Source organism: Esox lucius, chromosome 8 (genome assembly GCF_011004845.1).
Source record: "Esox lucius isolate fEsoLuc1 chromosome 8, fEsoLuc1.pri, whole genome shotgun sequence".
Lineage (NCBI taxonomy): Eukaryota > Metazoa > Chordata > Actinopteri > Esociformes > Esocidae > Esox > Esox lucius.
In genome coordinates, this window is record NC_047576.1 from 8,071,717 (window position 1) to 8,334,165 (window position 262,449).

General features: G+C 43.1%; 21 protein-coding genes and 1 non-coding gene across 40 annotated transcripts in view; 12 read left to right on the forward strand and 10 right to left on the reverse strand.

Moving 5' to 3' along the window:
- The window catches only part of diras1a (DIRAS family, GTP-binding RAS-like 1a), a 13,257-nt gene extending 9,949 nt beyond the window's left edge, over positions 1–3,308 (reverse strand). Inside the window, exon 1 of one of the 4 annotated variants that reach the window (XM_029121415.2) lies at positions 3,236–3,308. The gene's annotated coding sequence lies outside the window, so the exon portion shown is untranslated. Of the gene's footprint in view, positions 1–1,453; positions 1,639–2,282; positions 2,699–3,235 lie in introns of those variants that run through there. The other 3 variants (XM_029121413.2, XM_010871334.5, XM_029121416.2) reach the window with 3 other exon arrangements.
- Positions 3,309–4,593: 1,285 nt separating this feature from the next.
- Positions 4,594–30,408, forward strand: apc2 (APC regulator of WNT signaling pathway 2). Of its 3 annotated transcripts, none has more exons than XM_020049384.2 (15): positions 4,594–4,679; positions 13,690–13,851; positions 15,639–15,729; positions 15,889–16,198; positions 17,572–17,680; positions 17,859–17,972; positions 18,184–18,270; positions 20,457–20,543; positions 20,786–21,173; positions 21,289–21,387; positions 21,527–21,666; positions 21,818–21,895; positions 22,054–22,170; positions 22,304–22,518; positions 22,641–30,408. In XM_020049384.2, the coding sequence occupies exons 2-15, from the start codon at positions 13,711–13,713 to the stop codon at positions 28,228–28,230; spliced, it is 7,566 nt and encodes a 2,521-aa protein (XP_019904943.2). In that variant the 5' UTR covers positions 4,594–4,679; positions 13,690–13,710; the 3' UTR covers positions 28,231–30,408. The 3 variants fall into 3 exon arrangements, with proteins under 3 accessions (XP_019904943.2, XP_019904944.2, XP_034149726.1); XM_020049385.2 differs by having other exon boundaries at positions 17,871–17,972; XM_034293835.1 differs by lacking the exon at positions 4,594–4,679 and having other exon boundaries at positions 13,649–13,851.
- Positions 30,409–31,878: 1,470 nt separating this feature from the next.
- Positions 31,879–33,017, reverse strand: c8h19orf25 (chromosome 8 C19orf25 homolog). The gene is made up of 2 exons (XM_010871337.4): positions 32,519–33,017; positions 31,879–32,302 (listed from the first exon to the last, which is right to left on the reverse strand). The coding sequence occupies exons 1-2, from the start codon at positions 32,661–32,663 to the stop codon at positions 32,118–32,120; spliced, it is 330 nt and encodes a 109-aa protein (XP_010869639.2). The 5' UTR covers positions 32,664–33,017; the 3' UTR covers positions 31,879–32,117.
- A 2,389-nt stretch (positions 33,018–35,406) lies between these two features.
- Positions 35,407–40,690, reverse strand: reep6 (receptor accessory protein 6). Its single transcript, XM_010871338.3, has 7 exons — positions 40,387–40,690; positions 39,312–39,405; positions 39,006–39,144; positions 38,387–38,555; positions 37,624–37,706; positions 36,646–36,689; positions 35,407–36,030 (listed from the first exon to the last, which is right to left on the reverse strand). Exons 1-6 carry the CDS (start codon positions 40,517–40,519, stop codon positions 36,648–36,650), a joined length of 660 nt encoding a protein of 219 aa, XP_010869640.1. The 5' UTR covers positions 40,520–40,690; the 3' UTR covers positions 35,407–36,030; positions 36,646–36,647.
- A 1,003-nt stretch (positions 40,691–41,693) lies between these two features.
- zgc:113223 (tetraspanin) lies at positions 41,694–46,771 on the forward strand. Its single transcript, XM_010871340.4, has 8 exons — positions 41,694–42,003; positions 42,336–42,393; positions 44,119–44,243; positions 44,373–44,447; positions 44,606–44,701; positions 44,973–45,101; positions 45,430–45,591; positions 46,100–46,771. Exons 1-8 carry the CDS (start codon positions 41,935–41,937, stop codon positions 46,247–46,249), a joined length of 864 nt encoding a protein of 287 aa, XP_010869642.1. The 5' UTR covers positions 41,694–41,934; the 3' UTR covers positions 46,250–46,771.
- Positions 46,689–57,119, reverse strand: nwd1 (NACHT and WD repeat domain containing 1). Its single transcript, XM_034293840.1, has 18 exons — positions 57,036–57,119; positions 56,778–56,894; positions 56,095–56,443; positions 54,542–55,880; positions 53,621–53,824; positions 52,810–52,969; positions 52,400–52,517; positions 52,069–52,233; positions 51,650–51,847; positions 51,243–51,365; positions 50,718–51,040; positions 49,924–50,041; positions 49,319–49,467; positions 48,650–48,929; positions 48,052–48,428; positions 47,759–47,935; positions 47,516–47,618; positions 46,689–47,295 (listed from the first exon to the last, which is right to left on the reverse strand). The coding sequence occupies exons 1-18, from the start codon at positions 57,117–57,119 to the stop codon at positions 46,988–46,990; spliced, it is 4,692 nt and encodes a 1,563-aa protein (XP_034149731.1). The 3' UTR covers positions 46,689–46,987.
- Positions 57,120–61,465: 4,346 nt separating this feature from the next.
- thop1 (thimet oligopeptidase 1) lies at positions 61,466–72,315 on the reverse strand. Its single transcript, XM_010871341.3, has 14 exons — positions 72,217–72,315; positions 71,083–71,289; positions 69,080–69,228; positions 68,661–68,768; positions 68,086–68,188; positions 67,737–67,894; positions 67,244–67,379; positions 65,380–65,522; positions 64,238–64,461; positions 63,942–64,143; positions 63,340–63,526; positions 62,334–62,462; positions 62,038–62,174; positions 61,466–61,854 (listed from the first exon to the last, which is right to left on the reverse strand). The coding sequence occupies exons 1-14, from the start codon at positions 72,227–72,229 to the stop codon at positions 61,693–61,695; spliced, it is 2,058 nt and encodes a 685-aa protein (XP_010869643.1). The 5' UTR covers positions 72,230–72,315; the 3' UTR covers positions 61,466–61,692.
- A 20-nt stretch (positions 72,316–72,335) lies between these two features.
- Positions 72,336–76,939, forward strand: sgta (small glutamine-rich tetratricopeptide repeat (TPR)-containing, alpha). Its single transcript, XM_010871342.3, has 12 exons — positions 72,336–72,417; positions 73,112–73,263; positions 73,658–73,761; positions 73,844–73,934; positions 74,065–74,164; positions 74,313–74,417; positions 74,519–74,654; positions 74,753–74,815; positions 75,583–75,620; positions 75,736–75,897; positions 76,177–76,299; positions 76,445–76,939. Exons 2-11 carry the CDS (start codon positions 73,164–73,166, stop codon positions 76,286–76,288), a joined length of 1,011 nt encoding a protein of 336 aa, XP_010869644.1. The 5' UTR covers positions 72,336–72,417; positions 73,112–73,163; the 3' UTR covers positions 76,289–76,299; positions 76,445–76,939.
- A 1,110-nt stretch (positions 76,940–78,049) lies between these two features.
- LOC105011367 (zinc transporter ZIP3) lies at positions 78,050–83,812 on the forward strand. 4 transcript variants are annotated; one of them, XM_010871344.3, is made up of 3 exons: positions 78,050–78,127; positions 79,196–79,489; positions 79,864–83,812. In XM_010871344.3, the coding sequence occupies exons 2-3, from the start codon at positions 79,280–79,282 to the stop codon at positions 80,605–80,607; spliced, it is 954 nt and encodes a 317-aa protein (XP_010869646.1). In that variant the 5' UTR covers positions 78,050–78,127; positions 79,196–79,279; the 3' UTR covers positions 80,608–83,812. The 4 variants fall into 4 exon arrangements, with proteins under 4 accessions (XP_010869646.1, XP_010869645.1, XP_019904285.1 ...); XM_010871343.3 differs by lacking the exon at positions 78,050–78,127 and adding an exon at positions 78,706–78,815; XM_020048726.2 differs by lacking the exon at positions 78,050–78,127 and adding an exon at positions 78,751–78,774.
- Positions 83,813–85,094: 1,282 nt separating this feature from the next.
- slc1a8a (solute carrier family 1 member 8a) lies at positions 85,095–94,245 on the forward strand. Its single transcript, XM_010871345.3, has 11 exons — positions 85,095–85,417; positions 86,768–86,847; positions 87,306–87,521; positions 89,139–89,181; positions 89,300–89,507; positions 89,625–89,724; positions 90,751–90,984; positions 91,567–91,761; positions 92,277–92,411; positions 92,758–92,860; positions 93,511–94,245. Exons 1-11 carry the CDS (start codon positions 85,160–85,162, stop codon positions 93,673–93,675), a joined length of 1,737 nt encoding a protein of 578 aa, XP_010869647.2. The 5' UTR covers positions 85,095–85,159; the 3' UTR covers positions 93,676–94,245.
- A 7,591-nt stretch (positions 94,246–101,836) lies between these two features.
- LOC105011369 (hippocampus abundant transcript 1 protein) lies at positions 101,837–111,733 on the forward strand. Its single transcript, XM_010871346.3, has 12 exons — positions 101,837–102,105; positions 102,834–102,929; positions 103,056–103,118; positions 103,212–103,339; positions 103,495–103,609; positions 103,863–104,081; positions 107,512–107,625; positions 108,896–108,967; positions 109,106–109,218; positions 109,295–109,392; positions 109,659–109,825; positions 110,243–111,733. The coding sequence occupies exons 1-12, from the start codon at positions 102,025–102,027 to the stop codon at positions 110,447–110,449; spliced, it is 1,473 nt and encodes a 490-aa protein (XP_010869648.1). The 5' UTR covers positions 101,837–102,024; the 3' UTR covers positions 110,450–111,733.
- Positions 111,734–113,868: 2,135 nt separating this feature from the next.
- sass6 (SAS-6 centriolar assembly protein) lies at positions 113,869–120,768 on the reverse strand. The gene is made up of 17 exons (XM_010871348.4): positions 120,568–120,768; positions 120,146–120,206; positions 119,790–119,869; positions 119,602–119,706; positions 119,336–119,510; positions 118,892–118,969; positions 118,663–118,782; positions 118,324–118,515; positions 117,933–118,127; positions 117,730–117,819; positions 117,062–117,241; positions 116,806–116,887; positions 116,560–116,693; positions 115,798–115,932; positions 115,392–115,495; positions 115,067–115,161; positions 113,869–114,490 (listed from the first exon to the last, which is right to left on the reverse strand). The coding sequence occupies exons 1-17, from the start codon at positions 120,630–120,632 to the stop codon at positions 114,423–114,425; spliced, it is 1,959 nt and encodes a 652-aa protein (XP_010869650.1). The 5' UTR covers positions 120,633–120,768; the 3' UTR covers positions 113,869–114,422.
- Positions 120,769–120,805: 37 nt separating this feature from the next.
- Positions 120,806–124,862, forward strand: trmt13 (tRNA methyltransferase 13 homolog). Its single transcript, XM_010871351.3, has 11 exons — positions 120,806–121,201; positions 121,608–121,657; positions 121,748–121,814; positions 121,937–121,999; positions 122,265–122,334; positions 122,422–122,528; positions 122,622–122,789; positions 122,907–122,979; positions 123,382–123,456; positions 123,616–124,039; positions 124,152–124,862. Exons 1-11 carry the CDS (start codon positions 121,064–121,066, stop codon positions 124,324–124,326), a joined length of 1,410 nt encoding a protein of 469 aa, XP_010869653.1. The 5' UTR covers positions 120,806–121,063; the 3' UTR covers positions 124,327–124,862.
- On the reverse strand, positions 124,726–128,698 carry lrrc39 (leucine rich repeat containing 39). 2 transcript variants are annotated; one of them, XM_010871350.4, is made up of 9 exons: positions 128,444–128,698; positions 128,003–128,197; positions 127,747–127,852; positions 127,503–127,659; positions 127,261–127,397; positions 126,796–126,941; positions 126,522–126,674; positions 125,166–125,344; positions 124,726–124,817 (listed from the first exon to the last, which is right to left on the reverse strand). In XM_010871350.4, the coding sequence occupies exons 2-9, from the start codon at positions 128,122–128,124 to the stop codon at positions 124,744–124,746; spliced, it is 1,074 nt and encodes a 357-aa protein (XP_010869652.2). In that variant the 5' UTR covers positions 128,125–128,197; positions 128,444–128,698; the 3' UTR covers positions 124,726–124,743. The 2 variants fall into 2 exon arrangements, with proteins under 2 accessions (XP_010869652.2, XP_010869651.2); XM_010871349.4 differs by having other exon boundaries at positions 128,486–128,697.
- Positions 128,699–129,372: 674 nt separating this feature from the next.
- On the reverse strand, positions 129,373–136,436 carry dbt (dihydrolipoamide branched chain transacylase E2). Of its 2 annotated transcripts, none has more exons than XM_010871352.3 (11): positions 136,321–136,436; positions 135,633–135,774; positions 135,397–135,472; positions 134,050–134,231; positions 133,017–133,144; positions 132,578–132,827; positions 132,272–132,438; positions 131,694–131,771; positions 131,028–131,219; positions 130,727–130,798; positions 129,373–130,444 (listed from the first exon to the last, which is right to left on the reverse strand). In XM_010871352.3, the coding sequence occupies exons 1-11, from the start codon at positions 136,363–136,365 to the stop codon at positions 130,277–130,279; spliced, it is 1,500 nt and encodes a 499-aa protein (XP_010869654.2). In that variant the 5' UTR covers positions 136,366–136,436; the 3' UTR covers positions 129,373–130,276. The 2 variants fall into 2 exon arrangements, with proteins under 2 accessions (XP_010869654.2, XP_010869655.2); XM_010871353.4 differs by lacking the exon at positions 136,321–136,436 and adding an exon at positions 136,002–136,274.
- On the reverse strand, positions 130,539–130,677 carry LOC114839685. The gene has a single exon (XR_003782073.1). It is a non-coding gene; the product is annotated as a small nucleolar RNA SNORD94 (small nucleolar RNA).
- A 1,810-nt stretch (positions 136,437–138,246) lies between the features above and the next one.
- Positions 138,247–143,245, forward strand: rtca (RNA 3'-terminal phosphate cyclase). The gene is made up of 11 exons (XM_010871354.4): positions 138,247–138,716; positions 138,834–138,934; positions 139,455–139,598; positions 139,826–139,949; positions 140,145–140,203; positions 140,383–140,524; positions 140,757–140,878; positions 141,100–141,158; positions 142,302–142,396; positions 142,550–142,654; positions 142,807–143,245. The coding sequence occupies exons 1-11, from the start codon at positions 138,675–138,677 to the stop codon at positions 142,903–142,905; spliced, it is 1,092 nt and encodes a 363-aa protein (XP_010869656.1). The 5' UTR covers positions 138,247–138,674; the 3' UTR covers positions 142,906–143,245.
- Positions 143,246–148,737: 5,492 nt separating this feature from the next.
- cdc14ab (cell division cycle 14Ab) lies at positions 148,738–184,784 on the forward strand. 8 transcript variants are annotated; one of them, XM_034293709.1, is made up of 18 exons: positions 148,738–149,077; positions 149,260–149,342; positions 149,828–149,918; positions 150,510–150,574; positions 152,087–152,131; positions 155,205–155,297; positions 159,651–159,730; positions 164,231–164,297; positions 168,475–168,537; positions 169,108–169,195; positions 170,429–170,659; positions 171,176–171,314; positions 173,261–173,432; positions 173,522–173,625; positions 176,194–176,241; positions 176,882–177,019; positions 177,938–178,328; positions 182,299–184,784. In XM_034293709.1, the coding sequence occupies exons 3-18, from the start codon at positions 149,897–149,899 to the stop codon at positions 182,326–182,328; spliced, it is 1,776 nt and encodes a 591-aa protein (XP_034149600.1). In that variant the 5' UTR covers positions 148,738–149,077; positions 149,260–149,342; positions 149,828–149,896; the 3' UTR covers positions 182,329–184,784. The 8 variants fall into 8 exon arrangements, with proteins under 8 accessions (XP_034149600.1, XP_034149601.1, XP_034149599.1 ...); XM_034293710.1 differs by having other exon boundaries at positions 149,304–149,342; XM_034293708.1 differs by having other exon boundaries at positions 148,739–149,077; positions 150,499–150,574.
- Positions 184,785–185,103: 319 nt separating this feature from the next.
- On the forward strand, positions 185,104–187,068 carry gpr88 (G protein-coupled receptor 88). The gene is given in 2 exon segments (XM_010871358.4): positions 185,104–187,036; positions 187,038–187,068. Coding segments are annotated over 2 exon segments (678 nt in total). The 5' UTR covers positions 185,104–186,389.
- Positions 187,069–191,070: 4,002 nt separating this feature from the next.
- Positions 191,071–199,799, forward strand: vcam1b (vascular cell adhesion molecule 1b). The gene is made up of 10 exons (XM_020049405.2): positions 191,071–191,241; positions 191,573–191,848; positions 191,987–192,277; positions 192,470–192,730; positions 192,928–193,194; positions 195,370–195,633; positions 196,514–196,825; positions 197,133–197,408; positions 198,522–198,782; positions 199,158–199,799. The coding sequence occupies exons 1-10, from the start codon at positions 191,205–191,207 to the stop codon at positions 199,313–199,315; spliced, it is 2,403 nt and encodes an 800-aa protein (XP_019904964.2). The 5' UTR covers positions 191,071–191,204; the 3' UTR covers positions 199,316–199,799.
- A 10,334-nt stretch (positions 199,800–210,133) lies between these two features.
- Positions 210,134–228,124, forward strand: slc30a7 (solute carrier family 30 member 7). Its single transcript, XM_010871361.4, has 11 exons — positions 210,134–210,410; positions 210,930–211,031; positions 211,808–211,921; positions 212,477–212,564; positions 212,746–212,878; positions 213,786–213,974; positions 216,398–216,445; positions 217,929–218,064; positions 226,413–226,503; positions 226,656–226,805; positions 227,120–228,124. Exons 1-11 carry the CDS (start codon positions 210,331–210,333, stop codon positions 227,165–227,167), a joined length of 1,179 nt encoding a protein of 392 aa, XP_010869663.1. The 5' UTR covers positions 210,134–210,330; the 3' UTR covers positions 227,168–228,124.
- A 168-nt stretch (positions 228,125–228,292) lies between these two features.
- On the reverse strand, positions 228,293–242,106 carry dph5 (diphthamide biosynthesis 5). Of its 2 annotated transcripts, XM_034293707.1 has the most exons (8): positions 241,680–242,106; positions 240,831–240,955; positions 234,626–234,734; positions 233,067–233,187; positions 231,609–231,648; positions 230,322–230,425; positions 230,224–230,240; positions 228,293–229,837 (listed from the first exon to the last, which is right to left on the reverse strand). In XM_034293707.1, the coding sequence occupies exons 1-8, from the start codon at positions 241,812–241,814 to the stop codon at positions 229,619–229,621; spliced, it is 870 nt and encodes a 289-aa protein (XP_034149598.1). In that variant the 5' UTR covers positions 241,815–242,106; the 3' UTR covers positions 228,293–229,618. The 2 variants fall into 2 exon arrangements, with proteins under 2 accessions (XP_034149598.1, XP_010869662.2); XM_010871360.4 differs by lacking the exon at positions 228,293–229,837 and having other exon boundaries at positions 229,860–230,240.
- Positions 242,107–262,449: the final 20,343 nt, after the last annotated feature.

Here is a 262,449-nt window from a genome sequence, read left to right on the forward strand (position 1 = left end):
CCTTACAACTCAGAGGTGATGGCCTTGAGAAAAGAGAATGGAGAAGATATGCGTGTGTGTCTGTGTGTATTTGTGTGGAATTAGCATTATGTGTGAGGGGTTTAGTTTACAGTTAGGTTTAGGTTTTTGCAGTAACAGTTAATGAATGTTAGGTTGTGGTTAGGCTTAGCTTTAGGGTTGGTGTCCCGTGTTCTTATAACAATAGAAATAAAAAAAAAATTCGAATCCAAGTTAATTTAGCTTACAACCAGCGATCAGCTGGCTTTGGATTTGTAACAGATCAGCGCAGCTTCTCTTGTTTATGGTCATATTCTGAAAAATGGACAACAGGTGTAATTCTCCTTTATACCCTTCAAAGTAACCAATAAAACCCTCCACTCATTAGCATACCCACTATTTATCCGCTGAAATAGTTGACGCGTCACAATCCCCATGAAACCTAGCGGCAAAATGTGATATTGGTTCTTTTCGTGTTTTACTATTAATTTGTCCCATAAGGAATAGGATATTATAATCGCGTCAGATGAGATCTGTTCTTCGTTTAGCTTTACCCCGGCTCAGCCTGAAACCCATCTGTACAAAGCATAACTTTGTCCAGATATAAATATATATGATAAAAGTGCATGTTTAGATCTGAAATAACAAATAACACGTCAACCGAATGCTAACAGAATAAAAATAGTAAAATTGGAAAATAACCCATTGTTTAAAACTTGATATAGGTTTATAGGTTATTGCCAATCTGAATAAGTTAACATGTTGATGTGGTTATGTGTATGACTGTATTTCAGATAATGCACATGTTTTGGCCTGGCAGAGCACTTTCATGATCATTGAAGTGGAGTTGATTTGCTATTGACTGGTGGTGGTAAAATGGTTGATGATTCCCTAGACGCTAGTGATCAGTCGGTGATGATTGCCCTATTAATATCGAAAAAGGTGCTAATGCGAGTCCGGATCTTTGTCGTTGACTTTTGACCTGGTCTCATTACTATAATGTATTTCATACATCTCACATGCAGCCATTCGACATATGATTTACAAGGAAATTATTTTCAAAATAATCACTTTCCCTTTCTCGCAATAATACACATTTATTTTCAGTGTATAACATCCATGTGTGCTATACAAGTTAGGCCGTATGCTTAAGTTGTACTATTATTACTATATATCAATGTGACATATAATGCTATAACCAATGACGGTTTATTGTTTGTAGTCCATTAATTTAGTACAAAATAGTCTACCTGTTACCATAAAGTAGGCTATTATCAGCCATTCATTCCACCACCTCCTACCATTTTACTGAACAAAGAAGTATATTAGATCCTTCAGAAGGTTACCGGATGAAAATGTTTCCTAAAGAAACCTCGACGAGGTAGCTTATAAAAACTGCAATTACAAGTCCTTTCAATTGCTTGAAAGCAAATAGCGAACAGATGAAAAATCCTACCTGGATTACTTTCTTTGAGTAAGAAGAATATATTGTAGGATTACTGAGAAGAAACAGTTCGCTTTTCTAGCATCATGAGTTCTGTCCCAATGCAACACAGGTGTCCAAAGCAGAAATATGTTAAACCTACATTCCTCAAACGGCAATCCTTTCGTCAGTGTTAAATACTCAAGGCTCAGGTAATCTAAAACTTATTGAAAATATCTGCATAGCACAATAGCCCACAAACATGAACGCGTCATGTACGTCACAAATTCTTATACAACAAAGACGTGGGTATGCTACAAAGCAGCTTACGTCAAGGCAGCATGTTCAGGTACCCCCTTTTATGCCATGCCCACGCAAAAAACGAAGTGCCAGTCTCCCACGGCTCTCTTTTTAAAAGACTGACAAAATTGCAACCGCGCGTATTGGATAAGCACACAGGAATTTGACTTTGGGCCCACTGATTCCATGACACTAAATCAAAGCATCCATTATTTTCAGACAAAATGTTTTGTGGCAACATCCTCACTTGGATGAATGAACCATAGGCTCATAGCCCTCCCTTTCCACGCACGCTTTTGAGGCTACACAAACACAGTCATTCATAAAGAGGGCATGTTAACCCACACGTGTTTTGAAAATCCAATCTATTATCAAACTGCAGAAGCTGATGGCTTCACGTATTGCTGAAACGTGTAGCCTAAGGCAAATAAACACTTCCGTCAGACACTGAGCAATCGGGAAAATGTTGTATGAGTGAGTAAGCTAGCTAGATGAGTGAGGGAATGGAGAGTAAGAGAATTAAATGGATGAACAAACATAAGTTGAAATTAATCTAACTTACCTCAGGCTTACTTTCCCAGATCCTTTGTGATAATTCGGATTTACTAATGCCGGCATGTAACACATATAAGTAAATACATTGATGCAATATTCCGTTATAGTAATAGCATTTAACAGTATGCGTGATGCGCTGTTGAATCCAAGTCCTTCTCTATTGACTGCACCCCCTCTCTCCATTCACTCACTCACTCTCTCTCTCTCTCTCTCTCTCTCTCCCTCACACACACTCTGTCTATATATCTTTCTGTTTTTCTTATTTAAACCCCCCGATGCCAAAGATAGGAGGTGTTTTCCTTTCAGTTTTCTCTCTCATCTCATACTGACGCAAGCGAATGGGCAGTACCAGCGGTCTTACGCTCTTGACACTCCTTTTAATTTACTGAAGATGTGTGTGCTCCGTCAAGTATCTAAAATACCCTTCTCTTTCGACTCCATCTTTGTTTTATTCAATTTTTTCAACACCTAATATGTCGGACTCAATCATTTTGGTTCTTTTCGTGCATATATTTCGTTCACAATTATAATTATTAAATTCTATCCGTGTATTTTAAAGAGCAACTGGTATGTTACCAAATAAATCTTACATCAATACGTGACGGTTTTATTATATTTTAAGTTATTTCAGTAAGATAATCAGACACTTGAATGTAATTTATGTAACACGGTATCTATAGGCTAAGGCGTTTGCATCAGCTAGTGGACGCCCTTTTCTGCATTGGCTTGCATCCATAGTGCTGAAGGGACAGCACCCCGCATGCTTGCCGACCAGTATGTCCAACCTGTATGTCATAGCCTTTCGAGTCTATTGTATGTCTACGCTGTACTGTATGTCATGTACTAACTAAAGCTAGGCTACGTTATTTTCTTAATTATATTGTTTGTTTGTTTTTTTGCCACAAAATTCAGCCACGAAGTGTAAAAATAATGGCTTAGAAATATATATATATATTTTACCTTTTTTTGACGCAATAGGCTACTTTCTTAACTTTGTGTTGAAGATGCTACACCCACTACAAGCCAGTCGTATTGTGAAGTGCAACATGGACTAGGCCTACACCCAAATTTGCTACGTTGGTGTCAGAAGGGGAATTGCGCCACTGTCCGGCCATCAGAAAAGTTTCCGAATAAGATTTCCAAACCATCGCTTTTTTGTGCAACTGAAATGATAAATTAGCCTTTGTCTTCATCTAGTGGTAAGATATGAAACTACACGACATTGAGGCAAAACCTCCAAATAAACGAGTAGCCATACAGACAGTGTATAAAACTGGTAATACAATAGAACAAACAATCTAGAATTGTCAAATTATCTAGAATTTAATTGAAAGGCTCGCAAAGTCCCGAGGTTAAATAATCTGCTAATCAGTGGGGCATGTGCACTTATTAAAAACATGTTGGATTAGGTGGATACGTAAGAACGCATGTGAAGAGCAAAGAAAAAGTCAGAAACTGCATACACTCACTATTTTAAATCGTTGTGGATAAGTAAGTCAGCTAAATTACTTAAATGTAAAGTATGCAGGTAAAATGTAAACACTGCATGTAGGCTATAAACATTACATTTCTCAAGTTCAAGTTAAGACAGGGTTTGTTGACAGATATTCTGAAATTCTGTACTTCAGTTTGTCATCTTATGTGCACATCCTTAAAAAGATGTAGGTGCTGTGTTAATGAGAATGAAAAAAACATGACTGCATATATAAAAATATGTAGATGCTGTGTTAATGAGAATGAAAAAAACATGACTGCATATATAAAAATATGTAGATGCTGTGTTAATGAGAACAAAAAAAACAACAGGACGGCAGATATAAAAACATGTAGATGCTGTGTTAATGAGAATGAAAAAAACATGACTGCATATATACAAATATGTAGATGCTGTGTTAATGAGAACGAAAAAACAACAGGACGGCAGATATAAAAACATGTAGGTGCTGTGTTTATGAGAATTACAAAACAACAGGAAGGTTTGTTTTCCAAAGTACCACCTTTGTTACCATCGATACACAAGGATCTTGGTCAGGTCAAATAGGTAAAATCCAATTAGCCTCCGTTCACTGCATTTTCACTTAAGACTTCCCTTATTACCAAAATGACCATTTAATAAAACAGTGTCTAGCTAAGAGGTTATTTTTATGTATCAAATGTTTTCAACAGTCCAGGATAAAACAGATGGATTTTTTGAGAGAGAGACAGAGAAAGAGACAGACAGAGAGAGAGAGCGAGAGAGAGAGGAGGAGAGAGAGAGCGAGAGAGAGCGAGAGAGAGAGAGAGAGAGAGAGAGACTGGAATGTGACACTAGACTCTGGCATCACAGTAAGCATCACCATCCCTCCCACGGAGTCTGCTCTCTCATTCCACGCCCTATTGAAATCAACACGGCTCGGGAAATGAGGTAAGAATCAAACACAATTGTAATGCTTATAATAAAATTACATTACCATAATGAATGAATCCTCAACCGTAGAGGTAATATGTATCACTGTTATTTAGCGTTTTCTTTCAATGCTGCATGAAAATGGAGGTTAAGTTGGTGGCGTCGCGAGCCTCAACAAGGGAGAGTGGTCCTGATGCGAACAGAATATTAAGTAGCAGGATGCGTGGAAGTGGATCGTTCTATCTATGCACGAATCTTTGTGACTAAAATGTATGTTACATTTGATCTTCATTGCAAAAATAATGGCACAAAGGTTATAGCTGTCCAGTTGATGCGAATAGGCTAAGGCGGGTGTTGTTTGGACAAGGTCGATTGCAATAGCTGGCCTTATCCAGGTAACGTTATGTCTCGGTTTATGCGAAACTGTAATTGGGCAGATTAGACCTAAATACTTAACGTGTATATTTGGCATTTTTGCGTCGACCTGTGTGTTTTCGTAGGCCAGAATGGATAGTACGTACGCGGTGGCCTATTTGAAGGGTAAATCATTAACGTCTTCAATGGAAGAAAAACTGGAGACCATCGCTGTTGTGTGATGGCCCCAGTCATATGTAGTTGTTTATTCACATTTCTTTGTCAAGGTATCGTTTTTATAACGGTGTTTGTTTGGTAATGTGAGGCTGTTTGAATATTTGCAGCATAAGATATGCATGGGTACATTTTCATTAGGCCTAAACGACACAATTCGCAGCGATATTTGATTTATTGACAATGGAAAGCGAATTATGGGCTAGACATTCGATCAAAAATACGCTGCACCCTACCGTACGAAAATGCATTGTCATTGTGTTTTATAGTAAACTATGCATTAACAAATGTATCGAATTCACATTACGGTTTTGTTGACCGCTATTCTGCTAGACGTATGCTAATAACACATTCTTATTCAGTTAGGGTTAACTGTCTCGCTCTTGGACAGAACCTATCCTGCTCAGGGAGAGACCTTTCATCTACTCTCACAATGCTTTTGACCAAAACGGTACCCTGCCTTCTGGGAGGAGGTTACTTTTTACATTTGTTTGAATCAATCACCCATTCTGATTGTGACATTTCTGGGTAAAATTACATTGCAGTCAAACAAACATGTTATTGCCACATGAAATATGGAGTAAACACAGTACCAAAAAATAGCAAGATTAAGCAAAATTTTTCTCATGTATTCAATAAATTAATCTTTCACTCTCTCACACACACAGCAATGGTATCAGGGCAGGTTCCACTACGATGAGTGATCACCCACTGAGCCTGTGATTATCCTGTGAGTGGCTCCTGGCATACAACTAAAGGGTGTGGCTGTCCCCTGTTAACATTTGGGTTTGTCTCATAGCAGGCCTTCAAACCAACATCCAGAAATTCAATATTGTTTCCTCGTAGTTTTTGTCACTTGACTAGCAGCTGTGTTGTGTGGGTTATGTTGTTCTGAGCTGTCTTGGCACAAACTGTCCCGGGAGGTGAATGACAACACGGGGCACTGCCAGGTTAAACAGACCAGTGATTCATTGCCCCTTCGGGCCCAGAAGCATGTGCCCAAAAAGTCCAGCAACATGTCAGGCACTTATGTAATATTACATAATGTGATGATTTGTTTAGGGCTGAGATGGACCCCTAACTGACCTGGACGATTTTGTGGAAGAAAACAGCCGAACACTTGTGTGTTTAATATCAGTATTTATTCTGTATGTGCATGTCTGTGGACCACGGCGATCCTGAATCAGACGTTAAACGGGGTCAAGGGGGAACATTTTTGTATTTCAATAAAAACTAATATTAAATTGGGTTGTGTCCCTTAACTTGACATCATTCTATAGTCTCACAGAAAGAGAAGTTTCACTGGCAGGTCCGAAAGCATTTTGCATCATGTTTCAAAGAGAGATTAGAATATACTGGATATAACACACTTTATGATGTCTGAAATGACATGGTAAACCGCACCCAGAGAAGCAATATTGCAATTGTCAAAATAACTTTGTTATTTAGGGTAGCATTTGCCAGTCTTCAGTAGCAGAGGAGACTCACTTCTCACGGATGTGTGTTTCTCAATGCACCCAAGGGAATATCCAAATTCAGCAAAGTTGTCGTATTACGAATGTGTATCACCCAATCAAAGTGTTCCTATTTCTATTTTCCAACAGTTTCAGCTGGCAGTTACGGAATCTCAGAAGAAATGCTTCACTTTGGTTCTAACGTCAGTGCAACTGAAATTTAGGATGTAACCATACATTGTAGGCATGCATTGAAATCGTTTGCAGTTGAATACGCAACAAAACATAGCCTATTGCAGCTGACATTTTCAGGTACAATTATAAGTGACTTTCCTCGTTGTTTCTGCTCCAGTTAGGGGCCTTATTTCATTTTCATTATCATTGGATGCCTTCACACTGAATGAATGCTGAAATGCTGATTTTGCTACTGCCTCAGATACAATCTCGGAATGAATGGCTTTCAGCTGCCGGCTAAAGAAACTGACAAAATTAGCCAAAGGCAACAAAGGCTTGCCTTCTTCATCAGTTAAATGCACAACACTAAAAATGATGCTGGAATGCCAGCCTCCGCTCTTGACTAATCATTACTCTGTTAGTTGCTATGGGAGACCCACACACCGTAGTACTGCTGAATATCAGGTCTGACATCGGCACACGTGTGGAACCTGTACAGAGCTATTCCTGGCCTTTTGTCTTCTTGATCCAAGACAGTGTAAACCAAGGGCCCAGGCAGGTCAGAGAGCATGTGGTGTTATTCAGTGGTCTGTTCCACATGCGTATCACTGTCTACATCCGTAAAACATCCGTGTAACTGATGAAAACTAAAACGCAGCGTTCACTCCTGGAAGACATTTCCCTAGGGGTGACAGATCGTTTCGTGCACAGGTCAACTGAGAACTTTGGCAGAGTAGAAGAATGTTACTGAGAGGCTTTTTGGCAAGTGGATGCCAGTCAGTGCCGATGATTACACCGTATTGATTCTTCTCTTAATGAGCGTGTACAGAAGCGTTAGTTCCAGCCGTGACAAGCTGATGGAAAGGCAGTCCAGGCCGTAGGCTGGTAGGTTCAATCAGTTCTGGGCCTAGTAACGACCTGTGCCGTTCCCATTAACTGTAACGTGAGCAATGTGCTTAATATGTAGGTCTGCTAACTATACTGTATACGATGATGATGCTGTGTTATAGCGAGATACTGGATGAGCTGCCCAAAGACAATCCTTCTGTACTTCTGTTGGCAGGATTTCGTTTTTTGGATGTGGATGCTGCCTCTGCCAGGCTTCCCTTAGTGTGTTGTTATGACAGTGTCGTACCTTTTCTATTGACCCCGGAAGGTCTAATTGTCAGTATGGACTGGACTTACACTGGGCTCAATCCCTGGAAGTGGGTTTTGCCACTAATGGAAAATGAGGGTGTGTGGACATATTTCTCATGTGGTGCTAAAGTTCCCGTAAACTGTCTCGTACGTGCAGTTTTGTAAGACTTTTGTGTTTTACTATACATCCTACGGACATTATTTAATTTCATTTTAACGTAGAAAAAACATTCTGTTATATTGTAGACATTCATCAACGCCACGCCACGTCACCTGAGCACGTCACAGCATTGTACAATCCTCATCGACAGCTTCAGTGGGGTATGATCGATTCCACACAATAGGTAAGACAGGCCAAGATCAGCGTAGGGGAGGAGCGAGGATCTCAGGGCGGCCATCTTCTTCACTGGCAGGCACCGTTGCCGTGGTTACCAGACAGTCTTTGAGTGAGCGGGTTGGTGGAGGAAGAAACGCAGCGCGGGTGGGCGGGAAAGAGCACAGGCAGTATTCTACGCGTGTTCTTTGTTCTGGCTTCACACTCTGTCGCCATTCATGGCCTACTTTCACCACGGCAGAAGGAGAAGTGAACAGTCCGTAAACAAAGTAGTGATGACACATCCAAAATGGGGGGGGGCGATAATGCAATTCTGCTGCCTGTTCAAGATGTGAAATACGCCGTACATTGTGTAGTTTTGGTACATCGGTAGACTATTCTTCGTAAATATTTTCCACACAGCAACCCAGCTCAGTGGAGTCCGGTCCCTGACCCGTTGATTTCGCCCCATTAAGGGAATCTGGTTGCCCAAGGAGTCACCTGAGCAGTTTCAAAGGTTTCTCTGGTGCTGATAATTGTCAACCGCAGGGAATTTGTAATTGTTTGTTTTTATGATTGTTAACCATTATTAAACACATAATATTGTTGCTACAGAGTTGGTTATGGTAGATATGCTTTTTACGCAGTTAGACCAGAACTCTACTATTAGTCGATAATTGCTAACAAATTACCATAATTAGTACAAATGAGACACAGAGATGATGAATAGTTTACTTGATTCCTACAAAATCATGACGGACCTCTGACTGCTTAACCCAACAAGACAATGCCCAGAAACCAAGACGTCTGCATGTTTCTTGTCAATCCAGATTCCTCCAAAGCCCACGCAGCCTTTGAGTCATCGTTCGTCAGAAGACAGAGCTCTTGATTAGCCTCTTTGTTTCGCCTCAGTTGGTCGCTGGCTTCACAGGCGCCAGTTGCATCCGGTCCGTGTTGCTCAGACGTTTAGCTTGTGTTGTGTTTCGCATGACCGGAGAGAGAGAGCCTGCAGTTCAGTTCTCTGGCGTGGTCGCAGTACAACATGGCCTTATAGGCATGGGTTACAAACGAGGCTTTGTATTGACTAAACATGGTTATTATTGGAGCGTATGCGTGCACACTGACCACAACACCTTTATTAACGAGGCGTGGTACTCAGATAAGTACTGAACACAGCATGAGAAGGTGGAGCATGAGAACACTGGCAACCAATTCAATGAGAAATACACTTTATTTCTCTCAATAAATAATAATCATTTCAATCATAGATGCTTTTTCTGCGGCTTCACAGAGTACAAACTATCAGTAAATACTGTCCAAGGTTAATGCAATAGGCTAGACAGTCATTAAACACTCATATTACAAAAACCCCTAGGTAGGTCGGCAAACCTAGTAGATGCGTAGGAGAGCTTTTCTTCAAAGGACTATAACAAACATGAGCTCTCTTACAATCATTGAGTCCATTTGGAAAGACAACAATTTTGCACCCATTCTCCAATGGCACACCAACCCTCAAAGAGCAAAGAGAGATCCCTGAGCACAGACATTCAAGATAATAAAGGGCTAGCCCCGCCCTTGTTTACAGTTAGATCCACCTGATGGTTAAACAGAGCTGCAGTGTCCACCCGTCACATTACGTAATCCTAAAATCAATTTTGTCCCCTCCCTCCCCACTCCTCCACAGAGAGGTGGGTTGAACTCTGCAGCTTACGTAGTCTTTAGCTGGCGCTGGCTTCTCCAGGACTGGAGGTGGTGTACATTTTGGTCTTTCCATACGTAGGCATTTCTGAAATGGTATTTAATGAATGGAAAATTCACAGACCATTTGTGAAGTATCATATCATGTTATTGTCATCTGTTTGACTGGTATTCAGTAGCTTTACACTGTAGTTGTTCATGTTAACGCGGCACTCAGCAGGCGCGTCTATAGGACGGGGAGATGTTTTGCAGTATTACATCAATCAGCCCCTGCCACCCCCTCTTTTTGGTTTGGTTTGCCTTCGTTCATCTCCTCCCTTTTATCATATTTTCCAGAGCGTGAAAAGGCAATTGGCTGTTGCCATAGAAACTGTCTCTAACTGTAGCACACCGTTGGTAGGCTCGCCAACACTCGGCTCTGTCTGAATTATGTTCCTCTGGGGTGGGGGGGGGATTACCGCAAAGATTACCCAGCATGCACTGCGGCACCACCAGCAGCAAATAGGCCCGCAAGAAAGAGACACTTCGGGGGGATGAAATGAGAGGAAAATAAAAAAAAGAAAAATAGGAAAGAGAAATAGCCATCACCTGACATCAATGTGTCGATGCAATTAATGCTCTGCCACAGGAGCAATTAAGATGGAAGCTAGTGTGATAACAATAGACCCAGAGCCAGCTTATGAATATATTCCTTTGATAGAAGAAACCTTATAGGCAAAATCTACCAGCTGTATTGAATTCCCTTAGGACCTCTATCTAACACGCCCCCTCAATCTCCTCATTCCGTATCCAGCATCAGTGGCTGCCCTTCAATAACAGCCAGCCACACTGCCTTCAATGCTGTCCAGCAGAATAATGAGTTTGGAATAATGAGTGTGTTTCATGTCCTCCAATTTAAAATGATGAAGAGAGTGGTGTGTTCAAGGCATGGGCATTGATGTGTCCCCATATGTCCACAACCATTATATAGACACGCTGAGGTGGCTTTGTGCAGCCTGGATGCGTATCATCATGCATATCCCAATTTCCATAAAATAGCTCCTTGCTCGTCAGTACATGTGGAAACAGATAACAGAGCGTGAAGGAATGTCACTCACTGATGGAAACATATTGAAAAATACCACCACTCTCGTTGCTCCAGCCCATTTGATTTTCACATTGATTTGCAAGCCTGTGTTTGTGTTATAGATTTTTCCAAGCTGGTGGATGTCCTTGCATGACAAACTATGGCCTGAAGTTCACTTTGAAAATAACAAGCATCTGTAATTGTGCAGTTTGCTTATTGGCAGAGAAGGTATGCATTTTGGCGTAAAGGGAGAGTTCACCCAAATTACAAAATTGCCCATTGCTGTCCTAACCCCTAATCAGCCTATGGACAAAGTTTGACAGGAATCCACGCTTTGGATTAGATTCTCTGGCACTGTTTTGTGTCACAAAATCCCATCCAAGTCTGCATATCATGTGTTTAATCTAAAAAAATGTATTAATATTCTAATTAGTAACTGGTTGATAATAACTAACCAACATCTCAGGAGTTCCTGAAATATGGCCAGTATACCACAGAACACCACACCTGAGGGCTATATCCAGGCGATCGGCATTGTGCTATTCCCAATAAATGTCCTCAGCCTGGGTGTATTATCCAGTATAGAACATTACAACACGTACAATCCAATACCACACCAGTCTTAAATCCTCCATTGTGTTCCACTGTGAGCTTGTGAAGGGGTGACGGACAAACCGGCTGTAATGAAATGCAGCACCGTTCCAGCAGAGAGTTTGCTGCACTGACATTGCCTTCGTGCCCCCCCAGAGCACTGTGGTCTATAGCCTGACCTTTGTGACGCACCAGAGCCTCAGATGCCCTCCCTGGTAATAAAGATGCGTCCTGTGTTGTGCTGGCGTGTGCAGAATTGCCCCTGATGTCTGCAGAGCACCTCCCCCACGGCCCAGCGTTACCACTGCTGGTAGGGAGCGTCATCGCTAGGCCCAACAAAGAACTGGCCCAGATCCTTCAACAGCTCAGATTGGAACGGTGCAGAAATTGAAGTCCGTTCAGATAAGTGTAAAATGAAACGTCACCGTTGAAATTCAATGAATAAGAACATTCTAGCTATGGGTCTTAGCTTGCATTCATGAGAGTAATTCTTGAACAATTTATACATTTATTTATTTTTGTGGTTACCCCTAATTATTCTGTGAAAAATAACAATTATTGCCCCTCCAAAAATGGAGAGGACAGTTGCTCTTGACCTCTGAGAAAAGTAAAACCTGCTAAGATATTTACATTTTCACACCACTTGCAATGCAAACTCTGTCACTACCGTCATAGAATAGTTTTCAAAATCACTGGGTCACAAAATCACTGCATTTTATGCACACTGTCGTACTTCATTTGGTTTTCATTGATGTCAAGGTGACTAGGAGGTACATTTTGTTGGCTTCTATATTATTGCATTAAAGGTACCGATACTGCGATTGGAGTCAGATTTTATTTATTGCATTTAATTTATTTATCATACAGTTTTAATACTTTTCATAAACATTGCAGAGGAGCAACGGCTCTCAGGACACCAGACATTCCTCAAAATGGCTGCATTCCTTCCCTACACTAGCATTCTTCTGATAGTCTGAGGTGGTAAAAATGGGTTCAAAATGTGTGAATTTGACGCAGAGGTCATTAATCTACAGTAGTTTCAAATGATAAGCTATTATAAGTTGATATATTCTCATAAATTAATGTAACCAGCAGTACCTTATATCTTAATGTCCAGTATCTGTACAAATTAAGGATTTTAAAACTGAAACTATAAGATGCTTAAAGAATCCGCAAAGCATTTCTGGTACTTGTGGAAATTCAGGAGGATTGAAAAGGGAAGTGAAGAAAGCTGCTTAGATAACATAGTACTATCTAATAGATTGGTAGTGACCCTCACTGTCTGTTTGTCCCCTGTGTGTGTATTCAAACACATTGCCCTTATTGAACGAGAGTGAATTCAGGCTTGGTCAAGCACAAACACTGATGAAAACTGAGCTAAACATGATTTGACAGATGATTGGGTTCTCTGTGTACCATCTGCTACAAAAAGAGAAACTGCCAGCAGGGACAATGAGTAATCATTTATGTCTTTTACCAGACTTTTTTTTTATCCCGTTTGACTTATTAAATGCATTTAGGGCAAGAGTCTTGCTCAAAGATAAAACAACATATTTCTGCCACCAGCTCAGGGATTCGATCTAGCAACCTTTTGGTTTCTGGTTAGATACTCTTACCACATGGCTATCTGGCACACATAGAAATGGTGGAGCCCTGAGCAACACCCTTGATGAACTTTTCATATTGCAATGAAGCAGATGCTCTTATCCGTAGCCACTAAAAATAGTGAATGCATGTTTTTTGTAAAGTTTTTATTTCTGGACACCCTGTGTGAGTCAAACCCACGATCCTGGCATTGCAAGCATCATGCTCGTATCAAGTGAACCACAGAGAACCATTCGAACCTTTGAAAGGTGTTTGTACTCAGGGTGGTCTGGACTACAGTAATCTTTCACACAGTGAAATAGCCTTAAGATAAGCAATATCACTATAATCTGCCAGAATACCCTTGAAACTAACATCCAACCCAAACTAACTTATATCGCCACTTGCTGTTCTTGCTTGCAGGGACCACAACACCGCCTGAAGATGGCAAACTCCACAGCTTCCTATGACCAGCTGGTCTACCAGGTGGAAGCTCTCCGCCAGGAGAACACCCATCTGCGGAGAGAACTGGAGGACAACTCCAACCACCTGTCCAAACTGGAGAATGAGACCTCCGATATGAAGGTGAGAGGGCAAAGAGGCATCCCCAGAGCTCATGGAGAAATAAGAAAAGGAGATTAGTTTCAGTTTTATGATGTTTGAAAGGTTGATGTTTTAACTTTTGCATTGACTTTTAAGTTTGTTATTTCTTTCCATTCCAACAAAATAATTGAATGACAAAATGAATGATAAATAAGAATTTCTCCATGCCTACATCAAGACATCCCTACATTTTGTTAACCTGTGGCTGATTGCTTGACTTCTAGTTACATATCGTAAAATGCTTCAATGAGAAGTCCAGGCAATTCTACTTCAAATTAAAATGTTCTCAATTCTGGAGGATGCTGTACACGTCATGTATGCTAGTGACCCAGTTTCTCTCCTGAGTGACTGAACATGCTAATGCAGAGTGGCTAGCATGCCTGGCCTGGATGGACGTAGGGTCCATCCAGTAAAGCCCTTGTTACATTAATGATGGCAGTGAGGAGTGAGAAGAGCTGCTGAGGGGAAAGGAAACCATTAGACATTTCAGCTCGCTTAGACATTTTCTCATTAACGATTCAGGCCGCTTGAAATCCCTTTTTGACTGAAAGATATTTCTTCTTTGAAACAGAGTCTTTTTTTCCTCTGTGGCTAAGCCTCTCCCTGGTTTGCAGGAAGGAATCTTGCTCAAGTTTCTGTCAACGCAGTCCAGCTGCACTGAGGGTTTGCTGTTAGATATCCTTCTGTTTATCACCGAAACATCCTAATAGGATATACAGTATGTGAGGATTAATAGGATCTACATCAGCTAAAGATGCAGCGTTATTCTGACTCTCAGTGTGTGCCATTTAATCTCTTGTAGAGTCCTTGCGTTTCCTCTGAAATAAATCAGCTTGATTCTGTATAATCATGCAGCTCTTGTCACCTTTACGTAAATCAAACAGTTACACGGAAAATAATGTCGTTCTTAAAAATGCAGAGGAGAGAGCTGATGAAAGGCAATATTTTATTCACAGGAGCTCATGATATGGTTTATATTGGTAACTGTATATTTTAATTCCCAATGACATAACACTGTGATATTGTAGGTCACTGTCTTGTGCCACGGTTGAATTGAAATGTGCCAGAATCGCTGTTTGTGGAGATTTCGTTTAACTGGCAGAATTTTGAGCCATCTTCAGAGGGGTGAAAGGAGCCTTTGAAATGTGCAAATTGCACAGTGAAATACCATGGAAATTTTGTGTACCTGATTCTAAAAGACATGAGCAGAAAGGTCAAAACACAATCTGGTTAGTAGAAAAAGATGTATGATGGGCTGCCATCTTAAGCTGTAATCATAGGTGCCAACCTTGAATGCATGCTGGCCCACCCTATCGCCTCAGATGCTGTGCACATGCCCAGATGCTGAGCACAGCTGGATAATCCCTGGCTAAAGCCTTTATATTCCTGAGGTCAGCTTGAGCTATCAGCAGAAAGGAGAGCCCACGCAGCCAGACACTGTTGACAAACGGACGGTCCGTCCAAAATACAAAGAAAAAAATAATTTTGATGGAAAAACATCGATTCAAGGAAATGGCTTGGATTTTACTTTGATTTGCTGTAATTTCTGCTGTGCTGTTTTACCTTTACATCTCAGAAATGGACAGAAAGGGGTGGACATAAATAGGATATATTTTTGTTGCTTTGCATTTTTAATCTCTAGGAGATCATCGTTATCCCAACAGCTTGACTCATTAGTAGGTTTACTAGTTGCCCACGACAACAATTTAAAGTGATCTGGTTTCAGGTTGGACACATACCGTGAATTAGAAATATATTTTTCTATCTAGGGAGTTCTGAGGGGCCTTCAGAACAAACTGGAGCTTGAAGCGGGTACTTTGGCCTCCTCCGGGAGGACTGATGTGCTGGACCAGCTCAAAGGTACGTAATGTAACACAGTGCATTATTTTTCAACCATCTCAATTTTTTCCTGTCTGTATAATAATGTACACAGCAAACAAGTGAATTCTGAATTTCACCGGTTCACAAAAAAAAAAATATATATATATGTCCAGAAATATTAATGACTCAACCTTTCAGAGTTGCACATGGACCTGACCAACTACTATGAGCTGAAGTACCAACCGCACAACCTGCGAGGTCTCCCAGACAGTCTGACCAACCTGGCGGCGCCATCCACTGACATGGATGAACGCCTGGCCAGCCTGCCTCCCTCCTCCAGAGCCAGGAGCCCACTGAGACCTTCGTCCCGCCAGAGCTCCTCTCTGTCTGGTGAGGGCGCAGCCGTGCACCCCGGACACACATACCCCATGGACGGTATCCTGGCCAAAGCCATGCTCGGGGATGGACGCATTATGGCCCAGCATCTGGAGGAGCTCTACAAAGAGAGGTTAGCATTTTGCCGTGATTCATTCCGATGTATGTATTGTTAGAAGTGCCTCCTTACTTTAAAGATGTCTTTAAGGCCTTTAAAATATTACTTTAAATATGTTGGTTTGGGGGGATGGCAGTCAGGTTGTCAGGTTGCCAGGTTGGGGAGGGCATAGTCAGGTTGGGAGGGGCATTGTCAAGTTGGGTATGGCATAGTCAGGTTTGGGATGGCATAGTCAGTTTGGGGATGGCATAGTCAGGTTGGGTTTGGCATTAGTCAGTTTGTCTGGTTGGCATTGTCTGGTTGGGGGTGGCATAGTCATGTTGGGAGTGGCATAGAAGGCAATGATTTCTTTGCTCTAGTGACTGCCTCACTGGAGATAAGAAACCAGAAAAGGAAACAGTCAAGCATATTTCAGCAATTAAAAGTGATAAATATTATTGCACCCGCTGGACTCAAATCCAGGTCTCCTACAGGAGAGGCAATCTCCTTAACCACTACACCACAGTGCTATACAGTTGCAGAGTATCGGTATAGCATCTCAACCATTTTAACAGCTTATTTGCCAGTAATAGGCTTACTAGTATCTACTAACTTACTACTTGGAATAGTCATAAGAATTGAGCGATTTTTTGCGAGACTGTAGATAAACTATACACTGCCAAAGCTATTTCATTTCATGGCACAAAAACATTCGGTTTTCTTTCATTCACGAATGACATTGATACAACAACGATCAATATAGGTGACGATAACTGACTTTTTTGTCAAGTGAAAAGATGGAAGAATCGTGGAAACCCTAGCCTATATTACCCCCAAAAGGTAATACACAGATGCGTACTTCGAAAATCCACCAGAAATAAACGCAATTTAACTGTAAACCGTTTTAGTTTAGTCTTACTATAACGCAGCTACTGAAGGTTGTTGCCAGCAAAGTATTTGTCTATCCTGACTCAAAAAGCATGTACGGATGCGTACTTCTAAAATCCACCAGAAATAGTCGCAATATAACCGTAAACAGTTTTATTTTAGGCTTCCTAAAACGTAGCTACTGAAGGTTCTAGCCAGCTAAGTGTTTATCTATCCGGAACAAATCCTAATGCACAATTTGCTTTGACGAGATTCGAGTACAGGACCCATTGTTTGCAGGTCCGTGTCTCTAACCAGTATGTTATTTATCAAGGGGTAGCCAGCCATCCAGCAAGAGACAATCGCTCTTCTTGGCCTTCTCTGCTTACATGGTCTGGCAAAAATGGTGGAAAAAAAAATATTTATATATATATATCATTCACAATAAGTTGTTAGTGCCATCAAAAAGAAAGTGAGGTGCTATGAATCCCCGGTGGCGTGGTTTATGTGTTGTTAAGGCAGTGTGTGTCTTTGTCTTCCAGAACGATGCTGCTGAGTGAGATAGATAAGGAGGAGCGGGAGCGTCATTGGTACTACAGTCAGCTCCAGGGCCTCTCTCAGCGACTGAACCAGCTGCCGCGCATCGACACAGTGAGGAATACAACTCTTTAGAAAGGCTTTACATAGTGTAGATTTCAGTTCTTATCACTGCTTTCTTGTGCGCTGAATGTAAAAAAAAAAGAAAAAAAGAAACGAATTAAAAGCTAGCAAACCTTTCCTTCAAACGTAATCTTGCGTTGTGTGGAAACTTATCCCGTCCTTATTACAGTTCTCCATACAGATGGATCTCATTCGCCAGCAGCTGGAGTTTGAGGCGCAGCAGTTACGTTCCGTCATGGAGGAGCGCTTTGGAACCAGCGATGAAATGGTCCAGAGGACGCAGGCAAGAGAAAAGGCCAATTCGGTCTTGGGAACTTCAATGCTGACAGAACCATTCGCCAGCTAATTGCATGAATTACTTACTATCCAAAATAAGACCGGGATGATAAAGATCCCCCACCCACAAACAATGTTTGGACAATGTTTCTCTCTCCAAAGTATTGCGGTGGCGTACATAAACTCACTCACTGACCATCTGTCTCTAACTCTTCCAGATTCGTGTGGCTCGACTGGAACAGCTGGAGAAAGAGTTGCAGGAAGCCCAGGAGTCCAGAGGGGCCCCGGAAAAGAGCCTGTGTGAGGTGAGATTCGGGTTGAACTACTTGAGACTCGGGTTAAACTTTCATTAACTGTGCCAGCTGAGAAATTATTTTGTGGACGTACAAGAATACCACAGAAATTGAGATATAGGAGGATGTTCTTTTTTCCAAAAATCTCTTTGTATTACAAACACGAAAGATGACCAGGATCATTTTCTTTCTTGTGTGATTTATTTCAAATTGTCCATCACTTCAGAAACTGGGTGAATGTATATGATATTTTTAAGTTTTCCTCATCCTGTGGTTGATTAAAAAGATCTCGATTTCCTCTCCTGCTTCTTCTAAGCACTGCTCTGAATGTTTTATATGGGCTTTGTAAACTAGAGGTTTGCGATCACTAAGGCGGATGTACAACTAACAGGTGCAGTGGCAGAACGTAGCCTGAAACACTGGAACAGGCAGAAAATAAATGATAGAAGATCTGATGTTTGATGTGCCGAGCGGCATCTCATACTGATGGTTGGAAGACTACACAGGCACATCGCCATGGCGGATCTACAATAAAAAGTCTATGCCTACAAGCTGCTCCATCTCTTTTAATATTGATGAGAAACACAGAAGAGAGCATTTTGTTTTTGTTGGAAACCAACGCACAGTGACTATGAATATAACTGGGGGAATTTGCTGGTTAAACCAGGTTTAGAAATGAAACTAAAATATTCTTCATATATTAATTAATAATTTTACTTGAGGAGGTTCCACTTAGGATTAATTAATTATTAACTTGTTTGAATAAATAATCGTAGACAATTCAGTTGAGGCCGTTTGATAGTTCATCAGCTTGAACCCAGGCATACCTTTGACCTAGAAAAGCAGGGGTCCTGTAAAACAATGAATTTTACCCTTTTTCACTGACAGTTGGATTGGCCCTTAGTGGTATTCTGTTTAGTTCAGAATATTTAAATAGCATGTACTGTACAAGCCAATTATGTTAATGAATGTGGTCTTTGATGAGTGGTATGTATCTAATTAGGACGATGCAGTGTGACTGTACACAGGCAACCGTGTCATATAGTAGGATCTACAGTATAGCGTGTGAAACTGTGTTCACCTTGTAACACATTGTAAATCCACTTTTATATTAACCTTGAGGAGGCTGAGCTAAGCTGCAGCACCCAGACACTACCCCCCCCATTCCCCTCACCTTGTGCTGCTCTCTGGCTGCAGTCTCCAGTGCTGCCATGTTGCTATGCAGAACGTGGGTTTTGCCCCTCTTTAGCTGAGCTCCCATTGGTCGCTCCTACGATAGAGGGTGGCGTTGCTTGGGCACGGCAAGCTTGGCACTGCAGAATCCTGCTTTTTGGTCGCCCAAAACAACGCTGATCGGGTCCCAGACTCGTCTGGCTGTCTGCTGCGGTTCTGTAGGAGAATAGCAATGAGCTCTCTAGCACCAGGATGCAGGGAGAATTTGAAGTAAAACGAAGATACAATAGACACATTGTTCTGTTTATTTTCTGGGCTGTTGTCATCCATGTTGCAAGCCTTTGCCAGTGTTTGAACTGCGCATTTCATTTCAGTGTGGTAAAAACCACAGCAGATTTAATTAATCCACAAAACAGACACATTTTGCATGTTTGTCTTCTCATCGGCAAGATAACACTTCATTGCTTACAACACAGAGCTATTCAGACAAGCATATGACACCCTTTGTCTAAAAGTGAATTTTTGGTACACACACTTACACAACCACACAAACACACACGCGCACACACGCACAGTTACCATGGTGATGGGCTGGTGGGATGAAAGAGTTGATAAATGACTCTCTGAGGATTTGCAAAAGCGAATGTTGGTTTGTCAAATGCAAATTGAGGGTCTGTAAGCCAGATGAGCCGAGAGATATCTGTCTGCAGTGCCAAGATGAAGATACAGAGAGAGAACCTAAATGTATTAATGGCAGTTATGGTCTATAAATAATCTATTAATAATTTTGTTCATTTAAAATAATTATAAATTTTTAATGATCAAGGTTTTTGTAATATAAATGTAGATTATTTTCCTTTTGATATATTGAGTAATTACAGAAATATATTTGCACAGACTATAATTTTTTTTTAAATCAAAAGTTAATAAACAAACTGGGAAATTAAGTACTTATTTTATCTTGTTCAGACAAAGTGGTTTAAAATAACCGCACCACAACTACACCAATTTATTTTAATTTTCAGATCTCTAGCAGTGAAAAGCCACCCATTTCTGAAACTGAGAATGCGTCTTCTGCATCTGCTCTTGATGCACAAGGAGATGGGAGCAAAGTAAGGCCACCTTCATCACACCTTTCATAATGATGAATGCCTATGCTATGCAGATGTACAATGCACTCTGTATTTTGATGGTTTAAATATACATGTAATGATATACAAAATATCCTACTAATTTCTATAAAAGATTGAGGCATATCAGCTCAACGTCCTTTAAAAAAAGGTCAATAAATGAATGAATAAAATAAAGGTAAATTGATTAATAAAACTGTGTCTGTGTTTCGGATCTGTGTTAGGTGGAAATGGTGTTCTGGCTGCTCTCCATGCTGGCCAACCGGGACAGGGAGGAGATGTCCCGCACTCTGCTGGCCATGTCCAGCTCCCAGGACAGCTGCTTTGCCATGCGCAAGTCTGGCTGTGTGCCTCTCCTGGTGCAGATCCTGCACGACGGCCCAGGCGGTGGCGCGGACTCGACCGGGAGTGCTGCGTGCAGCCGGGAGGCCCGGTCCAGAGCAAGCGCAGCGCTGCACAACATAGTGTACTCCCAACCCGACGAGGGCCAGGCCCGGCGGGAGATGAGGGTGCTTCATGTGCTGGAGCAGATCCGCTCGCACTGTGACAGCGGCTGGGATTGGATCGAGAGCCACGTGGCGACGCCCTCCCCCAGAGGTGCCACAACCACAGGTTAGTGCGGGAAGGGGGCGGGGACATTTCAGGAGATTAATGTCGTCTTTATAGTAGACTGTGGATTATGCCGTGAACGTGAGAGTAATTCCAGGCATCTCTGTGTCGTGCGCAGAAATACCAGAGCCTTTGGAACCCCAGATCTGCCAGGCCATGTGTGCTGTCATGAAGCTCTCCTTTGAGGAAGAGTATCGTCGGGCCATGAATGAATTAGGTTTGTGAACAACACATCAACGGGGAATGTACCGTACTTCCGACCCAGACAACAAGGCCCAGCCATACAGACAAATATTCTATATGCCTGAATTTGTCGCTGGGTTTGTGATTTGCATGGCCGGTGTTTTTGGGTTCAGGGGGCTTGCAGGTAGTTGCAGAACTGATGCACTTGGACCATGAGCTGTACGGAATGCAGAACGATCCCATCAATATGGCACTGCGACGCTACGCGGGAATGGCGCTGACAAACCTCACTTTCGGAGATGTCGTCAACAAGGTAAGGCAGGAAGCCTCTGAAAGGTGGGGCCGGATTACCCAAAGTGCCCCAGCTCCAGGTGGGCCCAAGCTGAGAGCAATACATGTCTATGTGATTTTTTTAGGAATATTTTTCACCAGGATAACTTATGTCTGATCCATATTTTACATAGGCTACTCTCTGCACCAAGAAAAGCTGTCTGCAGGCGATCGTTGCCCAACTTGCATCTGATAGTGAGGAGCTACATCAGGTACAATGTTGACTACTTCTGTGTAAATACTTCCACAATAATTCATTCTGTCGCCATATCAGGCCCACAAGACATGACAGACAAGACATTTGGTTTTATTGTATCAAATTAACGTTTTCAGCGTCACGTGTCTGATGTGTTCTATTATTTTCTCACAGGTGGTGTCCAGTATTCTGAGAAATCTGTCATGGCGGGCAGACATCAACAGTAAGAGGGTCCTTAGAGATGTAGGGAGTGTAACGGGATTGATAACCTGTGCTCTTCAAGCCACAAAGGTAAGACCACACCTAGACAATTTGAACAAACCACGCTGGCAAATGTAACAAAAGCACAATTTAAAGGTAATAGATTTACAATCTCAGCAAAATATTAATATCTAATGCAATGTTAATGCTAAACCCATTTCAGGAATCCACATTAAAGAGCCTCCTCAGCGCTCTGTGGAACCTGTCAGCACACAGTCCTGAGAACAAGGTAGCTATTTGCTCAGTAGATGGGGCTCTTGGCTTCTTAGTCAGCACCCTCACCTACAGATGTCAGACCAACTCACTGGCAATCATCGAAAGCGGAGGTGGCATCCTGCGCAATGTGTCCAGTCTTGTGGCCACACGGGACGATTACAGGTATTTCCACAGATGTGATTATTTATCAGTGCAACTTTTTACTGTAATTTTCATCAAAATCCAAATTAGGTAATTTAAACTTGTTTGTATACTTAACATATGTTCCCCATATTTCAATACAGGCAAATCCTCAGGGACCACAATTGCCTCCAAACACTTTTACAGCACCTGCGCTCTCACAGCCTGACCATTGTGAGCAATGCTTGTGGGACCCTTTGGAACCTGTCTGCTCGTAGTACCAAGGACCAGGAACTCCTCTGGGACCTGGGAGCTGTCAGCATGCTGCGCAACCTCATCCACTCCAAGCACAAAATGATCGCCATGGGAAGTGCCGCAGCTCTACGGAACCTGCTTACGAACCGTCCCCTCAAGTATAAGGATGCGGCGGTCATATCTCCTGGTTCTTGCATGCCCTCGCTCTACATGAGAAAGCAGAAGGCGCTGGAGGCCGAGCTAGACGCAAAGCATCTGGCAGAGACATTTGATTCAATTGAGAAACAAAGCAGCCCCAAGCATCCTAGCATCAACAAGCCGCTAAGGCATATTGAGAGTCTGGCAAAGGATTATGCATCTGACTCTGGTTGCTTTGATGACGATGAAGCACCTAATGTCACCAGTAGTCTGGACACAGGGAGTTTTTCCATGCTCTCCATGTTCCTGACTAATTCCAACTTTCTTCAAAATCAGGTGCGAAAGAAGGACAGTGAACCAGAAAGAGATGTGGAACCCCAACAGACAGAAAACAAGAGGCAAGCATTTCCCGAAGATGAGGTATCTGTTGCAGCAGAAAAGTTGGCAAAAAAGATCACCAACACTGTGGCCAAAATTGATAAGTTAGTGGAGGACATTACCATGCATACATCTTCGGAGGACAGCTTCAGCCTCAGCTCGGAGGACCACTTTGCGGACTGGCCCTATGGAGCTGATGAACTTCATGAAGCCAGGGCCAAGTCGTGTTCCCCCTGTCGCCTCTCAGATACAAGCAGTTTTGCACACAGAGAACGTCTTAGCAGAGCTCATGCTCTCTTACGCCTCAAAACCACCCATGCAAGTTTGTCCACTGACAGTCTAAACAGTGGCAGCACCAGTGACGGCTATTGTGGCAGCAAGGACCAGATTAGGCCCTCAGCAAGATCAGCAACAGTTCAAAGAAGGCCTAACAAGCTTGATCTGAAAGGGGCTCATCAAGAATATCTTAACATCAAAGCTCATGTACTCAATGAAACGAATCAGATTGATGTCCCAGAAAGAGATTCAGTAGACAATAAAGTAGAGAAAATACCTGAGCTAAATAGCACAGAAACAGAAAAGAGCCAAGAGATGCCCTTGCAAACACCAGTTAGTGCATCAACAAAGGTGTCTTCTGACGTCAGTATGACTTCCATAAAGCTGTCCCCTTCTTACCAACACATCCCTTTAATTCAAAGTGTCGCCAAGTTCGGTGTTGCAAAGACTGCCATCAATGTGCAGGCAGCTCAAGCTATGAGGAGACAAGCATGGGTCCCAACTGTGATGACTGGGGGAAGTTTAACCAAGTTCTCTCCAATGAGCTCTGCTAGAAGTCCAAACATTGGACCAATGGAGACACTGCAGAAGTATTCAGTGGAGAACACGCCAATCTGTTTCTCACGATGCAGTTCCCTGTCTTCTCTCTCCTCTGGTGATGAAGCTCTAGATGGGCAGAGTCAAAGTGAAAATGAGTTAGAGAGTGACTCATCACTTGAGATCCTTGAAGTGGAAGATGGGAATCTGGTAAAAAGGGAGGAGGAGAATGAGACCCTGGAGGATCTTAGTGATAGCCAACTACTGGTCACTGATTCAAAAACGTGTCCAAGCATTGGTTCTGATCCTATGGAAATTCCATGCCCCACCAAATGTGAAAAGGTGTTTCTCAGGGGTGTATCACCAGGCATACTTGAAGACAGATCACCTTCCAGTTCATCCGAGAACTACATCCACGAGACCCCACTTGTGATGAGTCGCTGTAGCTCTGTCAGCTCACTGGGTAGCTTTGAGTCACACTCAATTGCCAGCTCGATACTTAGTGATCCCTGCAGTGAAATGGTCAGTGGGACAATAAGTCCAAGTGATCTTCCTGACAGTCCAGGGCAAACCATGCCCCCCAGTCGTAGCAAGACTCCATGCTTTACTGAATCAAATGGGCCAGAAACCCAAAATGCCGGCATGACAGGGCAGTGGGAAAGCAGCTTGCGCAAGTTCATGGAAATTGCCGACTTTAAAGAAAGATTCAACCTGCCTCCAGATTTGGACATGATTTATTTTACAGTGGAAAAGCCAACAGAGAACTTTTCATGCGCCTCTAGCTTGAGTGCTCTACCACTTCACGAGCACTACATTCAGAAGGACGTGGAACTGAAATTGACCCCCTTACTCCAGCAAAAGGACAACAATCCAACATTCCCAAGGCCACATGGAGATAGAGATGACAATCAGCATCCTTCCTTTATAGACCAAGGGGAAAGATATAGTGAGGGCAATTCAGATGATGATATAGAAATTCTCAAAGAGTGCATCAATTCAGCCATGCCTTCCAAGTTCAGGAAAGTAAGGCCCTCCCTCATCTCCACTTTACCCACCCATGTGCTAAACTCCCAAAGTCGAAAAGCTATACCCGTTTATATGATGGTTCCTAACAGTAGCAATCAGAGGTGCACAGGGAGAAGGATTGTAATGCAACAAAAAGACTTACACCATGATGACTCATCATACACTGATTCTGCTGAGGGCACCCCTGTCAACTTTTCCAGCACAACGTCGTTAAGTGATGAAACACTTCAATACCCAGTGAGGGACAAGGGGGAAAAAGATTGGAGAGTTATGAATACAAACAAACAGGAATTTCTGGATAATGAGGCGAAGAGAATTGAAGACCTTCGGGTTTTCTCCCACACCCACAAGCCCACAAAAATAACCAGTCAACCTGGCATACCGACCAATCAAATGAGCCGGTCTATCAAACACGTCATTCCCACTCAAAGAGTACTGATGCAGAGCAAAGAGGTGGCTGATAGAGTGGCTAATCAGAGAAACCGTGATCAGTCTCCCAATCAACAGCAATCAAGGCAAAAGCAGGGACAGGTCCTGACAAGGAAACTTGATCTTCCTGTAATAAAGCAAAACACAGAAGGGAACCAAAACCAGAGAGCACTCCAAGGGAATACGGCTTTTCAGTCTGTGCGCAATGCAACGGCTACTGAGGAAGCCATTTACTGCTTCTACGACGACAAGACAGACAAAGAGGAAGAAGATATGAAAAGGACTGGGAGAAAACAGGTGAGAGAATCCAGCAGGAACACTCTGTCCCGTAGCATGACCAATATTGGTCGAATTGACAATTCCCAGACAAGACCCAAAGGCTTTAATAGGATCAAGCAGAAACTAATTATGGATGAAACACCCCCATGTTACTCACTCAGTTCATCTCTTAGCTCTTTGAGTGACGCAGAATTTGAGGAACACCAATCGAAAGCCCAGCAAGTATGGGTAAAAAACAAACACAACAAGATATCTAACCAGGTCCAACAAACCAGACCAATGCACATTCACAATCAGTATGAGGAGCAAAGCTCTCCAAGCTCAGTGAGTATGGATTCAGAGGATGATCTTCTGCAGAAATGCATAACATCTGCAATGCCAAAGCAGAGGAAGAAGCTCTCTGCAAGAAGGAAAGCAGAGAAAAAGCAGAAACAAAGAAACAACATGCAGAAAAGTGGATGGAACAATGAACTAGACTTTGATAGTGATGACATGGCATCTGATAAAGACTCAGACCTCAACAGTGTTGAATGGAGAGCAATACAAGAGGGAGCCAATTCTGTTGTTACAAGGTTACAAGCATCAAAGTCTCAAGAACCATCTTCTGAAGAGACAGAATCTGTACTCTCATTTATGTCTGGATCTAGCTTCACTCCTAAAGAAAAGAAGATATTTAAAGATAAAAAAGCAAACAAACCCCTGGACTTTAACCAACGTAAGCCAGTTCCAAATCTGCCAGTGGTCTTTAGAGGTAGAACAGTGACATACACGCCTAAGAAAGAGACTAATCTTTCACAAATCCCTCCTCCAAAGAAGACTACACCTAAAACAGATGCTCCAAAGAATCCAGACTTTGCCCAACAGAGGTCAAGGAGTCTCCACCGTTTGGGACAACACCATGACTCCACACAGTGGTGTTTGCCTAAAAGAAGCTCAACCCCACCGCCGAGGATACCAAAGAGTTCATCCTCTGGATCATCTCAAAGTTCTACTCCATCGAGACAGTCCCAGAAGAAAATAACTTCCCCCTCACAAACAACTAATAAACATGTTCCAAAAAAAGATACCACTCCAGCAAGTCCACCTGAAAGGAAGGGACGTTCCACTGTTCCTTCAAATCAGGGCCCTAAATCCCCAGCACATAAAACACAGAAGTCACCTGTCAGAATTCCCTTCATGCAGAATGCAGCAAGACAGTCTAGAACTTTATCACCATTGGTTACCAACCAACCCACAAGTGTCAGCCGACAAAACAGTCAGTTAACAGGAAAAACAATCCCTCCAGCCAATCGTTTTGACTTGGTACGCATGACTTCAGTCCATTCTAGCAGCAGTGAGTCTGACCGCAATGGTTTCCTGAGACAACTGACCTTCATCAAGGAATCAAAGTCTATGATGAGACGTGATGGTTCATCCTCACGTTCAGTTCCTACCTCACAGCACGCATCGCCCAGAAGAGCAATTCCAGGTGCTCCTGCAGTCTTCCTCTGCTCATCTCGATGCCAAGAGCTGAAGGCAGTTGCTCAGGGACCAAGAAGGTTGCAAGGAAAGGGGCCGGGGCCAGGGCCAAGGCAAGAGCCAAAACAGGGGCAGGACCAGGGCCTTCAAAAGCAAACTGTGGCGCTGTCCAGAGGTTGTTCTAGTGACCGAGATCTCTCAGTGAAACGCCCAGCCAGGAGAACCAGCTCAGAAAGTCCTTGCAGGGTGCCTCAGAGGAATGTGTCTGCAACCAAGCAGCAGGAGAGAGATACCATCAAACGGCATTCCTCATCACCCAGCATAAACATACTGAGCAGAGTAACTAGCCGCTCCTCTCTACGTTCCTCGTCCTCTGACTCAAGCGGCCGAGCCAAGAGTGAAGATGATACAAAGAAGAAGCAGCAGAAAACAGGATCACGCCCCAATGACAGAGTCACCTGGAGGAGAATTCGGGATGAGGACGTTCCTCAAATATCGAAGAACACTCTGCCATCTACAGCACTGCCTCTGTTGCCTGTTCCTGAAGGGAAAAAACCCAAACCACCAGCACTGCCAGGGAAACTGCCGACCATATTACTTAAGTCAAGAAAGACAAGCGATGCCATAGTCCAAACTGAGGATTTCTCGTCCAACAAGACCAACTCAAGCACCTCTCCAACTATTGAGACTGCTCCAGTAATCTCAGAAGAGGCAGCAAGACTAGTCCTCCTTAGAAAGATCAGCATTGCCTCTGGCCAAGATGGAGACTCAGATGGATCCCTAAAGAGCTACAGCACAGCCTCTAACTCTTCAGAGACTCATACAGGTGGCGTTGGCCATTTCCGTCAGAGCTCGCCTAGCAAGGCTGTTAGGGTCACCCCATTTAACTACATACCCAGCCCAATGGCCTGCTGTCTGCAAGACGCACAGAGCCAAGCAACAATAAATGAAAAGTCATGTGAAAAGTTGGAGGTGTAGTACCTTCTACATAGTACCATATGTACTTCTGCACAGTACATGGTAGAAAAGAAGAATCCTGTGTTCCTGATTGAAACTAACTCTCAGGTGGATTAGTTGTGTTTATCAATCTTTTTTACCTCGGGTATTGAACCTTCTTTTTCCTCACAGCTTCACAAACGTGTCTTTAACAAAGAACACTTGTCATTTCAAATAATCTGATCCCACATACCATTCATGCAAGTTGGATGTATGTATTAAGGCAGGACTTGAATGGGTAGAATAACACTATCCATTATAAAGGAGTTATGGGGAGTAGCCTAATCTCATACAAAATGGCGGTGCACTTTTTTGTACTTTTTGTATTTGTATATAAACCATTGCCTGTTAGATGAGTAGTGTAGACATGACAACATACAAAAAACAACATTTCCTGTGGATTTTAGGATATTCAGCACCATCATCAAAACAAGGGAAGGACAATAAATGAAAAATGATATGCAAAAATATAGAATGAAAACTCTGGAAGATTTGTGTATTTTTGAAAAAGGTACTACTGTGGCTCAAAACTAATTGAAAAGACTGCGGAAATCCATCAAAATATGGACATCATCTTATGTATAGTATTTCTTATGTACTCACATCTTGCTGCTTTGCTATCGCCACACTATTCACTATAACACTGTTAGCCTTCACTTTTAAACCACTGCAGGAATTATCATTGCCAATATCTAACGTTAAACAATCAGTACTGCTGGAACTCTGTGTTGTATTCTTAAAAGCAGCATTGTAAATACATACAGAGATACAGCAGAACTTTATAAGCTTCCCAGTGAGCCCAAAAACAACTATTTGTTGCTCCTTACAGCATGCTAAATACACCTATATTACACCTGTTAATATTGTGGATGTTGGACATAAATCACCTTTTCCTCATACATAATTACTTACAAAACCCAAAAACAAGAGTCTGACATGGGAACAAACATGTATTTATAGTCCATCTGCAATGTGGATCACGTGTCAATGAGAAGATGACATGCTCATCATTGATGCTCAACATACAGTAGAAGAACGGGCTAAATGACTGTATTTCAACTTATTAGCTGTAAATGCCTTTGTCAATTGAATGCTATTACATTATATTGGTGTTTGCCTCTAGAATCAGGTATACTTAAAAGTAATCAAAGAGCAGGAAACAGAAGTTGATGGCTGATGGTCGTTAATAGAGAAACAACTGATGGTCTACAGAAGTGTCCTCGTACAGAAACTACTCTTTAATGACATTCACAGAAATGTGTTTATATTTGCTTAAGCGTCTTGCTGTCCGTAGTAGGTCAAAGAACTCAAGCATTAAGACCTTAGAAATTAAAATGAATATTCTCTGTAGTTGTAACATCACCTGTTCATGTTCTCTGAGAGATGTAACCACAGAAACGGCAATTCAATGGAGACAAGTGCTTGGCAGAAATTAAACTAATCTGGTGAGATTTTCATGTAATTTAAGGGCTGTTTATTCTGTTTAAATGTGCAACGTTAAATGTAATATTTCCAAAGCATGTTTGAGTGATGCAAGCCCTTTTGTCACACAATGGCAATTTCTAATGTATAAACAGCCCTTAAAGATTGGTAGTGAGTATGCAGTACATAGGAAAGTGTTGTCAGAGACAGTATTGTTAAAAGTTTGGAAAGATCCGTACAGCTAAAATGTTGTACACTGTATGTACCGAATCTGAGAAAAAGGTCCAAGATTCTTCACCATGAATGTCATAGACCTTGTTTACACCTGGCAATATTTAAACTTATATTAATTACTTGTAAGCACAAAATTATTTGTTAACTGGTTGTGACCTCATTAAAAAGTATAATAAAGTTACCTGCTTAGGTGGAATAGAAAGTTGATTTGCAATAGACATGACTTGGAACTGTACTGCTCTAAAAGTTAGGGTTTTTCCTGTGAAGGCTGGTGTAATTATTGTATCAACCACTATTACAAACAGAATATATGAAGGACCATAGGTTGAATGCACGGAGGACATAATAGTGGGTGATATAACACATCAGATATTAGGGTCAAGAAATGTCATGCCAGGTGTGAACGAGCCAAAGGCAAATGGTACCATGTGATATAGGCCAAGGAATGAAAGTCATCATAATAAATGTTCTCATCAAATAAAATGTGGCTGTGTTTCAAATTCATTAGACTTTTTCTTGAATATATCAAAACAGTAATGTTTTGAGCACAATTAGTCAAGGCAAAAACACTTGATTACTAGGCCCCCAAAGCAAACCATGTTTCTAATTAACCTCATTAAGAATCTTAAATAACTCTATGGGCTGTATAAAACAAACAACACAAGCAATGAGCTATCATTGTACCAACACATGAAATACATGGAACTTGGAGATTTACGGGAATTAACCTAAATGTCACATTTATCAAATTAATGTATTTCCTCAAAATGTAATTGGTTATTGGCACCACCGTTTTCAGTAGTTTGTTCACCCTTACTTTGGCAACTTGCAAGATAATGACAATGATTCTTGTCCTCCCTTTTTCAATAAGAGAATGGAGAACTCATTGGGAGTATCCAGATCCTTGACTGCTAACGGAATCCCCTCTTCAATTCAAACCATGTTTTCAATGGCATCAATGCGAGTCTGTTGATTTAATTTGTCTATTGGAATATCAGTAGCAGTTTAGCTTCAGTGTTATTCTGTTCTTTCTAAGGGCTAACCAGGGATATTTGCAAAGAAAAAAATTATTTGTCGTAACATTAACATCTGACCTACTTTTCAATGGTGATTGAGGTGAAGGAAATGGCCTGAAGTTATACACTTTAAGGTGTAGCAACCTTTCATTTCATATTCATTGTTTACATTGTAGTGTAAAGAACTTGAATTCACGCCCTTCAAGTTAAAATAGTCACATGAACTGGGCTTAATATTCCTATAGCCAGGGGTTAATTTGGAATTTGGGAAGTGGTGGGAGCACGACTTTCTACTTTCCAGTATTATATAAAAAATGTATCTGCGGGCACAGGAGCTCAGCTGCCCCTAGGTGTCATTTTGTTCATATGTGCAGTAGCTCAGCTGCTGCTGGCTCCCGCCCAATTTTAACCCTGCGTATGACCAATGATCCATGAAGCCTAACTTCATTCAGACAAATTGAATCATACATATAATATCAATGTGAGATTTAAAGACAATTGGTCATGGGAACCCCATGTCACTGCCTCATAGTTAGCGGAGTAATTGCGAGACCAGGGTTTGAATCCTGCTCGCCGATTAACCCAGGGTTCCTGCGGAGGGTGATGCAATTAGCAAGCAACGTCTGGGTTTGTGGGGGTTACAAATGTAATATGGTTGCTTCCTTGTGGGGCTTGGTTGCCTGAAAGCTCAATTGAAGTTGAAAGGACTGAAAGCCTGAAAACGCTAAAGGATTCTGGTCTGGTCTTCCTGGTTGAGCGTTCAGCATTAGAATCAGATTGCCATCTGAAGTGTTTCAGAAGACACATATCAACATCAACTGCGAGTTGCTTCGACGGCCTTTATCACAAATTGGAAATCACATAATTGGGAAGAAAATAATTGGGTAGTATTATATCAAAGTTACATTTAATTACATAACATTTTACTAATATTTATTATAGGAAATCCAGACATTCAGACAATACAAATAACTTATTTATTTGACAATGTGATAAGTCAGACCAATTCATGAAGATTATAATTTTTTTAGCCAGCAACCATTTGGAACAACATTGAACTGACACAAAGGACAACCAGTTATATCCCATTTCCATTTCCGAGGCTGTGCTACTCCAGGAAGTCAAGTTTGTTCCTGCTGAATTGGTTTAACGGGTTGTTCCCCAGCCCAGAGGTGTGATAACACTATTGGAGTGAGGTCAGAGGGCTCTCCCTTTGACCTCAGCCACCCTGATCTCCAACTGTTTTCCAGCCTCCCGCAGTTCCTCCCTCCGCTGAACAAGTTCACCTTTAATCTCCTGAAGCCTCTCGTTCGTTTCCAAGTACCTGCGGCTTTGAAGGTACTTTGTCTCAACTTCATTGTCGGGTGATCCCCTGTTGGCATCTGTAAAGGGCGAGGGGGGCGCATGTAGTTACGTTTTCTAAAGCATAACCCGCGAAATCAAGTTGACCATTTCTTGAAGGCTTAATATGACATGCTCTGTTTATATGAAATAAAGTGAATGGATACGTCTGAAAGGCAGGGTACCAATGTCAATTAATATATTGAATGACGAAAAGGCTACGTGCCGTGTGACTGGTGTAAAGGTGCATAGTGTACCTTGGTTGCCATCCAACACACTGAATACTGGATCATTCGGAAAGGCTCGGTTTATGTCCTCAAGGATCTGCTCCACAGTGGGCGGATCTGGTCGATTTGGAAGGACCACTCGTTTCTTATTTTTAGCACCCATACTGATGTTCATTCCGTAGAATCAATATGAAAACTGTCTAATCTGGTTTAATAATGGTGAAAACAATTGAGAGCTGTAGGTCAAAAATGAATACATATATAGCGAACGTTACGAAATAGTATCGATTAGTAATTACTATAACGTTGTTATCCTACTGGTGCGGCGTTTCCTTGACGGTCCACTTCTCTGATGATAGCTAAGCTTAAGCCTTTCTACAGTACATCTTCAAGTTCTATTGTAAACCCCGCTAGCCTCCGATACAACGTAACTTCAGACAAAACTAGTATTTATTGCTAGCTAGCTTCGGTGGCAAAAGCAAAACATATGATTGTGCGCGTGCGTAGACATAAGCTTGACACGTCATTCGTGCGAGACCTTAGAGAAGGTTAGAAATCTGATGATAAAGGCCGTTTTATTAAATAATTGCGATTGAAATAATCCGCCATAGAGTGAAATAGTCATAAAACCTGGCGGCAAAGTATACGTTTTTGTAAATAAGAATGTGTTTTTGATTCACTTGCCTGGAAAAATAAAAGTAAACTTTTATTTATTTTCAGCTGCAACGTACCGGTAACTTTTTTGGTGCAGTGGAGAGTATGAACTCCACTTTCTTTACTCGCCACTTGTTTGTGAATCCTGCAAATCCGCATGTTAACAATTAAAGTTAATTCACATTACAAGGTGTGTATCCATAACATACGTTTTCACGTATCTTCTATTTGGTGCTAGCATAAGAATGTTGCCACCCATTGCGTTTCCATCAAAACATATTCTGATAGCAGAGTAAACTGGGTCATCGGAAGCAATCAGCCCATTCATTGTAGAGTAATTACTACAGCATAACCATGTTGGAATAAACGTTATATTTGTAAGTTTATAGTTGTACGGTTGCACAAAAGATACCCATTTCCAAATATATGCTCCAAGGCTGTCTCCATAACGTGAGCAAGATTGGAATTCATCTTCTAACCTTCTCTATGTGCGTCACAAATCTTTGCTATGTTTCTTGTTCCCTCTTATTTGATTGGGGTTGATGGTGATGCCTACCACCAGAAGGCACTCTTTCCTGTAATCCAGGACCCACACCCAAATGTTGATCTGTGCCAAACAATGTGATTATCATTATGGCAAGTAAAATGGACAGTAACATCAATAAGAAAAGACAACACTTTATTTAAATGAAACTCTGGTATTTGTGCTTTAGAGTGTATATATATACATTGGGGAGAACAAGTATTTCATACACTGCCGATTTTGCAGGTTTTCCCACTTACAAATCATGTAGAAGTCTGTAATTTTTATCATAGGTACTCTTCAACTGTGAGTGACGGAATCTAAAACAAAAATCCAGAAAATCACATGGTATGATTAAGAAATTAATTTGCATTTTATTGCATGACATAAGTATTTGATACATCAGAAAAGCAGAACTTTATTTGGTACAGAAGCCTTTGTTTGCAATTACAGAGATCATATACGTTTCCTGTAGTTCTTGACCAGGTTTGCACACACTGCAGCAGGGATTTTGGCCCACTCCTCCATACAGACCTTCTCCAGATCCTTCAGGTTTCGGGGCTGTCGCTGGGCAATACGGACTTTCAGCTCCCTCCAAAGAATTTCTATTGGGTTCAGGTCTGGAGACTGGCTAGGCCACTCCAGGACCTTGAGATGCTCCTCACGGAGCCACTCCTTAGTTGCCCTGGCTGTGTGTTTCGGGTCGCTGTCATGCTAGAAGACCCAGCCACGACCCATCTTCAATGCTCTTACTGAGGGAAGGAGGTTGTTGTCCAAGATCTCGCAATACATGGCCCCATCCATCCTCCCCTCAATATGGTGCAGTCGTCCTGTCCCCTTTGCAGAAAAGCATCCCAAAAGAATGATGTTTCCAACTCCATGCTTCACAGTTGGGATGGTGTGCTTGGGGTTGTACTCATCCTTCTTCTTCCTCCAAACACGGCGTGTAGAGTTTAGACCAAAAAGCTCTATTTTTGTCTCATCAGACCACATGACCTTCTCCCATTCCTCGTCTGGATCATCCAGATGGTCATTGGCAAACTTCAGACGGGCCTGGACATACGCTGGCTTGAGCGGGGGGACCTTGCATGCAGTGCAGGATTTTAATCCATGACGGCATAGTGTGTTACTAATGGTTTTCTTTGAGACTGTGGTCCCAGCTCTCTCCAGGTCATTGACCAGGTCCTGCCTCATGATCATTGATGCCCCACAAGGTGAGATCTTGCATGGGGCCCCAGACTGAGCCCATCCCAGCCTTGTGCTGGTCTAAAATGTTATCCCTGATGTCCTTACACAGCTCTCTGGTCGTGACCATTGTGGAGAGATTGGAGTCTGTTTGATTGAGTGTGTGGACAGGTGTCTTTTATACAGGTAACGAGTTCAAACAGGTGCAGTTAATACAGGTAATGAGTGGAGAACAGGAGGGCTCCTTAAAGAAAAACTAACAGGTCTGTGAGAGCTGGTTGGTAGTTGATCAAATACTTATGTCATGCAATAAAATGCAAATTAATTATTTAAAAATCATACAATGTGATTTTTCTTGAGTTTTGGAGATTCAGTCTCTCACAGTTGAAGTGTACCTATGATAAAAATTACAGACCTCTACATGCTTTGTAAGTAGGAAAACCTGCAAAATCGGCAGTGTATCAAATACTTGTTCTCCCCACTAATATATATATATATATATATAGTGGGGAGAACAATATAGTGGGGAGAAGAATATATATATATATATATATAATATGTGTTGTATATAATAATGGTACAATGTAATGTTTAATAAATAAATTATTGCATACTTTATCATTTACAATAGTCACACTATCAAAATTGTAGAAAATAAAATATGAGAAAAACATTTTAAATAAAAGAATAGACGACAGTGGATATATATTAAATTCGGCAAAATCAATTCTGTGAAAACAAAAACTCAGTCTAATGACTAGAACAGTTTGGACTGTTGTTGAAGCACTGAGCTCATTACCTAACATACATCATGTAGGCCTACAAAATATTTAGTTATAAACCAAAGACTTAATTAATCAAATCCAGATATCCCAAAGCGGTTACAGGAATGTCTAAATGTTTTCCCCTGCATACCACAACTACGCAGCTGTGAAGTGATTTTCAGTAGTGACGGTTTGGTTTAATAGCAGCATGCTATATGTTGGTAAAAAAAATTATTGTCCCCGTTATCTGTCAGCATAATAGTATCCCATCTCTGACAGACCTCTGTGACAGCTTTCCCATTAGGACAGCTTAGACGTCTCCAAAAGAAAATTCCGGTAAATCTGGCATGGCTTGGTTTGCCGTCGTCCATACAATCTGCTAGACTTGCCACAGATGGATGACTCTACCTGTGGGTCTATAAAAACAGTGATAAGACACTTGATCACAGTTCACTTGTACTTGTCTAAATTCCTTGATTCACAGTTTGTAAGACATGTTCTGTGTAAATCCCCAACGTCGACATGTTCAAATGAAATGAGTAATATTGTTAAATAAGGAATAAATATAGGGGCAGTATACACAGCAGAACGTTTGAATAGAAAGTTTATTTCTATGGAATTGACTTGCAGATGGTATGCATGGGAAATGGTCTCATATCACCAAAACACCACTGGACGAAGTAGGATTCTGATTATTTGTAAATATGCTTAGTCCATAATTCTGACAAGACAACTTTGGAAGTCTGAGAACAACTTCTGGATTCAACTATCCCTTTAAGAGGTTAGAGCATTTGGTTAATGCAATTAGTAATCTATGCCTCTAGATCACACAACCTTCCAGATGATCAGGTGATTACAGTGAGCGAGCCTGTATATACGCTATGTATCACTCTACATTTAAGTCATACAGTGGACTCTCTCATCCAGGGAGACTTACTGTAGTGAATATATTTTTATAATTTTTCCGTACTAGTCCAAACACACCATTCTATACTAACTGAACTACAAGGGCTGATTAGAGTATCACTTACCATTAGTCTGCTTTGGGTTCTGTGTAGATCAACTCATTCAACATCTTAAAAACATGGAATGGGAACAGATAGAAGACAGTGAATTATTTATTTAAACCGGTATGTTAGACTTCATTGACATATCGGTTAATTGGAGGATGGTCGCCTACTTCTTTGGACAGTTCATGTAAAGGCTTCACAGTGGTTTTAACATTATACCCTAAGGAGGGAATCCAGGCAACCATCAGCCAATTAATCCTGATTGATCAATACCTGACCACCATCTGTTGCTGTGCGAAAAACATATTTGCAAGCTTCATTTGTGTTTAGGCTGTGCCTGCTACTGAATTTCCTCCATAAAGCCCCTCACAATACTGATTAAACAATAAACCCACATTCCTGGCTTTCAGGGAAAATAACTAAGTGAAAAATAACATTGGTATTCATGGCAGCATTGACAGAACCCATTATCATCAAATTTCAGTAGCGAAGTACTGGGAAGCTACCAGCCTATGTACAACTCCACCGAGAATTGTCTCTGGAACAATCTCAACAACGAAATTAACATTTACTAGCTGGGGGACCTCAGTGGGAGGCTTGACATGACAAATCTTTCATAAAATATCTGTACTCTATTGATGACATTCTTAATTTGAAAACATGCCCTTTAATTGGGGTGAGTTTCAGTCACCCAGTATTGTCATTTTACTTTAAAATATTCTTTTTTATTATTTCTGTTAAATAATAATCAAATTAGGTTTCAGTTAAAAACATGAATAAAGAGTCACCTGTTTATGATAACTAAAAGGGGTCTAGCCAAAACATAGACTAACTATTATTGTTTTGTGTGAAGGAAGACTCTCAGAGCTACTTGAACCAGCAAGCACAAAAATAGAGGGACTATGTTAGATGAAGGTGTGTCAGTGAGTATTTAAGGAACAAACAAAGAAATAAAGCAATAAAGAGTTATTGCAAATATAAAGAACTTGTTTTACATACAGGTGCGTCTGAAGTGCTGGGTAAGCGTTTGGTATCTGATTGTTGTATACTAGTTGTCTTGTTCTTCACCAGTGTTTGAAGGACTGAAGTCAAACAGAACAGAAAATGTAAACAAAGAGATGTGAATGGGTAAAAATAAATGGACAATAATGAACATTACATTGAAAGCGGTTGGAAAGTATACAACCATACACACATACATGCACTCACACACATCAGTATAAATTGTTTTTTACTGGAAATGTAATGGATTGCACTGTGGCTAGTAGCTACCTCTATATCAGCTCAGTTCCTACCGTCCTTTCGTCTATGACCTCAGCTGACCACTTTAATCCTTGCTAGACCATTTGTCAGCTAATGGAATCCACCCCTGCTGTGACATCATAGCCTAGAGCAAATAATCTTACTGAATCTATCCTCAGTGCTTTCTCAATATGGGTGCCGTGTTACACGGAAATGTCTAATAGGATTGGTACTGTAAAAAGACCCTAGCTATGTGGTTAACTCTGCTGTATTATTTTGCTTTGGCATGATTTTGAATATAGATAACCGATAGAACATGTTTCCACTAGCACGGTCACATTCTCCAAACGTTCAAGCCAGGAGTTTCCAGCTAACAAAACAAAACAGTTTGAAAACCATGTTTGGAGGAAATGGAAACACCCTACGGTTGTCCAAAATACTATCCCTTTAAGATGTACATTAACTTCATTGGGGCTAGGAGCTAGCTGTTTCTGAACTGGACCGGCGGGAGTCTCTGTACCTTCTCTTGTGACTGTCTCGGCCGCATTCATGGCCTTTCCGCTGAGGTCACTGACCATGCTATCCACGGTGGCTTCGTGCTTGAGGAAGATTGGCCGCACCACCCTGTTGTACAGGACCTGAGAGCCGTTCCATGCGACAGGGGCCATGCACCACAACAGGAACAGGCACTGGGAAACAGGGAGAGCAGAAACCGGAACATCATTGACATGTTAAAGGACAGCACATGAGAGAAACACAAAGGCGAAGAATATTAGCAAGCATAAATGGTATCATCAAGCATTAATACAACATCAAGCATAAATGCAAGAATATTATCAAGCATAAATACGTGCGTTTGATCACAGGTATTTCAACGCATACCCAGAATTTATTGAAGGTCCCTTATGAGCTTGTAATGGCTTGTAAAAAGTTGTGTGACACCTGTGGAAGACAGTCTTATATACCACAGCTTTCAGCCAGTCAACATTCATGATTAACCCCCCCCCCCCCGCTAAATAATCTTTTATATTCAGCAACCTATAGGTGTCTTGAAATGAAGTGTCATTTTAAGGTCAGAAGGTAGAAGGTATGATCAACACACAGTATAGTCTGTGTGATACACGTGACCCCCGCCTTACCTTGAAAGCGTAGTAGAACGGAAACCAGTAGAGAAAGATGTCAGAGAAGAATTCCCCCAAACTGAAAATTCCGTAGACCACCCAGTAGGTCAGCCATTTTGTGTCGTCATCTTTGTTCGCACTCTCGATAGCTTTGATTCTACATGGAAGAGTGGAAACTTACATTGTATCTTGCCTCAAGTAGGCCAACACATGTGCAGTCTGAAGAAAAGTTATATCTGACCGTTATCATTCTATATAGTTGCATTAGTGTACATTCTAAGTACTCCTTCTCAAAGACTTAAGGTGGTTCGCTACTGTACTTACGAATAATATGCGGGGTACACAAATCCAATGAGGTTACAGAGGAGGGCGGCGCCATAACCATATACCAAATATAGTCCAGTCAGGGACACCGCACCTGTCAGTTACACAACAGAACAGGATATGGTTTAATGAGAGGTTAGACAGCATAGACGCTGCTCATTCTTGAGAATGTCATAGCCGTTTAAAGCTACAGAGAAAAACAACATCAGATGAATGACAACTTGAGAATACCTCCATCTACAGAGGGCTGTGGTCATCTGTGTTAACACATACCTACCGTCCCCGCCTATATAGTGGGGTCAAAGGGTATAGATATCCTGGCTTTATTTATTCCCTGTCAATTTGAGCAACTACAGACAACACCCTTTCACAAATACTGACAGCTACTCTTTGTAACATTAACCAGGATAGCGACATGTCTGGATTCCGAGTTAATAAAATCCTTAATCCCAGGTACAAGGGCAGATGGGTCTATAGGTGCTTTCCAGGGTTGATACTAACATGTGACATGGATCAGAATCAGAGCCACCCAATGGCATGAATGCAGTCGTGGCCAATGCATTGTCAATATCCTCTGGAGGCCTGTTTATAGTTGATTCTAACATGCTTACTGGTCCTGTCCATTTACATGAAACATATCACCGTGCTTCTATTAACATGCTAAATCCATTTAAACATCTGGGCACATTTAAAATGTTAAGGACAAATATATGAGCACCAGGTCTAAACAAAGTTGATAACCCATTCAACATAAGGAATATATCGTGGTGTCGGCACTTTGGTTGGATTTGAGGCTGCGACGTCTCCAAAAGAAAAATCTAAGAGAAATATTATCAAGTCGGTCTAAGTATTTCAAGTTACACTACAGGGTTTTAGTTTCCCCCGATGAGAGTGCGTCTTAAGAAACACATATATCAATACAATATGTGCGTACAGTAGCCCTAACCTGTTGATAGGCCTACAGTTGCGGCTGTATTCATTTGTACAACAAGGATTATCCACTGAAGTGTCAGGTGCATTCTGAAGACATCCTTCCACTGCATAACAGCTGAGGGCTACACAAAGAATTACATACCTATAGCAATAATTTTTTTCTTGATACCCGTTTTCTCCTCCAGCTTCCCAAGGAAATCTGTAATAACGTTTTTCTCGTTTAGAAATTTGTCTGCGCGATCTCTAAGTTTGTTAACTACTTCTAAGATTCCCATTGTGACGGGGTTCGAGGTCACTGCCGCTAAATGAACCTATAAATAACAAAATAAACGATGTTTTCTGTGGAAATCTAAGTCCCATGCAGGTTCAAATCCACTGACTTCACATGTTTCTAAGTGTTCAATCCTTCAATCCGCTTTGTATGACAGTCTCCGTGCGTCACTTAGGTGGAGGGAATGGTCAAGTATCATGACTGGCTAGTGGTAAACCAATAGGAATCGAGGTTATAATGTACACTGCCAAATTCCAACAGGTGTATTGTATCCGCTACACTGTATTCGTTTCAACAGATAAAACACCCTCTAATTATATGGGTGTGTGCCTATCTATTTCTAATGAGAGTAACTTGTTTTATGGCTCATTCTTTCTATATGGTGCCATTTCTGTCCCCAGGAAAACATCAACCTTAAATGGAGAAAATGTTAATTACAGAAGTTCTTATTTATGAGTGCAGATGTCTTTAACTTTAAAAACACAAAGGTATTGATGTTGTATGGCAATTACATGCATTTTGATCACATTTTTTTTAGTCCTGTTAAGTTCCACTCTGTTAGGAATATGTACCAAAAGGACGTTACCTGTCCCTGAAATGTTGTTAGAAAATATATTAAAGAAATAACATGTCAGTATGTATTCCTATTTACGTAATATATTTACGTTTTATATGTGTTTGGAACATTTCTATTTTAAATTATGATTGCTGTTATTGGTTTCGACCCTGTTATAATATATTCCAGCCGGTTGGTATTTGTAATCATAATTTAACAATAACATCAAATGTTAAGCATATTTTTGTTTTAACTTGAAGAGACTGAATGGTTCAACTGAACTCAGAAATGTTGACTAAAATCTGTTATTATGAACACTCATTAGGACAAATTGTGTTGAAATAAAATGCTGGTTCTGAATTAAGCAGCAGGCCTCTACTATTTCCTCAAAGGTCCTAGAGATGAGAAAATGATAAAGAGTTTAGTTTTCTACATAGATTGCAATTTGGCAGTGATAACTGTTTTTCAATTTGACACATTTAGTTACTTCTGCTATGAAAATATGATATCAAATGTAGAAGTTGCATTTGTATTATTCTATTCCTACTCTTAAGAGTGAGTTCAGACCCTGAGTTCCTAAAAAAATTCAATACAAATTTGGCATTGGGCCCGAAATGATGACGTTTCTTTTTTTGCCAGAGCTGCCACTGCTATTAAGAATAACTAGGAAAAATCTGGGAGATATCTGTTACCTGTCAGCTGTAAAAGAATGCCTGTAGTACAACGAGGACAAGCTAAGACTTGTCTTAAAAGTAAAAGCGTGATAGAGGAAACGGGAAGACCCAACTCTTATCCCTAGTGTTTGGCAACTTCAAAACAACCGCACCCGACGTTTCTACTATTCTGAAAATACAGAAAGGAGAATGGTGAAAGGAATTAAGAGATACAGAGCTATTAAATACACTTTATTTGCCTGCTGTTACATTTTTTGGGTAAGTCATTATGATGCCTTATAGTCTGATTTTTATGATGATTAATTTGCTCTGCTATTCATAAAGATACCATTTATTATAATTTAATGTGTATGTCCTAGGTGTGTGACAGTAACACACACAAAATACAAGTCAAAAGGCTGTTCTGTTTACCTTGAAGATCATTGATAGGTTAATCCCTTGAAGTGAATGACAACCTGAATACGCAAAGTATTCAGAATGAAAGGCTGTTGACATCAGTGACATGGAGGTAGTGGGGTTATAAAAAAGTCCAAATCCCTGTTTGTAAATTAAACAGTATATGAAAAGTATTTTAACATTCCTTTTTCCAGGTAGCAAGTGCTGTTCTTATTGCGGTAGGAGTGTATGCCAAGGTTGCGAAAGAGAAAGGTTAGAGATGAGTCTGTGCAACAAAAACACAAGTATATCTTACGTGATGTTTTATATATATACATACTATAAAATAAACAACACAAGCAATGAATTATAATTGTCCAACATATGAAATACAGCTTCGGATAAATTAAGAGACCACTGCACCTTTTTCTTTCCTTTTCAAAAGAGTGGAAAAGGAAGGTTTTGAGTGAGGAACAGAAGCATTCAATTTGCAGTGTTCTCTTAATTTTAACCCTTCTGTTCCTCACTCAAAACCTTCCTTTTCAACTTTTTTTGGAAAGGAAAGGAAAGGGTGCAGTGGTCTCTTAATGTTTTCCGGAGCTGCAGTGGTCTCTTAATGTAATTTTCATCATATGTACACTTCAACTATGACAGACAAAATGAGGAAATGTATTGGTAAATTCCTCTGTAAAATACGTATTTGGTCACCTACAAACAAGCAAGATTTCTGGCTCTCATAGTCCTGTAAATTCTTCTTTAAGAGGCTCCTCTGTCCTCCACTCGTTACCTGTATTAATGGCGCCTGTTTGAACTTGTTATCAGTATAAAAAACACCTGTCCACAACCTCAAACAGTCACACTCCAAACTCCACTATGGCCAAGACCAAAGAGCTGTCAAAGGACACCAGAAACAAAATTGTAGACCTGCACCAGGCTGGGAAGACTGAATCTGCAATAGGTAAGCAGCTTGGTATGAAGAAATCAACTGTGGGAGCAATTATAAGAAAATGGAAGAGCTGGGACCAAAGTAACAAAGGCTACCATCAGAAACACACTAAGCCACCAGGGACTCAAATCCTGCAGTGCCAGACGTGTACCCCTGCTTAAGCCAGTACATGTCCAGGCCCGTCTGAGGGCATTTGGATGGTCCAGAAGAGGATTGGGAGAATGTCATAAGGTCAGATGAAACCGAAATAGAACTTTTTGGTAAAAACTCAACTTGTCGTGTTTGGAAGAGAAAGAATGCTGAGTTGCATCCAAAGAACACCATACCTACTGTGAAGCATGGGGGTGGAAACATCATGCTTTGGGGCTGTTTTTCTGCAAAGGGACCAGGACGACTGATTCGTGTAAAGGAAAGAATGAATGGGGCCATGTATCGTGAGATTTTGAGTGAAAACCTCCTTACATCAGCAAGGGCATTGAAGATGAAACGTGGCTGGGTCTTTCAGCATGACAGTGATCCCAAACACACGGCCTGGGCAACAAAGGAGTGGCTTCATAAGAAGCATTTCAAGGTCCTGGAGTGGCCTAGCCAGTCACCAGATCTCAACCCCATAGAAAATCTTTGGAGTGAGTTGAAAGTCTGTGTTGCCCAGTGACAGCCCCAAAACATCACTGCTCTAGAGGAGATCTGCATGGAGGAATGGGCCAAAATACCAGCAACAGTGTGTGAAAACCTTGTGAAGACTTACAGAAAACGTTTGACCTCTGTCATTGCCAACAAAGGGTATATAACAAAGTATTGAGATGAACTTTTGTTATTGACCAAATCCACCATCATTTACCAATAAATTCATGAAATCCTACAATGTGATTTTCTGGATTTTTTTTTTCTTCTCATTTTGTCTCTCATAGTTGAAGTGTACCTATGATGAAAATTACAGGCCTCTCTCAACTTTTGAAGTGGGAGAACTTGCACAATTGGTGGCTGACTAAATACTTTTTTGCCCCACTGTATATATGTCACTGATGAGACAAATGTGTGTGTGGTTAAAGATGTTGTGGACACCTTGACAATGGACCCAGCTCTCTTGCTGATCATTGTGGGGTCCCTGATGTTAATCATCACCTTCTTCGGATGCTGTGGGGCCCTGCGCAATGGAATATGCCTTCTGAAGATAGTAAGTGTCCTCTTGCTTCAGACCCTGGTTTACAGTATCATTTTGATGACCTAGCCGGATGTACTAGAAAGCCATGACACCATCTAAACACTGTTAATCAGTTATTAATGAAAACATGTCTGTTGTTAGTTTTTAGGGATATTGGTGGCAATCCTGATCCTACAGACTGTAATGGCAGTGCTTGGATACCTGTTCACTGACAAGGTGCTGTTCAGACACTGAAAACCATTGTTGCACTGAGAATTGCATCTGTTAATGAGTTAAGCAGGATGCAGTTCTTAGCATGCCACCATTTACAATATCAATTTCACCATAATCGGTAATTGTCAAAGACTTTTGATTAATGGTGTTTTTTCCTTCAGATTATGGAGAGAACAAAGACGTTCATGGAAAAAGCTATTGTGCGCTATCGGGAAGATTTGGACTTGGAAAATGTTATTGACTTTGTTCAGAAAAAGGTGAATTGAACTGATTATCATAGAGTCAAAGTGGCTCCACTGTTTCAGTTCGGCCATAGAAATCGAATTACCAGAATTAGGGGGTTGGTCACATTCCACATGCACAGAGTATTTGTGTAATGTTATCTGGATAAATTAAAATGCTAACTGAGAGAATGTTATTACTATACTGAAACAACATTATCATTATCTATTTAGGTACAACCATGCATGCTCTTGTTTTAGCAAATGGTTGCATATGAACAGCAATGTCTGTTGGTTGTAATTGCAGTTGCAGTGCTGCGGTGTTCATACCTACAAAGACTGGTCCAGCAATGTCTACTTCCACTGCTCTGAGGAGAACCCCAGTCTGGAAGCCTGTGGAGTGCCTTTCTCCTGCTGCCTACGACTGCGCAATGAGGTCAGACAAATGAATTCACTCAAAGAAAACACAGTAACCTTAAGTAATGTTGGTTACTTTTTACTTTGTTCTTAGCTAAGCTTCAGTTGAGCACTACGAAGTATACATAACTTATTGGAACCACTTTTGCTATGGTTATGAAATGGAAAGAAACAGACCACAATATTATGAACTGCATACTGACAGAACTACTGACCCCAGCTGAAGTATTCCCTTTGTTAGCAAAATCTGGGCAAGGGCTACCTATCCCAGAGTAAAGCAAACAGGTTTCATTCAGGTGTATTCATTGTAATCAACCAATGCGGTTTCTATCTGCTGTGTTCCCCAGACGGTATTCAACACCATGTGTGGCTATGTGGCCCAAAGTATGAATCTGAGTTCGGCAGAAAGGATTGTGTACACCGCTGGCTGCCTGGATAAGGTGGTGTGGTGGGGGAAACAGAACCTGTTCCTGGTTGGGGGGATTACCGCGGGCCTGCTCTGCCTTGAGGTGAGACACAGCTCAGAAGGTTTACTTTGTTTGGGCAGAACCTGTTTACTGGGCCTTGCCACATGTTCAAAACACAGTCAATTGCAGGGAGGCACAGATCAGACAAGCATAAATTCATTGGTAATTTAGTGCAGTTCCAGTCTTAAGTGATTTGTTTTGACTTGCTCACATCTTCATGCCCTAGTCAAGGCACTTCTGTGAATCACCACTAGGGCAAGTGAGGTGGCATTTACTGTGAATTGTCAGTCTGGAGGAGCCATCCACAACAAAACAGGATTACTGTTCCAATAATGTAATCACATTTCAAGATATACTTCATCCGCCCGGGTAAGAACAAGCAGAAAGACAAAAAGCTAGGTCAGAAAAGTCAGAAAACGGAGAGCATGGCGAAAGGTGGCTTTCTCAACCAGAAGGACAGTGCTTTGAAAAGGACTTCCATATGAATGTATGAATGTTTGTGGTCCCATACCCACTTCTCCTCATGCACCATGTTTGTGTTTTCTTGCAGCTGTGCATGATCACTTTGGCATCTTGCCAGGTGTCTCGCATAAAGGCGGTTCAACAGAGGAAAAAACAAGATAGTGGAAAAGGCCGTTCTAGAGAAAGACTAGACAGCAATGTTTGGGTCCCTGCTTCCTGGGACATGAAAGATGAATGAATCGGTGGGCGTTTTACTGTACATGACAACAACTACGAAAAGAAGAAATCCGTACACACTGTGAATCAATGTATTTTAATGTCAGAATGTTATTCAAGAGTCTCCTATATTGTCCACTGCACTTTGTACCTGTTAATGAGGCGTTCATTATTATAGTCAAAGGTTTTTCATTTCAAGCCAGAATGCAAAAGCATGATATATTAAACAAAGAAAATGTCTCAGATTATCACTAAGTAATAACAATAAGCTTATAACAAGAAGCTTATAACTCGACATATACTCCTGATTGCGTAATGTTCACTCGTGTGTTACCCGTATAATCAGACAAACAGTCATGTGGTTGCAGTGGTTGCAGCGTTCAAACCACCTGGTTCATAATCTACAATATGAGAACCTTTACAGCAGCATGTCCTCAGTTGTTCTGTGTATTAATGCTTTTACATACAGCAACTGCATAATGGTGTGATTGTATCTGTCATTATTGCATGTCTCTTTCATAACATGTGCTATTACAAATCTCTACATCTCAAAGAATCTGTTGTAAGTAATGTCCATAGCTGATTATAAGCAAGCTTAATGAGGTGACACAGACCTAATTCCTATTTTCATATCACTTAGTGTGGGAGACTGAAAACAATTGACTGTAAACAGAAAAAAGCAAACCTTCGTTTCGAGACATACGCATTGGGACAGCTCTTAACAATTGCACATTTTCTCAGTTAGAGTGCGCCAGTTGCCTCACAGCAATTGGCATGTGTGAGAGGGTTTGGTCTTAAGCATCAGTGCCATGAAGTTAAACTGAGTAGGATTGTACTCTGGGATCTCTGTGATGGCTGCGTGGGCGCTGTTCACACTCTTCTCCCGGGACGTAACCCTGTACTGGCCCTTGACGTTTCGGAGTGGGTTGTATTCCGGGCTGACTTGGACCGGGCTGCGGAATGCTTCCTTGATGATGTGACCCTGCTGAGAGATGGCCACGAAGCCATTCCTGTGGCTCAACATTTTGGTCACAGGAGAATAGACATACTGAACAAACAATAGACTCCCTGGAACAAAAAAAATAATGGAAGACAGAATGTGTACAAAATCAGCTTTCGTATTGGAAGGCTATTATATTTAGTGGTATTCTGTTACATGCATATAACATATTCTTGATACGATATATGGTTTGAAAATCCTAGAAAACCGAATTGTTTTTAATAATAGTAAACAAATAACGCAATGGCTCTCTAAAAACTAAAATAAACTTTAGGTAAGAGTACGTACCGCTGGCAACATCCCAAACCTTGACGGTTCTATCCTGGGATCCAGTGAAGACGTACCGGTCGCTCTCAGAGAAAGCTGCACAGAGAACCCCTTCAAAGAAGCCCTACATAGCACAAGGCCCAGAGAACGGGTTTTCAATCTGAGGTGCGTGTGAAAAGCCACAGCTGTGGTGCAAATAGCGCACCCTGTTGGGTGCACTGACAACGTAAAGAACCACGGTTCTGGTGACCTTTAGCCTCTGACCTTGTACTCCATAGTGTGATCCAGGACCAGGGGGTTCAGCCCCCACAGCCTCTGCACGGCGTCCTCCGATCCCACCAGGGCGTGCGTCGCCCAGTTGCTGAGTGTCACACAGGTGATTCTGCTGTGGTGTCCCTCCAGGCTGGCGGATGAGGAAGCCTTGAAGTCGTAGAGCATTACCTTATATATTAAAAAGGAGACAGGGGACACCGATACATTAGCATCGGCACCTTGACAAGGTAAAAAAAGAAAACAGGAACAGCATTGTGGGTAATGCCATCCATCGTACTACAGACCTCCCCGCAGTTCGTCCCATACAGCACCCTGTAGTCTGGGAGCACGGCCATGGAGGAGACGGGGGAGTGGAGCAGGGAGAGGGGGAATCTCTTAAAGGGCCCCTCCACACTGGGGAAACTATCCCGGGTTGTGACCTCAAACAGACACACCGAGTCCTCATAGGCCACTGCCAAGCGTCTCTCCTGGCAACCAATGGCCACGCAGCGCACCATGGGCAGGGTCTCAGGGGGCGGGATGCACAGGGTCTCCTGGGGGAAGGCCAGGGGGTAGATGAGGACCGTTCCCGTCTTCAGGCCACAGAAGAGGAGTCTCTTGTGCTGAGCCAGCTCCAGGCAGCACACCTCAGCTGAGACAGCCATGGTGTCAGTGGAAGAACCTGGGGAACAGATCTGCATTACTGTCACTATGTGAATACAGAGGACACACCAAGTGACTCATATTTGTTCCTTATACAAAGTTATTGATAATACATGTAATATATTTAACCTGGTTATCTGTCAACTGGTGGTTTAATAACTTTTCTCCACGATAAAATCACATTGTGGCCTGTGCATCCCACTTGGTTCAGTAAGTATACAATAGGATGTTTGTTTTGACCTTTTTGACAGTTCCATGCGATCACTTCTTTCCGGCCTCCATTCCTCACGAAGTAGACCATGTCGCCATCTTTGGTGAGGGCAACCTGGGAGTATCCGGTTGGGATGCAGCCCCCGGGGCTCCGCTGGGGGTCGTTGGGCGAGGGCAGCTTCCACAACTTCAGGTAGTAGGCTGAGGAGGAGGCTGAGATCACGGTGCCCTCACACAGAGCCAGGGTGGTGACAGGGGCACCCATGCCAAGGAACGTGTCAAGGAGGTTCCCTGTGGTTATAGACCAGACCTGTGGTAAAAGAACAGTTGAATGTTAGCCCAGTCCCGGATCAGCTTGTGTCGTCTTGCAAATTGTCAGGGGCCGGGACCAGGCTGGATCAATGTGGATGGCTAACACATTTCACTTCTGTCTTAATAATTTAATACTGCAAATATTCTAGGCAGATTCGGTGAACATGGATCAATGATGTCCACTTAAATGGGTATAAGGCATAATATAGAAATGTAGGACGCTGTCTGATCTCGCTGATGAAATCACGTCACATTTGGTTGAACCGTCCAGGGAAACAAAATGCGCTGTTTGAGAGTTGAACTTAACATAGATTCCAGAAGAAAAGTTTTAAATGGATGCATTATCGTGTTCACACCAATTTCTTTGACCGGTTTCTCAGCACTGACCCGTATGGTGTGGTGTTCAGTGCCCGACACCACCACCCTGCTGTCGCGGGACACACAGGCACACAACACTGTGTCGTCATGGTGCAGATCCAGGAAGCTCTGGACAGAGTTCATCTCTGTGTGGAACAACAACAGCAGCCTCCCACCCCCTGTAAACACATTAATACTGTATAAGTAATTGGACAGATAGGAAGTCATGCCGTCCAGGTGGCTGGAGCCCGACCACGTTGCTGAAACAAACATTTTCAATGTGACGTGGGCCTACATTTGCAATGTTGGTACCATTATTTCGATGCCATTTTCTGGTACAAATGCTAAAATGCTAATATATGCTAACTCAACCCAAAGCATGGACTGCTGTCCTACCTTGTCCATAGACTGACAACAGGGTACGCAAACCAATGTCACTTTGCAATTTGGGTGAACTGTCCATTTAGCTAAAGATTCAATGGAAAAAGCAGTTCACTAGTATACATTCCATCTCAAAAATCAGACGACAAATAAATTACTGAAGTGGGAAACTAGACACGTCTGATGTAGAGAAATGTGAAATTATTGTATTTTTCGCCCATATTGGATTGGGGGGGAAAGTCTAATGTGGCTACCTGCCAAAAATATCCTTTCATCATCTGAAGCAGAGAGGAAGGTTGCACACACTGGAAGCTCTGTGGTCGAGTGCTGCAGGGTCTGATGTGACTGTCTGCCCTGTGTGGTGCTGCACACCTACAAAAGACAGGTGATTCAATACCACACCTGGAGAAACCAACTGAGCCATTTCATCAGATATACAGATCTACCTACGACATATCTACAGTAGAAAAGCAACAGTGACTGAACTCCATTATCCAGAACAACTAAAGCAAGCACAAGCAAGTTCAACAACATGTTTCAATAATCTGTACCTGATAAAGGAAGCCTCCACTGGATGCTATAAGTAGTTGACCATGTTTTTGCAGTAATAAGGTAGCTGTGTGGGTCAAACTACACGACCAGTTTTCCAAACGTGTCTGCATTGTCTCGGCCTCTGATGAGGCGTGAGAAAATGTAACAAGTCCTCCGTCTGAGAGGGAGATGATCATTCCATTCAATACCCCAAGAACAACCGAGACATTGACATCTTCGACTTGGAAGAGTAGCTCTGCTATATTAAGATGCCATACCTTCACCTGCAGGTTAATGAGAAAAAATACTTTGGTTAAAGGCCTAGCCGCAGGCTGCAGGAGTGCCGGGGGTGCTGTTAACCCCCCCCCCCCCCCCCCCCCCCCAATGGAACCTCAGCACCCCCTGACCAAATTATATACAGTTTGTTTCAGAGGGTACACATCACTGATTTATGAATCAAAAAACACATAAATCAACTGCAAATGACATATTACGTTCTGAGGGCAGATTATAATGATGTGGAGGATCCCTGGAGTAACGTATCAAAAGAGTTGGAAACAGAATAAATGAAAAGGAGTGTTTGTGGGGAAATGCCCTGGATCTGACAGTCAAACGGTTCATATCCCTGGCATACTTGGCCTCCAGAGTGGGTATAGACGAGTGCCGTCCCCTCAGACACGTGCATGTGTGCGGTGGAAGGCGGGGGGTTAACGGGGACCACTTCCTGCCTACAGTACAGCTGTCTGCCACTCAACAGGCTCCACCTCCTCAGGGTCCCATCAGCAGCCAATGAGAGACAGTGAGTGCCACTGTCAGTCACTTTCACTGACAAGACCTTAGCTGCCGAACCATCAAGTAGACACACACACACACACACATACAAACACACACAGACAGACACACATACATACAAAGAATTAACAAAGAAGCATTATTTGGATATTCTTGACAGTGATTCCGTCTAGGAGATCATTACAGTCAAATACCTGAGAAAGCAAACATACACATTAACATATTCCCACACACACACACACACACACACCTGTGTGTCCTACTAGGGTTTGGATGACCTCTAGATCGTTGAGGTCCCAGGCGATGACCTTCCCATCCTCCGAGCCTGCTATCAGGATTCTTCTCTCTGGACAAACATCTAGCGCTGTGACGCCTTTCGAACAGATACACAAAAATGTGTTCTTGAAGGGGAATAACAAACAATATCTAAAATGTCTAATAAAAATGTCCAATATATCCTCCCTCTCCCATTCATGGGCTTAATGCACAAGGCAATGAGCCACCAATGGAGGAGTTAGAAACTTTCAATCCTGTGACTACCATTTGTCTCAAAATGTATATCGTATGTACCACAGCTGATTGGGGTTTCCCAAATCTTGTGTTTTCGCTCTAAAGGAACATTTATATTTCACAGTTTTTCAGAAAGTTCTATTTCACCTTTTTGGAAACCTGCAAGCGTCGTCTTTTGCGCCCCCCCTGGAGATGGGAGGAAGGTGCACATGGGGACGAGAACTGGGTCGGGACAGCCCGAGAGCCAGTTATGACACTGGGAGCAGAGTCTTCCTATCAGTGAAGGGTACATCTGAGCAAACGAATGGAGCCTAGCTAAGACCTCTGTGTAGAAGAGAGACGGGTCTTTGGAGAGGAAGCAGAATTAGAATCCAGTTAGATGGTTAAGAGACCATCACTCACTCCATCATTCCTAAATACAATCTCATATGAGGTTAGACATTTACAATGAAGGGAGCATTTTTTCACTAGATGTTTTCTTTTGTATGACTCAAAAATACTTGTGAAATTGTGATAAACTAAAAGCCATCTGGAACCAAACAGGACTGGAGGAAATATATGCTGACCCATTTGTCCATCTAGGAAGTCCAGAGTGGGCTTGAGGAGAACAAACGTGTCTCGGATCAGTTGGGTTTCAGGACAGTCCTTCAGGCCAGTGCAGAGGGTCAGGTCCTCAATGACACTAGCCACTCCACAGTTCAAAATCTTGCAATACAGCCAATCAGTACTTCCTGTGGGAAAAACAGAGACAGCTTAAAGGTAGACATCATCATACGACATCATCATATACAGTAAGGCAACCGCCTGAAATCAATATGAGTTAAAGAACAGAGTTCAAATCTTCCATGCCTGTCTGTCAGGTTTACTACCATAGAGGCTTGTGATCTTTGGACTTACCAATGACCTCCTGGCACAGCTCTTCCCAGAGACCTGCGTGGAGGAGGTGATAGGGAAGCTCCTGGAGCTTCTTGAGGTTAGCGACTCCCTTAGTGAACCACAGCGGCTGAGGAGGTACCTTTGTCAACATGCCAGGGGAGAGTGGAGATCGGGTTTACGCTAATGATTCCACACGGAACAACACAGAACATTTTCACCATGGAAAACTTTGTGCTAGAATCAAAACTCCTTCATTAAGTGGGTTAGCATCCTGTTGTGCATTTGTATTGCTTGGATTTAGCTCCTGTTCTTAATCATTAACATGTTTTCTGTGGGTTTTCATTTGTGTTTCAGTGGTTGCAATGGCACCATGAGGTTGCGTTGGCAGAGAGCTCTAGAAATAAATGAGACAAATCCCATTATTCTTTTACCTTGCGGTCAGCGTCCAATGGGGTCATCAGCTTAGGTAGAAGCAGAGGTTTGAATCGGCCTTGGCTCCAGCTACCCAGGTAGTACTCAGCCAGGACCCTGTGTCTCTCAGCCCACTGCTCTGACCTCAGGTACCGCTCTCGCACTGTTTCAGTCAACAGCCTGTTATCACATTCAATAGGCAACATAACAGAGACAGGGATGTGCAAGAAAACACTCCTGAAATTAAAAAAAACTGAAAGAAGTCTCCCTGTTTGAAAATACTTCTGAAAATATTTCTGATGACTTTGTTCTCTGGGAGGCCTACACATGGAACCAGGAATTCCCGACATGGATGTGCCAAAGGGTGCAACTGGCCAACACCATTTTAGTTTGAGGGTTTAGTAATCAAACATGGTTCCCTCGCCTTTTCACACTCTAGCGACTCGTTGTGGCACTTTGGGGGAGTCTGTGAGCTCATTGGAGGTAAAACGCCAGAGTGTATTCATTTCTACGTGTGACGATTCCGGGGACCAGTTCCCAGGCCCGGCGCCAGGACGAAGTGACTGAGGGGGCAGAAAATAATGGCAAGGGGCACATTTTTAACTTAAACTGGGGGGGGCAGAAAAATCAACTGAGGGGGCTAAGCCCTCTCTTGCCCCCTCGTGGCGCCGGTCCTGCTAGTTCCTAATATGGGTTTAGGAAACCAGCAACTCAATATTGGTTACCCTAAAGTAAGATTCTCACTAAATGTTTTCTCTTCCTGTTAAACTGCCCATGAGATTGCCAGTCCTTAAACTAGTTGGAAATGGGATAGGTTAAAGGGGCCTTTACCTGTGGTGAAATTCAAGCACTCTGATGCCATTGGCCTGTCCCTCTATAAGAAGTTCTCCAAAGTCGTGCCGGAGGCGGGCCCACAGTAGGGGTGGGAGGCGTACTAGGGAGAGGTTGAGGGGGGGGCTGTACTGATAGACTTCAGACAGCACATTATCATCCAGGGATAAGACATCACACAGCTCTGCCTCTGATAGGCTTCCCCTGGGGAAAAGAAAAAGGCTTTATTTTATTTTTTAAAGTGAACTGATAATATAAATATCAGGATGAGTAAAAATTTACATGAATCGGAATTCCCAAACCCAAATTAATGATCCAGCGATGAGAAGTAGCGATATTGGAGTTTGTGATATGTATTGAATATCTTAACCAAATGTTTTCTTAACCTTGTTTAATGTTAAGTTCAGGCTTGCAGTGGTCTGTAGACAGTCACATCCCAAATCAACCCCATTAGGTTTCAGCTGTTTTCCTCACAAAATTAGCAGTGTCAGTAGTCCCCTTCTCTGAACCTCTTTCAAGTTGCTGTACTTTCTGGGCATGACTATGGCTGGATGTATCTGTCTGGGCCAGGAGGGGCAATTAATCACTGGTCTGTTTAACCTGGCAGTGGCCCATGTAGTGTTGCTCACCTCCCCGGGACAGTTTGTGCCAAGACAGCTCAGAACATCATGACGCACCCAACACTGCTGCTAGTTAACCAACTGAAGAAAACTATGAGGAAACAATAATGGATTTCTGATATGAGACAAACCCAGATGCTAACAGGGGACAGCCACACCCTTTAGTTGTATGACAGGAGCCACTCACAGGATAATCACCGGCACAGGCCCCAGTGGCTGATCAGATCCCTGGCCACTCATTATAGCGAAACCTGCACTGTTACCATTGCTGTGTGGGCGTTTGCACCTGTGAACACTTTACCTGGCTGAAACAATGTATCCCAAGGCAGCGCCAACCAGTTGCTTCCCATGCCTCTCCTCCAGGACCTGAAGCAGTTGTGACAAAACCTCCTGCGCATTGCTGCTCAGAGCCAGGTCTGTCACAGGGGTATATGACGTCCAGCGTCTTGCCATGTCTAGCATGAGCTTCAGGTGCAGAGGATTCCCACTTAATTGGAAGCTACGCAGCACTGCCTCAGTTTGCTCCGGAGTCAGGCTTCGCTGCACTGCCTTCATGTAGGCATCCATGATCTCTTGACCCTGGTCACATGATAGGGGTTCTACCTCAAAGAAATTTCCTGGCAACTCGACAGTTCTTTGAAGATTAGCCAAAACGGGAGAGCCTGTGTCCCTGGTGGACACTACCAAATTGACATTGGGCGGTATGTCTTTGGGTAGCCAATGGATTTCCTGTCGATGTGTGGCACTGGACAATTGGTCGAGGGCATCCAGAATGATAAGAAGTGTGTCTCCACTGTCAGACACCTTTGCGAGAAGGCCGTGGAAGAACCTCACCAGGTCCTGATGCGTGTGTGCCGTTAACGGGGTGGGTGGTGGCAAATGGAATGCAGCGCAGATCTGAAGACAGATGCTCCGGAGGACGTGGTCTACGTCAGAGCTCTCAGTCGACGTCCCCAGAAGCCTGAGGACCACCATGCCTCTGGGGTTCAGGAGGCCACGCATCTCCTGTGCCAGCTTAATGAGTAGCGCAGTCTTACCCATACCTGGGGGCCCAAGCACCACCAGGGGCGAGTGGCAGGCATTGGTGTTTTCCCACAAAGCCAGGCAGATTTTTCCCAGGAGGCTCTCCCTACCACGGAAAACGTCCAAACTCCTCCCAGCGCTTGGAGCCGTGTTGTCGCTCAGCTCCTCGAGCTGCCAGACCCTTTCCCTCTCCCGCTTTCTCGCCTCTTTTCCTCCAACCACCCTCCTTCTCAGGGCACCATCTGCCACTGAGGAACCAGCACCAACCCTTCTGGAAATGCAGGCCTTGATTTGGGCGATGAGCTGTTCACAGAAGCCCAGCAGGTACTGGGAGTGTTCCTTGTGGCCGGGCTCCATTGCTGCTTTGCTAAGCTCTACACAGTGCAAGTTGAGAATGCCCGGTGAATCAGCACATAGTCGGGATTTGAGGCCCGAAAGGAGGTCCTGGGCCTCATTATCCAGTAGGCCTTCAGCCGTTAGATCCATATACTGGGCCATGCGCTTTGGGCCGAACTTCTTTTGTATCTGATGCATCTCTCGCACGAAGACGATGGCAGTCGGCTCACTCTTGTCCTGGTCCGGCATTCGCAGACTCTCTTCTATCTCGTGCTCCGTCACTATGTGGAACAACAGAACATGGGTTGATCAGCTCTACAAAATGAGGATTTTCAACAGCAACCTAACGTTAATCAACGCATTGGAACCATGTCACTGTGAATTAATCGCAACTAGAACGCCACTGTAAATACACCCCAATGCCGAACACAACTACAGATTGTCAGCTAACGTCTGATCAAACACGACTGGTCCAAGACATTGCTGAACGCAGACCAGATTTGAAGAACTGGTGTTTTTGTTCAGGTGTGATGTCCCCGTCTTCCTCCGCCCGAACAGCTGCCGTGCGCAGGAGATCCAGTAGTCTAGCCTCGGTGCGGAGCCATGGAACGACACAGCAGTCCTCTGACGGCTCACCCTCAGACCGGAGGTCATTGTACTGGGGCAACAGAGTTGTGATTGGCTGGAGTAGGTAGACTGACGGGACAGCATTGCAGTCTTTCCTGAACCACTGGTGGAGCAGACCCACCTGCTCCTGTGGCAGCTTGGACAGCATCACCTCAAACTGTTTTCCTGGGAGGACGCGGGGGATGGGCCGATGGCCGTAACGGTTCCCCAGCAGAGCCTTGAGGACCAGGAGACAAATTTCATTAAAATCAATTGAAACGTTATTGAGAACCGCAAATGACAATACATTTGTGTAATATTCTTCACCAGGGGTCATGGAAAGCTACATTGTGATTACATTGGGGGGGGGCATTAAAAGATGTGTAGGCTTTTGATTTCGCAGACTTCACCAAAATCTGGTTTTAAATATTAAACTTATCCCGGATAGTCAGTCTGGACCATTGTTAATAAAACAGCTGTGTTAATGTTAGTCTGGAACCAAAACCTATACACTCTGTCTAGATCCAGAATTGGACCCCTGTAATAGAGAAACAACATTGAACAATGCTCACAATGAAACTTGGTCCAATGGACACTCTCTTGCATGCCTTTATTTCCTGAAGACACAGTTCTGTGGTCATGTGGTCCACGGCAACTGAATCCCAGAGACCCCATCTCAGATCCACAACCTTAAGGGCCAAGAAATTTCATGAACAAACATGAAATGATACGATACTTCTCCTAATAATAATCTCTGAATTCAGTAGAAATGAAAGTATTAAAATGAATGCATTTCATCTGAGGGTGGTCTGTAATGTGTTGCTACTCACTTCAAACACTAAGCCCAGACTCCGGCAAAAATCTTGAAGTTCAGGATAGGCTTTGTCAAATAAGATATTCCTCTCACTGGTCATATCTGCCAATATCACATCAAGTTAGAAAATACACATGACTTGAAGTCATCTTGTTATAACTGAAGTCACATTTCTTCACTGTAAGAATATAAATTAGGGAGATGATTGTTTCAAATCAGATAAAGGCAACCGCTCTATTATACAGACATGACATCTGCTAAATACAAATGCAATAATTAAAATACTGATCCCATAGAATTATGAAAACACTGACTCCATGTTATCTTGAAAACAACTACCTGTAAATGTGGAGCTGATGAAGACCCGGACTACATTGGAACTGAGCTCCAGTTCATCAGTTGACTGGTCTCTTAACACCTCCATACTGAGTGTTCTTCTTGACGATGTAATGGTCCTCCTAAGCTATCAACGTGGAAGGCCAATGCCTCTCTCTGTCTCTCGTCTGACAATGACCAAGAAGGATTACTCACATTCCCATAAGCAATCAGAGACACTGTGAGCCGAGTTCGCTACTGGAACGTGTTAAAGGTATCTTGTTAAAGTTATTAACTGAATACTTGAGAATCCAAGCTTCAGCATCCAATTCCAACGCCTCTTGCTCCTTGCTCTTCACGCTGCATTGTGAAATGAGGTGGACATATACACCAGAAACCTATTCGTCACATCGTCCTTGGGAGATGAAAATTCTCCAGGGAAGCCTTTCGCCGTGTTCGAATACTTTCAAATTGCAACCTTGATTCCACTCTTGCCTGAGATCATTATGAATCTAACATTAGTGAGCTAGGGTATTATAGCTTCCCTCACCCAGTCGGGTTAGACCAATAATTGCATTGAGGAGAGGAAGTATGCTTTTTCAAATGGTGTTGGAACTGGGCCTTTGTTTACAAACTGTGTGTTCCTGAGACTGGATATCCCTTAAGGCAAGAAATGTTGAAGAGGGAGTTGGTTGTTCCCTTACAGCTGAGCCTCACATTTAATGACATGGGGGAGAAGGCTCAAAACTAATAGTGTTTTAATATACAGTCAACAGGCTATAGATTTCACCAAGCGTGTTAAGTTGATGTCACTAATTAAATCAATTATCAGAGATGTCTAAAATGATAAATAGTTGAGAATGTTTTGCAAAATTAGGAAGTTAGTACTATACATGTAACAAAACTCTGACGGAGCTTGTCCGAAATATGTAATGACTTAAATATAAATGAGGGATGTGAGACATTGCAATAAACGTACGTAACTCGTACAGTGACTAGGGCCTTGCAGCTCATCATCCTCTCCATTCCCCACATTCGTTCCTCCAGAACTGTACCACACCGCCAAGCTGTTTTGATAGTGACTCCATCTTACCGGCCTAAACTAGGGACAAGAATCTCCAGGGAGTTAATTTGATCATCAGGGTATTTAACCACAGGTTAAGAGCTCACAAATCAAGAAATGGCCTCCAGCTATGACTGGCAACAACACCTACTGTGTGTTCCTGCTAGTACATGTTCAAAACCACGCAACAACAACACCTTAGTCTCCTCCAAACTGTTGATGAAGATGAGCAGAAAAGGCGGTGAATAAAATGAACAGCAACGGTAATGAGCAATTTCTATATTGTAATTTTGCGACTTGAATGTTGCATTTCAACAATTATTGAAGGGAATGAATCAAATTGACACATTACATTTTTGATATGTAATAGGTCAGAATAATCGTTACTGATTTTCTGTACTTTCTACCATTTCAAGAATAACAGGCCCTTTCCGATACGTTGTGATTGCAAAACACGTTAGGAGGGATCTTAGACCACTCGTCCTTACAGAAACGTTCCAGGTCCTTGAGATCCTTTGGTCTGTTCACACAGACACTTCAAGTCAAACCATACCCCAGTACTTGGTAGGTTTGGTCTGTGCTTACAGACACCTTCCAGTCAAACCATACCCCAGTACTTGGTAGGTTTGGTCTGTGCTTACAGTCACCCTCTTCCAGTCAAACCATACCCCAGTACTTGGTAGGTTTGGTCTGTGCTTACAGTCACCCTCTTCCAGTCAAACCATACCCCAGTACTTGGTAGGTTTGGTCTGTGCTTACAGTCACCCTCTTCCAGTCAAACCATACCCCAGTACTTGGTAGGTTTGGTCTGTGCTTACAGACACCCTCTTCCAGTCAAACCATATCCAAGTACTTAGAGTTGACCTTAACACAAGTCTCAGGACCAGTAGCAGGACAGTCCCTTAATATCAGGGACACTTTCACAAACAGGGCTGATGTGTGCTGCACAAGAGCTGTATCTTTAATTTAATCTGAACATAGCACCCAATTCCAATCCAAATGTGGGCTGCTATTTAGCAAATTCCAGATGTTTACACTTGTTGATCTCTCACAGAAAAACAATTTTAATGGATACCAATTTCAATTAATAAGGAAATCCTTCCAAAGGGGCCATTGCATAGTGTGTGACTGTTGAGTTGGTGACCCCCCTGGACACAACCAAGGTCTCAAACCCTACAATTGTGTCCCTTGGATTCCTCTTTGCCTCCCTAACATTTTGCGCAACAAGTGTGTGTGGGTATTGATAAACTTGCATCCTCTACCAGGGAGGTTTACTACTCTAATTATTGTCCCAACAGTGACATCTACTTACGTCTTTAACATTTTCTGGGAAAAAAAGCTGCACGTTAGGGTATGTACTCACAAGACACCGTTTTGCCTCATTATATATTCCATATTTGTATGGCCCCCAAACCCATCAAAGTGGCACATAGAGGCTCTAAAGTATACTGCTCAAGAAAATGTAGGGAACATGTAATAACACCAAGTGAATAAAACTTCAGAGATATCAATCTGTCCAGTTAGGAAGCATAAACGATTCTGAATCAATGTCACCTGTTTTGGTGCAAATAAAAGTGACAACAGGTGCACTGGTGAGGCAACAGCAAGACAACCCCCAAATAGGAAATGGTTTTGCAGGTGGTGGCCACAGACAATTGCACGAGGAGAGCTGGACATGGCCGTAGAAGGGCATCAACCCAGCAGCAGGACCAGTATCTTCTCCATTGTGCTAAGAGAAACAGGAGGAGCACTGCCAAAGCCCTACAAAATGACCTCTAGTGGGCTACTGGTGTGCATGTTTCTGATCAAACAGACCCATAAGGGTGTCATGAGGGCCCAACATCCTCTAGTGGGACCTCTCCTCACAGCCCAGCACCGTGCAGATTGACTGGCAACACCAGGAGAACACCAGGATTGGCAGGTCCGCCATTGGCGCCCCTTCACTTCACAGATGAGAGCAGGTTCACGCTGAGCATGTGACAGGCGTGAAAGAGTCTGGAGACATTGTGGTGAACGTTATGCTGCCTGTAACATCATCCAGCATGACCGGTTTGGCAGTGGGTCAGTGATGGTCTGGGGAGGCATATCCTTGGAGGGTCGCACAGACCTCCAAGTGCTAGCCAATGATCCCGACTGCTGTTAGGGTATCGTTAAAGTGGGCCCTGGGTTCCCCCTGGTGCAGGACAATGCCCGACCTCATGTGGCCCAAGTGTGTGGGGAGTTCCTGGATGAAGGTGTTGATGCCATTGACTGGCCCTCTTGATCCACAGACCTGAATCTAATTGAGAACCTCTGGGACGTTATGTATCGGTGCATCTGACGCTGTCAATTAGCGCCACAGACTGTCCAGGAGCTCACTGATGCCCTGATCCAGGTCTGGGAGATCCCCCAGGACACCATCCGCCGTCTCATCAGGAGAATGCCCAGACCTTGTAGGGAATGCATGCAGGCACACTACTGAGTCACATTATGAGCTGCCGTGATGAAAGTTAAAACAGCCTGTGATTTCAATTGTTTACTTTGATTTTTGGTGTGAGTTTGAATCCAGCCCTCAATCGGTTGGTGATGTTGGTTTCCATTGACCGTTATGTCATTTTGTTCTCAACGAATTACACAATGTACAGTAAAGATTTTCTTTAATATATTTTGTTCTTCGAGACCCGATGTGTGATTTAAGTGTTCCCTTGACTGTTTTGAGTAGTGTCTATACTCAAGACACTTCTCTGAGGTGGCTCGACAATGAACAATCAATTGATGGATGCAGCCTTTTTTTCCCCACTCTTAGCATGACCCCTGCAATGGATGACTACAATATAAATTAAGAGACCACTGCTCCTTTTTCTTTCCTTTCCAAAAATGTTGAAAAGGAAAGTTTTGAGTGAGGAACAGAAGCATTCAATTAGCAGTGGTCTCTTAATTCAATTAGCAGGTCAAAGTCTATGGTTAAAGCAGGCTCAGCCAACACCACACTCATTTTATCACAATTTAGCCAACACAGTTGCTCACACTGTGTGATGGCAAATACAAAATCATTTTCATCAATAGAAAACTGAACAAATGCCAACAAATGTGGGTAAAATTCTTTGTTAATGTGTTTTGCTCAATCGTATCAGAATGCACTTGCATAATTAAAATCTCCAAACTAAAAACTAAACAGCGGGAAACAACTTGAAATGCTTGTCTTTATCAATTCATGTTCTCATGAATTTCTTTCTACAAAAAAATGTCAGTCCTTTTGTGCCCGTATCCTAGGTATATGACTGGTTGAGGGGCGTCCACGTTGCCTTGGCTGTAATCAACAGGCACATGGGGTGCCCTGCTCCAGCTCCACCGTTAGTCCTTTGCTCAGGAGGAAAGCTTCTTGCTTTGGCTCCCTCCCTAGGAAGTTCTTGAGCATCACTTCAGCATCTTCAGAGCCTCCTGGCATTAGGATACACTTTCTGTAGTCAAGCCCCACCTAAGAGAGAGGGAAGAAGACACCTTCATCAAGCCTGACTGCTCCAGGACCCATAGGAAGTATCTGCTCACTAGCATAACCAATGACGCCTGACATCAAACAGGCTTGACGTGATGGTCCAGTGGAAGAACAGCAGTGTGAATAGCTGGTAACACTAGAAAAAAACTGCTTAGCTGTGCCAACCTTGGGGTTCATGATGCCCTCCTGCTTGAAGCGGGCATAAAACATGTCCATGGAGAAGACTTCACTCCACAGATAACCGTAGTACTGGGCATCGTAACCACCTGCTAAGTGGCCAAACGTGGCAGGCATGTTGGTTCCTATTGGCACAAAGGCAAACAGAGGGGATTGTTTAAAAAAAAAAACGACTATAGCAGTTAAGACAACTAAAACAGATCTGGGACCAGGCTATCAAACCACGGCCGTGTCGGTGGCCTGGGACCAGGCTATCAAACTACGGCCATGACACGGCCTCTGACCTGGGGATGCAGGCACGCCCAGGATCTCCTGGCACAGCCGGGCGTACTCCTCAGCCGGGTCCAGGCCGTTCTTGGTGTGGAGGGCCTGGTCCACCTTTGCCAGGACAATCTGACGCAGGTTAAACAAACCTGCAGGAAGGAGGGTTAACACATTACCACCGCGGAGTCCACACACATTACCACCGCGGAGTCCACACACAGTACCACCGCGGAGTCCACACACAGTACCACCGCGGAGTCCACACACAGTACCACCGCGGAGTCCACACACTGTACCACCGCGGAGTCCACACACTGTACCACCGCGGAGTCCACACACTGTACCACCGCGGAGTCCACACACTGTACCACCGCAGAGTCCACACACTGTACCACCGCAGAGTCCACACACTGTACCACCGCAGAGTCCACACACTGTACCACCGCGGAGTCCACACACTGTACCACCGCGGAGTCCACACACTGTACCACCGCGGAGTCCACACACTGTACCACCGCGGAGTCCACACACTGTACCACCGCGGAGTCCACACACTGTACCACCGCGGAGTCCACACACTGTACCACCACGGAGTCCACACACTGTACCACCGGGGAGTCCACACACAGTACCACCGCGGGGTGTCCACACACAGTACCACCGCGGGGTCCACAAACAGTACCACCACGGAGTCCACACACAGTACCACCGCGGAGTCCACACACAGTACCACCGCGGAGTCCACACACAGTACCACCGCGGAGTCCACACACAGTACCACCGCGGAGTCCACACACAGTACCACCGCGGAGTCCACACACAGTACCACCGCGGAGTCCACACACAGTACCACCGCGGAGTCCACACACAGTACCACCGCGGAGTCCACACACAGTACCACCGCGGAGTCCACACAAACAGTGCCTGTAAAGTTACCATCCCCAGGTAACGTGTAGCACTGGTGTAGAAGGTGCTACAAAGGGAAGATGTGTTTAGGAGTCATGCTATTGTTTGTTGGGGACCCACCAGTGTTGGCCAGGCGGGACTTCATGAGTTTCTCCAGCAGGACGTCTGGGATGGGGGCACCAGTCTTGTAATGTTTGGACATGCGCTGCAGGGGTTCTTTCTCCCACACCCAGTTCTCCAGCATCTGGGAGGGTGCCTCCACAAAGTCCCGCTCCACGTGAGTCCCACTGAACATGGCAAAGTTGGCCTGGACACAGCAGAGACAGTGAGCATTCATAAAGTAACCCTAATGTTCATATCGGGTTAAATAAAATACTATGTATTATATATATATATATAATAGGGCTGGGTATTGGCACTGATATTCTGATTACATTTCTGATTTGATTTTGTTTTAGTTTGGATAGCGTTATTTACAACACCAATATTACAATACCCCCCTTTCAATAAAGTAACTAGCATGAAGTTTGTGCCTGTCTTTACAGTTGATTTACTTGGAAACAAACAGCCAAAAGGCCTATCAATAGTCACAAATGAATTAACCATCACACTTAAAATGCTATTATTCAGTCAAACAATCGTTTAATTTCCCAGCAATGTTGTGCTGCATTCTGGCAATAAGACCAGACCAGACGCACGCACGCACGCACGCACGCACGCACCTGAGCGCAGAGCTGGTGCATGACGTGGCCGAACTCATGGAAGTAGGTCTCCACCTCGTCGTGCTGCAGCAGGGAGGGGGCGTCGGCCGTGGGCTTGCTGAAGTTGGCCACCATGGCCGCCACCGCCATCTGCCGGGTCCCATCGGACAACAGACAGCCGGGCTGCAGGCCAAAGCAGGCGGCGTGACCGTACTTCCCCTCTCTGTGGGGGAGGGGGGGGGTTCATGATTGTGAAACCGACACTGCGGTCTCCCTGGAGGAGCCGTTGTCGACTAAATCTCTGGACAACAACTCACCTCGGGAAGAGATCCAGGTAGAACTGGCCCACCACCGTGCCAGAGGTACGGTCCTTAACGCAGTACAGGGTGACGTCCTCGTGCCACACAGGGGCGCCCTCCACCAGGTCAAACGTGAGGTTGAGCAACTCCTGGTAGATGTCCAGAAGGCCGTGAGTCACGACTTCCATGGGGAAGTACTCCTTCAGTTGGTTCTGGTCAACCGCATACTGGGTCTCCTCCACCTAGAACGGCCAGAGCAAAGCTCAACATCTGGAAACATCCCCTCAGTGGACCGCACAGCACATTTGGTCAACTCTGCCTCCACTGGACAATAAACTTGTTTTATTTTGCATTAATTAACGTATTAATTATGTAATTTACATATGTATGTTAAAAGTAATATTGTACGTTTTGCACTCAATCTAGATGTATGAGGGCTGACAGCATTGGTTGGCTGGAGCAGTTAAGGGTGATACTGAAGGCATTTTTTATACATTATTCGATAAGCTGCCACTCAAAAATAGAATTACTGCAGAATTACTGCCATCCTTGAAATGAGCAAAACGCTGTGAATTTTTTTTATTAACCTGACTCAATTCGAGAAATCTAAAAAAAAATATCTATTATAAATAAATTTAGAAGAATATTCATCATGAAAGCATGTCACAATTATTGGTAACCCAGCACCATGTGTTAGTACTCTGCATACCCTTCCCCTTACCAACAGCAGTGAGGAATACTCTGATACGGCTTGATGGGGTGGAGGACATTGATCAAGCCAGAATCTCTACAGATTCTTCAGGGTCCTTGGTCGACTTCACTGCACGTTTTCAATGGGGTTTAGGTAAAGAGATGGCCATTGAAAATTCTTCATTCTGTGGTCACTGAGAAATGTGTCTGTGGATCTGGAAGAATGTTTTGGCGCTGCTGGAAGACCCAACGACAACCCACTGTTTCCCTCCAGGCAGGGGTAGACAACATTTCTAGTGTTCTAACGAAGTCCACATGCCATGTAGCCTAACAAGATTACCAGGGCTTTTGGAAGGAAAACAGCCCCACGACCTCTCAGACCTATGAATTTATTTTAAAGTGGTGGTAGGTTGTTTTGTGCATGACTATCCCTCTTTGTTGGCCATTTGTCTTTGTGCACTGTGACCTACCTGGGTCATGAAGTAGCGTGTGTCCCAGGCGTGTAGCTCCCCAGTGAAGGGCAGACCTCTCTTCTGGCACTCCTTCTCCTTCAGCTGGAGGATGACTTTCCGCTCTTCCTCTCCAAGGGGCTTCAGTTTATGGGACAGATCCTCTGAAGAAAAGAAACACTACCTTATTCGTCGAATGTCGGAACGGAAATTAGTTTTGGCTTTATCCCAACCCAACAGACAGACATACAGTAGGTATAGAAAAGAATCACCCCCTTTAAAATAATCAATTTTATTTTGCTTTGCAGCCTGAAATGAAGACAGACACAGTTTTTGTTTCATTCAGCTGTATTTACTCAGTGCAACTTATAACATTCAAGTGAAAGATAACACCAACATGTCAGAAAAATTATTTAAAAAAACACCTTTTGCTTTAATTACAGCCTTTAGTCTGATGGGATATGTCTCTAATAACTTTGCAAATCTAGATGTTGCAATATTTGACCACTCTTCTTTGCAGAACTGCTCAAGTTCAGTTAAATTTGATGGTGACCATTTGTGGACTGCTGTCTTCAAGTCATTCCACAGATTTTCAATGGGGTTTAAGTCCGGGCTCTGACTAGGCCATGCAAGGACATTCACCTTTTTCTCCTTCAACCACTGTTTGGTCAGTTTTGCCGTGTGCTTTGGGTCATTGCCATGTTGGAAGGTAAATCTTCTTCCCATTGACAACTTTCTGCCAGAGAACAGCAGATTTTCCTCAAGAATTTGACAGTATTTTGCCCAAATCCATTTTCCCTCCTATCCTGACAAGTGCTCCAGTCCCTGCTTCACAGAAACAACCCCATAACATGATATTACCACCTCCATGCTTTACTGTAGGAATGGTGTTATTTGGATGGTGAGCTGTATTGGATTTTTGCCAGACATATAATTTGGCGTTGAGGCCAAATAATTCAATTTTAGTCTCATCTGACCATAACACCTTTTTCCACATGGCCTTAGAATCTTCAAGGTGCGTTTGGCAAAGATCAGTCGTGACTGCATGTGGCCTTTCTTGAGGAGTGGCTTTTTTCTTGTAACCCTTCCATAAAAGCCACATTTGTAGAGAATTTGTGATATTGTTGTCACATGCACACAATGACCACTCTTTGTCATGAATTCCTGCAACTGCTTCAGAGTTGCTGTAGGCCTCTTGGTAGCCTCTCTGACCAGTTTCCTCCTGGCTCATTCATCCAGTTTGGAGCAACGTCCTGACCCAGGGAGGGTCTGGGTTGTACCAAATACCTTCCACTTCTTAATAATAGACTTCACTGTGCTTCTAGGCACTGATAAAGCCTTTGAATTTTAGATGATTGTTTTCTTCAGTTGCACTACCAAGGACTGAAATGCTTCAGGAAAAGCTTGTTTCATGCTGAGCTAATCAAAATGACCACAGCCAAGTCAATTGGCTTTGTGTGCTATTGACAAGGTGATTAACTACACCTGGTTGGGTTTGCAAGTCATTTTTAGGAGGGGGGTGATTATTTTTCCAACTCAGTGATTCTGTTTTTTTAGTTGTATTTTTCGGACAAGTCGGTATTATATCTTTCACTTGGATGTTATAAGTTGTAAATACAGCTGAATAAAACTAAAATAGTTTTTGTCCATTTTCATTTCAGGCTGCAAAGCAACAACATTTTAAAGGGGGGTGATTCTCTTCTATACCCACTGTATAAGTTGACCCAGTGATGGTAATTAGTCAGGGAGTGTGTAGGAGAATGTATTGTTCTTGTAATGTAAACAAACTTGTGAGGTAGCAGATGTGGTCAGAAATGCTGAAGAAGATTTGCGCAACACCCTTGACAAACACAGTGAATGCTCTTAAAAACACACTAACACCCACCTAGGAAGCCAGCAACCTTCTTGCCAGACTTGGCCATGTTCATCTCCAGGACAAAGTCAGCGTGGGTCACAAAGCCCAGAAGGGAGCTCTTCTGGGCCCTCAGCTGCACCAGCTCCTTCAGAATGGCTGAGTTCTCCTACACCAGAGGAAAAACGTCAGAGAACATGGATGCTTAAAACCATTCCATGGGACTTTAAGTGACTTTCCAGGTCACTTAAGTGGAACCGGAATGCACCAGCATCCATCCTGTGTTCTTAAACATAGAATTTAAACAACATAGGCGATAATTAACAAAACAAACATTTTGGGTCAACAATTCTTCATGACTTGAGTTTATCAGGGGCACACAGAATTGTAGTTGAGTAAATTCTCTGGCAAACATTTAAAAAAATATATATATAATAAATAAATAACTTAATTTATAGACCGTGGGTGACCCAATTCTTTCCCGATACCAGATAGTATTTCACACCAAGAACAGACAATGGCTCACCTCTTTGCAGCGCGAGTTGAAGGCCTCCTCCAGCTTCTTGCGGGTCTCAGGAATGAAGCACTTCTTCATGGTGGGGAAGTAGTGAGGGTACTTGAGAGTGATCTTCAATTTGTCTCCATCCTTCTCCAAAGAGCTCAGGAAGTCCTCAGGAAGACCGCCTGAAGTGCATAATCACATTCACACAGTCACACTTTTTGGCCATATATTTTCAGCATACCTTTGTTAACAGTTGCTATTAGGTATGGCTGAAAATGACAATAATGCAATTAGGTAACAGTTTGTTGCTATAAACGTAAACAAAAATTAACTCTCAGACCAGACACATTTGGCCCAGTGAAGGCCAACTCACCCAGCTCCTCTCTGGTGAAGGACAAACTGGTGGTGTCCTCGTTCAGGTGCTTGTTGAAGTCAATGCACAAGTTGCTCAGCTTCTTTTTGATCCTCATGATTTCCTGTTTGAATTACAGAAGTAAAGGTCAGTGGTTGGAGCCCAACAGGGCAGATCAAATCCGGCTAGAGAAAGAGAAATGTGTATCCACAACAGCTTATAGATTATAAAGATTCTCTGCAGAAAGGCTGAAAATGTTTCAATATGACACATGAATTGGTTAGGGATGTCTCATATCACTTATTTGTATTCCCTGCACCTTACGAATCAGCTGGTTCTTGTCTCAGGGACATTTGTGGTTGGCCACTGTGTGGCAGAACGCGGGATGGCTATATGGTGCAACTGGTAAGGCAACTTAATGTAGAACAACACAGCCTTTAATCACATCAGAGTTTATCCAGTCAATGTAGTGGCAGGTTGTAAAATGTGACAACAACTTGACCAAAACCGATCCCCTTGAATGCACCCCCCTGAAATATAGAGCATTCTGTACATCCAACAAGGTCATTTCCTCTGGAGAAAAAAAAGTATCTTACATCCTGTGTCTCTTTGGGCAGGTGGAGGCCATTCCTTCTGCCCAGCTTGATCAGCCTCTCCATGTACCGACGGGACTCACGAGTGAGTGTGTCATGGTCCACCTTCTCCTGCAGGAGGAGAGCAGAACTCAGAAGGCTCTGTCACCCAGCCTTCACATAGCTATTAAAAACACAACAGCCTCACAAAGATCCACTAAGTACATATAAATCGCCCTAAAGATCTTTTTTTATTTATTTTTTTAAACAAAGTGGCCTAACCTGTCCTGTGTTAGTACTAAAGATGAAGTGGACATACAAAAGCATATCTACTGATTGCATTTTTGGATCAATACATAAAATATAAGGTACGTAACCAACAGAGAGTGAAGACTGATGTGAAATCCCTCTTTATTGATCTTAACCATGGACCCCTTCCTCACCTCCAGTGCCACAATCCTCTGGTAGACATCCTCCCTCATGCTCATCTCTACATCAAACTCCGACAGCTTCTTGTCGGCATCGGTGCTGGCCGTGCGCACATCCTTGGAGGATGACACATGCTGCGGGAAGTCCAGCATGTTGCGCTCAACTGGAACAACACGTCAAAAATGCAACAATCAGTAGGTACTAAAAGGGTCCCAATGTGTCCTGTTTTTATCCAGTGGTTTGGGTTATTTTCACAAATCCATAGTAGACACCAATTTTTTTTTTAAAAGTGATGCCTAGATATAAAGCTTTGATTGTCCTGGTCAGTCCTGATGTTCCCTATTGCTTGTTTGTGTCAATTCCTACAACCTTGAAGATTCCAATCACCCTGAGTGGGAAATGTCATGGATAAGGGATAGGTCAAGAGCCACGGCTGGCTCAGTAACAACAACATACAGGTGGACTCTAACAACTGTAAAAATACAAAGTGGTATTGCTGAGGGCGTATCGTTTGAAATTGAAGAATCTGGATGTCATGTTGGAAATGTAACGTGACAGCTAACTTCACCCTCCTCAGGATATGCTGCTGAAAATGACAAATTAACTAAGGATCACCAGAATCTACATTTTTCTTTTTTACCCCAGGACACACGTACAAAAATGATAAGACATCAGTTTCGTAATTTTCTTTTGGATCCATCCACATTTCATGCACCACAATCACGTGGCCGCCACATAACATATAAACCACGCAGACAAGGTCAAGAGGTTTAGTAGTTCACCCAAACATTAGAATGCGGAAGACGTGTGATCTAAGCAACTTCAACCGTAGTATGATGGTTGGTGCCAGACGAGATGCGTTACTAATCTCAGAAACAGCCGACCAACTAGGATGTTCACGTATCTCGTTTACAGAGAATGGAGCAACAGCCTGAAAACATCCAATGTGTGGCAGTTGTGTGGGCAAAAACACCTTGATAATGAGAGGCCAGACTACTTCAAGCTGACAGAAAGGCCTGGTTGCTCCCAGACTCTGGAACCCTCTCCCTCAAACCATCCATGACTCCGAGACTACTCCCATCTACAGACTATACCCATTTAGAAGGGCATCTCTGAACGCACGACAGCAAACATTGAAGTGTGTGGGTTCCACTCTACTGTGGGCAGGTGATCACCAAAACAGGACAATTGGAAGTTGAAAAATGTTGGGGGCAAAATGGGGTCCCACTCATAACTTGATAGGTATGCCCCTAAGTGACCACTGACTGTATAAAACCAGCCGAAACTGACTGTCATGTTAGACAATTTTCTGACCAAACCAGACGCTAGAGAATGTATGTTTTGATGAAACGGTTAACAAACGTCTACAAAAACAAGAGGAAGGAAAGCCACGATTAAAAGCTCTTTTGTACTATTTGGATTAGATATTGTGCAGATATCCCACTCTATGAAAGGATACAACAGCCTGATTTCTGGTGTAACATGCAATGTCCAGAGCGGGTGCCCTGGTTTCAAAACAATCGCAAAACACCATTGTAGTGTGCATGGGCTGGTTTGTTAGGCTTTATCTAAAAAGTGCTGATTTGTCCAACCAGTGCATACCTCTTTCCTGCCAACTCAGACTTTTACCCCCCATCACTTACAATGGCAGTGGAGTAGCCTAGATGCTAGGTGCTGTCGGTATGGACTGACCAAATAACATATCCTTGGTTTCGTGAAACCTACTCATTAGCCCCTGAAAGGGGACATGATCTTTATCCTTTTTACATGACGATCATCCTGTTTCCTATTACACTTCACAAATGCACCATCCAATATGTTAATACCTAATGTGAATATCTAAAAAGTATACAGGAAACCTGTTGGGAGGCACCTGTCAAATCGCGTACACTCATTATCCCCTCCAAAATTCTATTTCCTTGGTAACTGTCAACTCTTGAAATACAGTATGACCATGAACAAGACAACAGATGAATAACCGCTGGCAGTTTGGAGTATGACACACACATGCACACACCTGTGTACTCCACCTCCACATCAGCGAGTGCTTTCAGGGTGTTTTCATAGGAAACCGTGTCCAGGTCCAGGGCCCCAACACAGTCATACACCTTTTTGGTCTTGACAATAAGCTCATCTGAGAGCTGATGTATTTGCTCCGGGGTCAGGTCCCAGCGCAGGCGGTTTACAGCGCACACTCGAGTACCACTGCCAAACGTCACATCTCCTGTGGTATGAAGAAAAGGACAGTTGTGAGTTGGACGGTTCACCTTGGAAAATGCCTACATCTGAACTGTGAGAAAATGGTTTTTCACTACGCTGGGGATGTTTATTGACACCCAGTTATAAACTAGGCTTAGTTTGACCGTCAGCACTGTCCATTTGATAAGAAGATACTGTGAAAGGTGGACTATCAGATAAAGATAACACTCCGGTGACAGTTACTACACCACATCAACTGGAAATTGTACCTGCAACCAATTAGCAGGAGTATTGCTTAGAGTTCTGCAATCATCTGTGGAAACAGTGGATGTGCATACTAGTTCAGTAACTGACATGCCATTGGTAATATTTACAGCTTTGTTATGGCGTGGATATCGTTCATGCTATTGAAAACGAATCTTCCATAGTTGGCCAACTACCCAGCCATGTTGTAACAAGGGGCTTGTGGTGGTAGACAGTCATTGAGCTTCCTACTAATCACCACTGTTCACTGGCAATCAATTTTGACCTAACTACCTTTAGTTAACTAGCTACATCACAGTGTATCGCTTCGTTTGAATGAATGGCCGGGGTGGTTGAACACAGGATGGATGAGATGTAACCCGGCTTCGTTAGTTATTTATTACAGCTAGTTGGCAATCCTGTTATTGGGCGACTAAGCTGTTCGATCATATAATCATTTGATTGCTTCACACAAAATATTATGGGAACGGCACGCAAGAAAAATAAGGTCACCACACTTTAGCATGTTAGCTAGTACTAGCTAAAGCGTAGTTAATAGCTAACGTCCGCACTCCTCGCGTTAGCTAGCAATTCAAGTGCAGACGAATGAATATGCAAAACTTTGAGAGTGTTTTTCTTCATTTGCGAAGAAGTGTTATAAAATAAAGTAACATTATTTTAGGAGTTGAGGGAATTCTTAAAGACTCACCGGTCGGTGCCATATTTCAGAAAACTGAGTAGCAACGGTCACAGTGAGCTTTGCAGTCCGTGTGGATTGCAGATACAGCGACTGTAACGTAGGGGCATGCGTGCGTCAACTTACGAAGTTATTACGTATAACACATGCGACTAAAGTCTACACCTTTACAAACATTACCAGCAAGCTACTGCCAGGAAGCATAGGCAACTGGTAAGGACGTTTATTTCTGTATTAAATATGCTGTTCTGTATGTGACGAAAGGGATTCAGATATGTGTCAGTGTTAACGAAAGTCAGATAAATATGGATACTGAGAAAACCTTTTGTTATTGGCGTCATGTCAGTTAAGCTAAGATAGCTATGTTGGCTAGCTGTTCTTTAGCATGTAGCTAGCTGTTTAGCGCCAAGCTGTACACCTACATAGTTATACTAGGCTATGTACGTTTAATCCGCGTCATTCCAAGTACAACCAGTTACCTAGCTTACTTGTTGATTTAGCAATACGCAGAGCTGTCAAATTGTTCGTTACTGAGCTGCATTAGCCGTATTACTAGCACAGAGTTTGAGAAATGTTTTGGTGTTAGCATTACCTAATAGCAGCTGACCAAGCAACTTGCTAGAACATTCTCTAGCTAACTAGCAACGTCACTTCACAAGTTCCCAAACATGCTAACAAGATTTTAGTCTTAAAAGTAAGAAGTTATACAATTTAACCAAATGACCTACTAACCTGTTTATAGGTTTTTATAAATGTTTTAACTTTCTAAGTCGAGTTAGTGTTTTAGGTCGCTTTTGGAAACCCTACTCCGTCCATGTATAATGTAATGCACTGCTGTCATGAAAATATCTACTGTTTCCTTGTCCGTCGCCTATCTTTTGAAATATCTCCTCTATGAATTTTGAAGGGTCCCTCACATCAAAACAGATTCACCTAAGAGGTTTGGACCTCAATTCAAAATGACAGACACAAAGCGTCTTGCCTTCTCCATCATTCAGTTTCTTCATGATCAGCTGCGCTCTGGAAGTCTATCATCAGATGCTCAGGAAAGTTTAGAAGGTAAGTTGGGTAAGGGATGCCAATATTGAGTTTGAGGAGATCTATCAAGTCAATATTTTCAGTGTTTCTGGGCTGACAGCCATTGGTAGGTAGATGTTATAAGCATAGAACCTTTATTTTGCATTACCTTTTTAATTCTTTAGTTGGCTAAAATGTTTAAAATGTCCCTGTCTGGTTGGTGTGAAATGTAATACATTCAGCTTCTTTAAAATGAATACTTGCTTTGTTCTGAAGTAATAAAATAAGCGTACACTCTTATTGCTATCTTGTATATTTCGAATATGTCATCAGTGGTCTATACAGGTGAGGGGTATCAGGATGTGCAGTACTTCAAGTGGACACCAACTAGTCAGGTCCTTCGTCCAGTCAGTTTAAGTGCCATTTTTCCACACAGTTGCAGTCCAATGCCTGGAGACAGCATTCGAAGTATCTACCGATGACCACACCCTGGCTGTCTCTGAAACGTTACCAGCCATTTTTGCCTCTGCAACACTGAAGGTAAAATCAGGAGATATTATCTCATTTGAAGGTGATCGTATAGTCAGATTTTTGTTTTAAATGTTTTAACTCTGTGTTGCAGTATCCAGGCACTCCTCAGGTGAAAATAAACACACCCACAGATTCCCCCACTGAGGAGGAAATAGCTGAGGCAGAAAGACTCAAAACTGATGGTAGGATTTCCTTGTAATAGTTTAATATTTGTTTATTAATGATTTAATTTTTGTTTCTATTGAGAGGTAAGGATAAGAGCTTTTGTATAACTCCCTTCAGGCAAAAGTTTTTTTTCCTTCTTTATTGCAGGCAATGATCAAATGAAGGTTGAGAACTTTGGTGCTGCTGTGGAATTCTACTCAAAAGCTATTGCTATAAACCCCCAGAATGCAGTTTACTACTGCAACAGGTATGAATAAAAAAGTAACTGCATGTGTCCAAATGGCCTTGTTGTGGATTTCAAAGCATGTATAGCTGGTTTCACCAGGGAAACAACAATGTTCAACGTTCCTTTTTATGTGAAGTAATGCTAACTGTACTATTTGTTTTTTTGCTAGGGCTGCTGCGTACAGTAAACTAGGCAACTATGCTGGAGCAGTGCAGGACTGTGAACTTGCAATTGGGATTGACCCAAATTACAGCAAAGCATATGGAAGAATGGGGTAGGTTAGGCAGTAGTGATTAGTGCCATTGAGGACCTGGTGCAGTATGTTACTCACTGATAGTTTTAACTTAAATTGACTTCAATGTCCCATGGTTCCAGGTTGGCTCTAGCCAGTTTAAACAAACATACAGAAGCTGTAAGTTATTACAAGAAAGCTCTTGAGTTGGACCCAGAGAATGACACCTACAAGTCCAACCTGAAAATAGCAGAGCAGAAAATGGAGACTCCAAGCCCTGTAAGTTGTTAACAACACAGCTACTGTGGAAAAAGCATATCGGTTGTATCGCTGTAATTCACATTGTTGAACTTGTTTTATTTGGTAATTTATTTCAGACAGGGGGTTTGGGAGGAGTTGATCTGGCTGGCTTGCTCAGTAACCCTGGTTTTATGAACATGGTGAGTTCACTCAACTTTTTTTGTATTCTTATGGAGAACCCCCCCCCTGGCCCAATGGTATTGGGCCAGTGAACTAAAGGTTGCTGATTTTTCTTCCCCAAGCTGACCAGATGAAGAATGTTTCCTCCAAGCAAAACAGTTGACCCTATTTACTCCCAGGTCATATCTGTAAATAATGTGTTAATTCTTACCTAGTAAAATAAAGGCTAAACAAATAATAGCTTAAGAGTGCGGCCTACAGAGACAGGCAGGCTTGTGTAGCTATATTTTGAAAAAATATTTATTAAATATAGATTGTTCCAATCTACACACATTACCACATAATTACCCAGCAAAAGCAATTTTTTTTTTAGAAATGTACTGAAAATGAAGTTTATTCATTTCAAAGCAAAAAAAACTCTAATAGTGTTAACTTCCCAAGATATTGGCCTTATTTTAAAATTGCATTTAGTAACATCCCCAGGGGCATGTTACTAAATGATTCCATAGCTGTTATTTCATAGTTTGGATGTCTTCACTTATTCTGCAATTTGGAAAATTGTAAACAAAGAAATACCCTTGAAATAGTTGGTGTGTCCAAACTTTTGACTTTTTATTTATTGCATTTAAAAAATAAAAAATAAGTCAACATATTAAAATGTGGAGAATATAAAGGTGTCTAAATGCCTTCTGAAGGCACATGTCATTAATGCAGCAAATGTAAAACACTTTTACCAAAGAGTAAAAAAATCTAATTGCCATTAATTGGCACGACTGCTTTGTCCTAGGCATCTGGTTTGATGAACAACCCCCAAGTACAGCAACTGTAAGTAAACAATTGTCTACTATTTAATGTATTCATTTGTTAATGTAACAAGGAGTTTAGAGTAAGTGCACGCAGAAAATATTCTGTTTTTGTTGTTGTCATCTGTGTTGTACAGGATGTCAGGCATGATGTCAGGGGCTTATGGGCCAATGGGGGCTCCAGCAGCACCTGGGGGAGGAGCCGGGGCAGTGCCAGGGTTAGGGTTAGGAGCCGGACCAGCGGCAGGAGTTGGAGTAGGAGGAGCCGGTCCAGGTGACATCTCTGGTCTCATTCAAGCGTAAGTCTGCCACCAACTCATCTCAGTCACTGCCAAATAGCTTGTGCATTGTATTTTTGTTTATTATATTTTACCAATGACATCAGTCATAACAACATGCATTTGGCATGTATAAATGTTCATGAATGTGTGTGTGTGTGTGTGTGTGTGTGTGTGTGTGTGTGTGTGTGTGTGTGTGTGTGTGTGTGTGTGTGTGTGTGTGTGTGTGTGTGTGTGTGTGTGTGTGTGTGTGTGTGTGTGTGACTGGTGATATTCCATTGCTTTGCTATGTCCATTCAGGGGCCAACAGTTTGCCCAGCAGATGCAACAGCAAAATCCAGAGCTTATTGAGCAGCTAAGGAGTCAAATTCGCAGTCGGACGCCTAGTGCTAGCAACGAAGAGCAACCTTGACCCTTGGACGGGTAAGATGAGTATAAAAGGAGACCATTAGTGGTGGGTCTGTGTATCATAGAGTTGCACTGAGGTGTTTTTTGCAGTGTGTTCTTGGTCCCTCTTTGTGAACTGCACATGTAGCTAATCCAGAAATGGTCCCCTTTCCTTTGACAGAGGAAGATTTGCGGGTGGAGAAGTGAAGATGGGCTGTCCTTTTTTATAATTTGTATTATTCTCGCAGATCCAAGGCAGAAGGCTTTACATCACAAGTAATTATTGCATGTCTGTCCCCCTACCCCTCCCCTGTCTTCATAATGAAGTTCGATAAGCCTGTCAACCAGTCAGATGTGTCTGGAATGGGTGGAAAGGTGTCACCTCAAACTGCAATGTCACGCAAGTGTAGCACTTGGTTTAACTGTTTAACGTTACTAATCCTTGCCAGTGACTTGTCTGAACTGAGTCCCTACTCCCGGTGTACAAAATGCGTTTTTTGTCACTTTAGTGTTGTCATTTCCAGTACACAACAACATGTTGGGATTGTGACGCAACATTTCAGCGGCCACATCAGTTTCAGAAGCATATATTTGTACAGAGGAATGCTGGTAGGCAGGGATGGTATATCGTGTACTGTCAACATTATGGGAATTAAATGGAGCGTTTCAAATGGGACGTGTGGTTGTTGTTTGTTGTAATCCTGGGGTGTGTTCTAAACTGGGGTTTTTGGTCAGACAAAATCATTTTCCTGAGCTGATAAACTAACCAGGTAAAACTGGAGCTTATGGTATGCCATGATAAGTCCCTTTAAAAAAGGTTTGGCATAGATGTGAGATTTTTTTTTTTTTAAAGGAAACTGGTGGCATAAGGCAGGATGGAAACCTTCATAAACAGCAGGAAACTTGAACTTGAAATTCATATGATTGATATTTTAAAGATGAAAATGAAACCTGGTATCTGGGAATAGTCATCTTCAAGATCCGCAAATATTTACTGCAACCAGTCAGCCTACAATATCGTTATCCAACTAGCTTGGTTTTACATAAACACTGCATGATTCTGCCAGGGATTTTTCAACACTGAAAACAGGAGTTCACAGGCTCCAGGTGCACATACTGCTGCGGCACAGGTTCAAATCCAGCCCACTGCTCGTATAGCAAACTCACTTTACATTACCTTAATGTCTATCAATAAAACAAAAACGCTTGATAATCTATAACATAAGTCAGCGCCAAAATAAATACATGGTATTTACTTGCAAGCAGGATGGGAGGCCAACGTGACATGTTTTACAGCACTTCTGATTTGGCAAAACGTTTTACATCATTATCAGAGCTGTTGTTTTAGACAAATTCAGATAATTCCCCCATTCTGCCCCTTGCTTCCCGTTTGTTCACTCCAGGTGATATTTCAGCAGATTTCTTTAGTTGCACATTACACACCTGTTTTGCAATATCAGTGTCAAACTGTTGTTTTTCTAACATAGGTTGCAATTTTGTTCACAATCTCGGATTAAATCACACCGATAACATAGCCTAATGTTTTTTGCTTGATGAAACATAATTTCAACCCAGGCAACATAGCGAGTTGATGAATAGAAAATAATGCTTCATTGTAGTTACTAACTCCCAGAACTAAGCGTTTGATGTCAGCAGGTTGATGTAATCAGTTCTATTAAACAGCTGTTTTTGGTCAATCAGGGGTGTGAATGCTATATACCGTAGTTCCAGGCAAACAATGGGTCGCCGTTGCAGTATTGTCTTAAGAAATACATTTTGTTTGACTTGAATGGTCTTTAGTTTTGTAAGCAAATTATTCCTGTTAAATCTGCTATTCCACGAAGGATGCCTTTTTAAAACACTTGTAAGCTTAAAAACCAGGCCATTGACTTCGAATCATTAGGGATGTAGAGATATTCGACATAGCTTCCTGTACCGCTTCTTTTAAACTGGCAACTTTAGGCTGCAAGTAATGGAACATGAAAGCTACAGTGCATTGATGATGCAATGTGCAAAATGGTTAAGGATCTAGAGCTTTATTTATAGTCTCTAGAACGTTATTTATAGTATCTGTAGCCTAGATTAAATACAACCCGTGAACCTCGCTAAACTGGAAAACTACGCAAAAGCATCGTAATACTGTACACAGCTGTGTAGCTATGAAATATATATTTTGTAACGAACATTATCCACTCCTGTAATCTTTTTTTCTGTTGTGTCCGGTGGGAAAATATCTAATATAGAGACATATTCCATTAAAAATATAACGAACAGAATTAGCTTGTGCCAGATAAATGTTATGCTGTTGTTATTGGTCCACTACTTGGGGGAGGGGGTATTCCTTCAGCCAATCATGTTCTCGTTATGAAACGTATCTCCCACAGACGCAAACGAAACCGGGAGGTATCTAGATTCATTCTCTCCAGTGATTGAATGCCTTCATCCAGCGCATGTCTCTTCACCAATCAGAAACGTTTTCGTTGTGTGAACAGGAAGTATCGGGGAGAGTAGGTAAAAAATAACAAAAAAATCGAGAGGAAGGTGCACAAGAGGTATTTGATGTCTTGTTCCAAAGAGCGATATAAATTGTATTTATTATTATTGTTTCGTTTTCAGCTTTTGGGTGTCGTCGTTATGATAACTAGCTCATAGCGTTCTTTATTTACAGTTCAAGATATTTGCTAATGTCAGTAGTGAATGTTTACACTTGCGTGCTTGTTTAATAGCTGCAGTACAGCAGCAAATTTGTTAGTCAAACTAGCTAACAAGGTCGTGTTTGGTTAGTTAAATGATAGCTAGCAATTAGCTAGCTGTTCGAGTTAACTGATCGTGGTGACAGGAAAAGCTATCAGAGTATACCTAGCTAGGTAGTGTGTTTGACCGTTGAATTTTTTTAATTTGTTGTCGATGCTAAAATTGCCCCTGTAACCAGGATGACGAGAACACTGATCTGACAAACGGCGGAGAAGAGAACATGTGACGCTTTCATTACTGAGCTATACCCTATCCGGACATCATGGAGCTTGCACTGGCTAAGGTCCTTTGCCTTCTGGGGGTGTTTGCCCTTATGTTGGCTGGGATTCTTGTCCCAGTGCGCCTCATGATGCAGGTGGACTATGAAAAGGCGCAAATGTACAGGAAGCCTCTTGCACTCTGCAATTCTTTTGGAGGTGGTGTATTTCTTGCCACTTGTTTTAATGCCCTTCTGCCAGCAGTACGAAACAAGGTAAGTAGCCGTAAAGCAGTTCTATTTTGCAGTGAAAAATCTATGGGTGTATTAATTGATGAATGTAGTAATGAGTAGCATCAGAATTCACGCCAGCAGGGGAATAAACTATTTTCATTTCGGAGCTTAATCGCTAGCGGGCTTATTTAACTTGATTTGAAATGACATATTTTCGAAAATCTTACAAATATGGCAGAAAATAATACAGTAGAATTCCATATCTGCTGGTGTGGTAGGGCCAAGAAATGTTTGGAGCAGAGAAGACCATCCAATTTACTCAGACTATCCAGGAACGCTCAAACTTCTTTGTTAAAATAGAAAATAAACCAAATGCTTATATGCTGATATTAATATACTGTGTGCCTTTTCCTTAGGTGGATGAGGTCCTTAAGCTAGTCCAAATCAACACAGACTACCCGCTGGCAGAGACCATAATGATGCTGGGCTTCTTCCTCACCGTCTTTGTGGAGCAGACCGTGCTCACTTTCAAGAAGGAGAAGCCTTCTTTTATCGACCTGGAGACCTTCAATGCAGGGGGCTCTGAGGCTGGGAGCGACTCTGAATATGACACTCCGTTCATCTCCCCTACCGGAGGCTCCCCGGTAGTCCGCCAGAACCACCATGGGCACCACCACGGGCACCTCAGCCCAGCCGAGCTGGCCAGAGCTGGGCCTCTCCGGCTGGCCAGCCTGGTCCTGGCGCTCTCCGCCCATTCTGTGTTTGAGGGCCTGGCCCTCGGTCTCCAGGAGGATGGGGCCAGGCTGGGAAGCCTTTTCCTTGGGGTGGGCGTCCATGAGACCCTGGCCGCCGTAGCTCTGGGGGTGAGTGTGGCCAAAGCGGCCATGCCCATGAGGGATGCCGCCAAGCTGGGCGTGACTGTCAGCCTCATGGTCCCTATCGGCATCGGACTAGGCATGGGCATTAATACTGCCCAGAACCTGGCCGGCGGTGTCACCTCCGCTGTGCTCCAAGGCCTGGCTGCCGGGACCTTCCTCTTCGTCACCTTCTTTGAGATCCTGTCGCGGGAGCTGGAGGACAAACACGACAGACTGCTGAAGGTTTTCTTTCTCGTACTGGGCTACGGGGTGCTGGCAGGACTGATGTTCATCAAATGGTGACGAGCAGGTTGGGCTGTTTTCAGTGCACTGAGATGAAGTTTGTGTGAGTGTACTGCCGTCGGCATTGTGCATTCACCAGCATTACCAAAGTCAACTCACTGGGTTTGTTTGTTTGTTAATGTGTACAGTGCTGCGGTAAAGTCAGCTACATGTTGTTCAACTCGTTATGTAATGTTACACTCCGCTGGTATGATCGTTTCATTGAAATTGCCATCTCCACACTGTGTCCGACGTGTCACCACAAATCTCAATCATGATAATGTTCTTGCGTGCGGCAGGATGTTGGGGGGGGTTGTTGTTTCTATCAGTCGGTTGGCTCTCTTCTGAACCAATGATTGGTTTTGTAAGGTGGGGCTTTTCAGCTGGAAGGAAATTTCAGATGGATGATTATGTGACCGGAGTGGCTCTTTGTTTTAATGTGGCAGTAACTTGGTAAAGTCAAATCCAGGTAATGTTTCCAGTAGGTAGTTTTAGCCATGAGATGGTGTTGCTACACAATATTTTCTTTGCAAAAACGTAGTTTCGGTGATGTAGGCTAATATTTCCTTTAGGCATGAAGAAAACTCTAATTTAAAAATATATACATATTTTGTTTTTTGAAGGACAAATGTTAATGTATTAACGCTGGTTAATATTATACATTTTAAATTTGATAACTTTTTTATGTTACTTTTTAATGTAATAAAACCAGTTATTGTAATAACTTTCAGTTAAAACTAACCAGATTCATCTGACCAGCCAGCTAATCTTTGAAAATCAGATGTACTACATTAAGGCTGTGCTGAAACAACATACATCCCAGTAGTTCTCTAGGAACACGTTTGGTTAAAACATACAGGATGACAGCTCACAGGGTTTAGAGACAGGCAACGTTTTTCTGAACAGTTTTACAAACGTTGAGGTAATGACCAACACCTATTTTCAAGTTTTACTTTTCTCAACATTAAGGTACATAATACCACATTAATAATTGCAACATGAATTCAATTGCACATTATTCTCAGCATACTCATACATGAAGGCATTCACAAGCGCACACAGAAATGTACACCAATGCACAGTTCAAAAAACACCAAAGTAACTGGATGTTCATTTATCGAGGTTTGCCATTCAATCACAAAATACAGACAGTCAGCTGCCGCTATCCAATCCCTAACACAACAAACACAAAACAATACATGTTCCCATTATACATCATGCCCTGTTGGGCTATATACATGTGTGTTTTGGCCCCAACATAAAGGATATACATAATGCATTCATTAAACCGTTATGGATGTTGGTGTGTCATTCATATGCCTTTGTCGTATGTACTCTTAACAAAATCCCTGATTTTACTTAACGTACGCGTAAAAAAAGCAATTACATTAATTTAAAAAGGGGTTTTTCTTTTGAGTTTTTTTTTTAGAAATGTAATTCCACTGACATCACTTAAGTTTTATTACTTATGTGTTCAGTTAATTTGGTGTGAGAGGGTATGTACATTTCAATATTTGTGTATTTGGTCTTGATGTGCATGAGTTGTGTAATTGACATTGAGTTATGGTATGTGCATTGAGTTAAAGTTGAGGTAGATAATGACAGATTTTTCTGTTATTAAAGTATTGGTTTGAGTTATTACATTATTATATGGTTGAAAAGTTACTCAACTTTTAATTAGTCATTACATTAACCAGATGTATTACATGCAATAAGTAAGTTATTATTCTGGAAAGTTGCTACATCATTTAGTGTTATAACATTATCTTTTCTTATCAGACTATATTTCATGTTCTGTTAAAATATGAAATCGCAACTTTTTGTACTCTGACATCTCAGATTTACATTTACATTCTTTAAAATTTTTTACTATTTTTAAAGCAACTTTTCAGCAACATCGGGTATGAGTTAATAGCTGGCTTTATTAAGTCATTCACACCTTAACTGTCAGTTAATCAAGCTTGATATTTCTTTTTATTTGCATTCCCACTGTAAAATGTTTACTTAAGCTATATGTAACCGTTTTTGCCATAAGGATTAATCCATGCTCCTCCCATGTATATTGACTTTGCACTTTTGTTTACGTTGCTAGACAGAGGATCAAAACTGATGTAGAGAAATGGAAACAAGAAATACTAATGTCATTCATAGTAAATATGCTGTTGTCTTATTGTCCTTATGGCGCACTACTTATAACCTGAAGGAAATTATTAACAGAAAAGGGTTTGGAGTTCTGCAGTGACGTTTGTGGTAGAACGATATAATGATGATTCATATTTGACATGCATATTTCTTCCTGTCTTGGTCCTACCTGCTGTTTCCATTGGTCGTACAATGTTACATGGTTATTGTGTGGAGGGGTTATTTAATATTTTATATGTAACCTGGGTAGCATTTTGTATGGTCTTAATAGCTAGTTGCTTTGACATTATACCCATGGTTATCTTATAATGGTTTCTCGTTTATTTTGGTTTTATGTCAATAGGGTGTCTCTTTTTAAATTAATTTATATTATTTATATTTAGTTATCCAAAATGATAAGAATCTTTGGTGTCTTGTGCATTTTGTCGTGTCACTTAATGGATCTCTGTGACTGAAACATTCACGCTTAGAGCTTTTGTTGTTCTCATTAACACGCCTATATCAGTCATTGCTCTGCATTAGGTTTTCCATTTGAGTGTTTTTACCCCTGTTCTCAAAATAAAAGGTTATTGGAATTTCCTTTAGGGGTTTTTCACATTGAAATTGTTGAGGAACCCATGAATGTTCTTCCAAAGAATACTTTCGAATGGTTCTTCAAATAACTCCTTTTTACTGGTTTCTCAAACCATTTTAAGAACCTTTCGTGGGTAGGGTTTTGAGTGAATAGGTTCTTTAAATGGTTAAGGAACAAGTTTAAATAGTAATTTTCAATACCCTTTAATGTTTTGCCTTGAACTCAAGGATTCTCCCACATTTTCAAACTAAAACCAAACTGAAAACCTTTTCTTTTTAGTTAACTGGTTTTACAGGCACTGAAGCCTTATCCTGGATTTAAGTCGGGTTCAATAGCCCAGTGTGTTTTGTTTCTTTAAAAAGTGCATTTATCAAGTTCTACCCATATTGTCTTCCCTAAAACCTGAATAAGATTCAGTAATGACCTGTATTTAAACTGTTTGTAGGTCATGAACCATGATTTAATAAACTATTTATATTAGGTGAAATGGCAGTTTTTCAATTAAAACCATTTGCAGTGATGTGTCAATTTTATTGCTTTTAAAAAACAAACCGGTAAACCATGTTTTGGCCATCTGCTTTGGTAAGTGGCTTGTTGGAAGAGCAGCTTTTGGCTTACATATTCTGGTATTAATTAATTCACTGGTGCTGTTTATGTTGGTCATTTAGCAGTCAATACTTTTATCCATAGTGATTTACAGTGTGTGCATTCATTTTAAGAAGGCTAGATGCGACACCACAACACCTTGCAGTACAAAATACATTTTACTCAATGAAGTGGCTATCAGCCTTGACCGTCTCAACTGCCCCAGGAGCGGTGGAGAATATCCCCATAACATCAAAGATTTTGCACTCTATCTCACAGCTGGTGCAGGGTTTTTCCACTCTCACGGCTCCACACCCACCTGTGTTTGGCATGGCTTCCAACAAATGTAAACAACTGGGACTTGCTAATCAGCATGGGCACTTGGCACCGGTGCTTTGTCCTTGAGGCTCCCGTTATCTGCCAAGTTTTGTGCCCATAAAAAAACAACGTGGGCCATTTCCATTGTGCTACAAATTGACCAACTCGTGAGACTTGTTATCAATCCCAAATGGCCATTCTCCCCTGTGGTTAAGGGTTTAGCAAGTTGAATTACGGTGGTACTGAACCAAATCCACCAAATACTTTCAGGGAGACATTAGACGGTCTTTAACAAAAGACCTTGTCACACAGATCTAGGCGTAAATGGGGCACAACCTTCCCACAGGTGACAGGCTTTTCACCAGTTACCCTGACGCATGTTCTATTACTTAACTGTTGGCTGACCTTTGTGTCTACATGTCAACTCATGCTCTGTGACCCATTCTGTTTGCTCATTAGTCACTGGCACTTTCTACTCGCCTTCTGTTGCAGTCTGTTTAACTTGACAACAATATGTGTTAAGAGACGTGCCTTGATAAAAATGTATCTTCTGATCATTTAGGTGTTCAATTAGGATCTCTTTCGTGCACATTTGTGACTATATAATACAATCTCATTGACATTGTGAGTTTAGTTTCAGTGGGATCCGTTAAATCCCAGTGAATGCCTTCGATTTGATGGCACATAGTAAGGGCTTTATAAATGTGATGACTACACCTCAACAATGAAATGAAAAGTACATATCCACGAAAGCCCGACATCTACCAACAAATACTTGTTAGATTCTATTACACACTTGTAAGCCTCTTAGTCCCACTAATTCTCCCTGACCGTGGGTTGTGGCTAGCTGGTGTTTACTCTGCACAGGCCATGATGGCTTAATCCTCATGTAGGCTAAACAGTTTGTAAGAACCTCCAGAAGAGGTTGACTGTACCCAAGAAAAGCTTGGAGCTATGGAGGAGCTTCTACTGCCCACAGAAGGCGGGGAGGGACTCTCGAATAATAATTCATTTTCTGAAAGAGGAGGCTCTGGAGAGAAAACAATGTACGAATTTGTCAACAATTTTCGCCATGGGACTTTAGTTGCTGATTTCAGACTGTGGCTGAGGGAGTACGTGAAGCGTAACGGCTTGCTGACACTATCTGTCTTTGCCGTGGTGACGGGCTGTTTCCTGGGGTTCATATTAAGAGGGAGCCATCTTTCTACCCAGGTACGTATCCCTTTATCGCACTCCGAGGCATCTGTAAGTGCTGTTTGATTATATGATGTGCCATCCAGCCAGGTCCACATTTCTCTTGGTTTTTCCACCTCTACCTACGTTTGTGATGGCGTTCTACTTAAAGGCCTACATATTTGTGTTGCCTTGACGCACTGAAACTTTGCGTTATGCGGGAAACCATAGGAGCACATCAACAGGCAGACCCAATGGACCATCCAAGCCTTTAGGATCCAGCACCATCAGCAAACGATGAGACTGGAACCTGTGACGTGGACTCGTTGTCATAGGAACAGCTCGCCAGTACACTGCAACATATAAGGGCAGCCCCATTCGCTTGCATTCACCGACTGTCTTGATTAAAAGCTGTTGTTGGGGAATGGAGTTTATGACCTTTACTTGGCAATGTTTCTGTTAGGTAAAACACTGACGTACATGGAGTCCCGCTGCATTTCAAGGAGCAAGAAATGACTTTAGATGGGGAAGCTATTTCTGGCTTCAAAAAGGGAGCAGCAGCAACAGTGGGTGCCTAGATAAGGACAGGCTGTCTATGGTGCTCATAACGTTTGAAATTGTGTGTATGCCCACTTAATTACACTATTTTATAAATAATAAATAAATAAGATGGTTTGGGTTAATCCAAGCCCAGTACTGCCAGTTGAGGATGGGATCAGTCGATCTCAGGCTTTGACCTGACTTGCCCAAGCAAACATGGACTGAACTGTGTTGATAATCACAGGTGATGCGTGACCCAAGGCTGACGTGTTTAGGCAAGAGATTTAATCGGAGGGAAATGCCATGCGTGCTGCTACCAAGAAATATCCAAGGCACTTGTATTTATTTATAGCTCAGAGATCTATCAATCCTATCCACACATTTAAAACCATGGATTAAAATATTCTCAATGTAAAATATGAAGCAGTGTTGTGATATCTTCCAATGCGATAGTCAATGGTCATATGAACTTGATCAAATGGTTGACTATAACTTCTTCACTTGTAAGGGGATTTGGAAGAAGAAGGACCTTTAGATCATCCCCAGTGCTCTCCTGTACTTTTTAAGTCTGACAAATAATTTGGTAATAAAGAATCAAGCAAATCGACTTCTGAGAACAGCTCAAGTGTGCTCAAAGAACATCCCCCGAAACACATTTAGAGGTTATCCTTTCGGGAAGACACGTGGACAAGAAGAGTGCTTGTGTTGTGGAATATGTTTGGATGTGCTCTTTGGTTATTGTTTTCATCAACCACTGTCCTCTTCTAAGTCACCACCAAAGGGTTTCATGGCCACCTATGAGATACAATCTCTTGAAACTGAACATTTCTCTTCTGTTTTCCACTCCAGGCTAAGATCTATTTCTCCTTCCCCGGAGAGCTTCTCATGAGAATGCTCAAAATGCTTATTCTTCCCCTAATCACGTCCAGGTAAACATTCTTAATGTCAGTCTCTGTCCAGGAATATGGTTTCCTGCTCCGTCAGTGTTAAAGGAATATAAATATTACATATTCACATAAAACTAACAATATTCTTCCTCAAAAGAAACACTTAAAATGCTTTTGAGGCAATTGTGTAACTAGACAAAGCTGAATGAATTGGAGAGTGCTCACTGTAGTACAACTTTTAATGTTATCACAACCAATACCTAGTTCCCATGGACAGTTCAGCTGTATTTATTTGGTTAGTAAGTATTTATTAAGTATTTACTGGTAAAGAAAGATATATATTATGCAGTATATTCACTTAAAAAAAAGACTTTAGCTCAACGTTCAAGATTTTTGCCCGGTACTGTATGTATGCGTATACACACACACACACACACACACACATACACACGCAATTTATGTATTTACATTTGATCCTCTGTAATCTTCCCTCATTGCAGTTTAATGTCAGGCCTGTCGTCCATGGAGTCCAAAGCCTGCTGTCGTATGGGTGTTCTGACTGTGACCTACTACCTGTGGACCACATTCATTGCAGTGGTGGTGGGCATCCTGCTGGTGATTGTCATCAAGCCTGGAGTGGGAACCGAAATGGACAGCAACAGGTTAGGAGGGGGCCCCGTCATGACATCAGCTGATGCCCTGCTGGATCTCATCAGGTGAGTGACCAATGAAAATTAAGCCTCATAACCGAATAAGCATCACAACCAATATGTACAATCAACACCACCAAGGGACAAGCAATATATACGGTCTAGGCCTAAAGCACTATAGACAAGCAACATCACCACGGTATGTTCAGTTTAGAGGTAAACAATTTAAAGTAATGACCGCCTAGGAGCCATCAACAAACTGATTAAAGTCAGCAATTCATCAGAAAGTACTTTCAGGAGTAAGGGACATTTTTTAAAAACATTTATTATATCACAAGTAATATCCCTTTAAACGACATACTTCCTGGTAAATTGAAGTACATTTATGAAAACATCTAACTGGATATCCACTATTTACACAATATTAACAAATAAGGGAGTCAGTATAGTTACAACCAACACCTAAAGCCTTATCAAAACTAACATTCTTAAGGAAAGTAGCATCCATAGTTTCAAGACAGCACATATACAGTACTAATAACAATCCATTAGTAGACTCACACATCAAAATGTTGTTTCTATTATCAGCCTGAATTTCAGAGGGTTTAGTATTCTCTTTAATTACAGAAGAGGGAGTGGCATGTTGGCTTTGCTAAAGTTTGAAGGCTGTGTCTGAAAGCAAACTTTAGTATTCAAAATCATTCAAATTAGGAACATCACAAGGCAGTCCAAAGAACTACCAATAATATAATTTTAAATTAAAATGAATCCAAAGGAATGATATGATGAAGACGCGTCTTGCTTCTGCTAATATATTGACCTAAACTCTGTCAACAAGTATTCAACTAGATTTGGGATACAGGTGTAATAAGCCTGCTACTACCCACTATTGTTGACTGTGAGGCGTAGTCCTGCACAGTAAAACTGCTTGTTTGAGAAGGCAGGGACACACACACACTTACACACACACACACACACACTGTCATGCACACAGACACCCTCCCAATCCAGTTAAATCACAAGGGTGATTAAGGTATTTTTAGTAATCCGTGAGGGATGATTTACAGATTAGTCGTCATGAACGGTTGGGATACAATGATCTTGGTGGGGGATCGGTTTGCCCGCACACACAAGGAGTGCTTCTGGCTCGGACGTGTCTGGAAGTTCCTCCCCCCCTCAAAAGGCCATCACAGGAAGGGCGTGCTCTCTCTCAAACCAATTACTAACCTACCCTCTAATGCAGCTGAGATAAATGAGAAAGCGATGAGAGCAAAAGTGCAACAGATTACATGGTCACCGATTAACTAGGACACAGGCACATGTTCTTTCTAACTTTGCAAATATATTCAATTACGAGTAATTGTTTGGCCCAATGCAAATTCTTCAAATCTGGGAAGTTCAGGAGCATGGCAAGGAAGTACTTTATCTACTACCGTAGAGTAGGATGATCTTGTAGACACTATGGTTCTGCATTCAGTTTGAAGGAAGTTACCAATTAGCATGTTAAGTGTTTCCTTCATTGTATGAACAATTTCATCAGACTGGGGATTTATTTCAATTTTCTGTAGTTTATTTTACCAGGTATGTTGATTGGTAAATTGAATTCACATTTCATTTACAGCAATTCACATTACAATAATATTATTGATGGAACCATTTATGAATAACAGTATAATTTCACAGGAATATGGTTCCATCCAATCTCATCGAAGCAACATTTCAACAGGTGAGTGTCATTGTTTCTACCGTATGTCAGACACAGGAGATGACGGCAGTGATTCATTAATCCTTTCTGCTCCTGAATGCTGAGGTTCATATTCACTTCAATTTTCTTTTGATTCCAGTACAAAACAGACCTGATCCCTATCCTCAAAGTCTCCAGGGTCACAGTTCAGCCCAACTTTGTGTACATCGTGCCTGACGAAAGTGACCCCAGCGGCCGTACTGTGTTCCTGGAGCTGACTCCACCCCCTGAGGTCCACTACAAGACCAGCCCTGGAAGCAGCCATCAGATGAACGTGTTGGGCATCGTCATCTTCTCGGCCACCATGGGTAAGGCCTGTACCACCTTCTATTCTGTCTGTCGAGTATCAGTGCTATGTCTCTACGTGTTCACAGAGGAGAAATAGTGAGAAACATTAACTAAACCCATTTCCCATGGTTCCTCAGGGCTGTTGCTTGGGAAAATGGGCCAGAGAGGAGCACCTCTCGTTAGCGTGTGTCAGTGCATCAACGAGTGTGTAATGAAGATCATCAACGCAGCAGTTTGGTAAGTGACACCAGTGTCTGTAGCCACAGTGTCTCTGTCTATGACATCATTAGTTCAAATGAAAATGGTTCCACTAAGTCGGTTATAGCAGGATACTGGCAGGGACAGCTTTGTGTGTGTGATTCTAACCTGGGTCACATATACTGAATATGTCGCTACAAACTGCCGCTTTTGGAAGCATCTGCTGGATTGCCAAAAGAACAAAAAAGAAATGTTCTATTTTGTTCACTGGCAACTAGTCTTTTGGATTTCTCCTGCGAGTAGCATTACCATATGTGTATTCTTATGTGTTGAGTTGATTGTGTTGTGTGTTGTGTTGATTGTACTGTATGTTGTAAGTTGTAATGTTATATTGATTGTATGTTGTAATGTTGTGTTGATTGTATTGAATTTTGTAATGTTGCTTTGATTGTATTATTCATTGTTATTTTATGTTGATTGTATATTGTGTGTTATGATGTTGTGTTGATTGCTGCTGCCTAATTGGCCTGGCCTAGCTGGAAAAGAAACTCTGTCTCAACTGGCAATCTGCTTCCAAGATGTTCGTTTAGCATGACTGAGGACTCGGCCACTGAACAGGCATGTGGTGAGAACGAGGCCGTGGTTTTGTGGTCTGACCGTTGTTGAGATGTCAGGAGACCATCTTGCTTCACTCTGCCCAGCAGAGAATTGCACATGCTGAGGATTAGTCCAGCAGGAGGAGCTCACCCAGTGCTCAGGGTCAACTATGACTTATCCCAGAGTCAGGTTAACGTCATGCTGTATAGCATGATGCCACTTACTGAAAAGGTTGCTATAGGAATGACCTCCGAGCTTTGAAAGGCTCTGGCGTGGTTTTAGAGGTAGCAAGACAAGAAGTGCCCACAATGTAGGGCTATTTCCCCCCTTTTTTTATTGTGCAGTACTTGTTTAAAATTTTTACTTCTAAATAACAAAAATTTATTGTGTTCTACTGTGTGGAAACTGCTCATTTGAAAAACAGGTTTTAGCTAGACAGTTTTACATTTCTACCTTTTTTCCCGCCAGGTATTTTCCATTTGGGATCATATTTCTTGTTGCCGGAAAGATTTTGGACATGCAGGACCCGTCCACCCTGGGGAAGAAACTGGGCTGGTACACGATCACGGTCCTGGCTGGCCTGTTCGTACACGGCCTCATCCTCCTCCCCTTGTTTTTCCTCATCCTCACTCGCAAAAACCCCTTCACATACATCAGAGGACTGCTCCAAGCCTTGGTTATAGCCCTGGCCACCTCCTCAAGGTAAGGTCTTGATCTTCTCTTGGATCAGTTATCCTTCTCACTTTCCAGGAGGGCTGCAGTATGTTTCAATTCCTTTCTTAATTCAGTCGGTTCCGCTAGAAGTGAATTGCACTTTAACTCAGAATGATTTGGATGTTGTTCCATAACACCAGATGATTCAGTTGTCTTAGTGTCTTAGTATTGTGCTGGGACAAGACTTTTCAAACACTGTGGCCCTCCAGGACCAGATGAGAAGAACACAGGGGATTGAGCTAAATGCACGAAATGGTTTCTTAAACATTGCCATGGCGAGTGCGATTTCTCCGGCGTGAAACGCTCCCTTTAAAACTGTAAGGGCTGTCAAGTCAATTCAAGTCAATCTACAACATGTTCCACTATGGCATATTGCGAGGCAAACAGTCAAAGACAGAAATGTGCTATGAAATATTTAAAAAGAGACAGTTGATCAGTGTTGTAAATGTTGAACAGTAAGCAATGCGTGTCAGTAGAAGATTGCCAAAGGGTGGTGAGCGGACAGAATAATGTCCAGATGAGTGTTCGTATCAGTAGAAGGGCCTCACTCAACCGTCTTTCCCCCTGAAGTTCTGCCACTCTGCCCATCACTATGAAGTGCTTGCTGGAGAACTGCCATGTGGACCGGCAGATAGCTCGTTTTGTGCTGCCTGTGGGGGCCACCATCAACATGGACGGAACGGCTCTTTACGAGGCCGTGGCGGCCATCTTCATTGCCCAGGTCAACGATTATGAGCTGGACTTTGGCCAGCTGGTCACCATTAGGTATGTGTGCTGTTTCAGGTGATGACGCTACCACTGCGTCTCTCCGCGTGGTGAAACGTTTGGCAAGTTAATCTTTGTATTAGTTAACCACATCACATGTAATAGTAATCTTGCACCCGACAGCACAGTCCAGGATGTGGTACATAACTGTTGGTAGATGTATGTGATATCAGGGCAGGGATATTTAACCAATGAGTCCAACTCAAAAGTGGTAAACTTTTGAGGTGTGACGACCGTAGTCATGACGACCGTACTCCTGGGTTTTGAGATGATAAACAGAGGACAAAAAAGTTGGATTCTTCTTGATTTTTCTTTTGTTTCACATAACTACAAAATTAATAAGCTTTTTTTTAACAATGAGACTGGATGACTGTTATAGAAAAAACACAACAATCAATAAGGCTGTGTAGCTTGGTGATACAAGTCTTGCTCATATCAGCAGTTCTATTGCAGGACTATATTGTAATGCATATTTTTAGCTGAGTAATTGACTGTGATGTGGTTGTGTTTGACAGCATCACAGCGACTGCTGCCAGCATAGGAGCCGCTGGGATCCCCCAGGCTGGCCTTGTCACCATGGTGATTGTGCTGACATCAGTGGGCCTGCCGCCAGATGACATCACTCTCATTGTGGCCATCGACTGGGTGCTGTAAGTTTACTATCTCAAGAATTAGCCATAAACTACACAGTACCAGTCAAATGTTTGGACACACCTACCCACATGTACTGCCGCGACATGAGTTCCTATCCGACCCAGTGCTCTTTCAGCACAAACTCTCCTGTATCTACCTTAACTTTCCTGTCCAATATAGCATAGAAATACCTTAAAAGATGTGTGGGTAAATTTTTTATGATGTTAAATTGTTATAATTTTAAAAATTCAATGCCATATACCATCTGATAATACTGGTGGCAATATTTTGTCGCATTCAGAGACATGGTTTGTGGTTGCAGGAGACTGACCTCTGGAGCCTTTGTATTCCTTGTCCTTACAGGGACCGCTTCCGGACCATGGTCAACGTGCTTGGAGACGCCTTGGCGGCAGGAATCATTGGCCACTTATGTCGGAAAGACTTCCCTCGCAGTGGTATTGGAAAGGTAGGCATCGGTTACTCCACAGCTGACGTGGTGCCGTCACTGGACTATATACAGACAGGAGACAAATTAAAAGAAAAACCTGAATAAAATGAGTGGAGGAACATATCGAATGCAGATGCTTCCTTTCAGATGTACGGCGTGGTACAATTAAGCAATTAACCTCCTACCATGCTCTGTGGCATGTTTAAAAATGCTGAGCAGACCTCGATTTTTGGATCAAGATGGCAAAAGGAATGTATCTAAGTGTTAGACAGCATTGTCCACCACAATCATCAAAACACCAAATGAGAGAATATCTTTTGGAAGAATCGTGCTTCATCCCTCCAGTGGAGTTCCAGAGAATCCATGCCAAACGCACACTGAAGCCGTTCTGGCAGCTCGTGGCCCAACAACTCACTGAAACACTTCATGTTGTTTTTCATTTAATTTGTCACCAGTCTGTATATTCAGTTGAATTGTGACTTATAAGAAAACCTGTACAAAATTATTTCAGACTTTGATTTATTCAATGTGCCTGCTAGCAAGTGATCCAAATTTGACTAATTGAATGAATTCTTATTGAAATTAATACTGACCTCTGGACATCTGCACAGCCGTTGTCACTTACCACAGAGGTGTGTGTGTGTTTCTGCGCGCGTTTTCCTCCACAGTCTCAGCCTTCCTATGGAACACAGAACAAGCACAACTCCCACGACGCACAGAACGGAGTACCTATGACTCAGCTACCACTGCACAAGCAGGACTGCTGCTATGAGGTGATGGAGGACGCGGCCAACGAGAGGCCCACCATCTATTACAACATCTGTCAAGTTTGAGTCATGAAGACACTTGCCTCAAATGCTGCAGGGATTTTTTTGGAGCACTTTTAACCCCTTGTGCCATGGAAGTATACTGAACTAATGTATTCCTGATGTCACCTCTAGTCTTTTTGTGACCGAATGTTGCGTGACTGAACATTTTGTTCTGCTTTGATGGTGACATACTGCAAAGGACTAATCAGTGTTTTCCACTTTTTTTTTTAATAATTTTTTGTGATGAGTTGGGAATTGCCTACTACAGTCTTGTATATGTGGTATTGACTTTTTATACCAGCTTGTCCAGCATCAAGTGGATTCACTGGAGAATATTGTTTTCTACTGAACTGTTTTTCACCATCATGGTCCATGAGGCTGTCACCTCTTATAACTGCATGCAGGCATGCATTTTGAACAACTTTATCGTAAGTTGTAGGCTATGTGCATTATTCATATATTTGTCTTTTTTTCTACAACCAAAGAAAGTACTGTTGGGTCATATTGGACTTTAATCTAATGTTCCATCTAAGATTTTGTGGCAGTTTCAACTATCTCTGAATAAAGGGAAAATACTATATAATTGAAAACACATCCTTTGATTATCTTCTTTGTATGTGACCCAGTGTTTTTAATGCGTTGACTTTCAAAAATACAATTGTAGTGTTGCCTTAATTCAAAACTGCAACTTCTTAATTAATTTAACGTCTTTGTGGAAACCAACCATGTGATTTGTTAACGCACAGGTCAACTACCAAAACATTCTTTCCGTAGTCCTAGCCAGCAACATTCACTTCAAGAATTACTTTATTAAAATTCATTGTAATACGTGTATGTATGTAAAACAAACAGTGGTTTACTTTTTGATTTCAAGTGATTTCTGTTGTATTTTTACATAAAAAGGCAACGTCAACATGGACACGAGTTCCTTACAGTGATTAATCCAGTTAGCTAGTAAGGACATGAGAAAGCCACGAGACCAGAGCCATCAGGCAACATACAGGTGCCTCTGGTGTTAGTGAGAGATTAAGTTACGGCGAAGGCTTGGACAACTAACAAGTATTACGAAGGAAGGTCTTTTCACTTCAAGGGCTGAACGCTTACGGCGCAACTGACAACAGAAATGCCATATTTTGGTTAAATTGAAAATAGCAGATCTGGTTGTTGTTGATGGCATGCTTTTGGCTGTCAGATCTTGTTTGGTTGTTAAATTAATTCATTAAGCGCCAGAGATGGCTACACCTTTCTGAGCTCAAAGCCTTAGAGGAAACTCAACTTAAATGTCAAAATTAATCTCAAAGCTTTTTTGAGTTGCTAGAAATCAGCTAGATTTGAGTGGCATCAGACATGACTCTGCTGCACCTGGGAATCTATTTTGTTTTGTGACATGAAGTGCTGTTCAATAGATCAGAATAAGAAATACTTTTATTGCTGTCACAAACAGGGTGGTGTAGTGCAGTGTTGCATGGACAAGGAACCAGGTGCAGGCAGGGGTAGTCGGTGTTGACACTTTAATTTATAAGAAATAAACAAAACACCGAGCACAAAACACACAAAGCAAAGGGCTGACTAAAGCAGCAAAAACGACAATAAGAAATGACACAACTACTTACAAATACCGGCAACACACACGACATCCAAACACGACAAGAACAATGAGCCACAATGTGGGGAGCAGAGGGGAAACATATATACACATACAAACGAGCTAGATTGGGACCTGGTGTGGAAGATTGGAAACATGTGACAGTCCGGGATGTGTTCGTGAGATATGGGAACTTGTGAAAACATGGCACGGTGGCGCTGCTGCTCACCGCACCATGACAGTACCCCCCCCCAAAGGCCCGGCCACCGGACGGGCCAAGACAAACCCCAGCCCAAGGGAGGGGGGGCGGGGCAGCGCAGTACCCCCATCGGCACAAACCCGCCGAGGGGGCGGAACAGCCGCGACTAACCAGGGTGGCGGAGCCGTCGGGACAGGCCGGGGAGGCAGAACCGGCCGAAGATCAGGAGCCGGCGGAGGGTCAGGGGCCGGGAGAGCCGACGGAGGGTCGGTAGCCGGCGGAGGGTCAGAGGCCGGGAGAGCCGACGGAGGGTCGGTAGCCGGCGGAGGGTCAGAGGCCGGGAGAGCCGACGGAGGGTCGGTAGCCGGCGGAGGGTCAGAGGCCGGGAGAGCCGACGGAGGGTCGGTAGCCGGCGGAGGGTCAGCGGCCGGGAGAGCCGCCGGAGGGTCGGTAGCCGGCGGAGGGTCAGAGGCCGGGAGAGCCGACGGAGGGTCGGTAGCCGGCGGAGGGTCAGAGGCCGGGAGAGCCGACGGAGGGTCGGTAGCCGGCAGAGCCGAAGGAGGGTCGGTAGCCGGAAGAGCCGACGGAGGGTCGGTAGCCGGAAGAGCCGACGGAGGGTCGGTAGCCGGAAGAGCCGACGGAGGGTCGGTAGCCGGAAGAGCCGACGGAGGGTCGGTAGCCGGAAGAGCCGACGGAGGGTCGGTAGCCGGAAGAGCCGACGGAGGGTCGGTAGCCGGAAGAGCCGACGGAGGGTCGGTAGCCGGAAGAGCCGACGGAGGGTCGGTAGCCGGAAGAGCCGACGGAGGGTCGGTAGCCGGAAGAGCCGACGGAGGGTCGGTAGCCGGAAGAGCCGACGGAGGGTCGGTAGCCGGAAGAGCCGACGGAGGGTCGGTAGCCGGAAGAGCCGACGGAGGGTCGGTAGCCGGAAGAGCCGAAGGAGGCGCCGGGGCGGCCGGGACAGGAGAGGGCGGTGGCAGCCTAACCCCGGCAAGCTCAGGCGGTGCAGGCCACTCCTCCTCGGCCTCAGGCGGTGCAGGCCACTCCTCCTCGGCCTCAGGCGGTGCAGGCCACTCCTCCTCGGCCTCAGGCGGTGCAGGCCACTCCTCCTCGGCCTCAGGCGGTGCAGGCCACTCCTCCTCGGCCTCAGGCGGTGCAGGCCACTCCTCCTCGGCCTCAGGCGGTGCAGGCCACTCCTCCTCGGCCTCAGGCGGTGCAGGCTGCTGCCACTGGCAGGATGGAGGCGCTGGCTGCTGCCACTGGCAGGATGGAGGCGCTGGCTGCTGCTCCAATGCAGCAGGGGGCGCTGACTGCCGCTGCTGGCAGGTAGGAGGCGCTGGCTGCTGCTCCAATGCAGCAGGGGGCGCTGACTGCCGCTGCTGGCAGGTAGGAGGCGCTGGCTGCTGCTCCAATGCAGCAGGGGGCAATCGGCGCCGTGGCGCAGGGACAGGGGCGGCGGAAGGCCGCGGAGCAGGAAGCGGTGTGCGCCTAATTGCCAGCCTACAGCCTGGCCAGCCTGCACGGGGTCGAGGAGGCCCCGGACATAGAGGGGGCGCCGTCGGGGCTTCCCTCGGGCACCCACTCAGCCCCCCCCTAAAATTTTCCTGGGGGGACCTCGGGCTGAGCGTTGGGCGCCTTGCCCTCTTCTGTGCTTTCCCAGACGAAGGGAAGATGTCCCTCCGCAGACGGAATGGGTACCGGGCCAGCAGCTCCTTCGTGCTGGTGATGGCCCGTTGTCTGCACGCCTCCGCGAGTACACGCTCGACACGCTCCACCGTAAAGGGAGCTTCCCGCTCCATGTCTCGGTAGAGGAACGTGCCGAGCATGCATGAGAGGAGGCGGCGATTCCATAGGTGGTCCTCCTCCGTCATAGCCTGCGGGTTCCAGATTAGGTGGCTCATTCTGTCACAAACAGGGTGGTGTAGTGCAGTGTTGCATGGACAAGGAACCAGGTGCAGGCAGGGGTAGTCGGTGTTGACACTTTAATTTATAAGAAATAAACAAAACACCGAGCACAAAACACACAAAGCAAAGGGCTGACTAAAGCAGCAAAAACGACAATAAGAAATGACACAACTACTTACAAATACCGGCAACACACACGACATCCAAACACGACAAGAACAATGAGCCACAATGTGGGGAGCAGAGGGGAAACATATATACACATACAAACGAGCTAGATTGGGACCTGGTGTGGAAGATTGGAAACATGTGACAGTCCGGGATGTGTTCGTGAGATATGGGAACTTGTGAAAACATGGCACGGTGGCGCTGCTGCTCACCGCACCATGACAATTGCCAAATAAGTTTCAAAATAAACTAGGAATTTGTTCTGGTCCGTTGGTGCAGCAATGTGGTACAAAAGATATAAAAACAAATAATAATAGTTGACTGAGCACAGAAACAGTAGCCTGAGACTAAATACATGACAAGAGAATATACAAAAAAATATGTAAGGTGCAGAAATTGTCCAGTTGAGGGTTGTGTGTGTATGCGGGGAGGGGTGATAGATTTGTCTAGTAGAGGGTGGGGAGTTTATAGGTCTTCCATTGTGCTTCAGTCTTAGAATAATTTCTACAAATTTCCTCTTGACATTCCTTTTAGCCATCAGCCAAGATACGTTTTGAACATCACAAGAAATTGTAGCAATTTTTTTATGTTTATTTGCATTTACCTTAATGATATATTGTGTTTCTACAAGCACATAAACATTTACTGCCCAGATAAACCATTATAAACATAGCTAGGGCCTGTGACCTTTGCTCGGTACTGTATATTGGGAGATTATTTATTTAAGGGGCCCTAAGCAACCGTCTAGGGCCCTTATGGTTTGTGCTAGGGGTGTGCGATACCACACATTATGGGTTCGATCCAATACAGGGCCAGAATCGCCAATATTGATACCAATACCAGTACTTTTCATTATTAAAAGTGGCTTATGTAATTTCATGTAGGGGAGAGATTTTAATATCCAGAGCTCTTGGGGAATCACCTGGGTAAAATAATTACGTCTATAGCCTGTGACAGACTACATTGTTGCATATTTCAGGTTTGAGGTATATTGCTTTAAATTCCATTAAAATTGACCTGGAGAAACACTTAAGATGTATTCATTACAACGGAACATAGTTTGCACAGTGACAGTTCTACTCTTTGATGAAGTGGATACAACTTAAAAGAGAAAAACTGAAACTGTTATTGATCCTATTGACGCTAGAATCGATCTTCAAAAACGAGACGCAGTATCTTCAATCCGGTTTCCGACCGCATCACAGCACAGAGACAGCGCTCATTAAGATAATAAACGATATTCGCTTAAATACTGACTCAGGCAAATTATCAGTGCTGATACTACTTGATCTCAGTGCTGCATTTGACACTGTCGATCACAACATACTTCTAGACAGGCTGGAAAACTGGGTGGGGCTCTCTGGGATAGTCCTAAAATGGTTCAGGTCATACTTAGAAGCAAGAGGGTATTATGTGAGTATAGGAGACCATAGGTCTGAGTGGACGTCCATGACATGCGGAGTTCCTCAAGGCTCAATTCTTGCGCCACTCCTATTCAACCTGTACATGCTCCCAATGAGCCAAATAATGAGAAAGAACCAAATCTCTTATCACAGCTATGCAGATGACACACAGATCTACTTAGCCCTATCGCCAAACGATTACAGCCCAATTGACTCCCTGCTCCAATGCATTGATGAAATAAATAGTTGGATGTGCCAAAACTTTCTTCAGTTAAACAAAGATAAAACTGAAGTTATTGCGTTTGGAAATAAAGATGAAGTTCTCAAGGTGAACGCGTACCTTCACTCTAAAGGTCAAACAACTAAAAATCAAGTCAGGAATCTCGGTGTGTCTCTAGAGTCAGACCTTAACTTCAGTAGTCATGTCAAAGCAATAACTAAATCAGCATACTATCATCTGAAAAATATTGCAAGAATTAGATGCTTTGTTTCTAGTCAAGACTTAGAAAAACTAGTGCATGCTTTCATCACCAGCAGGGTGGATTATTGTAATGGACTCCTCACTGGCCTTCCCAAAAAGACCATAAGACAGTTGCAGCTCGTACAGAACGCCGCGGCCAGGATTCTCAGCAGAACCAGAAAATATGATCATATCACACCAGTCCTCAGGTCTTTACACTGGCTGCCAGTTACATATAGGATCGATTTTAAAGTATTACTACTGGTATATAAATCATTCAAGGGCCTAGGACCTCAATACATTGCAGATATGCTCAATGAATATAAACCCAAACGAACACTCAGATCATTAGGATCACATCAGCTAGAAATACCAAGGGTTCACTCTAAGCAAGGAGAGTCTGCTTTTAGCTATTATGCCAGTCGCAGCTGGAACCAGCTTCCAGAAGAGATCAGATGTGCTCCTACAGTAGTCACATTCAAATCCAGACTCAAAACACATCTATTTTACTTTGCATTTAATGAATGAGCACTGTGCCACTGTCCGTCCGACTGTTTTCACTGTCCTTTATTTTATTATATTTTTTATTCTAAACTGTATATATTCTTAACGGTTTTAATTTTTCTTATTTCTTCACTGTTCTGTATTTGATTTTATATTCTTAATGGTTTTTATTATTTCTTATTTCTGTAACAGTTCCTCTGTCAAATGGATATTTATGTAAAGCACTTTGAATGACCATTGTGTATGAAATGTGCTATATAAATAAAATTGCCTTGCCTTGCCTTGCCTATCTGTAGTATCGATATTTTGGGATAGATCCGGCCACCCCCAGTTGGCACTCATTCGCGAGACCAATTAGCACCATGACCGGACTGGCAATTGTTAAATTCAAACTGACAACTTCCTAGCAGGAAATGCTGAGAAGATAATCCGTTTTGCACACGCGCATGAAATTACACCCTTCTCCCACCTCCCTTTCACTTTTGCTTGGAATGTATTCATCCCATTTCCTGATTGTTTCAGATACGTAGCCGGGGGTAGAAGGGGTCCTGTGGCCGCCCCTGACATGTTCCTTTTTATCCGGTGCATTTTCCGCACGTGCTCAAGGTCGACATGTTATTATGGCCGACGGGCACGCATCGCGGGTGCGATCAATTCCACTATACGTGATCACCCATTATCAACACCCCCCAGCTCGAAAGATCTTCCCTCCGCCATGGTCAGAGCTGCCGTGTAGGGACTAGCAATTCAGCAAGACATTAGCTGTGGGTGGTCAACAAAACACTGCACGAGGTTAATTAGCGATTTGCGGGAAGACTAGCGCCATGTGGTCTAAAGGCCGACAATGGCTCTTGTTTGAAACGGCCTTGATGTCATAAACCAAATTCACCGCAATAGGCTGTTACTAACCAATTAATCCAACCTGAATTATGGTGAACAATGCCCTCTTCAGGCGGTTGCAACCTGGTCTCAGAATGATGACGTAGACTATTTTACGTAGATTTTAGGCAGGGGATTTCTTAAGATATATTATGTGCAGTAAAATAACGTTAGATTCGGAATTAAAAAATAAATAAATCAGTAACCGTGGTTCGAACCGGCACTACCCACTGCTCAACTAGGGAACCTGTAACTGGTCCTGGCGAGTGGGGTTGTCACAACATAAGTTTGAAGTGTTTGAAGTGATTTTCTTTGTAATCCTACCCAAACCCTAACCTGAACCCCAGAGCTGTGAGACGTAACCTTAAACTAACCTTTTTTGTTTCCTTACCGTAGCCCAAACCTTAACCCTAACTTTAACCCCGGTGCTGTAAGATCTAACCTTAACTCTAATCCCAGTGCTGTGATGCCTAACACATACTAGCGACATTGATATTGCTGTTACTCATCCTAAATCCCCACGTCTAGTGACTGCCTTGTAATCCAAATGTTGCCGGTTTGAAACCCAAGTCTAACATTTTGTAAAAAAATCGTCTTTCATAGTGTTCGTAAAATATATATTACAATATAAACATCAACTTGGTGAGGAGAGATGAAATGATGGAACTTCCAGTTGAGAATTGGTTTATTGTAGTAGACTATCTGGGAATAAACTGAAGGATATATGGTCTCAGTATATCAATTAATTTCAATAAGAATTAATTTTAATAAGAACTTGAAATCAACAATATTGAATATCTAATTTCTTTGAAGAAAACCTGTCAATTTGTATTGCTTGGATTACAGCAGTAGAATGTCTTGGTCAACCTGGAACTCCTGGATTCAGCACATGAATCCCACTCTATTTTGCAAAAGCAAAAGCGGATCTTCTGTACACAGCCCTGTTTAGGTCAGTCCAGTTATGTGCTATAGCTGACTTAAGTTTAATTGATGAGTTGTGTATAATAATAATATTTGAAACAATTTCTAAATTGTAGAACGACTAGCAGGTTCTTGGACGTCAGAATATCGTATGATATTGCGTCATTACGTTTTAACAATGTTTTTGCAAAGATGGCGGTGGTTGGGTGAATGAACGAAACATCCCTTTTAGTTAAAAAATTGTATTGATTCTAAGGTCTTTTTGTTGGACCAAAATCTGAATTCAAATAGTATCTTATATTAACTTCTTTAACAGATATATTCTTATTAAACGAAGCACTAGAATGGTAATATGACACAGAGCAAGAAGAAGAAACGGGCGAATCGCAGTCTCCTGCTGGCGAAAAAAATTATTATCAAGGATGGAGGAACGGTAAGTTTCCACCCAAAATGATATCATTTACAGTAACCATCATGCATCTAGAAATGCGCTAGAAGCATGTGCTATGCATGTCTACAGTGTTTCATAGTTAGCTTGCCAGTTAGCTGGTTCTGGGTTATTGCGCCCTCGGGAAGTTTCAGTGCCCCTTCCTAGTTCTCAAATAAACAACATAGGTTAGCTAGCTAGCTTACGCGGTCAGCTAACTACCAGATGTGTGGCACACACTAGCTAGCACAGCTATTAGTATCATTGACAGTAACTGAGCAGATGCCATCTGAGATTTAGCCACGGGTAAATTAGTTAAACGTACTTATTATTTATTGTTAAACAGACTATAAAACTAACAGCTTCAAATGTTAGCAAGTTGTCTTTCGCTAGCTCTTTCTAATTATGTTCTGGTCAGGTTGTAAAGGTAAAGTATACAGTCCTCATTCAGCAATATGCTAAACGGCTATAAAACATCCACACCGGAACACGTGTTTTGCTAGAAATCAGAAACAATAAAAGTACAGTTTATTAAGGCATATTGATTATCTCACCGTGGGAAGTAAATATGTCATTATTTGCAGTCTATTCTGGTGTTGTTTATGACAGTTGAAGCTGTCCCACTGTCTTATTACTGAGATTATCTTTACTAGTTACATCATCTTTGAATGTCAAACAGTTCAGAAGTACTTGTTGCATGTTGACATACATCGTTATGCCACTCTTTTCACCAGGCACAAGGTTTTGGGGCTCCCAGTGTATACCATGCTGTAATTGTCATCTTTTTGGAATTTTTTGCTTGGGGCCTGCTTACAGCACCCACTCTGGTGGTAGGTTGCCTTGTTTATTACCTATTAATTCATACTGTATGATTTCTTTGGGCTGCTGCTAAAACTATGTTGATGCTCTGTTCCATTTTAGCGTGCCCATTATAAGCCTGTCCCCTTTCCATCCAGGTTCTACATGAGACTTTCCCGAAGCATACGTTTCTAATGAATGGCTTGATACAGGGTGTAAAGGTATGCCATAAGAACAGCAGCTTTTGTTTTGAACAGCACAGCTAGTTACACTTTTATTTACGTTTTTCTAATGATTGTTTTCATTTGTTACAGGGCCTGCTGTCTTTCCTGAGTGCTCCTCTGATTGGTGCCCTCTCTGATGTGTGGGGCCGGAAGTCGTTTCTGCTGCTCACCGTTTTCTTCACGTGTGCTCCTATTCCACTGATGAAGATAAGCCCTTGGTAGGATGGCTTCCAGCGTGACATAGTTCCTAGTTACTTTACAGTCCAAAACGCAATTGTAGTTCCCGTATTTCAGTGTTCTATTGAACACCTTTATTAATGAAAAGTACTTGGGTGTATTAATAACTAAGTTTCATGTCCTGCTTCTGTCCCAGGTGGTACTTTGCTGTTATTTCAGTGTCCGGAGTGTTTGCCGTGACGTTCTCTGTGGTCTTTGCCTATGTGGCTGATATCACACAGGAGCATGAGCGCAGCATGGCCTATGGACTGGTGGGTGTCAGACATTGCCTACACAATTACTTACCTTCCAAGTTCAGCGCGTCACTGTGTTTGAGTCAGCCTTTTGCGGTGGAATGATGAAATAGCAAAACGTAATTCAGATCCTATTTTCCTTCTCCACAGAAAGAAAGAAAAGAATGCGCAGAGACAGAAAGTTAAATTACAGTTTGATTTAAAGAGTTGTCGTTAGTAACCCCCCTTTTTGTTGTCCTTCTATTTTTTTTACATTTGTTTTGTCCATCAGGTGTCTGCCACTTTTGCTGCTAGCCTGGTGACGAGTCCAGCCATCGGAGCATACTTGGGCCGTGTGTATGGGGACGGGTTGGTGGTGGTGCTGGCCTCGGCTATCGCCATGCTGGACATCTGCTTCATCCTGGTGGCTGTGCCTGAGTCTCTGCCTGAAAAAATGAGGCCAGCATCATGGGGGGCTCCTATATCCTGGGAACAAGCTGACCCCTTTGCTGTAAGTTTTCAGTCCACTTCTAAAGACTCAGTCAGGTTCCTATTTTGTGTACCTCATTAGGGCATCTTCAGAGCTCAGGATGAGTTTGATTGGAAAGATGTGATGCAGTTACTGTCTCTGGACATTGACATGGATTAGAAACACTTACAATGTGTGGCTTTTAGCTATATGGCAAATTATATGAGCTTTTAAGGGAAGGTTTAGCCTAGCAAAATACACATGCCTACTAAGGAAACACATCTAACGTATAGGAAGATGTGTCACTTTGTTGATAAGGCTGGGTCTTAAAGACAGAGGAGAACCACCAAACATTCTACTTGTGTTACATCATGATCCTGACAACCAGAAAACGTTAGGTGTAACAAAAAGTTACGAGGGTTATTGTGTCTGTTTCCAAACGCTGGAAGGCACAATGGTATCAATGTAATTTGTGGTGGTGGTGGTGGGGGCAGGTATTGTTCCCAGTAAAAAGAGGGCTTAGCAGGAGAATGTGGGGAGAATGGCTGTGCTGCAAGATCTCGTCTCCCTGACCGGCAGCCATGGTTTCCCTTAGGGAAGCATTATAGCATCTGCCCATGTGTCGACACTTTAACTAGCTTCTCGTGTTACATGTGGTCCTCTATGGGTGGTCCTCATTCTGTTTGCGTCCGCATAGGCTGCTTTTATCATTTAATGAAAAAAGCTGCGACAAATGCATTTTCATTTGGCATCTCATTTTGGCCTCATTCAAGTATTTGTAAAAAATGGCACAGGGCATGTTAGTGACTTTTCAAAGGATTTCTTAACTGGAATCCTCTAATCTGTACGGTTAGCTTATAGGGAACCAATACTCAAGAAGCATTTGAGTAAGACAAACCTGTACTTCCCCTGTGGTGGTTTGTGTAAGAGGGCCGAGTGGTGGCTGAGGGGAATTGCTTGAGGGCATTGCAGAGAAGGAGTGGAGGACAACTGTTATATGCTTGGAGAGCAACTGCAAAGTGTATTATGTAATTCTCTTGGCTCTGACGTTCATTAAATTGCTGGATGTACGGAAGAATGTTCGTGTACAATGAAAAGCAGATCTTCGTTAAGCAACTTTGAGGAGAGCGGCTGACGTGTCAGTTGAATAAATCAACATCACATTATACCGCTATGATAACATTGTCACCCCAGGCCAGGTTTCCAGCTGCTGTCCACCTCAGTGTCGCTTCTCTGATTAAACACATAGAAATAGAACATTTAGAATGGGCAGATCACCAACTTGAATGGGGATTTCTATTAATACTATTTATATACATTAAACGTTAGAAATGAGAAGGATAAACTTAGAAAGTGATGAATAGAAGAACAGAATCAAACCGCTTCCTCTAGTGACATATATGGTTTGGCGGCCAGCGCTGGGCCAGGCCCTCAGTACAGCCTTTAGTCCTGTCATTGTTCTTAGGAAATTAGTATGATAGTGCATGAGCAGTGTCACCGCTTGAGTTGTGGAGGCCTCTCATTCTTTTGCTCTCAGTGGAATCTGTTGTGGAACCCTGAAGGCCAGTCAGTGGTACAGCCACATTATAAGGAATGGGGTGGTTGTTCCCAATTAAGAGTTGGCGTCTCCTGATCCGAGCTGCTTGTAAATGTGTTACTGTGGGTTAGATTGTACATTAGACTGCCTGATGATTCCGGCTGCACCTGCTTGTTTTGGTTCTCAACATACCTGATTGTTCCTGTTCTTGTCCAACTGGTTGTGCAGCTGACTCTGTTCATAGACCCCTGGAGACAGTCCACATGCGTTTATTATTATAATCCTGGTACAGCCAGAATAGGACCGGCCACCCCTCATTCTGGCTCCTTTCTAGGTTTCTTCCTAAGTTCCGACCTACTAGGGAGTTTTTCCTAGCCAGTGTGCATCAGCTCTGTTGTTGCTTATTCTTTGGGGTTTCAGGCGGGGTATCTGTAAATGCACTTTGTGACAACTGCCGATGTAAAAAGGGCTTTATAAAATACATTTAATTGATTAGGCTTTTATTGCTATGCTTTTTTATTTGCTTTAATTACCCAATAAACAAAACCCAATTAACATTCAAGGTGTACTATAGACAGACATCAATCACGTCATTTACTCTTTGCCTGTCTTTTCTCTGTGACATTAAACTTACAGTTTTGCATGCAACTGCAAGGTATATCCTGGAAGTGCCCCATATACAATGGGGAGAACAAGTATTTCATACACTGCCGATTTTGCAGGTTTTCCCACTTACAAAAGCATGTAGTAGTCTTTAATTTTTATCCTAGGTACTCTTCAACTGTGAGTGACGGAATCTAAAACAAAAATCCAGAAAATCACATTGTATGATTTTTAAGTAATTAATTAGCATTTTATTGCATGACATAAGTATTTGATACATCAGAAAAACAGAACTTAATATTTGGTACAGAAACCTTTGTTTGCAATTACAGAGATGATGCGTTTCCTGTAGTTCTTGACCAGGTTTGCACACACTGCAGCAGGGATTTTGGCCCGTTCCTCCATACAAACCTTCTCCAGATCCTTCAGGTTTCGGGGCTGTCGCTGGGCAATACAGACTTTCAGCTCCCTCCAAAGATTTTCTATTGGGTTCAGGTCTGGAGACTGGCTTGGCCACTCCAGGACCTTGAGATGCTTCTTATGGAGCCACTCCTTAGTTGCCCTGGCTGTGTGTTTCGGGTCGTTGTCATGCTGAAAGACCCAGCCACGACCCATCTTCAATGCTCTTACTGAGGGAAGGAGGTTGTTGGCCAAGATCTCGCAATACATGGCCCCATCCATTCTCCCCTCAATACAGTGACCTGGTCCTGCCATGTAGTTCTGGGCTGATCCCTCACCTTCCTCATGGTCATTGATGCCCCATGAGGTGAGATCTTGCATGGAGCCCCAGACCGAGGGAGATTGACCGTCATCTTGAACTTCTTCCATTTTTTAATAATTGCGCCAACAGTTGTTGCCTTCTCACCAAGCTGCGTGCTTATTGACCTGTAGCCCATCCCAGCCTTGTGCAGGTCTACAATTTTATCCTTGATATCCTTACACAGCTCTCTGGTCTTGGCCATTGTGGAGAGGTTGGAGTCTGATTGAGTGTGTGGACAGGTGTCTTTTATACAGGTAACGAGTTCAAACAGGTGCAGTTAATACAGGTAATGAGAGGAGAACAGGAGGGCTTCTTAAAGAAAAACTAACAGGTCTGTGAAAGCCGGAATTCTTACTGGTTGATAGGTGATCAAATACTTATGTCATGCAATAAAATGCAAATGAATTATTATTATTTTTGTTTTAGATTCCGTCTCTCACAGTTGACGTGTACCTATGATAAAAATGACAGACCTCTACATGCTTTCTAAGTAGGAAAACCTGCAAAATGGGCAGGTTATCAAATACTTGTTCTCCCCACTGTAACTTGTTGTCTTGTGTCTTTGTTTCCAGTCTCTAAGAAAAGTGGGCCAGGATTCCACGGTGCTGCTCATCTGCATAACAGTGTTCCTGTCCTATCTCCCGGAGGCTGGCCAGTACTCCAGCTTTTTCCTGTATTTACGACAGGTGAGGCTAAAGTGTATTCTGATGAATAAATGGTCTTAATATGTGAGTACACCTAGTGGAACACTTCATCCAACATCGTGGAAATCACTCTTTGATATCAGGGCGATGCAGCTCAGGCTCCAGGCTAAACCTACTGCTCTGGACTGGCCTCAGGCTCCAGGTTAAACCTACTGCTCTGGACTGGCCTCAGGCTCCAGGCTAAACCTACTGCTCTGGACTGGCCTCAGGCTCCAGGCTAAACCTACTGCTCTGGACTGGCCTCAGGCTCCAGGTTAAACCTACTGCTCTGGACTGGCCTCAGGCTCCAGGCTAAACCTAGTGCTCTGGACTGGCCTCAGGCTAAACCTACTACTCCAGACTGGCTTCAGGCTCCAGGCGAAACCTACTGCTCTGGACTGGCCTCAGGCTCCAGGTTAAACCTACTGCTCTGGACTGGCCTCAGGCTCCAGGCTAAACCTAGTGCTCTGGACTGGCCTCAGGCTAAACCTACTACTCCAGACTGGCCTCAGGCTCCAGGCGAAACCTACTGCTCTGGACTGAGCTCAGGCTCCATTCTAAACCCTGAGTCTACTCTGTTAAATGTCAAACCATGACCCAGTCTATATTTTACTTGCAGAGTCAAATATAATGAAGTTTGTTGGCATTTAAAAGACAGTGAGGACCCACCAGACATAGCTGCCTTCCTGACCTGACAGCTGCTAATGAAACAGAGAGAGTCTTACCAACAGCACGTTTCTAGAGAGTTTGCTGGGCCTGGATTGATGCTGATGATAGCATGTTTTTGCGTCGTACCCAATCCGCTTGACAGGGTTGTCGGGGAGCTCAGGAGGCGAGGATCATCTTAGAAGTGGAATGCCCATTTTACCCATACATAGAACAGTCCTTCGCTGGCTTCTCCAAATACCGGTCTCCCGAGTCACGCTTGAACAGCCTGGGGTATCGGAGCACACTTGTAATTCTGGTATTTTGGGAGTCTTTAAAATTGCAGGCCCTTCTAAACCTGAGGCAAAGCCACTAGTGAGGTATAGAAAAGGAGGGGCTTCCGGTTCCCATTACCTTTATGAGGGAAGGAGAGATGTATACCTGCCTCCTTCGTCCACTTAACACTTTGTGTTTTGGGGTATTTTCAATACCATTAAGGTCAACTTCCCTTCATAGTCATAATATTTAGTAGACTTGTTGATGTGGTTTGACTCTCATAAATGTAATTTATACTGTGAAATCATGATATAAATGGTCAGTCACATGAATTGTGTTTATTGTTTTTCAGATTATGAGATTTTCACCTGAAAGTGTGGCAGCTTTTATTGCTGTTCTGGGATTGCTTTCAATCGTTGCACAGGTTAGTTGTCATTTAATCAACATAGCATTTCCATGTTAGGATAACGTGGGAATGCAGGCTTTTCTGAGAACATTCCTTACAGGCTTTAACAACATTCCAGTGTAGGGTGTCTGATTCTTTTTTTGTTCCCTTTGGTAGACTGTAGTGTTGAGTTTACTCATGCGTTCCATCGGGAACAAGAACACCATCTTGCTTGGCCTGGGGTTCCAGATCCTGCAGCTCGCCTGGTACGGGTTTGGCTCCGAACCTTGGTAAGGCAGTTCATACCATTTACACAACTGATTAGTTTCAAGATGTTCTGCTATTTAATGTTTCTCTTCCCTACAGGATGATGTGGGCTGCAGCGGCTCTAGCAGCCATGTCGACCATCACTTTCCCAGCAATTAGTGCTTTGGTTTCCCGCACCGCTGAGCCGGACCAACAAGGTTTGATCTTTTTTTTTTTTTTATGTTTTTACACATTTATTACCCACGGTGTAATTACAAATGAGAAATGGTTTTGGGTAAAAGAGGTAGTTTGGCAAAATTATATATTTATATTTTACTTGAAAGCAGTTAGTGCTTAGCCATGATCTGATTTCAAGGTTGGAAAATAAATGTTTTTGTCGTTTAGCTTAACCGTCCCTTTGACTTACCAGGTGAAAAGGTGAAATGCGGTTAATTTGAAATTGCTGTTGTCTGTCACCCACCAGGCGTGGGCCAGGGGATGGTCACGGGGATCAGGGGGCTGTGTAACGGCCTGGGCCCAGCCCTCTACGGCTTCATCTTCTACATCTTCCACGTGGAGCTGGACGCACCCCCCGACAGCAACGGGGACTCATCGGGCCACACTCAGACCCACCATCAGCTCTTCCCACAGGTCAGTCACGCCCTTGTCTCCCTCTTCACTCTGTACTGCTGGTCTTTAGTCCAAACCCAACCTGTTATGGGTTTTTAGGCTCAATCGTAAAATTTCTTAACCTCACAACCAGAATGTGTCATGTCATGCACTTTGCTTAATTAGGCATCAATTCTGAATGTTTGTTGTCACAGCTGTCATATCTCCTCAAAAATGACCAAACGATTTAACACGGTTCTATCCCTGCTGTTAGAGTTATGGGATTAATTTTTATATTGGCACTTATGGAGTTTTGTGGCCACTATTTAATATTGTTTAACAATAAATAATTTAAATGACTGTTGCAGAAAATGCTTTGTGCAAGTGTAACTAAAATCCCTGATGTTTCTAATTTTTGTCTCGAGAATGTTTTCTTATATTATCTTCTGCTCCTCACAGAGTTCCATTATTCCCGGCCCGCCATTCCTCTTCGGAGCATGCTCAGTGCTGCTAGCTCTCCTAGTGGCACTCTTCATCCCGGAGCACCCCCACCTGGGCCCACGGCCTGGAGGTTGGAAGAAGCACAGCTCGCCCCACGGCCACCCCCAAAGCCCACAGCTGCCCGGGGAGGCCAAAGAGCCTCTACTGCAGGACACAAATGTGTAACTCAGGCCTCACTACTGAGGCCCAAATCCCTCTTCAAAACCACAGAGGAAAGAGAGCTCCTTGTATAGGTATTGTAGACAACAATCAAAAAGCTATATTAAGAGTTACCACTATATATGTACACATAGGAGTATATGTTTTTGAGAGAGTTCTATCCAAAGGCACTATTTGCAATGGTTATTATTTATTTATTTCAGTTTCTTTCTTGAACGTTTACTTTTTCCAACCGTTGTTTTGATGATACTGGACAGGGGCATAGCTCACTCAGGGACATTCACCTGGTAGGACAGGCCTGTTTCTGAACACAGTGTGTTCCACAATCAGAAGAGGGAGTCTGCACAACAAAAACCTAGAAAGAATTTTTTAAAAAGCATCAAAAAGACTGCGTAGTCCTCTACCACTGGACCTTCAGCTTTACAGAACGGAGAGAGAAATGACACTGCAGGGCTGAATATGGAATTCCAGTTGACATTACCCCAGATCTCTACATAAAAAAAGCCTTAATCCACATACTAACCACGGAATGTGTGAACGCAATGGACTTGGAATGATACAGCAGAATTTTTAAAGCACCTTTGTTTTGACGCTCATATCAAATGGTTGCCTACTACCACTTCTTCAGACAGACTGGTGCCTTTTCCCTGGCTTGGAAAATGCTGTGGAGGGGTGCGCCGGGGTCTACTGGGGTGTGATATACTTTTTGACGGGACCACAAGGAGATCTTCAGTCACCCCCCCATCACGGAATGTGTGACAGATTGGCTTGGTATTTTTCGTTGTCTTTTATTCTCATTTGTACGTGTACATGGCCAAGTTCCTGACGTGTATGAATCAGTTACAGAAAATGATCATACAGGAAGGGTTTGCCTTTCAAATGATCTTATCAACACAGAGGACCTCTGAAGTCAGCCAACACGTTTCATAACCCCAGAATCCGTAGATCCATCTCCAGTGGCCTTCTATAACCCCTTTTTCAATTGTACAAACGAAATATGTTCTTGTTTTAACTTGCTAATTGACCAAATACCAAACGAAAGTACATATTGAATCATGACAGTTGTGAAATTAGTGTGCTCTAGTTATTTATGAGTTGGTGTTCTGTAATACATTCGTTTCTTGAAATACTGTATGCAGTTTTCTTTTCCTTTTCCATGTTTTTCGTCATTGTTTTGCTGCCTTTTGTTTTCAGCATTTTTAACATTACATTGTTTACGGACCTTGTAAATATACAGTAAGTATACAACCATGCATTTCAATAAAATTGAATATTTTGATGTATGGTGGATTTATGTTTGAAAGCCTGTGCTGTTTTAGACTGAATTAAAATAGCCACATCCAGCCATGTCACCAATACAAGTGTAATCCAGTTCATAACTGAAATGGATTTCAATCCTATTCCGTAGGCTTTCGTTATCACTGAATTGTTAAGAGATTGCTCTGTTGACACTGAAGAGTAACTGCCAATTGAGAGCAGAGACACAACCATAGGCACGAGCTCACTGAATTGAGAAGAATAATTTGGTATCGCTCTAGTTCAGTGTTTCCCAATCCTGGTCCATATTTTTGTTCTTGCCCTAGCACGCACACCCCTGTTTTAAATGTTGCCCTAGCACGCACACCCCCGTTTTAAATGTTGTCCTAGCACGCACACCCCTGTTTTAAATGTTGCCTACACACTTGATTGACGTAATCAGCCTTTCATCAAGCCTTTAATTTGAATCAGGTGTGTGAGTGCTAGGGCAAAAACAAAACCCCTTTGGGTCCCCAGGACCAGGATTGGGAAACACAGCTGTAGTTTGATGTGCTGTTCCGGTATTACCGTTCTTGCACAACCATGAAGCAAGCTCAGCCCTGTGACCAATCAGCTTGCTTATTTCTTTTAAAATGCACCCCTAAATTGCCATGCAAACAGAATCATTATCCATAGAAACAATTATTACTACTTGAATGCATTTGGGATCCACTAACATTAGCTAGACTACTGATGTTGCTAGAAGACTACACTCACCTAAAGGATTATTAGGAACACCTGTTCAATTTCTCATTAATGCAATTATCTAATCAACCAATCACATGGCAGTTGCTTCAATGCATTTAGGGGTGTGGTCCTGGTCAAGACAATCTCCTGAACTCCAAACTGAATGTCAGAATGGGAAAGAAAGGTGATTTAAGCAATTTTGAGCGTGGCATGGTTGTTGGTGCCAGACGGGCTGGTCTGAGTATTTCACAATCTGCACAGTTACTGGGATTTTCACGCACAACCATTTCTAGGGTTTACAAAGAATGGTGTGAAAAGGGAAAAACATCCAGTATGCGGCAGTCCTGTGGGCAAAAATGCCTTGTTGATGCTAGAGGTCAGAGGAGAATGGGCCGACTGATTCAAGTTGATAGAAGAGCAACTTTGACTGAAATAACCACTCGTTACAACCGAGGTATGCAGCAAAGCATTTGTGAAGCCACAACACGCACCTTGAGGCGGATGGGCTACAACAGCAGAAGACCCCACCGGGTACCACTCATCTCCACTACAAAAAGAGGCTACAATTTGCACAAGCTCACCAAAATTGGACATTTGAAGACTGGAAGAGTTTTGCCTGGTCTGATGAGTCTGGATTTCTGTTGAGACATTCAGATGGTAGAGTAAGAATTTGGCGTAAACAGAATGAGAACATGGATCCATCATGCCTTGTTACCACTATGCAGGCTGGTGGTGGTGGTGTAATGGTGTGGGGGATGTTTTCTTTGCACACTTTAGGCCCCTTAGTGCCAATTGGGCATCGTTTAAATGCCACAGCCTACCTGAGCATTGTTTCTGACCATGTCCATCCCTTTATGACCACCATGTACCCATTCTCTAATGGCTACTTCCAGCAGGATAATGCACCATGTCACAAAGCTCGAATCATTTCAAATTGGTTTCTCGAACATGACAATGAGTTCACTGTACTGAAATGGCCCCCACAGTCACCAGATCTAAACCCAAAAGAGCATCTTTGGGATGTGGTGGAACAGGAGCTTCGTGCCCTGGATGTGCATCCCACAAATCTCCATCAAATGCAAGATGCTATCCTATCAATATGGGCCAACATTTCTAAAGAATGCTTTCAGCACCTTGTTGAATCAATGCCACGTAGAATTAAGGCAGTTCTGAAGGCGAAATGGGGTCAAACATAGTATTTAGTATGGTGTTCCTAATAATCCTTTAGGTGAGTGTATATTCCAGGTGTCCTGGGTAGTCTAGTTTTCTGGGCCATGTGCTGCTACATGTGTTCAATTCTGACCTTAGGCCTTCATCAGCTACACACTGTCAGAAAGGTTTAAGAATATTAAAACCCGTAGTTATTTTAGAGCACCCAATTATCAAGTACCCAGTCTATAGCCAGCAATGGCAGGTTTGTGTGTGCGTAGTTACAGTCAATCAGATTTCACCACTTTATTTTCTGAAAACTTAACTTGAATCTACAGATAAATATATACACATTAATGATTAATTTCTTACACTAGTATGTACAGTTTTTACACAGCAAACACTTCAGTAACAAATGAAGGTTGGTTCACAGTTCAATGAGCTGTTAGCCTCCCAAAGACATCCTTTGTCCAATTGTTGCACAAAGTAAAGAAATGGCAGCATGACTTGAGGAAACACTGAAAAATGTCATACCAGCTCAAGAGTCATTCAATCCAGGACTCAAGTTGGATCACACAACACCATGATAACAGCAAGCAAAAACAGTGATTTCTTTTAACCAACAAACTTCATTTTTGGCAAACCGATCTAGTGGCTTATTTAGGATTGATTGGTTATATTAAAAATAATGTTTAATAAATACTTGGAAAGAGCACAGCTTAAAACATTAACATAGGTGAAGTGTTAGGTGTTATTTCTACAGTTCAACCTGCTAAGCCAGTGTATTCAGAGTCCATTTACTGGCGTGTCTTGTGGACATCACAATGGTTCTTCACTCCATTCCAGCTCAGCCAGGGAAGTAAGCTGAAGGTAGGGACTGCAGACCCGGCTTGGCTGGTGGTGGCCTGGGAACAGCTAGGGACAACATGAAAACAAACAGAAATTGTAAATCTAAATCAATTAAAATTCTGGCAATATTCTTTTTTTATTGTGCTTAAATCGAAGAAGAATCTGAAGGTTCGTAGGTCACTCCTGTAAGGATTGAAATAGCTGATATCAAATCACATCCGATATTAAATCTCAGCCCCGAAATTTGAAAGTGTCTGTCCAGTAACATGCCTCAGTCTTGTATGACTTGACTACCAGGCTTTCAGAAAATGCATAAACCGCTCATTTACAATGGAAAAGGACTCACTACTGCACCATCAGCTGATCCGTTACTTCTATGACGCTTGATAATCAGGAAAAAAGGCTAGGTTTGCAGAAGGTGAATGATGATGGACCCAAAACTGAACCTTTTGTTAACCCTTTATGGACTTCAAGAAATTCTGATTTAACCCTTTCTGTTGCAGCAGCCAGAGTTCGGCTATTGAGGTCATTCAAATACAAGCAGGCATATTTTCCTAAACCTAAAACATTCACTGACACACTATTATAACTTAGTAAAGACAACCTTGAGTGTGTCCAAAGCAGTTCATGGTGAAGCCTTACCCTTGTTGAGCTGAATGCCAGACAACAGGCCACGAAGCGGAATGCTGTCCTCCCTCTTCTCAAAGTACTTAGACTCCAATCCGGCAGGCTCCCTGCTAGTTTCAGCAAGAAAAAATATTTGACTTTGTGTGTGTGTGTGTGTGTGTGTGTGTGTGTGTGTGTGTGTGTGTGTGTGTGTGTGTATGGGGTTCGCCCCAGAACACATGTCATACAGCGAGGTGATGAACCATCCAGTCAATATGAAGATATTTTATTTAAAAAATCTGGAAGTGTAATAAAAAAAAACCCACATAGGGCTCTATTCTAAACAGAGATCTGGACTCACTTCTCTTTGTTGGAGGGCAGGGGGGGGTGAGGTGCTGTGGGGCTGCCGTCCCTCACATTCCCCGGGGACATGTCAGACTTGGCACTCATGGGGTTAAACTGGACCTGCAATTCAGCTCAGGTCAGCACAGAACTCAAGCAAACTCCTGAATAGTAGCATTGCAGGCTCATGTGCTAGGAACCACAAAATACTACAGAGTTCTAGCTTCCTGCTCATTTCCCCCCCACACCTCTATGTTATGGCTTCATTCAAGTTCAATTGACATTAAGTTCAGAAACGGCAATATTACTCAATTGACAAAGTCAAAGCCTGTGACTTTTTCCCCCTCCTCAAATCCACCCCGATTTCATCATCTTAATACAAAAGTTTGAATTCAGAGTAAAACAGGAAGGGGTGGAGATCCTGCCTTGGGTCCAGGGCCCTGGCTGTGAAGGGAGAAGACGGAGCGGCTGGACAACGGGAGCGAGGAGAGTTTGGAGTTTCCTGTGGACGTGATGGGGTAGCCCTGCCCGGCCGAGGGGGGAAACGCTCGGCTGTCGAGCTGGGAAAAGGTAAAGCACACAGAAGAAGCCATGGATTTGGCAGATGTTATTTTGTGGGCGTCGCTGGTCAAGTCGTGATTTCAGAAGGTGGTCAACATGACGGAATCATTCACATCAGGTCTTGGGCCACGTTCAGTAGCCAAACGTTACTTCACTCCATCTACATGTTGGAGGCACGTTTATTCTGTTTAATCTGTTTGCATTCAACAACCTGTTTAATAGGTACACCAACCATGAATCACTCAGTCTTGTGACAGTGGCTTACTGTGTAAAGCAGGCAGCAGTAGAGATGTTAACTATTCACAGATTCCATGTTTAAGAGTAGTTTAAGTGTGTTTGGGTCAGAGGGAACCCAAACTCATCCAAATCGCATGAATTGGTTACAAAATAAAATGTTCAGAATTACTACTTGTTTATACTAACGATTTTATTTTCCCTCTACTAAAACACTGTAAATTAGGTGAGGCTGAAATAAAAATCTATAATTACCAATGTCATATTTCAGTTCTATGAATGTCTGACATATTAGTAGCTAAAATCAATGAAAGAACAAACTCACTACCCACTGTAACGATATATCAAACCAATAACTATATACAGCATTTACCAAGACATTTAGTGCATACCATGATGTGAGAAGCACTGCCCATCCTCTGTCCAGCTGAGGCAGAGAGAGCTGAAGGAGTCTCAAATGTTCCAATAACCTCTGGCTTCCTGGATAGCTGGTTCTCGTTCAGCTGTTTGTTTAGCCACATTATAACTGGGGGAGAATATTAAGCCATGGTTTCACATTGAATGCAGTTTATAATGATTAAAAACCAAAACCCTGTTTTATGTTTAGCAACAGTTACTAAAACCTTTATCATCCATACCGTTTTCATTTGTTTTCAGCACTTCTCTGCTTTCGTCTAGTTTCTGAATGGATGCCTCCAACTGCTCCTTCAGTTTGGACACCTACAAAGCACAGGAGGTTACTACAGAACAGATCAATCCCATCATGCCAGATACTCCTCAAAACCTGGAGAAACACACAAACTCACAGTTTTTTTTGGCAGCCCTTTCTGGAAATATTTATAGTCCTTAGACAAACATGCCCCCCCCACACACACGCACGCACGCCACACACACCTCCTCCTCTCTATGCTTGAGCTGCTGCTGCGTGTCTTGCAGGTCTCTCTGGGCTGTGTGTAGTCTCTCCTGGGTCTCCTGGAGCACCTTTTCCTGGGACACCGTCACAGTGTTCTTCATCTTGATCTTCCCCGCCAGGCCTTTCAGTTCTCCCTGCAGTTTCTTGATGATGCCGTTGGCCTAGGAAGACAACACTATGGGTAGTGAGGGGACTTCTATTCACCTCGTCCGGGGTAAAATGTTCCCAGGTAAAAGCAGGGGTGCTAAACGTTGTGGAACTGTATGGCGCACACGCCGATGCTGTGAAGTGCGTACAACACCCTCAACATGAAGACTTGTTCATGGTAAGTACATTTTAAAGACAGAATATTGGTGAAAGCAATATTAATATTTTAAAAAAAAACCTGTGCTGAGCTTCCTCAGTGCAGGTCATTGTATAGTCCTGCCCTATACCTCAGTAGGCAGACTTAAAACATTTCTCCATCACAAACTCCACTAATGTCTAGATGGCATCACTTTCAATGATATGAAGGGTATGTGATTGGCAGCACGAAAAAATCGGAGAGTGGTGAAAGACTTCGCAGATTTCAATTGGGCTGGATTGAGACTATGACGAACGCTTAAAAATGTATTTTAAAAAAACATTTTGTCAAAAAGATTTGACCAACCTTTATGAGTTCCTCAGACAGGCATTTCACTGTGGCCTCCAGCTTTCCTATCTGCAGTTGTTTTGATTCAGCGTTCCCTTCTACAGAGTTCTGCACACAAAACATTGATTTGTCACAGTTTTGACACAAGTCATCAACATCTCAGCCTTCTGACAGTATTGATGTACAATGCTTTCATCCGGTGTCTGTGGGACGGACGCTACCTTCTGTTGCTGAGTGGCTTCCAACACCTCCTTGGTGCGTAGCACAAGCTGATCCTTGTCTTTGATCTCCTGCTCCAGGACGGCCAGGCGCGTCTGCAACTGGTTCACCTGACGCTCCCTCTCGTGGCACTCAGTGTCTAGGGTGCTGTTCTCCCTCCGAAGAGACAGGATCTGCTGCTTTGCTCGCTGAGACTCCTATTCACACCAGCCCGCAGACACACAGATTCTACATCAACATTGTGGGCATGGGCAGGATAGAGGCAGCCCACTCAAATCAGTAAATGGATGTCATAAACCATGCATATGACATGACCCAATAGCTGCTCATCCCAGCAGTTTAAAAGCAGCATTTCAAAATGTTCCCGTACAATGAAGTCTGCCTTGGTCTCACCTCTTCCAGGCCGACCAGTTTCGTTTTGAGGTCACGGATGATGGACTCGCTCTTGTATCTTTTCTCCGTCAGGTCCCTGTTGGAGGCCTCCAGCTCGCCCAGCCTGCTCTGCAGCTGCTGGGTGCTCTTTGTGTGGGCTCCCTCCAGCTCCCGGCGCAGTTGCTCGTTCTGCTGCTGAAGCCTGGTCTGCGTCTGCGCAGGGCAACGAGATGTATGTCAAAGGTAAGATTTCTCATTATAGAAGAACACATATCATATCCCAAAGAGGAAAATAAATGCTAGCTCTTACTCCTTCGGATAAGTGGAACTCTAGCCAGTTGACAGATTATGAATCAGTACCTCCAGAGCCTTTTCCCGCTCTGCAGTTAGGTCCTGAGAGTGACTGCTGGAGAGGGCACTTGTTTGGCTGGTCCACTCTGACCGCAACTTGTCCAGCTCTCTGCTCTTCTCTGACAGAGTCTGTAAAAGACACGGGCAATGTGATTTCTATAAGGAACAACCTGTTTGTTATCCAAACCTGCCTGCATGTTAAAACCAATTCACTACTGGTGATCTCCCACTGCTTTACCTGTTGTGCGTAGCTCAGCTGTCTGGACAGATCATCTTCAGTCTTCGTCAGCCTCTTTTCCAACTGCTGCTTCTCCTCCTGTCAGATACAAAGAGAGGAAAATGTGATACACATGAAAAGAAAAACAATTTCAGCTTGAAGGAGATATTGCTCCGTAAGTCTGCCATCAACCATTTACACTAGATTTGTCATCAGGTCTGAACATTCTATCCAGGTTCGTCAAACCCGCTCAGATGAGGCCCGAACCCAGGCCCGACCTGACGCCACTCAGTGAGCCCAGCCCCCCCGAAAAAAAGGAGGATTAGAAAAAGATTGAGTTTGTTACAGCATGTGGATCTGCAGGAGAATGACAACTCATTCACACATTTGGTCAGTATCTTAATTCCAGCCAATCCTGAGACTGCAACCTGGTGTATATGAGTGATCTATGGGAGATTGACTGACCTTAACAGTGGACAGACAAACCGCCAGGTACTTCTTCAGCTCCAAATCAGTGCCATGTAGCAGCTTCAGAGATAGGTGTGTAAGATGTTTGAACGCATTTGTCTCCACAACATTGAGGTTGGCAGGGCTGTGGTCTAACACTGGGGAAGATGGAGATGACAACTGGAGCAAGAATCTAGGGAAAAGAGAGCATGCAGAAGTCACATATTCATGATCTCATGGCCCATGAAACCTTTTAAAAAACTGAGAGAGGGTGGTCTTCTCACTTTGGATGGTCCCGGTCTTCCTCTGAGATACACTGGTTGAGCAGGTCTATGAACTTCTGAGGAAAGGACGCAAAGTCTACCAACAGGCCCTGCTGAACTTTCAAACTGATGACAGAGAAGACATACAATTAGTGTGTAATGCACACACACATTACATTGTAGTGGGCGCATTACTTGGAATTCTGTACCTTTGAAAATCCTCCTCTGATATTGCAAGGTTGTACAAAAAGTAAGGATCTGTGTCATCGGTCAGTCTCACCAGCAGATCCTAGAATTCACAAATATGTAAGTTACTGTGGTTACCTTAGACTTAGACTTTTGTTATTCAGGCCTAACAATCAAACGTATGGTATAAAGCCTTTTTACATCAGCAGTTGTCATTAAGTGCTTTTTCAGACACCCAGCTTGAAGTATATCCTTTGGCTCGGTCTAAAGCATGCCAAACGTATCAATGTATCGATTCATTTGTTACACAGGAGAGGAATAATGAGAACAGAAATCCTGTCTTGTAAAGCCCCGACAGGGTTGTTGCATAAGGACTTACCCTTTTGTGAACCGGATTTGTTGTCAGTTGAAGTTCAATGCTGACTCTGATATTTGCTCTTCTGTAACATTAAATGAACAAAATAAATGTACATTCATTGTCCTTATATATTCATTGTTATGCGTAAAACTGCATAACTCCCTAGAGACATTCTCATCAAGCGCCACTCTCTGGTGACTAGCTAATATTTCACGCACAATTACTTAGCTAGCTATACTGCACTGTACCTGCCTTGCTAAGTACAGTACTGTACCTAGTTCACTAACTGCGTTAATGATCATGTTATCTAACATGGACTGTCTGTCTATGGCTTAACTACTACCTACTAAACAAGTAGATACCTAGCTATAACGTTAAGGGTAGGTAGATCACTAAATGTAATAGCAATGCATGGCTAGCAGCAGGCGAAAGTAGCTAACTACCTTTCTTCGCAATCTTTGCATTTCACGTGTACACGCAGTCTCTTGTTGAAAAGTGTTTCTGTCATGATTGCTTCATACTCCAAATTTCATATAAAACAAATGGAATATCCAAGGCTTTTGTCAAAAAAAATAAAAATGTCTTCAACTTTGAGTTTGGCGCTTCTCCCCCGCGAATGACGGTTGGGGAAGCGTCTAAAGAGGCGACGGAAGTAGTCGTAAATAATTGAGCGTTCCAGGTGGTCTATACCGCAGACAGGTTAGGAGCATAAACGTACTGTTTTACTTGTTGCGTTAAGTTTGAACAGTCTAACAGTAAAACAAGTAAATAACAAATTACTTTCATGCACTTATGATTACAGGTCACAACTAACAATCCTGGTCTGTCAAATCTGGGAAGACCGCTCTAGCGCAGCCTCTAAAACGTAGATGATCTCGAACTAGTCCCCGTTATACTGTACACGAGTTTGATATATTTTTAACAGTGTAAGTTGGAAACATGGATGTGCCTATCGCAGACGGTGTGTCCGCACCTCTGACTGGAAGATGTTCCTTTTACGTGGAAAAGAAAAAGCGATACTGCAAAATGATAGTTGGAAGTGGAAAATCATATTGTGGAGAACATGCTAACGCCGGCGTAAGTAGAGCAATACACGACCACACATTATGCCACAGTGCCAATTATTTCCCTGTCATAGCTAGTTTGATCAAATGAATGAGTGTAGCGTTGATGTAGTTTGCTATTATGACATATGCTATGAACTACATTAAACGATTAATGTACGCGTTTGGAGAGTTAAATAAGAGATAAAAAGGTGTTTCACAATGTTATATTGTAGCTCTAAACTAGCGTTCATGATTCATAACTGAGTCAACTAAATATCAAGCCCTTTGATTCACGTGTAGCTCAGGAATCTTTTAAATTCATGGACCGGTTGGGATCCCTGAGGAGAGGTTTGAGAATCACTAATAGATAGCTCATGAGATGGGTGCAGAGAGAATACTTGTTTCATATTGTGTCTTATCGTGTGCAACCGGTTTAGGAAAAGGAATCTGAGAATAAAAGAATACCATGTCCTCTGGATCCAAAACAGTGAGTTGGTTGAGTCAAAATCACGTATTCTAATTTAGGTTAAAAATATAAGAACCTCTGGCTAAATCTTTATATTTTCTTCCTGTATAGTACTGTATTCGAAAACCTTTTAGCAAAACATCTGAAGAAGTGCAATTCCAGAGTAAAACCCAAGCCTGTAAGTTAATATAACAAAGTGAATACAACTCTATGTATCTCAGAAATCATTGGGGTATACAAGTCCCTGCTATATGAACCAGCCTAAATTAATGAATCTATATTTCTCCCATGCACATGTAGGTGTTCTATGTGCAAGATATTAATGCTGGACCAACAATTGATGATGACACTCCCAAAGTTGAGGTAATGTCAAAGATGCATATTACATATTTGAATGAAATTTAATATTCCACACTTGACTACAATTTTAGAGGCACAGCTAATTTTAGCATTCAGGGTCACTAAAACCTCTGCATTACTAAACAGCTTTTAAATTGTGAAACTTGGAAATAGTCTGGCAGGATTTCTGGGTGTACACATTATGAGCTGAAGCTTAGAAAGATGCTGACATAAACTTCAATAGACCGACCAAAATCAAGGTTGTCACTGTGGGATTCCCTTTATTTAGGTGCCCCTGGCGGATCGCAGCAAAGCCGAGTTGGACATACTCATTACCAAACTGAAGACTGCTGTCAAAGGTAATACCTGACATAATTCACTGACATGTATTACACCATTAATCAACTTGGATATATACAATGTAAGAGTTGGCAATGCTTCTGTAGGGTTCAAATGCAAACACGAAGAAAGCATCAAATCTCATGCTGCTCTCCACGATGCGTTGAATGACCCGAAGAATGGGGACACAGCATTTAAACACCTGAAGCAACAGGTACGTTTGTTTATTGCGTGGGATACAGAAATGTCTTCATTTACATTTTATTCTGTATGATTGTTTGTTTGTATTGCTTGCTTGCTTTACAAGGCGTCCCTTTTGGGAAACATGGAAGACTTGCAGCTGCTTGGACCAAAGAGGTGTTTTGTTGAGTTTGGTGCAGGGAAAGGCAAGCTTTCTCACTGGATCCATGTTGCTCTGAAAGACTATGACGACATCCACTTCCTGCTTGTGGAAAGATCCAGCACCCGTTTTAAAGTATGCCTACCTGTTTGTCTGTGTTTTGCCTATCAAACCATTAATACATCAGAATTTATTCTGTAAACAATTACTTATTGCTGTATTCACCTTTTATTTAAATTTTATATAATTCAGGTAGATGGCAAACACCAGAATGATAATACCAAATTTGAAAGGCTACAAGTGGATATCCAGCACCTTGATTTGCGTAAGTACAAGTAACTTAATGAAAGGTCATGTTTAATTAAAAAATATTGAATGATATAAAACAGCCAATCAGATGACATGCTAAACCTGGGTTTGCCTAGGGGAAGTGGATTGTTCTTCTCAACCCTATGAAAGAGATTGCATGCCCCCCAAACTTTTACAGTATGACATGGTACCACCCTTCAAACATAAGTGGGCGATGACAGATATTCTTTGAAGAACACATTCTGAAAATAAGTGATTTTTTCTTTACAGCCCAATCAAGAGTTTATGACAAAACGAGGCCTAGGTTTGCCAGGGTGTACATGTAATGCTGCATCGTGGGTTCAAATCTGGCCAAAAACTCCCCACTTTTCTGTCCAAAGAAGCATAAGATGTCATTTGCCTGTCATTTGCCTTTAAGGTAAAGTCCCTCTCCTTCAAGAAAAGGGACTTCCTGTAGTTGGAGTAGGCAAACACTTGTGTGGAGCAGCAACAGGTAAGACCAGGCAGTAATGGGCAGGAAATCTGTTGTACTGTAATCTTGAATGGTGCTAAAGATCTACTTTTGAAAGGCAACGTACAGTAGAAGTGGTTTCAAATGGCTTGATTAATGCATTTTTCTTTACCCCGTTCCTCGCGAACCTCCACCGAGTAGACCTCGCTCTTCAGTGTCTTCTTGGCAGCTCGGATGCCGCGGCGCGTGGGGGCCAAGACCCGCCGCCCAGCAAGCGCCTAAAGCTCCAGCAGCTGCCTGGGGAGTCCACAGGTGCGGAGCTACCGCCCAGCCCCAGTGTGGCGGAGGAGACCGGAGGCAGGCAGGAGCTGGCGGTGGGTGGGGTCGCCATTGCCTTGTGCTGTCACCACCGATGCGACTGGAGACATTATGTTGGCAAAGAGTTCTTCAAGGACAGAGGGCTGGGTGCCCCAGAGTTTGCTGCCTTCTTGCGCATGTCAAGCTGGGCAACCTGTGGCTTCAGTCAAGCCAAACGGTCCTCTCCACCCCAAGGTCAGACTGGCGAAACCTTTGAGGAAGAGGCACATGAGGCGACGGAGGAGTCTGAGCCAGACCTCTTAAAAGGGTGAGTATAATTGGGCAAGAGAGAGGGTTAGGCTGCAGAGACGTATAGCCACGACACAGATGATGCATTAACATTGCAGTTAATTGCTTCCTCTCATTCTCTCCAACATTAGAGTGTTGAATGCTGAGGATCGTGAACACATAGGACGTCTGTGCAAGCTGCTGATTGATCAGGGCAGGGTTCACTTTCTGCAGCAGAGAGGATTTGTCCCCAGCCTACGTTACTACACTAGCACAGACATTTCTCTAGAAAACGTTTTACTAACTGCAGTTCCTGCCTCTAGCTGAAAAGAAATTCCCATGACGGTGAGGCCTGAGGAGAGAATGGACAGAGAGAATGGACAGCACAACTGTAGTTTGAGTAGGCAGTGCTGTTATGACGTTTTGTTTGGTAAGAGACCTGTTCGCAGTTACTTTTTAGATTTTACACTGGCAACAATGAAAACAAAGACAGTTAATACATACAGGGCCATGGTTTCGAACATATCAGACAATATTATCAATCTTATTTAAAGTGTCACACTTTTTTACTGGGAATTAAATGGAATTCACCCCATATGTTGGACAAGATACAGTTAGTTCAAAGAGAAGCTGAAGAGGACACCCTTGACAAGACCAGGCCATCACTGCACGGAGAACTTCGACACTGTGGACAATAGGCAGACGAGAGGACCTGACAGAGGCCAACATGAACGCCTACTCTGGTCACTGGGACGGGGCAGATTCATCCAAGGCTTTTAGGGTCACATTTAATTCCGAAGTGTAGTTTGAACCAGGTGCTGAAACACATTTCAAATGGTCATTAAAAAGCAACATTTATTTTCCATAATTCTTTGGCATGATTTATTTTAATAGCCGTGATCAGCAATTTACTTCTAAGATATTCGCAGCGAATGGTAGTGTGCCGGATGTTTGCTAGTAAGTCAAACACTACTTGCAACTTTGATTATGATACACGTTAGATTAATGAGTTAAGGACATCTTCTGTGAGCGGTAACATAAGCTTTATCTACGTTATGTTTGACTGGTGATGCATTAAACTAGAATACACTTTTAAATAAGTTGTTAGCTTCGTCTGCTTGTCAACACACGACCATTAAATTCAAGTACATGTTTGTTGGACATACGTTTTATGCTATGACTATTTAGCATAGCATGAACTCTTTTTCGGGCTTCCTGGCAGTAGAGCCGCATGAAATCTCGGCCAAACATCTCTCTGTCATCATCTTCATCGTCCTCGGATTTAGTTGGGGCAGCAGAAAGTTTTACTTCATATGTTAGAGGGTTGTCTCGGAAATTCACAAACCTGAAAGTATAGCAAACAGAAACATTTATTTTGTTTTGATACTGTAGAAAATTGGTGGGAATCGTATGTTCGTTTTAATAAGAATTAAAACTTTTGTTAATTCATAGAGTTGCTGCTGTGCATAACATTTTACCCTTTGTACTTCCAAGTGAACTCCTGGAGGGAACTTGGTGTTAGCGATGGAAAGTTTGATTCTTTCTACTGACTCGGATCTTGTCGAGTTGTTCAGTAAAACGTTTGAATATTTCAAGCCATTTTGCCTACCGAAACAACCTTTCAGTTGAACGATAAAACTGAACTGAGTCAGTCGTTCACAAGTTTTTTTTTTTTTTTTGCTTAGGCAAAGACTGAAGTGTACGACATCAGCTGTTTTATCATTACAATCAAAAATCAACTACTACATTCATTATTTCAGACTTACAATGTGTCCAGTTATCTGTTACCATCATGTCTTTATAATGCTACTGTTTTGATAAATTTTTCTTTGCGAACGTAAAACTAACAGCATATGCCGTGGTTGGGTAGAACTCCGCTGCCAGTCGTTCAAATGAACGAAACAACCGTTCAACTGAACGATAAAACTGAACAAGTCAGTTGTTCACAAGGATTTTTACTTAGTCAAAGAACGCAGACTCAGTGCTTGTTTTCATCTTTTATTTTTTCATGGCATCAGTAATCAACTAACTATATCAATTATTATAGTATGCGTTCAATTATCAGTTATAAACACATCTTTATGATGTTCCTGCCTTGATCTATTTTTCTCTGCGAATGTACATAGACGGTGATCGGAGAACTGAGCTGGAGGACCGTGTATGAAGCAAGTGATCATGTTGTAGAAATCTGCTGTCAAACATTCGAATGAACGATACATTTGAGTCACTAGAGATATTTGTTCAAAAAGAACGAATAGTTTGTGAACTCCACATCACTACTTGGTACGACAGACTGGGTTTGCGCTAAGACCACCCAGATCCATTGGGAATGTGAACAAATGGTGTTGGTCTGTGTTCAGTGTTGAAGTTGGTTGACCGTGCTAATTGACTGGCTCCCAGGCAGCTAAGAAAATTAAACTAATCTGAAAATGGATGTGTATTTTATGCCTTTGAGAAGGAGACTAGGAAATGGAGTGTGAGGAGTTTGCAACCAAGATCAGTCCCCCAGACGTGGCACTCACCTGAGATTGTTCATGTCCTCCATCATTGAGGGAATGTCTTGCAACTTATTGTTGCTCAGCACCAGTGTGTCCAGGCTTGGCATGTAGCAGATGTTATCAGGTAGGAACTCCAGTTCGTTCCTCTGCAGCCACATTGTATGCAGCTTCTCCATTCTTGGCAAAGCAAGTGTGAAAGTGCACATTTATGTAGATTCTTAACATTGTGGTTGATACTAAGGGTCTGCAATGTGTCTCTATAAATATGTGTGTGTGTGGTGGATGTGGGCATACCGACCTGTGAATGTCATGAGGTAAGCTCTGGAGACGATTTCCACCCATATCTAACCACTCCAGGGCCGGCAGACTGACCACACTCTCGGGGATCTCAGTGAACTGGTTCAGGGAGAGATCCAAGTGGTAGAGCTTCTTCAGGTGGCTAATCTGAGGACAACAGAAGGGGAAATTGGCAACGCTGGGAAATGCTGAAATCATAATGCACTGAAGGTCTCATTAAAGATGCCGTTGGGCTGTTTGCATAATATTTTGTTTGTATGTGTATAATCTATAAGTAGAATCACTATCATTCCTCAGACATGAAATTAGTCTGAAAGCGAGTGGTTCTGATGAGATGGAGCCACGAATTGGCACATACACAACATTGTACACAATTAACTGGGAGCCCTTTTTGCTCGACTGAGCCCAATGTTTTCCGCCAGTGGCCAAAAATCACTGACAGGAACTTTAAACCAAGGCTGAGTACCTCTGCAGGCAGCTGGTCAAGGTCCCTGTTGCCTGCCAGCTCCAGTTTCTCTAGGTTCTGACAATAGCCCAACTCCCCTGGAACACTTTGGACTCTATTGTAGCTCACCAGGAGCTCCCTTAGCTTGGTCAGTTTACCTGGAAGAAGGAGATGCACTGTGTTCTTATATGACGGACGCAGACCTCACAGCATGTGATGAAACCACTGAAAGGTGGGGATGTAACGGTAACTGGCTTACTGACCAATCTCTTTTGGGATCTCTGTGATGGCATTTCGGGACAGATCAAGAACAATTAGATTCTCGAAGCTAGAAACAAATCTTGGGATTGTTTGTAGTCCAATCCTGTGAAGGTGCCACTCCATGAGTTGAGGGAAGTGAACCAAGACTTGAGGCAGAGTCTGTCAAAGAAGATTTAGTGAACATTATTGATGAGTACAAGTTCTTAGACCATCAATGAAATGTGTGCGTTGTTATTTCAACTTTACCTTCCATTCCTCCTTCTCAATCCTTAAAATGACACGCCCTTCTGCTGTCACCACCTTCTCTTTCAGTTTGGCTAAGATAATCCTATCTTCCCAGTTATGTCTCACTCTATGGCAGAGAAGCGGAAACAGTAAGCAATTGTATATCGTTGCGATGTCCTCCCGCATTATCTCAGCGGTTTCTGGGTCCATGAACGTACAATTAAGCCTATGATTTCTGAACTACGAGTATGTCCATAAAAAGAGAAATATCACTCACCTACCTACACCAGCCTTCAGGTCTTGTTGCTTCTGCAAATCTTGTATGGTTTTCTTTATTCTAGTCTCCCAGAGGGACTTGATGGAGCTGACAGTCCCGCTACACACTGCTATCCCGGTCATGGTGACGGTCCCAACAGCCTCAGAAGAGGACTGGAGTCTGCTTAATCACCGCTCCCTCAACTTGACAGGGTAGCTGGAACAGAGCAGAGGGAGACAAATCTTTCTTTCTTTGCTGCAGAAAGTAACGTTGTTAATTTAATGGATATTGATAAGATGACGTATCCTATTTGTACATTTCTCCTTTTCAGCGGTTTTCACGTTTCATAGCTTTTTCGCGTAATTGACGAAGATAATTAAATATACATGTTATAGTTACGGTAGTCCTTCAAGAAATTGTCAATTGCTGTTGCCGGACTGATGCTGCCGAAATAAATAGTACCTTATAGACCTTCCAAGTTGCATGAAGAAAAATGTTAAATACCTAGCGGAAAGGCTGGATGGATTCCATTGAACTTTTCTCAGGGTATTCCACTGTCAAAACCTTGTAACAGATTTGCAATGGGCCTCGTCCCTTGTGTCTGTCAGTAGTGCTCATAATTGAAATGTGACCCTGGAGGACTATATTTAGTCAGGGGACTGAAAATAGTGATGGTCGTCACATGCTTATCTTGGCTCTTTAATAATCCCCCTGACGACACGTCCAAAAGACGATAGGAAAAAGCAAGATAGTGCTGGACATTAACTGTCTGTCTGTCCTTTGTTCAACCAAATAAACAATAATCTGAAAATGATATTCTCCAGAACCCCTTGAAGATGAAGACACGGGTCCATTTCTGAAATGTTTTATTAGACTTGAGAACGTATCTTCAATTCAGTCCACAGACTGAGGTGACCTTCGCAAAATGAAGCTTTTGTGGTCAATACAATTTTTTTGTGGATTTTGATTAGTAATTGGGTGAGATAACACTAGATCACTAGTTTCAATCCAAACTCTGCAGAAGTCTACGCAGTGCTACAGACAGAATAAGTACACCGCTTAGCTGTACAAAAACACATGTCACTATAAAATACAATTGGTTGACACACCTTTGTTATGGGGCTATTTTGCTTCCACTGATCCTGTTCAATAGCATTACATCAGCCTTTGATTTGGCCATATTGATAGTAGATGTAGGAATTGTTCTATGATCCACCCCAACATCTTCTCCAATCTTATAAATCCTTTCAGAAAAAGGGTCATGATGTTGTCCCCACAGAACTTGAATATTTTTCCAGCTTTTATTATTGTAATGTATTCTTTGCTCACTGTCATAAATGAAATTAATGGACCTGACTGCATAATACAATAAGGACACTTAGCAAAGCTAATCAAATTCCTTACACCTCAAATTTATTAAAACTTGTCAGAGTCAATCAATAACAGAAACAGTGGTTGTCGATGATTCAGGCTGGCAGCTCACTTGCCCCTTCAAATAATACAATATCCCTAAAATACAGTGAGACCAAAGTACCCATTCCCCAAATACTACTATTACTACATTAGGTGTTCACTTCCACCCGTGACCATTTTATTTTTAAAAACAATGTCATCAACAAGAAAAGCAGCACCTTTGTAACAAATTGATCAAACTAACCAGGGAACCATTATAGTAACTGCTGATAATAACCATTAACATTGCGGATTCTATGAGTTGTGCAATTAGGCTCATCGAGGAGAATCGCTGGACAACAACTTGTCTCAAAGAGCTTTCTGCCGCTGATGAGAGAACAGCTGGAGCTGTGACACAAAAAAAAATGAAATAGCCATGCACCTTGAAGGACATTCCCTGGATTCAGCACTGACATCCTTAAAGGTGCAGGGTCATTTTATAGGGTTACATGGTTGTTCACAAATACAGGTTCACTACAGGTTATTTCTCAAACATTCAGCCCCTCGGGTAAAAGCTTTACTGTTCATAACCGTCTTGAATGTCAGTAAGGCAACCAGAAGAGAGGAATCAAACTAAGGCCACACACAAAGATAAAACAACAGCCTGGATCTAGATATTAGCTTCACCGTGCTGACTAGATGTAGTGTGCAGTCGTTTGTGTTCTGAGGAAGAAATGTTTGGAAAGACCAGGGGGGGGATGGATACAGTATGGGGACCAGAGCCACCCGTTCATTGTGACCATCCAGAGTGTCACGGCACAGTAGACAGTCGTCACACAGTTGCAGTGGATGGTTTTGCGTCTCTGGTCTTTCATCCAGGAGGCAGCCCAGGGCACCGCAAGCTTATTTTAGGTCCAGAATCATGGACGCCGGGTTTTCCAGGAAGCCTCTCCACAGGTTTGAGAACCGTGCCATTGTGGCCCCGTCGATGATTCGGTGGTCCGCCGACCAGCTGACGTTCATGATATGAGCCTTCACCACCTCGTCCCTCAAGTTAAACCTGGGCAGCACCTAGAGAGGGTGCAAGTGGGTCACAAAACCTATTAATGAAGAAACCGTCAAGTCCACAATTACAGAACAAATGTGTCGTAACGTTTGCGGACGAGTGGCTCAGCAGTGCGTCTGTATCATGTTGGCAGCTCCCGGGCAGTAGACCACACGCCCACTGAGCGGGTAACCAGCACCAACACTCAGCTCCCATGATCAGCTGAGGTCCGTACCCCTGCGCGTCTCATCACAGCCAGGGTGGACAAACGACGACAACGAAGACGATCATTTATCAGACTCACAAACCTGGATCTTTCCCAGAGCTCCAATCGCCACCTCAGGAGGCAGAATTACTGGCTTTGCATATGTGCCTCCGATCTGATTGAAGGGAATACACAAACAAAGCACTGGAAATCAATCTGCTGGCAAACAATTACCACTTAGCATTATTAGATTAGACCACAAAGGTTTTAATTCTGAAACACAGGGTTACATTTTTTTTTCCCTCAATGACATGTGCTAGACTTATCGGTAGCATCTATCAAGCTTGTCCTCCTCTGCACTAGTTTCTCCCCAAGCACCCCCCCCCCGCCCCACCCTAGCTCACCGATCCAATGTTGGAGAGGGTGAAGGTGCCGCCGGTGAGGTCTGGCGTGCCCAGCTGGCCCGTGGCTCCCAGGCTCTGCATGCGGTTGAGCTCCATGGCAATCTCAAACACACTCAGTGTCTGCACATTCTTCACATTGGGCACCAACAGGCCCTGGCTGGTGTCCATTGCCAAGCCAATGTTGTGGGAGGCCTGGTGGGAAGGAGACACAGAAAAGAGGTCTCAGACAAAAAGTCTTGCTCCCTGTTCTTTTTTTTTTTTTTAGTTCACCCTGTTTTTCTCCCCAAATTCCATTGATATCCAATCCATGATTGAAAGCCTTGCTACATCGAAGAAACCCACAGAAATCAGGCCAGTCATGGTCAAGATATGAGTCTCCTGAAGCATGTTCAATTCCACTCTGGTTCTTTTCACGCCGCTCGTTTAACCAGGAACCCAAACCAGAGTCCTTATGCGCCCGAAAAAAAGCACTCTCTGACCAACCAAAGATTCATTTTTGGCAAATATTTCCGTCGACTCACAGTAAGTTCACATCGTCTGGAAAAACATTTCCTGGATAGAAACATGTCATATCCGCCGTCTGTCAACCTGTGACTCCCATTGATAAAGCATTGGATATCAGGAATGAGGGTCAAATCTAAGCGCCAGTGTGGCTGGGCCCTTTACCTTGTAGGTGATGTTCTGAACAGCCTCGTCCACGGAGGCGTTGAGGATGGGGAAATGAAGAAGACCAAGAGATGCAGCCTGCTCAAACAGAGACCAATATCATAATTCAAAGCACAGCAAGCAGGTTTGTTCTCTACGTCTTCTGACCGTCCTTTTGGTCTGGCTGGATTAACACGTGACCAATTAAAAGCTACTCTGTTGGATGTTAAAATCACCTCTACCTCTGTCATAGCAAGAGCATATAATTTAGCAGGAAGTGCAATAGAGACATAGCATGATTTTAAAGATGCACTGTGGAACTTTTGTATAATTTCAGCAGTACATCAACCATTTCGTAACATACAAACCTATTCTAATGATTTCAAGTATTGATCTTTAACTTTTTAATTTCAATGTTACTATATTATTACATTTGGAAATGTGTCATTGAGCAGACATATCCAAAGTGACTGAGAGGTGCAAAAGGGTCTTGATCACAGGCACAAGAACAGATTGTTTTACCTTGATTTGAAACGCCCAAAGCTCTTGACCACTAGGCTATCTGCCGCCCTGACACTATTTCAGAAGTCAAAGGTCACCTTGATGAAGAAGGGCATGAAGCTGAGCTTGACCCCACGAGCCTCTGAGAGGCCCTTCAGCTCGTTGCGCAGCTGCACCAGCCTTGTCAAATCCACTTCATCTTTATAACCAAAGTGGGGGATCTTCAAAGCTGCCGTCATGGTCTTCACCATTGCTTTGTGGAAACCTGGACATTTTACAAAATACATATGGTCAAAAAAGGCGTTTACATTAAAGCACAGCCGATGACCCCTAACCTCAGCTATAAGGAACCAGCCCTATCACAAATAACCTGTGGTTACTTATTTTTGTTAAACTCCCTCTACCTTTCAGGGGTTCAGTCCTGTCCTTGCCCGTGAAGACAGGCCTGGAAATAACAGCCAGTGGGACACTTGGGGTTTTCGCCTTGGGCTTGGTGGCTGAGGAAAGAGTAGACGCTGCCGGTGGAGGGGGCTGGATCTCATGGAATGGAGTCGGTGGTAAGATTGCCCCAGTCTGTTTCGCCAGGAAGTTGAGGATGTCCTCTTTGAGGATCCTCCCATCTCTCCCGGTTCCGACCACTTCACTTAGCTTGATCTAAAGAGGAGCGGAGAAGGGGCAGCGTATAGGGTTACAGAAACAGAACTCTCACAAAAGCCTGGACTGCTAGTAGTGGCCATGCCAGGTTCAAGGGGCAGGGCTATACCTTGTGCTATAAGGGCGGGACTATGTCTTGTGCAATAGTTCAGTTTTGCAGTGAGTGAATGTCCCTTAATTACAACTTACATTGTTCTCCATGGCTAAGCGACGGACGGCCGGGGTGGCTTGGGTCTTGTGGCCTTTGATTTCCTGGTGTGTGTGCTCATCGTGTGACATAGCTGGGGTCTCCACGACATCCTCCTCATGGGCCACCTCTGTGAAAGTTCAACCACAAAGACATTACCGTCACCGTCAATGCCATGTAACAGAAGCCATTGTTGTTTTTGGACTTCTAAAACTTTTTGTAGTTTTCTTTGTTTTACTGCTTAATATGGACCAGAAAACACCCCCCACCCGAATGTTTTCAGAGTTTCTTTTCTCAACATTGTTCAAAAAGAAAAACAAACAATCATATTAGAAGTTCCAAGTCTACAAGGGGTGATCAATCCAAATGCACACATTCCCATTAAGCACTGTTAAATTCCACAAATGGACAAGGAGGACAAGGCACCACTGCTCTCTCTGGACAGGCTGGCAGACTAAGTCATTTACACCTCAGTAGCTATAGCTACACAATAATACCAAAGTTAATATCTGCATTTGAAGCACTTAATGGTAAAATCACAAACAAATTGCACCATCTATTCAGGAGCCAAATGGGGAAGACATGATTGATTGATGGGTCACGACAGTCTCACTGAATGTAGTGTCATACTAGGTAAAGGAACAAAAAGTAATAGTTGCACAAATTTGAACGAAATATATATACTTCCAAAAAATATTCATCTGACATAGCCAGATGGATTTGCTCTAGACAAATCTGCCTATAGCCATGTACTGGCTGATTTGGCAATCTGGAGTGCAGGTGATTGTAAATAGCGTAACGCAACGTGATGGTTTGTAATCCTCCAATCTCCAATAACTAGAACTATCATGCGGGACACTGTGTACACCGATTGTCTCAGGCAATCTGTCAACTTCCTACAAACGAAAGGACCGATTAAATGTTAATACAATTGTATTCAAAATTAGGCCCATGGGGTAACCATGGTAACAGTCTGGTGTTTAGGCAAGCAGACTACCCCTCACACTACTGCTGTTGCCTTGCCAGCTTACATACCCGGACCGGACTCTGTCTCGATGTCCACCAGCGGTGTCCCCACTAAGGCAGTGTCGTCCACTTCATAGTACAGCTTTTTTATGACACCGTCAAAGCGGCTTGTGATGGTGACAGATGCTTTGTCACTCTGTACCTCACAGATGCTGTCAAACTGTGAGACTTTGTCTCCCTCCTTAACATACCTGTGGGAAGCAATAGACAGTAAATCCATTGTCAACAGGAACGGTCATCATTTTAATTTCTGCGCCCCCTAGTGGCTACTTAAACGGAAGTAGGAGCACTATTAAAAACAAGAAACCAGGCAAGCATCTATGAACTTAATGGCTTTTGCCACTGGCCGTTTTATTAGCCATTCATGAATGACACTGATAGAATAACTACTGTATCAATACAGGTGTCGATAACAGACTTTTTCGTCAAGTGAAAAGACAAGAGAATCGTGTAGCCAGCCAAGTGTTTGTCTATCCTGAACAAATCCTGAGACATTATTCGTAAATCCACCAGAATATAGAAAACCGTTTCATTTAAGGCTTCCTATAACGTATCTACTCAAGGTTGTAGCCAGAGAGGTTTTTGTCTATCCTGAACAAATCCTCTTTTGCCACTGGCCGTTTTAACGTCTAATTAGCCATTTGTGAATGGCATAAATACAGTATCTATCAATATAGGTGACGATAACTAGTGATGGGCATTCGAGGGTTCATTAGTTATTTTAGCAGCAGGATTAGTTATTTTAGGAGTAGGATATTATGCTGGCAGCACTAAGATTTTCTTTATCACAATAAAAGCCATAATTGAAATGTATAAGGCAATATAGTTAATCTAGTCAGTGAAAAAAGAACAGACAAGAATAACATTGGAAAAGACATTAAACATAAAATGTACAGACAAGACTGTTAACTATATTAACTTATATCGTTCAACGATGGCTTTTATTTTGAAAAAAGAAAATCTGAGTTAGCACTGCTAGCATAATATCCTGCTGCTAGAAGATCGGTAATGAAGCCTCGAATGGCCATCACTAACGATAACTTTTTTTTTCAAGTGAAAAGAGGACAGAATCGTGAAGCCATTGAAGTGTTTGTCTATCCTGAACAAATCCTAATATCCACCAGAACCGTTTTATTTTAGGCTTCCAATTATGTTTTCTGTCCTGAAACTCAGGCATAATGCGTTTAGACTGTTACGGGAGGCGAACGCATGCCCTGTTGTTCTGGAGCCCGCGTTTCCAACCACTATGCTATTTAACAAGGGGTAGTCAGTCACTCAGTCAGTAAGAGACATTCGCTCTTCCTAGCCGGCTCCGCTGAAGCGGTCCGGCAAAAAAAAAAACTAAGCCTACCGTACCATTCCTTCACTGTCACCTCCATGATACCCTCGCCAATATCTGAGAGTTTGAATGGTAGAATTGGTCCAGGTTTGACTGTTAGGAGAAGAAATATTAATTACAAACTAAATATCATTAACCTATGACTTCCATAAAGTTCTGCACTGCAAGGCTGTTTATTTACTGTTTGTGCTTAGTGTACACTGTCAGCAGCAGTTTTCTACGTCCTCTGTGTGCCAGTTTGAAGCCTACTTACCATAACTAGTGTGGAAAAACCTAGCGCTGCACAGTTGAGAGATGAAGACGGAGTGGGGATGGAGGGTGTAGTCTGGTCGGCCAGTTTGGACCCTGGAGCAGCAACGCTTGTACCGATGTACTGAGAGTTGCGATGATAACCGCTAACAATAAATAGATGTCATGACAAGTAATTTGAGAGAGTCATACATGACCTAGGCTTGGTTTACGGGCAATATGTGTCTACTTCTACGGAGCATCTAAAGTAATAACCAAAATATTGTATCGGGCCATTAATGGTTGTTGTTTATATTGTTGCAAAGACCTCGTAACCGAGGATGACATTGGCATTCAAGTTCAATTCTGTCATTCACTTTACACCCACCATTACCATTTGAGTTAATTAGCTAGGTAGGAAGGAAGATACTCTCGTCAACACAACGTAAAGATGAAAGTTATCTATTTGAAACAACACTGACACCAGACAAGTAGTTTCTAAGATTAATCCTTGTTCGTTTTAGCTAACGCGTCGACGTTGGCCACTCGGCTAGGTAACGTTACGTTGTCTCGCTACAGTAGCAGCTGCTTGAAAAAGTATCTAATTTATTGTACAGTGAGAGTGCTTCTGAATGTAAGACCCTTGTGTATCATCAACTAATTTGCAAAGATTTTACATGTGGATATGCATTTGGAAAAACAAACAAACCTACCAAACGTCTCATTAACGTGAATGAGCCTCTAGTAACGGCCGCCATCTTTGTCCCTCTTCGTCCGGATCTGACGAAGAATGCACGCCCCTTTCCATGTCCAATCACAGATCAGTCACATGAAGTGCATAGTAAAAATAAAGTTACAATTGTGAGTTAATAACTGAAAGTATATATTTCTGAGTAGTCCACAAATATGACATTTGTCCATAAATATCTTGAATTTCCATTATGTAAGAACGTTCGCCAACACTTAATTTGAGGGGACATTAAAAACACTGGATTTCCACTGGATCCTATAATATATCCAGCCTCACTCATGAGTCAAAAGCTCGACAACATAATGTAAATCTACATCTCACAATTTTGATCCCTTTCTTCCTGAGGACTAAACAGGTCAGATTAAACTGCTATTTCAGCTCTTTCATAACCATATATAAAGGATTGCCACAAGGCTATGTTATCTTACCAGTGTAATTTACTCTAAACTGTATGAGCTCAAATCCTAAAATGATAGTACCCAGATGACACAGAACTCAGAGAGGCAGGTTTTCTCTGTGTCAGAACTTTCCATGTCTCAATGCAACCAAAACAGAAGATCTGGTCAGTGACTTTAGTACATACAAACCTACTATCCCAGCGTCAGAGTCAAGCAAACAGATAAAATAGGAAGGAACTATAACGACAAGTCCTACTTGAAAAGAAACAGTAAAAACATTCACTCAAAATATCTACAAATAACAACAGCGAAGAGAATAATTATATATTCATAAATAGAGATTACACACAAGTTTTAAAAAGGCCATTCAAATCTAATATTATAGGCTATGTGTGGTGTTGCACAGACGTACAAATAATTTCAATCAAGAATGACAAGGGGTAAGGTAAAGACAAGAACATTCTTTAGATTCACAGTGCTGTTTATGCCTCATTGGTTGCCCTTTCCTCAAGGGAACTGCTTACAAATATTGCTGCTAATGATTGCAGATTGAGGAGCTAATCAATGTTTTATGTGATTTCAAACTCTTTGTGGGTCAGTACGATCTGAAGTAAATATGTGCCTCTAATGTACTCTTACTTTTGGCAGAGGGTTAGGAAAGGCAGCTCATTTTGTGGCCAATTAGTCTGCCTTTTGTGGCCTCTCTCAGTGGCATGGCCATGCTCACTGAGTCTGTACATAGTCTATGTTTTTCTTAATTATTTCGTCTGTACAGTGGCCAGGTCCTCTGCCACTGTGTATTCTGTGTTGAGGGCAAGTTAGCATTCCAATTTGCTTGATTTTCTGGTTTATTCCTTCAAGGCAAGGTAAAATTCCAATGTGCTTTGTTTTCTGATTTAAACCTTCCAGGGTGTCAAATGGTTCTGTTTTTGTTTTCTCCATATTTATTTGGGTCTGGCGGTGTTTCTGTACTGGGGCTCTGTACAGTCTGTTTGGGTTTTGGAAGATAGCCCCAGTATCAGCTTGATTGAAAAGCTCTTGTCTAGGTTAATCTCTCCACAGATGAGGGCTTTGTTATGGAATGTTTGAGTTACTTTCATTTAAGTGGTTGTAAAATATAATAATGTTTTCCTGGATTTTGATAATTAGTGGGTAAAGTCCCTATTCAGTTCTACATGCATTATTTGGGGTATTGCATTGAACTCTGAGAATACTTTAGCAAAACCCCACATGCAGAGTTTCAATTGAGTGTTTGTCCCATTTTGTTAATTCTCTCACACTCAGATAGTTCCCCTATATTACAAAATCACATAGGTTTCCTGACCCTGTAAACATTCCATGCAAAAGGTATAATATAACAGCTATCCATATTTAATAATCAAGGCAACGTTAATAATGATGAGATTTTTTAATGACAGTATCTTTTCTTAGGCTTTTTCCCTTTCTTTCTCAACTTGGAACTGGGTGGTGTGTTCGGGTCATTGGGTTGCTCGATGATCACGGGTGCGCATGTGCTAACTACCAACAGAATCGGAGTCACAGCAAACAACCTAAATGCTGAGCAACATTTCATTGACATTTTAAACAACACGTCAATCTCACTGTTGGTTGCAACAAATATAACACCATTTTTTGTAGCGCTGTAGGGGTTACCTTATTTTTTAAGCAATAACAAATAGCTTAAATTGATTACTACCGCACTGCGCAGTGACTGTTGGGGGAAGTTCGCGGTTGGACTTGGTGTTGTATTGTCTGCCACAGACGCCGGCGGAGTATCTTCAACGAGCCGCGTCCACGGCTAATTTAGAGCGCACCTTCAACATTGGACTATTTTCGCATCATTAAAGACCGATAAAAATATATCTCCTGGAGCCGGGACGTCAATAAAAAGTACAACATTTTTCGTCTGTTTTCAAAAATGGCCGCAACAGTGGAAATGGACGGAAGTATAATGGAGGGTGTGAGTATTTCACACGATTAAAATACACTTTCTACTACATATTTTATCAAAATAACTGGACAGTGAACTAAGAATATATATTTGCTTTTTATATTGTCGTATTTTTTACTCTTTCAGGGCGGGCAAATTTTGAGAGTATGCGCTGCGTTGAGTTGCATCAACGGCACATCCGTCAGAATAAACAAAATTCGCGCAGGTAGAAGTACACCAGGATTAAGGTACTAATTTCTTAACTTTGCTATAGTACTGTTGATTAATAACTATATAACACCATGAACTACATGCCATCTTAGTAATTAAAATAAAGCTTATTTCTAGTCCGTCTATTATAGCCCTGGGGCGATCCTTGGCGTCCCCAGACAGAAGTTTAGTAAATCTGAAAACAAAGCAAAGTTGGTTTGAATGATCTTTTTTCAAGTAGATGCAGCATAAATCTAGAAATTATCAACAGTTACTGTTTCACAAACCATACCTATCAACATTTTTAGTGTTTTGTTTTATAATCTGAACTGCAGATGCCACCCTCATACATTTTTCATGTGATCCTTTGTTGGTTAATGCGCAAGCACATGGCTGTTCACTTCTTTCTAAAAACTGATGATCTCAACTTTTCCTTAATCGCCTATGTTATTCGGTAAATAGAATATCATAGCCTTCATATTTAGTCAGAATTCTAGTCAAATAAGACTTTTTTTCCTTTCATTGTTAACCCCCACCCCTTCCCCCTTTCACTGTTAGACCACAGCATCTCTCAGGGTTGGAGTTGGTCAGGGACATTTGTTGTGGAACTCTAGAGGGAGGTTCTGTTGGATCCACAGAAGTCACACTTATTCCTGGGAAAATTAAGGCTGGAAATCACACGGCAGATCCCCAAACAGCAGGGTGAGTAATGTCAGGCTGCTCCTCTATTCTTCCGATGGCCCATTTAATAAAAAATATGGGACAGATAAGTTCTTAAATTGCCAAAAAGCAGCGAAACAAACGTGTTACTCCTGTCAATGCGGCATTGTTTGAGATTACCATTGAAACCCGATATCTAGAAAAGTCTTGCCTGGCAGATGTGTGTAACCTCGGGTTAGTCTAACCCCTCCTTTGGGACTGTGCTCCAGGAGTGTTGGCCTGTTGCTCCAGGTCTCCCTGCCTTGTGCCCTGTATGCAGACGGACCCTCGGAGCTCTGTCTGAAAGGAGGCACCAATGCCGACATGGCCCCGCAGATTGACTACACCATCAAGGTATGGCAACTGTTTGGAGTGGTGTCCGTTTTTATACGGGGGAATGGTGGTCTGTCGATACACCGAAAGTTGACGACTTGGTTTGTGGCTGTCAACTAACTTTCTCTAATTTGGATTTCTCTAAAAACGTATGCCTCTTTGTTTACTGAATTCCCATTAGAAGTACTGTAAAGTCATTTTCCCCTTTTCCTCCAGGTATTTAAGCCTATTGTGGAAAAGTTTGGAGTACATTTTGACTGCGACTTGCGAATGAGGTTGGTGTTACAAAATTCCCTGTGAACAAAAATGTTTGTACGTTCCCTGAACTTCAGAAAGTTATGTCTTGGATCTCCAAGACTTTCTCCAGGATATATCCCCTCTTTTATGGTGTTGCCGGTGGTGTGAAAATACTGCCTGGACCCCAAAATATGACTGTGTGTGTTTATGTCTGTAGGGGTTACTATCCCAAAGGTGGCGGCGAGGTGGTGGTGAAGGTTAACCCAGTGAGCGAGCTGAGCCCGGTCAACATGACCGACCGAGGAACCATCACTAAAATCTACGGCAGGTCCTTTGTGGCCGGGGTGCTGCCATATAAGGTACCGTGCCAAGCACCACCTTTGGTTAGGAGTAACTGTGGAATCGGACTTCACCGTTTTACTATTGTTTTTCCCTGAATGGTCTTCATAATTACATGGGATTTGTCAATAGTCCCCCAACCGGTGTTTCCCCCCCCCCCGTCCATCTGGTGCCCCTGTGGATTCAAATTGAGGGGAGAAAAAAGTTTGACAGCGATTTTTGCGTCTGCTGAAATAGTCGTTTTTCTTCCAGCTCGCCAAGGACATGGCTACCACCGCAACGAGACATATCAGGAGGGAAATTAAGGACCTCTACGTCAACATCCAAACCCTGCAGGAGAAGGACATGGCCTGTGGCAGTGGCAACGGCATCATGTGAGCTTATTTACGTTACCGTCTCATTACGTCAGCCTGTAAACATCAACATGCATTACATCACAGCCAAACGTTAATAGGTAAGACCTCGTGAATTGTTTCCCTTGGTTTGATGAGGAGAAGGCTACTTTCAACAGAACTAATTTGGTAGTTGTCCGTCAGCTTAAATACTAACCCCCTCTACCACATTGTTCTGATATGTTGTCACCTGTCTTCCTCAGAATCATTGCAGAGTCTTCCACAGGCTGTATATTTGCAGGGTCAGCTCTTGGTAAAAAAGGTAAGAAATCCACTTGTGTGTTGTCCAATATTGTGTAAAGTCCATTCTGTGCCACTAGTGGGCGACATTGTACAGTGAATGTCTTGCCTGTCTGTTATCATGTGAAACTGAATGGATGGAAGTGTTGATGAGTTTTTCTCATTGATTTGTTTAGTCCGACAATGTTGTTAATCAATTTCAAATTGCCAGATGCTTCCGTGGTTTTCTTTTCTGTTTGATTCCCATCAAGAACACCGGTTGTTCTCTTGTGACTAGAGCTAAAAGGTGTTGAATCTATTTTTGGTTCAGCCCCAAATTGTCTCTGTTACTTTACTGATATATTTATTAAGCTTCTCTGAGTAAAAAAAAAAAAACATCAGTGAATGCAGGTATGTCATAATATTAGGCAGTGACCAAGTGTTTGTAAGTTAAATAAGATGGAGCAAGATGCCCTTCAGCAGCTACAATATCTCCTGGTCTGCGTGTTGGGGCCCAGAAATGTTCAGCCATATCTTCTGTACTGTGCAGTGTGCTGCAATATGGCTTGTGGAGCTTGTCTTACGTTTCTTGGCTCGCTGAGTTTCTTGTTTGCAAAGCAGATTTAAAGTTTACCAGATTTATGCTGACTATTAGCATTAGTGCAGTGTAAATATTTCCCCTGTTGTCAAATGTGTGCCTGGCTTTAGTGCTGCTGATCTGGCATCAGTCTCTTTTTAATAACGTAATGATAGAACAGACTACCTGATCTGCAGATCTGCTCCATGTCATTCTTCAAATGTGGGTCCGGTTCTAAGTATAAATGTTGAGAGTGTGGAGAAGTACATTTGAAAAGTTTGAAGTATTAACAGGCTTCAGTTGATCCAGCTGAGTAACTGGTCTGATATGGCTCTGTTAATCTGCTAAAAAGATATTGGTTGGACCTGAGTAATGGCATTTTTTTTTTAAATATGCAATGATGTAGCCCCTCTGTCTTGAAAAGATAAGGTTGACTGTCATCCCCTGGATCCTATCGAACCGTGGGAAGAACTTTTAGAGCGCAAGTAGCTAGCAGCATTAGATTGGGACGGTTGCTTCCTGCATAAATGCTGTGCTAATAAAGGTTTCTTCTTCATGTGTGGCAACGTCTACGATAAGAGGCTGTTATATTACTATGTTTGACCCCAGGTGTGTATGCAGACAAAGTGGGTTTTGAAGCTGCGGAGATGCTACTCAGGAATATCAGGCACAACGGCTGTGTGGACGAGTTTCTTCAGGACCAGGTTAGCAAAGAGCGCAACCCACACTTAAAAAAGCATCAGCTTCCAAATTCAAGTTATCGGGTGCTTGACACCTATCCACATAACACCAACCACTTGCTGTTCGAGAGTACTGTTCCGTCCATCACAGTTTTTTTTCCCTCCACTCCCTGGCAGCTCGTCCTCTTCATGGCTTTGGCAAACGGCACTTCCAGAATACGTACCGGCCCAGTCACCCTACACACACAGACTGCCATCCATGTAGCAGAGCAACTCACTCAGGTGGGTCCAAAAACACATTTTGATTGGCAGAAATAAAATAAACAAATATGATGGTGGAGAATGTGAGAATTGCAGTTGGTGGTTTAATAAAGTACTTTTTTCTTCTTTTTTTTTTTGATTTGTTTGTGGGAAAATGTTGTTCCTATTCCCAGGCTAAGTTCACAGTGACCAAGGCAGAGGATGAGAATGCCAGCAATGACACCTTCATCATTGAGTGCCATGGAGTGGGAGTCACCAACCCTCATTTCTAGCCACGCCTGCACACGTGTTGTCTCCCTGCCCCATTTATTTTGACATCCGCACCGGCTGTGGATAGAAGAGGCACTGGAAATACTGGAGGACTCATAGCAAACACACTACTGTGATGTCACTGAATGGTCAGACGCTGATTCTATTTATATTATGATTTATGGCCCCTCTGGCTAAATAAGCAAATTAATTATTGGTTTACAAATGCACAGCCACATTACGGTTTGTCGTTGTTGTACTTTTCCCCTCCTATTGCATTAACTATCATTACCCTCTTAGCTTGTATAACTCAGGGTATTAATGCCTTACACTGTTATAATAAAAACATTATTGGAAGTAGAAGTGGTGTGTTTCAGCAGTCTGTGCCTTATAGTGCATACAGGCTTTGATGGCAAAAGAAAATGATATTGTTAATGTTCTTTGTCCCTAGTTGATCATTTGAGACAATGCTGCTGCCTTTTCATATGTTAGTTTATTTTTATTTTAGATGTAATACTTATGTTGTTTAACTCAGGTAACGCAGAAGACTGCTGAGTTGTTGGCTACTGTATTAGTCAGATACGGTTAAATATATTATTTTGTGGAAAATATCAATAAAATGCCTTATTTAGGCTTTCTGAACAGGAGATGATCTTGAGTAAAGGATTTCTGACCGGTCATTGGTAATTCTGGATCTCTTCTCGCCCCTGGAAATGTGAAGTCAGTCATTACTTCTAGCTAGTCATGGCGTTTGTACAAGTAAATCTGTACTTTCACATTATGGTCGCGATTCAAACACCTTTAAGGACGGGCAACAGTGTAAGTGTGGTCAATGACGTGTTCCCAAAATAATTAGCTTGAGGTTAATTACGTAGATGTAGCATAAAGTTGCCTGTCTGACTAATAACTAGTTCACGCAGCTTAATAGCAAGGTTGCGTTATATTTGTCACCTAATGACTCAACACCAAGAAGAACCTTTTTCTATGCCGCTTCAACTGTTGTGATACTTAGTGATGTTATACCAGATTATCATCAGAAATGGGGGCAGATTTGTCTAACCGGAACACATGCTGGCATACAATTCTCCAGGCAAGTGACGTGTAGACTTGTGAGAGATTTTAAGTAACTGCTACTGTTTAGGAGTACTCATTTTTTCCACCTGGCCGCAGTTAGACAACTTCATTGAGGAATATTGAAAATGTCCTCTACTGTATGTGTTGTCTTAGCGCAATGACTGTGTGTGTGTGTGTGTGTGTGTGTGTGTGTGTGAATGTGAGGGCTTAATAGATCACAATAAGGGTTGTAGCTCCTTTTGTGGCCTCACCAATCCTCTTGACTCACCACCAGCAGATGCAGGGACAAAAGGGGGTAAAGAATAAAGACTAGCTCAAGTTGGGGGGGGGGGGGGGCTTTGGATGAGGTCAGCCTTGTCTTTGGCTGAGGATGGTGGGGGGTTTGTTACGGTGACAGATTCATTGATGAGGTTATACCCTGTAACCAATGTGCTTCATTCAGTCTTCATCTAGATCTGTTGCTGATGTCACAAACCCCATAAACTTTACCCAAATGTATGTTGGTCATTTTGCGGATTCTGTTATCCATGTATTTTGCTTGTGATCTTTTATTTCATAGCTCACAGATGGAATTGTATATTGATTTGAGGTTTATTTGTAAACTTAAAATGCTAATTAAAAATGTAGTTAGAACAACAAAATGAGCCTGCAGGGGAGAATGATTCACTGAAAGTATAAGCCCATATAGAAATTCTGCATTTTACAGACGATAAAGTAATACAAATACATTGGTAGGTGGATGCTGCATCAGGCGCCCATGCGCTAACGTGAAAAGGCTGTCTCCACAAAACCCAGCACTCTGACAAGATGGAGACTGGTTATAGACAACAATCCCTTTGAAGGAGCTACAGAGTTCGGTGGAGGGTGGTAATGGTGCACCAATCGATCATATCAAGAGCTCTGCATGACTTGTATTTGAGGGTGGCAAGAAATAAGATTAAAAACGTACCTGAAATGGGTGACCCGGCTTTGAAGTGAGAAAAGGCATTGTGGTCAGATGGCCAAAACTGAAAGCACTGTGTGGTTTAGCCTGAACACTGTCTATGCCCCAACATACACCATCCCTATATTGAAGTATGGTGGCAGCATCGTGTTCTGGGGATTCTTCTCATCAGCAGGTGCATCTTGTTAAAATGTAAGCAATAATGGATGGAGAATAATACAGGGAAATACTGAGTGAGAAGGGTTAAACCTGGAGCAAATTTGCCAAGAAGAATGGGTCACAATCACCCTCAAACTGAAACTGTGCTAAACTGGTACATACCACCCCCAAAAAGGCTTAAAGCTGTTATTACACAGACAGGTGACCCTACCAAATGTCTAGGGGTTGATTTTTCTGTAAAATATTTTCCAGCATGAAGCCAATATCACTTTACATTAATTGTTCTGGTGTTGTAAGGCCAGTTTTAGACACAGATTAAGCATAAAAATCTAGCTAAAAGGAGATTCTATGTTGACGTAGATTATTTTTTTTTTGTCAAGATCAGGGTCTGATAACTTTTGCAAGACACTGTATATAGATAAAGGTATTCACCCTCTTAGACTTATTCATGTAAATAGTGTTGCAACATGAAATCCTAATGGTTTTCATGTTATGGGGATGTTTCTCTGTCAGGGCCTGGAATCTTGTTAAGACCGAGGGCAAAATGGATGCAGCAACAGTGCAGAGAAATTCAAAGAAAATCTGCTGATGTCTACAAAAGACCTGGGACTTAGGAGAAGTTTCATCTTCCAGCAGGGCAATGACCCCAAACATTCAGGCAAGGCCACATTGGAGTGGGCTTAAAAAAAGGTCAATATCCTGGAGTGGCCCATTCAAAGCCTGGACTTCAATCCAACTGAGAATATGTGAAAGAGGTAAAACTTGCTGATCACAAAAGGTACCCATCCAACTTGATGGAGGTTGAGAAATTTTGCACACAAAAAAAACTGGTTGAGACTTATTGCCTCTCACAAATATGGACTAGAAAGGTCTGAATTCTTATGCAATCAACTATTTTCTGTTTTGTATCAGAAATCAGTTTGTAGATTTTCTTTTTTGACATTATGGACCTTTTTTGTGCTGAACAGCTGCAAAACTCCTAATTAAATCAATTCAGATTTCATGTTCTAACACACTAAGATGTGGAAAAGTATTTTGAGAACCACTAAAATTGCCGCTCTGTCTCTTTCAGAGACTGCACACACCAGGACATGGTTATGCACTCATGGGATATTGTGTTCTGTTAGGCTTATCCCTACCTAAAGCTAAAATACTTTGTGTGTGCAGATTGTTTTAACTTACTGTATATATTAAGCTACGTAGAAGAATATACCAGGTTTCACACTGTTTCTCTTATGTCTGTCACTCAAAATTAGCCTAATATCACATCAACATGGGACAAAAAGTGGCCAGTTTATTAGGTCCACTACCCTGTTAATAAAAATGTATCACTAGTTCAGACAGTGAGTCACGTGGCTGTGGCTTGCTATATAAAGTGGACAGACAAGCATTAGACATTCATAGCATGCAACTTTACAAGTAGCTCAAAATAAATCCCTCTGCCCCATGAAAAATTAGGCAAAACTTGTATAATTTCATAAAACCTGCTTTTTTAATGGCAAAGATATCTCTACACCCCATGGCAAAAAGCGAGGAATCGCAGGAGATTATCTTTAAAAGTTAGGGAAAAAATCCCATTAAGATGGGGGTAAGAGAGGGGACATTAAATTGTTTTGCCATGAAGTTGGGGGCCCCACATCAAAATCTTGCCTAGTGTCCCCAAAATTCTAGGGCTGCCCTTACTTAACCTTTCTGAACTGCCCTAACAACAGTTACTTAAGGGATTATTGTGCATACTTCTGAAGTAAACATATTTACAGTTGACAGAGCCATACAAGTCTGTTTTAACAGCTCTACCACTTCAAGTGCACAACTCTAAGAGGATTTGTTGGAAAAATTGCATCACTTCACTGGTCTAAAATTTGCAGAACACTGAAACACACCCTGTCACGAGGACTCGCTTGGCTCTTATGGTCTTGTGGTTCTTTATAACATACTGATAAGAGGAAACTTTGCACGTTCAAGAATTCCCTTGATATCGCTTTCCTTTCTTGCCCAGTACAGGTAAGCTCTTTTATAGGTTCAGGTCCTTCTTTTCCGTGATGTCAGATGAGGTGAGTATCAGGTCGTCTTCACATGCGCCTGATTGGCTTAATCCCAAACATAAACATGCATCAATCTTTGGTGTATGTAAAACAACAAACAGTACTGCAATTATATAAAGAAAATGAACAGTATTTATTACCAGATTTATTTCTATCTTCCTAGAGGAAATAACACATTCGTGGCTGTAAAATCGGGGCGGGAACTCGACAGAGCTTGAAATTCACACCTCGGCTGCTGTAAAAAGGGGCCCCATGTGAAGGATGATCACATTACAGTAACCTGAGGTGGTCACCCGATCCCCTCCACCCCATCTTTGTGTTCCTCCGGGGTTTCAACACCCACAAAGCCCATCGTTCTATCCTTTGGTAAACATCGACTCAATCGCATTCTGAGGGTGGAAAGGGCGCCGTGATCCACCGAGCTGCCGCCAAGGGCCCCGGGGGGCCTCCAGACCTCCCGTTTTGCTGCATCCCAATGAAGGCATGTCAGACGTTGCATCTTGGAGGGCCCAGGAGCACAGTGACTGGAGCCAGCCAGCAGCGTTGGCAGCAGCACCCCAGCGGGTCTGGATCTCTCTCATAGCAGGTGAGCTGAATCCTTGGAAAACCACGTTGCCTTCCTCACTGCTGTCAGGTGCATCGACGTTCACACGCATCATTAGTTATTTTATCTGGGATTGGGGGGTTTCTTAATGCGATTTCTCTTCTTAGCTCTAATTGTTGATGGGCAGAAAAATGGCACTGCCTTTTTTGTAGCCTTGTGATGACATGAATGATGGATACAAGAAACAGAATAGTGTGTGTGGTCAGCAATCAAGTGAATAAGGTTTCTCCTGACCTGAGCAGAAAGAAATCTGGTCCCTGAGTTTTTTTTTCAGTTTTCTCCAAAATACAAATGTGTGTATTATGTCTTGTATTCCTATGGATTTCGAGGTAAAAAGTGATATCAGTGTATAGTTTGAGTGAAAGTCAGAAGGAAAAGTCCATTTGTCCAATGATGAACTTCTGGATAATATGGCTGTCCATTTAAGGACAAACATTTTTCTGATAGCATATCCAGAAGCAAAAGTTCAGTGCAGCCCATTTACAGGGCATGATGGCAGTACAAGCAAGGAGTTACTTTCAATCCACTCTCACTCACTCCCACTCCTTGTTTATGACCCAGGTGGAGTAAATACTGGCAGAGGTTGATACCTGATTCTGCTGTGGTTTTGGTTTTTACTTTAAGGGGCAGTACTTGAATTTGGTTATGCAGATCATGTTATGTGGATCACATCAAGCATTTCAGATAAAATTAGCACCATCCCACTTTTCAGAGCATTAAAGTGAATTTCGAGGATGGCGCAAAGTCTATAATCCTTGGTCCGTCAACATTCTTCCACCATAGTACTAGTTATTTGGCTATCTAGGTGTTAAGGTTGCAACAATATTAGCCTGTTAGTTTTAATATTAGCCTGAAACACTAGGTCACGCTGAACAGGCATAATCAAAGTTTGCTACCCCTATAGGCCCGTAACTGTGTTACCCATACTAATAGAACGTTGTTCAAACCACTCTCTTTAAGCTCCTGCGTGCCCTCCCCCTCCATTTTTGATTTTAGACACTATTTTTGTAATATATTACGGCTGATTGGTTAACTGAGAACGTACCCTGGCAACGTGCCTTTGTGTTGTGATTGGGTTTCTGGTTACCATGTGATGTCCTTTTAAGATGTTTGCTTGTAGCTGAATGACTATCTGCGATCATGGCTGGAAAAAGATTTGTACAGTGCAGTGGCTGGGACGGAGATGAGTGAAGAGGACCTCTAGTATTTGTAATGCGTAGTTAGATAATTTCCACAGCGCTTAATGAAACCAAGGGGAATGCAAATATTTTCTGCTGCAGGGCTACACCTTTTCTTTGGGCATGGATTTCGAATTGGAATGTCCAAATGACGTCTCGTTTACTCTTTCAGCCTAGACTGAGCAGAGCAAAGTGCGTGGCTAGCAACTAGAGTCGCTACTTCTAAGTTTTGTAGTAAACTAGCTATCCATCTTGCTACTTCAATGTATTAATCTAATTTTCTTTTTTAGAGATAGTCTGATGCTATTAGCTAGCTAGCTCTCCAGTTTAGTTGTTTTTTTTTGTAACTTGTCTGTGTCGATGACTCTCGACAGCCTTAAACATTCTACTGTCCTTTCAACTTTGTTTAAAATGGCAGACGACATAGAATTGATAGGAGCCTGTGAATTAATTAAAGGTAAGTAAACATTTACAAGCAAGCCCTTTGTTAACCTGAATATTAGGTAACGCAAGTAATGTGAGTACTTTCGGAGCTCTGTCTAGCAAGTACTAATATTTTGCTAGCTAGGAAGCGCGATTCAGTCCAGGCTCCTGTTTGAGATTTTCACTTGTTCGTGAATGGCTAAATTGCTTCCTAGCTAGCTTCTGCGATATCTAGATAACGTTTTCGTAATAAACCACACCAGCGAATAAATCGGATGTTTTTAGATTACCAACGAAATGTCAATTTTTTTGGAGGTTGCGGTTGGTTGAGGTTATTGACATACTTTGTAACTCGCGGGAAAGTAGTCATTCAGTCACATTTCTAAACTAAGTTTCCAACTTTACCAGAAATATAAGTCATGCAGTTATCCTTTGCACATTTGTGAATACTTTTCGTGGCCATTGAAGATTTGATTCTAAAATGCATATATTTTTTTTGTTTGTTTTGTTTTTCTCCAGATCGATTATATTTTGCTACCCTAAGAAGCAAACCAAAAAGCACTGCAAACACACATTACTTTTGCACGGATGACGAATTCGTCTATGAAAAGTAAGTTATTTTTGTTTTGCCTCTTGGGTTTTATTCGCTTCACTGCTTTTGTTTTGTTAGTTACACTCCACTAGACAGCAGCAACAAGTGTGACTAATACTTCTAAAAAGCTTTTTACTGCAATTATGTAGCACCTTTTTAATTAAACGTTTCCCAAATCAGGTTTATAAATCCATTTTGGTCCTCTCGGGATCGGGTTGACCAATGGTTTACATAAGGCAGCGTTGGGTTAACCCTCCCTGCTGTCATTGCCAACAGGGAAGTTAAACATTGTATGGTTCAGTACACCCAGATGTATTTTTAAAATAAATTTAGCACATTGGGTTATTTTCTAAATTAGGATAGCTATGTCTAAATTTAGACAGGGAATCCTGTTCTGACTTTTCCTTACTTATTGGTCTTCTGACCAACTAGATCAGCATTTGCCAATAATGTAAGAATAAAGGTAAGAATTGGGCTTTCTATTTAAAACTCTGTTTTAGTCATCTCCGTAATAGGCCTGTTGATGTACATTACTAGGAACGGAAAGTGTTTTTAGTCCAGTTATTTTAAAAAAAATATATTGTTAATGGTATTTCAGCTTCTATGCAGATTTTGGACCCCTCAACTTAGCCATGCTGTACCGATACTGCTGTAAACTCAACAAAAAGTTGAAGGTAAGTCGTGTGCCTCTCGTTCACGCCGTTCCTCACTCAGTAAGAATGTATACTATGTATTTGTGACAATACCACAAGGGAAATTCTGTCCCACACCCTGATTGACAACAACAAAGAGGCCTTTGGCATTTGGAAACCTGCCAAAACACAAAGCAGTGTGGTTTATGGTCTTTATTATTGGATGATTACAAAGACAAATCATAGCATTGGGCCTTTTGTTTCTTCGAATGGTAGCTACTGGCTGGCTAGCTAAATCCGCTGCTGAGTTAATTACTTATTTGAGAAGTTGCTGCAAATGTAGCTAACATGCCTATGAATGATACAAAAATAATTGCTCACTAACAAGTTCCTTTTTTGCAGTTAAATGTTCTTTCCTATATGGATAGCGAGTTGCTGTTAAATAAAGTGCTTGCTCCTAAAGCAACAATATCAGACCACTCTATCCATATAAATAAAACAGACCAGGCTATCCATTTTAAATTAAAAACATATTTTGATGATGTGAAAGTTAATCCAATGATCTTTCTCAACAAGATGGTCACTGTCCCATACTTTTAATAGATAGTATTTAAAACTGAAAGCTGGGGTTGTGTGCCTGAATACCTCTATAGAATTAATGGACACAACAAAAGTCCTCTGACCATGTAAAATAAAGGCTTTAACAGGGTAATTGGCTTTCTGTTTTTAGCCCCTGACTCACCTGTTCCAAAGCTGCGTTGGCACTTAGAACAGAGAGTCTTTGGAGATTCCAGGATAAGCTGGTCTGGGATGCTCTCCTTAGCTCAGCAGTTTGTGAAGGGTGACCCGAGACCACAGTCTACTCCAGTTAGTAGTATATGCAGCATTTTAGATTCTGGAGCCTGCCTGATAAAACATTTAGATTCTGCTGTAGTTGTTAGGTGCAACCAAAATAATCTAGTTTGTCATTATTATAAGAAAATGGGTGTTTGCATCAGCGCAGTAATCTTGGCATGCCATTATTATTTGCATGCTGAAACTGAATATACATCTATTTGTTTGGTACTTATTACAGTTCTTTGGTGGTTCAGCCTGTCCAAGTGGATTGTATTTTGTTTAGTCAAGGCTCGCAATTTATCTGGGAGTCCTTACATTTTTGCTGTTTACGAGGATGCATGACACCAGTTGATGCCCAGGTTATACATAAATTTTTTTGCTCTCATGGGCTAATCCAGGTGTTTATGAACCCGGCTCCTTTTCCCGCGATGTTTAAATTCTCTCAGTAGGCTGTTTGGTCAACAGTCTCTTATCTTCTAGGAGATGTGATGAAATTCTACCCAGGTCAAACTAAGTTTAAAATGTTGACATGCTAATGTGAGACTGTAGTGGGAGCGTCCATCTTCCTGTATACACACACACACAGACAGCCCTACCCCCACCAGTGTCTTTCTACCACCTATCTCATGTCTTTCTACAACCTTGTCAATGTTACTGTGTCACTAATAGTGCTTCTGCGTCTTTATCTTCTGTCCTCTCATTTTCCCATCGATGCAGACAATCTGTAGGTCTGTCATATGTAGATGTTGGTCAATGTTGAAGGTAAAGTCTCAAGCAAGCATGTTGTTTTCACCTCTGGCCCCCCCCCCCCCATCCTCCCTTCCTCCCTCCCGTCCCCCACGCAGCCATGCTTTGCCCTCCCGTGTTTGTGTTGTGGACGGGCGTGTTGCCTTAGGGACGCTTCTTTGGGTTTTTCTGCATGACAAGCAGTCATTCAGTATCGTCATGGAGAGGGGTTGGTGGGGGGGGGGGCACGCTAGAGAAACTGAAATGTCTGTAAAAATGGGTCTGGTTGTCCCTTTTGGAAAATCGCAAACCGTTCCACGCCTGTGGGACTTGGGGATCTGGGACTTGGAGTCCATTTGGAGTTTTGTTGTTATCGTCCCCATCACCTACCCTGTTTCCACGTCCTCGCGCCACTCGTGCATGTGTCTGGCTGGCCACAGGTTGGTCTGGCTTAACCTGCTTAGCAATGCGTTTCACCTGCTTACCTTGGTCTTTACCCAGAGAGGATCAATCACGTCTGAACATATGTTGTGTTCGCAGCTCATTACTCCTGTTATGTAGTTTATTTTACTTATTTCCCAGGGAACTTCATAAATGTTACGTGTCCATAATTCAAATGCATCCACGTGCTTTGGAAATGTATTGCTCCAGTGTATTGGAAGGTTAGGCTGGATGGGTTGGCAAACCTTAGTAGTTGCGCTGTCAACGTGTTTTTCCATATACGTACATTACAGCCGATTGAGTCTGTTTCCCCATGCAATGGATCTTCGGCTGGGTCCTCATGCTCATATAGCAGTCACTGTTCTGGAAACACTGACGTTGTGTGACATTTGTAGACTGGATTATTTTGATCAAGCATTACTGCCTCTAGAATAACTGATGTCTTAAATGTAAGGCGATACCCATAGGCTTAGACATCACAGTATTGATTTGTAAACAGGCTTGTCTTTTGCAGAGGTAAAAGATGATTATTTTTTTTCAGAACCAGTTTGGACTCCCCCTTGCCACTAGAGGTTCTACCCAGGTCAAAACGTTGAACCGGTCTGTTGATCCATGCTGACTTGTTGGCATCACACAGTCGCTTCCAATTGGATGGTGGTACATCAATTCTGTGACCAGCCCGTTCCGTCCAATCCAAAACTTCTGTATTGGCTTGAGGCCTGCATGCCACTGACCTCTAAACTGAACAGTATTGTGGCAAAATGGGTATTCTGATGTGGTGCAATGTCCTGCTGGAAGATTCCACATGACTCAAAGTAAACTGTATTCAAGGGATGCAACTGGTCAGCAACAATGTTCACATGCTGCTGTGTTCAAACATCACTCCGCTGATATTAAGGCACCTAACATGTGCCAGGAACACCAGTGCCACCAGCCTGTGGCGTTGATGCCAGGCAGGCTGTTTGCCACTATTGTGTCATTGCCTTCAGCGTGGCGGTAACCAGGATTTGTCAGACCAGGCGGCTTGTGTAGCTAGTACGGATGTACTGCTAATGCCTTTGTCGATTTCAGATTCAGAGTACTGAGCTTGGAGTGTCTACCTGCACAGATTAGTGTTTTTTTTAAAAACAAAAATGTATATATTGTACATTTAAAAGCTGTATACAGTGGGGAGAACAAGTATTTGATACACTGCTGATTTTGCAGGTTTTCCTACTTCCAAAGCATGTAGAGGTCTGTAATTATTCTACATGCTTTAAGTGGGAAACACTGCTGATTTTGCAGGTTATCAAATACTTGTTCTCCCTACTGTACATTGTCTGCTTGAGCATGTGCCATAATTGTATCATAAAACTGTAAACAGACACCAAGTTTAAGACCCTGATCCATTACTTTGCCAGAGATGAAGCAATATAAACATAACTGAACTGAATGCCAGACAATTATAATTTTTTTTTTAAATTTAAAACTGAACTTTCTGACATGTTATGAAAGATATTTCCAAATACATTTCAAGGTCACTCCTGGCTGGAATAGTAATGTAGAGTGGGAAACTGGATGTGTATTGGACACTAGTGAAAACTATGCATGTGAAAAACAATCTTCCCTAATGTTTAAGCAGGAATTTGCTTCATGTTTTTTCATGATCATATTTCAGTTGAATTTGGTGGTTGAGTCTGGATGTGGTTCTTAGGTGTCCGGTAATACCCGACAGCCAACACTCGCGGTTGAGCTCACAAGGCATCGCCTGCATGTTTCCTGTCTCTGTGCCGCCTGACAATCTCCACCGTGGCCTCTGCTCATTACGTGGATGATCTGCGTCCGATACCTGGTGCTGGATTTTGGGCCGGTTTTCGGGATACTCTAATTCGGATCGGTGAATCCCCAATGGCAAGCCATGGCCACTTGATTTGCAGCTAGTCTATACGTTTTGGGTTTTCTTTTGGGGGTAAGGACTGAAGTAATCCCTCTGAGCCTTCGCAGTTAATGTCTGTACAACAGTTGGAGTGGGACAGCTTTTTGCTTTCCCATTGCTGATTGGCCCAGTGAAGGGGGCGTGAGTCCGTCTACATGTCTAGACCGTGGCCTGTCTTCACCGTGTTGACCCCTGAGGCAGTTCTGAAGGAGGACGCCAACACTGGCGTGTGCGGACACCCGGTCGACGCCCGCCTATCCCCCAGCAGGTTCTGTGTCTCTAGCGAAGCGGTGGAGTTCTTAGCATCGGAGAGCAGCTGCCGTAGCGTCTGTCTGTATCTGCCAAAATCACGCTGCCTAGCGTGCTGTCATACGCAAGCCAGCACGATGCCAGAAGCTGACGTGTATTCATGTCTTGTAATTAAACCCCCCGAAACTGGCATGTTCTCGCCTCTTTTTTTTTTCCTTTTTTCTAGAGTAGAATATTGGTGGCGGACAAGTTTTAATGGTTGTTTCTTTCTGTGTGTCACATCGAAATGCATTATGCTCACTGCTCAGTACTATACAACCTTTCGGTCGGGAGCCCCTGACCATTGTCGTGGCGACATGGTTATACATGTGAATGTTTTGACTCGTCCAGTGTTTCCAGACCAGTTGTCCTCATCCGGCTGGCTTTATTCTGGTGACCTTCTGAATGAATGTAATTGTGGTCGGTGCTTCTCCTTCACCTGTGTTTTTCTCCTTTTGTCTGCAGTCCTTCACACTGACCAGGAAGAGAATTGTGCACTACACCGGCTTTGACCAACGGAAAAGGGCTAATGCTGCTGTTTTAATTGGTGCCTACGCTGTGAGTATCTCTCTGTCTCTCTCCCCCTCTCCGCCTGCCTCTCTCGCTCTCTGTGGGGAAGGCAGTAAGGCGACGGTAAAAGTGTTATTCTGGGCTGTTACGTCATGGCTGCTCATTTTGCAATGCTAGCAATGTACCCAGATGGCCTGCCGCACTTTTCCCCTGGTCTGTTGTTTCGGCCGTTTCTGCCGTGTTATTGTCCACTCCCACTTCTCTGTTCCTTCAGTGCTGTTTTCCTTCATGATGTAACAACCCCTGCAGTTCTATTTAAAGGAGAAGGAAATGCAGAGCCAGTTAAATATTTCTTAATGATTTCAGTGAAAGCAGTAGCCTGGACCTGCTGTGGTTCCGCCCCTGCTGTTCATACCTACTGGGTCGTCTTCTGGAGTCCGTACGGGGACTGCCCTAGTTTTACCCTGCCAGTAAGCCCTTCTTCCAGCCCGTTTCAATGCCCAGCAGGTCCCCTTCGCACCAAAGCCCCTTTGGCCTCTCCCAGGCACCCATGGGCGAAGGCCATCCTTTCACCCCCAGGCCGACGGCAGCCTTGCCTGTAGTGGGTGCGCGCGTCCCCTGCCAGCTGGCGGTGTCGTCCGGTGGGAGTAAACAAGGGGCTTATCTGGTGCTTCTGTTTGTTGACGTGCCCTGATGACAGGATGACGATGGTCATGTCGGCAGCGTTTCTTTCCCGGGAGCTTGCCCACTCCTTTCCCCCGACAGAACCGACGCCGGGCTCCGTGTTGCAGCGTTATGTCTGGATGGTTAAGTTGGCATGGCCTGGCCGGTTTCGTTAAGGACGTTCTGTTTGGGTTGTGTCAGGCTTCATTCTGGTTTGGATCCTTAATGACTAAATACAGAATGGATTAAACGCGGTGGTGGTTGTATGAGCTAGCCTGTAGAAATCCAGAACTAGATGAACAAAAGCTGAACTGGGTTGTGTTGAATGAGGCCCTTTGTCTCCAGTGCTAGCTTAACAGAAGCGTTTCCTCTGGGGCGGACTGCTGGGTTATAATCTGGATTTGGCTTCTAATCCTGGATGACAGTGGCAGGAGGCCAGTTGCGTGCCGTAATACCCCTCTGGCCCTGCATGAAAACAGACACACCCCATGGGGGTCAACCCTGTAAACCTGCTGTCCTGTCCACCCAGTCTTCTGGTGTCTAGACACTTGACACTTCCTGGTGTGCTTGCCGGTATCTGTCCATGCTATAATGTAACAGAATTGATGTTCAACTCTTTTCCTGGATTGTAGGCTGCCTACCTTTTGGGGTTTTTGGTGTGTGGGCAAGGCCAGTGTATTTGTATGGCACATTTCATGCACTGGTCAATTCAAAGGGCTTTACATTAGAGAAAATTAGAGGAATAATGGAAATGGATTTTGTGGAAAAGACAATGCATATAAAATATAAGCATCACATTTACGATGACTGAAAGATTATTCGAAGATGAATAAAAGGCAGGTGAAAGCCAAGGTTTTTTAGCAGAGAATTTAAAGTGGTGAATGTAAGTCTGAGGTTTTCTGGCAGTTTGTTCCAACTCTGCGCTGCATAATGTCTAAATGCTGTCTCACCAGTCTTTGTCTTTTTTCTCTGAACGGTTAGCAGACCAGTCCCTGATGACCTGAGCGGTCTAGAGGGTTCATACTGAGAGAGAGAAGGTCAGAAATGTAACTTGGCTCTGAAGCATTCAGTGAATTGTAATTGATTTTTAAGACACTGCTGCTCGTCTGTGAGATACAGGGAGCCAGTACCGAGACCTAAGAATTGGTGTAATGTGTTCAGCTTTCTTTGTTTTTGTTAGAACTTGAGCAGCAGTGTTCTGAATTGGCTTCACATTTTTTTTTCTTTCTTTTTTTCAGAGACCTGAAAACAGGCCATTGCACTATTCCAACCTATTGGAGATAGAAGCGTGGATCCTTTTTCTAGATCTTGTCTGGAAATGAATCTTCTAATTCCAGCTATGTTTTTAAGGTGGTAATAGGCTGATTTTGTTATTGATTTTGTGGCTGTTGTAAATCCGATCAGAATCCATAACTACCCCAAGATTTTTAACTTTGCTTTTAGTCTTAAGGGAGTGTGTCAAGGTAATTACTGACTGTCCGTCTCTTGTCTTTGGCCTCAAAGACTATTATTTCCGTTTTATTTCCTTTTATTTAGTAGCAGAAAGTGTTGGCACATCCAATCATGTGAGGAATAGGTGGGAATACACAGTGCCCATTACACTGGTGTGTCTGTCACTAGGTGACCCTGTTAAAGCTGCTATTGTCTATTCCTTTCTAGACAACCTGTCAAGGGTAGACGTGCAAAGCACACCGCTAAACATAGCCCGAACCCTGACCGCGGCTCATGATGAACTCCTCATTCAATGACCGAGTCTCTGTCAAGGCCAGGCTATATTGTGTCCGTCTGCTGCATAAGTAATTGGCTCGCAAAGACGACATGGCACTCCTGAAATCAACATCGATCTCAGTGAGCTGCCTTTATGCCGTTAAACGGGAGTCATTTTTCTCCAGTCTGTCAATGTATAAAGCGTTGTCTTTAATGAGAGAGTGAACGGGGGGGGGGGGAGCTCCAAGTCATCATTTGATGACTTGGAGCTTCCATCGGAGCTCCAAGTCATCAAATGAATGTTGGGATGTGGTCACGTGGTCTGACCCTACTGTTTCTTCTCTTATACAGATGTGTTCTTCTGCACTTTAATAATACAATGACCCGGTTTCAACCCAAGCGGATTATATCAGGGAGCAGCTGGCTGTGTGGGAGCGCGCACCTACACAGCCGGACCATCCAGCCATAGCGGTTAAGATGGTGCTTTTCAGCAGTATCCAATTGTCTGACTGGTGAATATTTCATGAAGCGGGAGCAAGAATAACAAAGCGCCATTCTACTAGCGGAGGAGATTCGGGCTTCATGGACTGTTTGTCCTCTATGTCACCAGACCCAACGGCACACAGACTGCCTTCTCATGTCCACTGTCCCGTGGACAGCCCCCTAGGTTAAACAAATCATCCCCTCAACCTTTGCAAAATGGCACTCCTTACCAGATTTGCACAGTGGGTATTTTATACCGGTTGTTTCCAGAGGGCTCTTTACTTTGTCTCCCTATGCCATACTGAGTTAACAAACCATGTAGCAGAATTTGAAAAGTAAAGCGAGCAAGTGGAGGAAGGGGGAAAAAAAAAGCGCCACAATAATAATCCAAAACAACTTTTGTAGACTCCGTTGGCGGCGTATAGCGTAGCGGTTAGAAAATCTGACCAGTGAACAACAGCGTTTCCAGGTGGCGTCCCAGTGTAGGCAAGGAGAGAAATCCGTTCTGTCCCTGGGCCAGGCAGTTAACCCTTAGTACTCTCAGGTAGTTGTTGTAAATAGGAATGTTTTGGCAGTCAACCTGCCTGTTCAAATATCAGTGCAATGGAAGCGTGGCGACTTGGCTCAGAGGTTTGGGGCGTTTTTGTATTGCAGCGAGGAAGCCAAACCATGTCTGTAGCCTGAAGGGCAACCGCCCTATATAACACGCCTATAGGGTTAACCCACTTGGAGCATGACTCCTACCGCGGGGGGATTGTTACAGTGTAAGGGTTTTGGGATGACCGTCACAGCGACCAGGGTTTGAGTCAGGGTTTCCCCTAATCTAGTGTATTGGTGTTATATGGCGCGCCACTGTTTAGTCACAGTGCGTTTTCCAGAAGTGCAGTCCTGAAATAAATAACACAGCGCTTTGTTTAGGATATGTCTGTAACAACAAAATGTGTAATGATTTATTTAAATCCATCCCGCTCCAAAGTTCATGTCCATGCCTTGTGCTGATGAACAGTCGGTTCAGGGAAGATGAAGTGGCCCTCCACAATATGGGACTCCTTGTATGGCGATATGGAGGTGTGGATTTCATCTGTGTTTCCTTTGTGGGTCGATTCACATGACATGAACTCTCTGTTTTGGAGAGCAGCGCCTTCATGGATGGATGGATTAGCTGGTTGGTGTTTATGTCTTCCATCCGAAGAGCCTGGGGTTCTGTGCCAAAGCTGGCTGGAGATGCCTGGGGAATCTCATCTGTGTCCCTGTCCCTCTGGTTTATATTAGCATTCATTTTTAATAAACTGAAGAAATCTGGGAGCTCAAGGATAACAGAAATCTGGGAGTGATGACAGCTTTTTGGTTTGCTGATTCCTGTGTTTTACTGTGTGGATTGACCCTCGCCTTTTGTTTCTCTCTTGTGCTCCGACTTGAATTCTGTTTAAATTATTTTTTTTTATTCTTCTTCATTGTCTAATTTGTCCCTTTCTCCTTCCTCTCCCTTTCATTTCTAATTTTCTTTGTCTGGTTTCTCTCCTGTCTCGTTTGTCTCATGTCTGTCAGGTCATCTATCTGAAGAAGACTCCAGAGGAAGCCTACAGGGCACTGATCTCCGGCTCCAACGCCTCATATCTTCCCTTCAGGTGAGCCTAGTCATGTCCACACCACCGCAGAAACCTCCCCTGGAAACACTATTGGATAATTGCCTTGGCAGCACACACGGTCTCATTGCCGTCCACCTGGATCATTTCGGTTGTATAGTTCAGCACTAAGGAAAGCTTGCGCTGACATTTTCTCATTGTTTGAGGTTTAGCTTTTAAGTAATTTGACTGATACTGTTCCAGAGCCTCTTACAGTAGTGGGTGCATACATTGCCCTACTTTTTAGTGGTCTTTTGTAGTCGTTGTTTCCATGGCTTCAAGCAGCTTGCTAGCACTGGGGGATTGGTCCTCTCCTCGCCTGCCCTGTCCGGCTTTCACCTCTGGAGTCCTGCCCCAGGGTGTCGCCTTACACGCAACACCCTGCCTGTCTTTGAGACCGCTAATGTCCTGTAATTACCCTGTCATGCCATGTGACCACATAACCTGGGGCACTGTTCAATCCACCGCTCCTGTGACATCTGTGTGTGTGTGTGTGTGTGTGTGTGTGTGTGTGTGTGTGTGTGTGTGTGTGTGTGTGTGTGTGTGTGTGTGTGTGTGTGTGTGTGTGTGTGTGTGTGTGTGTGTGTGTGTGTGTGTGTGTGTGTGTGTGTGTGTGTGTGTGTGTGTGTGTGTGTGTGTGTGTGTGTGTGTGTGTGTGTGTGTGTGTGTGTGTGTGTGTGTGTGTGTGTGTGTGTGTGTGTGTGTGTGTGTGTGTGTGTGTGTGTGTGTGTGTGGCTCAGCTTCCATCAAAACCAGGTCTGTTGAAAAGTCTGGAAAAAAAAGTCCCATATCTTAGCTGCCTATGTTTTGGGGCTGTTATTTGACCCGTGCCATTCTGGAACCGAACCCACTCCAGAAACGTGAAGTAATCCGTTCTCCTTGTGGCCCACACTAGGATATGCAGTGGAGCAGCAGAATTTTTGAATAGGACAGCGTTTTCTTCCGAGTGACAGTTTCTTTATTAAACAAGTCTCTTTCATTGCCCCTCCGTTGCTGTAGGAGTGGTGTTGTCGTCTGGTCCTCACGTCAGCCTGTTGGTTTTCCATGTCATGTGACCCCAAACAAAGCCTTGCCGAGTGGACTGCGTCAGCTGGATTAGATGAAGTCAGACTCCTTAATTTGGCATTATGGGGGTGTGTCAAGCTCCTCTGATCCCCGCTGTGGGGAGGGGGGTTTGGGGGGGTCGGTCGTGCGGTGCGCACGTTGTCGCCCTCAGCGGTAGTTCATCTGGTAGACCGACAGGAGGGCACACCTGGAGCTGGGGTGTATTTTAGTTTTGCGTGGTTCTGTGAGTGTGTGAGGCGTTGGAGGGCTTGCCCTCAATGGGGTCACTCCCTCATCGCCACTCTTGTCTGTTCCACACTGAGGACGGGGAATTTGGGCCGCGGAGACGGACGGAGCCGGTGAGTAAAGTGACGCGCATTGAGCGGTTGCGTTACCCCCTTTCAGCCTCTGTCTTGACCCGAATGAAGGCTTTCTGTGCTGATTTTGTACTGTACACATGGCTGTCAGTCCCCTGTGACTTGGGTCAGCTTTAGGAGTTGCTGTCTCGAGTTCTGGTAATGACAGATATTGGCCCTTAGGTCTGGTCTCAGCCTGTGTTTGACCAATACGGACTGACCCCCTCTGGGCCTGGGACAAACCGGTGAGTAGGACTGTCCTGCAAGCACGTGGTGTAGCCAGACTGTTTGAGAAGGTAGCCGACGATTGCTGTTCAGGGAAAAGACGAGGAGGTCTCCGAGACAACTGGCCTTGCTGGCTTCCCCTTTTTAAGGGCAGCATTTAGGTCTTATACCCCAGTTAAGTTGTTGTACTGCTATACCAATTCCTGTTCTATTTAATCCATAACTTAACGTGAGGCGTTTCGTCTATCCATCGAAACAACACGCCTATGTTAATTCGAGGAGAGTAGCTTTGGAGTATGTCCCCGCTTGTAGATCAAATCTCCGTCTCTGCCAGTGTTAGCAGTCAGACCGTTTGTTTAGTGGCTCCTCCCAGTGGCTCGTCCATCGGCTCTCTCTGGCTGTTTGGTGTGATTGGGGCCTTGTTTGGCCCACAAAGATGGCCTTCTTGCTGCGGTCACAAAGCTGTGCCGGGGGGAAGAAGAATGGATCTTTTGTCGGCTTACTTGACCAGCTATAATGGGCTCCTAGTCAACAGGGTGGTACTTATGTAATGTGGTGTAATTGCATAAGAATGAACAAGTTGGGAACTGCGAAAAAGGGGAGATGGTCTCATAATTTTATCATTAGGCTCTCTTGTCCCACACTTTGAATGTGCAACTCTAACATAAATGTCTCCCGGCGGTAGTGCAGCCAGTAGAAAGACTGTGAAATGTTTGTTGAAGTCAGGAAATAAGGAAGCGTAGGAAATGCTTACAGAGCAAGGCTGTGAGGGTCTCCACTAAGCTACAGCTGTTGAGACCCCTAAGCTCTCTGTGCTTGTCTGAGGCAGGCTAGACTAACACAACAGCTAACCTCAGATTTCTCAGAACTGCATTTCAAGAATATTGTCGGGCCTCTTTTAGATGGTCTGTTTTAACCAAGCCTCTGGCCTTGACTGTTCCCCCCCCCCCCCCAGAGGGGTGTTACTGGAACAGAGTGGGATGGTGGTAGGGGACTCTGATGTTCTTATCCTCTCCTCCCATATATAGCAGCTTACGGTGTATTTTTCACTGTGTGCAGGCTGGAGTTTGGGCTTTAGATTCTTAGTGTTATGAGAACAAATTAGACGAACCCAGACTTGCATAGTAGACACACACATTATGGCATGTAATCCCAAGTGTTTTGTGTGCATGTGTACCTTGTGCCTCTGTGTACACTTCCACCCAGAGTGTGTCTTTGTGAATCACCTTGTTTTGTGTTGTCACAATATCTGAGCTCTTATAGCTTCTGACACAGTGCAGGGCTCTGCAGTATGACGAGTTCACTCGCATATGCAAGTGAAAATCGTTGAGCGTGTTTCGTCGTCGTCGTCTTTGCTGCATTCAGATTATTATTTTTTTAAGGAGCAGCAATAGGCACGTTTTTGGAATATTAGTTTGCAAAATACAACTGGTAACTGAGTTTTGTGTTAAACGGAGTTCACTTCAGAGTAGTTTATATACCGGTGTATATATTGGCAGAAAACAACATTGTGCAACATTGTCTTGTACAATAAGGACCTAGGGGAAGGTTTCTTGTATTTTTTTTAAGTAGCTCTCATACTCGAAGCTTTGGAGACCCATGAAATACACGTTAATGTGTAGTATGTTTTCAGCGATGTGCCTCGATTTCTGTTCATTTTTCAGAGACTTGCCAGCATAGAGCAGGTGCAGTGCTATGTGGCTCTTGGATGAACCTCTCTCCTGTTCCCTTTGATGGTCCTGTCAGTAGCAGAGGCCCCTGCCACCCCAGCCTGCAGCTACACTCCAACCTAAAGAGGAAAGAGAGAACATAACAGCTGAATTTGACCCAGATTATTTCTGCCAGCTCGCTACAGTGCGCATATGAAATGAGTTTCGTAAACACATGCTTAAATATACCAGAGAACCTGTGTCTGCATAAACGTGAATGGGATGGCTGCTATGTCATTGGCTGTTAATTTTAGTTATGTAGATGTAATTTAACAGACGCTATACATAGCAACTTAACCCTACCTGTATATCTTTTACATATGTGAGACCCAGCTGGGAATTCAACCCATAGCCTTTGATGTTGCTCGCACAGTGCTTTACTGACTAAATAGCTCCAGACCGCAGATTGTCAGCAGTTGAGAATCCCTCCAAAGGGCTACAGTGCAGATGCTTCTATTCTGTGTAGCGTGTCTGTCACACATTCTCTGGTCTCCTGTGTGGCCAAGTCTGAGCGCACGTCATCTCCCCGGTGCCCTGGAGGACATGTCACGTTTTCAACATGAATATACATCTTCCCATTCCGTTGGCCTGATTTCAAAGTTCGCTTTGAAAACAGGATGTTTTTGGTTGCTGTCAATGGCCTATTTTCGGCTATCTGTCTGTACCATAATAAGATATATTCCAAAGGCGGTTGTCTCCAAGGTTACTGTCATTGTTCTATATTTGTGATGTCACCCGAGAACTGTCTGGTGGCATCTCTGTTGTCCTGCGGGAAGGACTAAACCTGCCTTCCCAAGTTACTGTTGTGACCTCAGCTCAACTCTCTATTCAAACTATTGGAGAGAATCCCTCACTACAATTTTAAGCTGTGTTTTTGGATGTGGTTGCAGATTTGGGTGTCTGCATGAGATTGTTGTTTTCCGTACCGCGTAGCTAATCTAGGGGGTTTGTGCAGATTAGTCTGTGTATAGCAACCCTATTCCGAAAGCACCAAGTTTTCCCCTGGTCTCTGTAGTTACCCTGCCTGTTTACTATTGTACCCATGTGTGAGCTCCAGGATATTGACTTTCAGTATCTAATCGCATATTTACTTTCTCTTATGTGGTAATTGCAACACTGTCAGTCCTTTGTGATTTTGTATATTTTTTTCACATCCGTTTGTTTTTCAGGGACGCCTCATTTGGAAATTGCACGTACAACCTGACGATTCTCGACTGCTTACAAGGAATACGGAAGGTGAGTGCGTTCTTTATTCAGTTGTTTTCGTGTTGTACACCTTTTTTCCCATGTTTTTTCTTTTTCTCCACCAGCTGCTCTCCCTACCTCAGACTAAGCACAACTATGATTGTTTTGTTTTCATTAGAGTAGGCTACATGCATCCATTTATATTTTATTCTTTTAAATACACACTTTAAAAAAAAAAAAAAAAACTGTCAGTATTGCAGATGTAAACACGAAACAGACAGCAAGCACTCCATCTACCTTGTGTTATTAGCTGCTCGGTTACATCCTCCTGTTTACTCTTGCCATGGCTTTTCTGGGTAACTGTGGCACTGGCCAACGAGAAACAAACCCTGCCATTGTCCGACCCTTTTTTCCAGTGGGATACACGCTTGGTTGCAAATTGAGTGACCCAGGTAAAATGTTGAAATTCACCTGATGATCATTATGTAATCACCACAGAGTGAGTTGTTCTCTCAGGATGTTGTGTTTCACACATGGGGCAAATACTGCTGGTCTTAGTGCACTATAAATAAGAGCCGTAGGAATTGCCAGGAACCTCACAGTGCTATATTATCACTGAACTTAGTGATGGTTGGTGATGGTTGGTGAGATTCTGATTTTTAAGGTTGCTTCGATACATAATGTTATTGTTATTTACTGTACCAAACTTGGTGCTGAATACGCTTTGTCTGCTCCGGAGGAATACAAGAAACAATGATTCACCGAAAACAAACAGCGATTTTTGTTTCTGAAAGCTACGCTGCATCTTTAGCTGAGAAAATGGAAAGTTTTCTGAAATGACTAGCGTTCTGCTTTTGGCCACCCAATTAAGGGAAGCTGTTAGGTGGGGAATTACACTTTGTGTATCTGTTTTAGGTAGTTGTTAGCTTCCCGCATTCTTTGCCTTGCATGGGATACTAACCCAGTCCAGGAGATACCCTGGCCTTTCAGCTTCTGTGGCAGAATCAAGTGAGTGAGGCGTTGGGTCTGATCAAAACTCTCATCTAGACATGTTTAAAAGATCATGCCCATACCATGTTTAATTTTGTGGCCACACGGGGCTGATATAATTGACTTTGCTGTAGGGTGAGGTCTGCGGAGTCTGTTGGTTCGGGGAGCTGTTGCAGGTGAATTTGATGGCCAGGTATAAATTTACTTTTAGGTTACATCACACATAAACTGCGGCTAAGCTGGCAGTATGTTCTCACTGAGGGAGCAAATACTCCTCGGATCAGCCTGATATTGTACCTCTCAGAACATTCACTGCGCTTGTTCGTTTTTCAGTTAACCTCTATATATTTTTGTGCAATTTCTATTCCTGTGTTTCAAAATGTCCTTTACCGAGGTGTTTTAACTGTTTTCTTTACATATACACTACCGTTTAAAGTTTGGGATCACTTAGAAATGTCCTTTGTTTTTCATGAAAACGTACATTAAAAAGAGTTTGAATAGGAAATACCACAAAATGTATAGGAAATATAGTCATTGACAAGGTTTGAAAGAATGGATTTTAAATGAAATTGTGTCCTTCAAACTTTGCTTTTGTCGAAGAATTCTCCATTTGCAGCAATTACCGCCATGCCGACCTTTGGCACACCAGTTGTCAATTTGGTGAGGTAGTCTGAGATTTCACCCCATGCTTCCTGAATCCGCCCCACTTCTTACGTACCACACAGTCAAGCTGCACCCACAACAGCTCAACAGGGTTGAGATCCGGTGACTGTGTTGACCACTCCATTATAGACTGAATACCAGCTGACTGCTTCTTTCCTAAATAGTTCTTGCATAGTTTGGAGCTGTGCTTTGGGTCGTTGTCCTGTTGTAGGAGGAAATTGGCTCCAATGAAGCGTTGTCCACAGGGTATGGGTATCACTCCATTTTGCAAGATCCCTTTTACCCTGTATATATCTTACTAGCACCACCAAAGCATCCCCAGTGCTTACACTCCCTTTTCTTCAGCCTTGCTTTACAGGTGGCATCAAGCATTCCAGCATATTTCCGTTTGGTCTGCGTCTCGCATATCTTTGTGGTCCAAACACCTCAAACCTACCTTTGTCTGTCCATAACACTTTTTTTTCAATCTTCCTTTCTCCAGTGGCTGTTCTTTTGACCATCTTGATCTTTTCTTTTATTGGCCAGTCTGAGAAAAGGCGTTTTTCTTTGAAACACTGCCTCGAAGGAGAGCGTCCCAGAGTTGTCTCTTCACTGTTGATGTTGAAACTGGTGTTTTGCAGGTACTATTTAATGAAGCTACCAGTTGTGGACCTGTGAGGCGTCTGTTTCTCAAACTAGACACTTTGTCCTCTTGCTCAGTTGTGCACCGGGCCCTCCCATTCCTCTTTCTGTTCTTGTTAGAGCCAGTTTTTGCTGTTCTGTGAACAGAGTAGTACATAATGTTTTCTTATGATCCATTTAAAATGATATACTTGGATTAGCAAACACTATGTGAACACAGGAGTGATGGTTGCTGATAATGGGCCTGTGTACGGTAGATATTCCATTTAAAAATCAGCTGTTTCCAGCTACAGTGGTCATTTACAACATGAACAATGTCTACCCTAACCCGTATCTGATCAATTTGATGTTATTTTAATGGACAAAAAATTTGCCTTTCTTTCAAAAACAAGGAACCTTTTAAGTGACCCCAAATGTTTGAAAGTCAGTGTAGTTCGTCATGGAATGGACGAGGGACTCTGGGTCAAATGGGATGTTGAAAACGTTTTCGTAACATGTAGCATACATCTAGGGTGTCACTAGATCTACTGTTATGTAGTTTTTGTTGTTTTTAGTCATGATTTAAGGGAATTTAAGTCCCCTTCCTGAACTCTAATTCCATGGACACCAATCCTTTTATTGACTGGAATGAATCCCTCTGAACAACTAGCATGTCTGCCTTCATTGCTCTAATGCAGGTGCCATTTTCCCGTTTCCTGGTCAGTATTCACGAATAAGCTACTCAGGAATGAGGGCTTATTTGCATTACGATACAAGTTCTGAAACCCATCAAAGAATACTTGACTCTTATTTCGTTGTATGAACTTGTAGATATCGATAGCCCACATTTTCTCTGGAGCCCTTCCAGTGGTTTACAAGCAAACGATTGAAGTTTCCCTGCACTGCACACACATCAATCTATTTTATTTTCCCTCGATTGACGGCCACAATACTTTGTGGTACGCATCGAACATGCTGGTGTAAATTCAAAAGCTAAGGAAATGATTATGCAAACTATGTAAGAATCTCTCTCTCGTAATGTATACAAGCCCAATGTACCCAGAATGTAGGATGTTGCTTTGACTAGGAAGCCTGTTGTGTTAATTACAGGCGGTTTCTTTTGTAACCACAGTGATCTGTTCCATGATGACAGCTACGTTTTGGCTGTCTGCTCTGCTAAAGGGACCTAGCGTCCCCATTAGCATACCACTGTACTAATTAATTTTGGAACTTGACATAGTTACTCTTATTCGTGGTACACTCGCATGGAAATGTATATGGACGCACACGCGCACAATCTCTGTGGTTATCTTAGTTCCTGTAGAATCTGTGACTGATCTAGACGCTGGGAAACCCTGAGTTTGAACTTGGCCAGGCCACTGAAACCGCTGCTTATTTCCGGTGAATAAAGAAGACCGGTCCCCTCTTCCGGACCTCCATGACTGGAGCTGAATAGACCTTTTTAGTTTGCCGTCTTGCGAATATAAAGCAAAAAAAAGTATTGGCCGAGAGACAAATTTGCTCAGTAATTGACACCGCTGGTACAGTACTGAGAATGACAAGCTGCATTCGGGCTTGTGCAGTGTAGTCCCGGCTTCACACACACTTCCCATCTTTTAATCAGGCCCTGCCTTTTGACGCCATGGCCACAAATGTCACAGGTCCCAGAAAGCAGGGACACAGTGGTGTGGAGCTGAATGGACCACTGGGAAGGACCACAGTGGTGGTTTACTCATTAAAGCCATAAAAGTAGCTGTGTAATCTGAAGTCTGTCATCATGACACTGCAAATTGTGGAGCACCAGGCTCCCCAGAGGAATGTGTCGTTGATGTTAATTCCCCAACTCGTGTATTTCTGGGCACTCAAGTTCTGCTTGGTCAGGAATAAACTCACACACACACACACACACACAGACACACACACACAGACACACAGACTGATTTGTCCCTGTGCTCTTCTTGTTTCCCCTCTTTAGGCCCTGCAGCATGGATTCTTTGACTTTGAAACGTTTGATGTGGACGAATACGAGCATTACGAGGTACTGTCATGTCGTCATACTGACCTTTGACCCCAATAATTACTGTACGCTTATCGGCGTAAGCGTCGTCGTTTTGATGTTTCCTTGGGCTTGGCGGATGTGGTTAGAAATCGACTGTATGTTCTCTGTGAAGTGTGTAACACGTTTTCCGAAAGAAACAAGGTCAGAAAAGAAGTAGGACAAGTCCTCTGAAATGGGCAGTTCTTGATAATAGTCATAATAATGTTCTGTTGGTATTTCAGTGCTGCCTGGCCATCTTCAGTGTCAGGTTAAGTTACTGAAGATTGCTGTAAACTAGTGGCTGTCATGAACAAGTTTAGGTTGAAGGCTTGGAGCGTTTTGCTGTAATGGACAAAACCACTTTCTTTAGAATGAGAATCACCTTTTTTCTCTCGAAGTACATTTGCACGGCCAGAATTGTATTTGGTTTAAGTGTGTGCTGCTACTGGTAGACAACAGACCCAATACACAATGTGCACCAAGTGGATGGCAATTGTATACAGTGGTGGTGAGTATAAAAAAAAAAAAGTGCTTTCCCAGCGTTTAATATTGTATCCTCTTCTTTGATAGCGAGTGGAAAACGGAGACTTCAACTGGATTGTGCCTGGGAAATTTTTGGCCTTCAGTGGACCCCACCCTAAAAGTAAAATAGAAAATGGTGAGTTTTGGGACCATTCCTCAGCCTGTGATAATGTGCCATTTTTGGTCAAAGAAAATGACTGAGAAATGTCAAGTTATTTTGAATAATGAATTTCCACAATATTCAGCTTTTGCTTTCGGGGATGGATCCTTCTTGTACATTATCTGTTCTCTCCTGCGGCAGCAGATGGAGCCATTGCCGTGGTAATAATTCAAAAAAGATACTGAGTTATCCAGTTTCAGACAGTTTTCAGATTATTTTGTGATGATGGCCCAGTCATTTTTGCTGTCTTAATCAGCAGATATGCTACAGTTCTATGCCAAATGAACTGCTGATCCTGGATTTTTTTTTGATCATCCTTTTAGTTTATGTAGTTGCTTTGGTACTATTCCCACAAGTATGTGGTAATATTTCACCACTCTTAGTACAACAAAAACATGAGATATTCAGGAAAGCACTTTCTTTCTAAACTCAAAGGACATTGACTAAGTACAACACAAGTGTGTCATCCAGAAATGCATGTTTGACATTGAAATACATTGTCATAAAAAGTACATTACCTCTGATAGTATTTTCTTCTCTATTGTTGGAATTGCTTACTATGAGTGTTCTCATGGTTCCTAATTGAACATCACTGGTGAATATTTTACATTGTTTTGCCTACTATGTACAGATTGAAAAGTACAGAATCCACAACCGCAAGGCCATAGAGTTGTATGTGGCCTCAGTGGATTTCAGACCCACAACCTTGTTGTTGGCAGCGTAAGCCAGAAAAGACTACTGCATTGCCTACGTACAATACAGTTCTGTCAAGTAGAGGAGATGATTCCATCCCCATAAGCATGTCACCCTCCTTCAGCCCATGGATAATCCATGCCATGACTTCCCTGGTGAATAGTGTCAGGTTTGGATTCACCACGTCAAAGATTTATCCCGTAGTTCAAAAAAAAAGATCTTCATTGAGACGTGGGCAAGATATCATGTCTCAATGCCAATTGATATAACTTGGTTTAGTGTGTGGTAAGCATTGACATTTAATTTTGATAGTGTTTATTAGACGCAAACACATGTTGCAATAAAAGCTAGGTTTTTGCATCAGTGATAGCAGATGTTGTCTTCATTGATCACACTTGGTTATGAGATTACATTAAATTATAATAATCTTATAATTTATGTCTAATAGTACCAAAGCAGAGTCCTTACTTTTTAATGTGGTCCCTAATTCTGCCTCCCCTCTCTGCGTTCACCCAGGCTACCCTCTCCACGCCCCCGAGGCTTACTTCCCCTACTTCCGGAGGCACAACGTAACCACGGTGGTGAGGCTCAACAAGAAGATCTACGACGCCAAGCGCTTTACGGACGCTGGCTTCGACCACTACGACCTGTTCTTCGTCGACGGCAGTACGCCGAGTGACGTCATCACCCGCCGTTTCCTGCACATTTGCGAGATCACCGATGGCGCTGTGGCTGTCCACTGCAAGGGTGAGCGGGGCGCGCACGTGCCTTAAAACACCGGAGGTCGGCTGGATTTTGGCTTGCCTGGTGTTTCTGGGGTCTGCTCTTTATTACATTAACACGCGCGCACTGCAAGTATTTTATGTTAAGAAATTTTATAAAGCACTTCATGCCTAATTTTTTTTATTTTAATTTTGCTGGCAAAGCAAAATGAATGTGATGGTCGACTGTGGGTTACATGTTGGCGTTGCCCCCGAAGATGTGTTTCTGCGGGCCTAACATTAGAGGGCGGTGTTGTTCAACAGTGTTACGCTGCTGTTTCGGAATTAGTGTTACCGTAACTACAGTGTCAGCATAACCGTTGCAGTCTTACCGTAACTACCGTGTCGACTTAACAACAGTTAGTGTTACCATAATGTTTTTGCCTGTGGTGGAACCTATGTTCCTAATACTCTTATTTGTTAAGACCTTGTTTGGTTGAACCCTGTGATAAATTGAGTTGTTCAAGTCTTTGATTTATTCTCTGTTTCCTCTCGTCATCAGCTGGCCTTGGTCGAACAGGCACCCTGATAGGCTGTTACCTGATGAAGCACTACCGCTTCACTGCAGCGGAGGCTATCGCTTGGATCAGGGTCTGCCGGCCAGGCTCTGTCATTGGTCCTCAGCAGCACTTCCTGGAGGAGTAAGTGCCCCTTTAAAGCTAGTTGTGATCCCCCACCCCCACCCCCACCCCCCAGCTTCATGTCACATTCATATGAATTATAATCGGGATGCGCTAATATCGACCAGCGGTTGGTGTTTGCCGAAGATGGGCAAGAATGTAATAATCTGAGTCAGAACCAGCCAATGAGTCCAGCGCACTCAATGCAGGACAACTGGGCCCGCTACAGTGTGCGCTACCGTGGCCTACTGGGCGGGGGCCCGTCGTGGCCTACTGGGCGGGGGCCCGTCGTGGCCTACTGGGCGGGGGCCCGTCGTGGCCTACTGGGCGGGGGCCCGTCGTGGCCTACTGGGAGGGCATATACCCATAAAAATTATGCCCTAGGATTTGTTCAGGACAGAAACTTTGCTGGCTACAACCTTCAGGAGCTATGTTATAAGGAAGCCTTAAATGAAACAGTTCTGGTGGATTTTCTAATAGACAAAAACTTCGCTGGTTACACAATTCTTTTGTCTTTTCACTTGATGGAAAAAGTCCGTTATCACCTATATTGTTAGTTTTTATCAGTGTAATTCATGAATGGCTAATACGCTGATAAAACAGCCAGGGGCAAAAGTCATACAGTTCATAGATGCTATTTGTGATGGAGGGAAACTTAATAAGAAACATTACTCAGTTTAACACAATGGGTAATGGTGTCTCATGAAATAGTCAAACTTTGCGTGACGAAAGGATCTAATGTTGAGCCGCTATACCGGCACTCGATATGCGTGCAGTTCCGTGGTGTAGTGGCTAAAGACATGGTGTCTCATGTGGGTGAACCCGGTTCGAATCCAGTGCGGCCAACAACATATATTGCAGGCCAGCTGGACTAGGCTGGCCCGGTTCCTTTTCTGGTTTCAATGTGAGTTTTGAGTTTAAACTGCAGCTGCTGGTAACAACGTCAAATTGCTACAGGCCAGTCAGATTCTAGACAGCTAGCGAGTGGCGTCCGACAGATGCGCAGAAGTTCTGTTGTCTCCGTTACCATGGTAACCTCTTTTTAGGTGCAACTGAACATTTCCGATACTTGATATTTTTGCAGTAGATTCAGATGAGGTCGCAATGTTTTTTTTTTTTTACTAGTTACCAGAAATACTTGTATTCTTTTTTCGAATCATTACACAACATACTTGTTGACTTGTAAGACTGCGAACTATGTCAGAGCACTTAAAAGTCTTCAGAACCACAGCTAGTCTAAACAAATTACTCCTTAACAATTCCTCCCATCCCAAGACCAACCATGGCTTTTGTTAAAGCACTTTTGAGAGTTAAAACCCTTACCCACCTTATTTATGCCATCTAATAATTGTTGCGTGCTCTGCACACCAGTCCAGTACAGTTTTGGCCTGACCACGACTTTTAACCCGCAGACTAAAGCCTGGACGACTGCATTCCTAGGGTGTTTTAGCGGCTGTGTGTGTTGGCAAGGGGGACAGCGTTGTCCTGCATGGGACCGAGCGGAACAGAAAATGTGACAGACCAGATCTTATACACACCCGTCACACACTTTGGACAGCTTTCGGGCATTGTAGCGTGGGAAGTGTATCAGTATGCTTAAACGCGATCCCCCCCGTCGTCTGTGAAGCTGAACAGATGCCTGAACTCTCCTGGCCCTTGACTACTAGTCGCTGGCCCTAATCTCCCCAGAGATTAGGGCCAGTCGGTGTTTTGGAGGGTCAGTGTTTTGGAGGGGAACCGGGGGTGTAGATTAAATGGGGTTCATGGTCAATTTGTTTCTGCCCGCTGCTCCATTCAGCCCTTTAACGGCGGTTGTGGCCTTATCTCCTGGCATAGTTTCCATCCCCGTGCTGTGGAATGGTGTGGACAAGTGTGTCCGTGTCAGGCCGGCCGTGACGTGGTCTTGTGGAGTAAAGGTTGCGTGGTAGCCGAGTGTGTCCTAATGCAACCTCTCTTTCTCCCTTCAGGAAGCAGGCGGCCATGTGGCTGCAGGGGGATGCCCAGCGATCGCAGCAGAAGCCAGCGAGGGCCGTGTCTCATCTCATCTCCAGCATGGACGACCTCTCGCTCAGCGCCGGCCGCACCACGGGCCGCTCAGCTGGCATCCTCCGGTCCCACAGCACCGACCGCCTCCAAGAGGTCAGTGCGACCCACGCCTCGGCGGGGGAATATTGGAGACGTGTATTTACTGTAGGGCCATGTTATCTGACGGGTTCTCTCCCCCACAGAATGACTACAGTGGGGAGAACGGGCTCTGCATGACCCAAGGAGATAAACTGCGTGCCTTAAAGGGCCGGCGTCAGCCAAGGTCTGCCACGACAGGAGCACTAAGGTGAGAACCGCCTGGGACAACTTAAGTGTCCCCGTTAGGCAACTCCCCTGATCTGGAGTGAGGACTTCTAGCCTGGGGTCCAGTCATTTATAAACCATGTACGAATGTACTGCAGCAGCGTAGGTTGGATCCTGCTCTTTGAGCAAAAACCCTCTCCTCCAATAAAGCATGAAGTCCTTGAAACGGGGGGGGGGGCGGGGGGGGCGGGGGTGGCTGGCTTCCTTTCCTGTTTCCCTTGTGTTTTTAATTTTTTTTTAAACTTTTATTTTGTCGCCTATCACACCCTTGTCTTTTGTAATGTACAGTCATGTGAAAAAGTTTATCCTTAAAGGTTTTTTCAGGGATGCATTGTTTTCATGTGTTAAAATTGGGTTACAATTTAACAAATCACAAAAATGCATCATTATAGAGTAATTTGGGAGGGTCCAGCCTTCCAAATAGATTAGAAACCATATCTGGTTTAGTGTTGACCATAACATACCATGCCAAGATCAAAAGACCGGACTGAGGCCCTTAGAAGAGAGGTGTTACATTTCCAAGTAATTTGAAGTATATAAATCCACTGACAGATCATCTACAAATGGAGAAGTCCAGACCACTATCTATACACACACACAACAGGTCAATTGAAGTGCTGTTAAGAAGGGGCAAAACGTCCTTCCAGTCGATGTGAGTAATTATAGACAGACTGACACTATGATGGCAAGTCTGCCCTGCCCTGAAACCGCCAACAAGGCAACACCATCTTTTCAATCTAGGGGTGTGCTTATTCGTTCCACGCTATGAAGTTTCTATTGATTTTTGGATTAGTCAATGATTGCTTAGTATAATCTTTCAGTGTAATTTGGTAAATTAGGTTACCTTTATTTGTCAATAGTATTGAAGTAAAGATTATATATCCTTATGTCCAAATATGTAAAACAAAATCTTATAATAGTATAAAACCTTGTTAAGTTACACAAGAATTATCAAGTAACAAAGAAAATATTGACAATTAATTGGTGAAGTACTTTTGTCAGCATTCCAAAACCCATTGTCATGGAAACCACCGCTTCTAGCCAGTGTGTCTGTGGTGCTGTGATCCCATTCTGTGCTCTGGTTTACATGATTAAACTAAAATAACACTGGGAGGACATGGCAGGATATTAAGGCCCAAGTACAGCCTTGGTGTAGTTTCTAAATCTACAGAATGTCTTCTTTCAACATATTTGAGATTGTCATGTAGCTCTCAGCCCAAGTTACTTGGTATTTGTTGAAGGTCTTTAACACTAGGACTGCCAAATGCCTATGTAAATTGGCATTTGCGTTTGTAATTAAAATTAAACTGCCATTTTGAAAGCTACACCCTCCTCCTTACATTACTTTTCCTAAATAGGCGTTTATTACATTGTTCCGTTGTCAGAATTCTAAACTGACAAACAGAAAACTATTTAGACTATTTACCAGTTGTTGTTTTTTTTTTTAGTCTTTTACCCTGTTTTCCGACTTAATGCGCCAACAGCCCATGCTACTTAGCGTTGGTATCCAAATGGTTTCCAGGCGCTAATCACCCCTCACTGAATGCATGACGTCAATGGATGAATGTGCGATACTCCCAGATGAATGAGAGCCTTGGTTGAGTTTGAATGAATTACAAGATTTCCATGACGGTTCAAATACTTAATTAGGCTATTATTGAAACATAATACAAACGATATACACTTATCAGATGTTGCTGTTTTTCAATAAGAGTTTCGGCTTATTGTATAAGCTAATTCATATCAGCTGGGTTGCCCCCCTACAACCCTACAGCCCCTGGGAGAGACCTGCAAAGACACGCAGTTCACACAGCCTATTCCTTTTCTAATCACTTCTCGGTTTTTCAAGAACTTCTTGTCACCTATAGACAGGTCTTATGTCAGTGATCTAGGAGACTAAGCATTGGCGTTGAAATCAAGCAACCGTGCTTGAGGCCTCTGTATGGCTATTCATGTGGATGTCCTATGATCATAGAGAACTGGTCGATAATGTCTGTTATTTTACCATTTACATCACCAAGATGAGATCAAAATGTAAACTACATTTTAATGTATTTTTTTAAAAATAATTTAAGTGTGTAATTTTCATTTTCATTTTCATTTTGTAGGGCATAATATACAAACAAAGATACTATAGCCTGTGTTCTTAGAAATAATCTTTTCTTTTTTCTTTTTTGTCGTTTATTTTGTATAATAAGACCGTAAATACTAACACTTGTACTTTTTCAAGTTCATTAACCATTTATAACAAACAAATTACTTCTACTGTATGTAGTTTGATAACAACCCAGTAGATGAACTGATGCTCTGGCTGGATGGTGATGCTGTGGTGGAGAATGTGTATGCTAATAGGGACGATTCGTATGCTAGTGACGAGAAACAGCGTTTGGCTCTGGCGATTTAATGTTTGTTTGAAAGGCTTGGCAGTCCTAGTGTTAAAAACCAAGGCCAGCAACCAGTCCTTAAAAGTGCTGAGTAATTACGCTCATTGTGCAAACATGCTGCAACCGGTAGTGTGAACTTGCTCATCTTTGACCCCTTTCTCTTTCAGACTTGAAGAAATGAAACTGCACACCAGGTCACCGTCCCAACCTTTTAGGTAAATTAAACGATACCATACCGTGTTCAGGAATGTTTGTCTGTTAGCCAACTATTCCACTCCTGTAGGTGGTGGTGATACATCCTCGCTATAACACACTCGGTTCCCAGAAACCTGCGCTGCATTATCCCCCTATCAGGTTGCGGGGGGGACGGGACACCGATTAACAAAGTTCTTCAGCTCTATACAGAGGGGTGGTTCACTACAACAATTGTCCTGACAGAACCAGAACTCTTCTCCTTCGTTCACACCCACCAGGCCCACCCACTCCTTTTCCTATCTTGGTTAGAGCCAGTTTGCGCAGTTCTGTGAAGGGAGTAGTACACAGCGTTGTATGATATCTTGAGTTTCTTGGCATGGAATAGCCTTGATTTCTAAGCCTCCATTTTTTTCCCTCAGTAACTGATACATTTCTGGCCCGTTTGGGCCTGTAATCGAACCCACGATTGCTGATGCTCCAGATACTCAACCAGTCTAAAGAAGGACAGTTTTTACTACGTCTTTAATCGGCACAACAGTTTTCAGTTCTGCTAACATAATTGCAAAAGGGTTTTCTAATGATCACACAGCCTTTTAAAACCCAATGTGCCATTTGTAACCCCTCCTCCCCGGTCTCTCTGCCCCCGCCCCCTCCCCCCAGTCGGATGAATCCTGGAGTGGTCACTCAGGGCACCATATCACCCCTCAAGTCCTCCAAAGTTCCATCCTCCCCCTTTGCCTCCGCCACCGCCAAGAGAATCAGCCGTAACTCCTCCTCCTCGGCATCCAACCTGAAGAGGTGAGAACCTCCCCTCCCTCAGCCGCCACAGATCATCCTTTGACGCCTCTGGTGTATTCACTCTTTCTTTCTCTGCATTCTTCCCACTGTCCCTCCGTTTCATCTTCACCTACCTTCCCGCTTGGCACTGCGTAGTCCTCCATCTCTCCGTTTATCCACTTACCCTTTCTCTTGCCTCCTGTAGAGTTCCTCCTTTTACCTCTCTCCCGCTGTCTCCTGTGCTGTTCTTCTGTGTCGTGTCTGTCCCCGGTTTGTTTCGGCCTGTCTATTCCGTGCCCTGGGAGCAGGTGTCAGGTGGAAGGGTCAGCAGGACAGGGAATGTGGGTGTTATGACTGATTCTTCTTGAGGATTGCTGTGCTACCGGCAATGAGCTTTCCTGCGTTCTGCAGTTCTATACACAGGAGGGGGCGGATGGGGAGGGGAGCATGAGCACCACATTATTGTGCCATATCTTCGTTGTGCGATATCTGTGAGTGTGTCTTTTGTTTTTCCTAATGTACCGGATGATGGATGTGTAGCTAGGTAGCCATGGCGATGACAACTCCAGTTACGTGTAGAGGCTTGGCGCAGATTCATTGCCTGCGGAAGTGGAAACCCAAAACACATTAGTCAGATTGCTTAATGTGACCCCTGGTGCTTGTAGTTGGGTTTTAATCTGACAGGAAATGTAATGTCCTGAGGTCTTGCAGTGAGCCCTGCTGTGAATGTAAAACGCTGTGCTCTGATCTCGGGAATAATGGTTAAGAAATAAAAATGTTCAGCCAAATCAAAGAGTGACAAAATCCCCCTGAATGGGGCTCCGTCTGAAGCTGTTGTCATGTTTAAGGGTGTGTCCTCTGTATTTACATGTCCCCTTCTTCACCCCCCCCCCCGCTACCTCTCCCAACATGTCTGTCCACCTCTGCCCCACACCTCAGCTCCAACTCCAGGCTAGCCAGCTCCTTAGGCAACCTGTACGCAACCGACGGCAGCGAGGACAATAGAAAGCCGCCGTACGCCCCCTCTTCATCGCCCTCCTCCACTCCCCCCTCCTCCACCGTCACCACCTCCATCCCTCCATCAGGCCGGGCGGCCGGCGGTCACGGCTACATGGCGAGCCACCTCCACCACCACTACGAGGTCAACAACAATCAGTATAACTCCTCCCCCCCTGGGGTGTTCGGCCACGGCGGTCCAGCAGTGGCCCCCCACCACGCTGCCGGCAGGTCGGGCCCCGGGGTTGAGGAGTACAGCTCCTACAGGCCTCAGCAAGGGGGCCACGCTGGGCTCAGTGGACCGTCTGGCCGATACCTCAGCCGCTCAATCCCTGTAAGTTTGTGAGCCCACCCCCCTGACAAAGGGGGGAGGAGGGCGGGGGGGGGGGGGGCGGGGGCGGCAAAAACCCAGAACTCCCGACAGCAGCATCTTTTTTTTTTTTGGCTCTCTTGACCTTTTGGCCTTTTCTGACCTTGTTTCCTCTCTGGCCTTCTGTGGAACACGAGTTTCCTCCCTTTTTTGTGTGGATGTCAGCTGGCGTTCCTGCTCTGCTATTACTGCTACTGCAGTATCTCCGCTGTCTTTGTTCTGAACTCTCCGGCAGCTCCACGTATCTCCGCTTCCCTGTCTGTCTGCGCTGCCTGGTGCTGTGATGAGCATGGCCTGGTTCCACTTTACATGGCTGCCACACACACACACACACACACACACACACACACACTCTGACCTGTACTTCTGTTAAGCCATTGCTCAATGGATACACATCTCGGGTTGGTTTTATTTGTTGGTACATTTGGAGCAGAAACCTAATTTGTTTCTGCTCTTCCCTGAACTGTTAACCCATTTCTTTCTATTGAGTGCTCCTCGTGTCACATTCAAAATAAGAAAAGCGGATTACTAGAACAAAAACTGTATAATGTGCTACGGCTAAACTACTAGCCAGGTGGATTTTGGGTAAACAAACGTTTGTCTGATGCTAACAAAACAACAAAAAGGGGGGCTGGGTCAAACAAAATAGGGCAAGGCCTAGGGATAGGCTTGTTTGAATAGATGAGACTTGAGGTGGTGGGTGAAGATGGCAACAGAATTGGAGTCACGGATGAATTGTGGAAGGCCAAAGTCTTGGAGCAGCCTGTGAAAAAGCCCTGTCTCCAAAGCTCCACAGCTTGGACCGAGGGATGATAAGGAGGCCAGCAGTGGAAGAGCAGAGTGACCTGGAGGAATGGTATTGGGGAATAAGGTCCAAGAGATGGGGTGGAGCAAGTTGGTGGAGGGCTTTATACCTGAGGAGAATTTTGAAGTCTATGCGTTTAGAGTTTGGGAGCCAGTGGAGTTCTTGTAGGATGGGGGTCATGTGCTGCCAGGGTTTAGTGTGTGCGAGAAGTCGTTGAGTTCTGTTCCAAGAACGGAACCCTGGGGGACACCCTGTGTGACTACAGCTGAGTCAGAATTATGACCATGGACCGAAATGTTGTGAGTACGGTTGGTTAGGTATGAGTGTAGCCAGGAAAGTGCAGCTCCCTCAATCCCCAAGGCTTTGAGCCTGGTGAGGAGGATCTGGTGATTCACTGTGTAAAAGGCAGCACTCAGGTCAAGCAGGATAAGGATGTTGAGGACGCCAGTATCAGCAGAGACAAGAAGGTCATTAACAACCTTGAGGAGGGTCGTTTCAGTACTGTGAAGTGGTCGGAAGACAGACTGAAAAGGCTCAAACAGACGGTTATTGAAGAGGTGGCATTGAAGTTGGGTGGCAACAGTCCTTTCCAGGGTTTTGGCAAGGATGGGGACGTTGGAGATGTTATTGAAATTGGTAGTGTCCAGGCCAGGTTTCTTTAGTATGGGTATGGCAACAGCATGTTTAAAGCTGGAGGGGACTATGCCATGGTAAAGAGAGAGATTTACTATTTGAGTGATGTAAGGACACTGCGGTGTGGGAGGAGTTTGCACAGTGGATGGTGTGGAGGGCTCACTGCGTTGTAGGAGGAGTTTGCACAGTGGAGGGCTCACTGCGTTGTAGGAGGAGTTTGCACAGTGGAGGGCTCACTGCGTTGTAGGAGGAGTTTGCACAGTGGAGGGCTCACTGCGTTGTAGGAGGAGTTTGCACAGTGGAGGGCTCACTGCGTTGTAGGAGGAGTTTGTTGATAGTGGAGGGCTCACTGGGCTGTAGGAGGAGTTTGTTGATAGTGGAGGGCTCACTGGGCTGTAGGAGGAGTTTGTTGATAGTGGAGGGCTCACTGGGCTGTAGGAGGAGTTTGTTGATAGTGGAGGGCTCACTGGGCTGTAGGAGGAGTTTGTTGATAGTGGAGGGCTCACTGGGCTGTAGGAGGAGTTTGTTGGATGTTTTGATGGTGTCGGAGATGAAAGAGGTTCTGGCAGCATGAAGAGCATCTCTGTACAAGGAGAGGTGGAGCTTATAGGCTTCAGCATGAACAGTTAAGCCAGTTCTGGTTTGACGTTCAAGTCTGCGGCCCTCCTGCCTCATGGCACGGAGCTCAGATGTAAACCAGGGTGAAGAGGATGTGAAGGTGACATTTTTTTGTTTGAAGTGGGGTCATGGAGTCGAGGGCAGCAGACAGAATAGTATTGAACTGGTTGGTGAGGTCCAGGGGAAGGGCAGAACTGATTGCATCCGAGAGTGTCTGGGGGTTGACAGCTTTTAATGTTGCGAAAGGAGATGAGTCGTTTCACAGTTGTGTGGTATGTTTGAGTCTTATGGTCAGATAATGGGAACAGTGAAGGGGAGATGTGAGTGATGTTGAGGGCAACAGTGCAAATTTGGTCAAGAATGTGGCCCTTGATGTGGGTTGGGAAATTGACATGTTGGGTGATATTTGTTTCTCAACCGCATGCAGCATGACATTCTTGACATTAGAGTTTGTGTCATGTCCAGTTGGTTCTGGAAATGTTTTTCTTTCTTGTACATTCCGACTTGCTTGGGCGTTTCTTAGAAATGGGCTTTGTTGACCTTTACATGCATACATTTCTGAAGAGAACTTTTTCCTCACCATTGATATCAAGTCTTTAGGTTCGAGTGAAGCACTTCCTTCCATACGTTCGAAGAAAGCCTCTTAGTTTGTCTTGACCCATCCAGAGGGAAACCCTAACTTCCCTTTTCTGAAGTCATTGTTAGTTTTGCTTCAATGCCAGATTGCTAGTGGATCAACTGTAAAGGTCATTCGTATCCTGATATATCATCTTCTTCCTGATCTCGTCGAGGCCTGTTATGTCCTCACTGAGATCCCCTGACATCCCAGGCAAGTTGATTGCAGCGACAACCTGGGGGGATTATTACTACAGGGAGGAGGAGCAATTAGGATTAACTGTCCTTCTCAGGGACATAACGACAGCTTTTGCCTGGGCGTTAGAGGGATTCAAATCGGGGACCCTTCGGATGCATGTCAGATGCCCTAACCACCCCCAACCTGTAATGTCTGGGCTGCAACCTGACTCGGCTCCGTTTTAAGAGCAAACTGTCATTTCAGAACAGCATTTGCTGTCTCTGCTTGGTGTAGTTACTTGGTTGTTTGGTTTGGTAAACCATACTGAACACTTGCAGTGTGTTGGTACGGGAGGGCTGGTTGGTGTTCTTCTCAGACAACCTTGAATGTTGCGCCATAACTGCTCATTTAACCTCGGAGGAGGAACAAACTCAACAGCTGCTGCCCTTGAACACAGCTGTGAAGTTCATTCATCCTCCATTGCCTTGCCGGTGCCTACTGAATGACTGAAAGGGTTGTTGGAATCAATACATTCCAAGGTCTTCTGCCTCTTGAGCCGTGCAGCAGTCTAGGTCACGGCACCACACTGACCCAGGTTTATTCTGCTGCGCCGTACCGACTGGTTCTCACCGGGAGTCCCGCTAATTGGCGCGTGCGTGCGCGCGTGCGGTCTTTCCCTTTCTACCTGTCTTCCTTCTCGTATCATGCCTTTCACTCCCATCTGTTGGTGTCAGTCCTGCTAATCCCTGCTCTCCATCCTGCAGCTATTTACACATGCCCACGCTTGCTTGTGAGCATGCACCTACTTGACTGGTCCTGAATGTATTAATTTACAGAATTGCATTTTAATTAGTGTATTTTAATGGTTTTTCTATACCTTTTGTAAATCAACAGTAATATGGTGCCCTGCTAGAAAAGAATATCCCCCTCGTGTTCTTTCTCGGCTGTCAGCACTTTAAAAACAATTAGTTGGAGCAATTTGCTTTTCCATTTGCATCAGAGTCAGAGGTTGTGTTAAAATGTTCTGTGATTAACTGTCATTTTGCTCATCGTCATATTGTGTCTTTGTTTCCCTTCTCCTGCAGTCCCTTCAGTCTGAATATGTTCAGTACTAAAGCCGTGGTTCTACGTTGATCCACACCGGACTGATATAGTGACCCTTGAACTGCTGAGCTGGACTGGATGGAGCCCCCCCCCCCCCCCCACACACACACACACACACACACATACCTAAAGGGAAGTGAATAAACCAGGATGTGCCGTACTGATGTTCTACTCTCTTGGCATCTGGATGGGCGTGGTCTCTGGGGACAGGCGCACAGACTCCCAAGGGCTCAAGGGCCTTTGTGCTATAAGCCCCGATCTACCTGAAGTCTTCGGTTAGCGCCTCGATCCGTCTTAGGTGGACTGAAGTCCCTGTTAGGGTAATGCTGACAAAGGGCAATTGACCCAGCTTTGTAAATTCTGGCTGGCTTTGATTAGCCTTGGCCGGGCTGTAGCTATGTGAGCGTGTGGTGTTTACGGCTGAGACGTGGATTTATACAGTATGCTGTGTAGGCCGTCCACCCTCCAGGCATCACACAGTTCAGTTTCTTTCCAATATGTGCTGTACTCTATACACATGACCTGTACTGAAGAGAGTGATTTTTAAACAACATTTTATACATGTAGCACGGCATAATTGTATTGCCTAGGTAAAAGAATGTTTAGTTACGAATGGTTATAGAAAACGTTGGGGTTTATGACAGCTCTGTTTTTGTCTTGGTATGACTAATTCACTAACAACGTGACAAGTTAGGGAGGGAGTGTACCATGTCCTGCGAACCACCTTCCTGATGAGCAATGTATTGTAATGCATTTGCAACAAGGTGTGTCTGTGTGTGTGTCTGTCTGTGTGTGTGTCTGTGTGTGTGTGTCTGTGGGTTAGGTCTAACTATACTCATGCGACCAAATGTCCCCATGAGTGTAGTAAAACCAGAATGAAATGTACTCACGGGGACTCACTTTTGCCAGTCCCCAAGAGGCAAAATTTAAATTCCTGACTCAGGGTTTAGGGTCAAATTTACAATTCATTTTAGGGTTAGAATTGGGGTTTCTTTAAGGTCCAGGCGTTGTTGGTTATGGTTAGGCATTACATCTAGGTAATGTTTAGGCATAAATGTTACTTTATTGAGATTATTTTATCCATTTACTGGATTGATGGGATTTAGTGATTTAGTACCCCTCCTCCAATGGAAATGATTCATGCTCCATGTTCCCCTCTGCCACAAGTCTACCTGACTCCTGTGGTCTAATGGAGGATCAATGCACGAAAGTGTCAGAAGAGCGGGACGTGGCTGGTGCCGTCATAGAAGCCCGTGTCACGTAGGCTTTGGGACTAATGTAGCCATGTTGAGCATGAACAGCCTCCTGGTTTGTTCAGACGGAGGTCTTAGAGGATTTAAAGGTCTGTCGCTGGGTCGTCAACACCCACGATGCAAACCTGTCTCTCCGGTCTACTCTGTACCAGGCAGCTGAGCAACTCTGTCCGGGTGCAAGAACCCACCGCAATACTGGTCTTCTGAAGTCAAAACGTGTGGTTTTAACGAGCACATTTTCAGTGTTATTTGACCCTCATTGACACACTGGATCACAGTGTGTGATTTCTGTGGCAGCCTATTTTTAACATGAGTGAGTGCTCGCACCTACTGTAGAACCAATTATGTTGTGTTGGTATTATTAAGGCACAACGGCCACGGATGTCCTCTGCTATTACCGAAATGTGTGCATGTTTTGTGGCGTGGTTTAGTGTCGAATGTAAAAACAACACACACTTCCTTGTGTGTTATGATTGTTGAAGATTTCAACAATGCAGGTGAAGTTTTGACTGGAAAGCACAACTTTCCCTTATAATACTGTCTTTGTTATCCAATGCTGAATGTCAGTGGGTGGACAATGCGACGGTCATTATCAAAGTGGATTTCTACCGATGAATAAGGCAGTACTAAGTACATTTTCTGTTGGACCTTTTATTAACAGTGCTTCCAAATACAGTACCAGTCAAAGACATGGCCATCTACTCATTCAAAATGTCTTTATTCTTACTATTTTCCACATTGTAGAATAATAGTGAAGACATCAAAACTATGAAATGACACATGGAATTGTTTAGTGATGTATATTATATATTCTTCAATGTAGCCACCTTTTCCCTTGAACTCATGAAGCTGGTTGAGAGAATGCAGTGTTTGTAAAGCTGTCATCAAGGCCAATGGTGGCTACTTTGAAGTATCTACATTATGAAATGTATTTTGCTCTGTTTGACACTTGGCCCCTACAGTATTCCAAGTGTTTTATTTAATAGTTTTAATGTCTGCACCACTATTCTGCAGTGTGGAAAATGGTCAAAGTAAAATGCCCTTGAATGAGTTGCCGACATTTGACTGGTACTGCATTTGGATAAAAAATATATATTTTTAAAGCCTTCTCAAACTATGTTGTTGAATATCGAAGTTGATTGAAAAACAACTGGTAGAGAAGTCTTTTTAAGGCTGATCTTTTTGTTTTGGATTGTTTTAGAATTGTACATTCCTGGCAGTGAAACGTTTTTATTTGTTTTGAAATGGGAAATTCTTAATAATGCAGGTGTTCTACCTCCTTGAAATGTATAATTTTATAGCTGTAAAATTCATATTTTTTTTCAAGCAGTATGTCAAACAACTATATCATAATTGTAGATGAATATTTTTGATTTTCCTTACTGTATATTTTTCATACAGTAAGCCTAGTAGAATGGAATTGTATGTACTGTACATTACATATATATTTTAAATATACAGTTAACACAGATTGCTAACCCATTATTATTATTATTATTATTATTATTATTATAATAATAAAAAAATAAAATGTAAAGATTCTTGCCTTAATTCCTTGACGTATTCTACTTGTGCTTCAGATCTCTGACACCTTTATAGAAAGGAAAGGAACAAGATGAGATTCTGGTTGCATTGGTTTCGCAACTATTACTTCTCAGCGATCTAAAAGGGGAAATACTTTGTTTGAAAGCGCTAATAGCGTCTTTATAAATAGCATATTTATTCTCCTGTGACACCTCCAAGGCCCATCTACTTGTTTATTATTACCATGAATTTCTTACGTTGAGAGTTAATGAAAGTGCCACAGACCATGAATTAATTGGCATGAATGACCAAATACAGATGTGTATAATATTCCTTAAATAAGATGGTAACATTATAATCACATTATATTTAAATGTTATTGCAAGTGCTGTATGTGTACAGTGGCTCTCGAAAGTATTAACCAACATGAAAATGTATTTAAATAGGAGTTTTTGTCAATGATCAACAAAGAAAATCCCTAATGTCGAACTGAAAATAAAAACCTACGAATTGAGCTCTGTTCCAGTCATGGCACCTATGTGGCAAATCCAAAGGCAGCTCCAAACCAAGGTCCAGTGGCTTTATAGTAACCACTTCTATTACACCAATAATTTTGTAACAGTTTCAATCTGTGTTAAGGTCAGTACCATAATGCATTTTTTCATATAGAGGTTCAAATGGGTTCTGTGACTTATTGCGTTAAATATTTAATATCATGCAGGTTGCCGTTCTCTGAGGATAAATGCATTGATTTTATGAGAACATACAATTTTAAAATGTTTAAATTTAAGTGTATTTTCCTTTTGGCCAAGCGTTTGTAACTACAGAAAATTGGCTTTATAACTAAAACAAACCGTCAAAAACAATACATAGAATGTAGGACCTATATAGCCTATACATTGTTGTTTTTGGTTTTGCTCAAAAGTTGGGAGCCATTAGTGGATGAAATAGTGTAGGCCGGAACCAGACTCATTTGCGTTTACATCATAAATATTTAGCCAACACATAGAAGGCATTGAATTTTCATGACCAGCGAATGAATAAATATACGTTGTCAGGAACAAGCGCTGCTTCAGTTTTTTTCGCATAGCCTACGTCTTTGTTCACCTACAGTATCAACAGCATCACCACAGGCGCGCACCGCGCATAGACTATAACCCCCCTCCCACACACACACATCCCCCCATGCTACTGAATCACTGCCGCCTCGATATGAGAACCGGATACACAGAAGAAGAGATTAACATCAAAAATATTTTGTTAAAATTACTGATTTTTGTTGATGTTGTATTCGCATGGAAAACATATGTTCTTGAAAAATGATGCGGAACGATTCGGTGCAACTGACAGGCTGCGATGTGGGACACAATGCCAAGATTAGCCTTACGGCACTCTATTCTCTTATGTGCCTGTTTGGGACAATTTTAAACCTTCTGGTTGTCTACCTAGTTGTGACATTTAAGAAACTCCGTACGGCTAGTAATGCGTTTATTGTGAATGGCTGTGTAGCGGACCTGTTGGTGTGCGCGTTTTGGATGCCGCACGAGGCAGTAGGGATGTCTTATGGAAGTCCTTTCGCGGCTGGGTACCAAGCCTTCAAAGATGCGCTCCTATTCCTTGGCATCATTGTCTCTCTTCTCTCCCATTCACTGATTGCCATCAACCGATACGTGTTGATCACCAAATCTCCAGCGACGTATCTGTCCATCTACCAGAAGAGACACACCGAATGGATGATAAGCGCGTCGTGGCTTTCGGCGCTGGGATTTCTTTTACCCTGGATCACATCTTCGCAGTACCCACTGGATGGATGCTCATATCTACCAGCTTCCGCAGCATCATTGCTCAGGGGAGGGAAGCCCATTCTTTCTGATTCATTTGCAGCTGGTACCCTTGTGTTTACTATTATCGGACAGACAGTGGTTGTTCTGTATTGCTATTTCAAAATTTTTCGCAAGGTACAGATCAGTGTGAAGAGGGTCAGTATATTAAATTTTCCTATCGTGAATAACCTTCCATATTCGTTCCCCAGGAAGGACAAACGTTTGGGTTTCTATGTGTTGGCCGTGTGTTGCATATTTATTGTCACTACGGAGCCCTTTTTCTGGGTGTTATTAACGGCACTTTTTACCACAGTGCCATTGGCACTTAGGACTTGTTCATGGATAATTTTCTGCACCATCTTCGTCACAAACCCTTTTCTATACACGTGGAAGAATGAAGAGTTCAGAAAGTCTTTCAGATCCATGCTCAGGGGGGAATTTTGGAGAGGTTCTGCGGTTGGAATTGAACCCATTACAATTAATACAATATCTCACCTCCCGAGACAAAATAGTCGAAGGGCATTTTTGGCCGAGATGAACTGAAAACCCTTTGGACTGCGCTGATTCCAAACTCAATTTGAAATAACTGTAATGTTGCTCTGAATTGGACGATGATTGCAAGGTTGTTGCAGAGCTATTTAGAATTGTTTAGGTTTGGTGGAAGCACACTAACCTAATACATTATTTGTAAAACTTTGTATGTAAAATCGGTTTGTCTATTTTGATGTATTTTTCAATCTACTTTTTATGGATCATGGTTGTAAAACATGTTACATGAAAATTGTAAATGTTAAAATGGTAATTTCAATAAAGCTACAAACTCATACAGAAACTGTTTGCCTTATATGGCTATTTCACTGAACTGGTAGTATTACTGGACTTATTTTTTGTTACCTCTCTTTACCAAGTCTCTCCCTCACTCACACACAGATTCCTACATTTTCATTTTGGAATTGCTTTCAAAGGTCCATAATGACCAGAAATGTTCTTCCAGATCACAGGTGAACATTTCTTAGTATGTGAACACATCAAAAAGCCTCAAACTATAGTGTTAACTCAAACCATAAGTCAGGAGTTGTTTACACTGTAAAGTATAATGCCAGTCTATTTAAGCCAACTTTCTTGCCTTGCAGTCATGTTTGTTAAAGGGCAAAATCCCTTTAAACCAACTTCTTGGATATTTTACAACCTGTGTTGGTGGTGCCAAGAATTTGAACTGAAAACCAGGTTTGTAATGCAACATGCAGTGAGGATCACTGACCATAACCGGTTTGTGGAAGTGAGGATTTTTCCAAATATACCCTGTAGGCTTTGAATACGCTGTGAGTGTCGGACTCACTGACTCACCTACCGAGGAACCATATTAGAATGAAAGTGATCTGGGCGATGAAGGTGGACATGAAAAGAGACCCAAAGTAGGTCTCTACGAATCTAGACGTACGCTAGTTCCAGTTGACTTTGTATTTGTATTCGCCATCCCTTCACGGTAGTCACGACATTTGTGAAGAAATTACTTTACTGAACGAATGTGGCTGTTTATGCCTTTTAAGGCTTCTGAGTGTAGACGACCCCCTGTCCATTTTAAGCTCAGTTTAAGGATCTTAGAATCATTGCACCTGTGGGGACAGTTGTTTGTTGATAGTTGGATTAAACTGGTAATCTCTTCAACCCACTGAATTAGTCAATATTATGATACAGTACACTTGGACTTGGCGTGAAAAGCCTGTGTAGGAGGGTTTTGTATTTGTGAAAGTACAGCATGGAGCTGAATAGGGGGTTTTACATGAGGAAGTAATCATGTGGGTGGAAGATTCTGTTTTATTTCATGATACGAGTTAACAGTGTCATGCCCATTCGACTAACCAGATTGGAATTGTAGGTGATTCATGTCTACTGTCGAAGACAATCTTTCAACCTGACCACTAATTATAAATGTAACTGACAAAATATCATGTTTATTCCATGTAACGTAGAAGGAGGGGTTGGGACGAGGAGGAAGAGGAAGATGGGGCAGGTGGTGGAGGAGCACATGGATGAAGGAGGAAAAGAGTTAGGAGGTAGTAAAAAATAAAAATAAAAAAAGGGTCTGGGTGGAAGAGGAGAGCATGAGGAGGCAGAGAATGATGTCCCTGACAATAACATGTCCATCCCATCATGGCTGGTATGGTAGATGACCAAAATAATTTGTTTTCCACATATGATTCATTCAGTGAAAGTGAAAGTTCTGGAAAACAGATTGCTGAATATTGACACCGCATTTCCACAAGATGTCATAAGGTATGCAAAATTACAGCTGTGCTGATTGACCCCTTGACAGGAGACAGCCATGTTATTTGACACAGATCTCCTTTCCCTCAAAATAGCAGCAGCCATTTTATGTTATGATTTGAAAGCATTCCATGTACTATACATTTGGCATCTGTTTTGTGGACACAGATCAAACCCGGTCTAGGAATTAAAAGATCAATACCCAGAGAACAATTTTTTAATTCTTAGACTAACCTTAATCTCTGCAAAACAGTCTGCAAAATTGGCCCTTTATTTTTGCAATTTCCACATATCCAGTTTAAATGTGTCCTTGTCGACCAACAACGATTTGGTTAAAAATGACCACCATATAATTTAGAGGAAAACATAGCTATGCTGTCTAACTCAAAAACATGAGCATGTTTGAGTGAATAAACACAGCTGTTAAAACAGAACAAATCTCATTCTTCTAAATAAAATATTATGCACAAGGATGGCTGATTCTGCACCCAGCATTCCAATCTTCTCTCTGCCTCTTCCAGTCCTGTTTCTAGCTCACCCAGTGAGCTCACCAGTCCTGCCATTTCCTGGGAGCAATAGAAGAATTTAAGATTTTGTTAAAACGCAGAGCTTGACACTGATGCTGACTCCTTGAGACATGCTATCCTCTTACACAGCGTTGAAAACACTGTGTACATGGTCTCATTCTGGGGAAGACTGCCTAGAATGGTCTCATTCTAAGATAACAGACTTGAGAAAACACTGTCCATTTGCGCTGACAAAACTTTTTGAATTAATAGGTCAGAACAGAAACCCATTCAGCATTAAGTATGAATGATCAAATAATTATACAGACACAAGAAGCTACAGGGCCAGCCTCTCAGTGTAAGACTTTATTACTTAGCAGTGGGAGCACAAAACTCTTAAGAGGTTAGATGTGGTCAACCCTGTCAGATTTGCCTAAAATAAATATTAATGTCTGCCGTGCCTTACAGGAACACTTATAGTTTGTTAATTCATCTACTTTTGATTGAATTTGAAAAATATGATTGGACAGAAAGAGTTTTTCATTTGCTGAAAGAGAAGTATGCCAGATTTGAACCCCTATGCTGCGGCAGTGAATGTGCACTGGAGGAAGTAGCTTGGGACCAACCGCGAATACTTGTTTGGCAAATCTTTATGGTTGTAAAATGTCAACTTCATCCTGTTTGGATGTACTGTCTGTTTTGCATATTTGAATAATCTAATGCTGGAGTTAAACAATCAACATTAACATTTGCTGAATTAATCAATTTTCAGCCTAACTTCGGGTCTGACAGAGTTGGATTTAATTTACGAATAAATGTAAACAATTCTGAGCTCTTCTCTTTACACGTGATAGTGAAAACCTCAATCAATGGAAATACATATCAAATGCTGTTAATTTTAAAGGTTAAATGTGTAGAAAAAAGAGACTGTACCGATTAATTGATTTTTTCACTGTGGCCATATGAGCTCTGTTCTGAGGCCAGTCTTTCAGAGACCGAAGTAAGCTGATCATGTGAAATGTTCTGCCGTCTCATGGGACCCGGACTCACAGGCTACAAGTGGTCTCTTCACCACCTTCAACTGGTTATCAATGGAACCAGTTAAATGTTCACAATACCGGCCGAGCCTACAGTCACGTGGACGTCTGTTACCTCATAGTATTGGACTTGACATATTTGCTTACTTGGTATCTTTTAATATGGGTATAGTGCACTTCGATGCAGTTATTGAGTTTCTTTTACACCAGCAGAGGGGGTTGTTATTCACCACCAGACAGCTCACAGGGATAGAGAGTAAAGGCCAAGCACTGAGGCCAGCAGTGGGGGAATTCATCCGTGACATACTTGATTTTAAGGGGGTGTTACTTTTTCTCTCCTGCGATTCCCCCAATTTCAAGATATAAATACTCGGCTCTGGGCTGACCCGAGATTACATCTACAGCAAAGAAAGGAAAGCTACAGCCTAACTTAATCTGTTTCTTGCAGTGATTTATTCAGCCCATCCAACGAAAGAATGTCTCTTTTATGGCTATTAATGCTACCAGCAGCAGGTAAATTGTAATTCTATTTCCATCCGTAATACCAGATTTACACGTTCAGTCAGTGTGAAATGCCTTTAAACTTCGTACTGTAGTTACATATTTATGGATAGCCTTGTAATCTGAACTCACCAGAAAGTGTTTGTGTTGTATTTTACAATTTGTATGGACTCAAGTGCAGCAGTATAGGCTAAAATAAGTATAATTTACTATTTGGCCTACATAATAACATTTTAACAAAAAATAAAACTGTCATGATGTCATAGACTATTGATATTAAATAGCGGCATGTGTTCTTTTTTTAATATTGCAAATTCTAATATATTCTAATTTGTCATTTTAGCCTTTGCATTTAATGTGGAAATACATCCAAAAAGTGCACTTTTCAGAGCCGGGGATACGCAGGAGTTGAGATGCATGGCAACGGATTGCAACAATCAGGTTACGATCTCGTGGAATTCGCTGGAGGATAAGCCAATGTTTGCTCAAATACACACAGACGGGCCCGAATCAGTGGCAGTTTTTGATCCTGTGACGAAGGATAACGAAGCCGCACTTCTCTGCCGAGTCGATTGTGGAGGAGTCTTCAAACGGCAACGAGCAGTCGTCAAAGTGTATTGTAAGCCCATCCAATGTATAACCCAGTGTAAAATGTGTTTGAAGCTCTGATGATGAAGATGCCTTTACATCATTTGTATTGTTTGACAATTGAATTAGAAATGTACTTGTTTAAAGCTGTGAAATTGGGTTTTTTCAGCATTTCCCGAGGCCCCTGTCGTATCAGGCCACGATCGACTAATCTCGGGCGAAGTCAACATTCTCACATGTCAGGTGACTAATTTCTATCCTCTGGAGTACCTGTTGATTGAGTGGCGGCGAGGAGACCACGTGCTCCAAACAGCCTCGGAGTCCACGCTTTCCACCTATGCGTTCACACCCACCCGAGACGACGTGAACGGCAGTATTTCATGCAGAGCCACTCACGGCATGGATGGAGTGCCCGACGCTGAGAAGACCAAGGAAACCACTGTGCCCCTCACCGTGCTTTGTAAGTTACTACCGCAGCGGCAGCTTCAGTCAAAGGGAGGTTGGGGATAGGTGGGACTTGTCAGAACGTGGTTCACGTGGTGTCCTTTCTGGTCTTCGAGTGGTCGCAGTTTAAGCAGGTATTTAATTGTATCCATCCTCCACGACTGAGGCCTGCAACGACAATTCAACTTTTGTTTCATTTTCTTTTTAGATGTGCCACAGATTATTTCAATCTCTCAGCCGACTACGGTGAGGGTTGGCACCGGGCTCACATTATGGTGCCTTGCGGAAGGATACCCCAGGCCGGAGATACGTTGGAAGGCCGTGGGTCCAGGGGGACAGTTTGTCATAGTGGGCCAGAGTGAAGAGCTGGCCCTTAAAGATGTAAACATGATGCATTCTGGCCTATATGGGTGCGTGGCCAGTAACTCTGTTGGAAACGCCACGGCCAGTGTGAAAGTCACTGTTCTAGGTAGGATTGCTTGGAATTTGTATGGACTCAAATCTTTTACATTTTTTGTAACTTTGAGATTTGTAATTGTAAGGAGTAGTTGTTTTGGCTTCATTCGCAAGGTCTTTTTGGAAGTAGCAATCTCAATTAGGCAACGTTTAAAAATTATTGGGAACATTTTTCTATCACTCAATAACCTTCGCTGTCAACTCCCCCAGCCAACACCACCATCTCAGTGAGCCCGCGCAGCAAGGTGAAGGAAGGGGACAGCGTGACGGTGTCCTGCCAGTCGGACATCGCTCCGGTGGGACGGATGGTGCTGAAGCGACTCTCTAACGGCCAGGGTGTAGAACTCCAGTCCAGTGACGGCTCTTCCACCTCCTTCGCTATTTCCTCCGCCCTGGCAAATGATTCTGCCGTCTACGAGTGTGAGGCCTCCAATGAGTACGGCAGCCAGAAGGTCAGAACACTGCTCTCCGTTGAAGGTAAGATTTCTGAAATGTTTATTTTGGCATTGCAATCCGACTGCTCTGTGCAGATTAAAATATCTGCAGCGTAGTACCTGAGTGTGCCCAGGCGTCCTACTGCTGGATTGAAGGAAAATTGCCTAATTGTGTTTGAAAATAGTTGCCAGTAGTATGTATTTGTAAGGCCTTAGCTACAGCACCCTTCCTAATTATTGGAGCAGTAAGTTTTTTTTTTTTAAATAATGGCTCCATCCCCCAAAGGTTTGGATTGGAAATCCAAACATTCACTATAGGGCTGAGGTATAGATTCTCAGTTCTATTTATCTGAGATCTATTTCCTTGAATCTGGTGTTATGCAAATGAACGTTTCTTGATTGACCTGTCCAGTCAAGAGCTTTCCGGTGTTTGACCCCAAACGTTTTTCAGTAGGTTTGGGGTCCTTGTCTTGCTGTATGTTGAAGCGTAGTCATGTTACTTTGAAGGATGTACTTGCACTTCAGCAGGCAAGATGTTTCTGTACCCTTCAAAATGTGTTCTGCTGCCGCTGTTAGCGGATACATTATTGATATATACAGATGTGTATTTGTGGGCCAGTTCCACTGCCAGTAGACAGTCCTCCACCGTATTTCACAGATGAGGTGGTATTCGGTGAATATTTGCCAGTTGCTTTATTTCCCCAAACCTTCCTCTTTTCATCTATGTCTCATCTGTTAACAGTAATTTCTCCCATGGCTCTTTTAGGTGCTTTCAGCAAACCGTAACCAGCCTGTTTTGAAGCTATCTGATTCTTATCCTCACCTCTCTCATGCCCTTAGAGGTTATGTGACAGAACACCACTAATTAACCAGAAGCACCAGAATAACCAGAATCATCTCAATCAATTTGGTGCCCTGGAAAGGTCAGGTGCACATCTGTGAATACAAGTCTGTCTCAGTATTTTTGGTGCCCTGAAATAGGGGAACTATCTGTATAAAGTGTTGTACTTCTAAATTTTAAAACCAATATGTGCAACCCATACCATTTTATATATAGCAACTGACAATCTACAGTATACTGTACATGTCACAATAATTGTCTGGGCCAGTTTCACCACCACAGATTTATCCTAAAGATTTCTACTGAGCTTGATATTCTACCAGAGGACTAGGCTTACTCTGGGGTAGTATAGATCCAAATGCCCCCCCCCCCCCCCCAAAACAAAAAATGCTTACTGTCAAAATAATTACATAGAGCACAATGTACTTGTATTGTTGGTGCTGCGAAAATGTCCCCAGTATGTCTATTTGGTGGTGCTGGTCGCATAATAAACACATCCTGTCTGAAAGGGGAAACATTCCTTGAAGTATTGAAAGCGATATTCTTTAAAGTGGAAACTGACATTGTTGAGTCACCAAGCCATTGGTCCCCTGTGAATAAGAGCTCTTGGACACTGCCGGAGCAGATAGCAAAATAAGTGAATGATCTGTTCGGGGCGTTCGAGAGGCTCTCCAGTGTGAATCGTTTCTATTTTCATCATGAGTATGTGCTTCACAACTTCAGGTTGCGTTGGACGCGTAGGTTTGATTCAAGAGCCGCACAGACTCATAATTATAACCATTAATTTTACTGAGTCGACAACAGTGTTAACACTGCTGAGGCTGATGCAGAGGTCATGTGACGTGGATGGGCTATGGCTGGCTTTTTATTTTATTCCCCCACAGATAATTTGTGCAATATCTGCATTTGTGTACATGTGATTTATTTCTTCTGAATGTGCTTTAATAAGTTATCTTTTTTTGTTGATTGAGATGTGTGGAGATTTTAGATACTTCTTCAAATCGGTAGGAAGTTCTGTTTGTCATTCTATAAATATATTTAGTTGGCTATATGTTTTGACTGTACAGCTCTTTGGTCGACATAAGTTGTTTTTAAATGCGCTTTATGAATACATTTGACTTGACTAAAGTGTTGTATTTCTAAATGTTAAACCCAATATGTGCATCCGGTACCATTATATATAAAGCAACTGAGAATCTACAGTATACTGTACGTGTCACAGCAATTGTTTGGGCCAGTTTCACCACCACAGATTTATCCTAAAGATTTCTACTGAGCTTGATATTTGAATTGAATCGATAATAGGAACTGAAATGAGCTTGGAAATGGAAGTGTTACATATCTTCTCTCCTGTGCTTCGATTCTTTTTGTTTTTAGTGTACCCACTGGAGGTAAAGATGGACCCGGCTGTGACGGTTGAGGTTGGATCCATTCTGGTGCTCTCCTGCCAGGCTTTGGGTTGTCCCCAGCCAGCTTTCTCCTGGAAGAGCGTCCTGCCCGTCGACTGTAACGTACTCACCCAGGACTCTCTGTCCCAGCTCCACTTGGCCCCAGTCGGTCTGGCCAACGAGCAAACCTACACCTGTGAGGCCAAGTGTGGCTCCGTAGTCAAGGCCAAGCATATTGAAGTCCGTGTCTTCTGTGAGTACACTATTCATCTTTAGAAAGGCTGGTTTGTTTACTTTGAGTTTATACTTTATCAGGAAAAAATACGTAAAGAAATAGGCTATAAATCGACTACAAAAGGTCTAAGGCCATATTGGTACGTTGAATTCAAGATTCATTTGGAAATACCTAGTTGACAGCAAAGTCGGTTACCTTCATCTGTTTGCTGGCTTTGAACTCATAAGTGGAACCAGCCCCGGCCTGGCACCTATCAGTTCTACAGACTTCTTTGATTTAGAAACTGTAATGTTTAGTAGTTGACATCATTGATTTAAAAATAGCAATGCGAGTCTTTGTAGGAGTTTATAAGAATACTGATGTTATGAAACCCAACTAAAGACTTGAAGCTTTAGAGATCCCTTATGCCGCACTCCCACACAATGTGGGCAGGAGTCCAGTTTGTTTAGTGGGAATGCACTGCAAACAGTGTTATGGGAGAGATTAACTGGAAAGAAGAATGATAAATGCACTTCAAGGTCACTGAAGTGAAAAAGTTTAATGTTTCTTGTAAGGGATTTGCTGAAGTATTTCCCACTGTATTGGCTGAAACATTGACTTCAACTGAATAATGTACACTGGCCCTTTCAAAATTCAAATGCATTAAATGGTTTATGCCTCCTAGGTTTTTATCTCAAAAGCCTGCAAGAGTATATTCATAGGCCTCCTCCACTGTATTCATTCATGCCTTTCTTAGTGGAGGTATTTTTAACACACATCAATCACATTTTAACCTGCCAAATCAAGAATCTACCCATCGCTGTGTCTGACTTTCTCACACCTTTACTGTGTATATTTTTTTTTTTATTTTAGTCATACGTTGACATCTTCATCTAACCATTTGCCTGTCCGTCCCCAGCTTTCCCCTCAGACCCAGTCATCCTGAACCCTGGCCCCTTTCTGGAGGACCGCGTGGCCAACCTGTATTGTTCCATCGCTGACGTCTACCCATCCAGGCACCTGCGCGTACAGTGGCTGGACGGTGACAAAGAGCTGCCCTCCGACGCGGTTAAGAACTCCAGCGGGCTCCTAAACTGGACGTCACAGCTGTCTCTCATGGTTGGACCGGAGCACCAAGGCAGGAGGATTGCCTGCAGGGTCAGTCTACAGACTGACGGAGTCCCGCTGGGTCGGAGAGAGAGGCAGGCACTGACCGAACTGGAGATCCACTGTGAGTGATTTCGACGTGTCACTGAGGTCTGGGTAAATGCCTGCGTTACCATGCTCAGACCCAGAGAAGGTCTCGGAGAGCCAGAGCCCGGCGCAAGCTGTTAGTTCCACCCCTGCATTTTACTCCTCCTAGTTCCGCTCACTGTGTTCTGAATGCCGATTGCTTGACTAACTTTTCCCTGGGGGTGTTGGCTCAGTGCCCTTAGTGCTTTTAACCTGATGCCCCAAGTTAGTCAAGCCCTTTGCGGGGGGGGGGGGGGTTTCTGAAGCCTTGTCACCTGTGCCAAACCCGACATTGTGCTGTGCAGACGCTCCCAGGGGAACCACCATCTCAGTGAGCCCGGCCAATGAGGTGAAGGAAGGGGACAGCGTGACGGTGTCCTGCCAGTCGGACGGCGCTCCGGTGGGACGGATGGTGCTGAGGCGAATCTCTAACGGCCAGGGTGTAGAACTCCAGTCCAGTGACGGCTCCTCCACCTCCTTCTCCCTCTCCTCCGCCCGGCTGGTCGATTCTGGCGTCTACGTGTGTGAGGCCTCCAATGAGTACGGCCACCATGGAGCGAGAACACACTTCACAGTGAGAGGTGAGTGCCAGGCTTCAAGCCGACACACACGTCGTTTTCTCTCGTCACGCTGCTCCCACGTATACACTTTGCTTCCACAGTGCACTTTTAAAAGCCCAGTGCACTTTCTCTTCCACCTTCAGTTAAGTCCCTGTTCTGTAGTCTCCAACGACCAATCTCTGACGGTTTTCTTTTGTGCTTTTGGGTTTTCTCTCTCAGGCTTGATAGCAAGCTTTTACATTGTCCTGTAAAAATTGAATCGTTATAATTCAACAAAACATATAAAGGAGATGGAGATCACCAGAGAAATGGATGTTGAAGGTACCAGACGTTTGCTTGTTTGACTACTTTATTAGCTCACTCTTCAGTTTAAACACAAATTATTCCCACCTCGTTTGGATGTAGTGTAAGAAATCAGCCGTTTCGTGTAGTGGTGAAATAATGATTGCGTAACCGGTCGTCAAGGGAGAGAGTCATTCAATTATTTATTGCAGCCTTTGTCAATGGTCTATTGTTCATGATGTTACAGACTCTTATTTTACTCGGTCTTACAAACTCGATCTCAAAGAAACGTAAGTATATGAGAACTGTATGCATTACTTTACTAGGCAGGGAATAGTCCTGAAAGTGAGGGACAATGGTACAGTACAGAGGGGGGACATGGAGGAGTAGACCAGGTTGTAACAGAGGAGGAGACAGCAGAGAGGAGAGGAAAAGCATATGGAGATAATGAAAGTGGAATAGAGGAGAGAGGAAGAAAGTAAAGAAGACATGGACAGGAGGGAACAGGAAGTGAAGAGAGTAGATGGAGGGGAATGGAAGAAAGGAAAGAAGAGATGGAGTGAAAAGGAGGGCATCTAGCTCCCTGCATGTGTCTCTCCCGCAACTGACCTCCATCAATAAGCTGAACTATAATTCCAATAGCCTAGAAAAATTAAGTGGCCCCTCCCAACAACCCCCCCCCCCCCCCTTTCCAGAGGAAACACTGGATAATATCCATTGTATAATGACTGTATAATAATTCAGACTATCAACGCACGGCCCCAGATTCATGTTTGTTTTTAGTGTTCTTGCCTCAGGTTTCTTCACTTGGTGTTAATTATATCACGCGTGTTCTGTTTGCCTGGTGTCCAGCACCTCCCCGGAACATAACCGTCCAGGTGTACCCGTCCTCGGAGGTGCAGGAGGGCCACAACGTCACGGTTTCCTGCCACTCCAACAGTTTCCCAGCCCCTGCTGTGGTTTTGAGGAAACTGGATAACGGCATGGAGCTCTACTCCCTGGACGGGAACTTTCTGTTGTTGAACGTGACACTCCAAGATGCAGGCCGATACCTGGTAAATGTCACTAACGACCTGGGTTATGAAACCGAGATCTTCAGCATCGTCGTCATGAGTAAGTGACATGGTTTATTGTTGACTCTTTAGCTGGGCAGGCTAAACGGAACAGGGAGATCGCGTTGTATTCCTTTCAACACAAATACAAATATTTTGTATTATCATTATATAAAATATAATTCACAATGAAATCAGTTACTTGGTTGAAACCAATTTCAACCCCATGTTTAGCTAAGAAATTGGGAACAGGAAGAAAGCCTTATTAACATTGGAATTTGAGAACAGAGAAGCAAAATAATTCCATCCACCAATAACAAAGCTCAGTGTAATTTGAGAGGGTCCCAAAGCTGTCAAAACATAACATGCTATTTTTGGCCAATCAGCATCGTCCTCATTGTTACTCTGTTGCTGTCCCCCTCCCATTCTTCTACAGAGAAGCACTCCAGGTCTTCACCCGATTTGAACCAGATAGTTATTCCTGCTGTCTGCTTGGGCATCATGTTGACCACCAGTGGCCTGGTCCTGGACTACCTGAGGAGAGCCAGGAGGAAGGGCTTCTATGAGCTCACAAAGGTAAACCTGAGGCCCTGACTCGTGTTGCCAGTGGAAACACAGACTGCTTGGTTGTCACACTGGTGAGTGTATTGTGTGGCCACTCAAGTGTAGGGACATGCCAAAGGCAGTTTAATCTGGAGTGGACTCCTTTGATAATTTGACAGACAAGAGGCCTGGCCATTGTACAATGTCCAGGTTTCTGTCATAAGACTGAGGATGAGGTCTGATGACGTCTGGATCTCCCTAGAAGAGGAAGAGAAAGAGGAAGAGGGAAGCACCATTGGTGATTTCCCACTGTAGATATGTAATTATGTACAGTATATGTGAACAATTGACTATGTATTTTTCCCCCCCCCATTAAACACATTTAAAAAAACAAATGTCAGTTAAGTGTAATCCTCTAACTGCATCTCACTATCATTTTCTACTTCAACATTTATTCACAGTGTTTGATAAAACCATTGAATTCTGTTTGTCACATATGTTTTCAAACTAAGTCATGTTGTCTGTAATCCTACAATATGAAAGCAAGGTAAGCAGAATTTGCCTCAGTTTGGTTGTATATACTGGAGATCTATAATGTTATGTACATTTTTTAGTATTACTTGTATGCTTGGGGGTGGGGTGCAAGAAAATGTATTTTCCACAACATTTACTTTGCTGAGAGATATTGCAACCTGTTTGGTACCTGTTTATAGAAATTGTTTAATTTATTTTTTATGTTTACGACTGTACACATTTTGTATGCTCTAAAAGGTTTTTCCTATATTCATGTGAATTGTTTGAATTTTGTTGAGTGCATTAATAAATATTTATTACCATAACTAAATGACAAATTTTCTTTTTGTGGAAAGTCTTTGGGAAGCTCGGGCAATCATCTGGGACTTTTTTGTAGGTTGTAAATTTTGCGTTGCGTGGCATGCCAACTATCACTTTCATTTCCAGTTGACTGAATTTCATTGAAGCAGCAGTTGTGCTGTGAATGGTTTGGTTTGAGTAAAACCCTCCAATGTTTTGATTGGTTCCTCTCCAAAGTGAGGCTAGAGTAAAGAACATTTACATTAAAGCAATTTACAGATGAAGTACATTAATGCCGTATGCTATCAGTGCTGGTTGTGAGGAAAACTATAATTGACTATAAATGTAGATTAAAATTTTGGAATGGACCACAAATTTCTGAAAGGAAAACAAACAACTATTTTAAATATTACCGTAATTCATAGTAACATCTAACAGTGGGTTTAGTAACAGTGAAAAGCTAGTAAAATGAGAACCAGATGGCTTATCCAATCAAATAACAAATTCAGAGAGTCCTGCAGAACCCAGTGGGTGTAGAACACCAAAGGAAATGGCTGAATAACTGGGTTTCAACATCATTAGTGTCCATAAAAGCTTCTATGTTCTGTTGTTAAAGGTTACCTTAAATTATGTATATTGATCTCTTGAATCAGGTGAATATTGAGCATCGATAGTTGCTCTCAATGTGCTTAATAGGGTGAACAAATGAGGGCGGACAATTCAGGGGAAAGCACTGTGGCTTTAACAAGCCTGTCTCATGTTCCAGGCTCCTTTCTTTAGCACATTGTGTATTGATTTTCCTTTTCCTTCTCTCCATAATGGCCTGTCGCTATGGAAACAGTCCTGATGTCTGGACTCAAAAAGGAAGAGGGGTTTATACCCAGAGGACAAAGATGTGTGAGGGAGTAGGGGATTTGTGAGGCAGTGAAGGAGGTGAAAAGAAAGTAGGAGACAATGTTTCTCTAGGCCACTGCTGTCTTTAAAATGCAGAGAGGGTGAGATACCAGCTGGAAAGGAACACCATGCCAGGTTTTTTGAGGTTTCTGATCAGAACTGCCAATGAACAGCCTCATGAGCTTTTGGAAACAAATATTGTGGGTGATTTTGTCCTATAAAAATATTGTTTTTCATATATGTCAGGTGTTTAATTAAACAATTATCCTTATGTTATGTATAACTGTAGTAGGTTATTTTCTAAACACAACTTAAAATAAATGTAAATGTAAATGCATTATTCCTCCTAGATCTTTTGTATGTTGCTGAGGGATAACAACATAAGTTATAGATTCATATTATGACACCATATGGCGTTACATACTCTGAACTTACTCCATGGATCCCTTGGCTCCAATCATTTTAAATCTGTTTTGTGATTGTTGTTGAAATAAACAATGAAATATGTGCAAAAATAAACATACATACACAACATATTTTTTTACCCCTACAGGCCTGTTTGTGAACCGCTGCTTTTGTTAATCATGTTCCAGACCTTTCTGGCGGTACAGTACAGCTCTTAAGTACATGAGGAAAGCCCATTAGCTGCTTTATTCCTTCGTTGTGCTGTGACATGGTGGAGTTAAAGCAGAAAGAACAGAACAACTTGTGCAGCTTCAGACCATTTATCTACTGAAGTAATTCAAGTGAAACCACTTTGTTGCGTAACACTACTGAGGACTTTTCTGATCTGTAAAACCTTTCCTTGATGGCCTTGAGTTGTGTTTTCACACTGGAAGAACCAGAAGACACCAACCATGTAAAGAAAATGTGTAAAATATGTATGCCTAAATGAGGATATTCAGCAGATGTTCTCCCATGCTGACCTAGGGACGACGGTGATGATTTGTGAGTTTGTAACTCTCCAGAGCTGGTAGTATTTCCTGGCCGGTGTCACCGGAGTCGTGGTCTTTGCTATTTTGATTGGATGGACAGAAGCTGCTGTCTAAGGTGGTTTCTTGATTGTCACTCCAAAGTGTTTTATGGACAGGGGACCCCAATGGTTCAGCAGATGGTTGTTGACCCAGGATCCCTCTAATACAGCCTGATCCCAGATACGTTTTCCCTGTCTTGCCAATGACTACAGGAGTGGGCAAGTAACACATGAAGATCTGGGACCAGACTATATCCAGCTCCAACTCAATTAATATTTTGAACAACATATCTGTGGTGTCAGTGCATTTTTGCCATTGTGTTCTGTTGATTGCAGCACTCAATACCGAAACACTATTTGTACCTAGGAATGACATTATAAACATTTGTATTACATTATAATAATCTATGACATAGTCTGCTTCCTTATTTCTATGGGAATTAATTAAAATGAAACATGAACATGTCACACACTAGTCAAGTATGGTATCAATGTGAACTTGGTCAATATTTTAGAAAAGCTTTTTGCCACGTTTTTCTTTAAAACATGCCAATAAATCAATACTAGTTATTTGAGGGGACAGAACATCTCATCCAGAATTAAATGGTTATGTTCCCATAAGTCAGGCCAGAGAGAACAGTCTGGTTCCGATTGCCAAATTAACCAGTTCACAACACTGAAAATTGATTTTTGCTTGTGTGTTTTGCATGACATGATGGGGTGAGAAATCCTGACGGCACGCATTACTGTTGACATTTCAATACCATGCCTAGCCAATTACTTCTGTTTAAGTTTGCTTTTAGTACAACCATTATTATTTGTCAGGGGGAAAAATGTAAGGGAGTACAAGGGTGGTAGAGAGTTCATCTTCTTCAATGGTCATGTTTCTTTTGCCTTCTCCCAGATCCCCGAAGAGTTCCCGACGCCCGCTGACCCACGCAGGAATCAAATTTCAAGTTGTAAGTTCCTTAAGAAAATCGATACGGAGAGCAGTCGCGTGTGTTTATCTTAAAATAAAAACCTGGCAGGGAACGCGAGGTTGCCTGAAGCATTCAGAGTGACACCAACGCTACGCTTGGTTTCCTGTCGCCTGCTGCAGATGGGGCTGATTTAGGAGCTATCACCAGTGGACCTGAGCCAGCGGCGGAAGTATCAACTTGACCCAGTGAATGGAGATCTGGCCTTGCCGTATATTTGCCTTGGTTGAAATAGCCCTTGCGATGATAATTAAAATGCCTGGCCAAGACTTGCCTGCTTACTTAAGCAGAAATCTGTTCTGTACTTTGTGTTCTCTGCCCCTGGAGAGGATTGGGATGACCTCGGGATGTCTCCCATGCTCCGTAAACAACAAAACGAAACAGTTGGTAAATGTTTCTTATAAGACCCTACATCTCCACTTGAAATATACATACACTTAATACTTGTACATTTTCTGGCCTCTTCTATTTGCTCTTATGGTTAGATGCTAACTGCATTTCATTGTACTGTACTTGTACTTGTTCACTGACAAAGTTGAATCTAATCTAATCATTGACTAAGGACCACATAAAACATATTTGGCATGCCACTTTATAATAAAAACAACAAACGATTTCAGCACAAAAGTTGCGGTCTATCCCTGATGTTGACATTGCCTATTCTTGTGTGAGTGGAGACTCACATTCCTCATGACTTTAATTAAAAGTGGATGTGCACATGTAAACCAGGCAGACATACATTGGAGCAGGCTAAATTACACACAGACTCATTGTCTAGTTCCTGGTAAAATGCCAAAGTAAAGTCCGAGAGTTGTCTTTGGAGAGATGAGCTGTGTGAAGGTGGTGTGAAAATGTATTTTTTTTTAATCTTATCTGGGCCGTTCATCAGAAGGAGGACACTCCAGTTCTCTGTCCAGTTCCTTGACCGTACACTCAAAATAATATAATAACGCAATAATTTCAAAAAACGCTTGCACCATGGACACCAGGAATCCTGGCAAGGCTTTGTAAGTGGTGGGATGTTATGTCCCACACACCATGGAATGACAACAAACAGAACTGTGTACGGCGGTTCTGACAAAAACTATCCAGACTCAAAAACATGTCTCCCTGGAGACCTGACGCCGTGTTGCTGGACCGGTGTGGATGTTCTCTACCTCCTCGGGAGAAGAGTACATCTACAATGTTTACTCCTACATGGACACATTTCTGTTTAATGCCAAATCTTACCACTACTCCTGTAATGCAAAGCACTACAACAATGTAATCTCAGATCACAGCCCACACTTGCATTCTCTCTTGACCACTGGATGCATTGGGCAGTGCCGTAATAATGCGCTACAAGTGAGCTTTTAGCAAGGTTACATTATAAAAATGTGCATGGCTGTCCATTTCTCACCTACCAAACTCATGATTATGGTCTGGCCTCGTCGCACTTTCACCCAAACAGTGGAGGGGTAGGGGGCGGGCGTGTGGAGAAGCCTGCTGTTGGGAGGGGGGGAAGTGACTGTGGGGAGGGGGTATGTGAATGTGAGGAGGGGGTAGGTGCATTTTTGAGTTAGAGGGGAACTGGGGGAATCAGGGGGAAATACGGTAAGTGGGGTCTTTGCATTTTATTCTGTATTTGTTTGTTTATCTTTTTGGATATGAATGTTTGTTCCTTATTTCTGCATTTTCATTTACTAAGAAGAAAAAACATTCAGTGCATATTTTTGTTAGTATTTGTATTGCTTTTTCAACGTGTGTTCAATAACAATATTTGAAAACAAAAAAAACGGGTATGTTGTATTTTAACACAGAAAAAGTGGTCATCTACTTTATTGAGTCACTTCTTTGTCCATAAACTAAGTTGCTTTGGATGCTAAATGAACAAAATGCAAATGTAAATGTTAAATATCATGGTAAATGTCACTAAACTTTTTACTCTTCTAATAAGCTCCATCCCAAACAAGACCACGTTCTATCGGGACTGTATCTTTTGACAAAACACAACAGTCTGTATTTCAGTGAAATACAAATTACTTTTAACGCTTAAAAGTAGTTTAAATACATATTTTAAATGCAGTAGTATGATCCATGTCTGATTTTAGACAATATCTTGTGTCTTGTTGTTTTGCAGACTGCTTTATGTTAATAAGACCAGAAAAACATGGATTAGCAATTCATCGCCTGTCACGATTTGTGTTATTCTCCCAAACAAAGCACTTGTTATTATAGTATCATAATACATATTTATGAAGTAATATTGAATGAAAGAACTATGTCTTTGAAAATTTCATTTATTTAATGCTTTGCCTTATTATCAATGACATTATGCATCCGTACTCTAGGCAGACAAAACAAACAAAAGACTGATATTATTTACAGTGTAACAACAGTTGAATTAAAACAGAAGACAAACTATGAATTGCCATTAGGTGAAGGGACTTTAACTAGTTTAATGGGTGAAGTGAACTCATGACACTGCGACATTTCAACCAGTTTGAATGTCAGTTCCCATACTTATGCAAATTGTAAAGAAAAAAAACCTATTATTCTATTAACTAAATAGGCCTCTATTGTCAAAGTGTCAGTGTATGAGATGGTCATGGGTGCTATTGAGCTAGTTAGGGACCAAAAGTTTTTATACATAGTACTTCGCTGGAATTTTAACAAAGCAGACACGTATTGTGGTTGTCTGGCTCTTAGGAACTCAGGCTACAAGAGAGTTCTGCCCATTTATATCTAGACACAGTTGCTATGGGAACATTTTCCCCCTGTAAGATCAGTTTTTATGTCCTCAAACATAGATTTTTTCTTTTTTTTAACTGTTTAGCATTCAGTCCTTATGCCCAGTTCTTCATTATTACCTTCGCTTGTTGGTTCATTATTTCAGAACGCAGCTTTTAATGTTTGTCAATTGCCTCTTTTTACCCCAATTTTAACTTTTTCCATCAGCAGACACAATGAATGCATTGTCCAGTATACCTACACTGAATATACAACAGAGGTACATAATCTGTATGTTGGCAAAGGAGGATTATCAGTGTATTATCAAGTTGGTAAAATTAAGACTAACTTTATTTTACAGCACTCTTTGCTTGCCTTACTGGAATCCATGCAGCAGAAATTAATAATGAAATCCAGAAAGGCAGGAAGTGACTCAGAGTGCCTAATCAATCAATCAATCAAATGTATTTATAAAGCCCTTTTTACATCAGCAGTTGTCACAAAGTGCTTTTACAAATCACCCGGCCTTAAACCCCAAGGAGCAAAAAACAGTAGTGTTGAATTTCAGTGGCTAGGAAAGACTCCCTAAGAAGGCTGAAATTTAAAAAGAAACCTAGAGAGGACCCAGGCTACGAGGAGTGACCAGTCCTCTTCTGGCTGTGCCGGGTGAACATATTAAGAGTACAAATTGTAATAGTTAATAAATGAATGTGGGCTGAGTACAGAGTCTATTTAAACCTAGTCCAGGTCGGAAGCATGCCCAGAGATGGATAAAGACAGGGACAGCACGGGGGAGGGGGGGTGTCAGCACAGTGGTAGCTGAAATCGTCAGGTATCGTCTTGATCTGCAACACAACCAGAAGGACTTTGGACAGGGACCGCAACGGGTCTTTCAAGCCTGGTAATCCTCAGGTGTGTGCCAAGACCTCATGTCCTCCTAAGTTTAAAATGTAGAAAATGCATTCCTTAGAAATACAAGGATTTATAGTGGAGAAGGAGAACTGACCCTACTCCCCCAGCACAATAATGTAGCAGCGTAAGGCCTTGGGGCTGAGACAGGGGGTCCAGTGACACTTTGGCCCTATCCGGGGGAGGCCCTGGACAGGGCCCAACAGGTAGGAAATCAATCCACCCGCATTGCCAAGCATCAACCAAAGGGACCCCCACCAACCAAAACCACACTGAACGAGGGCAGAGTATTGCCAGAAGAGTAAAGCCCCATTGCAAAGTGGATAACAGAGAGACAACAACAAGCCAGTGACCCGCCCCTGAATGGCATTGGAGGGAGGGCATCCCAGTGGCGATGAGAGCCCACCTGGCAAGACAGCAAGGGTGGACAGTATCAAGCCTTTCTGGTCACCTTCACACCCCTGGGCCAGACTACACTTAATCATAGACCACGTTGAAGAGATGAGTCTTTAGTAGACACTGAGTTAGCATTTCTAACCTTAATTGGCAAATAATTCCGAAGTAGTGGAGCTCTATAAGAGAAGGCCCTGCCTCCGGCTGTTTAATTAGAAATTCTAGGTACAATTAATAGGCCTGCATATGGTTTTGATATTAGTCTGCTTTAAATTGGTTTTGTGTTGCTGCTGTATGTGCACCAGAAAATGCAGTGCTATTCTCACAGTCTGAAGTAAATGTTCTGTAGCATGGGTTGACAGTCTCATTGTGTGTAGAATTCTTGTTATTATTACTTTTAGTTTAATTATTTTTCCGTCTTTGTAATATGCCTGTCCAGATGTCATACCACCAGCTTGCTTAACCAGTGCTTGGGTGCCACCCTGTGGTCGAAAACATAAATGCAAAGGCAGATTCTACACACAGATTCTCCTATTACACCAGTGAGCATCAATGAGCATGCATTAACATTACAACAAATACATTATTTACACTGCCTTGACTTTTTTTGGTGTGTGTGTGTTTAAGTAGCATATATTAATCTAAGCGAAAAATTTAGTTTGGTGCTTCTTTCTGCATTTTGTGGTACTGTATTTAAACTGTTCAATGACAATAAAAAGGGAAATCTAATCCAAAATAAAATAATCTTAAATTTTTTTGATGTGTCAGGTAAACAAACATGCAAAAATCGGGTGTAAAACAATATAATTTCCCCCGAATGAAATCAACCCAATGCAAGGAATAATTAATATCAGGTAATTATTGTTAATGTTTAAGTAATTTGGTTAACTACCAGGCCTGATTTGGGCCTCCCCTGGGCCATGTAGAGCAGTCACTTTGGCCCTGACCTCCACTCATTCCATGAGTTGACATAAAAAGGAAAGAGCAGAAGCTCTGAACTATCCAATCAGGGTCAAGCAGCCTACTCTTCACCTTCAGAGAGAATTCCTGACCAATAGAATGCATTACGATAAGACTGGTAAGCACCTATTGGACTCCTTCCTCGGGGCTGGAGCACCACAAAGATGCTTGCTGTCCTCTAGCCACAGTATATAACATAGTTACTAATCCCTTTCGCACAGCCCCCCACAGTTCCAAAAAGGAGGGCAGGTGGGCAGTTTAAGTCAATCAACAATGTAGCTACAGGAACAGTTTATTTCCCCTTGTCCCCAGCAATCACCTACAGCGGTCCTCAAAAGTATTCATCCCCATTGGACTTCTCCATATTGAGTTATACCACTAGTCAACACAAAGTCTGTTATGTCAAAGTGAAAAATAAAATCAGCAAATTGTTCTAAATTCATTATAAATACAAAACAGAAAATATCTGATTCATTGACACATTCAGGGACTTATTATCCAAATAGAGAGAGTTAAGAACAGTTTTATATGTCCCCAAAAGTTGCTATCCTGCCAATATCTCGAAGAGCAAGACTTAACATTTTCCAGGAAGACACGAAATGACCAAAGCTGTCGCAAAGGCTTGAAAAGGTGGGTATGATGGGTGAAGGCCCATCGCACATGCTACGCATCTGACCAAAATGGACGCTTATTGCATGAGCAGACAGCTACGCATTAACCATTTACACTGAAAAAAAAATGATAAACTCAACACTTTTGTTTTTGCCCCCATTTATCATGAGCTGAATTCAAAGATCTAAGACTTTCTCTATGTACACAAAAGGCCTATTTCTCTCAAATATTGTTCACAAATCTGTCTAAATCTGTGTTAGTGAGCACTTCTCCTTTGCAGAGATAATCCATCCACCTAACAGGTGTGGCATATCAAGATGCTGATTAGACAGCATGATTATTGCACAGGTGTGCTTTAGGCTGGCCACAATAAAAGACCACTCTTAAATGGGCAGTTGTACTCACTGTATTGGGGGGGGGGGGGGGGGGGGGGGGGGGGGGTCCGGAAACCAGTCAGTATCTGGTGTGACCACCATTTGCCTCACGCAGTGCAACACATCTCCTTCGCACAGAGTTGATCAGGTTGTTTATTGTGGCCTATGGAATGTTGGTCCACTACTCTTCAATGGCTGTACGGAGTTGCTGGATATTGGCAGGACCTGGAACACGCTGTTGTGTACGCCGATCCAGAGCATCCCAAACATGCTCAATGGGTGACATGTCCGGTGAGTATACTGGCCATGCAAGAACTGGGATGTTTTCAGCTTCCAGGAATTGTGTACAGATCCTGGCAACATGGGGCTGTGCATTATCATGCTGCAACATGAGGTGACGGTCGTGGATGAAAGGCACAACAATGGGCCTCAGGAACTCGTCACGATATCTCTGAGCATTCAAAATACCATCAATAAAATGCACCTGGGTTCGTTGTCCATAACACACGCCTGCCCATAACATAACCCCACCGCCACCATGGGCCACTCGATCCACAACGTTGACATCAGCAAACCGCTCACCCACACGACGCCATACATGCTGTCTGCCATCTGCCCTGTACAGTGAAAACCGGGATTCATCCGTGAAGAGAACAGCTCTCCAAAGCGCCAGACGCCATTGAATGTGAGCATCTGCCCACTCAAGTCGGTTACGACGATGAACTGCGGTCAGGTTGAGACCCCGATGAGGACGATGAGCATGCAGATGAGCTTCCCTGAGACGGTTTCTGACAGTTTGTGCAGAAATTATTTGGTTATGCAAACTGATTGTTGCAACAGCTGTCCGGGTGGCTGGTCTCAGACGATCTTGGAGGTGAAGATGCTGGATGTGGAGCTCCTGGGCTGGTGTGGTTACACGTGGTCTGCGGTTGTGAGGCCGGTTGGATGTACTGACAAATTCTCTGAAACGCCTTTGGAAACTGCTTATGGTAGAGAAATGAACATTAAATTCACGGGCAACAGCTCTGGTGGACATTCCTGCAGTCAGCATGCCAATTGCACGCTCCCTCAAAACGTACGACATCTGTGGCATTGTGCTGTGTGATGGAGCTGCACATTTTATAGTGGCCTTTTAGTGTGGCCAGCCTAAGGCAAACCGGTGCAATAATCATGCTGTCTAATCAGCATCTTGATATGCCACACCTGTGAGGTGGATGGATTATCTCGGCAAAGATCTGTGTTAAAACGCCCTGAATGAACACCCCACCTTATTTTTTTGGACCCGTAGACTTACTACACCTGTAGGCGGTTGACACTATTACTAATGTTTTGGCAGTGCGAGTGCCCTCTATTGACCGGATGCATTCATGCCTTCTTCGGCAAGGTGGAGTTGAGTTGGTGATCATAGCAGAAACCAGCAGTCGTTAGCTAACCATAACCGGGACTGTTAAAATGTTACCATTATCTATTAAAGACGACGAGTACAAGCCAGCCAAATTTAACCTTCCTGCCAAGATTTCAGGATGGTTCAGGTAAATTGTAATTTGTTGTTTTAGATCCCTTATAGCTTGTTAGCTAGCTAGTTTTATTCCTGGTTAGCTGCTAGCTAGGCTAATTCAGATTTCGGAAAATGATGCCAAACTACTAGATGATGCTCTGTCTCTCGTGTTACTAACGTTAGTTAGCCCGTTAGATATCGCAGGCTACCCCAAACATATTTAACGTAATAACAAGTTAACTAAACATCCATGGTTGCTGACCAGAGATACATATAACAACTGTCTAGCCTTTAAAAATGATGACTGTGGGAGCTTCAGATGCAGGAATGTCCGGCAAACACAGCTGGGAGTTAGCGAGTTACTTAACGGGTACTTCTTACTTACTTAGCTAAGCAGGTCACATCACATTTTTCGTGCACAGTCAACTGCAAATTGTTAAAATATTGAACAACGTTAATTACTTCAACAGTGTTCTGGCAGTTCAAGACTTAAGCTTGTCTCTGGCTTAGCGATAGCTCTGATTCTAACTCAGTACAATTTCCTCTTTTACAGATCAATCCTATCTGATAAAACGTCACGCAATTTGTTTTTCTTTCTCTGCCTGAATCTATCCTTTGCGTTCGTTGAATTATCGTATGGGATATGGAGTAACAGGTGAGATATATTTCAATCAATACAGAAACCAAACACGCAACTCTTATTTCAGGATGTGCCACGTATGTCTAAGCATTGCGCCATGCGCTGTTGCTTGAATTACGCCTCAGTGGGAACGAACAAAATACTGTATATTCCAGTATATATATGTATATATGTATGTAGAAAAGGGTTGTTTATGCCCTATGTGTAATGACATGGTTATCCAGCTTGACATCTGTTTGTACATGCATTTCTTCCTGGTCTAACTATCTGCAACGTGTTCAAATTGTCACAACAAAAATGTTTAGTTGCGAAACGTTTCCTCAAAGTAACGATACTACTTAATGTTGTCCAATAGAAAGTCAGTGTAACGAAACAGTCGTCCTCCCTGTTTAGTTCATTTTATTTCTGTTTATAAAAAATAAAAACGCAAATGGAACTTTGGCTTTACAGAATGAATACACCCGCCAAACAGAGTTTCCATTGGACAAATGTACATAAGTCCCTCCCTTTTTCGTAAAACATCAAAACGGGGAGGGACGTCAATAACTATAATGCATAGAACAAACACACTTCTCACACTAAGGCATTGTCCGATCTTTGTGGATATTCTATTTAAAGTGTTTTCTACTGTGGTTCAGTTTTCACCAATCCATGTGCAAGAATAAATGTATTGTTGTATTATCCAGTAGTTCCATAATTCAGAAAAGTACAACTTGAGTTTCTGTAGCCTTATCTTGTCCATGGCTGGTGACACTGTCAGGTCTAACAAGTTTATTTTGTTGTGCTCTCAGTTTAGGTTTGATATCAGATTCTTTTCACATGTTCTTCGACTGTACTGCACTTTTAGCTGGGCTGGCTGCCTCTGTGATCTCCAGATGGAGGTCAAATGACTCATTCTCTTACGGGTATGTATATAATCAGTGTAGACTACAGATCCACTTATTTCTCTTTTTGCCAGCCAACATCATACTATGCCTTTAAAACTGATGTATGAATGTATAAAACATGACCAGATCACCGGCTAACATACCTAAATATTTTAATATAGCTGCTTGCTGTTATGAAAGAAAAGCTCAAAGGGCTTATTCAGAAATTAAAACATCAAAGTTGACCTTTTTTTTTTGTTCAGGAACCAGCAGGTTTATTGATATTTCTGGTTGGCTATGAACCCCTCCTAAATCCTACTTTGGTGTTTAAATGTTGCCGTTTTTTATGTCTCCACTTTTCAAGCCACTTCTATTAAAGGGATTCATTTTACAGCCACCAGGCCTTCTGGTCAGCACAAAAAACCTTCTAATTGATAAAGGTCCACCCTCCGTACACCTTTTGGATGTTTTTGTTGCTACTAATGTAACAAAGGTGGTGCAGGCATTTTCAGTCACTCTGGTGTTTTGATAGGAGATTGGCCTTTGTTTTCCTTGTCTCTACTCCTGTTCTCATTCTTTTGTCCTGTTGTTAAGGTATGTGAGGGCGGAGGTGTTGGCAGGGTTTGTGAATGGCCTGTTCCTCATCTTCACAGCCTTCTTCATTTTCTCAGAAGGAGTAGAGGTATGCCACAGAACATCATTGTTTTTAATGAGTTGAATAATGATCAGAAATATTTTTGAATGGATTTTGTTAGACCTACTGCTGAGATGATACAAGACATTGCGATTCAACTGGAATCCGCTCCATTTAAAAAAAAATGTAAATCCTGAATAACATCCTTGTCTGCTGCTGTTTCTTCCAGAGGGCTTTGGAGCCTCCACACGTGAATCACGACCGCCTGCTCCCGGTGTCTGTCGCTGGGCTGCTGGTCAACCTGGTGGGGATCTTTGTCTTTCAGCACGGGGGTCACGGCCACTCTCACGGAGGGGATGAAGGTGAGATCACAGCGTCTCTAAATCACCTGGACCGTATCAGGTCTGTGCTGGGTCTTCCATCCGTCCCCTTCAGCCAAACGTTTCCTCCACCTGTAGATCCTCGAGGTGCTTCTCACGCAGGCCTGATGCGGCGTATATACAGAGCAGAGTTAGTTGGGGAGGGAAACTCGAGTCGCATGAGCACGTGCTTGTGATTTATAGCCGCAGCACATGACACGCAGCTCCCAGTCAGCTGAGCGTCACTCCTCTGCAACTGCTGTTCATTCAGCTTTCAGAGAACATCCCCGGCGGTTCTGGCGCTCACCCTCACTCCATCCTCTTTGGTGCTGCGGTTTTACTACTGTCCCATTGACTAGGAGCAAAAATTGTGCGTGTTTGTTTTTAAGTGACATTGTGTAAGTCGCCACCAAATGTTTTGGGTGTTTGCGATTTTTCCTTTTTCTTTCTTTTTTTTCTTTTTTCTTTTTTTTAACCAGGTTAGTAGAACATACTCCTCAGTTTGGTAGCAGCCTGAATGAAGGAGCTTGGTCACTGCAAAATGTGTAGTCATTCACCTTTTAATGTGCAATGTGTTCTGCTAAACATTTTCAGGCACTTATTCTCTATTGATAACGATGGTGGGGAAAGATATTTTTCAGAGTGTGGCATCAGCCTATGAGACCACTGGGCCACTGTGATATTTCAACTATAGGTGTGTCAGTAATTGAGATTTTTTCTGGCTTTATTTGGATAGAAACAGTGGTGAGAGATATATAGAAGGGAGGTATTGCTGAAAGACGAGTGGGCTGGATACAAATCCATGCTGCTGTAGTACATTGGACCCCCCCAGGGCACATCGCTGAGTACTTTCAGGGATGAACTGATCCGCCGCCGTTCAAGTAATCCGTGCCTTCTTGTGTTCCCGCAGGTCATGGCCACAGCCACTCTCTGTTTAACGGCAGTGTGGGTCATGGACACAGTCATGGGGGTCACGAGACCAAACACGGCCACGGAGATGGGCACGGCCACTCCCACGGAGATCACGGCCACTCCCACGGAGATCACGGCCACTCCCATGGAGGCCATGGCCACTCCCATGAGGACCCCCATTGCCATGGTGAGACCCCAAAACACACCCCGGATGCCTGTAGCCCGCAGAGTGGGAGGATTCTTCCGGAAGTCTATAGTTCCGGATTTAGGTGTCCAATTCGTTTTCAGGCCCCCCATCCCAAGAGCTCCCAGAGGATTCAGAAGTGGTTGAAGGCCGGGGCGAGCTGTCGTCAACAGGCGTCCCTGCCAAGCCATTGTGCTTTTACCACACTGCCCTTGTCATTTGGGTTAACACTTGTGATGGCACGCTTACTCCCAACCTGCCTGAGGGAGTCGGATGACTAAAGAAATCCCCTTTGATGCAGCCTCTCCGATTGGTGCCAAATTGCATCGCCCACGGAGCTTCCCGGTCTCTCGTCGGCTAGCAACATGGGCGGAGCTTGATCCTAGACTGTGGCGGTCAGCATTGTGCTACCAAAGTACGCCACGGACCGCTGTGCCACCGGACAGGTCCATGTTGGTAGACATTTCTGGAAGAAAATGTCAGTGTTTATCGTTAGAAGAATGAATATGCTGCAGCCAGCAACTTGTTCCACTGCTTTGGTTTTTTGCTCCAATTGGTGATTACCGCAGAAGCCCATTGATATTCTTTAATTTATTGTCATTATTCCAGGGGAAGCCCCACATCAATAGGTCTTTGTCGATACTTCAAGTTCTCAATATACACTGATTAGCCATAACATTATGACCGCTGACAGGTGAAGTGAATAACACTGATTATCTCGTTATCATGGCACCTGTCAGTGGGTGGGATATATTAGGCAGCAAGTGAAAATTCTGTCCTCATAGTTGATGTTTTTTAGAAGCAGGAAAAATGGGCAGGTGTAAGGATCTGAGCGACTTTGACAAGGGCCAAATTGTGATGGCTAGACGACTGGGTCAGAGCATCTCCATAACGGCAGCCCTTGTGGGGGGTGTTCCCGGTCTGCAGTGGTCAGTACCTATCAAAAGTGGTCCAAGGAAAGAAAAGCGGTGAACCAGCGACAGGGTCACGGTCATTGATGCTCGTGGGGAGTGAAGGCTGACCCGTGTGGTCCGATTCAACAGACGAGCTACAGTAGCTCAGATTTCTGAAAAGTTAATGCCGGTACTGATTGAAAGATGTCAGAACACAGTGTATCGCAGTTTGTTGCGTATGTGGCTGCTCAGCCGCAGACCAGTCAGGGTGCCCATGCTGACTCCTGTCCACTGCCGAAAGCGCTTACAAATAGGCACATGAGCGTCAGAACTGGACCATGGAGCAATGGAAGGAGGTGGCCTGGTCTGATGAATCATGTTTCCTTTTACATCACATGGATAGCCAGGTGTGTTGCTTACCTGGAGAACACATGGCACCAGGATGCACTATGAGAAGAAGGCAAGCCGGCGGAGGCAGTGTGATGCTTTGGGCAATGTTCTGCTGGGAAACCTTTGGTCCTGCCATTCATGTGGATGTTACTTTGACACGTACCACCTACCTGAGCCTTGTTGTAGACCATGTGCACCCTTTTATGGCAAGGGTATTCCCTGATGGCATTGGCCTCTTTCAGCAGGATAATGTGCCCTACCTCAAAGCAAAAATGGTTCAGGAATAGTTTGAGGAACACAACAATGAGTTCAAGGTGTTCACTTGGCCTCCAAATTCCCCAGATCTCAATCCAATTGAGAATCTGTGGGATGTGCTGTACAAACTAGTCCGATACTTGGAGGCCCCACCTCGCAACTTAGAGGACTTTAAGGATCTGCTGCTAACGTCTTGGTGCCAGATACCACAGCACACCTTCAGAGGTTTAGTAGAGTCAGTGTCAGGGCTGACTCCGCTAGACCTCTGGGGACCTACACAATATTAGGCCATAGGTCATATGTAATGGCTGATCAGTGTATCTATTGTAGGACTTCTATATTCATAATTCCCAGACTAACTTAAAAATGCTTCTTGAGCTGAGTTCCCAAGCAGATCAGTGCATCTTTACCTCTGTCACATGTTCTCCTGGTCCACCCCTCAGCTATTTACCAAATGAGTGGCATGGTGACCGCTTTCTTATTGTTTAAATGGCTTATTGGCCTTTTAAAACCACATACACAAGGGAACCGAATTTCTTTGGGAAGTCCCAGTAACCTCAGTGAGTGGACATTCATCTCAAGGACCCGTGGAATGTTTTTAATGTGCAAACCGCGCAAAACTGAATGACACACTGGTCCAATAGTTGCGCTAGGTGGTGCTATTGCCACATTCCAGATGCCTTCAGAAACTTGACAGCTCTACAAATATAGTGGTACTGGATCTGTTTATTTTTTTTGTGATCCTGACTCTTTGCTCATGCAATTAGTTTTTTCCTAGCACTTTTAAAGTGTGTAGGCAGTAGTTCACTTTTCATTTGGGATATTTTATTTGCTCAGTTTTTTTTTTGTAGTCCATGTGTTAATGTGTATTTTCTTTTCTTATTCCAGATGAGCTGCACACTCCAGGGAAGGGCTCAAGTAAACAGATTTTACAAGGTACTAAATGTTCAAATGACTTGGCAAAAGAAATGTGATGCATAGCTTAATCTGCCATTTAACTCATCTTTGTTCGCCTATTGTGCTACTATACAGATTTTGTGAAGAAGAAGAAAATACTAATTTATCATCATTACTACGTCCTTAAACCTCCGTAATGGGTGTTGTTCCTCCTGTTGAGTTGGTAATCCTTAATTGTTTCCCAGTTTAAAGGTAGAATATGTCCTGTCCTTCACTTGGTAGGTAGGGTTTCACTGGTGTAGTAAACACTGACACGTAGGCCTGTTGGTTTCATGGTATTTCTAATATCTCTGACAAAACATTTGAAACGATAATGTACTGTTTGAGACACTTAACGTTTATGGTGGGATTTAAGGTACCCCCCCCCCCTTCATCTGAGAAAAGTCCAGAAGCACTGTCACTTTAAACGGCTTTGTCCGGTCCTCTGTGGGAAAGGACTGAAAAGAAAGAAACGAGAGAAAAAATAGTACTTTGTCCCTTTCACCCGGCACATGGAAATAAATGAAGAATGAGAGAGAGAACGGGCCCATTGGGAGGCCTCCGCAGGGGACCAGTGAGGCCACACAGGAGATTGGGTGGTGTAGGGGCCTCTGGGGAACTGGGGGTAGGAGAGAGAAAGAAAGAGGGGAAGGGTGAGGTGACCAGGCACAAGATGACAACCCCGCCTCCTGTCTGGCCTTATTGGCTAAGGACCTTTCCTCTGCTTTTATTTTCACTGTTATGAAGCCAGTCTCACCCAAGAGGTCGGTGTATGTTTCTTGGTGAAGCGCTGCCTCTTTCACTCACAAAATGTGGGTGTCCATTTTTGTTTTGTTTTCCGCTGAAACCATGCCCCATCAAAGGTCCTATGCTACTGTATTATTATTATTCCTCTGGCTCAGTGGTGTTCCTCTAAACACCTGGAATAGGTTTGGAATATGATTTCAGTGTGTATATACTTCAGTTTCCGAAGGCCAACCCCAGCCAAACATTCAATTCATGCTTCCAGTGAAGTTAATATCAGGGGACCACAGCGAAGTGGATGGAAAATTGTAGCGGTGTAACATTTGACCCATCGTTCCTATGGCTACTGGATGTGTACATGTGTACAGTAATGGGAAAGGCCCTGTGGGTATGGAGTTGAGTCCTGCTCCTAGGAAGAGCAATGCCAGGGAGAAGGCCACCTGAAGGGACCCTGTGATGGGACAGTCTCAGCCCAAACGCCAGGTGCCACCCGGGCCGTGCCACCAGGGCAGCTCCAGAGCTCCTTTATCCATTCAGTTTAGAATGACAGCCATAGATCACTTCAAGTGTTCTGGTATTGTCCAAATACTTAAGTCATGGTCTTGAATATGTATATAGAATGGATGCTTTTTTTTTTTGCCCTTTTATTGTATTGTGACTTGTGTATGCCTCAGTATGTGTAGCAAGCAAGCATGCCATGAAACACTCCGCTCATCTGCTGGTGTATTTTCTTTTTCAGGGGTGTTTCTACATATTGTAGCTGACACACTGGGCAGCGTTGGAGTGATAATCTCAGCCATCTTGATGCAGAAGTATGACCTGATGATCGCTGACCCCATCTGCTCCATTTGCATCTCCATTCTAATCGGAGTCAGGTGAGTTGACCACAAGCTCCCAACCCGGTCACACACATTGGACACACACAACTGGAAGGCCGTGGCTGCTGCAGAAACCATCTCACACTAGGTATTACTTACTGTGATTCACTTGAACCGTGTGGAAGCCTTTCTTCAGGAATGGAATGAAATGCGTGAAAAGCAAAGGTCTACACAGGACCTTGGCTTTCACACCTTTAAGTCACCACGGTTTGGTAGTCGCGGTAGTGTATGCAGTTCTAACGGTTTACCCCGTTAGTAGGGTTTGTAATTGCTTGGCCGTCGTGACGACGCAGAACTTTAAAATGATGGAACAAGAATCTCCGTCATTTCGTTGTAAACCAGTAGGGCCGAACACTGGCTCCGCCCGTGACGTTGAGCACCAGGAGCGAGATGTCGTCCGGATCGGCGAGCGTCTCCATCCTCGAGTCTTTCCCTGGTGCTGCACGACAAGACGAAGTGACAAAAGGCAAGCATGCATTCTGGCGTATTGTCTCACCACTTCAAGCTGTCCTCTGTTAATCTTCCTCAAACGCCGCCGCCGCCACCACTAAAGGGACGAATTAAAGGGCTTGTGCTTTGGGGTGGAGTCGCTGTGGCTCCCGAAAACACATGGTATCCCAGAAATCATTCTCTGTTTTGCTTTGTAGTGTTTTCCAGCCATCCACAGACAAGTTTATGCCCAGTTGACTTATTAATGCTGTGTAGGATTCAAGCTGCAATTCGTACACTGAATAATATCCAGCTCCGAGATTGTTCTGTGATGCCTGTATCTGATTTAGGAGAGCTGAAGTCAACATGACTAAACAAGGTTGTCTTTTCATAAAAGTCTTAGAAAACCACACCGGTTCACTGATTGGTTAAGAGAGCCCGGATGTGTCCAGGAAACCTGAATTTGTCGGGACATCTTTCTGGATTACCCTTGGGGAAAAGACAAACACAAAACAACACCGCACAACAGCCGCATACATGGTAACCACACAGACCTGTCTGCAGACAACAGGCCAGAGCCAAAGTAAACGGGCGTATCACGTGAGCAGCGTAAAAAGAGCGTTCAGTTATCCGCCTGCTGCTTTGGAGTCGCCGTGACGGGGCAAAGCCTAAATCCCAAATTGAACGCCTTGGTGAAATACACAGGTAGGCTAAGCTGGGGTTCACCACCGGCTCTCGAAGTATTTTCACTTTGTATGTGTTTGTTGCCTTACGAGGTTGTTGCAGGCTTTAGTTTGTGTTTTGAGGACTTAATCACACTGCTCACTGATTGGAATCCCTATATCAGGATGGCGTAAATCGCAGTCTCCCTAGTCAGGATGTTCTGCACCTGCTGTCCTGCGTTAGTTGGGAGGTTTTATCTGTGCTGGGACAGCTGATATGTGAGAGCTGCTGGCACCGTGCTTCAGTTGGTAATGATAGGAGAAAACAACACGTGTCTCCCACTGACTGAGATAATGCAAGCTTGAACGTTTATTTATTTTTTTCCTCCCTTGTTTAGTTTGCCCCAGTTTTACTTTCTATCTGTCCTAAATCGTTGGGGGTATTTATTTTGTACGACACATTTAAATAGATTATTATGATGGGTGTCTTTTTCAAACCATTTTATGTTAGTGGGCATGTCTTCCAGAAACATTCATGGAACCCCCCCCTCCCCCTTTTGGTTTTGGTAGAGTAGAGATCCCAAAAAAGTCCCATCCACAGCCCCACCTGTCAATTAAAGGGCTTGCTTCGTTTGGGTTGAAGTCAAACTGGCCAACCCCAGCAGACATAATTAGTCAGGCCAACAGACCAAATGGGAGGTCCTAGAACTTTTACAAAGCCAACTGGTCATTCCCAGAAGATTGTTTAAGCAAAGTTAAGAAATGGCTTCTGTTGCCATTGTGTAGATAGTGCTTGGCATCTATGTTGGCGTCTAAATAAAACCATTTCTTTTCTTATCCAGTGATTGATTGAAAGGGCTTGCATCTGAAGTCTCAAATTTGACTTTGGAGAGAGAATGGACTTCAGAAGCAGGACAGGGAAGAGGCATGATTTCTTAGTGACTCGTCTGCTCATGTGTTAGGGTGGGTTTCCTTGGTGTGCTTTTGTCCTCTGACAAAGTTGTACAGTAGGAACAAAGTCCTTGGGCAGAGGGCCCCTTTATGCAAATGGAAAAGTCTCTGCAAGGCTTGTTTTCCATCTCAGTGTTTGACACTTTTCTTTCTTTCTCTCTGGAATGTGGTCGTGATCTGGTCCTGTTCCATTATATATGGGTGGAAACAAGGCCGTCCTGTAGTCCAGATTTTCCTCCATCTCTTTATCTGCCTGAGTGGGATTTTGTCTCACTGTTGAGACAAGAATTTGTTCCTCAAGTTGTTATTGATAGTACTCTTTGAAAGGCAAAGAAATGAACAGATAGATGGACCAATCTAGAATAGATCTATTCCACAGTATGCTGCATTCCTTCTTGGATCAGAGCAAGGCTTGTAAAGGACCCAGTTAATACAAGTGGAATATTGAACAAGTGTGGAAAGAATGAAGAGGAATGAAAAAACCCATAAAATAAAGAGAAGCAGATGTAAGCCCCATAATAAGCAGGAGAAAAATACATTTACCTTTATAAAAGGGATCCATCTGCAGCTGTTGTTGTGTATTTTCAGAATGTTTAAGCAGTTTGTAGATAATTTACTGGACGGGAGGAATAATGGTGAGAGCCTGTCAACCAGGGATTTGAAAACATTTCCCCTTTGTGGTGATTTTGTTGGACCCCCGCCCAGTTGATCGCGCAGGTTCAGAGATGAATTTCCACGGGGCATGATGTGTGCCGTGTTCTGTTGTGAGTATTTGTTTTTGTTTTGGGTCTAATTACCTTCCTGTTAGTTTAAGTTCTGTGTGAAGTTCCGTTGGAGCCTCGTGCTGTGATATCTTGATCAAACCTCGAGTGCTGGATTAATTCCAGAATAAGTTCAAATGAAAGATTTGGAACAGGAATGTATGGTCATTTGAACTTAGTTTTGCCCATGCCTATGGCGCATGTGAAACATCCAAGTGCATTCTTGGTTGTACAGTGGCGTCAAGCTTCACCTCATTTTTCACACAATGACACAAGTACACATTCAAGACATTTTATTCCATGAAATGATGCCAATAAACATAGAACAATATCTGGTCTAATACATTTTCGGTGGCCATCAGTTGACCGTTAACATGCCTACTTCAAAGTGCTCTCCCAAATCCCCACAGTTGTTTTCGCCAAGAAAGGAATGGGATTCAGGATTCATACGATATTGGCCCGAAGATATCATTGACTTTTAAATTGGCCAGTGAAATGGAGCGTAGTTCTTGTAGTGCAAATTCACTTAGTCTGATTATTAAAACAACAGAAGGACGGGAGAGTTGTGTGGGGAAATGGAAGTCATTGTGGGCTCCTTTCCTTGAACTAAGCTGTTTGATTGATGACCACAGATAATGTTTTATTTTATTATGCTGACATTGACCTAATTTGAAGGACAAGGGAGGGGTGGCAGCCCTCCCCCCCGAAGCAACCATCCTTGCAGAAAGGTTTGCCATTTGCACAAGCTGTAAAGAAACAAGCCCAGGCCCCTTGCAGCATTCACAAGACGGGGGTCTCTAACAGGTAAATTCCATGCTAGCGTGAGCTTGCTGCCCTTTAGTACCACTCGACAGTCCTTAAAACATCATGCAGTTTTCTCTGGCTCCTCCTGTTCCACAGCAAACTGTCAAAGTCTTACCAGACCAGAGCCCCCAGCTACTATTTAATTAACTGAACATTTACATGATCACAGCTACTATCTAATCATCTGAACATTTACATGATCACAGCTCCTATCTAAACAACTGAACATTCACATGACCCCAACTACTATCTAATCAACTGAACATTTACATTCTCCCAGCTAAACCTCACCAAGTATCTGAATAATTGTCATTTTCAGAGAATCATTTTACACACACACACATGCACGTTTTCATTGGTCTGTCCCAGTGTGGTTAAAGCAGTCGAGGTCGGGTAGCTGCAGGCCTCTCACCAAAGGGGGGAATATCTGGGCTGGTTGAGGACAGATGGAATAGTCTGCGCAGCCTGTGATTAGTGAGTGGAGAGTGGTGGTTAGAGCCCCCTTGGGGCCCCTTTGCTTTCCCTCAGTGGGGCTGTGGGTTAGCTGGGGCCCCATATGGGTCCCTGCTGTTAGGACCGAGAGACAGGCTGAGGCAACTCCCTTCCTGCTGAATGAGAGGGAGACACAATTCTGAGTAATAACTCTAGGCTAAAGCCTGGAACCCGGATAAGGTAAGCATGAATTAATTAGCTCTGTGTAAAAAAAAATAAAAAAAATAGATATAAATAGATGTATACAAAATATGTCTGTGGTTCACTGACATCTTTGGCGTTGCAGGGTAGTCTGGTGTTAAGAGCATAAGACCACTAACTAAAAGGCTGCCAGATCAAATTAAATCTATTGTTCTGTCCCTCCACAAGGCCGTTAATTCTAATGGCTCCCAGTCTGGTCAGTCACACTAACCCCGTTAAAAAACAACCAACATGATGAGGATGACTGTGGTAGTAAGAACTCTAGTACAGTTAACACGGTGAAATTAAAATCCACATGCTTTTTTTCACACTTGTTAAAATAACCAGGAAATTAAAATGATAGTGCTGTTTAAAAATGAATGTTGAACGGTAGCAGGGCCAGAAAAAACTAAGGTCGGTTAATTCCATATGATGTGATTGGACTGAGTCATCAAAGCTGAATTTGTTCATTTTCACACCATTATTTAAGGCCGAATTTTGTGGAAGTTCTTTTATAGCAATGTAAAGCATTCTGTTTCTGCATCACCCACTCCAGCCAGCCAATCAGACTTCTACACCCACTCCGGCCGGCCAATCAGACTTCTACACCCACTCCGGCCGGCCCATCGGACAGAAAGGTCTACTTTTGACCGCTGGGTCACCTTTCCTTTGAGGTTGTCCCTCTTTGTGAACTATGGAAGTACAGCCATTGTTTTTCCTCAACAAATGTCGTTTCACGCCGGGTCAGGGGTCAGGGGTCAGGTAAAGGCTATGGGACCTAAGTGAAACCCTTCCTCAACATAACCACTGTTAATGCCCCCCCCCCCCCCCTTTGAAATTGTCACACTGTGTTCGCTTCTGTTGGTGAGGATTTCTTTGCTCGCAAAACATTTCTTGACTCAGGAAGTTAAAGCGCAAATGCCCCTAAGGCCTGCAGAGTTCACTGACTGTCATAAATACAACACAGGTTGTAATGTAACAATTATGTCGTAGCCTAAATTCTTAGTAGGCGTCTACATGCTCATTTTACTTAGAATTACTTCTGAAATGTTTCTTAGTTGTGGGGCGGTGTTTTCACAAGCTTGTCATGCTTAAACCACATCCTAAAATCACCAATGGGTTTGCATTTATTCAATAACAGGTTATCCTGTTCCGTTGAATGGCTATTTTTCAGCTTTTCAGTGGCTTTGGTTAGTATTGTGTTCAAGGCCTTGCGTCTGAGATTATTTGAATCTTGCCTTCTTAAAAAGGCATAGTTAATGTGTCGGACAAAATGTATTAACGGTAGGCCCGTGTCCTTTCAGATGTTCTAATGACGAACATATGCCTCCATTCAGAATGGCTGTTTATAGGTCTAATGTTCTGCTGGTCTGAGGAACCTGTGTTTACTTATTGATCATGTCTGTGCCTGGTTATCTGAGGAATGAGGGATCTGTGAATCCATTCTCTTAATGACTACGGGCGCTCCAGGACCGCACAGGCGTGTTGCCGTTACCTTCATTGGAAGAGTGTTTGTGGCTGTGTTTTAGAAATAGGACGTCCATCTTTATGCATTACTGACCTTAGGAGGCAGATGAGGCCAACTGTGTGGTACTGTTGATTTTAGATTAGATTCAACTTTGTCATTGAACAAGTACAAGTAATGAAATGCAGTTGACATCTAACCAGAAGTGCAAATAGAGGAGGGCAGAACATATTGGTATTAAGTATATGTATGTTACAAGTGGAATAATGGTTGTGTAGGTACAAGTGGCAATTCTAAATGGCATTCTAGATGTGCATTCAAGGCAAATTTTGAGTAGGGTAGCATGTGCAACCGGAATGAAAAGAGAGCAGCAATGAGGTTCCTGAGGTAGACACCTACCTTTAACAACTGAAAAACGTCCTTATCAGACTTTGCAAGGCCGTGTCAGAGTCGAGTAATTTGCCTTGTGGGAGAGGTTTTGTGATACATTTCTTGTCTGAAGGCATATTGCGTTCTTGCTATGGTAATTTAATGACCCCCTATGTATCTAACGCATGGTGGATGATAGTATTGTGTTGCTTGCCAAACATCCTATTTTCTTTTCAGACGTTCCTTATTGGTTAAAATGAATGTCAGTCATAATGTCCCATGCCAAGGCTGTCAGGCATCTGTGGTAAATGTGGTGACATGCCTAGCCCCGGGCAGTGGGGGGGGTGTTGAGTCTACAGTTAAAACCCTCTAGGAGTTACAATAATTAGGCTTATTGTTGTTATTCAAATGTACACTTGGCAGTGTTGGCAACTGGTGACTGGGCCCGTGATGTTGCCTAAACTCAGATCGACAGGAAGGCTAGAAAACAATTGCATTATGTCAGAACAGGGCAATCCCCACATGCCAGGAGCTTTCCTGTTTTCAGCTGATTGTTTGGAGCATTAGCAAACATGGGAGCAGGTGATTGTGTCATGAATAATGCACATTTCACATTAACGTGTTATTTCAGCGGTACGTTTTTGAAAAAAGCCAACAGATCATTGGGAAAGTGTTAACTAGTTGGCTTCTATTCAGTAATAAACACACAACTTTGAGATAGAGTACTGTACTGCTGGAAAATACAATAAAAAAAGAAACCCAACATGCCTTTCTGGTATAAATAACATAGAATCAAGAGGTGGTGGGGGGGGGGGGAAGAGGGGAAAAAGTAGTTTTCAAGAAATACATCCTGGCCTGATCCAGAGGTTATTGGCTGCTTCCAAAGTAGCATGCATGGTTCAGCACACCACACATTATACAAAATGCTTGTGTGCGCTGAACTGTTCTGTGTGTTACCACAGGGTTTACTGGACAGAGTTGCTGAGCAGTCAGGAAATGTATGGATCACGACCAGACTCTCCGTTAGGCTGGGGTTAATGTCAGGCTCAGACACAAGCCCCTCTAATGGCTGTTACCCCATTGCGTGGGGAACAGGAAGCCACTGGCAGTTCACGAGATGCTTTTCCTCTGTATGAAGCCTATTACAAGAAGTATACAGACATTAAACCAATGACCCTTCGCCATGTATTTATTTAGCTGTATTTCAAGGACACTTGAGAAAATATTATTGCTTGTCGTTTAACAAATATTTAGAAAAGGATGGTCAATACGAGACGGTCTGCCGTTATTACAACATGAATTGCACAACTAATGTTCAGTGTCTTCTGTTACTGGCTACAGGCTTGTGCAGTACGCTGTAAATAACAGGTCCGTTCAACGTTTCCTTAGAATTGTTGTTTCCTCTGGAACCGTGTTTGGTTTAGGTTGAGGGGACTTCTGCTACAGTTGGACCAAACCTATGACTCACAAAAGACAAAGCTGATGATTGTACACTCCATCGTGTGTGGAACAACCAGTTGACGTGGAGGAAGAGCAAAGACAAAGTTTTGCCCACGTCGACCAGGACTAAAGCGGGTCTTCTGGTGGGTTTGGGTGTAGGGGGTTCAGGGTGGAGGGAGGGGGGCTGACTGGGATTTGGGGACAGGGAGAGACGCCAGGCCCTCTAATGGCTCGCAGATGCTGTGGTTGTCGGCCTTGCGGCTTTGGAATACGGGTCTAGCGGAACGTGCCATGACAGCGATCGGCTTTTTGAAACCGCAAGATGGTTGCGAGGAGACTTCAGAACGGAGCAGGAGGAGCTGGCGTGGCACCGTCCAGCCTCAATGAAGTCACTGTTCAACTATGCCAGTAGTCCCATCAGCTCTCCGCTCTGAACACAGCTTCTGTGTCTTCCAGCTTCGTGTGGTATGGCTAGGTGGTTTGGATTCCAGAGGAATTCCAGACAATTGAGCTTTTTTTTTTTTTTTTTATCTGAGCAGAGAGATTACCAATGTTTCCATTAATTAAAAGAACATTTGTCAATTCAGTGTGTTTTGGGTTTCTCCTTCCTTAGTTCAGTTAAGGCAGAGTTCTCTCCTCAGTGCTCGACAATGTCCAGGGTTCATATTGTTAATCCTGACCTCTGACCCTGTGGCATAACTTTGGTCCTGGGCCTGCCAGGTTAATGAGTCCACTGGAAAGCGTGGGGTTGAGGGAAATGACTAGAGCTGACCTGTTTTTCCTCTTCCACAGCGTGGTGCCGCTACTGAGGGAGTCCATCGGGATTCTGATGCAGCGGACTCCACCCGCTCTGGACCACGCCTTGCCAGAATGCTACCAGAGGGTGAGTGCTTTACCCCGCGCCTCAGACCGTACCCCCCCACCCCCACCCCCTCCCCCACCCCCACATCAAAGCCGTTTTTAACAAGCTAGGAAAGTGTGCTGAACAGGTCCTGGAACTGTGTGTGTGTGTGTGTGTGTTGCGTCTGTCTGCAGGTGCAGCAGCTGCAGGGTGTGTACAACCTGCAGGAGCCTCACTTCTGGACCCTCTGCACGGATGTCTACATTGGGACACTCAAGCTGCTGATCGCACCCGACGCCGACAGCAAATGGATCCTCAGCCAGACGCACAACATCTTCACACAGGTAGGAGTGTCCGATGACACACACACACACACGGCCGTTCTCCTACGTAAACATGCTGATTGGCCAGCCATCAAACGGCAGGGAGAGAAAAGTAATGACTTACTGGTGTGTAGACTAAAGGAAGGGGCTCCTGGGTTTTGGGTCAGGGAGAAGGCAGACAAGGCCCTGGTTATTAGGAGCTTTTCTGTTACATCTACACTAAGAACACCTGGACAAAGTAATGACAGTAGATATGTCATGAAGGTTTAACTTGGTCACTGTTGTGACAGGTGTTAATGCCAACTGTTTGCCCCCCCCGTTATGCTTCCTCACAGGCTGGTGTACGGCAGTTGTATGTCCAAATAGAAGTGGCAGCGATGTAGGTTCTTCTACATCTCCTTGGGAGTCCAGGACCAAAGCCCTCTGTGTGCTGCCGGGGGGTGGTGTGGGGGTTACCACCACCTGTTTCTCCCTAAACCAGCATCGTTGGGTTTCAAAGTCCACATCCCAAACCAAGGACCAAGATGGGAAAAGCCACAGGACTCATATCCTCTTATTCTTAGTAGGATACAAAAAAAAAACCCCAGGAGGAAACCAAAACTTGCCAATTACGACGTGATGTCTGCAAGGAATACTGGACTTTTACTACAGACACTGCACCCCCTTCTGCTCATTCTACCGTTTAAAACTTGTCATAATGTCAAGAGACCCTGTGGTCTCGTCGTATGTCTTTTTGGTTTTAATTCATTTGTAATTACTGTCTCAGAAGTACACTTCACTGGCCATTTTGTGATAAGCCCTACAATCATGTAAGATCGATTGATAGTCTATTTTTGTACCTGCGTGTAATACCAGTCACAGATGATTCATAAATAAGGGGCATATTCCATTAGGCTGTTTAGTTGCACTTTGCACACGTGAGGCCTTTTGACTGTCATTCTGGGTTTCTTAAGTGCCTTTTCCATCAAGTCATGGGCTATGTGAGTTGTATCTGTGTGTGGGGCCAGAATCCTGTCCCTCAAGACCCGGAGAGAATCAGACGGCCAACGTCTCTTTATTCCAAACCCATGGTGCACTCTTGAGGGTTTGTCTGGAAATTTTTCCTAAGGGAAAGTTGTCAGAACTCCTCTTGACCACTTCTGACAAAATTCCCTGGACAGCAGATTTGTTTGAACCATGTACAGCTGCATACAGCCGTGTCAAGGGAAACGGCTAAAACAGATGTAAAAATGAAGTGAGCCTGAAACCCGCGATTTCATCGCCCTCATTTGTCTTATGTTTTATTTACAGGGCCAAGTGTGCAGTCAACCAGTTTCTTTTTGAAATGTAATAAATGATTTTACTGCAAATGTGCTATCCTTTCTCATTAATGCTGGACAGACTGAGGGGAACATGGCACAGGATAGTTGTACGCCTTTGGTGAACATGGTAGACCTCAGTCCATTTCCGAACTGTTCCAGGAACGTTTCAGAGGAGCTGGTGCATGTCCACATTTTATTGATTCAATCTTTTTTTTTTTTTGCCATCAATCTAATAACTAATAACACAATTTTGGGAAAGGTAATAAAAACTGGCTAAAGCATTGAAAGTCCCAGAGACACCAGGCGGATCCATCATTGTGAAACGGAAGACTTTTGGAACCACCAGGACCCTTGCCATAGCTGTAAGTCTGGCCAAACTAAGTAACCGGGCAAGAAGGGGCTTGGTCTGAACCCTATGGCCACTTTAACATGGTTTCTCTGCAGAGATGGGAGAACATGTCAAAAGCACAACCATCTATACAGCCCTCCATCAATAAGGCCTTTATGGCAAAGTGGCCAGACGGAAGCCACTCCCTGAGTAAAAGGCCCATGACAGCCCACCTGAAGTTACACAGCAGCAAAACAGCACTTAAAGGACTCTTAGAGCACTATGGGAAATATTCTGTGGTCTGATGAGACAAGAAAACTCAAAGCTGTGATCTCTGCCTGAGGCACTCATACAGAGTACTGAATATAGGTTTGAATGCTTATTTCAATTTTCAATAAAAAATTATAAGCAAAAAAAATCTATATTATAAATTAAGTGTATAACCCAAATAAATGTGGATAAAGTGAAGGGGTCAGAATAATTTGCAAAGCCACCGTAATTGAAATACAAGAATACAGAACATGAAATTACAGGACCATTTAATTTCTGCGAAACACTAATCCGACCCCACTTATGCTCCTCTCTGACCTTTTCCTTCATTTACTCCTCAATCACAGTAATTACATTTCCTGACAAAATGCACACCACGGCTTAGCCAGCAAGCGGCAAAGGTAATTTGATGACCCTGGTTAGAAGGCCATAGTGAGACTGAACTAGCAGACAGACACAATAATCATAAAGCAACCAGATGTGTCATCTGGGAGACATTTCAAGTAAACAAGTGTAAGGATAAGATAGCATTTTAGTAGGCCAGTAAAACACGTGGACCTCTGTGTGTGTGTGTGTGTGTGTGTGTGTGTGTGTGTGTGTAAGTAACAGTCAGAGTGTCTTTGGAACCGTCAGTTTGTTTAGCAGGCTGTACATCAGGAGGTGTAGGTGGAGCTGTGGTGGCGGCGCAGAGGGCCGTACATCAGGAGGTGTAGGTGGAGCTGTGGTGGCGGCGCGGAGGACCGTATATCAGGAGGTGTAGGTGGAGCTGTGGTGGCGGCGCGGAGGGCCGTACATCAGGAGGTGTAGGTGGAGCTGTGGTGGCGGCGCGGAGGGCCGTAGATCAGGAGGTGTAGGTGGAGCTGTGGAGGCGGCGCAGAGGGCCGTACATCAGGAGGTGTAGGTGGAGCTGTGGTGGCGGCGCGGAGGGCTGTACATCAGGAGGTGTAGGTGGAGCTGTCCGCAGCACGGAGGCCCTGCAGTGCGTCAGCGGTGACGGCTGAAAGTCGCAGCATGTCGACCTCCAGCGGGTGCAGGTTACCCGTCACTATCAGGGAGTGCAGCGGGCCTCCCAGGTCGCAGGTCGCAAGCTGGCTCAGTGTCCCTGCGCGGATGGCCTGGTCCTCGGCGCCGACCCGGGCCAAACCCACGCATATGTGGTGGCGGCGCGGAGGGCCGTACATCAGGAGGTGTAGGTGGAGCTGTGGTGGCGGCGCGGAGGGCCGTAGATCAGGAGGTGTAGGTGGAGCTGTGGAGGCGGCGCAGAGGGCCGTACATCAGGAGGTGTAGGTGGAGCTGTGGTGGCGGCGCGGAGGGCTGTACATCAGGAGGTGTAGGTGGAGCTGTCCGCAGCACGGAGGCCCTGCAGTGCGTCAGCGGTGACGGCTGAAAGTCGCAGCATGTCGACCTCCAGCGGGTGCAGGTTACCCGTCACTATCAGGGAGTGCAGCGGGCCTCCCAGGTCGCAGGTCGCAAGCTGGCTCAGTGTCCCTGCGCGGATGGCCTGGTCCTCGGCGCCGACCCGGGCCAAACCCACGCATATCGTCTCCTCACTGATGGCTACGTGGCGAGACAGGGAGGAATTAGTGGTGGTGTGCTCCTGTTCTGTTGAACTACATCTAGATGACAGCAACCACTCACCAAGGTCATCTCCCCGATTCCTCCTGTTGTTTACGATCTCCAGGAGCTGCCCGGACGCCTGGCTGACGGTCATGTACCGGGGGGGTTCATAAACCTTACGACCCCTTCACAGAAACAAGACAGAGGATGTTATCCACAGAGTTTAATATAGCCCGGGCCTCGAAGTGCTGCTGAGGAGATGTCTTTGTTTGTTACATAAAAACAGCATCTAATTGCCAGGTGTAGACAAGGCACGTTCTTTGTTACTGGTGAAGACATTCACCAGGAATGAGAATAGAAGGACATGTCATTATCCTGGGCATCCAGGACTTAGCAGGAGGCCAAACAAAACAGCCCTTTCAGCACTTTGAAATCTAGCTGTGGTTTTTTTTTTTTGGCCTTGTTTCACAGTAGTGGTTCAGGTGTTATATCAGAACTATAACAACAGCGGATCTGAATCTAAGTCTCAATAGTCAGAAAGTTCCACATTAGCCAAGCGAGAGACTCATTTTATAAATGTTTCTAGATAGAAAACCATCACAAATGTGTCCAAATTCCTTGGCTGGGAGGAAAAGATGGGGTAATTTTTTTTTCCTTTGGCTGATAATGTATGGCATACATCTCTCACAGCACAGACATTTCATTTTGACCAAAATCATAGGGCATGTGTTTATTTCATTTCCTAGTAATAATATAAAATGCACCACTAAATCTAGGAGAAATTAAGACTTTTCGGGCTTAAATAAAACCATACTTTCCATTAAACATAAACCTTTCAAATTTCTGCCTTGCACAGCAGATCACTGAAGTTCAATTCAGCTTTTATAGATACACAAAATGACTTGAGCGCAGGGCAGGTTCCTGTTGGGAATTTTATTGTTGGACACCATAAAGCGAACAAGAAACTTAAGACCTTCCTGCAGACTGAAATGGGTTACTATTACGCAGAGGTTTAACTGTCGTGTAAAACAAATTTGTCAGTTGAAAGTGTGAGACAAAGACAAAGTGTTTGGGACCAGTTGTACGTCACCTTAAGCAGTATTGAAAATACTAAATGTATTTCCTGAATCAGGCCAAGTGAGACGGCACTGATAACATATTGTGAGTCCAAGTCAAACAAACCACTGTTCTTTTACCCACTAGCCTGGCCCGTCTCTAGCTGCCAGTGTAAATGCACATTAAGTGAACGCCTGCAATAAACCTCAACGTTGCTCTGTTTTAGAGTCCTGCAGGGTAAAACCTCCGCTAACCAGATATAAATCAGACAACCCACTCCCAGACAGCCCAGCACATCAGGGGGAGACCTACCTCATCAGATTCTCCATGGACTGCTCCTTGACTTTGATATCTGGGTAAAACATGGTAAAGAAAATTGGCTGTAGGTGAGAGAAAACCCTTTCACTGATGTGGAAATACCTATTCAGCCGTCCACGGGCAACACATCTTGAACCGAGGACAGTTTTAGAAAGTATCCCTTTAGGCCTTTACATTTGATTAACCCCTAAAGCCTTTATGAGGGACATTCATAGATCATTTGGAGGGGTTTTTGATTAAAACCATACAAAATCTACTAGAACATTTTTAAAACAAATTCTACAATAAATAGTATTTATATTGCCTGGACAAGACAAGGTTGAGGACCCATCCTTTTAGGCCTTTATATTTTGAGGAAAATTACGCTCACCAGCGTAAAAAAAAAAAATTCTGTCATCAATTTCTGTCATCCTTCTACAAAGACCACCAAAATCTTATCCAAACATACACTTTGGAATTACCCATCATTATCAATCAAGCAGCAACAATGGTCCTGCTAGATTTATTAGAGTCAGGAGGTTCTCCCCATTGTCATGTAGATGTATTGAGTGCACGTTGTCCAAGGGAGTCATGATAGATGACCCAATTAGAGATAGATGTCCATTTCAATTTGGAATAGTCCTTTTCTAAGCAAATGCGCCCCCCCCCCCCCCCCCCCACACACACACGCACACACACACAGTACACTATTGAATAATGGGGTTAATCTCACTCCTGCAAAAACGTATTAGGTACCCACATAACTGCACCTGGGGACGCACAGGGTCTTGGCCCGAGGAGAGAAAACGGGTGTGACCCAAAACGCAGACTCCACTTCAACCGGCACCCGTGACCTCCAATTACAGGGCTGTCCCATGTGAGCTTCACATAGAGGGGGCCAACCCCCCCCCCCCGCACCCAAACCAAGATCTCCTTCTCAAATAAACATAAATTATGAACCCTCAGGCCATCTGCCTGGGTTGTGCAGTCGCAGCCCTGCCCCCGCCCCCTACAGAAACCACCTCCCCAGTCCGCTATTGTGGCTGTGATTAAAGGCCTGTTTAATATGCACTCAGGGGATGGAACACAAAGCTAGAAAGGGGTCTGTTTGTAGTTGGAGGTGGAAACAGACATAATATGAGGGCTTTGTTCATTCCCAGCTTCCCTGAGATGAAAGTATGTGGAATTGACCGACACGCACCAACCTACGTGTGCACAATATTCTGCCTGGCTTTCTCGCCAACCTGAAAGGAAGGGCCAGAATAATATGAGCTCTCAGGGACCGTCTGGAGAATTACTCAGACACACGTAGATGGATATAACCACAGATCTGCCCGCTTAACACATGCATTACATCCACATGAGGACAGTCAATACGGACATTGTATGGATCTGAGGACTAATATGGACACTATATGGATGTTTGTATTGACTGGGTTGAGGTCTTCAAGCCTGATAAACTGCAGTGCTCACCAAGCAGACACAGCGTGTGCATTCCCAGGTCCCGGTTCTTCTTAATTTTATCATAGAAACTCTCTGGTCTCCAGGTGTCCGTCCAGAACACAATGGACACCGTCTCTCCAAAGTTATATAGCTGTCCAAAAGAAATGAACAACATTAAACATGTGCTTGTTTCTTCTGCTATGGTGTCATAAAAGTATTTTACCACAGCAACATTGGGTATCAAATATGCCATTCAGTATGTTGTTCATTTGAAAGGCAATAGCTGCGGGTGCTTTAATATACATTGTGTTTTTGTCATTTAGCAGAAAGCTCTTATCCAGAGTGACTTGCACCTATTGATGTTTGTGTGTGTGTGTGTGTGTGTGTAGCAGAGTGATGTCTCGTGAGCAGACCACAACGGCTGCTGTACACTGGCTTGCGCTAAGTGGCCCAAGGTGCTTCCTGTTATTGAGTGTTGGAAAGGTCACATGGCACTCGTGCCACGCTGGACACAGCCCAGAAACCCAAAACACCGGGATCCAAACCAACCCCCGCCCACTCCTTCACCTAATCAAGCTAACACAAAAGACAACCAATGCGCTTGAGATGGAGAGAGAAGTTGGAAATACAGTCTCTCACTCTGGGTCAGCCATACTTATACTGCGGGTTGTGGACTTGTTAAGGACGGATTGCCCGTGTTAGAGTAACTGTAGAATTAATGAACACATGACTGCCACTAATTTGGACCGGTGCAACTGTGCGCTCTATTATCAGGCAGGACCATTCCTGGTGAGAAAGGGTCTGACTATAACTAATCCTTCCACAAGTTCTGCTCAATCATCAAGAAACACAAAACAGAGCAGTGTGTTCCTCTTTTATGCCCTTTTAGTTAATAATGAAAAGGGCCCATAATGGAGAGGCGGTCAAAGCAAACAAATGAATCATCGGATCCCACTGCTAAACCCAGTACCTCTGAATACATCTTTGATGTCATCATTCAGGGCATGTAAAGCTCACCTCTCCAGAGGTACATGGAGGAGGAGAACACACAACCTTGACCCCTGCTGAGGGCAAGTCCTTCATTAGCATAGCAAACGCCTCCTTTTGTCATTGGCTTTGAGTGGCAGGACAGGCTCCAATTAGTGTGTCTGATGTGCACCCAACGAGCGCCACAACCCACTAATGACGACCCCCAAAAATAACGTTAGCCATGCTAATCCGTGAGGTACCGGGGAGAGACCCAGCTGAGCTACACTAGCAGCGGCCCACATCAGAGACCGGGTGGGACAGCTTGGGCCCCAGCGCTCACAATGTCACCCCTGACAGCTCAATGCGACACCACATTATGGATGTGCAGGGCCTGCCTGTTTATTTAGTGGCAGCGGGCCGTCTCAGTTAATAGACTCAGCACAGACACTTCCTTCTCTGTGGCAATTATGCCATTTGATCGCTTCCACAGGATTTTGTTACATGTTGTCTGAGATTGGCAGGACCTGATGTGATGTTGCAGTTTTAACGCATCTTGTAAACGATGTTTGAGTGGGTCTACTGTGAGTTGTAGTTTTCAACATGTCTTTGAGGGGATATACCTGTAGGCCACAGCATCCAACAGCATTCATGATGGAGGCGTTATGAATGACTCTGTATTGTATTCCAGCATTCACTGCTCTCAGGACCAAGTCACTGTGGGTGGTGGCGCTGGAAGAAAGATACATCAAGTTTTAGTAAGAACATGGCCTCATATGGCCTTAGAAACCTGACAATAAAGGAACAAAGTCTAAGCTCTCGCATTGTGGCTTCATTTCCATGCAAACCAACTGGCAATTTGCTACAGAACGGAGAGACAATGAGACCTTGTTCCACTGTGTGAATTATATATTAATTTAAAAGGGGCAAACTTGGAACAAACAGAATCCTTGGGCTCAGATACTGTATGTTATTAACTTTTTTAAAACCCCAAATTCCTTGGAGCAAATCACGACCATGATGGAAAGTGGAGCATTTGACTGACCCTCCCCTCTTCCTGGTCAGTGGTTTTGGAGAGTAGAGCAAAACATTCTGGTGATGTTCACCATCATTTGAGGACCAATCAAGTGGCTCTAACAGATGGGAGAGCAGCACAATGAATCAGTGGATTTTTCCAAAAAAGTGGGGTCCAGTTTTGGTCCTACAACACTTTCCAAACAATTTTTCCCTGTTAGCTCAGAAGGAAAACAGTTGCAAAAACTCTTAACTTTATTTTGTGGTGTTCCGAGCATCAAGGTCATACCAAACAATTTCGTGAGATAATGTTTTTGTAGAAATTTTTATTTCAATCCATTTCTTTGGAAAGCATATTGAAACCACAAATGCTAGTCATTGAGGGCTAAATACCAAGGTTCTGAGATTTTAAATATTTGAGGCATGGGATGACGTGCAAACGACGCATCCACATCAAGCAGGTTAAAACAGTGGTGCAACATTCTTCACTGGAGGTTTAGGTTTCATTTTTGTTATCAATTCATTAAAATCATGTTTTATATTATATATATATATATATACACACATATAGGATCTGGTCATTACACATAGACTGATATATTTAAAATATTTATTTATTTTAATTGTGATGATTATAACTGACAACTAATGAAAATCCCAAATTCAGTATCTCCGGAAATTTGAATATTACTTAAGACTAATAAAAAAAATATTTTTAGAAACATGAACATGAAAAGTATGAGCATGTACAGCACTCAATACATAGTTGGGGCTCCTTTTGCCTGAATTACTGCAGCAATGCGGCGTGGCATGGAATCGATCAGTCTGTGGCACTGCTCAGGTGTTATGAGAGCCCAGGTTGCTCTGATAGTGGCCTTCAGCTCTTCTGCATTTTTGGGTCTGGCGTATCGCATCATACTCTTCACAATACCCCATAGATTTTCTATAGGGTTAAGGTCAGGCGAGTTTGCTGGCCAATTAAGAACAGGGATACAATGGTCCTTAAACCAGGTACTGGTAGCTTTGGCACTGTGTGCAGGTGCCAAGTCCTGTTGGAAAATAAAATCTGCATCTCCATAAAGTTGGTCAGCAGCAGGAAGCATGAAGTGCTCTAAAACTTCCTGGTAGACGGCTGCGTTGACCTTGGACCTCAGAAAACACAGTGGACCAACACCAGCAGATGACATGGCACCTCAAACCATCACTGACTGTGCAAACTTTACACTGGACTTCAAGCAATGTGGATTCTGTGACTCTCCTCTCTTCCTCCAGACTCTGGGACATAGATTTCCAAAGGAAATGCAAAATGTACTTTCATCAGAGAACATAACTCAGCAGCAGTCCAGTCCTTTTCGTCTTTAGCCCAGGCAAGACGCTTCTGACGCTGTGTCTTGTTCAAGAGTGGCTTGGCACAAGGAATGCGACAGCTGAAACCCATGTCTTGCATATGTCTGAGCGTGGTGGTTCTTGAATCACTGACTCCAGCTGCAGTCCACTCTTTGTGAATCTCCCCCACATTTTTGAATGAGTTTTGTTTCACAATCCTCTCCCTATTGCTTGTACACTTTTTTCGACCACATCTTTTCTTTCCCTTCGCCTCTCTATTAATGTGCTTGGACACAGAGCTCTGTGAACAGCCAGTCTCTTTAGCTATGACCTTTTGTGTCTTGCCCTCCTTGTGCAAGGTGTCAATGGTCGTCTTTTGGACAGCTGTCAAGTCAGCAGTCTTCCCCATGATTGTGTTGCCTACAGAACTAGACTGAGAGACCATTTAAAGGCGTTTGCAGGTGTTTTGGGTTAATTAGCTGATTAGAGTGTGGCACCAGGTGTCTTCAATATTGAACCTTTTCACAATATTCACATTTTCTGAGATACTGAATTTGGGGTTTTCATTAGTTGTCAGTTATAATCATCAAATTATATTATATAAATCAGAAATAAACACTTGAAATATATCAGTCTGTGTGGAATGAATGTATACATTATACAAGTTTCACTTTTTGAATGGAATTACTGAAATAAATCAACTTTTTGATGATATTCTAATTTTATGACCAGCACCTGTATGTATATATATATGTATACACAGTGGATATGAAGTCTACACACACCTGTGTGGTTCTTGTGATGTAAAAGAATGAGACAAAGATAAATCATGTCAGAACTTTTTCCACCTTTAATGTGACCTATAACGTGAACAATTCAATTGAAAAACAAACTGAAATCTTTTTTTGAGTGTGAAGCATCTTTTACCCCGTTTTTTTCTCCCCAATTTCACGATATCCAATTCACGGTTAAAGCCCTGCTTGATCGTAACAACTCTCAACAGACTTGTGCCAGTCAATTTCAAGATATACCTCTGCTGCCACAGTGGGGCATAAGCTTTACAACCGTAGGGCCAAGTCCAATTAACTGAAAACTGAAAGAGTTGTGAACAAGCTCGGCTACAGTTAGGGACTACTCTGCTATTGTTCTGCGCATTGTCTATTAAAATGACATTTCAATTAAACTACCAGTAGTAGGCTATTTGCACTGACAAGGAGCACAGGGCCAAGCACTTCAACCACCATTTTATTAAATCTGGATCTCTCTTTGATTTACCAACCCCTCCCAGCCTATCTAACACTCATAATCCAGCAAACACCCTTATTCCCAGCCCTGCTGTCACCACCAGCCCAGACCCACCAGCCCATGCTCTCCCAGTCTCTTTATGTAGCTTCACAGAAATAGTATTGCAAGAGTTACACAAGCTAGATCCTAGGAAACCTTCTGGGTCTGATGAGCTTGACCCCTTTTTTTCTCAAGATTGCAGCCCCTCTTATTGCAAACCCTCCTCTGCATCTTTTTCGTTTTTCTTTCCTCACTGCAGAGATCCTTTGTGCCTGGGAAAGCTGACACCATTCACCCTTTATTTAAGGGAGGTGACCAGGCTGATCCTAACCACTATAGACCAATCTCCATGTTACCATGTATTTCAATTTTTTTTTGAAGAACTGGTAAATCAACAACTACCTGTCTACCTGGATGTATTCAATGAGCACTCCCCAAAGCAATCTGGTTACCGTTCTGGTTTTGGATGTGTCTCTAAGTCTCTCAACGTTTTAAATGCCATTGCCATTGCTTTGGACTCTAAACAATACTGTGTTGTTGTTTTTATTGATCTGGCTAAGGCATTTGACACTGTTGACCATGAAATTCTTTTTGATAGGCTGCGGAGCATTGGGGCTTCTAAACACTACCTGGCATGGTTTTCCAACTATTTGACCAGTAGGGTTCAGTGAGTAAAACCAGGAAATCTGCTGTCTCAGCCCCTACCTGTCCATAAAGGGGTACCTCAAGGATCAATCCTAGGTCCCAGCCTCTTTACAATCTACATAAATAACGTTGCCCGATCTGTCAATATTTCTTCCATCCACCAATATGCTGATGACATAGTTTCATTTTTGTGCACTAGGGCCACTCCGGGACTTTGTACTACACGCTATTCAGGATAGCTTCAACAACATTCAACAGGCCTTTTTCACACTCAATCTTGTGTTGAAAAACAAAGATTTTATGGTCCAGTAGGAAGAAAGTTGTCCCCCCTGGTCCTATTACAACCCGTGAAGGATCAGTGCTTGAAGCAGTCACTTGCTACATTAACCAGGGTTTGGGCTGATAGTGCATTATCCTTTACACACCACGTCAGAAAATTGCAAGGAGAAGTCAGATCTAGACTGGGATTTCTGCATAGACTTCGCTCCTCCTTTCCTTCACCACCTCCGCTAGACTCACGCATGTTCAAGCATGTCCTGCATATGCTAGATTACAGCGACACCGTTTACAGATTCGATTCTAAGAGTGCTCTTGAACAGCTAGACATACTATACGATTCCGCAATCAAATTTGCCGCGAGAGCCCTATACAAGACCCACCATTGCATGCTACATTCTTCTGTATATTGACCATCCTTGCACATCTGACCTAGACTCCACTGGCTTGTTCTCATTTACACAACGCTGCTTGCGCCGGCCCCTGCTTATCATGTCAATTTGTTACATACATCATCCTCCACCTACAAAATACACTCTGCTCGCCAGAACTGTTAAATGTTCCTAAAGTGAACTCGGCCCTCGGTTGTTCCTCGGTTGTTCTATGGATGCAGGCTGCACCCATAGGCCGAAATGACCTACAAAAGATTTTAAAACAAGACACATGTCGCCATTTCTGCTTTCAGGAAATCTCTTGACACTTTTAGATGTCTGCAGTTGCCTACAACTTTCTAACCGTTTTTAACAATTTGTGCCATGTGTTCTAATATTTTAAGCTTTTTTATGGCCTGTTAATCAGAATCAGAAAGAGTTTTATTGCCAACCAGGTTTCACAACAAACAAGGAATGTGTTGTGGCCCATTCGTATAATAATTTATACAAAAAATTAAAAGAAATAAAAATGAATAAGAACAGTCGACTGAGCATTAATAAATTACAAAAAAATATGATTTCTCCAGTTGAGGGTTGTGTGTATGTGGGGAGGGGTTATAGATTTGTCCAGTTGAGGGTTGTGTGTGTATGTGGGGAGTGGGCTATAGTCAGTTTGGATCTGGGGGCATGTTCATGAGGCCTACTGATGTAGGAAAGAAACTGTTCTTGTGGCGAGAGGTTTTGTTGCTGATAGACCTCAACCTTCTGCCAGAGGGGAGAGTTCTGAATAGTCAATTTCCAGAGTGAGAGGGATCAGCCCCAATCATTGCTGCTAGCCTCATCATCATCATCATCAATCAATCACATTTATTTATAAAGCCCGTTTTACATCAGCAGTTGTCACAAAGAGATTTTACAAAACACAGGCCGAAATTAAGGAAGAAACCTAGAGAGGAACCAGGCTTGGAGGAGGGACCAGTCCTCTTCTGGCTGTGCCAGCTGAACATTTTAAGAGTACAAGTTGTAATAATGGATGAATATATTTGGGCTGTGTCCAGTCTATAAAACCTAATCCAGGTCAGAAGTACAACCAAATGGACAAAGACAGGGACAACAGGGACGCCTCAGTGTCCTGGAAGTACGTAGGTCTGGTAGAGACGGCAGATTGCAGCCAATCACCCTCTCTTCAGAGCCTGCCCTTGTTCTTGACTGTGGCTGCAAGCGTACCAGACGGTGATGGAGGAGGTCAGGATGGACTCAGATGGCAGTGTAGAAATGCACCATCATAGTCTTTGGCAGGTTTCACTTTTTCAGTTGCAGGAAGTACATCCTCTGCTATGCTTTCTTTGTAAGAGAGATGATGTGCAGATCCCACTTGAGGTCCTGGGCGACTGTGGAGCCCAGAAAGTGAAAGGACTCCACAGAGATGACTGAGGAGCCACCCAGGGCGATAGTGATGTTTGTTTGTGCATTGCGCTTTGTTATGGCTCTTCTATCGTTTCCTTTGCCTTGCCGACTCGGTCGGTTGGTGTTTGTCCTGTGTTTACTGTTTTATGTTGACCTCAATCTGTTTATTTTTGTATTTCTATTGTATTTTCCTGTCGTACCCCCTTTACCCCTTTGTGTCCCTTTCCTCAAGTGGATGTCTTCCTCTTGCCAGGCCGTGGTGGTAAATAAGAATTTGTTCTTAACTGACTTGCCAGGTTAAATAAAAAATAAATAAAAAAGGCTACTCACAAAAACCCCTGTTTGCCACTACTAGCAGCAGCACTTCCAGTGTACAACAAAACATTCATACACAAGTATGGCAAAACTACATCTACATTTAAAATGACAGCATAAATAGAATCAATGTTACATAATTGACTTTTCAAGCTTGAAATACAAGTACAGTAACCAATATCTCGCTTACCCAAATGGATCTCCCACCACCAGAAATGCCACATCACTGATGTCAGCCCCTCTGAGGATCTCGTCAGCCTCCTGTTCCACCATGTCTCTGTCGGCCAGTATCAGTTCCCGTCCATAGTACTCCTCCTAAGGTCACAAAGACGACATTTTGAAAACGCACAACGCCTTTGCATTTGCTTTAATTAAAAACAGTATTGTCTCAACCAGGGTGGCAGGTACCCTACAGATCTAGCATCTGACCAGTAAGAGAAAGGTTGCTAGATCGAATTGCAGAGCCGGTAAAATCCCCCAAGCAAGGCAGTTAGCCCTAATAGCTACCTAGGCACTTACTGTGGCAGCTTCACACACCTCTCCAAGTTGGAAGGGTTCGGGTAAATCCAGAAGCTACATCCTGGTCTTGTGTGCAAACATACTCCCTACTTTATATGTAAGATCTTGACAGGAAGGTGACTTTAATGAACGTGTAATGCCTATAAACATGTGATCTTTACCCCTTAAGACAACATTGTGATTACAGGTTGTCACCGCACCCTGCACCCCACTGCAAGATTTCCAGGCTCTCAACAACATTGGTCCTTCAAATAACAAAGGTTAATCACCAATGACAACAGTACAACTGTCGTTTGTTCTTAAAATGAAGCACTGTAAACGTGCAACGACTTCTTTAGATAAACGCATTGGCTAAATGGATCAAACTTTATTTATTATTATTTAAACAAATGACGTCTGACTTTAAATTGTTGTTTTGGAATGTATTTAATGAAATCGTAAAGGGGAAAGAGGAAATGTAGCAAAGACATGCACACAATATCCCTGTCAACACATTCACTGTAAATAGTATTCAACCTACCAACGCATCTTTCCCAACTGTCAGTATGGACGTGTAGGCTTCTAGGTAGACACGACTGCATTGCTTTACAATTTCTAGTCCTTTTACGGTGATGTCCTTTGCATCTCCTAATCCAAGCCCAATAAAGTACAGCATCGTAAAGATATTACACTTTTATTAGATAAATAGGAAGTTGAAGCCACACTTCATCGCAGATGTCTTGACAACAGCTAAATGCTAAGTTAGCTAATGTTACTAGCTAAGTGACAGCACTAACGACGGAAAGCAGACGTTGACTTCTTAAAATGGACTGTTAATAATTACAGAAAATATCCAATCTGGAATTTGGGTTACGATTGCATTTTTCAGAAAATTCCATCGAGAACACAAAGCACTGGTCTATTTACACGATTTGAAGCCACATAACTCACGTGTAACCACTGTACGGCATTACATACGTTCGGACGTAAAATGATCTTAAGTTTACGACAGTTGTAGATCTTCCTGCAACCTGAGCGCGTTCCAGTTTGCGTTTAGAACAGTCGAGGTAAGTTAGGAGACCGTCAAGGGGTGTCGTTTCGCTGGGGTTATTGGTTTAACAATATAACAGTTGTATGTCATCTTTTTCGTCGTTCACCAAATAAATGTTTGTAATTCTGTTCTATCTTTGGAAGTATTATCATCAGCCATAATGTTTCTGAGAGTGATTCCCAACCTATCTGCCTCCTTAGGCCACCCTGGGCCCAAGAAAATATTACATGAAAGATAAAACCTTCCCTGTTTTTTTTCAGCCTATATTGAATGATTATGAAAACAATTAATTTAGATATGTTGTAACTACATTACATGTGGAAAAGTCCAAGGGGTTGAATACTTTTGGGAGCGGGTGTATGTGTCTGAGGACATCGGATGCTGTTCTGGTTGTTAACCCACTGTTCACTTAAGCAGAAAGTCTTGAACAGAATCCTTTCACACCAGGAGGAAGTGCCCTCTCCAGCTTTCTATATCAATTGAGTTCACAGGAATCGTTAGAGTGAGATAAGGCATGGCAACCGTAGCAACCAACCCAAAATACAAAACAAATAAACAAAACTTATGCTATGCAGAAGTATGCAGAAAAGCTCATCCATGCTTTTGTTACTTACATATTAGAATATGGCAGTGTTCTTCTCTCTGGCTGGACAATGTATATGAAGTGGTAAATAAGGCTGCTAGAATCTTCATTAGAACCAAAAAACGTATCTTGGGCTGTTCTAGAAGTTTTACTGCTAACCTGCAGGGCATTGCATGAAATTGTTACATGGAGGTGTTCCTGCTGTACGTGGCTCGCTATGATCACAAGACAAAGGCCTCCATATTGTTATAACAATTCCTGATCACACTGCAGTCGGCTGGGCTTTTTCTAATAGATCACCATTTTTATTGAATGATCCAACACTCCATGACAGACGCAGAGTCTGTCTTAACCTTAAATTCTTTACTTAGGACTCATCTTTTCATTTGGTCTTATGAGCCTGAGCCAGAGATTTGAAGACACTCAACAAGATTTAAAATATATGCACTCACTCTGGATGAGAAAGTCAGCTAAAATGAATAAATTGTGAAAGGTGAAGCACCCATGGTGGTTTTCCAGAACAGTTTCCCTTCCACACCAGCCCTGAGAGAGTGCATCAAGTCAGACCTGGAATTTCGCCAATGTCCGTGGGTTGAATCACTGGTGGGATCTTTCTGTCCGGTTTTGCGCCCCCTGGGAACTGTGCAGCTGGAGAGCACTCTGTGGGCTAAACTCCTTTGGAGTAGTTTGAGGTCTGTTGATGTCCCTTTGGTGGTCTGAGGTAAATGTTTGGCTAAATGGGTGGGGATATTTCCTGCATGGTTGCCCCTGTCCCGGTCTATCTTTGGATCGGGAGAACAGTGTCTCTGGACTGATGACTCCTGGCTGTCCCAGTCCACCTGGTGGTGTTGCAAATGTAAATTCTGCCCTATGACTCCTGCTGTGTCTGGACTCGGCCCACCTGTTTGCGTTGCTAATTTGGTCTCCACCTGATCACACTAAACGTCAAATTACGTTTCCATTTTCTCCAGAGGATCTGACCTGTTGCACCCCTCCGAGCTGGTAGCTACTTATTGTAAACTCCAAATTAAGATAATAAACACAAATGTATCCAAGGACATTTTCTACCCACATCCTGATGAACAATTTGTCCTTAAAGATCCTCTACTCTTATAGCCTCCACCTGACATAGACAGAAGAGCCTGGTTCCTCCTTAGGTTTCTTCCTAGGTTCCTATAATTCTAGGGAGTTTTCCTTGCCAATGTGCTTCAACAATTTATTGGTTTATACTTTTGTTTTTTTGTTTCTTATGACATAACATTTCTTAGATCAAAAAACAGTGTAATAAAAATGTGAAACAGGCCATCCAAACACTATGTAAAAATATATATTTTTACATGACCCCCCCTTGGAATGTCAAAGAACTTGCAACAAAAACATGCAGTTGCTTGGTTAATTTCATAATTAACAAAACAATTACAGTATGACCGCTACCAAAAAAGTCGGTGTTTAAAAACATGGGTATCATCTTGACCATATCAACTTGACTTGGTTTTGTGGCACTGTCGATTACACTCTGGGCTAAGGGCCAGAAAGTTGAGGGTTCACCAACCAACATGGAAAAGTTGAGTCTCCCTCACTGTGTCACAACGCTAAGACTAGAGCTGCCTGCAGACAAGAATCAGGGGGAAATCAGGTTTGGAAATCGTCTGGCTCGTGCACAGTTTGGACTCTGGAATCATAAATCGAGTGGAAAGATTTGCACAGATAGCCTACGTGAGACTGTCGAAGTAGCCTAATCAGATCCAAACATTACAACCGGTGTATGTCACATGTTAAAGGTAATGCACTTTTAATGGGGAAATTCTTAAAATTTTTACAAGGGTACAGCTGAGAATGTTGGGCTGGAGCTGCTTCTTTCAACTGAATTGTTAACCCTTTCAAGCTGAAAAGCATTCCTGAGTCCATATTTAGCAAACCACTTGACTCAGTGTAGGGAAAGATCCACATGGTTAGCAGGCTGGTGGACCTAAAATACTGGATGCTGAGTGTGTCTGGGGCACTTGACTGGTAAACTATTTTGGGTGAAACTGACTGAACATGTTTATTCTTATAATTTCTCAGAAGGTCTTTTCCTTTGGGAAGTAACGGATAATGATGTTCAGTGCCGGTGAAGCTGTTGGGCTCCTTTCATCTTAGGATTTCTCGCATTTCAGTGGGCTAGAAGTGCTAACCCTCCATTTTCAATACAGCTAGAAGTGTTTTCTTGGGAACAATGTATCTTCATGGGGGTGTCAACCCCCCAGCCCATACGCCAGGATATAACATCTGTTCTTCTTACCATATAGTGGCATTGTTCTGTTGTAAATAGCAGTCCACCCCAATACAGGTCTAGAAACTTGCCTAGCAAACAGGTATCCTCTCCATGGGTCATGTAAAAGTGAGTGAATCAGCTAAGCTATTATATCCCCTGTGTCTGTATTCAACTTTAAGTTAAATCCAAGTAAAATCCACTATATTTTGTATCCATCTTTAAGTGGGCTCTTTTTAGGTTTTGAAAGGAAATAAAATGTGCATTCTCAAATATGACAGTTTATTAATCGTTTGCAAACGACGTCTGCCAAACTGTGTCGAGCCTCGATCCATCTGCACACGCTCAGAAGACCATACTCAGTCCAACATCCAATTAGGGCCTGCCAGTTAATAACAACATATAACCAATCATACGCATGCATTTTGCATTTACAAGTACATGCATTCCTATAATAACTAGGTAATGTATACAAAGTCACAATTCTGCTGTTGAATTATCATACACAACACCGTATAGTCACCTCGGTTGGTTTTGTGGGTTGGGTTCCCCTGTTCTAACTTTGCATGCGTCAACCAATGATTGAGTGCCATGTCAGGACTGTGCCATCGACCAACGACCTTGAAAAAAAGTATACACACTACAGTATGTACTGCTAACAGGCAATCAACCTGATCTGACTTCTGCAGCTGCATTTCAATGTGGCTTTTGGGGTATTTTGTAGTAATCATTATAGTAACACCCGCAAATCACCGAATAAACAAGAGAAAGACATCCAACCCTCCCCAAAGCAAAACAAATAAAATTGACAACCTCCCCCATTTTTGGCCAGCCAACCCACCTCAGTAAATGTCGAACTGTCCCTAATCTGACTGGAATGTGTTTTGTATTTTGAATCCAGCTGATTCATTAGATGTATTGTTAAACAATCCCCAGGAGGCTGCACTTTTTATGGGGATGGTTTTGGCAATACCCAAGCACTTGCATGCTAATGGGAAGTAATGTGGTTATTTAGCACTACGAACTATATTACTCCATCAGTGGACTAATGTGAAGATCTTATGAGCATCTGATATCCAGCCTCTGTCAATTCAATGAATGCACATATTTGACATTACATGTCTGTGTTTCAGCGCACCAACACAATGTTCAGATAGAATTAGCATTTTGACATTAAATGGAGATCCTTGGTATCGGGGCCTTCCCCACATGACCCCCGTCCAAAAGTCCAGTTGAAAGGACATAGACGAGCGAGGTCATTGTCTTGGGACGGACATTTCACCCACCAATAACAATAATGAACTGGAACAGACCCAGCAGGGTTTCACCAGTGAAGTGCTGAAACCCTGATAGTAGGAACGCTCATCCTTGCTTACTGGTGCATTACTTCTGTCTACATCGCCTGACTGTTTCTGTCCCTGACTGAATCCATGACCAGTCAACAGATAGATTTTTGCACCTACCTCCGGAGCCTTTTCAACAGTGTCTTGCTCTTTTTCAGACAACACAAATCTCAGCCAAGTCTCATGTGGACACAAAGCATCCTGCTACCAATGTGTGTGTCTGTGTGTGTGTGTATTACTATACTTCTGAAGTTAGGGTCAGGGTTCTGATGTGGTTTAGGGTTAGAATTGCTGTTACAGTTAAGGTTATGCAATGCATAATGATTAGGGTTTAGGGTTAGGTTTAGGAGTTTGGAGTAAAGGTCATGAAAATGTTTACTCCATTCTTGTACTAATTTGTGAGCATTAAACTACAGATTATCCCTTAAAGTGATTAAAATATAGTTTTACTCTCAGAAGTTGAAAAAGACATCACCAATTACAAAAATAGAAAGAGGAAATTAGGGATACTTAAGGAACGATATGAACTTGATCTGGTTGGATTTCTAATGGCTTCCTACCTGTTTAGAGAGCTGTGGCTACAGGAAATTTAACAGAGGGCGGTTATACAACTGGAAAGATCGTCTACAGCTGATATAAGGTTTTAGCAGAGATGTCTGGGCAAGAGTTTTAAATTGGTGGAAATTAAATAAACACCCATTTGCAGGAAGTAAACCCTCAAAATCAGGGATTTGATTTTATCTTCCATCCCAAATCAAAAAAGGAACAGTAAGAATTATTGAGACTAGATTGTGACTAGATTGTGCGATGTTGGGTTTATATTTATGAGAATATTACTTTTCAATCAAAAAGACTAACTGAGTTTTGGGGTTGGTTAAACATGCCATTTAGTCACTTATTTAAGTTTTTTTCAAACATTATGCCTTTTTGTTTAACGCCATACGTATTGTTTTGCTGAGGACGTCCTTCCAAACGTGCATCTGTAGATGAGGTTAGCTTTCTCTTGGTTGAATAGGCCACTTAACTGAATGGGCTGAATCCAACAGTAAAGTGATAGCTGAAAAAATTGGAATTCATGCCCAGTCCAAGCCATATTAACCATTTCATACACTCTCCACCACTATACCATTTTGTCATTATTCGAAAAAGCATATACATTTTTAAAATTGTATTTATACAACCCTATTTCCAAAAAAGTTGGGACACTGTGTAAAATGCAAATAAAACAGAATGCAATGATGTGCAAATCATTCATCCCTATGTTTAACTGAAAATAGTACAAAGACAACATATCAAATGTTAAAACTAAGAAATTGTATTGTTTTTGGAAAAAAAACTATTCTTTGCATGACACAGTTTGAACTTGCATTTGTGGATGCAGCAACAACGTGTGTTTACAGACAATTGTTTTCAGAAGCGTTCCTGAGGCCATGCAATGATGGCCACTGCAGAATCTGTTTTTAATGCAGTGCCACCTGAGGGCTCGAAGATCATGGTCATCCAATATTGATTTTCGGCTTTGTCCCTTGTATACAAAAATTGTATCCGGATTCTCTGAATCTTTTAATGAGGTTATGTACCGTATATGAAGAGATCCCCAAACTCTTTGCAATTTTACATTGAGAAATATTTTCCCGCACTGTCTTTCAGGGAGTGGTGAATCTTCTTTTTATACCCAATCATGTTATTGACATGTTGCCAATTAACCTAATTAGTTGTGAGTTGTTTCAACAGGTTTATTGTTAGCGTTACACAACTTTTTCAGTGTTTTGTTGCCCCTGTCCCAGCTTTTTTGAAACATGTTGCTGGCATATTCTAAGCCATTTATTTTTCAAGAAGCAATAACATTTCTGAGTTTCAACATTTAATATGTTGTCTTTGTACTATTTTCTATTATTCTATTTTAGAATGTAAAATCACGTATCCAAGAGATTGCCAGTGGTTCTTCCTTGCCATTTTGTGAAGAGGCAAAAAGAGCCCGTCAGTAGACATTGTGCCTGGCAAAATGGGCTCACTGAACCCTGGCAATGGGATTTGCAGCATGCCCGGATCTCTGCCTTTCTCCCTCTGCCCATTTCCACTGTGTCTGCCACGCCAGCCTGCTCCCTACCGCCCAGCCGTTTCCAGGGAAACCCCACCAGGCCAGCATCTGAAAACAATTTGGTTCTTAATGAGAATTTACTTCACACAAGCGGTGTGGGAAAATGGGAAAGGGGTAGAGAGAGAGATGTCGGAAAGGAAGAATAGAGTTCTGCTCCTTGACCACTGGACTGCTCTCTGCCTGCCCATGTACGGGGCTTGAAGGAATGAAATTGAGTCTTTGATTGAAACGGAAGTGTTTGCCCCAAACGTCTGGGTCAACATTTTCTTTTTCCATTAGTAGGTAATTTGATGCCTCTGCGCTCACATTCTTCACTCTGAAATGTTCCTCGTGTCCCTCACTACTGAAAGTGTTTCAGATGCTTTGCTTCACCTACAAGCAACAGTTAACGGTCCCCAAAAATGTGCTGTTCCAAAATGGGTAGGTAATAGCGATCAAAAAGTGTGAAACTTTTCTCCCTTTCTCTGCCTAATTTCATCTGTTAAGGTTTATCAAACGATCCCCTCTACCCCCCCGCCCCATTACGGAGAATATGTGTCTCGCTGATGCCTTCAGGTGACAAACAGACATTTCTAGGATGTGTGACTCCATCGACCTTATCCACCCCAAACCTTCAACTGGGGCCCAATTAATGGCGGTGGTTGTTGTTTTAGTGGCTGATTATGTAATGGCATTCTGTGTCGCCTCTGTGAGGTTGTTCAGTTTGCCATAGGGAGAGGTGCCAGCTTCCACTAGGGACTCGCTTTTGTGCCCTTGTCCCCTTTCTCTCCTGTTTTGTTGGAGTCCAGTCAGCCAGAGGCAAATTGTCCCTGCAGTGAGAGGCAACACAGTTGGACTGTGATGCGGCGAGCATGTCCCGCTCCACGCACACACAAACGGTAACCAGTTCCCCATCCGCACTCAGCCTTTTGGGTTAAATCTGCCATGCTACAACCCAGAGAAGATCAGTAACCTGGATTGTTTAATTTCGAAAGGTATGGGAAGCAGAGGGGGATGGTGTCTAGGAGAAGAGTTGGAATGTGTCAAAACAGAGTGGAGGGAAGTTAGGCGTTTTAATGTATCTCCATTTGGATACCAGCCTTTTAAACAGGTTTCCAGTCATGTGTTTATATGTTAACGCTGCGTACCTATCACTTGGCAGACGCTTTCATACAAACTCACTTTCAGTTAAACGGTCGGCTACAGGATATGACCCACGAACATATAACCTAACAAAATATGCATTTGATGTATTTGTATATCTGTTTCTATGCATGAATTGTGCTGTATAAACACATTTGCTGGCTAAATCAGTTAGTGGGAAGAGTCTTTTGCACAGCATCCAAATGAAAGAAACAGATATGAACAGCGGCAGTCACAATGGCCCAATTAAATACATTTAAATGTACACACAGCAGGAGGTCTGCCTCCATTTGCTCCTGTCGGGTGATGGAACAACTCGTCTCCACCCCTGGCTAAAGTCAAACCCCTCCCACGGCTCACACTCTCCATTTTTGTTGCTGAATGTGAACCCGACATGTCAGGGGAATTGTCAAGAATGTCTTTTCATAGCCCCCCCCCCCCCTTCCCCGTGATACAAGCAAGACCGCGGACAGACTTTAGAATCATAGGAGGTGGCATTGTCACATTGAAACACTTTTTCATTCTTCTAAAAATTGCTTTGCTGATGGCTACTTCACTGATACTCTAAATTATTAAAAGCCCAGACACAACCTTTGTCACTGGAACCATGCATATAAAACAATGTAATCTCAGACTAAGGATGTATGGAGTAGGAGTACATCACAACTGAAAGCATTTCCAATGTCCATTGGAATGTCCAAACATCTTTCTTAGGTCAAAATTGGGCATAGGATCAGGACACACATGGTGAGGACCACTGAAATCCCTATCGTAATGTGATTTCAAATGAGTGAAACATGAGACAGTGTTCCACCGAACTGGCCAGAGGAATCCCCATGGCAGGACAACCATGTATCACCAATGAGACATCAACGATGGACTTTCGAAACGTCCTCAAACGAGCGGTACCACAGCGACGACGCCTTTTCTTGATGACAGACACGCTGAATGTACAGACAACAGAAGGTCAAAGAGACGTGTGTCACAGGTCCTCACTAACAGATACATCCCTGGAACCATGAAAGGAATTTCATGTATTTCCACGAATGGGATAAATGGGAAGCACAGGAGAGGAAGGCTCATATCCCGGTGACACACAGCCTTCCTGTCTGTGGTGACCTTACCACCCCACCTTCCTGTCTGTGGTGACCTTGCCACCCCACAGCGACCCTCCCCTCCCAACAAACGGTTGGCAATACACAAAAGGAAAAGGAGGAGGGAAAAGTCTCACGTCGGACTCTGATGACGTTGCTACAGACTCCAAGGCGTTTTCACTGTCTGGTATGACGTAAGGTCAAAAAGTCAAATAAACTGCAGCGAGGGAAATTCGTGGCTGGTGACTGAGAGTGTCCAACCAGACGTCCCTGAGTAGAGTTTTGAATTGTCATGATCATAGATCTTGCTTGACTTGGATCTCCAGAAAAACCAAATGGACGACTCTACAGCATGAGTTGTTCTGGAAGCCCTACTAAACCCACAGCTTCAGTAGCGTTTAGGGAGTTGGGGAATTGCGTGTAGCAGAATAATAACAATAAAAACATTTGGGTTGATTCTAATGGTCGAGCGAGCCAGCACCGTCCAAACCTGAGACAAAAGCGTCTAGTAAATCTGTCCCTATAGGTGAAGGAGCCAGTATGGTTGTGATGGAGTAGACCGGAATTCTCTTAGCATTCACCACAGCACTCATCACAAATGCAAAGCCCCAGTGTTCAAGTCCATGGGCCCTGAATGAGACCCCTTTGTGCGGTAATTGGAGATCGTTCTGTTGGGGCTAACAAAGAGGTTCTCGGCCCTCCCTCCTCTCTCCCCACTATCTCTCCCCCCCCCCACTCTCCCTTCATCCCCCCCCCCCCCCACCACTCTCCCTTCATCTCCCCCCCCCCACTCTCCCTTCATCTCCCTCTACTCCGCTGTTGTTCTCATTACGCTCTTCACGCTCTCTTCTGTAATAGTTGTGTAACTTGTTGCATAAACATTGATCTTGGTTAACCCAGAACTAAATGTCACCTAGTTTGGTCAGATGCGTGTCCACGAGAGATTATATAAATCTCTGCAAGCAAACTTTGAGCACCAAAACTTAGAAATAATTCATTTTAATGTAAAATCCTGTTGGTAAGTCCTCATTTTCATATAGTTTCCTGTATAGTTCAATTGTAGTGTATGGTACAGAGACAAGGTAGTGTGTTAAAATCCCATGGGTGACCAATATGAAAATGAATGCACCCACTACTAAAAGTTCCTCTGGATAGGAACATCTGCTAAATTATGTTAATATTATATATGGCATGCTTTTGCAGCTGACAAAACACCAAGATAAACCTTAAATTCCACTCCAGTGACTGGAGTGCTTTTCCCAGATCTTTCTACATTATGCAAACAGGATTGGGAAGAGAGGAATTTCCTCAGCTGAAATTGCCTCAGCTGAAATTGTTTCTGTGTCCAGTCTGATCCGGGAAAGTTGACTTTGGGAAATCCAGAATCCAAGTAATAGAGATGAACACATTATAATTAGATGGGAAAATGTAGTTTCATGGCTAAAATTACAAAATGACTAAAGTAACTCAGCTTCCTGTTCCTGCAATTTTAGATGATCAACTTAAACAAGAGGCAAGATATCTGTATACCAAACGCCACCAATTAATAATGTAGGCCTAAAGACGTATTAACTAAATGGTTGTATGTAGATATAATAAGTGGTCATTATGGGACCAATACCCTGGCCTCACAACACGTCAAGTCATTTATTAGTTGAGGCTGAACTGCTCATTTAAGTGGTGTCACTTCAGGTAAACCCCCTATACCTTTCAACAGTGTAGGTGTCAATGTCAGACTCTACAAATGTTTAGGAGAACAAATTATGTCAGCTGTTTTTGTTTTTTGAAAGAACTACAGGGAAACAACATTCTGAAAATGATTTTTTTCAGCATTACTGAATAGAAAAGATGTAATCAGCTATGAATTTATTCCAGTGTGTGGATACATACTGGTACATTTTTATATCCATTCTATCAAACATGACGAGTTGAAAAGTGGGAGGATGATGTAGGATGATGTAGGATGACATGGAGATCAGAGACAAGATGCTTGTCTGCTGTGAAAACAGCACAGTGCACATTTCTAGTGAAATTCTGTACTACAAACACAATAATCGCTTTCTTCCACTCAAAATGCAGGACACACTGTGTGAAATAATGGTGAGGTCGTTTCTTTTGCTTTTCCCCTGAAGTCACCACGGCTGGTCCATAGCCCTGGCATTGTTCTGAGTCGGCCTGGCAAAAGAACCTTAAACATCTCCCCACCTATGAATGTGACACTTTAGGGCCTGTGGAAAGGAATACAATGCCATGCTCTTACAATGGAGTCCTTGTGAAAAAGGACTGACATTTAAAAAAAGAAATGGGAGGCTGTATTTACATACTGTTGTTATTATTTTCATACTGTCAATCATCGCCATATACAATGTACACAGAATCCCTCAGGGTCCCTGTCAGACTCAGTCCAAAAGGTTAGTCTCACTGGGCACTGCTTCCCAGGAACACTAAGGCCAGCTGTGGACTGCAGATAAACCTCTTCACAACACAGGCAATGTGTGTAAGTCTATTTCTGTCGCAAAAAATATAATGTAAGAAATTCACACAGGTAGTTGGCCAGTTTATACCCCTAGTTACCACTAAAGATGGAAGAAATCTCCCAAACTGAGACCGGCGTGTTCTTCCACATGACAAAAGGGATGGCGTACGTGTTCTTGCTTTGTGTTTGGTAAAATCATGATGTAGCGACGCTAAATCCGCCTTAATTCCTCACAATGTAATAAGCATTTATTACGTGGGTAGTTGTTAGCGGAAGAAAACGCGGGGTTCCCTCTGACAGAAGCCTCTGGCAGTGTCTGGGTGTTCCGTTCGGTTGGGGTGGGTGGACAGCGTCGTGTGTAAGTGTATTCTGCTTCAGAGATCCCTTTCTCAAACAAAGCTGATATAATTTTAACGGAGAGCGACACTGACCTCAAACCTACGCAAATCATTTTACGAAAACATACTATGGAGGGGTTAAGCCAAAACATATTCTCTCCCAACTTGATGTCATTTACATCTTTCAACATGAGAGGCAGCATATTTTAAGCATCATAAAAAAAAAAAAAATCCTACTCAGGAAAACAGTTTTGTTCCGTCCACAGTGGCAGTAAAGGAGAGGCACACAAACCAGAGGTCTCAATCAGAATTAGCCATCTCACTGTTTGTTTAGAAAACGATTTCCTTCTTCCATCTCTGGCGGTGAAGGCGTTTTAATGCCCCACACAGACATCTTCATTTGGTACAGCACACATCAGACAGATAATGAGTGCCGTACACCCAGGCACCATGACCGTTCGACGAACAAACTCAGCAGCTCAAAGTCACTCAAAGTGAGGTGTTTCCTACAAGCTCAGATCAGTGGAACACACCTCCACAATAACACTGGCCACAGTGAAAGGGGGAACATGTCCTTAGCACTGCTCTTTGGGAAAAGTTATAATCTCAACACATTCTCTGCTTCCAATTAAACATGCAGACCACCGGCGTAGAATGTGGGTCAATAACAAACTAATTCCCTAAGGATTAGACACACGGACAGACAGACAGAATGAGAGGGCAGAGTGCAGACAGATAGACAAAGCAGACGGACAGACAGAAAGGCAGAGGGCAGACAGACAGGGCAGACAAGCTGACAGACAGGGCAGACAGACAGGGAAACAGATAGGCAGAGGGCAGACAGAGCCGACAGAGGGCATGCAGACAGGGTAGACAGACAGACAGACACACAGGACAGAGGGCAGGCAGACAGGGTAGACAGACAGACAGACACACAGGTCAGAGGGCAGGCAGACAGGGTAGACAGACAGACAGACACACAGGACAGAGGGCAGGCAGACAGGGTAGACAGACAGACACACAGGACAGAGGGCAGGCAGACAGGGTAGACAGAAAGGGCAAACAGACAGGGCAGAGGGCAGGCAGACAGGGTAGACAGACAGACAGACACACAGGACAGAGGGCAGGCAGACAGGGTAGACAGACAGACACACAGGACAGAGGGCAGGCAGACAGGGTAGACAGACAGACACACAGGACAGAGGGCAGGCAGACAGGGTAGACAGACAGGGCAAACAGACAGGGCAGAGGGCAGGCAGACAGGGTAGACAGACAGGGCAAACAGACAGGGCAGAGGGCAGGCAGACAGGGTAGACAGACAGGGCAAACAGACAGGGCAGAGGGCATACTGACATTTTATTGTTTTACTGTCAATAACTGGGCTGGACTGGATGACGCCAAGGGGGTTCTCACTTTGTTTGTGCTTTGACTTGGTCAGTAAGAAGATTACCCTTCAAGATGACAAAGATACCACATAGGTAAAGACAGCACGGTTGGCATCCAATGCTTGAATGGAGGATGTAACATGACAGGCAAACTCAGTCCTGAGTTCATCCAGAGACTAAGGAGGGACATTGGCCCTGATTGTCGTGACCCAGACGTGGGGTCAGAGGATCCCAGGCATCACCAACCCCGGAACAAAACCATCACGTTTCCTTTGTTCAGACCGATTACAGCACAGGACTCAGGAACAACACGATGTCGTTTAAAAGACACAAAAACATATCAACCTTTATTACGTCCGTCTGTACAAAGCTTTGCTCATGTCGGTTTCAAACACTGTTGGAGAGGATTTTTTTCTAACAGATTTGCCCTGTTTATTCTGTCCAGAAGGGATGTCTGAAGGGAATAATATGTAAGGAATTTTAGCGACAGGAAGGGAGAGAGGAATAACCTCTGACTGCTTCGCTGTGACCCTGTCATTTGATCTTCCATGTAAGGCTGGCTGCCCACCCATCACTCTGAGAGAGGCCTGGACACCAGAGGTTGTTCTCAGGACCTCTGGCCTGTTCACTTGGTTCGGACTTGCTGTTCCAGGTTATCATTGTGATCGGTTACTGGCACTGCACTAATACAGTCTTCAAAGGCGGTGCTGGATGTGTGTGTGTGGTTTGTGTATGCGTGTGTGTGTGCAAGTTTTAATAAAGTGAAAAGCGGTAATGTGACTTAAAAACACATACCTATGAAATAATTTAATATTAGTATTTTAGGACATTAAAATGGTGGATGCTGCGAATAGATGCACCACTCAGATACCTAGTCTTCAGGCACGGTCATCATACCAGGTTATGGTCGTTATATCTGGTTGCAGTCATCATAACAGTTTATGCTCATCATACCAAGTTATGGTCATCATAAAATGTTACGGTTTTCATACCAGGATAAAGTCATCATACCAGGTAACGATCACCATACCAGGTAACAGTCACCATACCATGTTACAGTCATTATACCAGGTTACGGTCATTATACCAGGTTACGGTCATTATACCAGGTTACATTCATCATTCCAGGTTACAGTCACCACACCAGGTTAAGGTCGTCATACCAGGTTAGGGTCATTTTACCAGGATATGGTCATCATACCAGGTTTTGGTCACCATACCAGCTTACAGTCATTATACCACATTACGGTCATTATACCAGGTTATGGTCGTCATACCATGTGGCAGTCGTCCTACCAGGTTAGGGTCATTTTACCAGGTTAGGGTCATTTTACCAGGTTATGGTCATCATACCAGGTAACGATCACCATACCAGGTAACAGTCACCATACCATGTTACAGTCATTATACCAGGTTACGGTCATTATACCAGGTTACGGTCATTATACCAGGTTACATTCATCATTCCAGGTTACAGTCACCACACCAGGTTAAGGTCGTCATACCAGGTTAGGGTCATTTTACCAGGATATGGTCATCATACCAGGTTTTGGTCACCATACCAGCTTACAGTCATTATACCATATTACGGTCATTATACCAGGTTATGGTCGTCATACCATGTGGCAGTCGTCCTACCAGGTTAGGGTCATTTTACCAGGTTAGGGTCATTTTACCAGGTTATGGTCATCATACCAGGTTATGGTCATCATACCAGGTTTTGGTCACCATACCAGCTTACAGTCATTATACCACATTACGGTCATTATACCAGGTTACGGTCATCATACCTGATTCCAGAACACGACACTACATTACATTTTCCTCTGCATACTAAATCTGTTGATAGCTGCATAATCAAATGCTACACATGAATTCACACCTGTGAAAATCTGCTGAGGCCAATGGGGCTGAACATAGCCCCCTCTTTGTATTCAGTTTTCCTACAGATTTCCTCTGCTGACTTTGTTGATCTATTGTCACTCTAAAAACACACTTGGTCATACAAACACACATCCTTGTTGGGACCAAGTATATCATGCAAATTCAATATCCCAGTGTTTCTACCGGATTCCGTCATAGCAGTGTTTAATATAGGATACCATGTTAGCAGGGTCCTATGTTAGCAGGGTCCTATGTTAGCAGGGTCCCATGTTAGCAGGGTCCCATGTTAGCAGGGTCCTATGTTAGCAGGGTCCTATGTTAGCAGGGTCCTATGTTAGCAGGGTCCCATGTTAGCAGGGTCCCATGTTAGCAGGATCCTATGTTAGCAGGGTCCTATGTTAGCAGGGTCCAATGTTAGCAGGGTCCAATGTTAGCAGGGTCCTATGTTAGCAGGGTCCTATGTTAGCAGTATGTCTATTTTTCTAGGTGGATCCAGGGGCAATTATTGTTCTTCTTCATGTCACTGATACAAACGAACATTTTGGTTCACCAGCCACTTGGGCAGGTAGATGGAAAATCACAGATATATTTTCTTTACAGTAAAACTATGTTTCTCCCAGTCACACCATGAAGCACAAATTGAAAATGAGAATGCAGTTTAACGTTTATAAATAATGCATGTATTCCAAGTAAAAAATATTGTGGCATTTTGCTCAGTTTCGCAAGTTTAAGTGGTCGAAGGTCGTGAGACAAATGTTTTAGCTACCCCTTTAAGATAAGCTGTTTCCTTGCACAATCTTAGCTGCATGAAACTGGGTGCTGCTTTCACCACTCATTCATTTTGTCAGGCTCCAGTACAAGCTACATTCAATAACAGCTAATAACGCGGGAGCAAAACCAAACGATGCTCCTGGAAACAGATTCTTGGTCCCCACCAGGATGAACTTCATCCACAAACACACACACACACAAACACAGCTGTCTTTCTATCCTAGTGGGAACCTTTGACCTTACCCAATCAAAAGATTTTATCAAAGATTATATTGTTCAGCGACTGCTTAGAAGAACAACATCCAACCAACATTAACTAATAATAATTGAGATAGGATCTCTTCCGCCTACCATAGTGAGTGGAGTCCACATCCCTTGTTTGTTTCAGCTTTCACCAAGATTGCACTGAGGGAGTGTTTAATGGGTGGTCTGTGGGAGTCAGTGAGGTTGGATAATAGCATGTTATTATTAGAGTCATGTCACTAGGCTCACCTGCCCAACACACAAGTTAAGGGAACTGGGTGTATTTTGGTCTCCTGCTAACTTTGAGCACTTAAATCATTCATTTTAGCATATGGTCCCAATCACTTGTAGGAAAATGGAAGTTAAGCAGAACATTGTATTTTTAATTTAAAAGGTTGCTGGAGTTTTTTATATGTTTGTGACGTGAATCGTTACAATTTGGTGAAATGGAGCGTTACTTTGCTCTCCTCAGCTCGGGTATCTTTTATGACCTCACGAAGATACCACTGTGACCATGCTCTCCACACATTTTAAAATGTACTCCAAGGTTGGACTTGGAGGTAATGTGGGATGTGACAAGTCAGCAGTAATTCCCAACCGTCACTGTTTTCCCACAAAGGGCAGTGTATGACATGACATCACAGGAAGTGAAGGAGAGAAGGAAACCCAGTCTAATGCTTTCCTGTGCTTCCTTGGTAGCTCCACGCAACATCCACAGCTACGCCGCCTCAACTGCCTTTATCTTTATAGTCATCGACCATCCCCCTCTTCGCTTTCCTTTGTCACCTCCCAAGAAGGCCATGGGAAGGGACTAATTGATCGTAGAGGACCATTTCAAACTAGGTTACAATGCTACAGTAAATGAATATACAGGTATTGTTCCAGAGTTAAGGTGTCTTCTATGAGATGGTCACGTCACCCTGGTAACGCATGTAGAAATGATCTGAATGGCTGTTTGAGTGTGGTGATTGCAGAGCGTGGCACAGGCTGGGATATAGTTCTCAAGAAGCTGGCATTTTCACAGGTGTGTGTAGACTTTTTATAACCACTGTAGTTCTCAAGAAGCTGGCATTTTCACAGGGGTGTGTAGACTTTTTATAACCACTGTAGTTCTCAAGAAGCTAGTGTTTTTCCTGAGGTTATCTACATTACAACTTGGCAGACTCCCCTTGCTGGCAATTTCACACAAGACTATGCACAGGGAGTCTGTAAACAAAACTGACTGTGTAAATATCGTTGATGGATAACAAGATGTGGAGGAGGAGCTGTTGGAGGTGTTCGGGGCCCTGTTTCCATTGAATGACTGCTCATTAACGGGACCAACTCTGGGACCATGACTTGCAGGGATGTTCTTCCAACCCCACTTCAATTAGGCCCAAATCCATTTGCATTCCTCAGACATGCTTTGCTGAGCCCTTTCATGAGCCGAACACTGGCCGTATCAACGTCTGTCTTTTGCCCACAACAACACCTATATGGGCCAGGCTCCAAACAGCACCGTTCTGTTTCTCTAGCTCTGGTTCAGTTTTCAGTGTTCAGTTTTCATATTCAAGTATGTCACGGAGGACGGTTTTTTGGATTTTTTGTAACTTTGTTGTACTCTAGATTGTGCCTGATATCTGACTTTTTGTCCTGTTTTAACACATCGATTGTCTTAAACACCTTGTAGGTCATGTTTTGACGTTAGATTTCAAATTTAATTTAAAATAAATCTTCACTTGAACACGATTAGTCAACTGCCTGAGCTCTCCTGCATGAAGTTACATTATTTTGTCCTTTTTGGTTGCTGCAGTTGTTTTGTAGCACCCTTTCTCTAAATCTGACCTCACCAGAAATGTGAGCCAATTTGTAGAAAATTAAAAGTGAAATACCTCATGTGTCATGACACTCCAAATGGAGCTCTGTAGAACTTGATTGGAGTCCACCTATGGCAAATTCAATTGATTGGACATGATTTGGAAAGTCACACATCTGTCTACTGTTTATAAGGTCCCACATTTCACAGTGCATGTCAGTACAAGAACAAAGCCAAGAAGTAAAAAATATCTGACTATTGTTGATAATGACAAAACAAATTAAAACCCCCAGATAGTAACTACAGTCCATATAGATTGTATATATGCCTTTGTTGATGAGGAAAGTGTTTTTGACAAACCCTAATCCAAGCAAGCAATTTATTTATTTAGCACAATTCATACATCGAAGCAATTCAATGTGCTTTACAAAGAGAAGGAAAAAAATCTAAAAATACAATAACATAAAAACAAATACTCAAATGAAAACATCAAAACAAATGAAAACAACATAATAAGAAAAAACTGAATAAGAAAATATAAAAATAATAAAAACAGGGTATAAAAACATAAGAAGCTATAAGGCTAAACAATGTGGTTAAGTTTAAGTGCTCAGTCAAAGGCACGTGAAAGAGAAATGGTTTTAACCTGGATTTAAAAATGTATACGTTTGGGGCACGCCTAAGATCTTCTGGTTTATTCCAGTTGTGTACAGCATAAATGCTAAACGCAGCATCTCCATGTTTAGTTTGGACTCTGGGCTCTACTAGCTGACCTGTGTTCATGGATCTAAGAGCCCTGCTCTGTTTATTTTCTGCAAACATATCAGAAATGTATTCGGGTCCTGAACCATTCAGAGATTTATAAACTAAAAGCACCACTTTAAAGTCTATTCTGTAACTGACTGGAAGCCAGTGCAAAGATTTAGGAACCAGAGTGATGTGTTCTGTTCTCTTGGTCCTGGTTAACCCATAATGGGTTTCGATATAATTTTTGTGAGCCCATGGAAAGCTTTCTGCAATTACAGGTTAGACAGAATAGTTACTCTAGTTTGTAGTTATTCCCAACCCTGAGTAATGATAGCGCACGCTTTTTGTTCAGACAGTCAAAGTGGTTCATAATTCTACATAAGGTAGTAAAAAATATGAACAATCCATATTCAGATTAAAAATGACATTATCCACAGTCTGTCCCAGGCTGCCTAGAAAATAATGCTTTTTAAAGTCAAGGTTTTTTAAGAAGAGACAGTGAAAGGGCAAAAAACATGGACTTGATTACATCTGCACATTGTTGATAATCCAGTGATGTCATGACAACGCATAATGAGTAGAAATGTCATTGCCAAGAGCTGGAATACTGAAATAAAAGAAGTTGCTTGTACAAAAACATGAGGGATCGCACAGATCCTTGAGGTACACCAGTGTTTCAAGATTACGATGCAAGCCTACTTCACGGGGTGTTTGATTACTGGAATCATTAAAATGTTTAAGTGTATCCTGATGTCTTGGGCATTTTATTGATATTGTCAGTCATTCGAGACGTGCCATTTGGCTGTTTCATCTTTGAGGGCACAGTATGTAATCTACTGCTGGACTGTGAGACATGAATACAAAGCTGAATAATGGACACAGCTCTTCGTTTCCGAGTCAAGGGAGTTTGTCACTTGGCACAGCTTGAGCTGGATCTCCCTGTGGGCCAAATCTCCACGGTGATACAGGAAGTCCCCTGGAAAGGGATCCAGACATCTTTCTCTCTGATTCCCCCGTCTTTTCCCTCAGGGGTCAAGGGACTGACATTTCACAGTACCAGTACTAGCGATTGTATTCATAGTACCTTAATGAAGCTTTTAGGTGAAATGTTTTTTTTTCCTAATAATAGATTTCAGGTAGGTTAACAACAAGTACAACATACTATTCTGTACTGAAATTACTTTACAAAATAGAGGTTGAAAAATTATGAAAATAATCTGGGACTAAATATTATAACATGTATAGGATGCAATATGTGACCAAGTCAGAGAATTTCCTTGTCATTCTAAAACTGGAACATTTTTAAACATGTTTTTGATCTGTTTCACTTGATGGAATGCTGTACCATTTTAATTAATCTATTTGGCTGGGAGATGGGCGTGGAAAAAAAGATTTGCTTGGAATGAGAGAAAACATTTCACTACCCACCGTGCAGACACGACATTTAGCGTGTGATTCCAAACATCACTATTGTTCCTGGTGACCTCAGGTGCCAGCTGGTGCTTCCCCTTAAATCTCCCAGTTTCCTGGAGCATCTGTAGAGGCGTAGACGTTACAGTCTCTTGTCTTGCCAGATGGGGACATGTCTCACTCCAGTTAACAGTCCTTTTCCTTGGGACAGTCAGGGCCAAAGTTTATCCACCTGAGCCAAGCTAACGGATACAACAGACCAGGGGTCTTCCATGTAAGCTTACATCATAAGGGGCGTTCATATTTCTGTCCGAGAGGTTGAGTAAGCCATATACGCTGATATCCCATTGGCTCCTCCACGTTTTATGGACGGCCCCTTCAAGGGGATGTGTTTGCTTTGTGACCCGCTCTTCCTCTCTGACTAATACCTCCGTCATGCGCGCATTTCCTTGGTCGAGTCTTGCGGCCGGTTGGTTTGAGCCCGGCCATTGTTCAGCGGTGTCTTGCCCCCAGCGTAAACAGTACGTATCAACAGGTCCCAGGTCAGGAAGCAGGGCAGGCTGGAAAATAAAACACAGGGCAGTCAGAACTTGTGGAATGACACATTGCGCTGCCCTTAACATGTCCTGGTGTCCCCGGCATTTCCGTGGCCTCGTTTGTGAGTTCCATTTCACCACAGACTCATTGTGTTGCGGCATTTCGTTTTTTTCGCCGTAG

Bases quoted from the DNA above. Each gene is read 5' to 3' on its own strand.
- apc2 (XM_020049384.2), top strand. From the start codon at position 13,711: ATGGCAAACTCCACAGCTTCCTATGACCAGCTGGTCTACCAGGTGGAA. The intron at 15,730-15,888 runs GTACGTAATGTA...TCAACCTTTCAG, and splicing joins TGTGCTGGACCAGCTCAAAG to AGTTGCACATGGACCTGACC. The intron at 22,519-22,640 runs GTATTTCCACAG...ATTTCAATACAG, and splicing joins GCCACACGGGACGATTACAG to GCAAATCCTCAGGGACCACA.
- c8h19orf25 (XM_010871337.4), bottom strand. From the start codon at position 32,663: ATGAACATCAGTATGGGTGCTAAAAATAAGAAACGAGTGGTCCTTCCA. The intron at 32,303-32,518 runs GTACACTATGCA...CGCCCTTTACAG, and splicing joins TGTGTTGGATGGCAACCAAG to ATGCCAACAGGGGATCACCC.
- reep6 (XM_010871338.3), bottom strand. From the start codon at position 40,519: ATGGGAATCTTAGAAGTAGTTAACAAACTTAGAGATCGCGCAGACAAA. The intron at 39,406-40,386 runs GTATGTAATTCT...TGTAACTGACAG, and splicing joins GAAAAAAATTATTGCTATAG to GTGCGGTGTCCCTGACTGGA. The intron at 38,556-39,005 runs GTAAGGCGGGGG...CCTGTTTCCCAG, and splicing joins CGTTCTACTACGCTTTCAAG to TGCCTGTTCCTGTTGTGGTG.
- zgc:113223 (XM_010871340.4), top strand. From the start codon at position 41,935: ATGGTGAAAGGAATTAAGAGATACAGAGCTATTAAATACACTTTATTT. The intron at 44,244-44,372 runs GTAAGTGTCCTC...GTCTGTTGTTAG, and splicing joins GAATATGCCTTCTGAAGATA to TTTTTAGGGATATTGGTGGC. The intron at 45,592-46,099 runs GTGAGACACAGC...GTTTTCTTGCAG, and splicing joins CGGGCCTGCTCTGCCTTGAG to CTGTGCATGATCACTTTGGC.
- nwd1 (XM_034293840.1), bottom strand. From the start codon at position 57,119: ATGACCAGTGAGAGGAATATCTTATTTGACAAAGCCTATCCTGAACTT. The intron at 51,366-51,649 runs GTGAAATAGAAC...TCTGTTCGAAAG, and splicing joins GCTTGCAGGTTTCCAAAAAG to GCGTCACAGCGCTAGATGTT. The intron at 48,429-48,649 runs GTCAAAACAAAC...TCTGTTCCCCAG, and splicing joins CGCATGGAACTGTCAAAAAG to GTTCTTCCACTGACACCATG.
- thop1 (XM_010871341.3), bottom strand. The intron at 67,380-67,736 runs GTGAGCCATTGT...CCTCTGGTGTAG, and splicing joins TCAACTCGCGCTGCAAAGAG to GAGAACTCAGCCATTCTGAA. The intron at 62,175-62,333 runs GTCAGAGGCCGT...TTGTGCCAATAG, and splicing joins GGGCGTGCCTGCATCCCCAG to GAACCAACATGCCTGCCACG.
- sgta (XM_010871342.3), top strand. From the start codon at position 73,164: ATGACAGACACAAAGCGTCTTGCCTTCTCCATCATTCAGTTTCTTCAT. The intron at 75,621-75,735 runs GTAAGTAAACAA...TGTGTTGTACAG, and splicing joins AACCCCCAAGTACAGCAACT to GATGTCAGGCATGATGTCAG. The intron at 75,898-76,176 runs GTAAGTCTGCCA...ATGTCCATTCAG, and splicing joins ATCTCTGGTCTCATTCAAGC to GGGCCAACAGTTTGCCCAGC.
- LOC105011367 (XM_010871344.3), top strand. From the start codon at position 79,280: ATGGAGCTTGCACTGGCTAAGGTCCTTTGCCTTCTGGGGGTGTTTGCC. The intron at 79,490-79,863 runs GTAAGTAGCCGT...CCTTTTCCTTAG, and splicing joins TGCCAGCAGTACGAAACAAG to GTGGATGAGGTCCTTAAGCT.
- slc1a8a (XM_010871345.3), top strand. From the start codon at position 85,160: ATGGAGGAGCTTCTACTGCCCACAGAAGGCGGGGAGGGACTCTCGAAT. The intron at 89,508-89,624 runs GTAAGGCCTGTA...ATGGTTCCTCAG, and splicing joins CATCTTCTCGGCCACCATGG to GGCTGTTGCTTGGGAAAATG. The intron at 92,412-92,757 runs GTAAGTTTACTA...TTGTCCTTACAG, and splicing joins GTGGCCATCGACTGGGTGCT to GGACCGCTTCCGGACCATGG.
- LOC105011369 (XM_010871346.3), top strand. From the start codon at position 102,025: ATGACACAGAGCAAGAAGAAGAAACGGGCGAATCGCAGTCTCCTGCTG. The intron at 103,340-103,494 runs GTAGGATGGCTT...CTTCTGTCCCAG, and splicing joins CTGATGAAGATAAGCCCTTG to GTGGTACTTTGCTGTTATTT. The intron at 109,393-109,658 runs GTTTGATCTTTT...GTCACCCACCAG, and splicing joins CGCTGAGCCGGACCAACAAG to GCGTGGGCCAGGGGATGGTC.
- sass6 (XM_010871348.4), bottom strand. From the start codon at position 120,632: ATGACAGAAACACTTTTCAACAAGAGACTGCGTGTACACGTGAAATGC. The intron at 118,128-118,323 runs GTGAGACCAAGG...TGGTGTGAATAG, and splicing joins AACTGGTCGGCCTGGAAGAG to GAGTCTCAGCGAGCAAAGCA. The intron at 117,242-117,729 runs GTTGGTCAAATC...TTGTCTTCCTAG, and splicing joins TGTCTGAGGAACTCATAAAG to GCCAACGGCATCATCAAGAA.
- trmt13 (XM_010871351.3), top strand. From the start codon at position 121,064: ATGGATGTGCCTATCGCAGACGGTGTGTCCGCACCTCTGACTGGAAGA. The intron at 121,815-121,936 runs GTAAGTTAATAT...ATGCACATGTAG, and splicing joins CCAGAGTAAAACCCAAGCCT to GTGTTCTATGTGCAAGATAT. The intron at 122,335-122,421 runs GTAATACCTGAC...ATGCTTCTGTAG, and splicing joins ACTGAAGACTGCTGTCAAAG to GGTTCAAATGCAAACACGAA.
- lrrc39 (XM_010871350.4), bottom strand. From the start codon at position 128,124: ATGACCGGGATAGCAGTGTGTAGCGGGACTGTCAGCTCCATCAAGTCC. The intron at 127,660-127,746 runs GTAAAGTTGAAA...CTTCTTTGACAG, and splicing joins TTGAGAAGGAGGAATGGAAG to ACTCTGCCTCAAGTCTTGGT. The intron at 127,398-127,502 runs GTCAGTAAGCCA...TCCTTCTTCCAG, and splicing joins AGAGATCCCAAAAGAGATTG to GTAAACTGACCAAGCTAAGG.
- dbt (XM_010871352.3), bottom strand. From the start codon at position 136,365: ATGGCGGCCGTTACTAGAGGCTCATTCACGTTAATGAGACGTTTG. The intron at 135,473-135,632 runs GTAAGTAGGCTT...TTCTCCTAACAG, and splicing joins GTTTTTCCACACTAGTTATG to TCAAACCTGGACCAATTCTA. The intron at 130,445-130,726 runs GTTTGTGAGTCT...CACCCTCTCTAG, and splicing joins GAGCTCTGGGAAAGATCCAG to GTGCTGCCCAGGTTTAACTT.
- rtca (XM_010871354.4), top strand. From the start codon at position 138,675: ATGGCCGCAACAGTGGAAATGGACGGAAGTATAATGGAGGGT. The intron at 140,204-140,382 runs GTTGGTGTTACA...TTATGTCTGTAG, and splicing joins GACTGCGACTTGCGAATGAG to GGGTTACTATCCCAAAGGTG. The intron at 142,397-142,549 runs GTTAGCAAAGAG...ACTCCCTGGCAG, and splicing joins ACGAGTTTCTTCAGGACCAG to CTCGTCCTCTTCATGGCTTT.
- cdc14ab (XM_034293708.1), top strand. From the start codon at position 149,034: ATGACGTCTCGTTTACTCTTTCAGCCTAGACTGAGCAGAGCAAA. The intron at 155,298-159,650 runs GTGAGTATCTCT...CATGTCTGTCAG, and splicing joins TTTTAATTGGTGCCTACGCT to GTCATCTATCTGAAGAAGAC. The intron at 173,433-173,521 runs GTCAGTGCGACC...TCTCCCCCACAG, and splicing joins GCACCGACCGCCTCCAAGAG to AATGACTACAGTGGGGAGAA.
- vcam1b (XM_020049405.2), top strand. From the start codon at position 191,205: ATGTCTCTTTTATGGCTATTAATGCTACCAGCAGCAG. The intron at 192,278-192,469 runs GTAAGTTACTAC...TTTTCTTTTTAG, and splicing joins TGTGCCCCTCACCGTGCTTT to ATGTGCCACAGATTATTTCA. The intron at 192,731-192,927 runs GTAGGATTGCTT...CAACTCCCCCAG, and splicing joins TGTGAAAGTCACTGTTCTAG to CCAACACCACCATCTCAGTG.
- slc30a7 (XM_010871361.4), top strand. From the start codon at position 210,331: ATGTTACCATTATCTATTAAAGACGACGAGTACAAGCCAGCCAAATTT. The intron at 218,065-226,412 runs GTGAGTTGACCA...CCTCTTCCACAG, and splicing joins TCCATTCTAATCGGAGTCAG to CGTGGTGCCGCTACTGAGGG. The intron at 226,806-227,119 runs GTAGGAGTGTCC...GCTTCCTCACAG, and splicing joins CGCACAACATCTTCACACAG to GCTGGTGTACGGCAGTTGTA.
- dph5 (XM_034293707.1), bottom strand. From the start codon at position 241,814: ATGCTGTACTTTATTGGGCTTGGATTAGGAGATGCAAAGGACATCACC. The intron at 233,188-234,625 runs GTATATCCCCTC...TCTTTTGGACAG, and splicing joins TTGGATGCTGTGGCCTACAG to CTATATAACTTTGGAGAGAC. The intron at 231,649-233,066 runs GTGAGCACTGCA...TGTTTTACCCAG, and splicing joins GCACACGCTGTGTCTGCTTG to ATATCAAAGTCAAGGAGCAG.